Source organism: Ustilago hordei (genome assembly GCF_900519145.1).
Source record: "Ustilago hordei strain Uho2 genome assembly, contig: UHO2_contig_02, whole genome shotgun sequence".
Taxonomy (NCBI): domain Eukaryota; kingdom Fungi; phylum Basidiomycota; class Ustilaginomycetes; order Ustilaginales; family Ustilaginaceae; genus Ustilago; species Ustilago hordei.
In genome coordinates, this window is record NW_024545252.1 from 2,252,548 (window position 1) to 2,502,849 (window position 250,302).

Consider the following 250,302-nt stretch of genomic DNA (forward strand, 5'->3'; position numbering starts at 1 on the left):
GGATGCAGCATGTTCAGCGTGCTTGCGAGGCTTTGAGTCAATCGCCATCGGGAAGCAAAATTGGTCCCGATTCAAGACGATTTCGTTTGTCGGCAAATTTTGAATCCGACTTCCGATATCGCAGGTGTGCAAGGCAACTACGCAGCTGAGTCAAGAAGAAGAACCGAGCTAATGGTTTTGTGTCACTTCAATTCTGTCTTTGTCTGTCTCCATATCCTCACCTCAATACACTTTCGAGCCGGGAGCAGCTTGATTCGGACCGCTCAGCTTGTCAAATATGGCTTCGAGCTCGAAGCTGGTCGGACGAGCTGCCGCCTCGATCGCTCGCTCATCCAAGCAGCCACACACAAGAGCAGTCTCTCGACTTCCCACACTACTCGCCGGTACTAGCAGCACTTCCTCCTCATCAGCATCCACTGTCGGAAGCAAACAATCGTACATTCACAGTCGGCCTTTCGGTGCAACATCAGCAGCACGAAGGGTGCAGCGCCCAGCCTCTGTCGGTCCGTCGCTGACTGTCTCGAACCCAGACTACGAGAAGGACAACGAAGAGCTGCGCTCCCTCTTCGACGCACCGCCTTCCTCCTCGTCAGCAAACAATCTCAGATCGATGGGTCCCGCGACAGGTCTGTTTGAGATTCCATCCCTCACCTCGCCACAGAATTTCCTCGTCCTAGCACAGCAGACATTAGCACGCGCTCAACTACTCGTAGACCGCATCGACCGAGCAGGCTCTGTCGATGCCAGCACATCAGAAGGTGTCAAGGAGCTCAAAGAAGTCGTTCGCAATCTTGACCGACTCAGCGACCTCCTATGCGGAGTAATTGACATGGCCGAGCTCGTCCGCAATGCTCACCCGGATCCAGAATGGGCCGAAGCAGCCAACGCCGCATACGAGTACCTGTGCGGATACATGAATGTACTCAACACACATACGGGCTTGTATGGCGTTCTCAAGAACATTCTCTCTAATCCCGAGATTGCATCCTCGTTGTCATCGGAGGCCACTGCTGTGGCCCAGGTCTTCCTGCGAGACTTTGAAAAGTCAGGTATCCACCTTCCACCAGCAGAAAGAGAGCGATTCGTGCACCTCAGCGACGAGATCTTGGTTCTCGGTCGTGGCTTCTTGCAAGACATCGCAGGAAACGACGCTTCAGACGATTTTTCGCGCAACGCGAGCGCCAAGACGGAAGTCAGCCAAGACGACACCGTAGAGATCCCAACGGACTGGCTGGATGAAGTCAACCTAACAGTACTCAAGGCGGTCCGAGCAAGTGCAATCACCGACCGGGAGGGGTTGCTCACTTTTTCGGCAGCCGACCAACCGTGGGTCTTCCAGACGTTGCTCAAATATGCACCGGACGAGCGAGTACGTAAAGTTGCCTTCCGAGCAGTCAACTACGGCAGCCATGCACAGGTTCAACGTCTCGAACGGCTGCTTAAGGCTCGTGCTGAGCTCGCTACACTGACAGGTGCAGGCTCCTATTCAGAGATGGCCTTGGGTGACAAAATGGCCAAGAAGTCGCAGAATGTCGAAGAGTTTTTGCGCGCTCTCACAAATCACCATCGGCCCCGTGCCTCTGAGGATCTTGACAAGCTTCGCCGTCTCAAGCACGACATCACCACCGCAGCAGCATCAGGTGGCAAGAGCAACTCCACCTTCAACCCATCACCGAGTCTGCCTGACTTTGCACCATGGGATCGCGACATGTATACCGAGCAGCACTTCCGCAGTCCGGCCCTGCGCAGCGTTCAGCCTCTATCACCATACTTGAGTCTCGGATCGGTATTCGCCGGTTTGTCGAGGCTGTTCTCGGCTCTGTATGGGATCAGGTTCAGAGCATCGATGGTTGCACCGGGCGAGGTGTGGAGCGAAGGTCCAGGAGATGTCATGAAAGTCGAAGTGTTGGATGAGAAGGAAGGTGCACATGGTACAACAGGCTCAGCTGAAGGTTTGATCGGAACTATCTACGCCGATCTGTGGAGTCGAGATGGGAAGCCAGGTGGAGCAGCTCACTACACCGTCCGTTGCTCTCGTCGAGTCGATAAAGATGACGAAACGGGCGACTTTGAGCATGGTCGTGCAGAAGACGGTCGAACTCTTCAGCCCGAAGATCTTGGTGGCAAAGGATATGGCAATCCACTTCAAGCGCCCACATTTGAGCAACGAGAGCGACCAGGCAGGTATCAGTTACCTGTAGTTGTCCTCATGTGCGACTTTGCTCGACCAGGAGGTGGCAACCAAGGCCCGTGCCTTCTCGGGTGGCACGAAGTCGAAACGCTCTTCCACGAGATGGGTCACGCCATCCACTCAATGATCGGTCGAACCTCCTACCACAACGTCTCAGGAACACGTTGTGCGACCGACTTTGTCGAACTCCCTTCCATTTTAATGGAGCACTTCGTTCAGTCTCCCCAAGTAGTGTCCATGTTTGTACGTCATCACAAAACAGGCGCAACTCTACCATTCCAACATCTCTCAGCCCATCTCCAAGCATCTAAATCCCTCGAAGGGTTGGATACATATCACCAAATCCTCCTAGCAAGGCTCGATCAGATGTATCACTCTCAACTAGCCTCTCACCCTAACTTTGATTCTACCCAGGCCTATGCCGCGCTGGATAAAGAGATGGGTCTTCCCGGCGCTGTACAGCTGTCCTACGTCGAAGGGTCCTACCCACAAGTGAAGTTTGGGCATCTGTTTGGATATGGATCAACATACTATTCGTACTTGTTGGATAGAGTTATTGCGAGTAAGATCTGGAGTCAGCTGTTTGCAGAGAACCCATTGGATAGAGAGGCAGGAGAAATGTTTAAGACGCAATGTTTGAAGTATGGTGGTGGTAAAGATCCATGGCATATCTTGGCGGATGTACTGAAGGCGGAGAATGTGAGAGATGGAGATTCGAATGCGATGAATCAGGTTGGTAAGTGGGGTATTGAGTGAGTAATCTCCACAGGATTCTTGCAGCTCATTATTGTCCACTGTCGCCAACTCAGGAATAGCACACATCATATGCACAAAGCCGAGTCTGGAGGTCTGCCAAAGTGCCTGCAGAACTGCAAATTGGTCGGTCTGATTGCATTGAAATGTCCGAGTAGTGCCACAATCAAGCCATCGCCAACTTACTATAACTCGGAGGAGCCAACCTGTTCCTAACCTCCTTCCAAACATACAACGGCAAACTACTAACTGCAACAATGACCGCCGTCTTCCACAGAAATCTATACGACAGCACGAAACCCAAATCGAAGAACTCCGGCAAAAACACGATACTGACACAGTAGAAGAACAACGTGACAATCTCCGACAAAATCATATACACGTGCCATGTTGTGATCTCTAACGCTACCATGATCAACTCGTTCACCACCAACGCTGTGAAGGAGATCGAAACGATGTTTAGGAATTCGTTCTCGAAGAGAAGAAGGGATAGGATCATAATTGCTCCTCCTTGGTAGGTTGAGATCATGAGCCAGGTTGTGAAGGTTTTGGCGGAGAGCGAGCGACCTTTGGTGAGATCTTTATAGAGCTCGGGATAGAGGAGGGCGAGGTCTTCGCTGACATCTCTGTCCAGGACGAGAGAGAAGACTGGAGCCATGGTATATACAGTGGCGTAACCAACCATGAGCCAGCCCTGGTAGAGAGCGATGGGCGCAAAGTAGAAGATGCTCGAGAAGACAGCTTGAATGATCGAGATGATCAGACCACGGTGAATGACGAATTGAGCGAGCTTGGCCGAACGCTTGTATGAGTTACGTCCATGCCAGACGAGGAGCTTGGTGAGGAAGCTGAATTGGGTGATGGAGAAGTCAGCTGCGAGGGAAGCTTGCTTGCCTTCTTTACCGACAATGCCCAGACCAACATCAGCAGCTTGAATCATCGAAACGTCATTTCCACCATCGCCGATGCAACAAACTCTCTTGCGAGTATGTGTACGGATTAGACGGGCTACATCCGCTTTCTGTGTCGGCGAACATCGACAAGCCACCACAGCAGTCAGCTGCGTTGCCAACTCGATGAACTCGTCCTTGAACGAGTCTAGACAGACTTGCAACGACTCGCCATCGATGACAAGGCAGCAGTCAAGTTTGGATCGCAGAAAGTCGAGCATATCTCGCACCGCATCAGGTGTTCGCAACTTTGCCACCTGGTGGACATACTGGTTCCTCGCGACGAGTTTGGACGAAATGGCGATACATGTCGCAGTCTCGATCTTGTCTCCCGTCAACATCCATACTTTGATGCCAGCATTCCGGAGGAGCTCGAGTGTCATCTTGACATCTTCTTGCAACTTGTCTTCCACACCGGTGAGACCTAGGAGCTCGAGGTTGTTCTCGAGATGCTCTGCGATGGCCCCTACCATGGCCTCATTACGATCCTCGACCTGTACTCGGGCAGCCTTGTAGGCACGTTCGAAAACCAGCCAATTGTCCTGTGTCAGCCTTCTACGTCCAACAACAAGCGTCCGTAGGCCTTCGCGAGCCATGTTGCCGCACTCTTCATCGAGCCAGTCGTTTTGAGCTACGATCTTGGCCATGACGACATCGGCACCCTTCTGGTAGAAGGTGATTTCGCCAGTGCCACGTTCACGGATGACGATACCCATGCGCTTCGACTCGGAGGTGAAAGGGAAGACTTCGAGAATGTCGAAATGCAGCGTTGAGCCATCGGAGGTTCGAAGCGACACGGAAGTGCGGTCACGAGCAACAAGGCTGAGTCCGACCGACTCTGTCCATCGGACGATAGCCACTTCATCAGGCGAAGAGGCTTGATATGTTATGGACCCGTCGCCCTCGACCACTGGTGTGACATTGTGGCATAGCGCAAGTGCAAGCACGACATCCTTGACACGAGAGCTCATGTCACGTCGTCCACGACCAGCAAGCATGGCGCCTGCTGTGGTGAGCGAAAGGGGTTGCTGGGCTTCCTTCGTCGGACTGCTAAGCTGGGCTATATTGCCATAGAGCTGCTGCAACGCCGTAGCGAACTGCGAAGCCACTTCGTCCATGCTGTCCCAGCCATAGCTCATCGTGCCCATGTGCAATTTGCGGAGCTCCATCTCGTTCTGCGTGAGCGTGCCTGTCTTGTCGGAAAGCAGGTATTCGATGCGGCCGAGCTCTTCTGGCAATGTTGAAGTGCGAACAATGGTGCCAGGGATCTCGTCATCATGCATGATCTGGCGAGCGTAGACAGTCTTCCCCATATCGAGATTGACACGAAGACTGATAGGGATGATGGATGAGAAAAGGATGAGGAAGCGGAAAATGTAGATCCACCATTCACCTTTGAAGCCGTTAAGCACAACAAGACCGAGCGAGAGTGCAAAAGTGACACCGCAGAGAATCTTGGAGAGGCGGTTGATCTCGAGGTCCAGCAGACCGACCTTTGTGCCTGGATGCGATGTGTTCATAACCGCTCTCGTCTCTCGTCCTGTGTAGACGACCATACCGACAGCCGTGCCTGCGGCTAGAACAGTGTTGGCCCACAAGACGTTTTCTGCTGTCAAGGGAGCCACTTGAGGTTGTTGACTCATCGCAATGACTGTGTCGGCAGTGTGTGAATCTGATGAGCTGCGAGGCTGAGCAGCAGCGTCGCTAGAGCCCAATAGGTCGCCGGAAGTGGGAACGGAGCGATGCAGGGTAGGTTGAGGTGTGACAGACCCGTCGTCTGGTGGAGGGTGCAACGTCAAATTGCCGAGGAAGGAGTGAATGTCCTTGATGGGTGGACCGGCAAAGACTACAGCCCGGTCTCCAAGAACCGCGAGCTCGTCAGTAGGCATCCTTTGGGTGAACTCGACTGCCAAACGCAGCTTCCAATCCGTCTCTCCATCAAGCTGATCTGTGCGAATGAAACAGCTTCCATTCGAACCCTGAGAAGCAGAGTCTGCTTCGCCTGTCGAGTTGCTTGGCTTCGATGAGCTGGCATCTGTTTTGGCATGTGACTTCGAGCCAGCTTCCATGTCGTCTTCATCGTCTCCCAGAATGAACTGTGTGTCGTCATTCATTGGTGTGGGCGCAATGGAGCCGCTTCCGATTTCGACGGCAGTATCATTCGAGAAAGTTTGCAGCAGAACCATGTCAGCTGGAACACGCTGATTCTTGTCAAGGACAACAAGATCGCCCACCCGGATCCTGCTACTTGGCACCTGAACCACTCTCGACTGCCCGAGGTCACTGCCGAGCGATAGAGGCTTGTTAGAGCTAGCTTTGCGAGCCAAACGTGCTTGAGACTTGGCGATAGCAGAATCATTCGGCACTAGCAGTTTGAATGGTGCACTGTTGCTTTCGAGATCCCTCTTGCATCTTGCCCAGTCGTCAATGGCTTCTTTGCCGATGGTGATGGTGAGGACGAAAGCCAGAGGCGCAACATATGTGGCAATGAAGCCGATCTTGAGTGCTGGAATGAATTGACTTAATGCGACCAGAAGAAAATAGAGGTTGAAGAAGAACTTGAACTGCTCGTAGAGCACCTTAGGTAGGAAGGTGACAACGTTGTACTTTTGGTTGCGCACGACGTTGGCCGCATACTTTGCTTTGACACGATCCGAGTCACATAACCGTATTGTCCTGCTAAGGTCGCGTGGTGTTCGTTCTCTTGTTGAGAAAAGTGATGCGATGAAGCCAGCTCTGCGAGACCCTATTTGCACTACGGTTGTTGATGGTGGTGGTAAGCCGTCCGAGTCTCCCGAGATACCATTAGGTCGGCGATGGTCCTCTGACTGCCTTGGGGTCAAACTCGGACGTTTCGAGCTGCCTGTTCGCCCCACACCTTCATCACTACTGTCTTGCAACAGCCCTTGCTGCTCTTCTGAATCACGGGCGTTGTTCTGCCCGAAGCGGCTGAACCGTGAACGGGCGTTGCGCGAACGAAAGGCAGCGAAGCCTCCAGTGTCGTTCTGTGAGTGATACGAAGGAGCCGGCGAGCTACGGCCTGCAGACATGGTGCTCGAAGTGGCGATTGGGCGGAGCGGATAGGCGTCTTGGAGCTCTGAGCTCTGGTTGAACGAGGAGACGGGCTGACTGAATCTGTTAGACGACATTCATGAGAGGCGTGTCGGTGCAGAAACGGGCTGTCGAACTGCTTCTTCGATTTCTATGGGCTTGCCATTGCTGTTGCAATTGCAGTTGCAGTTGCCTTTATCGTTCTGTTATGTCGGTCAGAATAAGAGGGATCCAGGTGAAGATGCAGATACAGGTGTATGTGTTGGTTGACATGAGAAGCATGAGAAGCTGCACCATTTGTGGCATGCGCACAACCTCCACGCGTGAGCCATTCTAAGAGCTCGCCCAAATATCGAATCGTGCGAGAAATGCCAAAATCTCGGAGAGACGAAGGAAGCTTCATGCACAGCTATTTCTGGAGTTGGAGGTGACCATCTCCATATTCCAGTTGGAGACTAATTAACACCATTCTTCTGAACTACTATCTCTGCCATCGCAAGCCACAGATCATCATCACGTACGCATCGCGGCTACATACTGACCGGAAGCAGCACAATCGCATCGACAGCCCACCAAAGATACAGCCTCACTGACAAACTCCGACAATCGCACTCTGATTTGCCCTGTAACATTAGAATGACGACCATTCCAAGCCGTCTGGCCCAGACCACACAGATCTCGAGAACACTCGAGGAGGCACGAAAGCGCTCCACCGCGCTCTACCGCAACTTCTACCGATCCGTAAGTTGCTCGTGCACGTCTCGCGGCGGAAGTCATGCCAAGCTAGGTTCTCGACTTGACTGACAACCGACTCTGAAAACCTCGACTCTTGCTTGTACATAGGCCCCGGAAATCTGCGCACTTTACGCGCTCGACGTTCCCTCTTCGACACTTCGCGCCAAGTTCCGAACGCAATTTGAGAAGAACAAGACAGTCAAGGACCTTGCGGTGCTCGACTTGATGCTTCTCAAGGCGCAGCAGGAATACCAGGAGACGATGAACGGTTGGAAGCAGATCCCTCACATCATGAAGTGGTTCGCTGAGGAGGAGGTAAGTAGCATAAATGCATTTGACGTCGGATGGCTCAACACAGGAAGACTGCTGTTGCACTTAAAGCTGCGTTTGATCGACTACAAGCTCTTCGATACAAGATCATGCTTACTGACACCGAAGCTTCTCTTTGCTCGGACATCGACCTTGTCTTTTGGTCCCCTTCTCACGCTTACAGGCACCGGCACGACCGGAAGGCTTCTTGGACAAGTTCTATGCCTCTCGAGACGAGGGACGTGGACCCGTTGGTACTGGTATTTAAGCGCTTGGTGCGCGACCTGTGCTCTACTTTCACGCTTCTTTCAGATCTCGACAATCAACTCTTTCGATTCACCACTTGCGACTGTGATTACACTCTTCGTAACATTGTTTTCATTGACGCATACCAAAAACCGGGGTCGCATGGTGTAAGCGGACTGACGTTCGACATGCTTAGAAATGGGCAGGCAACAAGCAGGGCAGATCGTCCGTATTGTGCACCCGGCTACAAAGATTCGGATTCCGGCGTGAAAGAAGGAGAGGTCCTTGCGTGGTCGTGGGGAAACATTTTGGAGCGAGCGTCCTGTCTGTCAAACGAAGGCAGATCAGCTTCGAGGCGGGGGTCGTCGAGAATTTCGATGTCAGCGTTCAGGAACTATTGTCGTCATTGTCATCGGGACCTCGCGTTACAGCCACCCTACGCTTTGGACGCTGCTCAGCCAATGCAGTTCGGACCGCCTAGCACGAGGGACAGAGCGAAGAAGCATCAAGAAAGTATTCTCCTTCGCAGTCAGCGACTCTGGGAAATTCAAGTATGGCTTGGCGAAGACCGTTCTCGAAAGGACAGTATGGGCTTGCAACCTAAGCATTGGCAGCTTCACGCTGCATCAGCTGAATTCGATGGCCATTCGAAGTCGGTGGATAAGGCCGGGGACTGTGTTCGCGTTTGACCGCTTTCAGGACCCATCGCCGTTGAGAAAAGGCATGTGTCGCACTCTGATCAAGGCGGCAAAAGTGTGTGATAGGCCTCTTCGTCCTGGCGAGCTCTTCGGATAGCCCGGGATGGGCTCACAGGTCAAGTCTCCGGCCTGTTCTTCTGCTCGACTTGCAGAGTTTTATTCGAAGAGTTTAGGCGACATCCTCTTATCGTCGGCGCTTCCGAACGACATGGCATTTCCGAAGCAGGGAGGCTATCATCAGCAAGACGTGAGTTGCCGAGTCGTTGGGAAGCAGGGTCCATCTCGAAACACGCCGAACTGTGAGATGCGCATAGAAACGGAGCGGAGTCTGACATGCGCTCATGGCCCCCCCCCCCCCCCGAAATCGTGGGACCAACGTTTTAGCGACCTGTCAAGAAGCTGATCCATCGCAACAAAGGGTTGCTCGTGGCGCCATGGCAGACTCCGATCATGAGTGGGCGGACTGTAGCTCTGTGAGTGGCTCGCACAATGAACCTGTCAGATCCATGATCATCTTTCTGATTGCAGCCTTGACAAGCCTTGATTTGAAAATTCAGACCAACGCGCAACTTCAGTGGACCTGCAGCCATCAATATTTATCAAAGGGCAGCAGAAAAGGAAAAGCCCCGACGCAAGTCGACAACCTGGCATCTCTTCCTCTCTGTCACACCGGGCAGCATACAGTCACAACACAGTTTGCAGACTTGGAGCTCGAGAGCAGAGCATCGGCACAACCGACTTTGATTAGACCTGTGGCACAGAGCTGTTGTGTCTGCTGCAGAAGAGGGGCAAACAAAGCACAACCCACAACTACTCTCCTTTCCTTTAATCGCACCGCTATGAGGTGGGCTTCCCTCTCTGAAAAGACCGTGATCAGCTTCTTGACACACGGCATTGAAATTAAGCTATCGAGCAACACTTTTCGGCAACAGCGAGAGTAACGGTGTCAGTGTCAGTGCGTTTGGCTTTCGAGGCCGTCTCGTTTGAACGAAATGAGCGGGGCATAGTGGATCTTCAGTGCATACAGTGCTCAAGTTGGCCGAAAAACAGCAACGGAGCGACAGGGAGAGAGTGGCACGCTGGACTGTATGCGGGCCGGCGCTTACTAAACCTGTCAGACCCTCATCAACACAACACGCTCAGCCGTCCTTCTCCGCTGCAGCCCGGCCTTGCTCCGACTCTCGCTGCTGAGAGTCGACTCCATCCACAGGCATATAAGCAAGTTATCCTGTCCGCCTTCTTTCCGGGTCCTTCTTCCTCAGCATACAAGCAGCCTATATAGGGACCCACCTCCGCTACTCATCCTCTCCCACGTCCCTTCTGCCTTGTCCTCCTACCCCTGCCTCACCGTAGTAGCTCACCCATCTCTGTTCAACCATGATCATGTCTTCTCCAGCAAAAATTGACCCCCTCGCGGTCTTTCTCTCTGATTCGGCTAAGGCCTCTTCCTCTAAATGTGGCATTGACTCCCCCACCTCTTTGAAGTCGAGCACTACGGGCAAGTCATCGCCGCGCATGACCGCTGCAGAGACTGCCATTAGGCAGCTCAACCTCAAGTCGAGCCAGCCAACGCCATCGTTCACTTCTCTCCTTCCTTCCTCTAGCTCTCGTCCACTGCAGCCGGTCGACACCAACGTGTGCAAAGCTGAAAGGCAAGAAGCATCTCTTTCCCGCTCGAGCTCCTCCACACCCTCTCCGAAGCTTTCCGCACTTCGAACTTCGGCGACGAAGAAAGTCCGCTCTCCCTCCAGCAAAGGCGTTGTCTCTGGCACTCGATCTGTAGCGAAAGTGAACAAGCTTGGTACCGTCCTTGGCAGCACTGCTTCCGTGACGCTCAAGGGTGCCCGTATCAGCGTCAAGGTCCCACAAAAGCTTCCCTCGCCTCGACTGACACCTCGCTCGTCGCCATATGAGGACCTAGTTGCGCATCTGGCACGTCATCATCTGTTTGCAGAGTCGAAACAAGTCGAGCAGCACTCGATACCGCCCGACTACCTCTTGACTCGGTACCTCGATCTTGCTCACCTCGGCAAGTGCAGCTTGTACCACCAAACCAGCACCTTCCTCCACGCCAACGGCGAGACCATCACCGCGCATGTCAAGCCAGGTCAGTCTCTGCCCGTCAGCGTGCCAGTCGATGTCACCGCCTTGATCAACACGCTTCAGGTTCCTCCCACCCACATTCTCGCCGTGCACTCGGACAACGAAGAAGCAAAGCTCTACGCTGTTCATGGTCTAGTATTGGCTCTCCAGTGCGTCTCCATCCCTTTCCTGCCAGCTTCCAACGACAGGCAAGAAGGTATGAAGGTGATCAAGGACATGGCTACTCTCACACTCCGCGTCCCATCCCTACAACACTTTGACGTCGTTCTTCGCTGGCTTTACTCCCAATCTACCACCTCTCTGCTGTATGAGCTTCTTCCCATCAAGTATATTGTCGCTTATCTCACACGTCGCAGCATCACCAAGCGCAAAGCTTCTGCCTCAGCATCTGACAACAACAAGCATGATTCCGCCGCTATTGCAGATGTCGACGTCTCCAAGCTCTCCACGCTAGACCTGGCGGAGGTCATGTCGACAATGTCGACAAAAACGTTCCTAGAGCTGCTACAGACAATCCAGGCCGTGTGGAAGAACGGTGTCGCGCTAGGCATCGTCTCTTGGAACTTCTGGACCCAGCTCGATAACGCTTGGAATTTGATCATTGGTGCTATGGTTGCATCCAAGCGTCGTAGCCAATTGAAGATGGCTGCCGTGGCAGCGGCGACGGCCAACGAGCTCACTGCTCAGCTTCAGTCTACTCGTATTGAATGATGTCCACACTTTCTCAGCCTCGGTTTCGCATTTCTGTATACTCTCTTGTTCGCTTCTCGTTCTAATCATTTAGTTTTGATCTAACACAGCTAACAGACTGTCCAAATGCATGATACTTCTAGACGAGAAAGAAAGTGAGATGACCAAATGTGGTGCATTGCAAAGGAAACCCAAAGTGATTGATATGACAGAAGCCAGGATTGCAACTACTGGAGCAATGGATCACGGAAATGCTTCTGGTTATTGTTCCTGAACCCGATTTTGGTCTTGTGCTGTTCCTTCCTGTTCCTGTCCCTAAACTCGTTGATGTGTCTCTTTGCCTCCCTCGCTTCACCCCTGTTTCTTGCCTTGATGACCTGTCCATGGCGACCAGTAACCAGTGTACCGTCGCCATCGTGATGACCCATACCGCTCTCGGCAATCAAACGACGAGCGAGGGCACCACCACCGCCGTATCTGCGCGAAAGATCGTCGTGATCGCTCGAAGAACCCATGGGTGCTTCACGCAACGACTGCTGGTAGTAGCGACGCAACGAACGATGACCCAGTCTCGCACCAGAAGGAAGAACAAGTTCGAATTCCGAATCTCCGTAACGAACCTGATCGTCACCTTCCTCTTCTGCGTGTGTGGACTTTTTGCTAGACTTCTTCGTGGTCGTGGCGAGATCTGTCACCTGGTCATCAACCTCCATATCATCCTCGACATCTTCGCCATCTGCATCCTCCCACTCTTCATCCTCATCAGCAGGATACGAACTGGTGAAATCGTAGAAATCGCCCAATTCCAACTGATCCTCTGGATCCGTGTAAGCGATCTTACAGTGGAACTTGTCCAGCATGTGGTTCCTTACCGATTCCGCATTGTGGAACCCTTTACCGCGTCCATTGCAGTACAGACAGATGTTACCGATGCTAACTTTGTCGGAAAGGTATGAGATGAGACCGGGAAGATCGACGAGGTAGTCAGATTCGGGAATGAAGAAGCCGTGAGCTTTGGACATATGTGCAAGGGTGTCTTTGAGTTCGCTGAAGCCAGCTTTGGCGCAGAAGATGCATTCGTGATTCGGATCGATGCGGCGAGAGGAGGCGACCTTGGAATCGATAGCGGCCTGTATCTGCTCTTCGGTGGCATCCTCAGAGATCATGAGAGTGTCTCGGGCGTTCTGCTTCTTCTCTGCTGCGACGATGGCGGATTCTGTGGTGGGTGTGGTCGGTGCTGCTACTTCGTTGGTTGATGTGGAGGTTGAGTCGGCAGTAGGCTTAGGAACACGGAAGACAAGAGGCATCTGTTCTTCGGTCTGGTCAGCAGTAGCGGGTGTGGTGGAAGGACCGGATTGCGAAGCTTTCTTCTTGTCGAGCTTAGCCACGTTCTCCTTGTGCTTCTTAGAGTTGAGGTGATCACGGTATGCGTTTTGCGAAGCGAACTTCTTGTCGCATGCTTCGCACTTGTCGGGTGTGACAGCAGTCTGTGCTTTCTGTGCAAGAGCTGTATGGCGTTCGAGGATCTTGGCGTTGAATACTTCGGCTTTGACAGGGGGAAGGTTCGCAACACGACGCTTCATGTTGTAACGATGCAAGTCGGAGCGGTAATGGGTTCGCTGATCATCCGGGTTGGGGAAGGCAATGCTGCACGAAAGACAGGTGAAGAGAGGGGTGTCATCCTCGTAGCTTTGTTCGTACTGCGGAGTCGAGGAAGGCTCGCCGCTCGCAGATCCTACGATGGTGGCCATTGTGGGCGTCGTTGCTAACAGTGCAGGTGGAGACAGGTGTAACGTGAGCTAGCTCAGGAAGCTCTCGGGGGAGTCGAGGATCGATGAAGGGGAAGGCAGCACGCTAGTAAGTGATGCCAAAACTGATCCTAATGTGTGTGGTGGTGTGAGTTGAGGCTGGGCCAAGAGCAAGACTCAGTAACTACCGAAGCGCAAATGCGGGGCGGCTCAGTCTGACATGCTGATGATGCTTCTTCTTTTGCCGAAAATTTCCAAGGCGAAATTTCTGAGTCTGAGTCGTGCGTGCTGAGTCCGCCACCCTTCTCAGAGTGGAGGAAACAAAGCTCAGTTTTCCGTTACCCTTTTTTTCTTAGGTCCGAATGTTAGCCGTTCGAAGGTTTCCCGATACACGTGAACCCGATGAGATCCTTCGTATTTGGAATTTGAATGTTCTTTGGGTCTAACAACGAGATTTTGCCACGAAAGATTATTGCTCAGGCTGAGGATCGACCTCGGCCGACCTCATTTTATAGCTGGTGCCTTTCGCTCACTTTCGCTTCGTCTATAGTACTGTTACACACAGAGACACCTTCATATGGTTATATATCTTCGCCTGGTCATTTATAATACTCATAACGCATTGAATCGTGAGGGAAGAGTGGTATGAGAAGCCGGATGTTGAAGACCAGGATGATCACAGCATGTGCAGCAGCATGGTGTCAATAGCATGGTCCCGGCTGGCTGGCAGAATCAAGTAAGGCATCACGTGCAGTCTGGTTTCCGGCTCAGGTCGCAGGCACAAAACCTGAGGGAATTCGAGGGTCAAATGCGAGATAGTGGCTCCTCAACCAGAAATTCTGCGCGCAGCCTGAGTCCGAGGCTGATTGACTGCTGCCCGTCAGCTAGCCATTGAATTCAAGGCTGAGCAGAGCAGTGCAGCGCGCCGACCTAATCACATCAGCTGTCCTTGCTCGATCTTGACTACGACCTTCGTCATCGTCCATCACACTAGATCCATCCATCATGGTAAGCATTTCCGCCAATACACTCGTCGACAGCACGATCCAACTATATAAACGCACACACATACACATTAGGAGCGCAGACCGACCCGACCCTCGCGCCTTGGAACGAAATCGCAGCCACTCCGCACGATTTTTGCAGCATTTGAACCTCGACCTCTTTTCCGACACAACTCGACCTTCCCGACTATATCACCTTCTCGTGCTCCTTCGACGAGTGTCTCTTTGCAAACCACCATCGATCGGCTGCTGATTCGATCCGCATCCGCTTCTGCACATTTCATCTCAAACCTCGAACAATCAACCGCATTTCAACACTACAGATGCAGATTTTCGTCAAGACTCTGACGGGTTAGTATTCATCTCGGCACTCGACCGCAATCGATCTCATCCATCGCATCATCGACGCAGGCTTTCATGCAAACATTGGCATAGGACATGATGGAAAGGATTGCAGATGGAATGATGGCGGGCAAATCACCACGTTGCATCATAGGGGGATGGCTTTACGGCCGCAGTAGTGATGGACAACGAGTCGGAGCGTGATACGACGACAATTTCATGCAGGAAGATCGCCGCAGATCATGGTGATCAAGCCTTGCCTGGTGGTAGTTGTCTCGAAGCAAGCGTCAGGCTAGGCGTGTCAGCCTGTACTCTCTGGCCTAGCGAATTGATCCCGACGTCTGATTACGAAACAAGCAAGGATATATATGGCAAACGCGATCACCAGCTTGGATCTGGTCAAGGGAGGTATAACTGATGCAACGGTGAAGAATAGGTGGGACAAAGGGATTGTGATGTGATGCTAAATGAATAGGCAGGTTATGGCGACACCATGACAGCGACGAATGAGATCGATTGGAACCACGGTCTCACTTTCAACTCAATTGACCCCAACGGCAGACTGACCCCTGCGCTCTTCTGATTACACACCGCTTGTGTACTTATCTCACGCATCCCACCCACAACAGGTAAGACCATCACCCTTGAGGTGGAGTCTTCCGACACCATCGACAACGTCAAGGCCAAGATCCAGGACAAGGAGGGTATCCCCCCCGACCAGCAGCGTCTCATCTTTGCTGGTAAGCAGCTCGAGGACGGCCGCACCCTCTCGGACTACAACATCCAGAAGGAGTCCACCCTTCACCTTGTCCTCCGTCTCCGTGGTGGTATCATCGAGCCCTCGCTCAAGGTTCTTGCCGGCAAGTACAACTGTGACAAGCAGATCTGCCGCAAATGCTACGCCCGTCTCCCTCCTCGTGCCACCAACTGCCGTAAGCGCAAGTGCGGTCACTCGTCCCAGCTCCGACCCAAGAAGAAGTTGAAGTAAACTATTCGCCTTTGCACCCATCAAAAAGTGTTCTCGCGTTTCGGTTTTCTCTTCTTTCTTGGCTTCGATATCACCTTCACACAACATATACGTCACATCAGCAACCACCATGCAGGTGTTCTGAAGCGCGCACCCTCGTGTTGTCTTTCTTGTATTCTCATACGCACTCTCAGTAAACTAAGGCATTCGGCCTACGTTGCGGTATTCACTGCGACATTCGTCGTCAGTTGTTTCCAAACACACACACTACACTTTCATTCGAGCCTTCAGAAGGTTTCCCGTTAAGCAGTGGGGGCTGATGAGGTCTTCGAACCAAAATGCATCCATTTCTCCTAAAACAGCGTCATTGCTTGGTTGATCCCGTCTGTGCCATCCATTTGAGCTCAAAACACATCCGTGCAACTGACGTTCATCATTGAGAACAACTGGAATGAAAATACATTGTTTTGCGACACTAGAAGTGGATTCTGATGCGACGATGAGACTTGCTTTGCTTTTTCGACTTGCTCCCCACGGAGATGCCGAGTTTAGAGCGGAATACTATGCAACTTGACCCATTCCTCAGGTCTTGCAGTACAATCGTACACATCAACAGCGACGAACTCTACCTCCCCAAAGTTTCTGAAGCTTATCCCCTTTCCTTGTTCCTCTTGGCCAAGTGTTTTTTCGACTAGATCTTTGAAGACGCCTTCCTTCTTCATCTGGTTGATTTGATCATGTGCTTCCTGGGTAGAGATTGATGAGTAGAGGAGAGATATGTGTGGGAAATATTCGCTTGGTTTAGCTGCGTTTGGTGGTGGTTGGAAGTGTTTATCGACCAGTCCTCGAGCTATTTGGTTCAGGCGGAGTAGATGTGGATCTTTTTGGAGGGCGATTAAGATGCACTATCCAATATCATCGAAACACAACGGCGTCAGCAGACCTTTCATCTAGCAGGCAAAAGGGAGGGGGGAGTACGAACCTGAAAATAACTCCCCCTAGTCACCACGTCTTCGAAACCAACACAAAATCCAAAACCCTCCTCCACCTCTCTCTCTTTCCTCCATTGCTCAACAGCTTGTTGTGTAACATCTCGCAATCGGTCTCCACTGATATCTCTGTCTCCTAAGCCAGCTAGGAGGGTTGCATGAACACCGACCTCTTTAGAGCTAGTTTTTGGGTTTGCCGCTCGAAGTTTAGAAGATTCTTCCTTGACCGCGGCTGTAAAAGCAGAGTCTGGGGAAGGAACAAGCCAGAGTGCTAGACCTGAGAATATGCCCGTTGTGGTCGCGCCGGACATCGTGAATTGAGGGTAAGGCAGGAGGAGAGGTGGAGATGGTTAGGAGGTGTTAGGTTCTGGTTTCGTGCGCTTCGCGATTTAGGCTATGGATTCGTAAGTGATGTGAGAGAGGGCATGGATAATGGTAAGAGACTCACCCATGACGAAAGAGGAAGAGAGAACGGAAGGAAGTAAGAGGAAGTGACAGGCTTTCCAGACACCATGGAGGAGGGTTTGGAGTTGGTGCATGCGCAGCTGCCAAGGATTCAGCACCAGTAAGTTTGAAGTATAAGACACCACTTCGTCGGGGCTACGATCAAGCTCCCTTCGCACAGGTGTATGCTAACTGCAATGCTTATCATATTCAAAGGGAATGAGACTATGGACATGTGTATATATATCTTTGACACTACCTTAGGAGAGGTTGAGTTGCCCCTCTTGCAGTGCTCCTGAGTCATCACCATGACAAACCTTCATGCATTTCACTGTTGTAATAAAGGAATCACTCGGTGACTATGATCGGGAGATATCTGCCACAGTACGGTGTTCAAGCTAAAAAGCAAAACACTATACTATATTGACATGCTAGAAGTGAATGTGGCGGGAGCCTCGAGCTCCCTGCTAATCTTATATACAAACGTGTGGCACATGCCCAACAGTGGGCGTATTCTACCTAATGACAGTGTGTAGCAACGAGTGGGACACGGTTACATCCGATCTCTGTCTCGTATCGGTTCAGCCCGATTCTCTGTCTGATTTGTCTCATCCGATCCCGATCAGACCTACTTTACCTGATCGCCGACTGAATCTGCTTTGCCCGATCCTCTACAGATCTGATCTACATTATCCCTAGATCGGACTAGATCGCAATCTCCAACATTCACATGTCTGACTAAGCCTGTGAATAAGCGGCATAAGTGAAATCACATGACCTCCTTTCCTCGCTCTAACATTTCTGCAAACCTTGCTCACCATCGCCACTCATCACCACCCACCAACACTCCTCACCCCTATTGTAATTGCATATGATTACACATGTCATCTCATTCCTCATATGAGTAAAAACGCATGACTGCTTAGTCATTTTCCGACATTTCCGCAAACCTCGCTCAGCGTCGCCACCCGTCAACTCCTACCAACGTCCGACACCCACCAACGGCCCCTATCTCATTTAACGAGCATGTGATCATACGTGGCACCTCACCTTCACACACTGACCATAGAAGCATATATACTCTTGATATTACTGTGCTTAGCTCTCATGCAATGACAACGATTTACCGCTCGCTATCTTGACCTGACCGTGTCACATACAGATCATCAGTAGAAGCATATATACCTAGCATTGCTTTGTAACTAGTCTTCTCCAATATAATGATTTGCCATCCGCTTTACCGCTCCTCGATTGTGCATTCCTCAACAGCTTGTGCATTCCTCAACATCAACTGCACGTCCTCCACTCACTCTGGGCTCTTGAATTGAGAAATTTCGGCAGCAAATGACGAAATTGACACCTGCTTAGAACGTCGGTACTTGCGAATCTCCTCTCACACAGATCACGACAGGCTCACTGGGACTAGAAGGGCACATCAAACTCACAACCAGAGGAAAGTGTCAAAGCAATGTCAAAGCAGCATTTCGTTGACTATCAACTACGACTTTTTGGCAAAACACTCCGCATACCCACCTACGCAAAGGCGAGTTTACTTCATGATCTTACCGTCAGCGAAAGCCTTACCATCAATGGTAGCCTCCCAAGCCATCATGTCCTCGAAGAACTTCTTGTCCTCAGGCTTGCTAACATCCAAAGGAGTGATGCTGTACGAGTCAACATCCGGAGCGACCTCTAATACCGACTTGGGGTCCTTACCACGGCAAATCATAACACCCGAAATCAAGTTGTTGTTGTTCTCACCAAAGACACCCAAGGTACCCATGGTGTACTTGCGGCTAGCCTCAAGACGGGCAAAGAAGCCGCCGATGAGGTTGTTCGACTGGAAAACGGCCTGGAGCTCGTCGTTGTACTTGTAGTCGAGCTTGACGATGGAGTAACCCTCGTGGTCGAAGTGCTCGAAGAACCAGGGGAGGGCCTTCTCGCGAGTGTCCTCGTTGGAGTAGGTTCGCTTCCACTCGTCAAGATTGAAGGAAGACTTGGGCAAGTCGTCCAAAGGGTTCTTGGGCTTAGGAGCGGGCTTGGGCAAGTCGTCCTCGTCGTCATCCTTGGGGGCGGGGGCAGCCTTGGGCTTCTCAGTCTTGGGAGCGGCGGCAGCCTTGGGCTTTTCCTCCTTCTTGGGGGGAGTGAACTTGATGTTATCCTCGGCAAAGGCAAAATTGCTGAAGATCTTGAGAACCTTGGGCTGGTTGGTGACGGTCTTGAAGTATCGCACGCTGTTGGGGTACTTGGAGCGGAAGTTGACACCACCAACACGGCCAAAGGCGAAGGAAAGGTCAGAAGCGACGGTCAAGTCGGCAAGGGTGACGCGGTGGCCAACAAGGAAGGTCTTGTTTTTGAGCTCGGACTCGAGGAAAGCGAAGGCACGGTCAAGGTTCTCCCAGAGACGCTGCTCAGCGGCCTTGTTGTAAGGGATCATGCCGTTGCAGAGGAGCATAAGCTGGATACCGTTGTTGAGGATCTCGTCGTCAGCAAAGGAGATCCACTGGTCGACAAGGGCAGCAGACTTGGCGTCAGTGCCGAGGAGCTTGGTGTTGTCCGAAAGGCCGGCAACTGCGAGCGGTTGCAATGCAAAGCGTGGAAAGATCGGAAGGAGAAGCAGCAGAAAGGTCAGTTTGGTGATCTATCGACGTAGCGAATAATGCTAGTGCGTGCCTCTGCCTTGCTCTGCGTCCATCGCCTTCCGGAGAGTGAGTTGAGCAGTTGCAAACAACTGCCAACATTGCGTGGGATCAGGGCATTATGCTGAAAGAAGTATCCTCGACATGGATGATTCGGACAGGGATAACTGTAAAAGATAATCTCATCATTGGAGTGGCAGGGAAGGGGTGGGCGATGTCGCCGGTTGCACGAGCACGAGCGAGCAACGGCGTGAAGGAGCTGGAGGGGCGAGGCGAGAACGAGGCGAAGCAGAGGCGCAAGTGGCTGAGAGATGAAAACGTACCGTAACGAGCAATGGCCTTGCCCTCGATGAGGGAGAAGCCGTCGGTGCCCTTGAAGCCGGGGATCTTGCCGTAAGGGAAGAGGGCCTTGTACTCGGGCTTCTTGGTGTCGCCCTTCATGGCATGGGTCTCGACAACCTCGACCTCGAGGCCGTTGTAGGCGGCAGCACCGAGAACCTGAACAATGACGGGGCAATGGCGGAAGCGGGGAGCAAATGTCAGCAATGGTGTTCATGTAGCGATCCAAGACTAGAGCGATGTCCAGAAGTCGAATGTCATGCATTGCTCGCGAAGCAAGATTCTTGCCACTGAACCGTGGTGGAGTCCGCTGTTGACAATACTTACTCGGTTGACCTTGGGGTGGCCGACGTAGCCGTAAATCTGTCCGATGGGAGCCATTTTGGTATATGTGATGTGAGGGGGGTGACGAATACGAAAGGGTATGTGGTAGGGAACGAACAAGTAAGGAGCAACACACAGACCCAAAGTGTATCCAACCTCAGCTGGCCACAACGAGCAGAGCCAGCGCCAAATGGCCAATCCAAATTTGGCCCACTTTTTTGCTCGTTTGTTGGTTTCTTCTTCCAGTTTCTACAATCAGAAAAGGCGGCACACTTTCTGCCGCACGGTCGCTCTTTCCTGACAGAAAAAAATTGAGAATTTCTTCTTGAGGGCTTTTTTTTTGGTGCTGCTTCTGCGCTGTTTCACCTTTGCCACCACATTTTGACCCAATCTGAGTCTGTCTCTTGGAGAGGCCTAACAGAAAGTTCGGAAATGCAGGTGCGTCAAAGTGTGCATGATAGTTGAAAGTAGAAACACCACTTCGTTGGGGCCACAATCAGGCTCCCTTCGGACAGATGTGTAACTGCTACAAGTCTTAGTTATTACGAAAGAATGGAGGCTACTAAACATGAGTATATATACTCTAACACCACCACTGACACTCGTCGAACTGTCTCAGGTGAGTCGTGTATCTTTCCTGCATAACTCCAAACCGTCTGTCCAGCGGCAACCCCTTTCATAACCGTTGCCATGTCAACGCACAGCTCGACATACTTCGTATCTCGGCGTCAGCCCTCGAGAGTAAGCGGCGTACGTTCCCACCAACTTCGCCTTCATCTCGGTCGCGCCAACATTGCGCTTAATTTCGGTCTTCTGGTCCCGAATATTCCGACTTACCATATTAGACCCTGGAAATTCCGCCGTATCTTCAACTATTATCGCTTTACCGAGTGTGACACTCACTGTTCCTGTCACATTGTCAGCAACGATGCGGCACTGCAATCACAAGGCTCTCATTTCATTGGTGGTATTGTCGAACGAAGAAAGGGAAGAACGCACACAGTCACGAGTTTGTATCGACTAGGGATGCATTGAAAGACGATCGAATGACTGATGGCAGGTACCACATGAGGCGCAAAAGCCTCAACGACTCCCTAAACACGAGCAAGCCTCTCTTTCGGAAAGAAGATATGATTTGAGCAAGGTGTTCCGGCTTTAGAGCTCCTCGTGGTGAGGAGCCTCCTTCGCAGGAGGAGCCTGTTCAGTGTCGGTAGTGTCGATAGGGTCAAGGTCAACCGAAACCTTGTGCTTGCCGTTAAGAGCAATGAAGTCAACAAAACCCTCAAGCGAACGGTCACCAGTGAACTCGATCCAATCCTTGCTACCAGCGGCCTGGAACTTGATAGTGGGGAAAGACTGAACCTGGAAGCTAGCCGAAGGAGGAATGTCGTTGGCAGTGGCGTCCATCTTGGCAATGAGAACCTTGTCCTTGTGTGCCTTGTACTTCTCACCAAGAGTGTCGTAAGTGGGTGCAAGCTTCTTGCAGTGTCCGCACCAGGGAGCGTAGAACTCGATGAGCTTGTCCTTGCTGTCGTCACCAAGGATGGCGTCAAACTCGTCGGCAACAATAACGTGGACGGGTCCGTCCTGATCCTTGGGAATGGGCTCAGACTTGATCGAGGGCTTGATAGCACCGGAGCTGTACTTGGAAACGAAATCGGTAATCTTGCCAACAAGGTCGCCAGAGAGGTCCTCGAGAGGGTACTTGAGGTTACCCTCGATGTCCTGGATGGCGAATGCGGGCCAGTTCTCGCCCTGGATGTTGAGCGCTTTGGCGTGTGCAGAGTACTTGACGGCGTCGATCCAGACAAAGTTGAGCTTGCCCTTGTTGGCCTTGGCGATGGGCTTGAGCGACTCGATCTGAGACTCACGGTCCTTGGACTCGGGATCAGAGAAGAAGTAAGCAAGGGGAAGACCGGAGTCGGCGTAGTTCATAAAGTTATCGGCGCTAAGCTCGTCAATAAGAGGAATCGACTGAGCCTTGAGGAAGTCGGTAAGCACCTCCTCGTCGAACGACTTGTTCTCGAGCTTAACCTCGGGCTCATCGAATTGACGGTATACAACAAAGGCGGGCGCTGAGACATTAGCGGTCTTGGCGAGAGCAGCGTCCTGGACAACACCGAAGAGGTAGTTGTCGCGGAGCTTGTCGGCGACAGCGTTGACGGCGTCAAGGTGGGTCTTGTCAGAGGAGTCGACAAAAGCGATAGCAACAACACGGTCCTTGCTCTTGAAGTCGGCAAAGTTGTCGGCAGTAACGGTGGAAAGGGCGGGGAGGGCCTGCTTCTTCATGTAGGAAACAATGCCGTCGGCCTTTCGGTTGCCGTTGTATTCGGTAGAAGAGCCGGATCGGAAGACCTTGAGGGTGGGGAAGCCCTCGATGCCGTGCTCGGCACAAAGGTCGTTCTCCTCAGTGCAGTCGACCTTGGCGAGCTTGATCTTCTCAGGGAGGAGCTCGGTGGAGGCCTTTTCGTACTCGGGAGCGAGAGCCTTGCAGTGACCACACCAGGGGGCATAGAATTCGACCAGCATGAGAGGCTGTAGACGCAACGCGGAAGAGGGGTGAGAACGAATAGTTAGGTCAGTGAGAAGCTCCTTTTGTGTGACAGGACACGAAAGAAGCAGCACTAGCTGCAGCGGTCAGAGCTGCTGACAGCTGACATGCGACAAGCGACGCTCTATACTCACCTCATTCTGGGTGCTAGCAGTGAAGTTGTCCTTGCAGAGAACGAGAACGTCAGAGGTTGACGACAAGGCCTCAGCAGAGATGAGGGTGGCGGCAGTGGCCAGACCGGCCGCGATGGCGGAACGAGAGAATCGCATCTTGAAGTGGTGGCTATGAAGGTCGGTGATGAAGAGTCAACTTCTCTACCAAGATCGGAAGGGTGAAAAGGAAAAGGGGTGGTAGTGGTAGTGGTGGTGGTGGTGGAGTTCGAGTTAAAGCCAGGGTTGACAGACAGCTTCTCAAATATAACTCGATGCTTGTCGGAGCTGGTTGATTGGCTTGCTTGCTCGAACAGCAGCCAAGCACGAACACAAGCGAAGCGCCGAGGCTCGGGCAGCACAGGGCAGATGTGCTTGCTCAGAAGACCCCGTGCAACCAAGGACGGTTGCCACAGCAAAGCGCGAAGAAAGGTCAAGGCGCCGACGTGGCAGGTATGAGCTCTCGCACTCGCACCACTGTTAGGCACAAGCGAGAAAAGGAACCAAAGGGGACAGCGCGGGTCGGCAAATACAATTTGGTTGACTCGAGAAGAACGAGGTTCGTGCTCTGCTCTTTTGCCTTGGCCTGGAAACTCGGATTTTAGAACTTTCTTCCACATCATCGACTTTCCGTTTGCCTGCCTGCCTGCCTGAGCGCGGCGGGGCACGCGCACGATGCAGACCTAAGGCAACAGGCAACACGCGTCCATTCCTTCTCAGACCAACACTCACACTTTCCGCCAAAAGCATAGAAATAGCGCCCTCCCGATTAAGACTCGTTTCACTAGACGCACGGTTGCAATGCTCACAATGAGTCTGGCTTCATATTCGACACCTCATGCTGGAATGCCAATTGCACGCCCTCTGCTTGATCCACCAACACAAGATGGGGCCTGTGCTTTCTCTCACTCTTCCCACACAGGCAGCACCTGCAGCATCAACTACTAAAAATGAAGTCACGACCTGTGTCAGGACCTTTCTGTATCTGCGGGACAATCGTGGCGTGCAACAAGTTTGACGTGGCCCGTACTGTACTGTACTGTGAATGTGGCCGATGGGACGATGTTACATGTGCAAGTCGCGACGAATGAGCCTCTCAGTAATCCGATCGAGAATGAAGGTCGTCCATGGAGGTCGCTCCGTACCACCGAATGCTGCTTCGGCGATCGTCTGCACGCTTGCTTTCAGTTGTGAGGGGCATCCTTCCTCCGTCTTCACTCCAGCGGCAGGATTCCAGGCAAAGATAGACTCGCCAATGGCATGGGTTAGATCGCGCACCTCATCTGCGCTGGGCGCCTCGCTCGCCGTCAACACTGTCCAGAAAGCGTCTGCCTCTGATCTTGACAAGCCGCCGATGGGCAGCTCATCTCGCTTTGCCGTCAGATGATCAACGATAGCCTCTTGCAGCACTGTACTGCCCTCGAAGAGCGCTTTCGCATGTTGCTGAGCCCTCAGTCGCAGTATCGCGAGCAGGCCAGGCTGCACCAACAGCTGCGGTTGGTTGCCTGTGTCACCGGTCATGTCGTCTGAGAAGAGCCGCTTGTAGTGATGTCGATAGAACTCGTCAGCGAAGCGGAGGTCTCGATAGTGTCTCAACCATGCTCTCGTGTCTTTCTGTCCCAGCTGCTCGAGATGAGCAATCTGTGCATACGTTGGTAGCATGTAGGTCTTGTCCATGGTCAGACACTCCATCACCACAGTGCGTAGCAGAGGGACCACCGCATCACCCCGTCCAGCACCTTCAGGGCGTGCTTGTGTCGATACTTGCGACAAGCTTCGCACCAGCTCTCGATGCTTTCCGGTAGCTGCAAACCCACGCATCGCCTCTTGAAGCTCAGCAGATCCCGGACCTACCACCGCAGTTGCATCAGAAGACACGTCCATCGGAGCAGTCTCTTGTGCTCGCGTCGACAAGCTTCGACTGGCGTGCGGATCGGCCAAATAGTCCAGATGAGCCGTCTTGCGTTTGACGAACAGGATCTGCGAAGCCGTCGAGGATGAAGCCTTCGCCACCAACGCTGCCGATCCCGACGCCCCGGATCTAGCACCCACTGACTTGCTGTCAATACTAGCCGGCCAGTATCGAAACGTTGCGCTTTCGATCGGCCCAACCAAGCGCTGGTTGGGTAGAAGAAGCGGTGTGAATGCTGGGGCATCGCTTGCGGTGGTCTCTGCTGCCGCTGCAATCTTGACTGGCAAGCTGACTAGCTGGTTTGTGTCGATATCGGTAGCGACTAGCAGCCTCGGCTCGATGGCGAAGTACCACAGATGGCGGAAGGCTTGCAAATGAGCACGATTGTCTCCACTCGACCGAGGGAACGGTGGCAGGAAGGAGATCAAGAGCGCAGCGACGCCTAGATCCGAGGTGCCGAGAGTGAAGCGACCTCCACCGAGGAAGAGCAAGCCCAATGCCATGTGTGTCACCATGTGACTACCGTAACAAGTCTCAGCATCGACATCGCCATGTGCTCTGCGCAGGTGCCTGAGCAAATCCACATCTCCGCTTCCAGCCATCACCATGGCAAGCGAGATCCTCACCTGATCAAGGGCTGCACGAACGGCTGCCCTGCGAATCTTGGAGAAGAAGGACACGGTCTGCACTTTGACTTGCTTTTCAAGAGTGTCGAGCTGCATCCAAAGGCGGTCTCGCGCCGTCTGATCTTTCGAGCCTGCGTACTTGAGTCCGATAGCAAAGCACGCCCCGGCTTGCATATTTATCTGTGCCAACTGAGCTGCTTCAGGCAGCGGCTTTCCGGTCTTGATGCGCTTCTGCATCCATTCGGGCAGGACTCCCTCAAGCCATTCTCTCGTAGGCTCTATTGAGTCCCACAGTATGAGTGAGCGTGCAAGGACGTGAGCAAAGAGGACATCAGGTCGAAGCATGTCGAGCTCGCCTTGTGTCTGCGGAGGTCCCGTCACGTCTGCGATCATGTTGTTGTTTGAGCGCAGATAGATCAGACCAAATGCAAGGGCAGCCGGTCCTGAGGTCAGGTTGATCTCGTGCCCAACTTTGACGCCTTCACCCATGGAGACCTTGCCCGAAAGCGAGACGTCATCGTTGGCGTCGCCGCTCCCCTTGATCAGATGTGCCAAACGTGCAATAATGCGCTTATCCGGTAAGCTCTTCATCCCGTCGCTTCGGCCTTTGCCCAGGTAGACTAGACCCAGCGCGAGTCCTGCAGACAAGGAATAGGCCTCACGGTGCTGCGGCTGAATGTTAGGGACGGGGCACTCTTGAGCACCGATCTGGTCAAGCATCCGCTTGGCCGTCCAACGATGGTTGCTGCCAAGGAATACGAGTCCCATGGCGAGAAGCCCAGCTGTCTGTGTGATAGTAGACAGGTTGAGTGGAGCAGAGCCCGGCGGCAAGAATGCGGTGAGCTGCATGCCGATAAGGTGCCGCGCTGTCGGATCGGCGGTGCCGACGGTGGAGACAGCCATTCCAAGCAGGAAGCCAATGGTGAGCAGATTGTTGCGCATCTTGAGATATCGGAAGACATGGACCGGCGTCAATGTGGGCAGTTGCCTCATCAGACCCAGGCCGTACAAGAAGCCAGCATGGCGTGCAGTCACCTGTTCGCCGAGGTGCGCAAAGATCCACTTCGAGTCGATATGCATCCCTCCCATCAAGTTGAGCTCAAGGACCGAGGCAACGCCGTTGTGGAACTCGGGCCAATCGAGTCCAGCCGTGTCAGCCTTGTTGTCGGGCTCGATGGTTGTGCCTCGTGGGCGCACTTTTACTGCCAAGCAGAGAGAAGAGATTCGCCATTTCTGAGTCGGCGTGAAGGACCGCGACGTCATGAAAAGCATTGCTCGACCCGGTGAAAGGGCCTTGGTGCGCTCACCTATGGCAGCCACGGCGGCATTGTGCTGTTCGGTGATGGAAGCTTCCGTCTGGTTCTCGCCTTCGGCTACGTAGACTGAGTTGACCGTGTCCGTCCTCAGCATCGCTACGACGTCGCGAAGTCGGAAATCGCGGCTGAACAATTGAGCACAGATGGCGTCAAGTGATGCATCTTCCGGCAGTGTGCGGACAAGCTGCGTGGGAATTTGGCGAGCACTGGCGGTGCTCAACGAGCTTCGTTGCATAGAAGTATTCATCACGACTTCGGCGCGTTGAACGATCCGGTAGAAGTCAGCACTCTTACCACTCGGGGGGTTGATCTGACAGCACCTCAGTGCTTGGTATAGAGGCAATGCTACTCCGAAAGGCAGCCTCCTTAACCTTTCCAGGTCCAGGCCATGACTAATCATCGCCTCGACAACAGAGGTCGAAAGGTGTTGATGACCAAGATCTGCGCGAGCAAAGACAGCATACGTCTGCAGGAGCGCATTGATCACTGGGAATGCTTTCGCGGCATCGCTTGACGCCATCGACGTGCCGTCCTCCTTGAGATCGAGCCAACCTCGGAGCGTCACCATCTTCTCGGCGCTTCCCGAGAGCTTGCTGGTAAGCACTTGATACAGGTCCTTCGGAGGCGACTCGAAGCCCGTTGCGCTGATTGACTTTGTTTGAAATGATTCGGGCTTGCTCTCATGCTCAGCGTTGCCGACCGAGAACCGTCGAGAAAGAGAGTCGATCCAGGCTTCAGCGCTATGCTGATGAGCTAGAGATACAGCCAGTTGGGCGATCTTACTTGCCTTATCGTGCGAATTTGACGAGTCGAGGCACGTCTCTTCGGCAAGAAGGTAGAGCACCGACGCGGCTTGATGTGCTTCTGCTGCTTCTAATGTTTCTGTGATTGCATCTGTTGCCTCAGCTCTGTGACCGGCTGGCTGTGCAGCTTGCAGAGGTGCGAGGCAGGCCATGAGCGGATCATCACCAAATAGAAGATGAGCCAAGCTACTTGCTGTCGATCCAGACTGAACATCCTCCGGGTCGTGTGTCAAGCTAGGGCGTTGCGAGCGGAAGACGTCGAGCAGAGCAGACCAGTCACGATCGGCCGCCGCTTGTTCAGACTGGCGAAGTGGTTTGCTCTCTGAGAGAAAGCGTGCCCGGATCCACTGGGAGGTGATGTTCGCATGCAGTTTGTGTGGGAGCACCTGCCTGAAGGCGGTCAGGACTCGTGCGGTGGTCGAGCACTTTGGTCGCAGATCTATGTCGACGAGGGTGCGCTCCGAGGATGTCAAGGATTTGATCTGAACAGTGCTGCCGACCGTTCCATTGACCGGCTCCATCGCATAAGGAGTAGCACCGTCGGGAAGCCGCTTCAACTTTGTGACAAGCGGCTCGAAGTCGCTTACGTCGAGCGCCGGTAAGCTTGCAGAAGGAGGACCGAGATGGAGCTTATACACCCCTTCAGGAGACACAGTAACCACCTCTGTTGAGTCTGAAGACAGGGATCGGACCGGAGCAAGATTGGAGGTGGGGATCACGTCAAAGGCCTGTAGCTTACTCGGCGATTTGCAGAAAGGCAGATGCCTTGACCTTGCTGCTGACCCGAGTCGTTGATAGCCCAGGCGACGTGTGAAGGTCTGGTTTGTGGAAGGCACCGATAGGAAGACGTACGTTGCATCGGAATCAACACGTGCGAACGAAGCGCTTTGCACATGTACAGTGGCAGCGTCCAAATTGGTCGCTATCCCCGGCACCTTGATCTCATCGAGAAGACAGACGGAGGCGAAGCTGCGGGCAAAGCTGTCCATATCGGCGAGGCGAACCAGGTCGACATTGTCGTCCTCGATGAGGCCGTTGTCTGTGTCCATCGCATCTGCGCGAACGCCTTCCCCAGCACCAGTGACCAGGCCAGATGTGAGACGACCCGTGTCGATACTTGTGTCCAAGCGAGGCAGATTCATGGAAGGCCGATTCTTGATCGCGGACGACGCTGTGCGATTCGATATGCGAGGACCGCCGTACGGTGTGCGAGCAGCAGCCTGCGAGCTATGGCGGATACGTGCCGCTGAAGCAGGGTTGTTGGTGGAGATGCGCATGCTTGTACCAGCTGCACCGAGCTCCTCCATCATGGCCTCATGCTGATAAGCTTGCGACTGCAGACGCAGACCATCTGCGGTGTGTGAGATGTTGCCGAGGGTGCGATCTCGACCCTGACTCGCTTGGTCGTCCTTGCGTCCCGTAGATCTACGATCGGCAGTACCCGAGTGCATAGCGCTGATCCGACGACTTCGACCGCTGGGATCCCTTCCCATCCCTGCTGTAGTCATACCACTGGTGCGTCGCTCGAGGTCTACGCGTGCACTTCTCCGAACGTTAGTGGGGTAGCCTCGACCCAAAGCTGTACTACTTGGTGCCATGGAGGCGGCTGGCGTGTCCGTCATATTGTAATGACCATTTGCTGAAGCCTGATGGCCTTCGTCGCCTTCGCTTGTTGAGGCCGGAATCTGGACATCAGTAGCGCTAGCCTTGCCATTGGCAGTAGCAGAGCTGAGCGTGGAGTGGATGCAAGGTGTGGAGAGAAGCGTTGCTGTGGCTTCAAATGCGCTAGGTCTGGCCGCAAAGGCATAGATGCGAATAGCAGAACTTGTTTGGCTCGTGGTGACGACGATTGACGGAGAATGATCGTCACTATCGGTGGATACGTAGACGACGGTTTCGTCGATCTCACCGAACGGCGAAGCTGGGCCATGTGTCATTGGTTTGGGGTCAATCAGAGGACGGGAAGAGAAGGAGAGCTGTGGGAAGCGGTCAACAGGCACGAGATCATCATAGCATCGCGAAAGATAGAAGACCATAGGCAGCAGCCGTGTGGAATCCTCGTGAAGCTGTGAAGTCGATGCGTGATCGGTTTCGTCGAGCAGGTGAGAGAGAGTGTAGCTCGAGTCGGTGGTGTTACCGAGGTCTGGAAAAGGATAGCCGACGTAGGAGGTCGACGTCGGCAACGAGGAAGACGCCGAAGGCTGCTGTAGTCTAGATGCGATTCTTTCGTCCTCGGACTCAATCTGACGCTGAACGAGAAAGCCGACAGGCGCAGGAAAGGCTATGGCGAAGCGGAAGGGGAGATCCATGTCTACTTGTTCTCCGAGACCTGGGAAGTGGATGTGAATCGCCAGCTCGAAAAAGACGCATAGCGCTCTCGCTAATGGATGTGATTGGCGATCGGAGCGTGTCTTTCCAGGTGCCATCTGAATATCGTCCGTAGAGCTGACATGGAAGAGGGTCCAGAAGGCTTGCAACACTGGACTAGAGAAGGAGAAAGTGCGCATGAGCGTACTGCCCCGTGTCCATGTGAGGAGATTAGCTTGCCAATGAAGCTCGTCGTTGGCAGAGACTCGACTATCCGGATTGTGGCCATGACGAGGTCGTTTACATGAGTGAGAGGCGTGTGATGATGTGATGAACGTTCCCTGCGTTGTGGCTGTAGAACGAGCGCGAATCTTTTGCAGTCGTGTAATCAGCTCGGACGTCTGGCCCGCCAGCGTGGGGTCCCAGTCGAGAGAAGCATTCTTGATGCGCGATTGCACTCTCTGACTGATGCGATGAGCTGCAGACATGTTGCCGGCAGAGAGGTGAAGACAGCGGTGCTAAGCTGAACGGCAGTCTGACAGAGAGAGAAAGAGATGGATGTGCCCTGCAAGCCTTTACCTCAGCGACTGACGGTTGGTCGCATGACTGACTCGAATCTCGGTTCTGCCGACTTTGATGAAGGATATAGGTGACAAGATGATTTGTTCGTAATTGAGATGATGGAGTAAGGCTTCCAACAGAGCAGCTTCGGTGACTTCTGCGCGATATCAGCACGAAGGCTATACTCAAAATGTGACACTTTCTTGGCTTCTCAAGCTGTCAAGCTGCGACGCGACTCTGAGACCAACTCTTCACGTCTTCGCCTCCACCTTCGCCGAATCTAACAAAACATGGCCACCCGACAGGTCTGTGTCTTGTGTCGGTCTTACATCGTGAACATCGGCGCAGGAAGAGTAAAGGTTCGAGCGTGTGATTGCAACCCTCGGCGTCTTGGAAAGCACACATCAGCCACCCAAAGTCCGGACCTCGCCGCTTGCAACCGACAAGGTTACAGAAACGATTTCTGAGTTCTCTTTCCCAACCTGTTCAATCTGTCGCACATCAGAGCCTTTCGCCTGCTACCATCACCGTTCCAACCTCTCAATCAAGCGCCGCTACGATCCTCACTGACTGGCCCGCTGTCTCGCTTCCATTCCAAGCCGCCACAGTAACTGCACACCCCACTCATTGCACCAGAAGCTGCACCCATCGCCACTCGAAGGAAGCTCAGCTCAGCCTAATAAGAGTCAAGGCTTGATCTGAAACGGTTATCAGCTAGCCAACCTATTTCATTCTCCCGAGCTCTGTTGCGTTCTGCCTCACATACGAGCCTCGTCCGAAGCGAAGGCAGCTTCACAACAATGACTTCGTCACCAGCGGGTAACACCCTCCTACTCAAGCGTCAGCTCATGGAACTACGCAAGAGTCCTGTCGACGGCTTCAGCGCCGGTCTCAAGGACGAGAGCAACCTCTTTGAATGGGAGATTATGATCATCGGTCCCAACGACACACTCTACGAAGGCGGCTTCCTCCGAGCCGAGTTGATATTTCCGCCAGAGTATCCTCTTCTTCCACCCAAAATGAAGTTCATCACTCCCATGTGGCATCCCAACATTTACCCCGATGGAACTGTCTGCATTTCCATCTTGCATGCTCCAGGCAAGGACGAGTGGGGCTACGAAGATGCAAGCGAGCGATGGCTTCCTGTGCACACTGTAGAATCCATTCTCATCTCCGTGATTAGTCTTCTATCTGCCGACATTCCCAACACCGACTCACCAGCCAACATTGACGCTGCCAAACAGGTCAGGGAAGATATTGCAGGCTATAAGAAGAAGGTACGTACATTGATCATGCCCGCCTTGTGCTTCCGCTTTACGTGTTGACCAGTAGCTGACTTCTCATCGTTCGTGTTGTGTTTGTTGGTGTTTCTGTTCATCTCGCAGGTACGACGGCTCGTGAGGCAGTCTGCCGAGGAAGCCTTCGACTGATTGGCCGCATGTATGCAACTTTCCTCCGGCTTCGACCACTAATTTGTCCCTTAGATTCCCGTGCCGTAGTCTCTCGCAGAACCTTTGCCCTTTCGCCCACATTGTATTATCAGCATCATTCTTTTCGCAACTAACAAAGCGTTGTTCGCATCAGACGTAACTCCAAACCTCATTGGCAGTGTGCGACTATGGCGGTCAACAGTATTTCTTGGGTACTGCATGTGACATGCACACTTCCGACAGAGACTGAAAGAAATGAGAGTCAATTGAGCCTGGTGCAGCGATAGCAGCATCTAGTGTTACAGAGTAGTGATACAGAAGGATGAGATGCAGAGACAAAGTGATGGTATGATTGACCTTTACAAGAACAGGAGGAGAGTCTAGCGCTCAGTAGATGTGCTGAGACTCGACTTGAAAGGACTGCCAAAGTTGGACCCGTATCCGCCGGTAGCAGCGTAGCCGCCCGAGACAGAGCGTGGGATCGAAGATGCATCGTGAAAGCTCTGGACCGAGACAGGTCGACCCTGACTGTAGTGAACCATTCCATTGACGTGCGACGAGCTCGAGGAGAAGCCGTACAGGCAGCCGAGATACTTGGAGTCATCGATCAAGCCGTCGAAGTACTTTTGTCGCATTTTGAAGAAGGTGGTTGCTGTCAGCAGACTGTCGCTTCCGGCTTGGTGTTGCTGGCCGATACGGCTGACCTGAAGGTCATCGGCAACATCTTGCAAGCCGCCTTTCAAGGTCTTGCAGCTCCTCATGAGGAACTTAATGTCGTAGATGCATGGGAACCAAACTCGAAGCAATGCGAAGAAGTCGGCTTCTTGTGCCGGCAGAGGACTGCATGTTACTACCTTGAGCAAGTAACCAAAGTCGTATCCACTGTGGAACGAGACCCACTTGACGTCGTCGAAAAGCGCAAGTCCTGATGTTATGAGCAGCTCTCCGAAGTGTTCAACATCGATACCCATCCTCTCGTGACGGTCAAAGTCGAGACCTGCCTTGGTGAGCAAATCCAGCGAGTCTGGTGCGCACATGTCGTCGTTGATGCTGAAGCGGAAGTTGAACTGCCATGTACAGACGTCTGGTGGGAGGTTTCCATTCTCGTCGCAGAGTGTGATGCCGAGTTGAATGAGTTTGAGCAGATCGACATTACAGCGCAGTGTTTGGTAGTGGTAATCTGATGAACCCTTGAATGTGCCTATTGGTCTTGCGACGATTCCGGGGAACTCCGTGTCCTAGAGGGAAGACCATCGTCATCGAGAGGGGACAGTAATGCATGTTAGCATCAAGTCTGGGATCGAAGAGTCTTGATACGGCGGATACGGCGCACTTACCATTGCAACATAAGGATACTTCTCGATGGTCTCTCGCAACAAGACCATCTCCATCTCCAAGTTTTCGGACCATACTTCACGTATTCTTCCCGCCATTTCGGCGTTATGTACGGATAAAAGCTGACCTGTGCTGTATCACTATGCCGGATGCTGCCAGATAGTGCAGATGATGTGCCGCTTAGAAGTGTGGTGAATGAAGCCGATGCCGAGACTCGTCCACTCGGTTGCCGATGATTTAGCTGATGGTGGCAGTAATGGTATGATGACGTCTCCACCTCTTCAGCCCATGCTCTGAAAGGAGATGACAGTGATAGTTGAGTTGGTCGTAGGCAAATGATGATTGATGGTAAGATGTGAGGTAAAGGATAATGCCAGCGTGTGAGGGCAAGCTGCGGTGATCGAGTGCACCAATTGGCTGTGTCCAAAGTTGAATTCCGTTTCCGTTTTCCGAGATTTTTGGCTGGCTCTTGGTGGCTGCAGTTCTGTTGCTCGTGCGCTGCCGCTGTTGTGTGTGTGTGTGTTGGAAAAAGGCGCGTCTCAGCTCCACTTTCCGCAGAGAGTTGGAGACACGCAAGCGCTCAAGCAACTCTTTCCAATACACTTCTATACGTGACATCTTCTTGTCTGGCTCTCTCGCTCACATTCAACCACCAATCGCAATTACTTGGCGTCCGCTACATCATCAGCGCACATTGATCACCCAACACCCTACAGTACACTCGCGAAGCTTGCCATTTATCGGCAACTCATCAGCAAGAACGCGCATAGGCACCAGCTCGACCTGGCACTTTTTTCGACCTCTACTTCACTCCTTCCTTGCACCCAGGCTTACCTCGATACAGCCGTCTTTCCACTGTCAAAATGGTTCTCGAAGCGACCATGATCGTGTTGGACAACTCCGAATGGATGCGAAATGGAGACTATACGCCAACTCGATGGGAGGCACAGGCTGATGCGGTCAGCATGATCTTTGACGCCAAGACCAACTCGAATCCAGAGAGCGAGGTCGGACTCATGACAATGGCAGGAAAGAGCCCCGAGGTGCTCGCTACATTGACACAAGACATGGGCAAGATCTTGGCAGCACTTCACAGAAGCAAAATCGTCGGTAATGCCGATGTTGCTACCGGCATCAACGTCGCTTCGCTCGCATTGAAGCATCGCCAGAACAAGAATCAGAGGCAGAGGGTCATCGTCTTTGTCGGATCACCCGTCGCACAGTCAGAGGATGATTTGGTCAAGCTTGGCAAGAAGCTCAAGAAGAATAACATTGCTGTCGACATTGTCAACTTTGGCGAAGATGCAGAGAATCAGGAAAAGCTCTCCAAGTTCATCGAGGCTGTCAACAGCGGCGAGAACAGGTAAGTTGGAGAATCCAACGATCGTCGCCGTGCGATACGGCTCAACACTAACGTCTTACACCCTTGCGTCTATCGCTTCGCCATGCTTACAGTCACTTGTTGAGCGTTCCGGCGGGACCACAGCTTCTATCCGACATCATTCTCACTTCTCCTGTGCTGCAAGAAGAGGGTGGTGACTCAGGCGCCGGTCCATCCGGCAGTGGTGGTGGATCCAACAACTTTGAGTTTGGCGTTGACCCAAGCATGGACCCCGAATTGGCAATGGTGAGTTTTCACTCGGTTTCAATCTCGGTACCGGTCCGAACAGTCGCTGGTTCGACATGGCGCACCTCCGGATAATCACTCGGATGTGAACCCGATTGCTGACTGTGACTTTCTGTTCCCACCTTATTGTTCTGTCGCTCCGTCTTCTCAGGCACTCCGACTCTCGCTCGAAGAAGAGCAGGCCCGACAGAGAGCTGCCGAAGGCACTTCTAGATCGCAAGCGCCAACACTTCCTACGGTCACAGAAGGCACCGAAGGGAATGCGCCAGCCGTGGCCGGCACTGCCGATGTAGCAGGTGGCTTGGCTGGCAGCGGCTCGATGGTACCAAGAGGTGCCGAATCCATCACAGGAGAAGGTCACAACGCCGATGATGAGTCGGAAGAAGCCATGTTGCAAAAAGCAATTGCCCTCTCACAGGCCGGCGAGACCTCACAAAGCAACGATGAGGATGTTGACATGGCATCGGCAGAGCCGTCGGCCGGTCGCCGAGCTGTTGTTGCCGGTACAGGTGAAGACGAGGAAGACGAAGAGATGGACGAAGACGAGGCTATCGCAAGGGCTATCCAGATGAGCTTGCAGGAAGGCGACGGCCAGGGCGACAGCAAATAGATCTGAAGGCAATCGCCAAGATGATGCGACGTCCAGACTCTCTCTTCGCTCTTTCATGCTGAAATGTAACCATTTGCCGACGATTCTCGATGGTTAGGAGCGGCTGTGTGAAGAGGAAGTCCTCGCTTTGAGCCCGGATGCCGATGGCGCATTGTGACGTGCGCTTGCTTGATGGCACAATGATCGATAGATCCGATGCTGAAGGAAGGAGCGTCAGAGCGTCGTGATGAAATTGTGAACGCCGGGTCAAGGACCTCTCTCTTGCCGCATGGCAGCGCGTCGCTTCGTGTCGAATACTTTGACAGCTGGCGTTTCGAGACAGTCGGGACCCTCCGACGGTGTATGTGATACCGCAGTCCTTCTCACTCTCATGCAGAAGCGCGCACGCCTTTCCCTTTTATTCTCCACACAATGAGTCCTTTGTCTGCAAAGATCGTCGGGACGGGCATGGATCTAAGCTGTACAGCAAAGGGCAGCGCTCCACCGTTAGCACCTGTGCTTCTTTTTGCAGTGAAACGAGCTTTGCAGTCAACAGCAAATCGACCTTTCCGAGAGTATCTTGCGTTGTCGGAGATCAACGTCGGCTTCTAAGTCGGCACCACACATCAGCGACACTTTGAGGCTATGCGTTGGCGTGAGAAAGATACTTACCAGAGTGTGTATGTGTGTGCGCGCTTGACTTCGGTGGGCAGTATCCGTCGGTCTGCTTCCGACGACTGAGTGAGAAAATGTGAAACTGTATCCGTCAAACTTAGGCTTCGTGGGAGTTTTGGCTTAGCCTTTCTAGTCTTCCCTTTGCCTTTGCCTCGGCTTTGCTTCTGCTTGTGATGACCGCCATGGTGTGGCGCGGAAGCTTCCGTTGCGATGCGGAACTGCCGTACGGTCATGTCCCTTCGATCTTCAAAGTTGATGTCGCTTCGGCGCTGCTTTGTGCCTTTTTTAGGTGCTTCCGCCCCTGTTTTGGCCTCGTCATTCCTTTCCGTCACAATCATCTTCTCCTTCAGTGTCACATCACATTCGCTCCTTTGCAGCCAAACCTTATTGGCCATATCAAGGCCTTTTGCCCAGTTGCAAGGCAAATGGACGGTCGCTCGAGCCTCACTATGCGCTCTAGAGTCCGTGCGAACTGCACTCTGCAAGCTGCAGCCTGTAGCCTTTGTTCATCGAGGGAAGAGGCTCTGCACCTGAGAACTTTTGACCCACCCGCTCCAGCTTGCTAGAGCTTATTTCATTTAAATGAAGCCTCTTTTCGAGGCATCCCACAATCAGCCCATCCCCCAGTTTCTTCCACGGATTGGAGCTTCTGCCAAACAGCTCAGTTTTGGCTTCTCGTTGGCATACTTCATAAGGGACAGCCATCGCAAGCCGAAATCGTAACTCGACCTCGTTGTCTCGTTGTTTCCTCCGCCTTTGCTTCATCTCAACAAGAAACCTCAAGCCAAAAGCCAACTTGCCCTGTGCGGTACCGTCGTCACCTCGTTATCTCCCCTTCATCCCACTTTCTCCCCTCTTCGTCCCCTCTTTTTCTCTTCGACAACCCTGCTGCTTCTCTTGAAGCCAGCTGAGCATCTGTTCCGTCATGACCACCAAGAACCAGGGACCACGACATTCCCTGCCTCCCAAGGTAAGTCTACTAGACAGCCGTTCTAAGACGTACGTGTAGCGACTGACCGTCACATCCCCTCCCTAATGTTCACTCTGTGTTCAATCCCGCAGCCAATGGTCGCATTCCCCTCTTCTACTGATGGCAGCCCTCGAGATCAGAACTCACTGACGGAGCAATACGCTGCTTCGGCTCGCGAGCGCTTCTGCCCTGACACCTTTGCTCCTGCGCTCAACGCTGTACCTATGAGGCAGAGAAGCGGGCTCGATTGGGCTGCGACTCCTCCGTTCCCGACACCGGCGCTGACTACTAGCTCGCTCTCCTCATCCTCAATATATGGAGAGCGGTCGCCGGTGCTCACACCAGGGACACCCGGAGGTTTCATGACGCGCAGAACCTTCGACAGTCTCAGCATGACCAACTTGCCACCTGCGAGGAGCTTTGATGATGCGCCGTCACTCTCCTTTGCAGGCTCGAGCAACGCGATTAATGGAGAGCACTGCTACACCTCTGAATCGCTCTCGTACAATCACTACGAGGAGAACATCAGCTCGCTAGCTTCCTCCTTCAGTGGACTTACAATGATGGAACAGCAGCGAAAGGAGTCTATCAGGTCCATGGACGCTGCAGCTCAGTCGTTCGCCTCTTCGATGACCGAGCCCGAGCCCGCACCGTTGCTCATTCCGATGCAGCCTACAGGCGCTGGTGTACCTCTTACTTCGGTGGTCGAGACGCTCTCCTCCAAAGGCTCAAAAGCAGCGGCTGAAGATCCGGAGACAGTCGCCGCCGCTTACAAGCTCAGCCAGTGGGGTATCGGCATTGGCCCGGGTATCAACCCAAAGATGGCGACCAGCAGGAACGGCAACCTTGGTCGAGGTCGAAGCACCACAAGCGAGCCTCCTATCGTCAACACCGGCAACTCTGGACCCATGTGTGTTCAGCCTGGCGATTGGATCTGCACTGCTTGTGGCTTCGTAAACTGGAGACGACGCGATTTGTGCATGCGCTGCTACCCTCAAGCAGACGGCAACGATACCGCAAGGGGCCTTCAAGGTAGTGATATGCTGGCAAGGAGGCTCGCAGAAGGCCTTGACACGAACACCGAAGAGTACAGAAAGTCTGTTCATGCCTTGTGTCCCGAACGTACCAGGCGAGGTTTGCTGGCTTCCCAGCAGCGAACCACAACCCACGAGCTGCCTCGCAATCCACTTCAAGCTTATAGCCCGTCGGCATTCAGCCCTGCCCCTCTACCACAAGCTCAGGTTCAAGCAGCCACTCCTTCGAACTACCTTGGCATTCATCTCGGTAACACCTCGCAGCAGCAGCAGCAGTGGCGACAGCATCTGGAGCGTCAGAGCTCCTTGACTGATCTGTACGCAGCTGATAATAGCCAAGGCCTCCCGCAGGACCCTTACGCTCAGATGCAGACTCATGCTCCTCCACAGCAGCAGGATCAGCACTGCAGTTCTGAAGGGAACAGAGTGAGCAGTCCCTACAAGGCATACTGCCCTCGGTTCAGCTGGACTCCAACCACTTCGTCGACGGCCGCTGCTCCTTCCCGCGATACAAACTACGAGCAGCAAAACCACGAGCGTCCCGATCTGCAGAAGCGCGCATCAAACTATTCAGCTCCGCCCAGACTCGATGTTAGTGCCCGTGCTAGTCTTCATCGCTCGGCTATTCATACCGGTGCCGATGAGTGGCGACGACAAACCGGATATCAATGTCAGGAACAGCCTCAACCTCAAGCTCAGCAAGACTTCAGTCCCTTGCAAAGCATGTCGATAGCTGGGTGGCCTCAGACCACTGGACAGGAGCTGGCTCCATCTGGCCTGCCAAGAGACATTTGGGCTCCTGCACCCAAGCGACCGACACTTGTTCTGGCTGATCCTGAAGTCGTCTCACAAGAAAAGCGAGCCAAGCCGCAACCCATCGGCACCCGATCTGGTGCCAACACTGCCAACAATACCTCCAGCGCCAACAACAATCACAATAATGCTGGCCCTGAGCACAGCTCTTTCACTACTGCTGCTGCTTCTGCTGCTTCGCCCGGAAAGCAAAATGATACTCTGGAATTCGGTGGACGCAAGGATAACAACAACAAACAAAACAACAATAACATCGACTGGATCTCGGACCCTATCACTTCTTCCTCTGCTACTGCCACTCCTACTATTCTCGCTTCTGCCTCTGCTCCGGCTTCGTCCTGAGGACAGCCTCTCACACGTTCCTTCCCCTTTGTCTGTCCGCATGAGTGCACTTCGGCCTGTATCACGAGCTATCACATTCACTCTCCTTTGTTCTTATTTCAATGCTCAGTCTTGTTCTCTTGTCTCTCGCTCCCATTTTCGCTTGTGTCGTTTGATCGCAGTTTCCATCCGAGAGTGGTGCTGTCGTTGTGGGCTGGCTTGACTTTGTGCCTCCACTTGAAAATGTTAAGCCATCCTGTCTCGGTGCCTGACTGGATTTGGGTCCCTGACAGGCATCGATCTCCGATCCAGCGTCGGTGTCACCTCATCCAAATGCAACGGCACCACCACTCATCATCCGCAAACCACACAAGCCTCTAAGCAGAATTAAAAAAAATAAAAATTGTTCAACAAAACCACAGAGCGCAAAAAAACTAAAAATACATCACCATCTCCCTTCAGTTAACAATCAACTCAACCTCGCCTTTGAACCTAGCGGTATCAAATGCCATTCCCACATCGTCGTCATCCATCATTACCACTGTATCACCGTCTTCATCGACGTACCTCATTCTTAAGGTGTGATCTATGGTTTTACCTGAGCAAACCCTCACTTTTTTCGTAACCTTTTCAAGAAGGGTGGAGAAGGAAGTTGAGGAGAGGACTACAACTACGTATTTGTCCTCTCCGAAGTTGACGATGAGTTTGATTGCGTTGCTGGCTGAGGTGGGGGTTGTGGGGGTGGTTGGTTGCGGTTGGTGTTGAGGGGGACGGGAGTTACGGAGAGCGGAGGTGGAGGAGGAATGATTGGTAGTAGGGTTTATGGGCGAAGAAGCAGTGGTTGAAGACTGAGGTCTAGAGTTCGACCCTGATTCCGATGTGGAGATGGAAGAGCTTGAGAAGCGTTTATCCACTCCACCACCTGCCATTTGGATAGCGGAAGGATTCTTCAAATGCTCCCCAATCGGCGCTTTGGGTAAGGGAGGAGGAGGACCAGATTGTTGCAACATATAAGGATGTTGTTGAGGATTGCTTGCAGATCTAGATCTACTGTGAGCTGCTCCGTTATCGCTCATTGCCCTAGACATTGACGAAGCAACGCTATCACCTCTTGCTCGACCAAAATGACTTCCACTTGAAGCAGAGTCAGACGAACCATCGAGGTACTCAACCGCTCCACCATCCACCCCAGCACCTCGTCTAGTGTAACCGCCTTGCGTGGGTTGTCTGAGCTGCCTAGAACTGCTTGCCTTTCGCAACGCATGCTGCTGCTGTTGCTGATCAGCTCCAGAGGAATAGCTGAGACCGCGAGGCATAGGAGGAGGAACTGCAGGACTGTGACTTCTCCATTGAGCCATAACACTTGAATCCTGATCCTCTGTTCTCGCTCTAGGCCTCAAATCACCATTGCTCGCAGTACTGTTCTGTCTCTCCCTCCCCTCCGATCCAGATTGAGAGAACCTTCCAACCCCGCCAGCAGGTGTAACCCTTCCACTAGTCCCACCTTCTGACAGCTCCTCCTCCTCGAATCGATACGAACTAGCCTGGCTCTGCGTCCTCGATAACCCGCTCGCTGGCAAAGCACTAAAAGGATTCGCCGGTGCCATCTCTGACAATGGTGTCTGAGGGAAATGCGAACTGGTCTGCGTAATCCTTCTGCCCACCGCCCCAGTACCGGCCATGTTAATATTCTGCTGGTGCTGTTGCGAGTAAAGCTGTGCTGCAGCTTGCTGTCTCCTTGAATTAACCTCATCGATCAACTTATTGATCGCAGTCTGCCACTGCTTCAACTGTTCCTCGTTCTTACACTTTAAAGCGAAGCTTTCATGATCGACATCTCCTCTCCACCAAACCTGCAACGCATGCTGTCCACTTGGCGCACCGAGAATACTGCTCATCTTGCTATTCGCAAAAGCACCAGTCACGTTGTTGATAAAGATCCTGCCTTTCAGCTGAAGTGTGGTCTTGACCTTCTTCCCCGCCGTTGCAGCAGAGACACCCTTCTGTTTGAGCAGCGAATTGTTCTTGTTCCCCTTCTTCTGTTGCGTAGGCGCAATCTCCTTGCAACACAGCAAGATCTTTTCGAAGAGATAAACATGATACTCCCTCTCGGTATCACTCTTTGCAACCATAAAGACATCCGACAATAACAACAGACCAAAGGTTCTAATGTTATGCCCCTTCCAATCTTCCACTCTCCACTCGAGCTCCTTTACCAGTTGCGCGTTCTCTTGAAGCCTCGAAGTCTCGTTGACCTTATCCGTAATGCGACGCATCACTTCCAATCCATCTTCTAACTCTTGATATCTGGGTGCATCTTCGGGTGTCTTTTTCAACAGTTGCTCCAAAAGCAAAGGGTATTTGCAAATACGCTGAACAGGTTTGATCATAAAGGTGGGCAGCTCGTACGCTGGATCCAAATAACATCCTTGCGCAGAAGGCATCCCTTTCAATCTGACCAAGTTGTGCGCTTCCTGGTTGATCAAGTCCAACGCCAAGTTGTAGTTGGCACAGAACGGTTCGTAGACAGCAAAGTCCTCTTCCATCGTCATGAAAACATGGCCGAAATGCTGCTCGTCCGGTGGACGTCGAACGTTCTCTTCCACACAGATAAGGAACCTTCTCTGCACATCAACGAGCTTGTTGAGGTTACCGAAAAGGTTGTGCAGTGTGTCTGGTGGGAGGATGTCATACTGTGCAAGTGCCCTTGCATAGTTTTGCAAGACTTCGAGATCCTGTACGTACTTGCGCTCTGTTGTGAGAAGTTCGCGAATGACCTTTGCGCGGTCGTCGGACGGATGGTCAAGATCGTCATTGTCAGACTTGCGATTTGTCTGGATCAGGAGACCGCGCTCTTCAAACACGTCGAGAAGACGATTAATCGTGCGCACAACCTTGACGAAGCCGTTAGTGTCGTTAAGATAGAGCTGAGAAACGGTGAAAATGTCATCCGGATCCCAACCGAGCTTCTCTTTGAGTGCAATGATAAACTTCATGACCTGAGCCTTGCATGCATTGGCGTTGGAACGGTTTGCGTCAGGGTTCACTGGGAGCTCGACTTCCGGGTTCATGGTGTTGAAAAGCGCACAGAGCGGCGAACCGAGACGGAAACACTGCCAAAGCTGTGTGACGGGATCACTGCTGGATTTTCGCGCAGATGCAGCGCCGGTGGGTGAAGTCGGGCTACCAGAAGCGGGCGATAGTGGATCGGAAGGCGATGCTGCCGAATTGGCGGCTACCATTTCGTCCAAGTACGGCTCGCCAAAGCCTGGGACGCAGTAGAGTCGATCGCGAAGGTTGAGACATGCTTGGTACAGGGAGGAGCCTGCGACGGCCTGCTTGTTGGCGATGGTGTTGGCAGCAGCGGGTGCGCCAGCCATGAGAGCAGCACCACCTGGGCCAATGAGGGAAGCGCCGATGCCGCCGTCTGCCGAGCTAGCAGCTGTGGAGGAAGCTGAGGATGCGTTCATACCGGGCAAAGGAGAGGGGGAGAGTGGCATAGAAGCTGCTGAGAGTGTTGTTGGGTCAAAGGCGGGAGAAGAGGAGGAGGATATGGACTGCTTGCGTATAGATCTGAACGCAAGCGATGTGGACGCAGCCATGGTGTATGGTTTCGTGGGAAAAGCTGTAGAGGACGGGCAATGTGTCCGTCCTTGATCCGATGTCGGATCAGCTCGTGAGGGTTGTGCGTGCTGTAGGTAACCTCAAAGTGCGAAGGATGCGTACAAGATGATAGATAAGCTGAGTGTGTCCAGCTTGACGTTGGAGGAGACCTCGAGATTGTTTGCGATGAGCGAGACCGAAGCGAGTGATCCGGCGGACTCAGCGAGAGATGGTGGTAAGTAAGGTGACGGCGGTGGGACGATGCGAGCGACGAGACTAAACAAGGTTGAAATTGCGGTCGTGATGAAACGATGAAAGGAGCGAGGCAGCCGAAGTGATGGTAACGGTGGTGTATTAGCTCGTGTCCGGCCGGGTGCTCATGGGTCGGTGTCTAGCTGGTGCTTCACGGCGATGGAGGCGGTGATACAAGGAAAGGACCGTGAAATGGTGCTGCACCTGAGCTGAGGAGTGCGATTAGTGGAGGGAAGGGTCCGATCCGAGTAAGAGACGATGTTGAGGTGGTGTAGATGGTGGTGAGGATGAACACGCCTTTCGCAACAAGAATGAACCGAGATAGCGAAAGAGAGTGAGAGAGAAAAGGGAAGCGAGGGAGTGACTCTGCTGCAGATGCAGCAGCAGTAGGGCGGAGGGTTTGTGTGAGAGAGAGAGTCAGTGTGGTGTTTCTATTTGATTTCGGACAGAGAGATAGAGAGAGGGGGAGAGAGAGGGAGACAGGCTCAGACAGACGGTCGGTCGGTCGGTCGGTCGGATGGTGCGGATGGATTCGAGGAACAGACTCGCACAAGATTTGGCGCAGTGACAGTGTGTGACAGCCTGGAAAAATAGTGAGATGTGTGTGTGCGTGCGTGTCAGTCACAGACAGAGAGGCAGACAAAGTGGGATTCAAACACGGGCGAAACAAGAGAGGGAGAGAAGAAAGGCGTGTAGCGAGACAGGTCAAGTGCTCACTACTGATCAGCACACACAGACAGGCACAGGCACTTTCATTCCCTACACTCGTCACCTCCTCTATCATTCGGAAAGATACCAACACCGGCGACGCCCTTCCAACGCATGATGTCCGCTCTGTTATGTAGGTACTGCAATGCTAGCTGTACGCAAGGGGAGTAGAAGCAAGCTGCGGTGCAGTGTAATGTATTGGATGTGGAGCCGGACTCAAGTGAAGCTAGCCTGCTGGACTCGCTTCTGCATGTAGAACCGAGATAAAGACAGAGAGAAAGGGGTCCTTTTCATCCCTTGATTTCCAAAAGAAAAGAGGCGGCAGCAAATGAAATGTGGACGCAGCACTAAAAAGGCGTTTGACAAGCAAGGAGAGTCTGTGTCTGCTGCTCCTCTGTCCCACCAAGGGTGAAAAACATCCAAGAGTGTGAATTTTGGAGATTTGACATTACCAGATCTGATATCGAGGCGAAAAGAAACAATCAAGAAAAAAAGCGTCTCGAAAATAAGGGTGGAGAAAAGCCATCGCCATGAACAACCTGCTGCTGCTGTCGGATTGCCACTCTATCTACGGTGATACACCCTGAAACAACTTCAATATAAAAGTGCCAGAGCAATGGCAGCAACTTCAGGCGTAAGTTTTCCAAGGCGATATCGAGCGCTTCATCTGAGCAAAGCCTAAACCACTTTCAAAGTCCGCTCGTAGGACTTGTTGCCCACGTGACGAACAAAGCTTTGCATCCTCCTAGTCGACCACGACACCACCCTAGCGTCCATAGCCTTGCAACGCTCTCGGCTGGCTCGACTCTTGATTCTATCGCGTGCCAGCAACCAGCACTCGTTGCTCCACACCTTATACCTTCGAAAGCCGATGAAAACCCCCTTTACAAGCTTGAGGCACAACCATCACAACCCGCACTGTTGGCTTGCCAGCATGAACACAGCGCCCGCCAACGAGCGATTTTCGCGGGCTGAACAACTTTAGTCGCCAGAATTCCAGCCTTAACCTGCATCACTGCTTCCAATTGACCGACGTGTGGCAGTGGAACGCTTGCTTCTCCACAGCAGCATGCTCGCATCCGTCAATTGACTTAGGTACCGCTGTTTGTGTGTGCTTTCCCGCTCGCTTGAGGTTGCACTGCCGGTTTTTGTCCCTCGGAAGGGTTGAGCAGACGTGTTGGAAAGCGACTTCCGTGCAACGACGAGGCTTTCGTGCAAAGCTTCGACGGCCGGCAAAGCTTAAAGATCTGACATCGGCGGGCAACATTGACATCGACGCAGAATCTGTGACAGCAAGCTTAAGACCGCAGCTTGATGGTCTTGTCGAGTCGGCGTCGAAACTTGCCATTACCACACGACCCATCTTCTGTACGCTTACACAACCGTCTCTGCTAGTACTGCAGATCTGTACCCTATCCGACCCTCGACCACAAAGTCGATTAGCAGCAATCCATCGAATCGGCGGTTGGAAAGATTCGCCAAGAATTTTTTTGAGATGCCAAGCTTTTCATGTCAAGTCAAACAGAAAACTGCTCTTCTTGTATTCCGACGGCTTCTCTTTACCAACACCGCGTGAAATGATAGCCGAGGGTAAAGGAGCCCATCGAAGATTGCAGATCGATCGTGAAGCTGCCAATCTTAATTGCTCTGCTGATGTTGACAGCTGAAGACAGTCCGATGGTCTTCATGTCGGCCGGTTTTGGTTCTGCATGCAGGCAAAGTCGGTCTTTGCTTCACATCATTCCCAAGTGAGATTGAGGAAATTCGGAATGATCGTCTTGCGGACCTAACGACCTTGTTTGTATCGAAGATCATTGTGGCTTGCTTGTCGCTTAGCGAACAGGCGCCAAATATCTGCACCCTGCAACTCAATGCAAGCTAACGTTGTGAACTGTCTTTCTCCTCTAAGATGTCATCGACGATGCAACACATGTGGATCGATCTGTTTACGCGTCCCAACTTCCTTCCTACTTTCCTATATGGTGCGAGACTGGTGCAACCATCTGTGGAGCAGAAGCTCGGATAGACGCTTAACCTCAATGAAAATAGTAAAACCATGTAAGCTCTAGTTCGATCTCACATCGCCGCCATCTTCACTTACTTGGATCCACATCATGTTGGTCCGGACCAGATAGTTTCCCCGCTACGTCTCAGCCTGAACATACCACTGTGTCGCACATACATACACAGAGTCCTGGAGAGATCTACATATATACTAGTCATTGCCTTGTACATAGTTCTGAAGCATCATCGCAATCGATACTTGTGACCAACGCTATTCGCCGCACGCCCTACAACAAAAATGATGCTTCTGCACGCGTTGATGCTGACTGCTCAACAGTGCGAGGTTGGTTGATGATCGCGAAAGCAAGTCACACGAACTTGTCAATCTAACTTATTAGGGTTGATTGAGATTTGTGATCAGTGATGCTGAGAGTGCAAGGGAGGGCGGAGGGCGGAGGACGATCAAGAAGAAGCTTTCCCTTTCCCTTTAGCCTTCCTACGAGCCTCTGCAGCCACTTCCTCCTGCTCTTCTTGCTCCTCCTCATTCCTTCCCTTCATCCCATCTTCCGCCGCCGCCTGCTGGGAAAGCACATCCCTCGATACCACCCCATTGCCATTCCGTGCCGCTTTCATCATCGCCATCAACTGTTCCTCCCCCATCACCCCCTTCCCCTTCCCCTTCCCCTTCCCCTTCTTCTCTCCCTCCGCTTCCCCACCCTTTTCTTTCTTCGGCGCACTAAATTTAGCCTGCACCTCTCTGTAATGTTCCATTTCCTGTTCACTAACACTTGGAGTCAACTCCCTTAATGCTCCTTCAAAATCTCTTCTATTCACCTTCACCTCTATCTCCTCCGCTTTCGCCATTTCCGCAAGATAATACTGAGCAGTAATCGGATGAGGATGTCCCTTCCTCCCACCCTCCTTGTTAATCTCTTCAATCCTCGCATCTACTTCACTTGCCTTCCTAGTCATCGCTTTCAACATCGCGTCCGAACACAACGCGTAAAAGTCTGCACCCGTCAAGTTGAAAGGGCATTGATCCGCAATACAGCTCAGATCTCCGACGTCGGGGTCTAGTTTGAACTTGCGAGTGAGAGCTTGAAGGATGTTTAGCTGTGCAGCGTGAGTTTCGCTAACACTGAGGTATAGCATTCGGTCGAAACGTCCAGGTCGGAGGAGAGCTGGATCGAGCAAGTCAGGTCGGTTGGTAGCACCGATTACAAACACGTCCGTTCCTTCGCTGCTACCCGCCATACCGTCTAATTCTGCCAAAAGTTGAGAAACAATGCGATCCATCACACCACCACTGTCACCTTGATTGCCACGCTTAGGAGCAACGGAATCGAGTTCGTCGAAAAAGATCACGCAGGGTTTGGCATCCCTTGCCCGCTGGAACACCCGACGGACGTTGGCTTCGGATTCACCAATGTACATGTTCAACAGCTCGGGACCTTTGACGGAGAAGAAGTTGAGCGAGCAGGATGTAGCGACTGCTTTGGCGAGGAGTGTCTTGCCCGTACCTGGCGGGCCGTAGAGTAGAATACCAGAGCGTTTCTTAAGTCCGTCACTGAAAAGTTCAGGATGCTCGAGCGGAAGCTGAATCGTATCCAGGATATCAGATTTGACTGCAGCCAATCCACCAACGTCGTCCCATGTAACATTAGGGATCTTAGGCGCGCCAATGGACTCCGAGTAAGAAGATCGAGCTTTGTTGAGCGCCGCATCCAAATCCTCACCCGTGATAGCTAGTCCTCCGAGGAACAGATCCCTATCCGAAACAACACTACTCGCTGAGGAAGGCGGTGCTTTCCTAACCCTTGATACGGAAGCCAGTCTCGACCGAGAAGCAAGATTGACCAAATCCGCAGCCACAAGTGCAGCCGTCTGTGTCGCTAGCCCTTTCAACTCCACATCTGGTCCCAGCACACTTCCTTGCATCGTGATCTCCAGCATCGCCCTTCTTTCCGCTTCGTTTGGTGCACCAAATGTCACTTCATGCTTGAAATACCCGAGGACACCCGACGGACACTTGTCAGGCTCGGAAGCCGTACCGAATACCGCCACTGGCATCGTACCTCTCACGCTCCAAAGCTCTTCGAAGCAGCTAGCTAGTGCAGTTGCAAGGGGTGGTTCTTGTCCAGTCTCCAGTGCTTGACTTTTCCGCGCTAGTGCTTCGATGTTACGAAGGAGGAAGATACACGGTGCGCATTCCGCAGCTTTCGAGAACCGCGCACGGAGCATTCCTTCGGTTCGAACATCGGTATCCGAGATAACGTCAAAGCAGTCCAATTCGACGAGTTGTACTCCAGCCGATTTGGCGACCCAGCGAGTGACCGTGCGTTTACCACATCCACGTGCGCCTTTGAGCAGAACAGAAAGATGCAGGTTGAATCGACTAGCGTTGGGTTGCAGCGTCGCGTTGAGGAGTGAGGAGAGTGTAGCATAAGGGCTGGAGGGTGCGACCAGTGGTGCGACCAGTTTCTGCTGTTCCGGATTCGTAAAATGGCTCGGCAGAGTAGGAGTGTCGGAATAAACACCCAACCACCGATCGCAGTCGACTACGCGACAATGTTCAACACCAGTCTGAACCATGTTCGTCACATGTGGATCCACAATGCATCCCAACTGACCCATTCTGCCTTGCAACGATAGTGCTCTTGTAGCTTCATCCCTCGCTGTCTTTCCGTTTGTTGCTGCGTCGGGTGCTACTAGCTCGCTCCTGAGATCGGTGACCTTGAAATACACCGTTGCCGTCTTAGCACTGCTCGAAGAGGGAAGTTCAAGATCATGTATATCGTCATTCTCCGCATCAGGAGCGTCTTGTTCGGCTTCACGAGCAACGAACCTCGCTTTAGACGCTTCGATAGCAACAGCGATCAAATCTCCGTTTCGGCAAATGCGACGTCTGTCCTCGAAAAACGTTCGGAGAGCCTCGAGGAACAGTCCTTGGTAGGCGCGGTCGACGCTGAGTGGTCCGGCTACTCGAGCGATGCGTAAGCTCTCGGCGAAAGGTATGGGGACGGGGCAGGAGCGGACGAGAGCGGAGACCTCGGGTTGGGTGTCGCTTGGGCACGAGCCAAGGATGCGTAAGATGAGGCTAGAGGCGTTGGCGGTGGAGGAAGGGGAGAAGACGGCGTCTCTGAGAATGTTCTGTGCTAAAATGGGCGACATGTGCACTCCCAGGCTCCGAGATGATGAGGAGGAATGGGGAAGGTCTTGGGAGGAAAAAATGCGGACGAGGCGAGTGGAAGAAGGATTGGTGTCAGGGGAAGCAGCGACCCAGTCACCGTTGAACGCGCCGAGAGAGGCCATGTCTCTTTCGCTTGCGAGAATTACGTTTTCTTCGTCGATGTTGTCCGATGCACTGCCCATTAGCGAGTTGGATTCGGTCGAAGAGGCTTGCGCGAACCAATGTGAAATGGCGGCTGTGATGGAGGAAGGATCTTGCAGTTGGTGCAGTGAGCACCTTTTTACTTTGCTCTCCTTGCTCCGTTGTCCGTCTGCTTTTGCTGTGGAAGCAGGATCGATGGAGATCTCCAGATTGGAGAAATCCTCCAACACCGTTTGCGCCAGGAACCTTTCATCGATCTCCAAATCGTCCTCATCTCCCACCTCATCCCCACTATCACCCTTCTCATCGGCACCCGCCTCAGTTTCACTACCCGCTATCGAGAACGAATCCTCTGACGCGCTCGAAACCATCGACTGCTCCAACCCATCCTCTTCTGCTGCTCCGCTTTGCAGAGTAAGCAACACATCCGACTTGTCCGCCGAAAACACCCCTTGCAGCAATGGCTCAAGCATTGCCACTCTCAGCGGTACTACTGTTGCTCCTAGCTGCAGTCGGATAATTTGACCTTGGCGTAAGACCTTGCCATCTAGCTGTCGGACAAGCTCGTCTTGAGAGCTGTCCGCATTATCGTAGCTGGTTTGTGAGGTTGCTTGGAGGTACACAAGCGAGGCATCGAACAGAGTGAGCTTCTCGACTAAAACCTGTCTGCCTTTGTCTGAGCGGTGGCTGCGGGATGAAGCGTTAAGGATGCTAGCGACGGCTTTCGAAGCTTCGATCCATAGTCCTGAGGTTTCGTGGGTGCTCTTGACTGCGTAAATGGCTAGGGAGGGGATGCTGGAGATGCCTAGAGTGCGGTTTGACGTCGGGCGGAGGCTGATGCTTATCTTCTCTGCAACTGGTGTGGTTGTGGTTGTGGATGCTTGCTTGGAGGTACTTGGCTGCAAGATAGAACAGAGAGCTGGGGAGAGAGCTACGAGCTGATCAGAGACAGCCTCTCGCTCACCGACGACGAGGTCGACGATGAGGTCGCCGGATGGCATCGCCGGTATTGTCATTTTGGAGCGAGCAAGAGGAATCAAGCCTGCAATGCTGATTTCTGGGCTCTAAGGTGATGGTGTGGAGAAGGCAAGTTGAGCTCGGATGTCTGACACCTGCTTCAATTCCTTCCGGCGAGGAGGTTGAGTGAATGAAAGCGGCGGTGGCGGCCTGAGCGCCTTGATGGGGTCCAATCAGACGAAACGAGAAGAGTGTGGAGAAATTCGACGTTGCACAGAGCAGTCACCAGAAGTGAAAACGTGCTTTCAACCCGGGCCGGGAACACCGGCCATTTCTTTTGCCGGCTTCTTGTTGTCAAGAGCTCTTTTTGTTCTTGTCCCCTCGCAAACATAGTTCGACCTGCCGCTGTTGCTACTCGTCCATGCCTTACTGCACCTCAAAAAAGTCAGACTGTGCCATTGACGCGATGTTGTGCAGCGAGGGTAAGGGTATCGGAAAGCATGCCGGCCAGAATGACATCCTAGCAGAAAGATGTTAGATCGATATAATCACGTGACCGAGCCTGGGCCAGAATTTGTCCAAGGCGTTGCAGCTGCAAGCCGAGTCTCTTCTTCAGGGTCTCATTTTTCGCATCTTCGCTTTTCTTCATTACTTCATCCAGCAAGTACACGACAAGATGGCCAGTCAAGAAGACACAGACGATCTCTACGCCGATCTCTACGGTGGCGACGGCGCTGGATCAGGCGATGTCGTAGACCTCGGTAGCCAAGTTCATGAAGGTGACGAACAGGATCCCATCGGGTACGTGGACGACCACACCAACCACGACGACAAGAACGACAACCAGAAGGATGGAAGCAACGGCAAGACGTACGACAAGCCCAATGCGGGCAGCGGAGGCTCTTTCATCCCTCCTCCCTCCTCGACGCAGCAGCAACAGCAGCAGCAGCAGCAAGACACAGGTTTGCAGATCAAAGGAAGCTTCATCCCTCCACCTGCAGCATCCGCAGCTCACTCGCAGAGTGATGTAAGGGATCTAACGCCTGCGAGCCACAACAGTGCTCAGCAGGGTGCTGAGCAGAATGATGCGTATAGCAATGGTGAAGCAGGAGGGCAGGGAGGAGAGGGCGGAGAGAACAGAGCAGTGATGCCGCATGAGATGCCTGAAGAAGGGTGAGTAAAATGATTCCTAGACTTTGTTCGCTGACTCGAAAACGTGCAACGATACTGCTTGCTGCTTGCCGCTGGATCAAGATTGCCTCTTCCGCAACGGGAAGAGAGAAAGCTTAACGATGCGGCAGGCATGACCATCCGGCTCGTCACGCTATTGCTAGCGCCCTTGTAGATCATTCCATCTTGGTCTTGTAGTCAAGACTGCACCAATCTATCACAGCACTTACTTAGACAGCTCATTGACCACATACGATACTGCTTCACTTTTATCATATCTTCGTCATCATCGTCACCATCATCATCGTAACAATTACGTGATATCACCATCGTCGTCCATTTATGTCCAATCGCAACTTCATAACACTTCTTCGGCACGCACATATACATCCTCGATGATGGAATGTCAATCTGTTGCACAACGCACAATCCACACTCGGTTGGCTCGACTCGATACGCCGCTTGATGGTTTGATGATGAAACAGAAAAATGTTTGTCGGAGGTCTCAACTGGGACACTACTGAAGGTAATTATCCACCTTTGCATGTCGGAATGACGGTGCATTCCACATCTACTGCATTTTGCAAGGTTCAACTTTGAACGTGTGCTGATACATCGTTGTCTCGATTCTGTCTGCTTAACGGTTTGATGGCGCCCGTAGATTCTCTCCGCCGCTACTTCTCCCAATTCGGCGAGATCGGTCACTGTACCATCATGCGCGACAACCTTACCGGTCGCTCTCGAGGTTTCGCCTTCCTCAACTTTGTCGATCCTAAAGCAGTCAACACTGTCATGGTGCGAGAGCATTATCTTGATGGTAAAGTCGTACGTGTCCTCTCGTCCCTTGCCCTTCCTCGCTGTCGTACAAAACTCACTCAATCCAATTCTCTATCCTTCGATGCTCCAGATCGATCCAAAACGAGCAATCCCACGCCCACAAGGTGGAGGCTCCCATCAAGGTCAACAACAGCAACAACATCCCTCTGGTGGCAACAACTACAACATCAACACCAACTTTTCCGCCCCTTCTTCCGGTGGACAAAAGCTTTTCGTCGGTGGACTTCCTGCATCGATAACACCCGTAACCTTCCGTCAGTTCTTTGAACAATTCGGACCGCTTTCCGAATGCACGTGTATGATGGATCGCGAGACGGGTAAGCCCCGTGGATTCGGCTTTTTAACCTATGTTGATGATGCGTCGTTGCAGACGGTTCTCAATACCCACCCAATCGTGTTTGATGGGAAGGAGGTAGATGTGAAGCGCGCACAGAGTAAGAACGATCCGCAATCACTGCAGATGAGAAGACAGCAGAGGGTGGATAATCCTGAAATCAATGCCAATACGGGGTATCTCGGCCATGGGAGGAATAATCAGCGTAGTTACAACAGCAATAATGATAATGCTGGTGGAGGTTACGGAGGAGGAAACAACTGGGGAGCAGCAGGGCAGACGAACCCTATGATGGGAGGGTTTGATCCTGCGGCAATGGCACAGATGTATCAGAGTATGGGTTGGGGAGGTGCGGCGGGTGGAATGGGGGGACAGTGGAATCCGATGGCTTGGCAACAGATGATGGCTAGTATGGGCGGAGCGGGAGGGATGGATATGAGTGCGATGATGGGGATGGGGGCGATGGGGAATATGAGTCCGACTAACATGGCTGGTGCGATGAGTCCGAATATGGTGAATGCTCAGAGGGGCGGTTCATCGGGCCCGGCTGGGGATGAGAGAGGCTCGTCGAACAGGTTTCAGAGAGGGGGAAGTCATATGGGTGGCAATGGGGGAGGAAGGAAGCAGGGAGAAGGTTATGATAGGGAGAGGTCTCCGAGGTCAACTAGTATTCCTACTGGTCCGTCTGGTGGAGGACATTCTAGAGAGAGAAGTCCGAACAGGCAGGGTGGGAACGGGAGGTATGATGGCGGAAGTCGCAACAGGTACTGAGCTTTGTAGCTTCTCAGCTTGCCCATGTAGTTCAGCGCCTCTCGTGGATTCTGATGGTCTCGTCTCACAAACATGCACTGATGACTAGCACGAGGAGCAACAAGTTCTATTGCTCAAAGGGACAGGAGCACGGGATACACTTTACTTGCTCTAACCCTTGGCCTGCTTAGCAGCTTCATCAATCTTCTTCTCGATGTCCAACCCGATCAAAACATCCAACGTCCTCACAAACCACCACCTTCCACACTCTGCCTCTTCATCCTCCTCCTTCTTTCCGTCCTCAATTGGGAAGCCCACATGCTCAGCCACCTGTTCGGCCAGCTTCTTTGTCGCATGTTCCTTACCCTTCTCCAAATCCCCTTCACTGATCAGATCGAACTTGACCGCAGCAATAAGAGCTCTATCGTCGGCGAAAGGGAAAACAGCTCCCCACTGAGATTGAACTCGCCGCAGGAAGATTTCGACTCCACCGGGACCCAACCCGTTGATTTCCTTTGTGAGGACTGCTTTGATTTGTTCTGCTACTTCGAACGAGTCGTCTTTGTTTGAGGCCTGAGAAAGGGCTTTGTCAAGGATAGGACGCAAGTTGTCCTGGGAGTCGGTATCTTCGCCGCAGAGGGAAACGATTCCTTCAGCAAGCGAACCGAGTTGGACGGCAGTCTTCTCCTTGTGTCGAGTTCTAGCTTCCCAAAGACCTGCCCGACGACCTTCGTTTCCTGCATCGATGAGATCTTTAGCACTGCGAAAATAGTAGGGCTTGTTAAGGAGCGTCTCGATTGTGCGCAATCCAAGTTGGTGAGAGATGGGCTTGCTGAGCAGAATTGCACAAAGTAGAGTCTGAAAAGCGGTAAGATCGGAGTTGGGGAAGGAGAGATGCCCTTCTGCATCGGCGCCGGCTCGTTTGTTCTCGTATGGCTCGGGTGGGGTCCGGACAGTTTCTCCTCCTTCTTCGGCTGTGTCCTTTTCGCCTTTGCCATCAGGAATGTCAGGGTGAGATAGGGTCCAAGCAGCAGAGGAATGGAGCCAGGTAAGAGCGTCGGAGTGAGATTCGAGCTCGGATTGCTGGACTTCGAGGATAGAGTCCATGTCCGAATTCTTGATTGCGGTTGAGGTTTTTGGTTTCTTGGGAGCTGGTTCTTCCGAGTCTTTGGCCTTGGTGTTGCCAGCTTTGGAGTCATCGTCGTCGGCGGCTTGTTCCTGCTTCTCAGGCTCTTCGGACTTGACCTGGTTGTTCTGGCGCTTGGTGCCTTTAGTATCAGCAGCCGAGCCTTGCGACTTTTGTTGATCTCCGGAGGCTTGTCTTCTGGTAACTACCATCTTTGCAACTTCTGCAAGCGATCAGCAGTTAGTGTAGAGATGATGGTGGTGTCTGCTCAGTTGCTCTTGATCCTGTTGCTGAGCAAGCTTCCGATAAGTTACTGCGCACAGACAGAGTAAGAAGAATGCATGGCTTCCGAAACGAGAATGACGCCCAACCATTATTACTCATCCGTCTCGCAATACGGCTTGACTGCTGTGGTACCGGAAGCGCGTCGGTGTCTCTCGCGTAAAGTTGAATGACTGTGAAGGCTGTCAACAATTGCAGCTGACCCCGCAATGTGGAGGCTTTGAATTTAAATGTTACACCACAATCACCAACACCACACAAAAATTAAATGAGTTTGTGATTTAACAGCGCTTCGAAAATGTGATTAGGGATCCGATCAGCAGCAATATGTCGATGCAGTCAAGAGTCTTGGTCGGAAGTCTTTCCGATAGGTTCCATTCTTCTGTAGGGACCTCTTGACCCTGCGATTAGTGATTTGGGTTATGCTTTTCGTACTGCCACCAGCAAGGTTTGAGTTGTACATGGCGTGGAGGTCTTTCTCACGCTACCACTTCTACTCGTGAGCGTTGTCGAGGAGATGAGCAGAGTTGGACCGAATATCGTATCGGATCGAGCGAAAGTCTGCTTTCTCATTGGCAGCGGGAGTAATCGGCCATCCCGACCAGCTTCAATCGCGTTCCAACGCTGCATGACAAAGCTCAGACTCCTGAAAAGAAAAATCATCGATCGTTTCTCTCTCTCACGACTAGCTAACCCGGGGGGGTATGATCGAGTCAAAGCTCTAATTCGAGCGAGCAATCGTCGTAAGGCCATGACCGAAAAAAGCGAAATTTGGCTGTGCTGTGCTTGACAACGCTCTGCCCCTTTTCCATGTCTCAGAATATGCATGTATGATCCGAACAAGCTGTAGGCTCACAAACAGATCCCTCACTACTGTTCAGGAGGGACGGGAAAGCGTAAAGAGGCCCGTCAGATGAATCTGCATTGCTGCAACCCGTGCTTTGCATCTCTCCTTTGCAGTTTAGAGGGCATTGACCAACAGCATGCACGTCTCACTTGTCAACTGGATCATTGTAAGGCATGTCGAGAAGGGTGTCGCAACAAGTCACTTTTCATCTGGGGGGTAAGAGGTGTTGTCGGAGGGTTGGACGACATGAAAGTGACAGCTTCCAAATCGACTTGGGCACTCCCGAGTCGAGCTATGCCTGCTTACCATAATCCAAGTCGGCCAAGCGGACGAGGAGTGCGAAGAAGGAAGGCAGCGTTGACGTGCTGACAAGTCTAAAGAAAACCAAACTCAGGGGTTCATGTTCTTGATACGAGGGGGTATCAAAATTTGAGTGTTTTTAGAAACACGTGTTTCTCGATTTTGACGTATTTTTCCCATTTTTGAGCACTCAAAAATGGTGTCTTTCTAAAAACACATTTGCGAACAAAGGTGGCAATTGGTTAGATATAACATGTATCTTATTAAATACATTGCCGGTCATTTTACCTGGTCCGGAGGCGTGTTTTCAGAAACATGTTTTTTCTTTTCTTTTTTCTTTTCTTTTTTCTTTTTTCTTTCTCCTCTTTTCAATTTTGGGTGAGCTTACATAATATTTTTATGCGAAATCAAAACATGTCAAAATCGAGAAACATGTGTTTCTAATAACACAAAACGTTTGATACCCCCTTTTAAGGGGGGCCATGCTTCAATGAGATCAAATCAAGAAACTGCTTTGCCTTTGCCCCTGCAGTGAGATGCTCTTTCGGTCGTCTCGGATCTCATCTTCCAGTTTCTTTCAGCCAATCTCTTTGTGAATGGATGGAAAGAGGGTGAATGAACTCATCCCGCGAAATTCAGCCCCTTTTCTCGGTCTCTCCCGTTGCAAGCAAACACACTCAGGTTCCTTTACCTCTTTTTATTCTCATTTTTGTATTCTATTTCTTTCAGAGTGAGATGCAAATGCCAACACATGCACGCAGTTCCATGGAAAAGAAAAAAAGTGCAGCAGCAGATAGGCAGTCACTAAGGAACCCGCGTGTGTTTTCGCCTGTTCCCGGGTCGCGTCCTCATTTTTGGCTAGGCTTGCTGGTGAAGGCAAAGTGGGCCTCGGCTTTGTGTGTCAATTTAGACCAACACTTGGCGCCCCACCCTTGAGAGTCGAGTCGAGTCGATTCGATCTTGGCTCAGCTCTCGCTCACTCTCACCATCATCATCATCCTACCGGCCATCATACCTACACATCAATCCCCCCCGTTTTGTCTTGTTCGTCAGCAACCATACAACCCCCCCCCCCCCTCCCCGGAATTTCGCGCCTCACATTCAACCTTGCACTTTCGCAACCTTTGCATTCGCAGCCAGCCAGCATTCAATCATCCCCAACTTTGAAATTGGCCGCTCTATCGGCTTTGAACCCAAGGATCGGACCCGGCTTGCATACAGCCATTGTCTAACCATCGTCAACAACAGCACCGACGCCAGCACCTCTCCCCACTCCAGCGTCATGAGCATCCTACATAACAGTACAACACATACTCATCTCTCTTAACACCTCATCAGCAATCCAAGGACATCCGCCCCTTGCTCAACACATTCACTAGCCGGCCCCACGGCTCCACTTCCAGACATGGAGTCCATGCACAGGCAGGACTCCTCCATCTCCTTTCCAACACTTCCCTCTTCGCCTATCAAGCCGACATCGACAGCACCATTGCCCACCTTCTCCACCTCAGAGTGCTTCAACTCGCATCAAAACGACTCTATGCCACCACCATCGCGTGTCATCGGTAAAGCCTGCTCAACCAACATCCAGCCATCTCAGCAACAGCAGAGGCATTCCATCATCTCGGACGACTCATCCGCTGCTTCTTCTGCCGACTACTTTGGCGCTCATGCTCCCATCAGTAGACCAATTTCGGCCACGACGCTCGCCTCCTCCCGTCCCTCATCCGTCGCATCTAATGCATCTACCGGAAGCCACGTTCAAGGGCAGCTGACAGCGTGTGCTGACTTGCTCAGTCCAGGCCTTGCATCCGCACTTGGTCTCGTTCCGAGCAACCCCAACAACATCACCTTCCCCAGCTCCAGCAGGAGCTCAAGTGGCCAGCACGCACCAGGTAGTGCAGATGCAGGCAGCAGTTTGGGCAACCCAGCGAGGAGACGCGTTCGAGCTCAGAGTGCACACAGCGGCGCTCTCGCCAACCGACGTCCTTCCATGCCTATCGTGCCAAGCATGAACCATCGCATTAGTGTTGCCAGTGTCTCGAGCTTCGAGAGCTTACCCGAGGACGAAATGGTGCAGGGCTTCCTTGCGCCTGCTACATTGATGCCCAAGTCACGCACCAGCAGCTACGAGCGCATCACTCGCAGTGCCACAGGCGCATACTCGCACGCAAAGGAGGACACCGTCATGGCTGGAAGTAGCGCAAGGAGTCAGATACCAGAGCGGTCCGTCTCGAACTCTTCGATCGGCAACTCTTCCAATGCACGTTCATCCAACGAAGGTCCGACAGCATACAACGATCAAGCACCCTCGGATAGTGTCTCTTTGCTCTCATCGTCTGTTTCCTCTTCGGCTCACGGCGGGGGGCCTAGCACTACCAGCTCAAACTCAACAATCACAACAGGCTCCACACGCCCGAGCTTCTTCCTTCGACGCGCAGCCACGGCACCTGTGCCACCAGTTGACTCCTCGGTTCTTATGGCACATCGACAGCGTAGCGCACGCGAGCTTCTCGACACAGAACGATCTTTTGTGGCCAGCTTGACTTTGATCGATCAAGAGTACTATCAGCCACTGATGGCTAGTCTCGGTAAAGGCAAAGGTCCAGCTGCTGCAAATGCAAGCACACCGCCAATTCTGTCTCGCAAGTCCATGTCCGACATCTTTTCCAACTTCTACGACATTCTTCAGCTTAGCAAAGAACTGCTTAGCCAGCTTGAAGATCGACTCCAAGTCACTAGCTATTCTGCTTCCTCTGCCTCTTCGAGCTCAGATCGTACTCAGTCGGCAGGTACAGACATGAAGTGGAATGCTTCTGTCGACTGCGTCGGCGACATTCTCGCCACGCTGGCGCCTTTCCTCAAAATGTACTCGCTCTTCGTCAAGAACTTCAGCAGTGCCCTACAGCGTATCGAGTACGAGCAAAAGACTAACGAGGCCTTTGCCAAGTTCCTCAAAGAGACGGATCAGAGGCGAGCTGCAAAGGAGAAGGTCACCACCACCACTGGTGGCGTTCGACAGGCTTTCGGGTATGGGCTTGGGTTCCAAGCTCATCTGTTGACCATCGTTCAGAGGATCCCGCGATACAAATTGTTGGTTGACGATCTGGTCAAGTCGACACCAGAGACGCATCCCGACTTTGTCGACCTCAGGCGGGCAAGTCATATGATCGAACAGGTCGCTTCGTACATCAACGAAAACGTCAGGCAGCACGAGATGGTGCTTACCATGCTAGGGCTGCAGAAGAGCTTGCAGGGTCTCACAGAGCCGCTCGTTGCACCAGGGAGAGCACTGATCAAGCGAGGAACGTTGATGAAGACGTGTCGTCGCAACATTCAGCCTCGCGAGTTCTTCTTATTCACCGACTGCTTGATGTATGCGAGTCCCATCTCGGGCGGTATGGAGTCAGCTTCTGCTGCTTGGATGGCGTTGGCGCAACGTGGAGGCTTGTATGCCGGTAACACGGCAGAACAGCTTCAGTCGCCTACCATGACTTCTCCTTCCACAACGTCTTCGTCACCAATCGAGTCGATTCTGCCATCTGCAAGCTATACCGCTCCATTGGGTCCGCGAGCTCGATTTGCGTCGGTGCCTGAACCATATACCCCACTTGCAGGCGCGATTTTTTCACTGGCAGGACATCAATTGCAGTTTCGAGACAAGTTCGGGCTTCGCGACTGCACCGTCGTCGGTGTGGAGGACAACATGCATGAGGGTCTTCGACATTGCTTTGAGATCCGTACACCGGACAAGTCGTTTGCGGTCTATGCAGAGAGTCAGGCTAATAAAGAGGCCTGGGTCAATTGCATTCGCGAGGCGCGTGCTGATCACATGTCGGCGAGAAGGACTTTGAAGGCGGAAGAAGACAGTATTGAGGCCAAGAGGGAGAGGAGAAGGTCTCTGTACAAGATCGATGCGACAAAGGTTGCCAATCGATGCCTCAGCACTCAGAGCTTAGGTGCCTATTTGGCAGGGACCAACTTGATCGGGTCAGATAAAGCTGTGGTGCTGCCTTCTTCGTCGTCGCAGCAAGCGGCGGAGGAGCAAGGAGGAGAGAGTAGCGCCTCGAGGTCTGCTTCGCGAGAGCGTGGCGCAGCGGTACCGCATCGACGATCGCGTGTCGACTCGTTGCCCAACTTGCTTCTGCGTCCGCCGTCGTTCCCATCGTTCCCGACAGCTGGTACCAACTTGTCCCTGGCCAACTTGCTGCCTTCAAGCGGTTCGGGTGCTGCTGCAGCACCACCGCTTCGGGTGCTGGAAGACTACAATGCACCTGTATGGGTACCAGACAATCGGGCCGACAAGTGCTGCAACTGCCAGGAGACTTTTGGCATGTGGCGTCGCAAGCATCACTGTCGGTTATGCGGACAGGTGGTGTGCAGGACATGCTCGCAACGATCTTTCCTCATTCCGAGCTATCAGGAAGGTGAGCCGGATCGACCTGCGCGTGCTTGCGATCGTTGCTATGATAGTGTCTTTCCTCCTGACACGGCTGAGGAGGGTGAAGCAGCAGTAGGAGGGGAGGATGCAAATGCGGTCGGGCCGGATATTGCGGAGATGCCGTTGGTTCCGAGTACGAGTACGGATGACAGTGTTGCTCAGACCTTAGGTGCGTATAGGTTTGCTTCAGATCTGGATACGGATGTAGAGGCGGGTAGTCATCAGGGTTCGCCTGTGACACCGCCTGTTGGAGAAAGTGCAGGTGCGGGTGTGGAAGTGATGATAGCTTCAGTCTCACTTTCTGAAGGTGTTGCTGGGAAGTCAGCGATGGCAAAGAAGAAAGGCGGAGGTGGTGGTAATGTCCGATCCAAATCGTTGAGATTTGAGACTTTGCCTCCGCCAGAGATGTCCATATCCGAAGCAGGGCCTTTGCGAGATGGAGCCGTATCGCCCACTGCACCCACCAGCTCAGCCGATCTCACTCCGCCACCTTCGCAAAGCGCGCCTCCCACACCGCATCATCTCGATCGACGACGCAGCGAAACCGCCACCAGCACTCGCACCTCTCCCACCCGTCCTCTTTCGCACCAACAACAACCACCCATCCTCCCCGCACGATCCAAATCCCTCGCTGGCCCCGTCGCATCAGGCTCACCACGTGTCATCTCCAACCGCGCGTCAGCCCTCGAAGCTCATCGTCTCTTCACTCAACACCGTCCGCATAGAAATTCCGCCATCCAAGCTGCCACCTCTGGATCGGGCACGTTCAGGTTGGTTACACCGAGATTGACTACTCCCGAATCAGAGTTGCCTCCCGGTGCGATGAGTGGGAAGAGGAGTATTATGGATGCAGGATACTTTGGTGGTGCAGCTATTGCAGAGGAGGGGCAAGGTGGCGTGGAGGAAGGGGTGAGTGGGGAGGGGTTCAAGCCGTGGATGCTGCATGCTATGTCTCCGAATGGTGGGGGTGTGGGAGCGAGACCGGTGAGAAAGAGACCGTTGAGTGCCGCGGCCAGACTGAGTAGAGTCTATGGACCGATGTTGGCAGCGAGTGGGAGCCAGAGTCAGTTAGATGCTGGTACCAGTGGAAGTGGTGCAACTGGGAACAAGGTTTAAGGCTGCGCCTGGTGAACCTAGCGGTGTTCTGTTATGATCTGTTTTCTGTTATGATCTGATGATATTACGTTTTCGACTTCGTATAGCTTAGCTTTCGTTTTTTAGCATTCATACCCGTTTGTTTTGTTTATCTCAATACGGTACTTCTTACATCGGAAGTCGAGAGAGTGTGCGGTTGCGTGTGCTCAACATATTTCGGTGACTTTCCCTCAAGGTGTATGGAAGTGTCCAATATAAATTAGATTAAGATGGTATCATTAAGACGGTCATATACATATTGAGGTGGTATCATTGAATCCGAATCCGAGCGCTACCTAACCTTCCTGCGTTGCGCTTAGTGAGCGCCAACAGCAGCAGGCTGGTAAGCAGCGGTAGTAGCAGAAGTCTATGTTGTAACCAGCTGGCTGAGCAGCGTTAGCAGGAATGTTGGTGTTCCGCAACTGGGTCACTGACTGGGTCTGCACTGGAGCTCCATTACCGGGACCGCCAGTCACCGGAGCGTCGGTGTTAGCAGCCAACGCCTCCTTGTGACGGTGTCGCTCCTGTTCACCCGTAGCCTTGTTGTGCTGGGCACTCGCCAAGTGCTGTTCAGCATTCTGAGTCTTGCCACGGTGGTCGGCGAGAGACCTGTTGGTGTTGTCCACCTTCATCTTCTTCTCTTCCAATGTTCGAACAGCTTCGTTCTACTTGGCTTGGGCCTTCTCGAGTCTGGCCTGGAGTTTGTGCTCCTTCTTGATGGCCTTCTGGTGTTCCTTTTCAGCACCGGTCCCAATAACCCGCCAACCCAACGGCCACGATATCTGGGATGCACCACAAGTGGTTGCACCTCTCACCACCTCCACCCGACACCCTCGATGGACACCTCGACCCGCCAACCTCTTTGATCCCCGCAGTAACGTTATTGATACCACCACAGAATCTCTATCTCAACGAACAGAGCCGCTCCATCGCAACGCCACCAATTTTCTCGATTCTCGCAATCAACCTACGGTATCAACACCTTACCCTACTCACTGGCCTACATCACTATTCACGACGTTCACGTCCGACTCTGTTAACAACGAGGAAGATAACACAACTCTGGCGCAGCACAACCTACCACCCTCCACGGACAATTCAAACATGGAACGACTTCAAACTATGAACGCAACCGACATTGCGGCCTTTTTGAGAGGGAACCTAGCGCAAAACGACGGCTCGCAAGCAGACGACTTGCAGGAAGACGACTTGACCATGGCACCGAGGCCAGCGACACCACTGGGATCAAATGGGGATCACCCCCTTCACCAACTTCTCGATGAACCCGACGATGAAGACCGAGAAGATGCCCTACTCATCGCGACCGCCGAAGCGGGCTCGCTGTTCACGGCTTTCTTTGCCGGTGAGTTATAACCCGAAGCACTTTTCACATCTCATCACGCTTTAGTGGGGTGCGCCAGCCCACTCGCCCGTCTGCAGCGAAATGCAGACAGGTCGCCTACGGACAAGGGACATTGGACAAGAAAGTGATTACGGCCGGCCTGTGGTCACACGGTGTTTCACTCCGGGAGATGTTTAGTTCTTCAGCATGTATTCTTCCAGATCTGGGTAGGTAACCAGAAAAACACAAGTCACAAGTAATCAACACTAGATTTTGGCAGACTTGAGCTGCTTGTCGTCAGCCTTGGCTTCCTTGGCGAGGATCTTTTCTTCGCGCTTGGCTTGCTTGGTGTTCATGATGTTAGATGTGTTGTATGTGTGTAGATGGGAGTGAAGGGTATACGGAGTTGTTGGAAACACACACTTGGTTGAGTAGAAGGTGAGGGATGTTTATATATATCTTTACCGACCGTGGGAAAACTCTTTGCACATGGCATAGGAAAGTGCTCTGACGTAGGCGAAGCAATCTTAGGCGAAATAGCCCAAGGGTCAAGCTCTCAAGTTGGCAGTCCAAGTTGCACTCGCCACTATAACCGTGCCGTGTCTTACGCCATGCCACACCTCGTGTAGAAACCTCGAAGCCAAGCAACTCGCCTTCTTGTTTCGAATGCAGTATTAGACACATAAGCAAAGACACGTGAGTGCAGCGCACAGTGTGAAGCAACGATGACGTCATAACGTCATACGTTTTTGCTCACTGGGCGCGTGGCGTGGAGTCAGAAAGGAATAAAAACCAAACAAAGCACGGCTTTTTTTTTTTTTTTTTTTTTTTTTTTTTTTTTTTTGAGCTCTGCTTCTTTTCCTGCACTTTTGGAGCGCTCTCTTTGCTCAGTGCTATCACCCGTTGCACCCAAACCAGACGCTGATTCGCCGTTAGCAAGAGTCATGCTAAAGGTTTCAATTACCGAATGAGGAGTTCAAAACAAAACTCGTTCCAGTCGGAGTTCAGCTTAGCCCAGTCAAAGAAGGGTAAGCTTCGGCAACGTCCTCGTTGATTCTTTTCTGCCGCTGCAAAGCATAGCGATGCAAATAGAATTGTGTTGGCTCGAGGGTGACATGGATAAACATTACGCCTTGGCTGATTGACCGAAGCGCCGTAAGGCATGACGAACGCGCCAGTGGACGTCACAAGTGTAGCTTTGCCAGCCGCCTTTCGTGACGATGTACAATGGACCTGTCACCATCCTCGAAAATAGCATTCTCTGAACATGACTACGCCGAAGTTACTGCGGAGCACGGCATGTATACGCCACCGACCTATACAACTCAAATAGAACCCTTCTATTCCCTATTGTGGCGGTCGGCATTCGGTGTTGTTCGCACAGCATCATCGTACCGAATCGTTGGTGGTTTTTAGAGTTGCGCATGGCTCGATATAGGTAGCCGGTGACGTTGGAGATGTTCGGAGCGCTTATCGCCGTTCCTGCTGGGCACCCATTTAGCTACCCTAAGTTGTGCGCTGTGTCGGTAGGAAGCTAACATCACAGCCTCGGTGGTGGGAGTCTTCTGAAAGATCATCGTCAGACATAAATGACTCGTTCTTTGACGTCCTGCCCACTCAATGCGGGTTATAGTTTGTGGGTTTAGTTTAATTGGCCGCCAGTTTGGGTGGCGATACCTCGGGTCGGCTGCATGCGGAAGTATGATCTTGATGAAGAGCAGTTTGTTTTGTGCTGCCGCCGGATGAATGGTGTGGAAGCTTAATGATCATGTTGACGCAAAAAAGAGACTTGTGATGCACTGTTAGGCCGAAATCATCAACAAGATATGGATTCATGAAGGTGTTGGTTTCGACCCTTCATCTCGCGAATGCGCGACGCGCGCGCTCTTGTCCCACTGCGCAAACTGAAAGAGCACTTTACACGACGTGCCAACTTGGTGGAAATTAGAGCACTGCGCAGCCAACCAACTTCCTTCCGCACAGACATCTCAAGATCATCTCTCTGACATCACCATCCTGTCTTTCCTTCCTTATCCGCTCACAAATCGCTTCACTTCACCTACACAGTACTCAAGCACCGCCTTACGCATTCGAAAACCCCGCATCAAGATCAATCCCAACACACCAGAAACTTCAACAAGAGGAGAAAAGATCGAGCAACAATGTCAATCGTCCACCTGAACAGCGTCAAAATCCTCAACGCAGAGGCCAAGTTCGAAGACCCTTACATCTTCAAAATCACTTTCGAATGCATCTCACCGTTGCAAGATGATATCGAGTGGAGATTGGTCTATGTTGGATCTGCCGGAGATGAGAAATATGATCAAGAATTGGATAATTGTATGGTGGGGCCTGTTCCTGTTGGTATGTATCACACCAATATCAACCCGAACAAGCTTGTCTGAGAGCTGATTACTGATGCTTACCTCTCCTGTCCTTCTTTTCGCCATGTCTTACTCTGCCGGCTCTGCGATGTTGTGTTTTGGTCTTCTACGATTTGCTTCGCTCTGTGCTGCTTCGCTCAAAATTGGGCTCCTATAAAACAACCCGCTCCGCCACGCTCGACATCCCCATCTCTCGCCCACCTCCGCATTGCCTCGCTTCGCTCCACAGGCATTAACTCGTTCGAATTTGAAGCAGCAGCCCCATCCCCATCCAAAATCCCCCCTGAAGACCTTCTAGGCGTAACCGTTATCCTTCTCACCGCCTCTTATCGAGACCAAGAATTCATTCGAGTCGGATACTACGTAAACAACGCCTACGAGACAGAAGAGTTAAGAGAAAATCCTCCAGAGAAAGTAGACTTGACGCAGGTTAGAAGAGAAGTTCTCGTAAGCAAACCAAGAGTAACGAGGTTCAACATCAAGTGGGATGATGCTGCTCCCGTTGCTGCCTCGACATCAACAGGATCTGCGGGGATGGCGAATGGGGAGGGTGTTACTGCATGAAGAGAGGGAGATGGTGTAAAATTGAAATAGTAGATGTCATTGTCACCTAAAGAGAAGATGGTGTCGTGTGCAGATAGTAGGAGCGACAAGAAGATCGTTGAGGTCTGGGTTGCGAGCTTGATGAGTGATATGGGATGATGCAGATGCTGTTTGATTGTGTGAGGAGTACAAATACAAATGAGGCTGTAGAGGGTTGAGAGATAGCGGCTGACAGAAAGATCCTGGTTGGGTATGCGATGCGAGTTCATATGTCGAGATTGAAACTGAGTGTCTTACAGATCGATGCAATGCGGTTGATGCCGATGAGGACGCTAGAGACCGACTCCTCTTAGCGCCTCTTCTGGGCTCCAACACCTCAACGGCCCAACCCCTGCTCCCTCCCTCCCCAACACATCGTTCATCCCATACTCGAACCTCTTCGCCAACGGATCCCCATACCCGATGCTCTTTCCCTCCGGCTTCCACAACAACCCAACCTCATCCAAATAATCAGTCATACTCGCCATCCCGCTTAACGAGTTAAAATAGATCGCTTCCGCCCTACTTCCGAACCCGCCCTCCAACATATACGCCAAATGTCTCTGAATCAAACCCGTATGTAACCCCCAATTTGTCGCTACCTTGAAGAAGAATCCTACTGCCTCACCCGGAGTCTTGTCCTCCCCCGCAAACAGGGCCGGATTAGCTAGCAACCCTCTCGCACTCATCGCTCCCCTGCACCCCGTCTTCTTCCTATACCTAATCGCATCGTCCAAAGTCCACACATCGCCATTAGCAACACATGGAACCAACCCTCCACTACCCCCATCTGCCCATCTACTCGCCGCTCCACCTTTACTTCCCCAATTCGTCCTGAACCCGCACGTGTTTGCCGCGTCGACTGCGAACTTGATCCCATCTAGATCAACCGGTTGCGTCGAAGTTTGCCATCTTGTCCTACCATGGATCTGCAATACTGAGGCTCCGGCGTGTAGTGCATTTCTGACGAGAGTATCGGTGAGACGAAGGTCGGGATCGATTCGGATCTTGACGGAGACGCAAAAGTCGGATCCCATACGAGATTTGACTGCACGAACCATATCACGAACCGTTTCGGGTTGACGGAGAAGATAGGAACCAATTTGTTCTTCGTATGCCCATGATTGTGGACAGCCGCAGTTGAGGTCTACGCCGTCGACAAAGGGTCCAATGAGTTCGGATGCGTCTGCGAAGGGTTCTGGTTCGGGGGATGCGAATTGGGCAATTAGTGCTCCTCGTACCCTCACTCTTTGCTTGGATACTTTTCTTTCCGATGCGAGCTTTTCTCGTTGGATCTCGCCCACAGTGCCGTTTAGATGGGAGCCAGGGGAGTTAAGTACACGCTGTGCACTCTCCGATCCCTCGATAGTGGCAGGGAGGAGGTCGTACGTGCCACGTTCGTACTGATTTGTGGAGAACTCTGAGTTTCGTGCTGCTTCAGTACGACTGAACTCTCGAGCGAGAGTCATGGGTGTGGTGGTGATATGTGTTTCATAGCGAGATACGAGCGTTCGGAAGGCGAGTTTGGAGTAGCGCACCATTGGAGCGCAAACGTTGAGTCCGTGGAACGCATCGAGGAGGAGGTGCGGTGGAAGTTGGACTGCTTCCGGGTCGTACTTCGGACATGGGTCTGACGAGGAGCTCACGCCGGTGGTGGTGTCGAAACCGTTTATTCCAGGCATAGTTGTAGGTGGACGCGCCTCGAGAGGCTAGGATGTTGATCCGTTGTGAGTAGATCGAATGTAACGGGGGAAGGAGAAGGCGTGGATAGGAAGAAATGCAAGGGTGCAGGAGGCGGCAAAGTCAAATTTCCAAGGTTCTTGATTCCGAGAGCCGAGTTTTGACTTCGACTTTTGGTGATGTGTGAATAAACAGGGTTAACATTTTTCCCCATTCCCTTCCGACACATCCCAGACTGTAGCCTAGTCGTTCGTCTTGCGTCAACATACCTCATGGCTGTTAGGTAAGCTTCGATGATGAATCCGGCTCTATGTAAAACGAACCATAGACTCCGCCTTGAAGCATGGAGTTCTTTGCTGATCGATTTCAAGCTAGGCAGATCGGATGATTGAGATTTTTAAAGTCCGCCTGAGTGTATCCTGGCCGGAAATCGTGCTGAAAGGCATCAGAAGCAGACTCAACCTCCCACAGAGCAAGGTGTAGACTGCGCTGATGGTGAGCTTGCACTAATGAAAGCGGAGAGGGAAGCGGCATCAGAATCGACAGCAGAAGTTTGTTGTGAGATATCTGCGTTTGGCGGGACTCCCTCTTGTCCCGTCTGCCTTCAACCAAGGTATTGAGATCCCGACGATCAGGTACTGGCTTCGCTCACCATCCCCGACCATTAAAGCTCCACTCTTTCATCATCCGATCTCATCAGGGCTGTACGGAATCCGAGAACATATAAAGATGTCGCGCGTGAATCGGAAGTACCCAAGTCGGGGCATGAAAGTATATGCGAGATCCTTTAGCTTATAGCTTATGGCAGCTAAAGCGATCACAAAGTCGTCTGCAGAGGCTCATCCATGCCAAGGAATGACTTGTGACGAGAAGTCCGATCAAAGTATCCAGCTGGCGGGTCCAGAACATGTTCTGCTGATCAGCTGCCAAGCAATCCCCACGCTTTGACTGCTTCCACCAACCCAAATGGCGTGTGGAAAAGTCGGCCTCCGTCCCAAACCCCTTCCCTTCCAACTCCGATGATGTTACCCGTGCAAACACCATCCCGCGGTACAGTACAGAAGCTGGTATTCATGCCGCTGCACCATGTACGGCATACCTCTTGAGGTCGAAAAGAAAGGAGCATGGCGGGGAGCGGTGTAGAGAATGTCAGGCGCGCTCCAGCATGAATGGTTGGTGAAGCAGAATGCTGCGGGCTTGACGGGACCATTGCTCGAACGGTCTTCTGCTCTCGAAGCACTACTTCCCGCGATTCCTAGACGAAGTTTACTCACCTCCGCTGACGTCCTTGTTCTCCTTTTCATAATGTCGCTCTGTAATGGAATCGGATGTTCGATGCGAGCAAGGGCGCGGGGGATTTTATAAGCCATCTTTCTTGATCCGATTTGGAAAAGGTCAAAAGGCGGAAAAATGCCAAACATGCCACTGCAGCTTAACAGTCGTGGTTATTGTGGTCGTTGCTGTCGGTGTCGTCGGACATTGTTTCAGAGTATATATAGAACGAAAGCTTGGCGCAGACAGACAGAAACCGGAACGGCGATAGGACTGTATGAGAAAGCAAACATGTCAATCTCTTAGTCTCTTGCTCTCACAGCCCTTCTGCCAGCTGGCTAAGCTAAGCCACGCACACACACAGCAATGTGTCGAGAGAAGGCTTTCTTCTGCGTTCTGCTGTGCACGGCGTCTGCCCGCTCTTGTCCGTCGTATTTGAGTGTCCGTTGTGCTACGTCTTCCTTTTCGTTCTGCAATTGCAACTGCCAGCGCTCAGCTTTCACATTCCTGGATCGCAAGTCGTAAACAATCGTGTTCTTCGCGTTTCCTTTTCGACGAGGAGCACACGGACAATGGCAACTTGCCGCAGGCTGCCGATAACCGCATCCGCTAGATGAGTCGAGCGATCAGCTGTTTTCCTGCTCGCTGCTCTCTCCTCGCTGGGCCGTGTTCGAAATTGAGTTCTCGAGGCGAAGCAAGAAAGCAGGAAAGCAGCGAAGAAGGGGAAACGAGGGCGCCGTCTGCAAGTCTATACCACCACCCTGACAACTGTCAGCAAACGAGGCTTGTTTGACACTCCGATCCGTTCCTCCCTTTCCACTTCGTCTCATAGAGACTTTGTCTGATTGTCCATTCTGAACTTCTGTTCCTCGAGCCCGCATCAATCCCTCTCTGTCTATTCTCCGTGCCAAGGCCAGACGATCAAAGTCGAACAAGGTTTTCGGTGCTGGAAAGGTCTCCTCCACAACTTCTTGCTTTGATTCGAACTCTGGTCCTCCTCATCCTCCTGCTCGACCTCTTTCCCTCAGCAATCAAGCCCTTTGATGCATCTTACTGCCCTCAGAAAACCCTATTTTCGCCGTTCGCACCACAGAGTCGAAACTCTGTTCCCGTCTCCACTTCCACTCAAGACCAGACCTGAGCTACCAGTGTAGTGTGTGTACATTCCTGACCAAGAGCGGGACTAAATACATGTTATAAGAGGCTAAGGGCACCACTGTACTTAAACAGCTTGACCTCCGTGGTGTCCGCTTCCTTCCCGACCTTTTCCTCCACTCTCTATCTCTCATCCTCCTCTTTCTTGCCTTTGTCTCTTGGAATCTCTCCTAAGTTCAGCTCAGCTACAACGCGAATTGCCACCATTCTGGCATCCACATCGCAACATCCAACTTCACCATTCCCTCGCGAACTCATATGTCCGTCTACAGCCTGTTCTTCTCATCCCAGCGACATCCAGCTTGTAGCGACACTTGCATATCAACTCCGTCAACGGTCCTGCACATCATCACTCCATCATTCCCACTTTGGTCTCCTTCAAGATGCCGTCCTTCCCTCAGCAGTATGACTACGTTGACTCGGGCAGATTCCACTACGGCTACGACCGTGAAGAATACCCTCACTACGAACAACAACACGACAACGGCGGCGTCATGTCACCTTGCGTTCAACCTCACTCGCGCACCATCTCGCGTCCTCGTGTTGGTATGGCTTGCGAGCACTGTCGTAAAAGGTAAGCTTCATCACATTCCTCGCCATCATCACGCGTCGTCAAGGACCACATCACTTACACCCTTGCTTTCTCTTTTCTCTTCAATGTTCGTGTTTGTGCCGAGTAGAAAAGTGAGATGCGACGGCAAGCAGCCAAGCTGCGGTCTCTGCAGCCGACTCGCTCACGTCACATGTGTCTACGTCAAGGTGACCCCCGAGCAAAACGCGGTTCTACGCGAAAAGAAACGTCAATCCAAACAACGCAAGAACGCAGAATAAGAAGCTGCCCGTGCCAACTTCCACAAACACGACACTTTCCCTGCTTACCATCCCTATCGCAACACCGGCCTGCCTGCCCAGTCAGGCACCTACCGCAGCGGTGCTGGCTTTTCATCGAGCGTCATCGATGACATCAACACTCAGCGTGCCAGTGGAATTCCCAACGCTCCAGCTCTGCCTCAGACTGGCACTGTCCTTCAGTCCAACCAACCCCAGCAGCCATCGAGCGGCTACTTCTACGATGGTCGATACCAGGCAGCTCCCGGCACCAGCACGGGGGCGAATGCGATATTCAACGTTGGTGCAGGCATCAAGGGTTCTTCTCGTCGTCCGTCGGTGATGGCTCCTTATGCAAGGAAGCAGAGTTTTGAAGCAGCTTCGGTGATCACTACTGCTGGTGGTTAGTCTCGTGCTTCAGAAACTAGATCTTTTTTCTCCTCTTCCACCTCTAGCTACCGCTACGACCCGATCCCCAACGACGCAAACACTCTACCAGTTGCAGGTGGACTCAACATCCTCACCCCTCATCTGAACACGAACACCACTTCGTACTACACCAACTCGACGTTTCGTACCCCTATCACCGAACCTCAACCTGAAAGGTCCATGTCAGCATTCACTCCACAACCTTGCCTCGTCGAATACCAGACTTCATCTCCGATTCACACTCCCACTGCCACTCCCACCCGCCCACAATCTGCGTCGGGGGCGGGGGGGATATTTCGACCATCCCAATCGTGGGGTGGAGGGATTTCGTCCCCCCTCCGGCTCATCATCTAGCCTCCTCGCTCACCATCAGCAGCAATGCCTTAGTTGTTCACCCACAACCACCGCGACTTCCCCCTCCTATTTGACCAACCTCCCTTCGTTGGAGAGAGCTCCGTCCAGAACGGATTCTTGTTCGGTTGCTTCGCCCGAGACTTCTCCCCACCATGCTGAGGATTCCGCCACCGTTTGGGGTGGCGAGCAAAAAAAGCAGTACTGGGGTGGTTCGCAGCAGAATTGGGATTCGCAGGCAGCCGCTGCTGGAGAGGAAGTCGCTAGCTGGGCAAGTCAAGTGAACCCTGGTGGAAACGGTAAAGCTTGGGATCCAGTTGTGTCGCATTACCTGCAACAGCCTAGTCATAGCCCAATCTAGTGCTCTTAAGCCCAATCGAATCGTCCGCTGACAGGCTTTTGTCAAAATCGCAAATCGTATCGCATTGCATCCGTCTCGTTTTGTATTGTTATATCATTATATCCCCTTAGCGCGTGAGTGTCTACTTTCTTTTCTGTGCCACCAGCATCTTCTCACGGAAGAGTCGTTGATCTCGCGCGCTAGTCCTACATATCATTATATCCTGTCCGTTCTTAGCAATCCATGATTTTGTTGTCTCTTCCTTCCCTCCTTGTGTCTGTGAATGTCTGGGGACGGTGAATGACGAGATCGACAAGAAAGCAGGCTTTGTTTGATGTCGGTGAAGAGGTGATCGATGCTTGAGTTCTTCCCACCTTCCCTTTGCAACCCGATCTCGTCCGGCGAAGCAATAACCTTATTAGGATATCCTCTCGACAGACTCTGGATTCTTCTTTAAGAGCACTGCGAGTGACACTCTCTCGCACCGTCGCGGTGGCCCAACCATGAGACGCTAGATTGAGCACGCAAAGGTTACTTCCCGGTGCTTCAGTTGCCAAGCTGACTTACACAGCTTTTGTAATGACACGACCAGCAGTGTCTCCTCACCTTCCGAAGCGTCGAGGAGGCAGCTCGTTGGTCGGCTAGACTCTGCCACTCCATCGACCAATATAGTTCGGCTTTGCCGAGCATCATCGCATCTTCCGCTCGCCCACATCAAAGCTCCACAGCTCCATCACAAGTCGCATCCCCTCACACACTGCCGCTCAACGTCACACTACCTCACACTACCTCACACAATCGCAACGTATGAATATGATATCCAGGCAGAAGAACCGTACTGGAGAGTGTAGTTAATGCATCAAAAACACGACATGCGCTACATCTATTCATTCAGAACAAAGAGCAAACGTCGATCGAACAGTACACTACTTTTACTTGCCCTGGGGAGCATCCTTGAAAGAAAGACAGTGCTCCTCACCCATAGCGGAAACAACGGTGACCATGAGGTCCTTGCCGTCATCGAAAGCAGCCTGGATCTGCTCACCAAGATCACCATCGGGAACACGGACATCGTCCTTGGTGTCACCATCGTTGGTCATGAGGTTGAGGAAACCGTCGTCAATGTTGACGAGCTGGTACTCGTCACGCTTGACGTGGGGGACGTCCATGTTGTGGGTGGAAGGCGAAATGTCTTCGTACTTCTTCGAGGTGAAGATGTCGGTAGCAACAAGGTGCACCTTGGCGTGACCATGCTTACCGGTCTTGGAGGTAGACATGTCGATGATCTGCGAGTCGTTGAGGGAAGAGAGAGAGGAGGATAGGTTGTAGGGTCAGATGGTTGTTCAGACGGAGTGGGGCTGTGAGATCGAAGTTTCTCGTCATGGTTGCAGTGCAGTTGTCGAAGCAGAGTGCAGGTTGCAGAGGTTGAAACGATCGGCTGACGCTGAGGGAGACAGAAGGTGCGGCATCAATGGCATTGTGGTTGTCACAACATGCGAGGCAGTATTGCAAGATGCAATGCATAGCGGGGCTCGACGGCAGCAAACTCGGGTCCGACCTTGGCTTCAATTCGCGACTTCCCATGCACCCAGTCCTGACTTTGCTTGTGCTACTCTTCAGCAGCACCGTGAGGACACCTGTGACTGCACCGAGACAGAGAAACTTGGAGTACTGGAGCTGAAACTTACCTTGCAAGGGCGGCCCTTGATGACGACGTGACCGTTCTTACGCAGAGCAGAGCACTGCATAGGGAAGGTGAGCGACGAACCGGCATCAGCGGTGTCGAAGGTGGCGTTGTGCTGCTCGTCGTCGGAGGCGGACTATTGTTGCGATAATTGTTGGGAGAAAGAGGGGAGTGAATGTCAGTGATCATGTTCTATTTGTAGAATGAACCATGCGACCGATCTGAGCTGCGCCACCGACTCGATATCGTTGCTTATCTGCAGCGCGATGCAGTGACGAGATAGCAGCAGCTGCGGCGATGCTGTACGATGCAATATAGAGCCATGAATTCGATAGCCTTCGCTGCTATGGAAACGAAATCGCTCGACGGGCGATCATGGTCGAGCGACGTTCACGCTGCTGAGATTGTCATAGCTGCAAGCTGCAAATCCAGCGATATCAATCGGTAACAGCCTTGTCGCAAACTCTAGACGTCGTCAAAACGTACCATTTTGGCTGATTGATCTACAGGTGGGTAGGTGGTAGTGAGAAGAAGAAAACCGGCGATAGCGCTATTGTGAGGACCAACGCTCTGTTCTGGCTGCTGCTTGCTGCTGCGACAAAGTGAAAAAATGGCCAAGGCTGGGCTTGCTTGCGAGTCGTTCGAGAAGATCTGCTTTCGCTCTCTCTCTCTCTCTCTCTCTCTCTCTCTCTCTTCCAATTTGGCCCGGTCTGAGGTGGCACTTGGGCAGCGTTCTGTACCCAATTTACGCCCTTCTCACTGCAAGCAAAAGCGGCACACCATCCACACCTCAATTTTCTCTAGAGCAGCAAGCGCAAAAAAGTTTTTCAGTCTCTTTTCCCAGATGCTTTGAATACAACTTCGCAGACGTGGCTTTAAACGCTGTGTCGAAGTTGTAGTCATGAGGAGGGCAAGAATTACAAAATGGTCCTAGAGTTGAATACAGTCTTGTGTCTGCCTTTTCTCGAAATGTTTGCTTCGGGACAGCGAGGCCAAATCCCTCTTTGTGGCTCTCTCGCACACGCCAACTCTGCACACAAAGAGAGGATGAGAGGGCTGAGCTGCCGGCCGGTTCCGCTCAAAACTACATCGGGCCCGATTCTATGCTCGAAGCTTGTATCGACGATGCTATCCTATCATTACTTCGTATCCGAACCGCTCAGCATCATGCTCTTGCGGCATCCGCATCTGCCACGGCAACGTCGCTGACACTGAGCCTTCCACTGCTTGTGGCTCGCACTGGGGTGTATTCGTAGGGGTCAAGGGGCTAATAAGCCTCAATGACACGATGACTCGACGCTGCCATGCTTCATTGTTCCTTCCGATGCAACCAGCGGCAAGTGATGCTGAGGAGCCATCATAAAGGGTCGCAGAGAGCAGGGAAGACCCTATCACACGTGCTGCCCGAGGGATGGAAGAATATTGCCGTTTGCTCCCCATGAAGGAGCGACATTGATGCTGTTGCGACTCCATGGATCCGAACGGGCGGAAGACTGCCTCGGCTGACCACATTTTCTGCCGGAGAAGGTCCTTTAGAGTTGATATCAACGACTTAGCAGTTGATGCCGGTAGAATGTTTCGTAGCGCGGTGACGTCCGACTCAGCATCGATCTGTAACGTCTACCCAGCATTGTTTTGCTTGTCATGTGGTTGATATAAGAGCCGTGTCAAAGCCAGCTTCACCCACAACCAAACGATCATCAACCAACAACACCGCCAACATGTCCATCCTCAGAGCATTCCAAATAGGCATCATCATCAGCAGCACTCGTCAACCCCGAATCTGTCCCCAGAAACTGCGTTCCACACGGAACCAGGCAGCTGTCAAACAGCCTCAACCTGCATCAAAGGTTCAACCTTTCCCCTGTCGCTCTGTCGCACGAAACAACTCGAAAATTCCTCCGCTGTCAAATTCTCAGCCATCTCACGTCGAAATTTTGCCATCTCACCCAAGTGTGAAGCAAGGGGATCAAAAAGGAAAAACGTGACCTGCTCGCCATCCAACCATCATCCCGTGACCTGCTTGCGAATATTCACGACTCCAAGCCCAACGCCGCAAGACCAACTCACACTCTACGCGTTTGGCCAACGCGAGTGATCCAACACCCTGCATTCCAAGTCCAACATTTCTTGCATCTTCTTTCGTTCCTCGTCGAAGGCTTTGCTTCGACGCTACTCGAGTGCGATCGTCGTCGTTGTGGTCGTCGTCGCGATCATTAGGAACTAAGACGCGTCAGAAGTGGTATAGTGACCACGATCTAGGTTTGATCATAGGGGTTGTGAGAGCGCTAGTGCTTGTGAGAGCATCGAAGACATAGCGACAACAGGGTCAAGGACAGGTGCGACGCATAAAGAGGCTGTGAGCACCGGGTTTCATCAGTGATAGTCTGGACGTGATCTAGGCATACATCTAGCCAACAACGACAAGGTAGCATCCACTCCCTCAGCATCTCGCACCATGTCAGCGGCAACAGAATCAGCAGCACCAGCTCATCAGCGCGAGGGTGAGCACATACAACCCACTGCCAATGGTCACAACTCCACTGCCAACACCACTGCCACCACCACCGAGCAAGCAGCAGAAGATGGACCGCAAGAAAACACAAATTCCGCAGCTCGCAACGACACCGTCGCAGCCGCCGCCGCCGCTCTCGAATCCACCCCAGACCCTGCTGAACGCGACGTATCCAACATCCTCGCTGGCCTAAACCAAGAACAGCTCGCCTCGATCGTCGCCGCTGCTCGCGCCTCCGAAGCTCGCAATGGCGCCGGCTCCACCGAGAACCCCAGCGAAAATACTCTCAACGGCGAAACCAACTTAGGTCAAGCAGCAAGTGCACTCACCAGCATCGCATCCGGCTTCAAACGCACCCCCGGCAAAGACACCCCCACCGCCGGTGCAACTTCTTCCCAAACCTCCACCGAGTTCAACGGCGGCACAAAAGACCTCAACCCAGCCACAACCGCCGCCATCACCGCTGCCAAAACCGCCACAGGCACTGCCACAGCCGCTGCCATCGCCTCCCTTGGCTCCCTAGCAGCCGCATCCCACACCCAACAATCCCAATCAACCACTTCTCCACACCAACAAGAACCTGATGAATCTCTGGATTACTCTAACCCAAATTCCCCTGGTGGTTCTCGCAAACGTCCTCGTGGTCCAGAATTGGATAGACAGAGGAAAGATAATCATAAAGAAGTCGAACGTCGTCGTCGCTCCGCTATCAATGAAGGCATCACCCAGTTATCGCATATCGTACCTGGTTGCGATGCGAAAAACACAAACAAGGGGGCAATTATTCATGCTGCAGTACGGTATATTCAGGATCTGAAGCATAACGAAGCGAATAATATCGAAAAGTGGACACTGGAGAAACTACTGATGGATCAAGCGATGGGTGATTTGACTCAACAGTTGGAGGAGGCGAGAGCTCAGGTAGAGAGGTTGAGAGCTGAACTTGATGAACGATTTGCCTCCGAACATCAACAGGATGCTAGTGGGAAGGGGCAAGCAGGGGAGAGTTGAAGCACACGAATCGCACTTCGATTATATCCTTTTTTTGGAACGCTTGTATATTCGTAATTCTAGTCTCGTTTTATCTACATATCTCCCAGAGTGATTACCATCGAAGGGAAAGGTTCTTATTCCTAACCATAGGACGCGTTGCAATGATCCCCGCCGAGAGGATGGATAGCGTCAGTAGCAACTGTGCTTTGTTGAAGCTCTCCTGCAAGATGTCGAACTGCCCAGACGGGCTGACCCGAGTGAGCACCGTATCCAATCCGTACGCATATACGATCGCTGTGGACTCGAGAAGAGCAGGGCCAGTGGCGAAACTTCGAATCTTTGCCGCTGGGTAAACATGGTTGATTACCCACTTCGGATCTTCGGGGATGAGTGGGGAGTAAGGGACCATGTATTCCTCCGCTTCGGACTTGCTTGGCTTTCCGATAGGTCGTCGAGGGTCGAGCAGTTTACGAGGAATGGAGACGAGCGAGTCTCTGTCGGTTGAGATAAGGAGGTTTTTGAGCGAGATACCAAATTTGGTTGAGGTGGTGGAGAGGGCGTGGATTGGGCCTCCCGTGTAGATGTATGTCTGGAGGTATGCCACTGGAAGGATACCCGAAGTGGTAGATTGGGAACTATCACCGGTGAAACTGCTAAAGTTGCCCTCCAAGCCGGACCAAGAGGAGGAGAGACTGCGCGTGGTGGCTTTACCCTTGACCTCTTCGGTAGGGGTGGAAGGCTGTTCGTAGATTTCGATTGTGACAATGTGAGTCGAGAGTCCTTCGTCCGGTGTTCGAACGCTGTAAGTTGCCGTGATCCAATTTTCGACCAAGTGTGCATGGACAGGTTGGGCTAGATCGACATCATCCAGTTGCAGCTCGTACAATACTGCACCTGTCACTGTGTCCAACAGGTACAGATGGGCCTGATTACTCTGCCTCGTAGCTGTCACGATCACCCTGGCGTGGGGGTTGAGATACTTGTACAGAGTCGATCGGTCTCCCAAAACACGACCATAAGAAGCGATCACATCCTTACTCGGCGCCTGTACAACGTCCAACACTTCCTCACCTTTCGGCACTGTCCATGTCCAAGCCTGGCTTGACCTGTGAATGCTGCTCACACCCTTCTCCACCGTGTAACCGACGAACTTAGCTCCAGCACCCGCCGACGCAGCAGGCCCTTGTACTGCAAAGAAGTACTTATCCGAAAGCGGCTCGAACCTCTCCGCAACCGCAAGTGTATCAGGATAGAGGAAAAGATTATTCTGCTGATCCACCAGTCCCAAGCTCAGCTGCCTCTCCACTGCATCTTCCACACTCTGCGGCAACAAGAACGCATCCTGACACCTCCCCACGAACACAGCCTGGCCCGAGCTAGCATCGTTTCTAAACTCGCCCGTCAGGGGGTTCAACTCGAACACTCTCGTCGTGAACAGTCCTGGCTGCAACTCCACCTCAGCCACAATAGCAAGTAAAGGACTCTTCCCATCGGTCGAAAGTTCTCGAACAGTCTGCATAAACTTGATGTTGATCTTTGGCTCGAGCTCTCCTTCTCCCTCGCCGTATCCGATGAGGGACTTCTCCCAGAGGACAGTGTTCTTGGCGATGGTGTCTAGTGCGTAGAGCTTGCCTTTGGCAGTAGCTACAACAACGACCTTACGGAAGCCGAAGGGATCACGGAATAGCTGAGAGGTAGTGTTGGCATCAGCGACACGGGGAGCGAGGGAGGTGGGTTTTTTCTCCTGTTCTTGCTTTTGGCGTGCAGGTTTATTGCCTTCTTTGACCATCGTGGTTGTTGCCGGTGCACTGGTCGAGGTGGCTGGGCTAGCAGAGTTAGAGCTGGATAGACCGAGCTGTTCCAAGCTGCCATACGAGCCGGTGGCGAAACGAGTGACAAAGGCAACTGTGTACTGCGGCAAATCCTTGAGCGAGAGAGTGTGTCGGATGAGCCGATGAACAAAACCCTCGTGATCGAGACTAGCAGCTCCGCCAGGGATAGTGGTGAGCTTCTTCTCCGGAAGATCGACGAACGCAATGTGTGTAGTCTGTGTCAAACCCTCTTCCAAGATCCACTGGTGCTGATCTTCAAGGAGCATTCGCACAGATCCACTCGAGGTGACGAGAACAGTACGAGTAGCCAACTGATACTGCCCAACCTGACTAGCCTCGAAAGTAGCAGCGTGGACATTACCATGCAGATCGTGATCCCATTGGAAAGAGAACCCGCTGACCTGACCATCACCGCCGTTCTTGGCATCAACCCAAAGGAAGTGGAAGTTCATCAAATGCTGCGATCGAGAGAAAAAGATGCGCTGAAGGTAAGCTCTACCTTGTCGGTCGTAGGTAGCAGCATAGACTGCATCGTGAGCATCCTCCTCAAACTCCCAGAAGCTGGTGAATTTGGCATCGGCCGACACTTTGAGCACCTCGGCAAGGCCGTCGGATCGTCTACCGATGAAAAGGCCACGGTTGGAAAGACCAGGATCGACGAGCCCGGTAAAGACAGAGTCGGCACGCTTGGCATAGATGACCTGAGGCTGGGCGAGGCGCTTGCTGGGAGGATCGAGAGGAGCGGCTCGAACGCTTCCATCCTTGTTGAGCCAAGCGACCCACGAGCCAGGGTTGGCGGTGGGAGGCAAGTTAGGCAGTTGGTTCCAAGGAAGAATGACCACATCGGCAGCTTTGTTGAGGCTGGACTGGATCTCGTGCGAGGTGAGGAGCTCACCGGTATGTGCCGAAAGTGTGGTGACCGAGATCGAGTTGTAGACCGAGCCAGTGTTGCGTAGAAGCGAGACGACGTAAACCTTGTCCTTGTTGGCGACGACACGAATGACCGAACGACGAGATATGTCTTCGTTGGGCTCCCACTTCCAAACCTCTGCACCGAAAGCACCGTTGAGTCTGCGAACCGTTCGAGCGTTGGAGAGGACGACAACATCTGGTGGGACCTCCGCCGTAGCCTTGTCGGTCAAGAAAGCAGCGTCGGTAGCGGGGAAGCCAGGCTCCGGAAGCAAACCATCGCGAATGTTGTGCTGAGCAGACTCCCAGATGAGGAAGCCAGTGAAACCGTGATAAAGCCGAACGTTGGCACCTCCGTTGCCGGAAACCGTGAGAGCAACCTCACCAAACTGCTTGTGAAGAAGAACCTGGTCGTGCTCTTCAAAGGTCTGACGCCAGACGATAGCACCGTTGCGTGGGTTGAGGGCGCCTACAGCGTTGGACTCCGTTGCGACAAAGATGGCGGTCTGTGCCTTGTCCTTGATATCGGCATCGGGTTTGATGATTCGATGGAAACGTGGCGAGAGATCAGGTGTCGCCGAATCGTTGGAAGAGTGAGGTACGCCAATACGGGGTACGTGCCAGTCAATCTTGCCAGCTTCAGCTTTGGAGAGAGCGGAGACATTGTGTACACCCAGGAGGAGCGTCAGGAAGGAGGCGAGAAGGGTGACGGCGGCAAGACGGCCGAAGCCGAAGCCGTACCGACTTGTGGGTGAAGTCGGGTGTGCACGCAACATGTTAGGCGGCTATTCGCAAAGTGAATGCGAAGTTGAAGTCGTTCTGCTTTGTGTGTGGTGATGAGTTCAAGAAGAAGGAGTAGAGGTGAAGAAGAAATGTTACTCCCTCAAGATGGTTTTGCGCTTGCACACCGCAGTGTGCGAAATGAATTGACCGCTCCGACCGTGCGCAACTCGAATGTGTGTGTGTATTCTTCTCGACGTCCAGCGAAGAGGTACTGTTCGTGCGAAGCTCTCTCGCTGTGAAGTTGAGCTCGAGCTTCTCTGAGACTGAGGCTGAGACGCGTTCTTGAGGTTGGTGCGCTCATCGAAATCCAACTTTCATCGAAATCGAATCGGTGATCAGTGTACGCGAAGCCGACCCTTCGAAAAAGGCACGAGAGAGCCTCTCAACTTTCACAGAGAAAGCAAGAAGGGTCTAAGCGTCCCAATTTTCCTTTCTCTGCGCAGCAATCGGGCATCCCGGACAGCAGTCAAAAAGCAAGACGATTCTGTTGTAGGGTGTTCGACAAATAGCGTTGATCACAAGTATCAATTGCAACAATGATCATGAACTACGTACAAGATGTTTTGAATGTATATATATGTCTTCTCGTGTATACGTGTACGATACAAGGATGATGAGGCTGAAACGTAACGGGGAAACTTTGTTGGTTGTATGATAGCCGGTATGCCGATGCCTATCGCGACAATCAGTTCGGGCCTACATGGTGCATATCCGGGTAAGTGAAGTTGGCGAAGTATGTGAGAATGAAGTAGAGCTCACATACTTTTACTGATTCTTTCGCGCCTGCCCTGCGAGTGTCAGCAGCCATCGAAGGGTCTACGTTGAAAGGCGCAGCTGCGCAGACACACAAGCGAATAATCGAACACAACCAATGCGCGCTCTTTACAAATCTCGGTCGTGCCTCGCTCCGCCCTCGCCCCCGCACTGCTTGCTGCATTCAGCTTGAACACGACCATCATCTCTCTTCCATTTGTCCTCCTCTCCCTTGCTTTGCTTGCCAAGACCATCCTCTTGCAACAGGCGCTCTCGACGCCACATCTAGTGAAGCACCGTATCTGCAGCGTCTAGCTCTCACTGGTCCTTATCGCATCCGAAGTCGGGTAGACAGCTAAGCGCTTCCCATCGGACCAACGAGACAGGACCGTCGACTTCCATCCTATCGCTTCCTTCCGATCTGCATTCATCCGTTTGCTTCAAGCAAGTCTCGAGAAGCGTGTAAGTGGATATTGTCGGCTTGCATCCGACAACTCGGCCTGTGGGCTGCAGCAATCGGCTCTTCCGAGAAACGGGAACACCATCTTCCCACGACGCATCAAACAATCACAGCGCCTCTTCCTCTTTCGGCCTCTTCCGACATCTGCACGTCATTCCGTCGCAGCTTCACCATTTTCTTTGATCATATCCGTCGCTGTGACATAACGGCTCGGATACACTCTCCCCTGCACCTTCCTCGGCGCTGCATCCGATTGCCAACGCCGCCCGCTTTCACCGAGGGCACATCGGGAGCGCGACCGTACCCAAGCCTGAAAGCACTACTTCTGCTTCTCTGAATCGACAGTCTCGCTCCGCAGCGCCGCAACTATGCCGAAAGACGACTCGAAAAACTATCGGCATGATGCCGCAGCCTCCGGATCTGCCGCAGCAAAAGACGACGATGACACCAAGGATAAACCCAAAAAGGTGCTCCGTGCGTGCGACGCTTGCCATCATCGTCGAGTGCGTTGTAATCACAACAATCCTTGCAAAAATTGCATCCGTCTCAACATCAACTGTACTTGGATCAAAGCATCCAAAGGCAAACAGGCGTCGGGCCGACGTATCGATCTCCTTCGAAAAGGGCACAACCCGGCTGCTGCCGACCTACCTCATTCGCCATCCAATGCTCGGCCGTTGAGCGATCAGCATGCTCCGATGACAGCACCCAGTCCGTCCGGCTTACGTGTCATTTTGCCGCCACCGGGAGGAGCCGGACCGCCTGCCTCGCACTCGCACTCGCCTCGTCACTACGCGCCACCTTCTGGAAGCTCTGCGATGAGCCCGCCAGGTATGCCTGCCAGCGCTGGTTCGCCTTCCTCGATGATGGGATCCAGTTTCTACCCTCGCGATGCTCCGCCCATCTCGTCAAGGAACTCGTACGGTGGTGGTGGTTATGGCAGATACGATGCCAACGTTGGTGGTCCTTTTCCTCCTGGTGCGCCTGGTTCTGCTCATCATCCTTCACCTTCTTCGCACTGGTCCAGTCCCTCTTCGCGCTCGCCCGGACATCGATACCCTTCGCATGGCGGATACGGCCAACAAGAATACCCATCGTCGAACATGCCTCCCTCGACCTCTTCTTCGTCCAGCCACCACCAGCATCATCAAGGATACCGGCCGCACCTTTCGCCATCGCACGCCTACTCGCAGCACCAGAAGTACCAGCAGGTCCCACCTCATCACGCATCTTCCGGTGCGCCTCCACCTCCTCAGCGTCACCCATCGAACGCCAGCCAAGGCGCGGCGCAAGCGTCAGGCTCCAACCTCGGCTTTGCGCCTTCCGAGTCGTTCTCAGAAGGTCTAGCTGGCTCTTTCTCCGAGCTTGCACCCGATGTCGCCGCTAGCCTTCGCCTGCCTGGCTTCGACACTTCACTCGCCGACTCCTACCTCAATCCGCAAGAGGGCAGCGATCGTCGCCGCAATGTCCTTCTCGAAATGAATGCAGGTTGCATGCCCATGGATGGCCCAAGCAACACCGGCAACGGAATGGCCGGACAGCCCAACGGCCACAGCGGCAGCGGCAGCAACAACTACGACCCCTACAACAACGGCAGACAAACCTTCCTCGACGTTCTCGGTCAAAACAGCCAACTTCTTGGCGGCCCTTCCTCCACTCCTGGCTCCGTCACTTACAGCGAACCAGATTTCAACAGCAACGAACCTCATCCGCTCTCCGACTCAGTACTAATCCCAAGCATTGCCATCTTCTTCGAGCGTCTTCAATCGATCATGCCTGTTTTCACCCGTGCTTGGATCTTTGGTAAGATTGACAGGGGAGAGCATCGCACGGATCCACAGCTGGGGGCGATGTTGATTGCGCTCAGTGCATTTGCGCTTTGTCAGCCGGTCGATTCGGCGGATCCGGTCGACAGTTCTTCGCGCAAGCGAAGGGTGAGGCGACTGTTGGAGGAGTCGGTCAAAATGAGAAACAGTGCGCTGTTGGGTAGTCATCCGTCGTTGGAGGCTATCATGTGCTCCTTCTTTATCTTTGGAACGCTGTTTGGGCTGGGAGAGGAGAACGCAGCTTGGTTCAGGTTGCGTGAGGCTGTCACGCTGGGATACTTGCTCAGGATCCACGAGACATCTTCGTACGAGCATATGTACAAAGACGAACAGGAGAGGAGGTTGCGAGCGTATTTGCTGTTGGCAATTACGGAGAGAGCTTATGCTATTCAGTCCGGTTCATCGATTACGTTTAGGGGTAACCCGAGAAAGGCAACTGACTCGATCCGACGAAAGTTCGACGTAGCACAGTTGCAAGACTTCCCCAACTTGCAGAGCAGGCTGTTCGATGTGGTGGATGAGAAGTTCGTCGATTGCTGGAATATGAAATGCCCTGGTCCGGGATGTGACTATTTGGATGCCAAGCGAGCTGTTCAGTTGCATAGGGCGATCAAGGAGAGTGACGAGGATGAACAGAAGGAGAAAGAGTCTTTCTATTGTGATAGAGCTTCTTCTTCCGGTGCTGTGCGAAAGGAGAGCTCCTACCACAGGCATCATTCTTATGGTGGAAACTCTCACTTCTCGGAGAGCGGGACGAAGATGGAGGATCCAAGCAGCAACGGAGGTCATGGGAGCAAATCTGATTGGGATAAGTCGAAAGTTCAGAAAGCTGATGTAGAGGTTACTCGACAATGGTTACTGAATCGACTTTGGATGACTTGTCGGAGTCATGGGTTGCTTACAGCTGATGCACCCGAGGAACCTTTGCGGATCGACTATTCGATCGATATCGCCCGTGAGACGCTACGCGTATGCAACTCCCTCTCCCTCCGATCTATGGAAGCTCACGGTATCGGTCTTACACGCAAACTCAACGATATCGCTCAAACCCTAGTCATCGTCTGTCGTGACTACCCAGCAATAGCCATGTCAGTCCCGTTCGAAGGTGATCCGATCAAAACAGACCCAACTCTCTTTGGGCCGTACTTTGGTCCCTCCCCACCTACAGATGGATCTCAACACCAAAGCCCGCCCAGTACAGACCACCCGATCGATCATCCATCAAACAACTCGGCGGGGACGGCAGGAACAACAACTTTAGGTGTCGTACCCTTGGACAAAGCCTTTTCGCCAAGCTATGCGATCGAGGCGATCCTACACAAGTATTTGGATATCTTCAAGAGGTTCAGAGGTGGTGATCATCCCTATTTGCCGCAGTTGGTGGAGGCGGTAAAGGAGTTACCGAAGATGGCCGAGTTGAGCTTTGACAGGTTCTTGAGGGAGATGGGGTTGTTCTAGTCAACATCGATAGGCTCTTCGCAGTGTTTCCTTGCCGATAAGGATTTCTTTGTTATCTCACCGTATGCACAATATTCAGTCAATGATACCGAATATCACACAGTCACACATGGCTCCGCTTGTTCTTGAATGTGAGCAACGTCAATCGATGCTTGCTTGCTTGCTTTGAGTGAGTACGCATGGTGAGAGTCGGGCGGCTAGACAGCATCTTCCAAAATCAACCTCGGTACAACTTGCATCGCCATCAACTCCTGCAACATCAACTTTGTACCATACGGAATGGTCAGCTTGACCACATGTTTCCCACTCCCGCAGAACGGACACCAACCGTTATATCCCATTAATCCGCACCTCTGACAAGCATGCACAGTGAAAGCATCACTACTAATCATCAACCTCTCCAACAACAACTGGGTAGCTCCGTATCCGATCAAACAGTCCCTCTCCATTTCACCCAGGCGTAAACCACCATCTCTGCTCCTACCTTCTGTGGGCTGTCGGGTGAGAACGGCGCGTGGGCCTCTAGCTCGGGCGTGCATCTTATCTTGAACCATGTGCTTGAGACGTTGGTAGTAGATCGGGCCGAAGTATACATAGCACTCCAGAGGTTGGCCCGTGATGCCTGAGGTTAAGGTTTCTTTCCCTCCGTAGTTGTATCCGTGATCGACTAGGATCTGGGACATATCTTCGACTTTGCTACCACCGAAAGCAGTTCCGTATTGAAGGTTACCCGTAATGACACCGGCCTTTCCAGATAGAAGTTCGATCATTTTCCCTACCGTCATACGAGAAGGGAAACCGTGAGGGTTCATGATAATGTCCGGATTAATACCTTGATCGCTGAACGGCATATCTTCCTGATTGACGATCAATCCACAAACACCCTTCTGTCCATGTCTCGAACTAAACTTATCTCCCAACTCTGGCCTCCTAGTCTGCCTGATCAAAGCTTTGATTAGGGTCTGATCCGAATCAGTATCCGTAATCAACACCTGATCAACATACCCTGATACAGGAGGCTTATACGACAATGGTGCAGACTTGTACGCTACGCTAGCAGCAGCATTACTAGCACCGATCATGATCGCCGCACTCGAATTGTCATTCGCATTCACAGGAGTTTGCTTGTTAACAAACACATCTCCCTGCTCCACCCGCTCTCCGACACCAGCAATGCCGTCTGCTTCGAGAATGTCATACCGCTTCTGTCGTTTTCCCGTACTCTCATCCACGGGTGCATCGGCCAACCTGTCATGCGTGCCGTTAGGATATTTCCGGAGGATGGTAGAAGACTTCTTCATTGTTTGACACCGACCAAAACCTCGGTCGAGAGAAGCCTTGTTCAGGAGGAGGGCGTCTTCGATGTCGTAGCCCGAAAAGGACATGACTGCTACCATTGCGTTTTGGCCAGCGGGGAGCTTGTCGTAACCAATAAGATCGATGGTGCGGGTTTTCACCATGGGTTGTTGGGGGTAGACCATGAGATAGAGGAGGGTGTCGATGCGGAGGAATTGGTTATAAGCGATCGCGGACACGGCCTGTTTTCCCATGGCGCACTCTGTTGACGTTTGAAGTAGATGAAGAGGTGTACATCGATGAGTAGAAAATATCGACGAAGAAGTGGTGACGAAGAGGTGTTGGTGTAACGATGCGTGGTGCGCGAAAAATGAATTTTAAGGAAAACAAATCAAAAAAAAAAAAAAAAAAAAAAAGGACGCGGTGAAACGAGATGGTTAGTCCGACTGCTCGACGATAACGAAAACATGCAAAGGAAGGGGATTGGAATACTGTACGGTAGGTCAGACGGGGTGATTGGTTGTGATGAGGATAAGGAATCAAACCAGCGACAGCGCCGAGGATGGTGAAAGGTTCGATCTCGAGGTGAGTCGTGTATCGTGGTTTGATGTCTCGTTCGTACAAAGCAATGTTGGAGTCGTTTTCTTCGTTGACATCGAGATACTCGAGCAAACCGTTGTGGAGGAAGTCATTGAAGCAGCGAATACCTGCTTTGAGCTGTTGGATATGCGAATCTGTAACCCTAGGCTGACCGGTCACAGGATCAACAATGATAAGCGGCCTACAGATACGACCTCCATCCGAAGCGATATACACCGTCTGGTGATGGCTGTTCGTATAGATCGAAACGAACTCCGAGATGTGACCTGCTCTACGCAGACGTCTGAACTGCATCACGAACCGTTGCGGGAACCTGGTTACACCAAGCACGTTACCGTTCAAGTACACAATGTACGAATCGGGACGATACAGCTCAGCACCGGTAAGGAGATGAACATCTTCCACACCGAGCGTAAAAGCAAGCTTCGCAATTGGTTCCTCTTCCACATCCGTAGTGATATGTGTAGTCAGAGCCAAGTTCTTAACCAAACCACAAGCTTCCCCTTCTGGCGTATCGGAAGGACACAACATCCCCCATTGTGAAGGCTGCAATGCTCTTGGACCTGAAACCTTTCTCGTCTTTTCAAATTGCGAGCTGATCCTCGTCATCATACCAAGTGCTGCGATGTACGACAATCTGCTGAGAACGTGTGTGATACCGGCACGTTCCATCTTGAAACGCTTCAAACTCCAGTTGCCTGTCGAGATAGCCCGAACAAAGCCAGCGGTGATGTAGTCTCCGTTGAAGTGGAACTGGTTGAATGCATCGAACTCAACAGTGCGATTGGGCTTCTTGAGGACTTTATCGATGTTGATTTTGAGGTCAGAGTTGAACTTCTTGAACAAATCTTCGAAGAGTAGAGCGAGAAGCTGTCCAGCCAGTTCTAGACGCTTGTTACCGACGTAGTCACGATCGTCGACCTTCTTTTCATCCTGCATAGCCACGAGAACACGACGCACCATCGAAGCGATGTAGATGGCTTTGGGACGGAAGTTGAGTCTCTCGACGGGGACGTGAGCCATGATGACTGTAGCGAGGACGTCGAGAGCTTCTTCGGAGAGTGGACGTCGCATGGAGAGAGGTTTGCGTGATGCTTTAGCTCGAGCACCGATGTAGTCAAGAGCCTGTTTGCGGGTGTAGATGCCCAGACGGGCTGCTTCTTCGAGGTTGATAGCAAAGAGCTCCTTGTAGATGTCATCGTGACCTACGACGAGCTGCAAGATCTCTCGATCCGCCTGAATACCCATAGCTTTGAATGCAACAGCAATGGGAATATCTTCATGCAGCGAGTTGTGCTTGAGGAAGATCTTGCCATGTTTTGTTAAGACGTATGACTTGGACTTGCGCTCGTGCGTCGACGATGTGACGGACGCTGAAACAGAACCTTTCTTTGTGTCTGCTTCAACAATGATCCTGTTCTTGCTAAGCTGTTCCTGCACAAGAATGACTTTCTCGGTTCCCTTGACCACAAAGTATCCTCCCGGATCTAGCGGACATTCGCTCATCTTCGCCAACTCCTTCTCCGACTTGTTGGAGAGAACGCACTTGTTACTGCGAAGCATCACCGGGATTCTCCCAATAGCGACATTCTTACGACGAATGATCTTGCCCCCACGTGTATACTCAATGTTAACAAAGATATGCGCCGAATAGGTAATGTCTCGAAGACGACACTCTTGTGGTGTGATGGGCCGTTGCAATGCATCTCCATCGTATCTGCGTGGTTCTCCCACCGTGATGTCGGTGTATTTGAGGTAGAACTTGGGGTCAATGTCGGAAGTAATCTTCTCGTTGGCTTTGATGATGTTTTTGAGATCATGGTCGACAAAGTAGTTGTACGACTCGATGTGTTGCTTGACTAAACCTTTGACTTGGAGGAAAGCGGGTACGAGCTCCCATTTGTCTTCGACGGATTTGATGGGGTCCATGAGACCTTTGCCTTTGTAGTTGGCTGCTTTGAGTGCTGCGATGGGATCATCGGATGCTGTGTTGGGGAAGTGACCGGTGGCTTGGGCCATCTCGGCGATGCTGGATGGGAGAGTCATGGCTGGTGAAGTTTAGGGCGACACCTGCCGAGCCGAAGCTGCAAATGGCCGCTGCTATCTTACGAGTCCAGCTATGGTGTTGTTCGGGTCGGAGCGGGATTCGCGAGCTGTGCAAGCGGTCTTAACAGCACACCCTGCTGCCTCCTGAAGTATGATACGGCCGACGGATACGAGCGTAGTGTATGCTCAGTTGCACTTTGTGAACGTCAGAACAAGCCAAATTCGTTGACAAAGTGGTTGAATGCAGGTGAGGTCGTGAGCAACGAATGGAGGAAGAATCTTCGAATGGACGTGAGCTAGCTGTTGGCAAGGCTTCAAACGGTGATGACTGTGCTTCGAAATGGCCGAAGCTGCCAGTACGGAAGTGCGGGGAGAGTGCTGCTCTGGAAGGCGGTTAGAGAGCGGTTCTCGAGGATGAAGGGTGTGCGATATGGTCAAGAGGGATAGGCTGGAAGGATCAAGTCTGAGAATCCTCAACAGCGGTGTGGCTGCCAAATTTTCGCGAAGACCTTCTCAAGCTCAGTTTCTGCTGCGCTCTACATTGCCGATTCCCGCGAAAAAAAATGTCGATCTCCCGATCTGCCTTTCTGATTCAAGCCGAAGATCAGACACACACGCTCCGGCAAAAAAGGGTCTCAAGAGAGTCGCTCGCTGTCTTTTGATGGACACAAGTTGCCGTCAGTTGATAAAATGCTATCTCCGTCAGCACCTCATCTCTTTCATCTGTCATCAAGTCTAACACTCCCTACCATCGCCCACCAGCGACGTCGCTACAGAGGCTATTAGCACCAGCATTGAAATCCGAACGAATCCGCATCCCATCCGACACAAAAGTATCCTTTTCGACAACGACTCGCAACCTTAGCTCAGCCACTACAGCTGGGCGACCTATCTTGTCAGTCTTGACGCTTCTCCATAGCACGGCTCCATCTAGCCTCAACTGTCCGTCAATCACGCATCGTATTAAGACCGACCAGGCCACCAGCGCGCTGAGCTCACAACGAACCATCTACCATGGCAGTCGGCAATCCAGATACATGGATAGAGCAGCTCCGACAATGCAAGTACCTCCCTGAACCCGATATCAAAGCATTATGCGAGATGGTCAGAGGCATACTCATGGAAGAAAGCAACATTCAACCGGTCAATAGTCCTGTTACAGTATGCGGTGACATCCATGGTCAATTTTGGGACTTGCTCGAACTGTTCAGAGTCGGTGGAGAACCTCCGGATACTTCTTATGTCTTTATGGTAAGCCTGCAGCCCTCCTTCCCTCCTCTTCTCGGGATCTCTTTTGGAGTCAAGACTAACATTGCTATACTGTTTGATTCTGGTAGGGAGATTTTGTGGATCGAGGATACTTTAGTCTGGAAACCTTCTCGTTACTTATGGCGTTGAAAGCGAGACATCCTTCTCGCATCACACTGCTTCGAGGCAATCACGAGAGTCGACAAATCACACAGGTATATGGGTTCTACGATGAATGTCAGCGGAAATATGGCAATGCAAATGTCTGGAAGAGCTGCTGTCAGGTTTTCGACTACCTCAACTTGGCAGCTATCATCGATGGGAGGGTGTTGTGCGTTCATGGAGGTCTAAGTCCAGACGTACGAACATTGGACCAAATCAGAATCATCGCAAGAGCGCAGGAAGTTCCTCATGAGGGTGCTTTTTGTGGTAAGTCCCGACCCTTCTCCCACTCCCACTCCCCTTTCTCCAAACGCTGATGAAATCTCTTACTTTTCCTCCGTTGGCACTGGTGGTGGTAGACCTCATGTGGAGTGATCCAGACGACATTGATACGTGGCGAGTATCTCCGCGCGGCGCCGGCTGGTTATTCGGCGGAGCGGTAACAAAGGAGTTCAACCACGTCAATGGTCTCTCTCTCATAGCTCGTGCCCATCAGCTCGTTCAAGAAGGCTACAAGCTCATGCACGACAATAACATCGTGACTGTTTGGTCAGCTCCCAATTACTGCTATAGATGCGGTAATGTTGCTTCGATCTTCGCAGTAGATGATTTGATCGCTTACGAAAGCAAGGATGGTGCATCGGCTCTCGTCGCCGGTGCGCAAGAAGGCGAGGAAGATGATGAAGAATCAACAAAGAAGCTTTCAATAGCAGCAGGGGAAGAGGGAGAAGCAGGGCAAGGTGGAGGAAAGAAACCATGGGAAGCGACACAGAACAACTTCAAGATTTTTGACGCTGTACCCGATCAAACGAGGACTGTTACTTTGCATAGCCAGTACTTCCTCTAAACCCGCAAAACGAAAGCAAGAAAAGCGGCGAGCTGTAGTGACAAGATCTCGGCCGGTAAAGCCGTCATGCTGTTATGCGGCTCGTCAAATGTCGGAACTTCCGCATCCTCTCTATCCTATGTCTCAGTGTATTTGTAGCTCGAATCAATCTCAACTTGTACGTGCCGGTATTCGACATGGCCTATGGGTACGCCGCGACGTCAAACGAAAGACTGACATCCTGACATGCTAGTGAAAGTATGCGAAAGAAATGATGCTTGCGAGACAGAAGGTGAGGTACAAATACAGATGGAAACAGTCTAACCATGGCATAAGATCAGGGTATAAGGAATGTGCAAAGAGAAGAGCGTGATGATGCGAAGAGCAGAAGTGGATACTGAGGTTGATAAATGCGCCTAAGAAAAGTGAATACCCTTCTCATGGAAAGCAGCGAGCAACTTTAACAGATCATCGATATCCATCTTTGCCGCACGATCCTCCGCACACGCGGTATCAATCAGAATCTGCTTGACCATATCCGCAAAGTTACCCTCCTCAGGCATAATCTCCTTCACCGCACAATACGTCTTGTAGTTGCTCTCCAACATGTCAATTACACCTCTCGCATCAAAGAAACTGGCCCTGACGGTCTTGTTTCTCCTTGAGAACACAATACGTGTCAAACCATCGAACTCTTCGAAAGGAATGGCGGGAGGAGGGTTGAGTGGGGTGATGCGAACAACGCTTGACTCGACTTGCGGTGGAGGTCGGAAAGAGTTACGGGAAACTTTCATAATATGGTCGACCTTGGAGTAGAGTTGGACGTTGGCGGAGAGACGACACCAGAGATTGTCGCCTGGTCGAGCGATGAGTCGGAGAGCGAATTCGCGCTGGAACATGAGGATGGCACATCGAAAGAGGGGGCGGTGGGAGAGAAGCTTGAAGACGAGAGGCGAGGAGATTTGGTATGGAGTATTGGAGATGCAGACGTCAAAGTAGGGGAGTTCGGTCTTGCAGAAGTCTCCAAGCATAATGTCTAGCTTGCGCTGTTCGGGTCTGCAAGTGTGGCAGAAACGGGAAGAGCACGATAAATCAGTATACAGTTGACAACCGTGAAGTTATCAATTGTGTAACAGCAGCAGTAGTCCTCTACCAATCTCCGTGTCCCTTCATCCAGCGTCTCTGGCGAGCAAAGAGCTTGGTAAGTAAAATCAGCTATCTTGGAAAGTTGCCGCATTGTCCGATTGCAAAGTCGGGCTCGTACGAAAGATGGTAAATAATTGGATCATCATGTAGAGAGGACGATGGTGGTCCGTCATCGAAGGGTGATAAGAATGAAGGTCGCGGTGGTGGCGTGACTTAAGGGCGACTTGCTATGCCACCACTTCTGCTGCTGTTACTGTTGCTACTACTACTTGCTTTGACTGCTCTCTAGCAGCGAGGGTGTGTTGTACTCACTTTCCTTGAACACGCTTGCTCAATTCGGCAGCCATGCGTGGGTCCATCTCTACGACGGTGGTCTTCTTTGCCTTTTCCAGAATACGGACCGTCAAGTTACCGGTACCGGGACCGACTTCGAGAACCATATCGGTAGGCTTGAGGTTGGCCTTGTCGACGATACCTTGTGCAACGAGAGGGTTCTTGAGAATATGCTGACCGAACTTGTCGGTGTTGAAGATGGGGTTCTTGGTGGTGGCGCTCGAGTTCTGGTTCGAGGAATGAGCTGCGTTTGGGTTAGATCCGGAGGTACGAGCCGAGCCAGGACGCAAGCCGGCTGAAGGCTCATGCTGCCTTGAAAGCTTTGCTGATACTGCTCGAGGCATGCTGAAGGTTGATCGAGGTGATGGTGCCAAGGGAAGAGGACGAGGAGGAGCTACTGTCGGCCTTATCATGAGACAAAATTTTCCTGAGCCTGACACAGTTTCAAAAATCAACATTTTGTTTTTGCTTTGTTTTGCAGGGTCCGCTAAAAAAAAGGAGGCAGCAGCTCAGTTCAAGAAGGTAAGGTTGTCTCGGAACCGATGTTTCGATTTTTGCTCGACTTTTGAATGTTAGTAAAGAGGCCTCGCGCTTGAGCCAGCCAACTCGTGTCGGCGTGTCTCAGCAGTGTGAGGCTGCAGCGTGGCAACGACTCGGCGAATCCGAAGATCACCAACACCAACACTCCCAACTCCCATTCACGTCTTTCCCACGCTCAACGGATCGCAGCTCTTCTCGTGTCCATCGCCACCACATTATTCGTCATCATCGGAGCAGTGCCGACGATCGAGTGCTGAGCTGACCACCTGACCCATCGACGCCTTTGATCGACAGCTGGACAGGGTCTATCAATCGTCTCATCACATCCGTCCACCTCAAGTGATCAGCTCGAAAGCTCAGCTTAGTTCGATTCCATCGTCGCTTCCGGTCCATCGGCATCTTTGGCATAGCTCGTCATGAGCAGACCACGCTTCTTCAATGCTCCCCGCAAGGGTGAGAACTTCGAGCTGCGGGCCGACCTCAACTCGGAATACAGGGATCGTAGAAAGGATGCCATCAAGCGTGTCATCGCCAACATGACCGTCGGCAAGGATGTCAGTGGTCTTTTCCCTGATGTGCTTAAAAACATGCAGACAGAAGATTTGGAACAGAAGAAGCTTGTCTACCTCTACCTCATGAACTATGCAAAAACACAACCCGAACTTGTCATCCTTGCCGTCAACACATTTGTCAAGGACTCGGAAGATCCCAACCCGCTCATTCGCGCCCTCGCCATCCGGACCATGGGATGCTTGCGTGCTGAGAAGATCATCGACTATCTTTCTGATCCACTCGAAAAGTCACTGCGCGATGAGAACCCATACGTCCGCAAGACTGCTGCTATTTGCGTCGCCAAGTTGTATGACTTGAAACCAGAACTCGCTGTCGACCGCGGCTTTGTAGGCATTCTCAAGGACATGGTCGGAGACAGCAATCCTATGGTCGTCGCCAATGCTGTTACCGCACTCACCGACATTCACCAGACTGCGCTCGAGAACGACCCTTCCGGACAATCCGCTGTTTTCGTCATCGACTCAGACATCCTCGCCAAACTCCTGATCGCCCTCAACGAATGCACAGAATGGGGTCGTATTGCCATTCTCAATTCTCTCGCTCGCTACCGTGCAAAGGACGAAAAGCAAGCCGAGCACATCTGCGAACGTGTCATGCCTCAGTTCCAACACGCAAACGGCAGTGTCGTCCTTGGCGCCGTTAAGGTTGTCCTCATTCACATGGCCAAGGTCCGCAACAACGACGAACTCATCAAGCAACTTGTCCGCAAGATGGCACCACCTCTTGTCACCCTCATCTCTTCCGCTCCTGAGGTGCAATGGGTCGCACTCAGAAACATCAACCTCATCTTGCAAAAGCGTCCCGACATCTTGCAAAATGAACTCCGTGTCTTCTTCTGCAAGTACAACGATCCATCTTACGTCAAGCTCGAAAAGGTCGAGATCATGATCAAACTCGCAAACGAGCGCAACGTCGACATGCTACTTTCGGAGCTCAAGGAGTACGCATCCGAGGTCGACGTTGACTTTGTTCGACGGGCAATCAGGGCAATTGGTCAGTGTGCTATCAAGATCGATGCTGCGGCTGAAAGGTGTGTCCACGTACTCCTCGATTTGATTGCCACCAAGGTTAGCTACGTGGTGCAAGAAGCGGTGGTGGTAATCAAAGACATCTTCCGCAAATATCCACACAACTACGAAGGCATCATCCCCACCCTCTGTTCCAACCTCGAAGAGCTCGACGAGCCAGAAGCTAAGGCATCGCTCATCTGGATCCTCGGAGAGTACGCAGACAAAATCTCCAACGCCGAAGACCTCCTCGCACATTTCCTCGACTCGTTCACAGACGAGCCTTACCAAGTCCAATTCCAGACGCTTACCGCGATTGTCAAAGCCTTCCTCAAGAAACCAGACAGCAGCCTAGCACAGCAAGTCGTGCAACAAGTCCTGGAGAAAGCCACCAAAGAATGCGATTCTCCAGACTTACGCGATCGTGCATTCATCTATTGGCGCTTGCTTTCTTCTTCCGACTCCAATGCTGGAAGGAATGTTATTCTTGCTTCTCGTCCACCGATCTCCATCCCAACAACAACTGTTCCACCGGCTGTGCTGGACGAGCTGGTTTCAGAGCTCTCGAGTTTGGCGAGCGCATATCATAAGCCAGCAGCAACATTCATCGGTAAAGCCCGGATCGGAGCTGATGGTGTTCGCAACGGTCAGGCAGAAGCAGCAAAAGACGAAATTACGCGCGAAAAGGCTCTCGCAACCGTCGTTCAGGGTCAAAAGTCGGAAAACTTGCTCGACTTTGGCGAAGACGATGTCGACATCCCCGCCAACAACGGTGCAGCGAAGAACGGTGCTGGTGCTCTAGGTGCTTTGGCTGGACTAGATGATCTGATGATGGGCGCTAGTATTAGTTCGCCAACGACGGCTTCGGGTGGGAGTGCAGGGGCGGCGGCTCCAGTAGGAGGTGGTGGTGGGTTGAATGACTTGCTGGGCTTGTTTGATAATGCGCCAGGAGCAGAGGAGCCTGGAGCACAGAGTGGAGTGCAGGCGTTGAAGGCGCTCTCGGCGACACCAGCTACGAATGTTGGGTTTGGCTCGCCATTGACACCGAGCACAACAAGTCCTAGTCCTGGGCAAACAACAACGGCGAAGCCTACACAAAGTGGTCAGGACAACTTGCTTGGCTTGTTCTAAGCGGTACTGCATGGGCTCAAATGTCGCAATGCCATCGTTTTACCATTGAAGCAAGTTTTCGAAGAGAGTGGCAAGTTCACAATCGTGGGAAGAGCAACGGCTTTTCAAGGGTTTGAATTCTTTCAGAGCCAGCGTGGTATTATGCAAGATGACAGTGTGTTCTGCGAGTAGGCTTAGACAGAGAGCTCAGCCTTACCGGCAACCTTGATAGCAGCCTGGTAAGGCTCCAACGCAGGCTTGACCCATTTTATCAAGAAGCTATCCACCTGTTGTTCAGCTCGACCTGTAAAGCTCTTAGGGTCCAACAACTGATCCATCTGTGCCAAAATTGGCTGGAAGTAAGAGGAGTCCTTGATTCTAGCGATGAGGTCGTTCTCCTTTCCGTGTTCCTTAACCTGAGCAGCGGCTTGGTGGGAAAGCACTCTGATTCTCTCGTGGCATTCCTGACGGTCACCACCTGCACGAACCATGGCCATGATAACATTCTCAGTAGCCATGAAGGGAAGCTCGCTCTGGATACGACGAGCAATGATGGCAGGGTAGACCACCAGACCCTCCGAAACGTTTTGGAGGATAGTAAGGATGACGTCTGCGGTGAGGAAAGCTTCGGGAATCGAGAGACGACGGTTAGCCGAATCGTCGAGGGTACGTTCCATCCATTGCGAACCGGCGGTTTCTCGAGCAGAGTTGACGGTGTTACCGAGCCAACGAGCGAGACCGCAGACACGCTCGGAACGCATTGGGTTACGTTTGTATGCCATAGCGCTCGATCCTATTTGGTCCTTTTCGAAGGGTTCTTCGACTTCCTTCAAGTGACAAAGAAGACGAATGTCGGTAGCCATCTTAAGCGCAGAAGCGGAGAAAGAAGAAAGGCTGTTGAGCACATCAATGTCGACCTTGCGAGAGTAGGTTTGACCAGTAACAGGCATAGCGTGGGGAAAGCCGAACAACTCGGTAACCCTCTCATCCAACGCCTCTACCTTAGCATGATCACCATCGAACAAGGCAAGGAAAGAAGCCTGAGTACCAGTGGTACCCTTAACACCACGGAAACCCAAATCGTCACGAGCTCTCTGAATGTTCCTCAAATCCCACAACAACTCTTGAATCCAAAGCGTAGCTCTCTTCCCCACAGTGGTCAATTGAGCCGGTTGCATGTGAGTGAAACCCAACGTAGGCAAAGCCTTGTGCTTCTCTGCAAACGCCGACAACCTTTCAATCACCAGCGCCAACTTGGGCAATAACAGATCCAGTCCCTTTCGCAAAAAGATAAGATCCGCATTGTCCGTAACGTAGCAAGAAGTAGCACCCAAATGAATGAACCCAGCAGCCTTGGGGGCAACCAAGCCATAGACGTGGACATGAGCCATAACATCGTGCCTTCTCTTCTTCTCCTCCTCGGCAGCAAGAGCCATCTGTCGCTCATCGAGAGTAAGGTTGGCTTTCATCTGTTCGATGGCGTCGGCAGGGATATCGAGTCCAAGTTCGCGCTCGGCAATGGCAAGGTTGAGCCAAAGTTCACGCCAAGTGGAGAAACGAGTGGCGTTGGAGAAGAGACCGGACATCTCTTTGGATGCGTAACGGCTCGAAAGCGGGGATTGCCAGGATTCGAAGGAGGCCATCTTTGACTATGACTGGCGGAGTCGACCGTTGGATGACAATGGGGAAAGGGGAAAGAGTGCCGATGATGGTTGGAGGTCGGGACGGAAGTGGTGTCGGATGTGTTCAGATTGAAGAACCAATGCGGAGGTTTCTTCCAGGACAACTCTGATCCAACCAATCGATAATGCCCACTCCGCAGAGTCACACAACGTCCTTGAGCACACGCCTACTGAAAGAAACAATCCAGTGATGATATGGAGTGACGTAAGCAGCTACATGAGGGATCGGGGGGAAGTACGATCTGATCGGAGATCGAGGATCGGGCACAACCTAGTCCCACTCGTTGTCAGACCTCGTCATTAAGTAGGATGTACCCACGTCCGGCAAGTGCCACCCAGTTTGTATATATATCATGCGGGGAGCTCGAAGCTCCCGCCACAATCCTTTTCTTAGTCAATCGAGTATACATGTTTCTGTCCTAAAACAACAAGGACATCGTGCTCCGACTCTCACCGATCGCCAGTCATCGGGACCTGCGCGATCCACTTTTTCTCAACGCCATGCTTGAGGTTCTTCTTCTACGCAATCAGGTTGCCCTGGAAATTTATCACTGTTAGATCTTCCTGCTCGCGGTTTGAGGCCCAAATTTATCTGAGCGTCCGTTCGTGGCCCGATCTTTCCGCAGTCAACTTGATCCTCATCGGGGGAGCGAGATCGGGAGGCATGGACCCTGAGAAGCTTGCAAGTGCGACTTCCTCTTGCTGGTTAGTACCTCTGCTCCAGACTGGACGACTTCTTCCAAGTGGTGCTCATACTCTCAAGCTGCAGATCGCTATGGCCATCACTCTTCTAAGCAATATGGCCCAAGACCCGCTCAATACCGTTGCAGTGGTGCCTTACGACCTGGAACGAACCACATCAAGAACAGGAGCCTCAGGGCCAAGGACTCAACCAAGAAACGCTCTCGCGGTTGCTGCCTCAAACCTCATCAGCGCCATCGCACAAGGATCTACAGCCAACGACACAGTCGTAGTCCCGGAAATCGACAACTTGTCTGATGCCGGGTGTGACGAAGGCCCCAGCTCATTCACCTACGCTGCACTAAACAACGATAGTGTCGAAGCTGACCAACGAGGGTGGTATGCATCAGCAACATACCACATCTCAAATAGATACTACGACGTCGACATTACTCTCAAAGCCACCAAAGTTGCTCTTTCAGCTCCACGCCAGCCCTCTGAAATTAGCACAAGCCCCACCGAAAGTGTCCTCTCACATCCCTTCCCAGCATACCTCGTAGTCGTAGACCGAAGCCAACCGCTCGAACACCACCGACACCTCGCCTCCAGCCTCGAGTCGAAAGTAGCAGCAGGCTTCGACGCAGATATCAGCATCGTCGCCGGAGTCTCGCTTCTCTCCTCATCACATCCACAATTAGTCACTGCGCTAGACGATGAGCCAAGATCTTCAGCTTCCGCACGCGAAACAACCACGAAAGCTAAGACAAGCGACCTTGTTGCTCTGTACGCTGATTTTGGATGGGAGTTCATTGCCATTGATGATCTGGATGCAGAGAACGAACGAGGTATTGGCTCTGAAAACGGAGACAGCTACAGTGATGGTGAAGGCGAAGATGATACTGATGGGATAGAGAGGATAAGGGAAGCGCTGATGAATCATATGTGGAATGGGCTTGTGAGGAAGGATCAAGATTCGGGCTCGGCAAGTCGGCATTTGGCCAGCAGAGATACTGCGTTCGGAATGTTTTTTCACCAAGGGTTCTCGGACAGCATGGAAGACAGGGACGAGGCTGATGGCGACCAAGACGCTACTCCATCACGAGCTGAGGCTACATCTTCGTGTTCCAACAATGACAGCAATCTCGGCACAAAGCTTCCTTCAATCAGCCTAGACAACCACGTCGAAGCAACCGGCTTGGACGAACAACTTGCAAAACTCTTCCTTTCCTCTTCCGACGGCAAAGACCTTGCAGACCTAGAAGCCTTCCTCGAGTCAGAAGATCCTTCTTGGCCAGCATCCCAGCCTCGCACCGCCACACAAGCCGACAAGACTGATGACGCGCCAGCACAGTTCGATGATGACTTTGATGGTTTCCTTCCATTCCACTCCGCCCCATCCCAACCTTCTGCACTGGCAACAGGGGCGGAGGATGCAGAAGAACTGCCGAGTATGGACGAAGTTTCTCAAATGCAAGACCGTCTGTTTGGCTCCAATGCAGCATCTAGACTGGAAGCAGGGCCGCTGGGCATGAGTAGCGGGGGAAGTGTTGCGGGTCAAGATCTTGCATCACAATTACAGCAGCTTCAATGGCATGCTGAGAGAGTAAGGAGTATTCAAGATCCGGATCAGAGGAGGAAGGAAGCTGCACTTGTGGCGTTAGCGTTTAGTATGCAGTGGGAAAACGAAGGTGAAGGCGAGCTGGGAGGCGATGGTGCGATGGCATTCTAGTTCCTCAACGCAATGCAGACACGATGAGAAAGAACTTTGATTCATTTGTCTGTGTTCGTCAGCGATCACTACAGAGGCAAGCGGGTTTACTGAGCCTTCTTGAGACGCTCTTCAGCAGCCTTAAAATTGATCACTTCCCAGATAGCCTTGAAGTAGTCAGCCTTGACGTTTTGGTACTGAAGGTAGAAGGCGTGTTCCCAGGCGTCAACTCCGATCAAAGGGACGTGGGCTGTGAACACCAAAAAAAAAAAAAAAAAAAAAAAAAAAAAAAAAAAAAAAAAAAAAACAAGACGAGTCAGTACTTTCTTCTCGACTACCATGATCACATACATCGACACTCAATATGGTACTTACAAAGAAGGGGATCCTGGTTAGCAGTAGTCACAATATCCAATTTCTTTGTCTGAGGGTTGTAACCCAACCAACCCCAACCGCTACCCTGAATCGCTGCAATCTGAGCGTTAAACTTCTGCTTCAAACCATCCAATCCACCAAAGTCCCTATCGATTGCATCCTTCAGCACACCACTGCTGAGCTCTCCACCACCTTGCTTCTTCGGAGCGAGGTTCTCCCAGAACAAAGTGTGGTTGATGTGACCACCACCGTTAAAGTTGATGGCTTTCTGAAGAGCAATGGCGGATTTGACATCTTTCTTGTGAAGAGCTTCCGAGAGTTGTTCTTCGGCGGTGTTGAGACCGTTGAGGTAAGTTTGATGGTGTTTGGTGTGGTGAAGTTCCATGATCTGACCGGAGATGGCGGGTTCGAGAGCTCCGTAATCGTAGGAGAGATCGGGGAGGGTGTGCTTGCTGCGGACAGAGGCAGCGGCGGCGAGGGTGCGAGAGCCGGCCTTGAAGGCGGTGAAGGCGGGGGCAGTGGAGCGGGTAAGAGCGGTGCGCAACATTTCGGATAGTATCAGTTGTTCGTGTTCGATTTGATGGTGTGGTAGGTGGCAAGGAGGGTGAGAAGACGGTGCGGTTACTAATATCGAACAAGTAGAAGAGTTTAGGCTTCTGCGTTGTTCCTCGGGCCAGGACGGCGTTACCGCGGATCGTTGCGAGCACGGACACCTTTTCTTTTGCTCGAAACCTCCACCGCGTGCGCTTGCGATCTCATGAAAGCGCCTTGACGCAATTTCTAAGCCTCGCTTGGCCATTGCTGTAGATCTGATGGGAGACGGGAGATGCACCCGATGTGATGCTATTATCGGGAAAATGACACCGTTGGCTCGCGACGCGTAAAGTGTGCTTCTGGCCCAAGTTACGGTTACGCCCTGCGTCTAGGAATTCAAAATGGTTCGAAGAGCAACACTTTTGGACCTCAGCCCAAGATTGTGTCTTGCAACTCAGCCATCGCCGCAGGACCCTCTCTCTCTCTCTCAGCCTCAGCCGCCAAACGATAGAACCTCCGACAAGTGCAACGATAGACAATGTCAGCAAAGCGACAAACATAGAATCACCGACTTTAGACGACAGCTCAGCCAAATCAACATGCCGGGATGCTCGAGGACGGCAATCACGCCAAACAGAGTAATGAGAGCTCCTCTCATCCAGCGAAGGAGGTAGTCCCAACCTCCGACGACGAGGATATCTACTTCATTTCACAGTCGAGCGACAAGCTGAGCTCTAGCTCGAGCTCAGCACACGTTGCCCAGCACACCGCTCCAGCACCTAGTGAAGACGACGACGAGCCAGTTCTACCGCTTCGAGCGGAGCCACTAGTGCAAGCAGATAGTCAGTCTGCTCATGTCGCCGACGGAGGGCTGCAGAAGACAGCAACAAACAGCATATCAATGACACAACAGACGCCGCCAAATGACTCCACCTCAGAGCTAGATTCAGCATTGGTCTTGCCTTCATCTCAGCCTACGAGTCCGATATGCCAAGGAGATGCTGTTCAAGCACAGACTCTCAGCCCAGAATCTGTTACACGGCTACTAGGCTCCCAGGAAAAAGACGATAGAACCTTGGACTCGACAGAGCACGCGGACGTACGGCGGCCCGCTCCTGAGGGCTCAGGTCGCGGGAGCATGACTGGTCGTGAAAACGGGCTGGACTTGGCCAATGCTGCAGACGATGAAAATGACATAACGATCCGTCGGGAAGCAAGAACGGATTCACCAACTCAGCGAAGCGATCTGACCCTGCCTCTCACGCCAGACCGAGCTAGCTCACGACAGCAAACGCCCTCACTTTCACCTGTCCTCGCTGATCCGGGCCCGTCACGCAGTCAGCCCATCAGCATCAGAGAGTCACCGCACCCACTCGATGCCACAAACTTGTTGCCAATGAACGAGCAAGACGATGTCACTAATCATGTTCGAGAAGCTTCGCAATCCAGTCAAAATAACGTGACGAAACACACCACCAATCTGGAACCGTTCGCATCATCAACGCCGCCGCTCCCGCCCCTTCGCATTCCGAATCGTGCTCCTGCGCCAGAGGCGCCACCAATACAGTCACCACGCTCACCTCAAAGAACCTCAACTACAACTCATCAAAAGAATCATGATGAGCTGGTGGCCAGAACAGCAGCTGCTCAGCCTCCAACTCCACCGAGACGGCAACTTCGTGCTAGAAAAGCGGCCCAGCTCAACCCATACACGCTCGAAGCCATGCGCTACCAGCGAACATTGATCCGCAATGACTGGCAAGATGCAGTAGTCAGCCAGAGCGAATGGCACCGACAGGAACGCAGAAGACTGGCGGAGGAAGCTACAAAGGCTCAGCGCGAAGTGCAAGGCGTCAACGGATCTGAGGAGTCGCAAAACCAGTGGCTGGTGCCGAGTTCTGGTCCAAGCTCACAAGCTGACGCCGACGACATGTCGGTGCCATCTTCCCCACCAGCGCCTTCGATACCGGATGTCCTTGTCGAGATTCCTGCCTTAGGCGAGGCAGATCCCAGTCGTGCGCCAGCGAATCACTCAAGAGTTCGTGCGTCACCACCAACGCCCTCGCAAATCGGTACATTACCAGAACTGTCAGAGATGCTAGCTGGTCCCTCTAGGACTGGGCCCTTGCAAGCACGTAGCAATCTCGGTAGACCTGGCCCTTCAACGCATGCTACCTACAAAGGACCTCGCACCACGGCTCAGACACGGCAAGACGCACCAGCATCGCAAGTATCCAGTGCTCGAGAGTCGACCACGAATGAGGAAGAGTCAGCACCGCTGCCTGCACCCGTACGTCGGAAGCACCCGTTGCGGGCCTTGATATCCTCGGACGATGATAAACCAGCTGCGGTGAACGAGCCAAGTTCGGTGCATCCGGAAGCAGTCACTGTCGACTCGTCCGAAGACGAGCGGCCGGCCCCGACTTTGACCGCGCCTCGAGTGCGGCGTAGAAGCCGATGGTCCGGAGACGGATCGAGCAGCGACAGCACGGATTACGAGCGGCGATTCCGACAGCTCAAGAAGATGATGCCGGCCGGTATGGCTCGCAAGCACATTCGTGACTTGAGAGCGATGCGGCATGGTAAGGCGTACCATTCTGATGGACACGTCTCTTCTTCTTCCTCGGATGCTCGCAATGGCGGAAGACCGGGTTCTCGACCTCAAGTACGACCTGCAGAAACCGAACAGATCTCCGGCGATGAATCCTTGCAGCCCGGTCAGACAAGGAAAAGACTTAGACGACACGACAGCCTTGATGGCAATGCTGCGCTCCTTATCGATCCCGATTCTGATTCATCTTCATCTTCGGCGTCGTCTCTGTCGTCAGATGCTTCTATGACGCTCACACGAACCAGCTTCGCCGATACGAGCATTGACAGGGATCATACTGCTCGGCATGATGAGGCGGAAGAAGTGGACGAAGCACCTCCTGCGTGGTGGTCAGTCAATCGATTGGACTCTTACGTTCCGTATCGTGAAAGAGACGCCGTTGATCGCATGCTTAGCCGCACTGGTGGTCGCAAGCCCAGTAGTAAAACAACCGCCCGCAAGATGACAGCGCTATCTAGCCGCCGTCAAGCTCGACTGGACGGCTTCGTCGCTACCTATCGTCATCGTGAACGACAGAGCGATTCTTCCCGATCGCACCTTATGGAACTCGATCAGAACCAGCGGGGGCCACATCGACCATTGATCACAGTCAACGAGAAATATATCCAGCCATGGTTATCAAAAAGGAAGAAGAAGAAGAGGAAGTTGGACCCGAGAGTAGGGCGAACTAGTACAGCAGGGCCAAGGCACGGTCCGGTCATATTGCGCAATCCTCCGGTGGTTCGCCCGCGTGTTCAACCGCGACTCGACCTCGAGCATCACGAGGTCCTGTTCGCTCCGGATCCTCACAGAGCTCTTGGCGCCCATCGCAGTGAAGAAGAAGGGAAGAACGCCGGACACTTGTCAGACGACGACGAGCAATGGCAGGACCTGGGCAGCATTATGATGGACTCAACGCCAGTCGTTCTTTCCGACACGCGACTGGCTATGCCTCGACCTCGTACAGCGGCGGCTTTGCAGCAGTATCCTGAGCCAACACATGTTCGTAGAGCAGCTGCAACACCAGCCCGTGCATCGTACGCTTCTCCTTCTGCATCTCTAGCTTCCGGTGGCCACGTTGGACTGAATCATCTGACCGACCACAGTCCAGGTACACCTACGCGACCAAGATCGGAGGCAGTGTCGCACACCGCTACGCGCCCAAGATTCGACCAGCTGCCCAGCGTATCAAAGGCCGTCACGGTGGCGAAAGAGGGTGAAGTATGGGATGACTTCCAAGGCATCAGCCTGGACTTTGGCATCACATCCTTGACTGGCAGCATTGATCTGAACGTGACGACCTCTGCACTGCTCACCCGACTTCCCGAGCTCATCGCATTGCCGGACCGACTCTTGCATCGCCAGATTATACCTCGGACGTGGTCAGGAGACGTGCTTCGTCTGGATGACACCGTCCTCTCCACCGACATGGATCACGAGATGCTTTCTTCGAAGCTCCCTTTCTACATGGACAATCTGAGGCTTCACATCAGTCGCTCATTCGATGCTGGAGGAAGCGAAGGTGAGCCTACCCCAATACACCACACGAGGAATCTCGTCGCGGACACTGGAGCTTTCCTTGGATGCTGGCTTGTACGACAGGCTGAAGCAGTCGCAGATGGGACAACCGATGCATCGTCTCTCTTGCGCAGCTATCGAATGATTCTTGAAAGAGTCGAGCAGCTGCAAGCATCAGTCCTTTCGCAGCAAGATTCGAGTCGAGCGTCCAAGGCTTCTCGAGAAGAACGCAAACTGATCTGCCTCCATCTGACCTGGACCCGCTTTGAGCTTTGCTGGCGCGCAATGGCTATATGCGATGCTGATGCGAACCACGCTTTAGAGCCGGACGCGCCAACAGTCGAGAGTCTGCTGGCCTACAGTCGGGCACTGATGTCGATCCTGCTACATCAAGGACTTCACCGCTCAGTACGCAATCTGCGCAAAGCAGCATCGTCAAATGCTCGCAGTGGAATACCGCCCGCCGAGGCGATGGACGTCGACGCAGATACAGAGACTACAGTCTCAATCGACGAGCCTACATCGATGTGGTTGGGTGTCATCCATATTCTCGACTCCTTCGAAAAGAGTAGAGGTATCGCTGACGGCCGACTCTTCTGGACGCAGTTCGAGGCAGCTTATCACCGATGGGACGCATCGATGCCGAAGCGAGCTCCTCTTCTTCGCTCTGAAAGTTTGTGGTACTGCCTGTTTGCCGTCACTACCCTTTCGCAATTGTCGCCCAGCGGAGACGTCCAAGCAGCGCCACTTCTACGCGAGTGCTGGCCCTTAGTGACTCGAGCACTTCATCTCGTGAAGTTTCGCTCCGATGAAAGCAACGAGATGGCAATGGGCTGGCACATGCTTGCGAAGCGTGATGCCTACGTTAAGATTGTGCTGCAAAGGTGTTGCTTGCTTGCGTCAGAATTGCGATGGACTATGGATGGCGCAGACAGCACGCTGGCACGCCTCTTTGACATCTTCAATAGTCAAAAGCTGGCGGACTTACCGACGGAGGCGGACCATGACTTTCCTGCTTTTCTTCGAGACTTTGACGTCAAAAAGCTAGCTGTTGCTGACGCAGTGGAGGGCGAAGCAATACAAGATCCCAGCTTCCATTTGTTCGTAAGACTGCTTGCCCAAGCAGGTCGGGAGCTGCGTGACTCTGCTAGTGACGCAAAGGATGGTGATCGCCGTGTCTCCCGACTGTTCTCACGAATGACTCCAGTCCGTGTGATGCCTTTTACGCGTAACGATGTACCAACCAGTTCGCAGCGTTCCGTGCTGTTCAATCACTACAGCGTCTTCATGCTCTTCCTGCACCTTGTTCCCGCCTCTTCGCCGCAAAGGTTACGCCAGATCCAAAGCTTCCTACCTGCCTTCAAGGACGCCGACTTCCTGAGTCAAGTCACATACATCAGAGCTATGATGTACGTTGCTGTTATCTTCCGACACCACCAGCTCGACCTGACGCCTGTCACAAGATGGTTTGGCGACACAATCACGGTGCTTCGACGCGAATACGAAGAGATCGAATCGACGACCAAGCAGTTCGAACGCCAGCAAATGCAGCAATCGCTTCATCAAAAAGGGAGACAGCAACCACCACAACCGGAGTCGATGCGAATGGCATCCATCTTCGAGAACGCCCCGGCGCGACAGGCTGCGCTGCGAAGGAAGGAGGAGGTTGCGAGACTACTGGTTGTCGCGTTGCGTTCTATCCAGCACGTCATCAGGAACGACAACCTCGATGGCGGAAGGACGAATTCTGAAGGAATGGAGGAAAGGCAGCCAGATATGCTGCTGCTGTCTTCAGCTTGGACACAACAGATGCTGGAAGCGCAAATCTCTTTGGAGCCACGCATCGGCCAAGAAGTGCTCAAGTGCATCCAGACTTTCCTGCTCGCTCGTATTCGGGCTTTGCAGCCTGCAACAACCACACCAGCTACAAATAGCGAAGATGCAGTGCACTCTCGGGATCAAGCTCAGCAGGCGGGAAACGAAGAGAGTCAGGACAGCTTTGCAGAGCTGTTCGAGGCAGACGACGACTTCGACTTTGAAGATCCGATGCTGGCTAAGCTGTTGGATGGAGGCGAAGTCCGCCCTGCAACGGGAGGCGACCTGAGCAACGGCCCAGCGGAGACCGCGGCCGCTGAGAGGCGGAAGTGGGACCGCGAGTTTGGCTACCTCATCAAGAACACCATCTCACCATCGCTGTTTCAGCTCCTTTCCAACGTCTACCATCCTGACCGAAGGATGGAAGCAGCAGCCACCGGCTCCGTGGTTATGAGACTTGGAGTGACGGAACGCCTCACTGACCCTTCCTTCGACATGCCTGGCGAAGCGTCACGCACTTCGGCATCGCGCCGGAAGATGGACCAGCTGGTGAAGGCCGCCGAAGCGCGACAGTTCCTTGAACTTGTGGTGGATTGCTGGGCTGGCTGTGCTCATGTCCTCGTTTCAAATGGTCTCAGAGAATGGAGTTCGTACCTCGGCTTCGGCAACGAGTCATGGAAGCGAATCGACGATCCCATTGGCAGACGAGACGTCGGCCTGCGTTTCCTCCAGAACGTGGTCAGTCTGGACCCATCAGCCGTGGAGAGAAAGGAGTACGAGGTGGAGTTGATAGCAGTCTGGATCCAGACCGCGGTCGCTCGTGTGTTGTCCGTGCAGGATGTGTACACGATGTCACTGATTCAGGCCGCAAGTCAAGCTCAGGGTAAGGCTCCACTACTGTCGGCCTTGGCTGAACCGTGGACTGCTGTCCTCCGCAGCGGAATGGAGGCCAACAGTGATACTCTGTTCGAGAGCGGACACACACCGCCAGCATTCGACCTCGACACATTCACCTCGCAGCGTCAAGCACTCCTAAGTAGCTGTTTCGACTGGCTCTCTTCCTCGCTCGCAGCCGGAACAGCAAGCATCGGCACCGCATACTCCATCCTGTCCGCTCTATTGTCTTCGCTCCGAGCATACATCGAAGACACACCAGCTTCCGAAGCTGGAGGGAACAGGGAATACCTCCTGTTTTGCGAGACAGTCTTGTCAGATCTGGAAAGCAAGCTTCGCGATGCGTCAGTGCTCAATTCCTTGCGGAGCGAGTTTGATGCTGCAACTCAACTTGTCAAGAATCGATTGTCGGCCATCAACGCATCCGCCACGGAGGCCCATCTCTGAAGAGGATCCTCAAGCTCGATTCTTGCTTCTTCTATATCACTCGCATTCACTCTTCATGCGCCGGAATAGAATTCAGACATCGTTCGAAATCTGCTGTGTGCGTGTGAGGGTGTGATGTTATGACTGAGGCCAGTCTTTCAAGGCAATCCCATCAAAGAAGGTGGACAGAAGCCATACGTTTGTATTGCAAGGGTATAAAGGGGCAAAATCTCTCAACATCATCAACTTGGAAGTTACAACAAATCCTCCAACAAACGCCTCATCACTCCCACTGACCCGTCCTTTTCCTCTCCCATCTCCTCTCCTCCCTCTGCACCAACCAACTCCCCAGCGATCGAATGAACACTACCCATTAAAGCCAACAAACTCGTCACCAAAGGAGCAAAAGTCGGGGCTGGGGGGGTATTCATGTGCTTAACCAACACTCTTCCAGCCGTCGCTGCTCTTTGTTTTACTTGTACCAACACTTGTTCCAGTAACTGCACCATTTCTCTTGTCTCCTCTATCAACTTTCGACCTTCTGTGCTCGAGATGAATTGTGAAAGTGTGGTGGAGGTTGGTTTTCTTTCGAACTTTGGTAGAGTTGCGTAACGATCGGGCTCAATTGATTCTAACTTCTGCCGTTGGGTATGAAAAGTTTCAATTCCGCCCCCAATGCCTGCGTACACCAAGCTAACCTTACCAACCGACTCCCTAGCCAACCCAACATAGCTGCAAGAGGAAGCAAGACACAGTTTATGCAACGATCTTCGACTCGAGTTGAAGCAAGACCACCAAAAAGCAGTCTTGAATTGGGATTTGTTTTTGTACCATATTCTATCGATCAGAGATAGCTCCTGAGTGAGATTGCATAGGGATGCGATTAAGGTTCGGAGTGTTGTTCTCATCGTTTTGAGTGAGACGTTGGGATTGATGCTGCTCCCTGCCGAAGCGAGTGCGGCCGAGTTTGGTGATGCTGGAGCAGAAAGTTCGATTGAGGATTTTGTGCTCTGCACAAGATCGGTCCGTGGAATTGCTGTGGCAACTTCCATATGAGGTGTCGGCTTGTTCGTGAGGTTTCTGTTTGGCGGTACAGCAGATGAAGACTTCGTAGGGGTCGAGGTGCCCGTGAGAAGTTCCAAAGCCGAAACACTCTTTCCTTTCGACTTTACAGCACCAGTTTGATCCGGGGTGAGTTTGGGCTTTTTCTTCAGCCGATCCTTCCCCTTTTCCTCCGGCTCTGATTTTACTTTCTGCTTTGGAGTTGGTGGCAGGGTGGAGAATATGTCTTCAAGTTGAAGCCGGGATACGCTCTTGTTTGAGGTTGTGCTTGTGGTTGATGCTGAAGATGAAGGGTCTTTGCGCTTATTACCGCTTTTCCCTTCCTTCACACCTCGCACAGTGAAGGGTGAGGATGGCGCCAACGGCCAATTCTTCGGCATCTTGACCACCGAGGCTCGCGCGTTCGCAAGTGATAGAAGGTAACGAGAGGCGGTCTTGGCGAAGAAGATGGATGTGAAATCAGGACGAAAAGCTAGAAGCTTCAGGGTCTTGGCAAGTTTTCCAGGTGGAGGCACAGCGGCTGCCAGGCCGAAATCCGAACTTTCCAACGCGCTCCCATCATACGCACACAAACAACACCACACATACCGCTTACAACCCGACAGTTGGGCGTGTTCACAGAATTGAATTGGTTGCAGGACGAAAGCGACTCACAACTGCCTCGAGATCCTATCATAAACAGACTGCCCTCCGCCTGGCGATCTACCGTTCTTCATATCTGTGTAGAGACTTTTGCCCCCCAACTGTCGGCTGCTTCTTCGAGTCGGAGTGTCTGGCATCTGTCCATCGCCGTATACCGAATGCCTCTGCTGTCCCGGAGGTGGGGGAACTGGATCATCCCTTAATTGATAGCCTTGCGATTGCGGTCTCACCACCCCTGCTCCCCCGTTCGGCGTGCCTCCACCTTGCGCTGTAGCCGTTGGCATTGGTGGAAGTCTCTCCCCTCTCCTTCCCCTTTGCCCCATTCCACCCGCGAAAGGCCCTTGAAGACTAGCCGGAGTGCCCTGCTGACTCACCCCACCAGCACTGCTCCTCGCCGGACTACCCCCCACCGCCGCCAACTGCAGTGCATTCATCGTCGCCATCTGTTGTTGCAAGAAATCCCCGGTCCCCGGTCTCATCCTCAGCAACTTCATAGCCATATCCAAGCTCCCATTCGCAGCAGTCTCCGAATCTTCCTCCTTCTTCTCCTGTTTCCTCTTCTTGATCGTACCCAAACTTCTCTGGTTGAGAACAGACTTGTTCTTCGCCCTTCTCTGCGTGCCCCCCGCCCTTCTCATCTTCGCTTGCATTCCTCTTACGCACTCCATCATCAGTTCATCCGTCGACTGATCGTGCAGGAGTAGGTAAGAAAGGATTTCGCGGTATTTGGGACCTTGGAGGACGTCAAGGGGTACACCATGGGCTATGTTTGATTCGGCATCATAGGCGTTGAAGTAGTTCTTGAGGAAACTGAGCCATTTGAATACGATATCCACTTCTTTGTCGGAGAGTTGGGACATGGAGGAAGGTGCATCGGATAGAGGAGGGACGAGGATGGATTCGATGATGTTGAGAACTTCTTTCCAGACCTTTGTGAGGACGAGGAGGGCTTCGGATTCGGATAAGGAGCCTTTTAGGGTTGCAAGACATTCATCGAGGTAGTCAAGTAGAGGGATGATGGCTGCTTCGATCTCGTGGTCCGTCAATTGCACCGGTCGGTTCTTGGGCTTGACTTCGGGTTCGACAGGTGGAATGACGGAGGCGTTCACATTGGTACTCGCCAACGCAGACGCATAAAGCGCTTTGACGTTTCCAATAGCCTTATCCAGATTAATTCCACTCCTCTTGACCAGTGTCTTGAGCAGCGACCTCGACAAACACTGCCTTATGAAAACCGACATCTTGTCCACAATAATCCGAACCATATCACTCTCTGCCCTCTTCAACGACCTAAAACCTCTCCCGAAATGATATAAAATATCATCCCTCTCGCCTTCCATACTGACCCGCATCAACAACCTTCCCTGAGTATCCAAATCCATCCACAACTCATGCGACAAAAAGTCGCCGAAATACCTAGGATCCAACCTTAAGTATGCCCTTCCAGACAAATTATGATCCCCTACCAACTTCCGATCCCATACGGTCGCAGCCAACCACATCGACTGCTCTACATGCACATCAAACACTTCATCCCACCTCGGTTCCGATGTTTCGTAGATCGTCCTCGTTTTCGCTATCTTCTGCCCTCTCTCATCACTCAGTGTGACAAAAGAGTCTATCCTGGGGTTACTACTCGTATCTCTGATCGGCTGAAGGTTCTCCCCGAGCACGATCTTGATCGAGAACACGTACCTCCCATTATCCCTCTTCTCCGAAACCTCCGATCCGTGCCGTTTGACAATCTCAGCCTGTTTATCAGCATCGATCTTCTGGTACAGCTTATCCAGCAACACCCTTGCTGCTTCGATATTGTTCAACCTTACACACGATGTAGCTTGAAAGTGGAACGGCTCTACCTTCTTCTCGCCCGCCAAGGTTTGTTTCGCTTTAACCATCCAAGCGGATTGCTTTTGAGCCATGTCCTGATCTTCTGCTGTTCTTGGAAACATTTCCTCCATGAAGAGCTCTTCCACTCGGCTGCAGTACTGTTCTACTGCCCTACTGACGATCTTCGCCAAGGTGGTGAGGAATTTCGCGTTTTGATACGCATTCGGCCATTTAAGTCCCAGGATGAAATCTACCGGCTGTTGTAGAGCACCAAAGAGGTCATCGATACTACTGCTGTGAACAGCACCTTCGCTTTCGATGGGAGTGAAGGAGTCGTTTTGGATCGCATTGCGGACCCATTCTGCTGTCTTCTTTTCGCTGTTGACTAGCCAGTGTCGGATGTGTGGTTCGAACCAATCTGTGAGGCTGAAGGTGATTTCAGAGTCGGGACAGAAGGCTTTATACATGCGTAAAAGCGATTTCACGCAATTGTAGAGCGTGAAGATGTCTTCGAATGCCAAAGGATCGTGTTCGCGTGTTGCGTGGTCGACTACTTGCTGCTTCATCGATTCCAGATCGTCGAGGAACAGTGGGACTTGCTTTTCGAGTAGCAGAGAAACTGGGTCGACTGATCCTAAGATAGGTTCCGGATATCGCTTGTCGAGTTTCTTAGCACCTTTCTCCAGCCAATTCAGCAACTGCACTAGTGGGACTACCTCGTTCGTAACAATCTGCGAGAACAACTCGGTCGTCTTTGCAGTGTAATCGTGAATAGCCATGATACGAATAGCATCCTTCAGCTCCTCGACGTGCGACTCGAGTGTGACCGGTTCAGCTTCCAAGCGCCGATCTCGACGGACAAAGCCACTCGAATGCAGATCCTGGATTATAGCGAGGTAAGGCTGGATCTCTTCGGTCTCGACATTGTGGATGTCTTGGAAAGTCTCGTATAGGTATCGCAGGAACGATTCGAAGAGCGACGTGAAAAGCTTGACCAAGGTCGACTGCTCGAGCTGCATCCAGTCCGCAAAGTCGATTTCTGACAGTGTGCGCATGACCGAGCCAAGCGATTCGGAAACGCAGTCCAGCGGGACTTGGCCGTTGTCGTACTTGGTCTTGATGACATCCAGGTTCGACGCGCCGAGGAACGGCGATGGGAGTCGCCAGCGTTGCGCACATTCCCCGAGCAGCTCGACATGGCTCTTAGAGAGAATACTAAGCGAGACCTCTTCTTCCTCCGGTTGATGTTTGATCATTTCGAGATCGTAATCGATGCAAATCTCGAGTGCTCTATGGTAGTACGCACGCGGATCAGGCGGAATATAGACGAAAGATGCAAAGGTGTCTTCTTCTCCCGAGTCAATCGATAGCCCTGCAAACTCGCCATCAGGAGTAGCCGTATTCGACGGGGGCGCAGAAGGGTTCTCTGATGACGGTGTCCCATTTCCTGCCCCGCCACCACCGCCACCATACGAGTCAGGCCTGGTCGACGCGGGACGCGATGCCGAAAGGCCCGGAACATCGGAAGAAGTGCTCTTAAGCAACTCCGGATTGTTGGTACACATTTCCATCATAATCTGAGACAGCTGTGACAACTCTTGCGTTCTCCACCGTTGATACGCTTCATCGGATGCAAAGTCTTCCTTCCGCCCCGGCCAGGGTTGTTGGAGGTTGATGTTCTTTACGCATTGCTTGAGGTCTGTCATGGCAGCTTGTTCCGTGCATGTCTTTTTCACGAACTCGATATCTTGGCTGAGTTGGTTGAGATCGACTGAGAAGAGCGCACCGACGGTACGAGCCATGCTTGATTCTGCTAAGGGATTCGAGGTTGTGGGTAGAGTGCTTGCTGAGCTAGCGCGTCGACTTGTGCTGGCAGAGTTGGCGCTCATGTACTCTTTTGCACCTGCATTTCCGTTAGATCCGGCTGAGACTCCGGTGCTTGCCGCCGCCGTGGTGCTGGAAGAAGACGAAGCAGATGGAGGTGCAAGTTTGGCCGAGTAGCCTTCCAATCGTTCCGTGAGCTCTCTCGGTACACCACTGACAGCCTTGAGACAGTCGCGAATGATGATAACGAACTGGCCAACCTGATTATTGAGCTCTTGCTTCCACTCGTCACCTACCGATCTCTTCTTCAAGCTCGCTTGTGCTGTAGTGACAAAGATGAGGATAAGCTCCTCGATCTTCCTATTCTCCTTCATCTGCTTCTGGAACGAAGCCTCCTTGAATGTGCCGTAGAAGATACCGATAGTTTGTCGCAGACTCTGTTCCTTGAATTGGGCATCACGACCCATGGCTATCAGCTCGAGACGATCTTTGAGCCTCTTGATAAGCTTTTCCGGAAAACGTGCTGATTTGGAAGACCCACCAACATCGCGTACCATATCTGCTAGACCAGCGAAGCCCATCCAGCTGTCGGACTTGGACGATGATGAATCGGACGCCTTCTTTGAAGATGATGCAGCGGCATTGGAAGAGGATGCGGTTGGGTGTAGAGACAAGCTTTCGCGTGCCTTTGCTTTGGCATCTCTGCGGGTTTGTGTGAGATGAGCATGGTAGGCAACTTGAAGAAGGAAGACGTAGACGTCGCCATCAGTCATGACTTGGTGTACGTAGCCGCTGCGATTGCTTCTGGTACTGCGAGTTGTCATCGTGGAAGTCGATAAGAGGTGGTGGAAGCTATCTGTGGATGATGGAGTGTGACCGGCGAGAGGAGCCGACCTGAGCTATGACCGAGCAATGAAGGGCGACACTACTCTCTCAGATGCATAAGCGTGTGCTGTGGGCCATAACGACAGCCGAGATGAGGTGATGCTGGATTCGATGAGGTCGTGTCGCGGGCGCGGAAGTCGTTGTCGTGATGAAGAAAGTTGGCCCAGTCCGGTAGACTTTGCGGCTCGTGCGGGTTGGAGATGCTTCGGGTATATATGAATGACGATGGTGATGAGGTTCAGGAGATGATAGTCGGAGGGAGATGCGATACGTTATTGTTGTGGTGGCGATGATGATGATGAGAATGGACAAAGCCGTGTAGAGCGAAAGAGACGGTCCGGCGGAGAGTCGCGACAAAAAAAAAACAGCAGCAGCAGCAGCTGACTGAAGTGTCCCAAAAAGAGTCAAGCAAAGCGCACGCAGCTCACAGACAGGGACTGAGCCGCATCGATCCTGCTTGCCTTTGCTGTGTCTGTGCGTGTGTGCGCGCGTATGTGTGTGTGTGCGTGTGTGTATATATATGTGTGTGTGTTAGACCATTTATTAGCTTACATAATCTCAGCTTTTCTCACTTTTTTTTCTTGGTGTTCAGGAAAAAGTGTCTGTGACTGACTGACATAACAACTCGCTTCATCCGACACCATCACCACAGTATATCCCTACTCATCGGCGAGCTTCCGACTTTTTAGCGCAAAAGAAAGATCGCTGACAATGGTCGCTGGTGCAGCTTCGCTCGCTCAACGAGCCCGATGGCGCAGCACACCGTTGCTCGCCTCAGCTTCAGCTAAGGCACCATCTAGCTCTCGTCGTCTGGTTTGCGCAGCGCCTCGAAGCTTCTCGATCCTCGCTGCTGCTTCGGCATCTCCGAAGACAGCTTCGAGCGTGGGAACTTTGGCCTACAACTCAGCCACATTCACACGATTTAGCGTTGCTTATCCTGCTCAGTCGACGCTTCTTGCCGGCAAACCGTTCTCGTCCAGCATTGCATACCGCCGTCTTTCGTTCTGGCCTTCTTCCAGCAAGTCTCAGACCACCACTGATGCTTCCACAGTGATGTCCGAGCTCGGAGACAAGAAGGATGAGGCGGTCAGTGCTGCTAGCGAGCTCAAGCTGTCCACCGAGTCCACACTTGAAGAGGCTGGTCGTTCGTTCCAGGACGGATTGCACTCGGCGCAAGAAACAGCTTCTGACGCTGTCTCTAAATTCGAACCCAAGGCATCCGAACTCAGCACTAGCCTCACAGAACAGTTCAGCAATGTCGACCCCACCACAGCCTCAACGGTCACTGAAGCCTTCAGTGGAGCTATGGGTGTTAAGGCAGGCGAACTCGCCGAGTTGGGTCTCAATCACTGGGCTTCTCCTCCCGGTTGGATCATCAATCTCCTCGAAACCGTCGGGACTACGACCGGTCTTCCATGGTGGGGAACCATCGTAGTCACCACCGTCGCCCTCCGACTTTTCATTGCACCTCTCAATATCGCAGGTCAGAAAAACGCCGTTCGTCTTGCCAACATTCAACCGGAAATGAAACGAAACATGGACAACATCAAACATTTCAAAGCAGCAGGAGACCAGATGCAAATGCAAAAAGCAGTCATGGACACTCGCAAGTTCATGAGCGACAACAATGCCAGTCCGATCAAGTCTTTCGCTCCTCTCTTGGTCCAATTGCCGCTGATGTTTTCCTACTTTGTCGCGTTGGAACGCATTGCTAAGTCTGGCTCAGAGAGCTTTGCACATGGTGGTCCTTCCTGGTGTCCTGATCTCACGATTGCTGATCCCACTTATATCCTTCCGGCGATTTCGACGCTTGCTACATTCGCTGTAGCCGAATTTGGGTTCAGGTCGGGAACCACCGGCCAGTCGAACCCGGAACAGGCTCAGTTGGTCAAATATATCTTCCGCGGGTCCATTCCTATCATGGCTTATATCTCTACCACTTTCCCCTCGGGCGTGTTGGTTTACTGGGCGACTACCAACGTTATTTCCTTGATTCAGCTAGGTGTGTTGCAAATTCCGGTGGTTAGACAGTGGGCGAAGTTCCCAAAGCGTATTCGACATCCTAAGAACCCATATCAGCAGGAGAGTAAGGGATTTATGGATAAGCTCAAGGCGGCTAGAGACAGACTTTCAGACTCGTCGACGGTCCGTCCTGTTGCCAAGCCTGTTGCGTCTACCACCAACACCATCCCCACCAGCATGAGTGCATCAGAGTCCAGGTCAGATGCGTTGAAGGAGATCTTGGATGATAAGACGGCTTATGAGGCTACAACGGCTAGTAAGGCGGATGCTGAGTCTGCAGAGGCGGCGCAAAGGAACAGAGAGCGTGTGTTGAAGGCTCGTAAACGTCGTGCTCGTCAGTAGATCCCATGGTCTCAACGGAAACTTGCATCAGACGATCAAGCTTAGATTGTACTTGCACCTCTCACTACTTTTCTTGTATTTCACTAAAACTCAATCGACTTCTTCCACCCTATATAAGACTTCATAAACATGTCGATCGGCTCGAATGATGCTTTCCTTTGCTTGCTTCGTCGCGGAACATGACACAAGATGAGAAGACGTGACGTTGGGAGATATCCCCCTTGGCATTACTTGTGTGATATTAGAAGATGTAAAGTGATGGATGATCAGCAATCTCGATGAGAAGATCAGGGCTCATTCCGAAGCGGATTCGAACCGGACCGATCTCCAGGAGCCTCGATCGCAAGCTCGACCCCATCATCAGCCCTCCGCTCGCCTTCAACCTGATCTTCGTCCCCGGCTGCACTCTCGATATCATCCCTGATCACATCCTCCTCCTCCATTTCTCCATCCCTCCTCCCACTCCCACCCCCGTCGGCAGAGGGCAACTCAACACCGCTCCCCAACTCCGGCACATCTTCGGTCTCCTCCCTTTCCCTTCCCACCGGAACCACCGGCTTCGGCTTCCAAATATTAGCATGCAACAGCCTCTTCCAATACGGAATCCTCTTGCCCTCCCTTTTCATCCTAATTAGTTCATTCCGACTTTTGTCTTTCAACTGAACATTGTTCCACCTCGCCAAGATCCTACTCTGCGTCCCATTCACCCCATGCCGTTTGAGGATCTCGGTGTAGACTTTGAACTTGGGTGCGACCTTTTTGTACCTTGCTAGCTCGTGTAGGCAGTCGAGCAGGCACTGGACTTCGGTGGGGGTCCAACGAGAACGTCCCGTCATGTTATGGCCTGTAACGTAGAGGTTGGATCGTTTGTAGGGTTCTACGCGAACCGATTGGCCTAATGGTTCGGTATGGGTGTTGCGACGGCGGCGCGACAAAGAGGGTTGGGGGGGATCTTCATCAAGTTCATCGACCTCATCGTCGAATTGGAGATCAGGGATTGAGGATGGATCAGCTTCTTCCTCCGCCCCCTGGCCCCTTGTTGAGTTCTCTGGATGGTAGGGTCCAATACGACGCTGTGGACGAGTATTCGAAGTGAGAAGAATAGCTGCTACATCACCATCCCTCCTCCTCCTCCTCCTCCTTCTGGCAATCGCATCAATGTTCCCTCCCTCCTCTCCATCCTCCCCGAGCAGGAGGGGCATGGCTTCATCGTCAGCTTCGGGTCGGCGGAAATGCAAAGTACCAGGTCGAGGTTTCCTAGCTGCAATAGCGGCATCGATTGCTGCACGACGGTTGAGGATAACACTGTTGTCGTCACCGAGGAAATTCTCGTCCGGTGTAGCACGGGTGGGGGCGAACTCAGCGTTGGTGGGATCAATGCGAATTCGTGCGGTGGCATCTGCGGATTGGGATTCGGATTCGTCGGAGCTAGCTTCTCCTTCTTCATGGAGTCTACCGGATGCTGTTGACAGGATGCGGGCTGAGGTACGATTTTCGCCATCAGGCAGACCTCTGCCGAGACCGATTGGGCCAGAATCCCCGCCGGTGGTGGTGCGAGTGACTCTTGCTGTGGTGGACGCAGGCTCTCCGTCGGCTGGATCCCTAGCATTTTTAAGCTGAGCTTTGGTTGGACTGAGCGATTCTTGCTTGAGCTGCAACTGTCTAGCTGCGCTCCTTGTCCCTCGTCTTCTGGCTGTCTGACGTTCGTACCCGTCGTCCTCCTCCTCCGGTTCCTCCTCTGCTACAGCTTCGCTTCCCGCACCCTGTTCCGCCTGCCCACTTGCAGCAGTCGATCTCACATTCCGCCTCGGCCTAGCGGAACCCTCCACGGCGTCACCCTCAACCACGCTCACCTCTGCCTGCCCCACTCTCTCCCTCGCCTTCCCTTTCCCTTTACTCTTTGCCCTGCTCGTCCTACCCTTTACCGTCTTCTCCAAGAACACATCCTCCTCTTCCTCCCCCTGCGAATCGAACCTCTCCTCTCTCACTCCGGCCTTACTTCCATCCAACAACCTCTGATTCTTCCTAGCCCGCGCCTCCGTGCGTCGCACGATTCGATTCTGACTATCAAACCCTAACCTATTGGCCTTCTCCTTCGCAGGGGAATCGAATGGTCCATCCCTACTCCTCCTTGGTTCGGCTGCAGCATCGGTACCGCTCTCTGAAACTTCTACCGCATCCGAAACCGATGCTGATGCTGAGTCAGCTACCCGTGTCGTGGTGCGACCAGAACTGTTCAACGCAGCCGATAACCTCGTGCTGAGCTTGCCACGTGGCGGACTTGATGCAATGTCCAAGTCAACACTTGTACTTGAAGCTGGCTCTCCTTCGTCGGTAGTTCCTTCCAGTAGCATCCGATCGAGTTCGCGAATCTTTTGGGTTTCGGTCAAGTCCATCTCTTCATCCTCCTCCTGCGTTCGAGGCTGGTTTCGAGCCAGCCCGACTCGGCTGGACTGCGGATCTTCGTCCAACATCTCATCCAACCATCCTACGAATTGCGATGCATACGGTTGCGAATCGCCACCACTTCTCTGCGTTGCCTTGGGCGTAGACTGACTTGGTCCGCCCGCATACATCGAATCCGCATCATCGTCCAACACCGAGCTCGACCCGACCACTGGCTCTGATGGATCAGAACTTACAAACGAACTATTCTCCCTCTCCAACCGATCAATGATCAGCGGTAACGTGGTCGAACGCATACCCCGATCCACTTCCCTCACCACATCATGTACGTATCCAGTGAGATCGGCGGCCATTCGACGAAAAGAAAAGGTGGTGCGCATGGTATTGATGTCGAAACCGAGTTGTTGTAGATCGGTTTGACGAACGTTAGCGAATGTTTCGTACCGTTGCACCATTCGTTCGATGTTTGCTTTCGACATTTTACGTTGTCGTTTGACCCTTTGCAATGAATGTCGAACTACGTCGCCACTCATCAGGTCGATCAGATGATCCGAAATGCTGCGCCGTGCAGCATCTTCGGTAATTTCGCCAGCTCTAACTTGCTCAATCGTCCTCTCGACCCTATGGATATAAATCTGAATACTCAGATCCAACAACATGCCCAACACCTCATCCGTCACCTCCCATCCACTCGGTAAAATCCATCTCAAAAACACTCTCCTAGCATCACTCAACTCCCCGACCCTCCTTAACCCCACGCGACTCACATCGGCACCCGTAATCTCCCTCCCTTCGTTCCTCCCATACAGCTTCGGATCCGTCGGAAGCTGCTGTACGTAGTGTACAAAGGTAGCACAGTTGGCCATCTTCATGGCTTCCTCCAACCCGTCCGGCCTTGGCTCCCCTGCAGCGGCTAAAGAACGAGTGACTTGTTCAATATCGATGAAATGATGCATGTATTGACCTTCAGCCAGCAGCTGGTTTGTCTTGTAGGATTCGAAAGGGATCCAATTGCGGAGCATTTCATCGAATGATTCGGGTCGCCATCCGCGCGGGGTGTAGAGATTCATGTAGAAGTGGAGGACGCCTTTGGCGGTGATGACTAGGGCTGCGCATCGTTCTTCGATGGTAGGGACATCGAGTCGACCATCGGGAAGCGAGAGGGAGGGTCGAAGTCGTTGGCCGGGACGAGCCATGGTGGTGTTTGCGATGGCTTCGGTTTCGGTTTCGGAGGGTGAAGTGTCGTTGAAATTGACGGTGGTGGTGGCGAGGGGGCGGCGGGTTTGACGCGTTGTTGAGGGGACTGTGGATATCTGGCTTCTTGCTGTGTGGAGCGAGCGAGATCCAGAGGCTTCGGAGTTGGCTGTGCGGGTTACAGGCGCACTTTGCCGGGAGCGACGGGAGGTTTGCGAGCGGCTGGAGATACTTGAACGACCAGCCTGGGCAGGTGCGGCAAGAGATGCTCTACTCGCTCTCTGCCCTTGTTGCTCTCGAAGACGGAAGCGATCTAGCGCGGTCTGGGTGGTGTCGAGATCAACTGGCTCGAGCAATGTGCGTCGGACTGGCCGCGGTGTAAGTTGCTCCAAGACAAGCATCTCATCGAGTGCCTCTTGGTCTAGATCCTCTTCGCTGATCGCGTTGTCACTCTCTTCTTGGAACCGTTGCCGTTGGTTGGACCGACGGGTGTTGGAGACCGTGTCGTTGGATTGGTCTGGATCGGAAGAGTCTGTGAGACTTGGGAAGCCAGGAGCGGACCTTGGCAAGATGAGGGTGGAACGTCGTTTGATGTCTTTGACGGGTCGAGTTCGCGAGGTGGAAGCGGAAGCTGCATTGGACGCGCGCGTCGCCCTCGCGCTGGAGACGATGGAGAACATGCTGGCTCTGTCCAGGGTGTTCGCTCAATCGACAGATAGCTGCCTAGAGTGAGTGCCGAGTTGGACTCTTCATGCTCTGGAGTATGACTGGGTTCAGAGGAGTGCCATGGCGATTTTGAGTACACTGCAATGCTGGTTGTGGTACGACGATGACAGCCGGAGCGCGTAGTTGCGGTTATACTGCCTCAGAGACCGTAAGGGCAGGACAGAAGGTAGGAGCGTATGTGCAGATGGTGGTGGATGATGAGAAGGGGTCCAAAGTGGAAGTGGAGTTCTTCGCTTGCAGCCACGCTTTCCAAAAAGTGACACCTGGGCCACACACACGCTCTCTCTTGGACGCGTGCTGGAAGCTGAGCACTTTCCCGACGCGTCTGAGACTTCCGAGCTCTCTCCCTGAAAGCGTCCCCACACATCCCTCCTTCGCGACCAGCCTCACCTCTTCACGAGGTCAAAGTACATGGCTCGCACAAACCTGTCACGAAACGAGCCACACAGTCGAAGCATAGGTGCAAGGAAACAAGAAGAATGTTACATAGATGGGAGGGAAATGACTCTAGTATTACAAGCGAGCAGCGATCAACAACTGCCAATGCCAGACAAGCGCTCCCGACTTGATACAGTCAGGGCGTCCAGGAAATCATAAAGAATCCTTTTGTGTGAGGCCTTTCACACCTCTATTCGGGACGGCTTAGGAAACCGAAGTGCAAGAGAAAGGACTGCCGACGCTTCCTGAGTGGTACGTGTCCCTGATCGAGATCGCACTCGCCCAAACACCCGCCACGCAGATGACCGCCGAAATGGCAATGATAGTCAGAGCAGTAACCATGCCCGACACCTTACGCCACGACTCTGTCCATCTTCCCTGATTCAAGTACAACCACATAACAGCACTCAGCCCGGTGAACAGTGACCAGAATAGCGCAGCCTCCAAACCAAGGAAGGAGGAGAAGAAGGGGATCAACTCGGCCAAAATGAAAGCCAGGACCCAGGTGACAGCGTTGATAAGGGTCCAGACGATCCAGCCAAGAGTAGTCGAGTTGTGGATGTGCTGAGGACGAGAGCGGAAGAAGATAATGTAGAGATGCTTGTTTGCGACTTGACCACTCTCGCAACCTGCGATGAGGATGGTGGGCAAGGCAAGACCATAAGCGATTCTGCTGGTGGTGTATGACAAGCTGTTCAGAGATGGCGAGGTGGTGTACTGGCCAAGGTTGTTGTAGATGACGCCACCGACGAGGAGGTAGAGGACAAGCTGGACACCGACGAGGAGGGAAAGACTCTTCTTGAAGTCGGTGGGTTTGCGCATCTCCGAGATGATGGGCAGGTAGCTTGGAATAGCACCGAAACTGACGAAAAGGTTGAGGACGTAGAGGAAGCCAGTGAGGAAATCGACCTTGACACCAGGAGCAGGACCAAAGGCAACGACCTTGATGGGTGGCGCATTGGCAGGAGCATTTTGGGGACCGGTGATGCCACTAGCAATCATAGCAAAGATTACGGCAACGACGATCGATGTGAAAGAAACAAAAGCCGAGATAGAGAAGAGCTTGTAGGATCGAGGCAGCGTGAACAAGAACGAGATGACTGCAAAAACGAAAGCAAGAGCAATAGCACACGAGTGCCATCCGAGGATGTAGAAGGCCTGTCCACCGAGCAAGACGTGGTTACCCTGCAAGAAAATGGAGAAGATCAACTGAGCAGCACCGAGGAAGCGAGCACCCCAAGGGCCGAACATGAGGAAACCGGCATCCTGAAGGTTCTGGACACCAGGGAAACGCATCTTGAGCCTCCAGTACTGGTAGCCAGTGTACCAGCAGATGTAGGCAAAGAGAAAGGTGAGCAGAATAAAGGGTACGACACCGAGCGAGACGGCTACAAGAGGGATGCTGAGAATGCCGAGTGCTATAGCGTAAGCGACCTGGTTGAAAAAGGCGCCCTTCCAACCGAGCGTCTTTGGGATGGCAGCATGGTCGTGAGCACGCTGCTGCTCCTCCTGAGCCTTGGTCACTTGTTCGATATCGCTGAGCTGAACGTTCTGTCCCTTCTCAGTAGTCTCGTACATTTGGGCTCCACGCTCGCCAAGGAGCTCGAAGAGGTAGCTGTCTTGCCACGACTTTGCTTGTTCTCCCGATGGGAAGAGGAAGGATTGACCGACGGGACGAGAAGATTCGGCTTTGCGTTCTGGTGAAGAGGATTTGCTTCTTCTTGAAGAGCTGTGTTGGCGTGCAACGGCGCTTGTGGTGGTGATGCTGTCGCTGCTCATGCGAGCAGGTGTTTCTTGAGCTGATGTTGCCATCTTGTAGTCTGTTGGTGATTGCGATGTATGAGCTACGGGGTTACGGTTGATACGATGCGGTGTTCGTGCGTAGCTGTGCAGCGTGAGAAGAAAGCTGAGCAAGTGAAAGGCTTGCAGCGAAAGCGGAACAGTCGAAACGGAAGCAAAGAGGATTAAAAGAGAACCTGAGTCACACGTGGGGAAAGCGGCCGTGATGTGCTCTTATCAAGGTTGAATAAAGTGTGCGCAGAGAAGGGTGGGGCAGATGGCGTGATGGTGAGAATAAACGAAGCTTGAAGCTTGAGCTTGCTCAGCGGGGAAGTGGGATGGAAGAGAAGAGGGAAGGAAGCAAGGGAAAGGAGTAGAAAACGGAGGTGAAGAGGAAAAGGTTAGGGGAAAGGGTCAAAGAAGCAAAGCAAGCTATACAGAATCAGAAAAGGCCTTCCTTTACCAATCTTCGTAACCACCGTGTGTGGGCAAGAAGACGGGGACACGACACGGAGCGACAGTCGACTGTGCTTTCAGTTGGAGGCACCGGTATGTCGTCTCCATCGCTACGGCAACAAGATTCCTGCGTGGCAAAAGGGTCCTTCAGATTTGTCTGATACGCTCGAAAGCGTTTGGAAGGGCAGTGGAGACCATGGTCGCGCTAGGGAAAGCAAGGTGGGCTAACCTATGACCAAGCCTCTATGATGCACCTCTAGTTGCATTGGCTCCAGCATTCCCGTTGCTTCTGCATCAACGAGCATCTCTGGTCTGGTCAGGTGAGCTCGCCTTTCTTTGAAGCACACCCCGCCCTCGAAGCATGGTTTCCATTGCCGGTCTTGGGCCTTGGACTGTTCTTCTGACTGAATGCGACCTTTGAAGGATCAGAGTTGAGGATCGCCTCAGCAGCAGTGTAACTCGAAGCTAAAGACGTCGAGTTCCGCATTTTCCTCTGCTGACCGCCTTTGTCTTGCAAAGTGATTTTATTTGATTTTATTTGATTTTATTTTATTTGATTTGATTTGATTTGATTTGATTTGATTTGATTTGATTTGATTTGATTTGATTTGATTTGATTTGATTTGATTTGATTTGATTTGATTTGATTTGATTTGATTTGATTTGATTTGATTTGATTTGATTTGATTTGATTTGATTTGATTTGATTTGATTTGATTTGATTTGATTTGATTTGATTTGATTTGATTTGATTTTATATCTGATTTAATTTGATTTGATTTTATGATCTTTTATCTATTTTCGAAGCTTCAAGTCGCAAGGGCAAAAAGACTCTTCGGACAATTTTGTGTTTTTAAGGGGAAGAGCCTCGGCAAAAAGGGAATTCCACACGATACGTAAGCAACGTCACATGCCCGCGAAGAGCAAGAAGGAAGCTGGAATAAACTCCCTTTGGTAGAGTAGGTTGGCGGCGCATGACGCACATCTTTGGCACCCAACCGAGATTCAAAGACGCTAGTCAACGGGCCGACTGTTCCTATCGATTCCAGTGTCCCTCTTCGGCGGCGATGAGAACGAGGGCGGTGGTGGGACTTTGCCAGGTTGCAAACGAAAGAGAAGTGGGCAAACAACAATAGAGTGTGTCCCCCCGTTTCCTTTCCATCATCAGTTTTGGTGGAAACACTTGATTGGCTGCTACCTCTTCCAGTGACTCGTGACTGCTATCAGTTGCATCTCAATGTCTGATCATGTTGCAAGACTCAAACCGGCCCCTTGCTGTTACTGTGTCGACCAACAAGCATTCTACTATTCGCGTGAGGAGAGTAAGAACGGCTGTCCGTCGGGAAAAGGAACAAGCGGCACACGTCACTCGCTTTGCGTTGGAAAAGAAAGCGGCAAAAAAGCAGCGGCGCGGCGGGCGGCAATCAGAGCGGCTTTGATTTTCGGGGGATTAGGAAAATTTTCTTTTCTTTTGGTCGGCTGACCTCGAAGAAAAAAAAAAAAAAAGAAAAAAAAAAAAAAAGAAAAGAAAGAAAAGAAAAGAAAGAAAAGAAAAGAAAGAAAAGAAAGAAAAGAAAGAAAGGGCTGCCACGAGTCAAGAACAATTTTGGAGAACCCACCAACCACAAAACGCTTTCTTACCAGCGTCTGTTGGTTGCCAAGTTTTGGGATGCAAAATCCGACGGAGCTGCAAACCTCATCTTCTGCTGCTCACTTTCTTCTTGGCTGCCACCAAGAGAGGAGTTGGAGCGACCAGCACAACTTTCCTTTCGCCCCCCTTGCCCAGAGTCGGATCGTCTTCACACTTGCCCGATCTTGACATCGGAGATCAAGTCACGCCTTGCCCAGGGAATCAAACAGACACACTTTTACCAAGCGGCACAGACATCCATCGTTGCAGCGGTATCTACCCCACAGCGGGGTAAAGCATGCTTCTTTCGTTGTATCCGATGAAGAGTGCATGTGGTCTTGTGGGGTAGATCACCAATCGTATGGTGCGCGTTCAACGTGGACATTACCGAGATCGACGAGGTATGAAGCGGAAGCGTCGACCCAAATTTCCAGAGGTTCAAGCCGAAGCCTGGTGACCGTTTAGACCGGCGGGATCGAACCAAACTTCCCGATCCCTCTGCTAAAAGAGCTGACCCGATCAATTCACCTGTCCGATTCAGCTCAGTTGCCGCCCGTCAAACCCTATTTGACCGAAGTTATCCCCAAACCCGAACTTCTCCTTGTCCTTCCCGACCCCAGTCGCCGAACCAATACGCTTTGGTCGTTAAGCCTCTTTCCTTCTGCATTTGACAGATGAGAGTGGCGTACATGAACAGACGTGGGTGGTGTGGCGCTTGATACCCCGCAACGTGCACACCATGGCTCAAGGGTAAAGTGAGGCAATCTGGGGTACACATAGATTGCCGTTTCTTGTGCACGGATCAACTTGAGTGCTAGCTTGATCGATTCCATCCTCCAAGGTCCCTATGCTTGTTCGGTCTCTCAGTCCACTGCTTCTTCCTGTCCAATGCCTCTCACATCAACGACTGGAAGTCCTGACTCGAACACTTGCTCAGTGTCTCACAATGATGAACTAACCACAGAGCACAAAAGAGACAAAGACTATCTGAATGAATTAGAGATGCATTGCAGTAAGCGAAAGCTGTTACACCCCGATCAGCTTCTTAGCCATCGAAATCTTATACATCGGCTGCCACCAGATCTGAATCTCATCAATCGACGAAATACATGCCAGTGCCGTCGCCCACCCTGGCCCAGCAAACCCTTCTCCGGCCACACGACCATGCGCTGGCAGCACCAACCCAGGTGATCTCTCATCCTGATTGCTGATCGCTTCTGGTGGACGCAAAGGCCAAGGTGTATGCTTGCGATACCCCATTGGCGGTGGACGCCACGGCACTGCGCTCCTACCCGGATCATCGATAAAGGCTCGCCAGGTGACTTGACCACGAGGAATGTTTGGATCGCCCAATACTTTAACTGCTTCCAACACTCTTGCCCCTACTCGGGCTGCACTGCGGCGACTGATGCGGGTCTGTTCGTACATGTCGTCGCTCGAGAGAAGTGGTTCGGCGGGCCAAGCAAGGACGCGTTCGTCAGGTTCAAAGTCGAGTGAAGTGAGTTGACGAGCACGAATGTATAGCAGTTCGATGCCATGCGGACCGTACGTCATGCTGTAGAGTCCTTCGATGGCGTCCCAGTCGAAATCTGGATGTGCTGGGTCGTAGTATGCCGGTGGAGCGATGTGCTGGTAGATGACTGGATCTGTTGAGGTAGATGCTGTTGCGCTAGTGCTGATTCCCGGCCCGAAAGACGACAGAGAGGGCAAAATAGTGCTGCTTGCCTCGGAAGCAGGTTGTTTGAGCGCAGGCTTGCTCAGCAACGAGCTGCGATCAGGATTGCGAATAGGAAAGAATCTCGGCCCGGACTCCAACGCATGCGCCTCAATCGGCCAAGGACGATACGGTGGTGAAGGAGTCATAGTCAACGAGTCAATCGTCAGATGCTTGCCTTCAAGAAGCAACCCATCTTCGCTCCGCACCGTTGCAAAGATGTTGGATCTTCCGATCTGCTTCTGACCGAGCCGACTCCAAGGTGGAGAGCGGACCGCAGGTAGCAAGGCGGGTGGAGGAAAGATGGTAGGTGGTAGAGGCATGATGATGGAAGGCGGCGATCTGAATGCTTCATTGCGCTGTTCTGCACCGATGTACGGCTGGTGAGGAGAAAGTGAGACTTGTACTCTATCATCTTCCTGCACCTCGTCAGAGCGTGTCGATACAGCGCCAGAAAGAGGGTGGATTCGATGTTGCAGATTGCCGACTATGTGTCGATGTGGACCAAGTATGAGTCTGCGTAGATTGGTGTGAGCTGCATCGTCTTCTTCCAAATTGAAGCCAAAGTTGAAGAAGGCAGGCGCCTCGGCTGCTCTTCGTAGGACGCGATCGATCTCTTCAGCTTCATTCTCGTCCAAGTCAAGTTCTTCTCCGTGTTCGCTTCCGTCATCGTCCATATCTACGTCGCCACCATTGTTGCCTAGGGACAAGCGTCCGCTACGGTTGTGAGGATTAAGACTTCGCAGCCACGACTGGCTTAAAATGTGAGCTCGAAGGTCGGTCCCTGCAGCCATCTTGCTCAAATCCGACGTCAGGTCTGCAGAGGCAGAGGATGAGGCCGGGTTTTTTGGTGCCGCAGTACCAAGCTGGGCATCACGCCAGCTAAAGTGCCACAGATTCTCCGTACGGATTCCTGGCTCGCAAAGATCGGTGCGGATTTGGGTCAGGCTGCGACGAAGGATGGTGCCTTGACCAATAATAGCTGCGTTGCTAGGCATCGGAAAGCCGGTAACTTGAGACCATCGCTCCATGTCACTATCGAGCCCTTGTAGACGGTTGGTCGGATAAACTCGTTGACAGACAATGGAGGGCGACTTCCGTTTGATGCCAGTAGACCCTGAGGAAGCTTGATGAGACATAGCTTCTGCTGTCGCCAAGGCGCCCGAGGTTGTTTTCTGGGAAGATGCTTCGGTGCGTTCCTCGTCATAGTAGGCGAAGTGCATGTCTAAGATGATTCTGACGGCCATGCCAAAGAACGGCACATCTGAGGCCCACCAACCCAGCAGTGGCTCGCATGGTCTAACGAAGTGGATGTAGACTTGGTACAGGGATGAGGCGCCGTCAAAGTAGTCAAGATCAAGCTCGCCAAGCGGCTTTGCTGATAACATCCAGGCTGCAACTTCGTCGTCGGCCTCTTCAATATACTCGTTTCGGGTTGGCCAGGCAGGTGGATGGATGACGTCCGCTTGCAAACCGAAATCGGGATGCCATAGCGGGAGGGAAGATTCGAGCGGATGAATGTGTGGACCCTGAACGGGAGGACTCAAAGAGTGAATAGCATGGTGGACGAATTGCTTCCATAATACATCTAGTAAGGCAACCTGACGTATCCTCGTGCTTGTTGCTGCTGTTTGAGCCAGCGAAGCAGCATCGAGGTAAAAGAAGATGTCGAGAAGTACTTCATGAGGTAGTTGCTCAATGGCACTGAGTTCGCCGATCTGCGCCATCATTGTTGAGCTTTTGCTGCTGGATGATGCTCTCTTATCCAGCCACGGTCCATGTGGGGAAGTGCCAATCGTCGAAGATAGTGAGGATCCGCCTACTTTATCGTTGAAACGGGCCCATGCAGCGCTTTCAAGGGTCCATTTGCTGCTAACTTGCGGTTGGCAGGTACCGGGTGAGGCCTTCAAAGGCGGTCGTGCTGTTGTAAGGAGATGAATGGACGATGATGGTGTGAGGACGATATCGTCTGCGAATGGCGACTCACGTGAATTGACCGTCGGACCATCGGATGAGCAGAGCAAGACCCTAACTGATTCGGTTATGCGTATCTCGTAATGTGAGCCTCAAAAGCGAGGTAACTGGTTCTGGCGTCTGTGCGTCTTTCCTCAAGCCCCATTTTCAATTCTGTGAGAGCATACGTACGCCGGTAACATGGTTCACAGACCCTATTGGAAAGCTCACACTTGCTCCTCCGACATATCATCTGATGCGGAGAGGCGTTAGAAGCGTTGCCCTGATACGAGCTGCAGAGATAAAATGTGGAGCATTTCTTTGATTACGTTTGACGTGCATCGCCGAATTTATCTGCAAGAGGCCGATCTCGATGATGAGGTGATTGAAAGGCGGCGGATGGATATCGGGAAGCAGCAACAACATCGGGATGAATAACACCCGATTTCAGGGGGAACAGGAGATAGTTAGGCTCGCGTCAGGCAAGAAAGAAGACCTTTGGCTCGGGAAAGAGTGAAGGGAAAAGAAAGCAATTGCAGGCGAGGACGGCTTGCTTCGGGCGGATGTCTCCGTAACGTAACGTTAACGTTGCGATGTGCTGATGAGATGCTGTTTCGTGTGTTTTTGTATGTCTTTTTCGGATTCGGATTCGACGGCCGTTTATCACCACGCGGGAAATGACGGTAAAAAGGAAGGGAAAAGGAAGGGAAAAGAAAGTGTTTTTGTTGGGCTGTCATCCAAGCATGATGCTGCGCTGTGCTGTGCTGACCGTTCTCGCCCTGATCTCGCGGATTTTTTCTTGAGATATAGATTTTAAACCCTGAGCTGAGCGCGGTAAGCTGATGGAAGCAAGAGACAGAAGAAATCGATTTCTTCGACCCGCGATTTTTGGTTCAGGATCGGGAGGCTCAGTAAGTTCAATAATTGCTTGACCGTGCCACTTGAGAACGACTCGCAACGCAACACAACGCAACGTGTGACCTGAATTTAACCGACAAAGCTCCTGACATCTTTCCGGCCTTCTACCATCATCATCATCATCATCATCATCGTCCTCCTCCTCCTCCTCCTCCTCCTTTCTCTCCTTGCTTATAGCTCGGAGATCCCGCCACACTTACACATTACATACTAGACACAATGATCTCTGGTCTTTTGTCACGATCGTCGGTCGCCCCCGCTAGGGTGAGTGCCTCATCCCATTCTAACTGTCACAAAACGCAAACAACTTAGTTCTCCGTGGAAGGCCACCCATCGTCGGCCTAGCACAGCAGTACTGACTCTCATATCTCTGTGCTTTTGCGTCTGCTTCGCTTCTTCCCGTCCAACAGGCTTTCCAGGCTTCGACACTCCCCCGCGTCGTCTCGGCCCTCCCCCGTGTTCAGAGCCGTGGCCTCGCCACTGGTGCTGACCCATACGATGTCGTCGTCATCGGCGGTGGTCCGGGTGGCTACGTCGCCGCCATCAAGGCCGCTCAGCTCGGTCTCAAGACCGCCTGTGTCGAGAAGCGTGGCGCTCTCGGAGGTACCTGCCTCAACGTCGGTTGCATCCCTTCCAAGGCCATGTTGAACAACTCGCACCTCTACCACCAGGCCCAGCACGACTTCAAGAGCCGTGGTATCGATGTCGGCTCCGTCTCACTCAACCTCGATACCATGCTCAAAGCCAAGTCCAGCGCCGTCACCGGTCTCACAAAGGGTGTCGAGGGTCTTTTCAAGAAGAACAAGGTCGACTACCTCAAGGGTACCGGTAGTTTCAGCAGCCCCACCACTGTCAAGGTCGCTCTCAACGACGGCGGCGAGACCGAGGTTGAGGCCAAGAACATCATCATTGCCACTGGTTCCGAGGTCACCCCCTTCCCCGGTATCGAGATCGACGAGAAACAGATTGTCAGCTCCACTGGTGCTCTTGAGCTCCAGAAGGTCCCCGAGAAGATGATTGTCATCGGTGCCGGTGTTATCGGTCTCGAGATGGGCAGTGTCTGGAGCCGTCTCGGTGCCAAGGTCGAGGTTGTCGAGTTCTTGCAGACCGTCGGTGGTGCCGGTATCGACGGTGAGATCGCAAAGAGCTTCAAGAAGACCCTTGAGAAGCAGGGCATCAAGTTCCGTATGGGCACCAAGGTCGTTGACGCCGAGAAGAAGGACGGCAAGGTCACGCTCAATGTCGAGGATGCTAAGAGCGGCGAGAAGACTCAGCTGGATGCCGATGTCGTCCTTGTTTCCATTGGTCGACGACCCGTCACCAGCGGTCTCAACCTTGAGGCTGTCGGAATCGAGAAGGACGAGCGCGGACGCATCGTTGTCGATGACCAGTACAACACCACCTGCAAGGGTGTCAAGTGCATTGGTGACGCCACTTTCGGACCCATGCTTGCGCACAAGGCCGAGGAGGAGGGTATCGCTGCTGTCGAGATCATCAAGGCTGGTCATGGACACGTCAACTACGCTGCCATCCCCGCTGTCGTCTACACCCACCCCGAGGTGGCTTGGGTCGGAAAGAACGAGGAGGAGCTCAAGCAGGAGGGTGTGGAGTACAAGGTGGGCAAGTTCCCCTTCCTTGCCAACTCGCGTGCCAAGACTAACGCCGATGCCGACGGTATCGTCAAGTTCCTCGTCGAGAAGGAGACCGACAAGGTTCTCGGTGTTCACATCATCGGCCCTAACGCCGGTGAGATGATTGCTTCGGCAGTTCTTGCCATCGAGTACCAGGCTTCGGCAGAGGACATTGCACGAACCTGCCACGCCCATCCTACTCTCTCGGAGGCCTTCAAGGAGGCTGCCATGGCTTCGTACTCCAAGGCCATCCACTTCTAAATGTAACTTGCCCATCTCGTCCCACTCGCCTCGATGCGATCCCCATGTACTGTATAGATTGACGGCTCGTTTCTGTCAAGAAAACCTTTGCAATCTGCTTCGTGCCAGTTTGTTGTGCTTTCAATCGAGTCGACATGAGGATTTGAATGCGTCGGAATGGCGCGACAGATGCCTTTCTATGGTTGCAGTTGTTTCTGTTTATCAGATCGCAGGGCCGCACAAGCTGCACGCAAATTCCGAGTCGTGCGAATGGAAGGTGCGCTCGTTTCAATGGTGGGCGAAGGCACGTGACCTGAGTCGTGTCACTTGATATTGCTCATCACATCTCCTGTCTCTCTCGTTGCTTCTTCTCCATCATCTTCTCTCCTTTGCGCAAGCCTCCTGGCTGCGCTTCGTCAAGTTCACCCCCCCCCCTTCCCTCCCTTACCTTCTCACGATTGTTCATGCTTCTCACGTTTCTCTTTTGTACTTGGTTCTCACGCGCATTCCGCCTCGCTCTCACGCGGCGCTCGACCGGCCGTGCCTCTTACGGCCACGGCTGGGAGCCCGCAAGCGACTCACCTGAGTTAGGCAATTTAACATTCTGACACAGACTTCAGGCACGTGAGACAAGTCACCGTTGAAGTTCATCGACGACAGATTTCTAACTGGAGAACAGAAGACGCTCTGCAGGAAGCTCTGTGCAGCGTTTGAACCTTGCATGATCAATGAACGCTTCTGACGGCAAAAGTCTTGTGACATCTGTTGAATGCATCCTAGCATCCATCTGTAGTTTCTCGGTCTACGTCGGCAATAGTTGTGATGAGAAGATTGTCTGTGCTAGCCGTCGTGACGTTTAGAGCTCGTAGACCAACAGAAAGGGCGACCAAAGCAGGACCCTTGTTCATTTGCACAAGCTCAGAGTTCTAATGGGAAACAGCTTTGCACAAGAGCTAGACGGTCTCGGCTAAGTTTTGATAGGTCCCTTGTCTGTCTGTCTGCGACAGTTGAGAAAAGAGCGAATCAGAGGCTTGCCCAGCCAGCGTGTTCTGTCGCCGCTGCTGCTGACGTTGGTGTGTGCTATTTCAAGCGTCAATCTTGACCACGCTGGGCCACTGTCAAGCCATCACTTGACTGTAGATTTGACTGAGCAGAGCGCGACACAAGCCAAATGCAAAATGCAAAATGCGAAATGCAAATTTAACTTGGCCAGGGCCCCGCTGCTTGGGCTGCTTCTTTTTCAAACAGGACGCCGCACGCCGCTAATTTTACTCGTCAAGCAAAGAAGGCTTTGTCGCCGCTCCTGCCGTAGAAGTGCATCGGCGCCTCTCACTCGCTCATACTCTTCTGGAATCAGGTCGATCCGTGACACTGGCTCGCACCCTCCATACTTTCTCTTCTTCATCCTCCTCCCATCAACTAACTCTCTCTCTCCATTAACATCGCAAAACAAACCGTCCGGCACGTCACCTTTTCGGCACGCTCCCTACATTCTTCCTCCCAGCACCGCAGCCTCGGCATATCCGATCGAGACTAGCGCACACATACTTACCATCTCCACACGCCTTCAGTACGACCTGCTTGTGTCGTATCGGTGCTTCAGGATCGACAGCGTCAAACACAACCCGCCTCGCCACATCCATCTTAGTTCTCACGGTCAAAAAGCACACATTTCGCCGCTCAGGACCTTTGGACCGCTCAATCGCTTCCTACGACTCGCACTGCTGGCTTTGGCGCACTGGCGATCTCACGGCTCATCGTCCCACACTTCATTTGCTCACTTCCCAATGAAGAACTTTGTGCGCAACTAAAAGGTTCCACTTTGCACCACAGTGGAGCAAAGGGCTCGACTGCTTGCTATCCTAGCAGCTCTTCAACCCCCGGCAGCTTGCCCATCTCCAAGTCTCTCGATCGAGCTCACTCCTGAGCTTGCTCTCATCTTATCTTCATTCCGTGGCTGCAAACACTTTTCGTTTGGCCTCTTGCAGCAATTCGACATTGATTCGCTCTGAACGCCGCCGCCACCGCCACCGCCACCGCCGCTTCACACGCATCCTCTGGCTTCCTTTGTGGCGTCATCGACACTAATTTGTTGTGGGTGCACTGCTTTGTTCTCCTGCTCACCAGACGCCATTTGCTTCGAAGCGCCTCCCGCAGCAGCTATCGACGGATACAATCCTCACGCTGCCTCATCGCTTGACCAAGCAACTCAACCTTGCCTCTCGCGAGATTGCTGTGTTAGTTCAGAAAACTCCTGCGTCGCCTCCTATCCCAGCACAACCAAGAGCCACATCTAAAGTTTCTGCAGCTGCTGCATTACCTTCACGATGGCATCTACTGCCGAATCACCGGCATCCCCCGCCGGTGATCTCGATCACGACGGCAAGCCTCGTGTCCTGGTCGATGGACCTGGAGGTGCTGATACCAAACAAGGAGCAAAGATTGCCTGTCTCGAATGTCGATCTGCCAAGATCAAATGCTCGGCTCCTACCGACGGACAGGTGCCATGCAAGCGCTGTGTCAAACATCAGCGAGAGTGTCTCTTTGAGAAGCACAAGCGTGGTCGAAAGCCAAATAAGCGCCTTTCGGTCCCAACCGATCTGCGTTCAGCAGGGCGCAACGGCAGTGATGGAAACGCACACGAATCACCCAAGCGTCCAACCTCTTCAGGCGGAAGATCCGACAGTCACCATGGCTCATCGCATCATCATCAGCAGCAGAGCTCACGCAATGCTCGCGGCACTCCCGAAAAGGGTCGGAACAAGCCCGAAAGCGGCTTTGGATCTGGCGATGGCAGTGCCAATCGTCACCGCTTTGGAGAGTCGAATTGGAAAGGAGGAAACAGCGGATACGCTCAATCCTCGCAAGGTCGACCTCATTATACTGAAGATCGCTTTCACGACAAATTTCACGACAAATTTCACGACAAATACGCCAACGGGGGCATGTCGGCTTCCATGTCGGCTCCCTCTGGTCTTTCTCAGTCTGGTATGCCCTTCCCCTACGGCCAGTCTCATCATCATCAGCCTTCTCACCATGCTCAATCTCACCAGCACCATCAGCATGGTCATCAGCAACAACACCAGTATTCACATCAGCACTCTCTCCAGCAGCAGCAGCAGCACTCGCATTCGCATTCGCATTCGCAGCAAACATCAGCAGCGACAGCCTATCCGCACGGTCGACACGCTCCTGAGCACAGCAGTCCTGGTCGATGGCGTGATCATGCTTTGCAGTCAGCCGCATCCTCCCCTCACACCTCTCATCCCATTGCAGCGCCAGCCAAGCAGCACGACAACTTTGCACAGGCACGCAGTCGACCCTACCCTCACAACGCGCCAGCACCCAGCCACAGCTACGCACACTGGGACAGTCAGCTTGGATTGCAAAGGAACAACAAAGCTAGAATGGATCTCTCGCCCTCCAGACCAGCCGATGGCCCGAACGCGTCAGGGCAACAGCAGCAGCAGCAGCAGCAACACTCAACTGGACACTACACCGGCAGCAACGAGAGTGCCGCTAGCTCGCAGAAGCACGCATCGACCGTGGATCATCGCAGCGCCTCCAAGGGTCGAACCCAGCGTCGCGATGGCGTCGGCTCCCAGCATCAACGATCCTCCAGTCGAGGTGCCCCATGTGACCCAGATGCGGATGAGGAGTACGATGAGGAGGACGAGCTGGAAGATGATGCAGATGCCACGCGTGAAGAGCATGACTATGTGTTGTCCAATCCGCTCAAATTGCTGGCTCAAGCCTCTGATGCAGCGGCTGCCTGTATTGAAGGCGGAAGAGTCGAACCTGCAAATCGAAGCTCGTTGGCTGCGGTGGAGACAATGGGTCTGCTCCATCCTACCTTGCCGTCGAATCGCATGGCCGTCAGTGCTGCCGTCAACCTGACCGGTCTCGGTCGCCCGCTGTATGAACGAAGGGACGACGATATCTCGCGCAATCAACGCGGTGGTTGGCCTGCCCGCGTTCTGCCTCCCCTCCTCAATGTCAATCGTAGCGGCGCACAACTGCCAGAATCCGGCTCCGACGCACCCAATCGCGGTCAGCCAGCTTTCCTCAAAGATACCATGCGATCCAAGTCCTTCCCCGAGGGTGAGCTGCCAAGGGTTGACGGACCCAGCCCAATGGACGAGTTAGAGCAGGGTCCCGCTGCAGCAGTTCCTTCTGCTAGCAGTCAGGTATCTGCTGCCAAGACAGTATTTAGTGTGCCTTTAGGCCGTCCCAACATCCTGACGCCGTCGACCTTGGATCACGAAGCGTGGGAGTACCGCGAAGGAAAAGCACAAGCCCGTCGTGGTTACGGATCAGGTGCCAGCCCAGGTGGGTTGAGTGCCGATGCTGTCACCACTGGAAGCAGCGTTTCTGCAGGCGGTGTCAATGGTCAGAAGCAAGGCGCTATCTCGGGCATCAACGGAGCCTCTCCTGGCGAGATCATCGAGTCGCCAGCCGAAGAGGTGACGACCGCCATGCTGGGCAAACGAAAGCGAGGCCGATCACGCGCAGCTCGCGGGGGAGGCTTCCCGACTCGAAGACGCAGGTTGGCTGAGTGGGACACGGACGCGGAGAATGGCGATGCTGCTGATGACGACGGCGGCATTCTAGATTCAGCTAAGAGCAAGCAGGTGACCATCGCAGCTGTATCGAAGCCCAACGAATCGAGCAGTGTCCATTCTGGCGGTGAAGGCGAAGCTGGCGCATCACGTAAAGGCTACTTCAACTTGAGTCTCTTCCATAGTAAGAACGACGACACTGAAGGTCTTGACCCAGTCGAGCTTGGTTTGGTCGAGCTCAAGGAGCTGGAACGGCTCTTTGACATCTTCTTTGCACGCATCAACCCGGTGTTGGATCTTTTCGACCCCTTCTTGCACAGTGTTGCTTTTGTCAGGATGCGCTCTGCCTTCCTCACCACGGTCATCTCGAGCATGGCAGCTAGGTTCTCGGACACACCCCAGGACGCCAAGCTTGCCACGACACTTGACAAGCACTGGCAGGAGAAGTTGCTGCCCATGATCTTGCTCGGCGGATACAAAAGTGTCGAAATCAGTCAGGCTTTCTTGATCTTGACCACGTACAGTCGACCAACGAATCGTCTCGTCGATGATCGTTCATGGCAGTATCTCGGCTTTGCTATTCGTACTGCTACCGAAGTCGGTGTGAACCGTAAAGTCACGCCAAGCGAAAACCTGCTTGGCAATGAGCAGGTGGCTCGTCGAGTCCGTAATCGCGAGAGACTCTGGTTCAATCTCTTCCTCTACGATCGCACTCTGAGTGCACAGACTGGCCGTCCATGGACTATATCGGAAGACCGCATGATCGTGCAGAGCTCAATGTGGCATCGACAGGACTTTGCGCTGCCGGAAGACGTTTCATTGGTTAGCTTGATCAAGTTGCGTCGCATCACAGCACAGCATACCGAGGCTTTCGATACGTATCTCACGAGTCCCGATCGTTTCGACGAGACGCAGACGGCTACCGCTCTTGGCGTCGGTGGACAGAGCATGTTCGATCGCCGACTTGCTGGTCTCGAGTTCTTCCGTAAGAATGCCAATGCTGATTTGGAGAAATGGAAGGAGACGTGGTGCATCAATACCGAGGATAAGATCAAGGAGGTGGATACGAGTACTGCCGCGGGCAAGTATCTGGTTCGGTGGGCACCCACGGCTAAGCTCTTCTATTACCATTCGAGGCTGTTGATCAACTCGCTGGCGCTGGGCGCTACGGAGCAGTATGAGGGTTTCCTGTCTGGATCTTCGGTGTCGGTCGATTGCTGGACTTCGGCGATTTCGCTCATCGATACGATGCTCAATGATTTTACCGAGGAAGCGCTTGTGACTTGGTCAAACGATCGGGTGGTGATGGCGGTGTACGCGGCTGTCTCGGCAGTGCGAATGACCAATTTGCAGCACAAGTATGCGTTTGCTGACAAGGAGACGCTGCTTGCACTTGTTCGTCGTCTGTCGACAAGTATGACGAATGCAGGCAAGACACCGCGTCATCGAAACGGCTCTGCTACTCCGTACGGTCGATACCTCAAATCAGTCTTGGCTGCTTTCGAGCCGGAGATCCCGGCTGTGTCCACTGCTGTGCAGGGCGGTGCGGCTGCAACTGCCCAGACTCCTGGTAAGGACAGCGAGCAAGCTACGTCAATCACGACTAGCAGTCTTACGCCTGGTGATAGTCATTCTGCTGCTGCCACGCCTCCTGGTACCACTGCTGCTGATGTGGCTGCTGGTGCGGCAGAAGGGTTTGCTGCTGGTGCAAAGGCGTCTGCGGCTAGCGGAGCAACTGATGCTGTGGCCGGGGTTGCAAAAGGTTCGAAAAGTGCTGATGCTTCACAAGATAGCTCTTCTACTGGAGTCGAAGGGGCGAATGCAGTGGTCAACAAGGCAGCCAGTGCAGAACCAGCGACTCTCAAGACGGAAGACGTGTCGAGCGAGGATGTCAGCAAGACTGTTGCCCAAGTTCCGCTCATTATGGCCAATGGTGCGGGGATGGAGCTTGACATGCCCCCCGCACAGCTCAATGCGGAAGGCGGTATGGATCTGCAGAGTAACATGGAAAAGCTTCTAACTCAGATGCCCATAGATGGTTCAGCTGTAACTATCAATGCCGCAGGAATGCTCACTCCTGCTGGTGGTGGCGATGTTGCAACATGGCCCTCTCCCAACCCCGCCGCTGCTGTTGCTAGACCCTCTTCTTCAGCTGGAGGTGCCGATCCAAGCGGGTTGTTGACGACGCCGGATTCAAGCATGCTTCTCCAAACACCCATTTCGCCAGCGAGGGCCACGGCAGTTGTGTCGATGCCAGATGTAGTGAACGATCCAGAATCGTTGGAGAAAATGTGGAACTATATGACTTCGTTCTCAGATACAAGTTTCTGGCAACCACAGTCGACTTGGAATTTGGCCGGGAGTGCGAGTGGGAGCGGTGGATTCCACGGTGCTGGTGGAGGGTCCTAACAAAGCCGGGGTGAGTGAGTTGGGTGTTTTCAATCTTTGTATGCCATCCCCCTGGACGCAAGGGGATGATGTTGTTTTTGTGTTACTCTAATCAGCCCCCCCCCACCCTTTTTCTTCCTTTTTTTTTTTTTTTTTCTTTTTTCTTTTTTTTTTTTTTTTTTTTTTTTTTTCTTTTTTTAACAATTGTAATGGGTTCTTGCCTCTGCGATGCTTTGTGAAAGTGTGGATTTGGTTTTCATTGAGATGCGAGCTTCAAAAGGATACAAAACAAGATTGTCAAGCTAAGCTGATTCGACAGGAGGAATCTCAGGCTCGGGACTTGCAGGAGCAGGAGCTTCGACCAGCAAATCATAATGTCCTGGTCTCAACAGCATTGTACCGATCTCTGTGATCTGCCCACCTTCGACTTCGAATCGAACTACGTCGCATCGGTTGGGATGTTCTGCTGCACTCCTCCTCTTTTCGGCATCTGCACCGGGAACTTGTATCGACTCAGTCCCGGTGGCGGAGGAGGAGGGGGTGGATTTGTGGGCATTGGTTTGGGATGTGGTAAGTTGTTCGATTTCAGGGGGGAATTCTTCGTCGATGGGTGTTTCCGGTGGAGCCTGGCTGGGCGAGAGATAAGCTACGTCCAAGCTTACTTTGAGTGCACGGGAGAGGGCGGTGATTTGAACATGGTCAGCTTCTTTTCCGATCGCCTCGACTTGGTTGGCGCAGAAAGTGGGCATGTCGGGTGGGCTGGCATCCGAATTTGCATTATCCAGGCTGAAGAGGAAGGGGGTGTATTCTTCAGCGTTGATTTTGAGGAAAGCCGAAGTAAGAAGTCGAAGGTAGACAACGATGGAATTACTCTGCTCCGGATCGTTCATCGCGATGACCAATTCCGCCTCGTTCAACTCTTTCGTTTCTGGATCCGTAGAGTACATCCTTGTCAAAAGATTCTTCAAAGGCTCGTAAAAGTCCATATACACCTCCTCCTCAAACCCAGCCTGCTTCAACAGCTGCAGCGTACTCTCCACGTGTTTCAGCGTAAAGTGATGCATAGGACGATCTTTCATCATAAGAATCTTATGGATAAAAGCAAAGGCGAATGCTCGGTAGAAACAATCTCCATCCCCCTTTGCCCGACGAATGCCGATGAAACCTGCTTCATCGCGCAACCATCGGATCTTACCCAAGAAGGGCTCGTTGGAGGAATACTCATGCTCGAGCACTTCGATCGGTTCGATGTGCGAGATTAGGGGTTGGTGAGAGGTGGATTCGGATTTGAGCTTTTCCGCAAGTTCGAGACGTTGTGCGTCGGTGAGGGTGAGCAGGTCGGTGTCTGGGGTGATGTCAGACATTGTTGCTAGCTGGAGGGATTGGGATGAACACTTGAGGGGACAGGGGTGGCAAGCGATGCGAGCTGTGCTTCAGATGCTGATCGATGCGCGTCCGGACCGGATAAGGGATGTCGTTGGGATGATGAGTAGTGAATGTGCCGATGGCTTGCTTGACGTGAGCGCAACACAAAGAGGCTCTGATGGGTTCTGTGCGCTTAGCTGCGATCGATGATGTCTCGTGGCCGCTAGATGGATGTGATGTGAAGGCAAGAAGAAACAAGTCAAAGCTGAAAGCTGAATACGAGAGAGAGGCCAAAGTGCAGTCCTGACTGGCGCGCGTGTGTGTGTGTGTGGAGCTGGTGGCTGCTGCTGTTGCTGTTGCTGGATGCGATGTTGGATCGGTGGCTCGTCGCTGTGAATTTTTGCACAGTTCAAAATGGCTGGAAAAGAATTCCACAGAAAATCCAACGCAACGCAACACAATGCATAAAGGTGTGCTTTGTGTTCAACGACATCATCATCGAGCATGAGACTTTCGAATCGGCGTTGATCTGCTGCCGATTTCCCCCCCCCCCCGATTGGAATCCAGTACGTGCGAGAGAAAGCAAAAGAGAGATGACTCAAAATCAAGGAAGTCGGAAATGAAAGCTGCTCAGGGATTGAGAAGAAAATGCGCTTCTCTCTGCCTTCCGAATTTTTTTCGGTTTGAGCTTGCGGAGACAAAAAAAACACTCTTGTCAAGTGGAGTCGAAGTATCTCGTCTTGCCCTTCTTGACTTGCTATCTATACCCTCCTTCATCTTACGAACCGCCTCCCCTACGCAGTGCCTCTTACGCAGCGCCTCTTCACCTTCGGCACGGTCTTCTGCAGGAATCGCTGCTGAACTTCGGCTTGTAGAACGGCGCAAAGGTCGGGAGTACAATCATTGTCAGACCAAGGACGTCGGCTACCTTATTGCTAACCCAAGATCGACTGTCATACACCTCCCTCAAGATGCCACCCAAGCGCTCGAAAAAGTCGGCCAAGGCGGCTGCTGCGCCCCTCGACCAGCCAATGGACATCGACGAGCCATCCACCTCCCAACAACCAAGCGGAAGCATCACCAAGGACCCCATCGCATCCTCCATCATCTCCGACTCCAAATCCTCCGCCTCTGTCGATCAACGCCGTCTAGTCGAAATCCTTCCCGAGCGAGTCGGATCGATCGCCAACACCGATTTCCCTCTCCACCACCCTGGCGAATCTCACTCGTTTTCCCTCTCCTCCGTTAACGAAAAACTCAATGTCATTGTCACGCGTCTTTCGGACGTCTCGTGCGAATTCGATCTGATCGGAGTCGATGCTTCTATCGCAAACGCCGTTCGTCGAGTTTTAATGGCAGAGGTACCAACAGTAGCGATTGAACACGTGTACATCTGGAACAACACCTCTATCATCCAAGATGAAGTTCTGTCTCATCGGTTAGGACTGGTTCCACTTGCGATTAACCCCGATAAAGTGCTGATTAGGATGCCGGGGGACAATGCGGATGATTCAAATACGGTTGTTTTCAGTCTAAAGGCTAAATGCGAACGCAACCCTAACGCGGCGAGGGGTGAGAGCGATCCGGACAAGTTGTATATCGGACACAATGTGTATTCTGAACAGCTCGTCTGGGATCCCAAAGGTGACCAAGACGAAGACTTCGCAGATGCACCTCCAAAGCCCGTTCATGCTAAGATTCTGATCGCCAAGCTCAGACCAGGGCAAGAGTTGGATTTGGAACTGCACTGCGAGAAAGGGATCGGGAGAGACCATGCCAAGTTTTCTCCGGTTGCTACTGCTACTTACCGTCTTCTGCCACATATTCAGCTGTTGAAGCCGGTTGAGGGTGAGCAAGTGGATAAGTTGCTCAAGTGTTTTCCTCCCGGTGTAATTGGAGCAGAGGGGGAGGGGAAGAACAGGAAGGCTTACGTCAAAGACGCGAGAAAAGATACGATCTCGAGAGAAGTGCTTAGACATGCAGAGTTCGAAGACAAGGTCAAATTGGGCAGGGTTAGGGATCATTTCTTGTTCGAATTGGAAAGTACAGGGATCATCCCTCCGGAGAAATTGCTGCCAGAAGCGATCAAGACACTGAGAGGCAAGATTGCGACTTTGAGGAAGAGTTTGGATCATTTAGAGACGACGGGGTTGGAGACTGCTAGTATGGCTGTCTAGATCTATGTTGGTTTGTGACATTCTTTGGTTGTTGGTTTTGCAATGTACACTTTCACGAGCACTACTGTGAGGTTGAGATTCGATGTTTTGGATTGCTTAGAGCATTTATCTATCTATAACGAAGGAGGTGTGTGAGGTTAAAACGCTCTGCCTTCCTCCGAAAGAATTCTCTGTTGAACACTATCCACTTTCCTATGGCCACCACTCCTTCCCACCCCCCCTCCAAATCCAGCCCATTTATCCTTCAACTTGTCCACTGCGTCATTCGTCCCGACCCAACTATTGGATTTCTCCGCGGTCCCTGGTCTCGAATATCCATAACCCGCTGCATAACTCTCGGGACTCTGCCTCTCCCTTTCCCCCGTCGCCAAGCCGGCCAACCTATTGGTCATTCTAAACGCATACCCGACACAAACCCAGACACCACCCAGCACCCCGGCCAACCTGACCAAGAACTGAACAAATGTACTCGACCTTTCTCGAATCGTCATCTGAATCGGCTCAATGTCGTATTTAATGAAGATTCCGGGTACGCCTTTGCCGTGTTCGATCTGCCTTGTGTAGTCGGTCACCGAATACTGATGTGTATGGAGTTTGCGGCCTCTCGCATCGACGAAGAGGGTGGGGACAGCGGAGATGAAGTATTGGAACACGGTGAAGTGTTTATCCGTTGTTTCTACTGACGAGTCGAGAGGTTGCGAGATTTCGGGGAAGTAAGGACCGAAGCTGAATTCGTGGATCACATGGCTAAGGTTCATGAGTTTGTGATCAGTGTGTTCCAAGGAGAGATAGCCATGGCCGAGGGTTGTGATGTGTAAGTTGCCGGTGACTCGTTTGACTTCCATACTGCCATAGATTCGACATGCGGGGCCGTCGGGTACGATGTGAGCGGTTTTGTGGAATGCAACTTGTCTGCTGAACTTTTTGTTCTTTGGTTTCTTGCGATACAAGGGCTTCTTGCGCGCTTGGTTGATGGTTTTTTGCACTGAAAGCTCTTCTCGAGGCATAGCATCCAACCTGTCAGCATGGCCAATATCGAACGTAGTTCCATCCTTGGTGAACTCGGAATCGGAAACGTGTAGTCTATCACCAACTGCGTCCCGTACATCGATAGTGAGATAGTGACACTTCATAGCAACCGTCATGTCCATATTGATTTGCATCGTCGAGGAGAGTTGGCTATCCACAGCGAAGGAATACGCTCGTTCGCCATAAAGGTAGGATGATAGCTCAGTCCATAGCAAGAAGAGCAGGGTGACGGTGGAGATGATGGTTAAGAGACCGCCTTTGGAAGATCGTTGGGTGTAGATCGATTGGGTTTTGGGAAAAGCATCGAATTGACGGATCTTGGGCAGCTTGTCCAGGTTGTCGAGTAGATCGGCCATGGTGAGGCAATGGGGTGCGCAGCCAAGTGATAAGGTGTGCTCCTGGTATTGTGCGTAGTACGACTTGGAGTGAGTATGTGCGAGGGAGTTATTCGAGGGAGTTGTTCGATGTGGATGATAATGCAGTTGCACCTTTTTGATATCTGCGTCAGCAATGAGCGGTTTCGCAGGGAATGCTTTCTGATCCGTGTGCGGCTGATCCGTGAGATGGTCGATGAAGACGGGTGTGAGTGGCAACACCTTTTGGATTGCCAGTTGCACCGCTGCCACGGACAGTAAAGCTCCTTTCTGGCTCAAATTTTAAGCGTTCAGATCTTCTCAATTCCGCACGCGCCCCCCTTCTGCCACCCCACAGCCAAGTCTCTCGGTTTGTGTGCCAGCAGCAAAAGGCCCAACTTGCTTCCACGCGTCCAGAATGAATCGGGATGTCACATTCGAATCGGGGGTTTTAGTTGACCAGTCTCGCTCGCTTCAACACCAGCTGTCCTGCTTTGCATCAAGGTAGGTGACGGTCGTCTTTTGATGACATTGATGGGTAGTCTAGAAGACATACAAGGGGTCTCGATCGGCCTGGGAGACCGAAATGCTGTACTGTGCTGGGAGTTCTCGTCGAAGCCAGTGTTGGAGCACGTCTCGTAGGTATTTTCTGTCATGCAAGAATGGCATCAGGCAGTCAAGGATGTCGTGTCAGCTGATTGGGCCAAAGTAGCTATCAAGATGTGGCGCGGAGGAGATGCTCACCTCTCTGTGTTGGTGTGATTGGTGGCGATGACCGATGCTCCGGCAGCTTTGTAGGCCAAAATCTCGTGCTGCAGGGATGCCGTTGAGGTCAAACGAGTTTGGGGAGTCAGCGTGAAGCTCTTGCACTGTTAGCATCTTTGACGCTGTACTCACGTGTGGCAGCTCGCCCGTGAGATCTGATAGCGAAGAAGGGTTTGAACAAAGGATGACATCAGCAACAGTGATAGGTCAGCACTCCGACTGCAGATCCCGGAAAGGAGGCACTTACACAGATCAGCCTTGACACCAGAAAAGACACTCGACCCAGATCCAGCGCATACTGCAATCGTGGAGATTTTCTTGTCCGACGCCTTGCATCCCTGTACATGTGGCAGGTCCAGATTCTGCTTGACCCTCCTCACGATCTCCTCGAACGACTGAGCCTCATCGAGCTGGATCAGTCTACCCATACCAGCCGACTCGAACCCCTTTGGAACATTCTTAGCCGGGCTCAGATACGGATAAACATGCGATCGGAAGCCGTGCAACCTCTCATCAGAGTCGAATTCGTCCAATTTCTCCTTTTCAGACACCACCCTACCAAGCCAGTCATTGATACCTCCTGGTGCAGCGTCCAAGCTGGTGTGTGGGCAGTAGACGCTGACTCCAGCAGCAGCCAAGCGAAGCAAACTGGTCTGCTGGGGATCGGCAAAGGTGATGGACTTGAGACCTCGAAAGATGATAGGATGGTAGACGAGAGCTACCTTGATGTTTTTGGGACTGGACAGCATTTCGTCGCATACTTCGGTGGTGAGGTCGATGGCTAGCATGATTCCTTGTTTTTCGTGTGTGGACTGAGTTATGGGTGGAGGGGCCTGCAGTAGTACTCCGACGTTATCGAACGATGTTTCGGCAAGTTGGAGTGGTGCAATTTGACGCATAGCTTGCATGGTTGCTGCGAGGATGGAGTTCTGCTTCACCGAGTCGGTGATCTCCCAATTGGGTTGCGACATGATGCCACGAGCAGAGATGACTGAGGTTGGACGAGGTGCGATTACAGGTGTACGAGCAGTTGGAGCGAGATCGAGACGCTTCGGGTGAGATCGAGCGGCAGTGCTGAGCAGCGATCGTCTTGAGGCGTGTATCGAATGGAAGATGGTCATCAAAGTCGCAACGACGGAGAAGCTGGGTTGGTGAAAGTGGGGAGAACATGTCGTTCGAGGCCTTGTTGATCGACTTTTTCTTCCTCGCGTCTGTGCGCGCGCTTTCTTTTTTTGGTGTTGCTCCAAGAGAAAAAGTTGAAGATGCGTCGGCATCCTAACATGAATCACGTGGTCCGCGGAGCACAAGCAAGACACTGGTGAGTCAGAGCTGCATGTCAACATGCATTGATATGCATGTGGGATATATAAGTACTTCAACCATAACACTCAGGAGATGGCAACACTCAGGAGGTGACAACACAGGGGTGATATGAAGAATAGTTCATTATAATCTAGTATGGGCTAAGGGTAACAATCAAGTATATATATGTTCACATCATAGCACCCATCAATTAAATAAAAACAATAACCATTATATGCCTGATCAGTTGAGCTTGCTAGTAGCTCCTAACAGTTGCATTTTACCTGTAATCTTCAACTGATTAAGAGTCTGATGCTCTACCGACTGAGCTAGCAGGGATCATCAATAACATGGTACAAGAAACCAAAGCTCAAGCCATAGCAAGCAAGGCCAAAGGAGGAAGAAAGGGCAAGGCAGCACAACTGCATGTTGCTGATAATGAGGCCACCAACAAGTCAGACACCAAGGTGATTGATGACAATGCCAATGAAGAAACTGACCCTGACTCGGACCACAACAATGATGGCAAGCAATACAACTTTCATACCCTAGTGAAGCTACTTGAGCCAGTTCCAAAACTCACATCACACAACTATTATAGTTGGAACACCCATATCAAGTCCTTCCTACAATGTGTCCCCCATGCTATGAAGCATCTTGATGGAGCATATGACAAGAAACATCCCAAGTGGAACTGCATGTTCAATGATGCCTTAACAAATGCACTACACAGTACTATTGACACTACTGGAGAGTTCAATATAAATTACTTGATTCTTGACATCATCAGGGAACATCATACATTCCATAATGTATGGAAGAAGTTGAAGTAGATAAAGCCGCACAAAGCGTGGAGACAGTGAAGGTAGTGCTTACGGCCGAGTAAAAGGCCTGAACATCTTAGCACGGACCACATGTGTCACAACCTACTCAAGGCAAATGCTTTGTTATGCTCCGCAGTCCGCCGCTCTTCTTTTGTATATATAGACTCCTAGCTCTCTCGCTCTCTCTCTCTCCTACTATCATCATCATCAACCACCGACTCCAACGCACTGACGACTGACTCCAACGCACTGACGAAGGACTTCAACTGATTAAGAGTCTGACACTCAACGCAATGCCGCCATCGACAAGAGCTGGACAGACGGGAAGGGGCGATGATGATCAAACGACCCCAAGCAACGGACAGGAGGAAGGATGGCTCACGCAGGTAGTCAGGATCCTCCAGCTGGCGAACCCAGCACTAACGGCCGAGGAAGCAATCGTACGAGCTATGGGTCTCATCAGCATTAGCAACCAGACCCCGCGCAGGGAAACCGAGAAGATCCCCAAGGAGGTGTCGAGCGCCATTGCGCACATCAAGAAGCTCAGCGACAGCAACTGGCACACTTGGGAACCTACCTTCATCGACTGCCTCCAAAGAGTACATAATGCGAAGGAGATACTGTATGGCACGGTAGCGCCTGGAAACGAGGAATACGACGAAGACTTGGATAAAGCCCTCGTGGGCCTCATCCACGCCTGCTGTGACAACAGTCCAGACAGCCGTATCGACACCTACACCGTCAGGGGAGTGGATGAAGAAGTCCAACTCGGTAGCACACTCTATGCCAAACTCAAGAAGGCACTAACGTTGAACGACGCTGTAAAGCGAGCAGGACTGCAGGATCGTATTCACACAGTGCGATTGCACAATCGAGACGTTGTCAGGCTAGGCAAGGAACTCGATTCGATCTGGAACAATGCGGCACGCCTGGGAAAGCGTTTCGACGAGGACCTCAAGAAATCAACTCTCTATCGCTGCACGGCCCAAGACTGGTTCTATGCCAACACCGTCGACGCACTGAAAACGGCCAGACCAGACTGTAAATATGACGAAGCCTACCACGCACTCGCCAAGAAACAGCAGGATGGTGAGGTCACCGGCCGTATTAGAGGAGCAGCAAGGGTTGCCACAAGTACGGACCAGGCGGAGCAAGGACCCAGAGGCAGGCGCGATCCTCGCAACCCCTCGGCCCCTCCAAAGTGCTACGCTTGTGGAGGACCTAATCACATTGCTCGAAACTGCACGAACACCAACAATAACCCCGCACCTAGTAGAGACGGACCCACCCCCAATCTGGCACAGGAAGTGAACCACTAGGAACTCGGGTGCACCTTTCTAGCAGTCGACAGGGGCGAGCGATCAGCATGCGACACCTGGATCATCGATTCAGGTGCAACCCATCATATGGTAAATGATGAGAGAATGCTGCTCACCTCAACGAACAAGGTCGGCCAAATCAGTACGGCAGGGGACGAAAAGCTTCAGGTGAAGGCTATAGGAGATGCCTCCCTTCGGGTCGGTGAGGCCACCATCCAACTATTGGATGTGCTTTATGTACCGAAACTGAATGCTAACTTATTGTCCGTACAAGGCTTGATCGAGAATGGTGCACGAGTAATCTTTGATGAGTTTGGAACTACCATAAAGCAGAACGATGGTACCCAAGTACAATTCAAAAGGGACAGAAGACAGGGCCACTTCAAAGTGCGAGGACAAGCACTGACTTTGGAACTGGAGGAAACACGAGATGGCGTCCCAGAGGACAACCAGAACACAGGAAAACTAGATAATGCCCCAGAGGGCAATAAGGACACGAAGCATCGAGACAGCTACCTATGGCATGAGAGGTTCGGACACCCAGGACGAGACAAAACGAGACAAATCCGGGCCCATTACCTAGGTACCGATGAGGAAATGGAACATGAGTCGAAGCACTGCAATGCGTGCAGTCAAGGAAAACAGACTCGAGCACGGATGAGCCAATCAGAGTCGGAAAGAATGGAGGCACCATTAGAGCTGGTACACGTAGACCTGATGACAGATTTCAAAGGACATGCCAACTACCACTATGCACTAGTTGCTGTGGACGACTTCTCCTCTCTGATCTACGTGGAACCACTCTGCACAAAGAGTGCTGCACTCACGGCGCTGAGAAGGTGGATAGCCAGGATGGAACGGGCAACGGACAGGAAACTCAAAACACTCCGCAGCGACAATGGAGGAGAATGGTGCAGCATAGCAGCCGAAGACTGGCAAACTCAAGAGGGTTTTAAGTGGCAAAAGAGCGTCCCGGGGATCAGCGTCCAAAATGGACGGGCAGAGAGAGCAATCAGATCGGTCCAAGAAAAGATGCGCTCGATGCTGATTGGTCGAGCTTGCCCTAGAGAGTTGTGGCCGTACGCAATCACAGCAGCAGCACACGTGATGAACCTTACCCCGTCAGCCACCAAAACCATTCCCCACGAGGCCTTCTATGGAACCACTGCGCACAAGCTGGCCCAGCAACTGCGAGTCTTCGGATGCTTGGCATGGGTTCATGTTCAACAGAAGGACCAGCAAGGCAAGCACGGAGCTAGAGCAAAGCCAGCCATCATGATTGGGTATGACGACGAACACAAAGCATGGAAGTTTTGCAACCCGGACCAGCCTGCGTCAATTCAATGGAGCAACTCAGCAACGTTCCATGAGGACAAAGGATGGAGTGATCGCCAACAAGAGGCAGTCAGGCCTGTGGTGACCGCGGAGGTCGAGGAGGAGAGTGTCACGCCAGTCATAGTGGAGGAGGAGACCAAATCAGAGGCTGCAGTGGAGGATCTCCTAACAGCCGAAGACAGCACAGTAGGCGCCGCCAACACAGCAATACTGAACCTGGACCCAACACTTAGGGAAGCAATGGATGGTGAGGATGCCCAGCTCTGGAAGGAGGCAATACGAAAGGAGCTAGAAGGACTCGAGGCAATGGGGACTTGGGAGGTGGTGCACCAACCGCCAGGAGTACCACTTGTGGACTCTAAGGTTGTGCTTCGGCTGAAGCTTGATGCTGATGGTGTACCTGTTAAGCACAAGGCACGACTGGTTGCAAGGGGCTTCACACAGAGAGAGGGGATCGACTACCAAGAAACCTTCTCTCCAGTAGCACCCCTCGGAGCGATCAGAGCCATCTTAGCACTAGCAGTGCAGAACAACTGGGAGGTACATGCTCTGGACATCACTATGGCTTACTTGAACTCCACGTTAAAGGAAGCAATCTACATGAAGCCGCCAGAAGGATCAGGAGTAGCACCCGGCAAGGTGTACAAGGTAGTCAAGGGCCTATATGGCCTAAAGCAGTCTGGGCGAGAATGGAATCAGGAGTTCGACAGGTCTTTGCGACGCATGGGATTCTTCCAGGTAGAGTGCGCTCCCTGCATCTACACCAAGGGACAGGGTGAAGATATGGCCATTGTGGTCATCTACGTCGATGATACATTAGTCATAGCACCACGGCTGGAAACGGTCCTAGAGGTTAAGAAGCAGATTGGTCAGAGATGGAAGATGGAAGATAGTGGTGAGGTCTCTCACTTCTTGGGCATCAAAATCAGTCGAGACCATGCGATGCGCACCATGACGATTGGTCAGTCAGGGTACATCGACCAAGTGCTGGCAAAGCACCTGGACAAACGTACGAAGCCAACCATGGTTCCAATGCAGAGCATACCGGAGGGAACCCTTGTCGCAAGTGCAGCACAACAGAAGGAGTATCCGGTGATTGTTGGCAAGCTGCTCTGGGTTGCCAACAGCACCCGGCCCGACCTTAGTCTCACCGTGGGTGTTCTCGCTAGGCACATGCGTGAACCATCGCAGGAGCATTATCAGGCAGCACAAAGGGTTTTACGCTACCTCGAAAGCACAAGGCAGGTTGGATTGGTTTATAGGGCAAGTGAGTCGCAAGAGCCACTGGTTGCACACAGCGATGCAAACTGGGCAAGCGATGCCACCATACAGAGAAGAAGCACATCGGGGTCAGTGGCGTTAGTGTACGGGAACCCAGTAGCCTGGAAGTCAGCGACACAAAAATGCGTGTCGTTGTCTGCTGTCGAGGCAGAGTTCATTGCAGCCACGGAAGCAACACGTGAGGTGCTCTTCCTCAAGCAGCTGCTACGCTCAATTGGCATTGCCACAGGCACACCGACGGTTTACTCGGACAACACTGGTTGCATACAGGTTAGTAAGGACCCAGCACAGCACTGGAAGCTTAAGCACATCGACACCAAGTATCACTTCGTCCGTAACAACGTACAAGAGGGAAGGGTGCAGATCAAATACGTAGACACCACAAGAAACTTGGCAGATGTACTCACGAAACCCATTGGGAGGCAGGCAATGCAGCAAGCAAGATCTGGGCTACACCTGCAAATACCGGCAGCAGTGTACGGAACGGGGTCCCCGAGCTATGCAACAGTGTTGAAGAACGGAGGTCACACCTTGAAGCAACAGCATAATGAACAGGGTACATATGCTGTTGAGGGGGGGAGTTGAAGTAGATAAAGCCGCACAAAGCGTGGAGACAGTGAAGGTAGTGCTTACGGCCGAGTAAAAGGCCTGAACATCTTAGCACGGACCACATGTGTCACAACCTACTCAAGGCAAATGCTTTGTTATGCTCCGCAGTCCGCCGCTCTTCTTTTGTATATATAGACTCCTAGCTCTCTCGCTCTCTCTCTCTCCTACTATCATCATCATCAACCACCGACTCCAACGCACTGACGACTGACTCCAACGCACTGACGAAGGACTTCAACTGAAGAAGATTGAAAATGGACTCACCAATGAGGCTACCACCATATCTCATCATATTGCATTGATTGCTCAGCTAGGAGAACTCAGGATGTACAACTCAGATGTACAAAAGCTCATCCAAGAAATAAGAACCATCCAAACAGAGAGTAGCTTACTGGGAAAGCCATTTGCTGATGACACCCTGTTTTCTAATCTACAAAAGTGCACCATCCAACACCCAATGTACAAAGAAACTGTTGCTACTGTAAGCCAGCTTAGTTTCAGTGCCCTCGCCACCACCCTATCCATCCGGCAATTGGCAATTGAGAACAACCCCACTTCGAGGGTTGATCCCCATCAAGCTAGTGCCAGAGTTGCTGGCAGCAATGATCAGGATGAGACACCTGGAAAGGATGAAAAGGATGCTGACAGCACCAGTGCCAAGGTCGCCACCAGACCCCGAAGGCTCCGATGTTGGGTCTGCAAAAGGCCTGGACATGGGATCAGTCAATGCAATGCATTGGTGACTATACCAGAAAATTCTCCCCTTGCCAGGCCCAAATAGGAGGTCTGGTGCTCCCTCACACATAGTTGGCTGAGCCCCCTAGATTCAAAAGAGACTTCTCATTGGATCTTAGACTCAGGCACCAGCTATCACATGGTAAATGACTATAGCATGCTCATTGGTCCGAGAACCTGCCAAAAGTGCATACTCACTGCTGGAAGCAAGGTTCTAGAAGTGACTGCTATAGGAGATGCTAGCATATCAACAAACACTGGAGATGTTCTTCTCCAAAATGTATTGTATGTTCAGCATCTCAATGTTAACCTATTGTCAACAAATTCCCTGACAGATGAAGGAGCATGAGTGATACTAGATTCAACCAGAGGGCAAATATATCTAGCAAATGGCATGTTACTCAAGATGACCAAGAATCGCAAGTGAGGACTTTTGGAGTTCTGAGGTGACACATGGCAGAAAAATGCAATGATCACATCAGCATCATTATTTGAAGGTGTTGATGAAGATTTCAAGCATATTGAGAACAAAGTCAAGATACCCAAACAACAATTATGGCATGAGCATCTAGGGCATCCAGGCCAAGACAAACCAAGAGCCATTATCAACCACCTAAAAGGTGACCACCCAGCAAACCTAAATCCAAATGCTGCTTTGACATGTGAGCAATGCATCTGAGCCAAAAGCACAGCAGCTCGGATGGGTCAGGGTGGTGGAGAAAGGTCTGTTTCTCCACTTGACCTCTTTCATATCAACTTGATAGTTGATTCATCACATGCAACAGAGTACACATGCACTTTGGTCTTGGTTGATGACCACAGCAAGTATGTGTATGTATGACCTCTATTATGAAAGAGCCACACTTTTAAGGAGCTAAAATCAATAATAGCATACCTAGAAACACAGGCAGGAAAGAGCTTAAAAGCAATATGGTCTGATCAAGGTACTGAATGGAGGAGCAATGATGCCCATGAATGGGCACATGACAAAGGTATAGAGTGGCAAATGACAGTAGGATATGATAGCAGACAGAACAGATGTGTGGAAAGGATGAACAGGAGCCTAAGTGAGAAGATGCAGGCCCTACTCATGCAGAGATGATTGCCAAAGAGGTTCTGGCTGTATATGAAGCTTCTATGTGTGTTTGGATGTTTATCATGGGTAAATATTCCTAAAGCTAAAAGAGACAATAAGAAGCTTGACCAATGGGCCATAGCATCCATATTCCTAGGATATAGTTTGGAGAGAAGAGGCTGGCTTTTCTACAGCCCAGACTATAGACCAAACATATTCTGGAGCAATTCAGCAAAGTTCATGGAGACCAAATGCTGGTCCAATAGGACAGAGTGGCAACCAGTGACTGCACAGCTGCCACCAGCATTGACAAACAAGGAAGACTTCAGTGATCTGAGGTACACAGATGAGAACCTTTTTGATGAGAGGGAAGAGGAAGCACTGCAGGAATACACAGACATGGAGAATGTTGATGAAGTGGATGGAGAACAGACCCCAGACAAAGTTGCCAAGGAAGCAATCGAACACAATACTGTTGCTGATAGATGGAATGATAATAAACTTTATGGATTTACAGTGACCAGTGACAATAAAAGAAAGAACCTGGACCCAACCATTAGCAAGGTGCTATCTGGAGAGGATAAGAAACATTGGGAGGAAGTGATGCATAAGGAGCTGGATGGGCTTAAGGCCATGGGTATGTGGGAAGTTGCTGATCTCCCAAAGGGTATGACCACCATCGACACATGTTGGGTACTAAAGATAAAGATGGATGCCAACCTAATCCCAACCAAGTTCAAAGCAAGGTTGGTGGCGCAGGGCTTCACTCAAAGAGAGGGTATTGATTACACAGAAGTTTTCACCCCTGTAGCACCTATCCAGTCAATTCGAGGAGTTCTGGCCATGGCAACCATATGAGACTGGGAAGTAGATTGTGTTGATGTCAAACAGGTGTACCTGAACTTGACGTTACATCATAATATCTTCTTAAAGCCACCACTTGGAATGAAGGTACCCTCTGGAAAGGCCCTGAAGCTAGTGAAAGGCCTATATGGATTAAAGCAATCAGGTAGAGAATGGAATATGGAGCTAGACTCACACCTACGAAAGATAGGTTTCTACTGCATGCTGAGCACCCCATGCCTATACTCAAGGGGGACAGGCGATAGCATGACAATCATCACAGCCTATGTAGATGACATGCTTATAACATCACCCAGTCGTACAGAGGTAAGCCACACTAAGGATGAGATAATGGCAAAATGGGGGATGGAGGATAAAGGACCTGTGAAGGAGTTCTTAGGCATAGGGATAGGTCGAGACAGAATACAGAGAAGAATGACACTTGACCTAATGGCTTACATTAAGGCTATGGTGAGAAAGTGGCTACAAACAACTGATCTGAAGTCATGGGTACCAATGCAGAGCCTAATGGGTGTTATGGGTGGCGACAAGTGCAACCCACTGGTAGCAAAACAGTACCAAGAACTAGTTGGACAGCTTTTATGGGTATCCAACACAGCATGGCCTGACATATCATTCACCATAGGAACACTAGCAAGATACATGTTGAGCCCAACGAGCAATGCATGGAAGGCAGCATTACATTTGGTGAAGTACCTCAACCAAACTAGCAAATATAAGTTACTTTTTGGAGATGGAGTGAACAAACACTCAGGACAGCAAATCATTATGTATACTGATGCAAATTGGGCATTGGACCCAATGAATGGATGAAGAAGCACATCAGGAGGAGTAACATACATGTATGGATGCCTGGTTAGCTGGAGATCACATGTTCAAAAGTGTGTGGCATTGTCAGCAGTCGAGGCTGAATTTGTAGCTGCCTTGGAGGCAACGAGAGAGGCTCTCTTCTTCTCATACCTTCTCAAGGACCTGGGAGTTGAGGCCCATCCACCAATATTATGGACAGACAGTCAAGGATGTATCCAGGTAAGCAAAGACCCTGCCAAGCATTGGAAGTTGAAGCACATTGACACAAGGTACCACTTCGTCAGAGACCATGTTCAGGAAGGAGAAGTCAAAATTGATTTCATCAGGACAACAGACAACATCGCAGATATCCTCACAAAGCCTTTAAAGGGCTTGGCCATGTCTCAGATCACACACCTAATAGGGTTGACAATGCTGTTGAGGGGGGGAGTTGAAGATGCATCAGCATCCTAACATGAATCACATGGTCTGCAGAGCACAAGCAAGACACTGGTGAGTCAGAGCTGCATGTCAACATGCATCGATATGCATGTGGGATATATAAGTACTTCAACCATAACACTCAGGAGGTGACAACACAGGGGTGATATGAAGAATAGTTCATTATAATCTAGTATGGGCTAAGGGTAACAATCAAGTATATATATGTTCACATTGTAGCACCCATCAATTAAATAAAAACAATAACCATTATATGCCTGATCAGTTGAGCTTGCTAGTAGCTCCTAACAGTTGCATTTTACCTGTAATCTTCAACTGAAAAGTGGAGGTAAAAATGGCTTTTTTTTTCTTTTTCTTTTTCTTTTTCTTTTTTTGGTCTGATTTTTTGGTGTTGATCTTTGAGAGCAGCGCCAAAGAGGAGCGCAACTCAATCCCATTCTCTTGCCGCATCAACGCTTTGATCTCTCGATTTCCCGCCAAAAAATCAACGAGGAAATTAAAGATCGGTCGATTTTTAGACTTTGAACTCAGCCAACAGCGCACAAAAAAAAGGGTGCTGGTGCTTTGGTACTTTGGTGCTTTGGTGCTTTGGTGCTTTGGCGCTGCTGCTGTGTTGTGATGAATAGGCGCCTGTGTGAATTTAATTGCGTTGTGTGGTTTATCAGTGCGAAATCCGAGAGCGGGTCAGCAGTCACCGAGAGTCAACTGAGATAGAGGCGGGCTTGCTGTGTTGTTGTCCTCTCTATCCTGACTTAGACCCCTATCAACTAACCCTAAGCCTAACCACCATCATATCCTCGCTCATCATCGTCACCGCGCACCACGATCTCTTCGCATCGCGTTGCAGTCGTTGTTGCACTGGTGCCCACGACTGACTTCAGACACACGATCTCGATCCAAGCGAAGGACAACGCACGAACCGCAGCACTCATCCAAGAGACGCTCAATCCGCAGTCTCGACTATCGTCTCCGCACTCTACATCACGGCTTGCCAAACGCTTAGCACACCTCACGAGCGTCCTCGAACTTCCGACCCAGCCAGCTTGAGCACATCCAGCAGCGCTACAGCGACGCCCAGCTCCCCTTTCATCCCACATAGTCTCGAGAGCTAGCCTCGTCCAACTACTCACATACAACATGGCCGCCCAAAGGAATCCCCGAATGCTTCAATTCAAGCTCGTCTTGCTTGGCGAGTCGGCTGTCGGCAAGTCGAGTTTGGTGCTCAGATTCGTCAAGGACCAGTTCGATGACTACCGCGAGAGCACGATTGGAGGTAAGTAGCTCGCCAACCACGTTAGACCTGTTGAACTCAGTCAAGCTGACAATCATCCTCTCCTACGTCGGCTGACGACACAATTCATAGCTGCCTTCCTCACACAAACTGTCAGCTTGGATGCGCAGACCACCGTCAAGTTCGAGATTTGGTGAGCAGCCTTTAACGTACTAAATGTTCATATCGATGCAGCAGCCACCGTACTGACTCGCCTCGCTTGCCGTCTTTCCACCTCACTTTGCTCTCGACCTGCGCAGGGACACGGCGGGACAAGAACGATACAAGTCGCTCGCACCCATGTACTACCGCAATGCCAACTGCGCCGTTGTAGTCTACGACATCACCCAACCCTCTTCGCTCGACAAGGCCAAAGCATGGATTCGCGAATTGCAACGACAGGCTGATCCCAACATCATCATTGCCCTTGCCGGTAACAAGGCCGACTTGGCAAGCACACGACGTGCTATCCCCACGGAGGAGGCCGACAAGTACGCACAGGAGGAAGAATTGCTTTTCCTCGAGACCTCGGCCAAGGACTCGTCCAACGTTTCGGAGCTGTTCACGATGATCGCACGCAAGTTGCCGTTGGAGCAGGCAGCTGATTCGCAGCGAGCGGCTGCTGGACGTGCTGGCGCGGCCGCGACTGGTGGAGTTGCAGGGGGTGCAAGATCAGGTGTCGATCTGAGAGGTCAGCAGGGTGAAGGTCAGCAGCAGGATGCTTGCAACTGTTAGAGCTGCTCGCCTTGATACTTTGCCATTCCTTCTGATACCGAGCGTCCACAGCTCGTCCGACCGCGCCAAGCTTCTATACGTGCTGGTCGTTTTGCCGCGAAAGAGCACCTCGTACCATCTACCACTACGCTGTAAATAAGTTGATGCTTTGTTGTCCTTGAAGAAACGTCGCATTTGCTTTCGCCCATCATCGGCTGTGAAGGGTACCATCTAAGTAGGAGTGGCGACGGTCGATATGAATGAGCCCTTGTAGCAAGTTCAATGTCAAACGCTGGATCGACGATTGAAGGATACTGTATTATAAAACTCGTATGCAATCTGAGCTCAAGTCGATTCCACGGGTCCAGCATGGCTCAGCGATTCTCAACAGCAAGCTGGCTTTCAACACCTCACGCTGAAAAGAAACCTTGGCACATGAGCTTCTGCTTAGCAACTCGACTGGGCATTTCACATCAAGTCTTACATACAATGAGCTTAAAATAGTGTATGGGTTTCATTTAGTGCCAAGTGTATGCTATGAACAGCATCGCTTGACTGACGCACGAGTAAAGGAGCAAAAGTATGGGCTATCTGCCAAGTCTTTCGGCACAGCCTTGGTTGTCGGGGCGTGTTTACCGTAACTTTTCTTGGCTCGCTTTTTTTGCTGGACATACAGTACGGCAAATGGCCTTGTTCCGGGAATGTTCCGAGGTGGAAAAGCATCGGAAGACAGCAGCGACAAGCTAGCAAACATGAGAAAGAGAAGTGGATCTGTTGCCGAGACAGCCTTTCCGATCCTACGATATTAGGCGTCAAGAAAAAGCAACCGAAAAAGAAGGCAGAGTAAAATGAAAGCCGTTTGCTTAACCGTTTGTGTGTGGGTGAGTAGGTTTCCATGCTGTGCTGTGTGTGACGGATTTCCGGGCTTTAGACCAAGTCAAAAGGCAAAAAAGGGAAATGTGGACACTTTGGTCCATATCCTTCGACCACATCACCACCACCACCACTGCCAGGCACCTGACTACGCTGCAGCTTCGGACAGCGCCTTCAATCACCATCACAACCTCACGAGCCATCGCATAGCCACGACGCCATTTCAAAAGCAGCTACGTGGAGGCTAGCCAACATTGCCCGAGTTTCACGCAACCCAGCTAGCTTGACGATCAGCATCATCCGACTCGGCACCTGTCATTGCCCTCATCATACGCAAAATCCGACACAGGGACATGGGTCAGCACTGAAGCAATCACCTACTTGGCGTAGCTCGGCTTGCCCGCCACTCCTAGAGCAACTGGACCCCACCACGCAACAATACCGCACTTTCTCAGCGATCATCAGCTCGACCCCTATGGCGCAGCAAAGGGCCATGACCTCAGAAAGCATCCCGACAAGAGCTTGATAGAATGAAAAAGTTCTTCAAAACAAAGGAGGCAGGGGCCATCACTCCCTTGCCTCCCACCGGTCCAGCCGCATCCACCTCCTCTTTCGGAACACCTCGTCCCTTTGAAGAGTATCAAGCTAGAGTAGCATCACAGAATCACCTTCACCGTCCACTCTCTTACCAAAGTGCTTCCGCTTCGTCACGTTCAGGCCGCGGCTCTTCTGACGAGAACGGCTACGCATACCTTTCGTCCCAGCAGCCACATCGTCGTAGCCAGCAATACAGCGCTTCCGATCCAGCTCAGCAGCATTCTTCGCCCGTCAACAACCGGCTTGCGCCTCGTGCTGCTCCCGAAAGTGCTTACCAGTCGTACTCAGATCCTGTCGCAGCTCAACCACAACCTTATCGAACTCAGTATGATCGCAGTGATCCCTCTGAGTTCGACAGACGCGCCTCTCAGCCGCCTCCATCAAAGAATAGTTCCAGGCAACCGTATCAGCATCAGCAGCAGCAGCCAGCGCCCGCAATGACAGCCACGCCTCCACCAAGATCGCTACGTCCAGCTGACGCTGCACCTCGTCATCGGCCCAACAACTCGATGGGTGTAGGTCCTGCATCTGCTGCCGGCTATCACAATCAGAATGGCTTGCATCTTCCACCGAACCATGCATCTATGGACTCTGCCTGGGTACAGCGCCACAGATCAGACGACTACGACGACGACGACAATGATGATGATGCAGACGGCCGAACTCCTACGGCCGGTGGTGGAGCGCAACGCTCAGCTGCCTATCCAGTCTACTCAGGTGCAGAAGGAAAGGACGAAGATGACGGCGAGGTCCTCATCTCACAGGGCCGATACGAAGAGACAGTCCTCAAAGATCCTCCAGGCAAGGATAAGAAGGGCAAGAAGCTGTTCGGATTCGCAACCGGCGGTGGCAACAAGGACAAGAAAGCAAAGGACGAACGCGACCGAGCTGCTCTATCTTCTTCACCCGTCCCACGTGGTAGTCGAGAACGTGTTCACGACGATGCTGCTGGACTCATGTCACCTCCTCCTGATCACCACGCTCACGATCGTGATCGCAACAGGGATAAAGAAGGAGGCTGGATTGACCGATGGAATAAACGTGCGCACCAACATCAGGAAGCCCGTCTAGCCGATAAGGAAGCTGAGGAAATCGTTGCTTCCAAGGTCGGTTGGCTCGCCTCCAGCGCCAATACTGAGCAAGACTGGATGCATATTCTGCCCCTCATCGACATCATTGCTCAGTCCGATGCGGCTAGCAAAGAAGCAACACGCGCTTTGCGCAAAGAGTTCAAATACGGCTCAGTGGATACCCAGCGACGTGCAGTGAGAATCTGGGCACTCTTAACGCTCAATGGCAGCGATCGATTCAGACAACAGATTGCGAGCAAGAAGTTCCTCGATGCGGTAGAAGACACAATCGCATCAAGCAAGACACCGCTGAGTGTCAAGGAGACCATGTTGAGGGTGCTCGGCGTTCTGGCGTTCGAGTTCAAGGACGATGTAGACTTGGCAAATGTGACAAAGTGCTGGAACAAGGTCAAGCCAAATGATAGGCGGAAAGATGGCGAGCCACTTGAGGATGATCTGTTCGAGTTTAGATTGCCTCAACCACGCCATGCTGAGATGCAGCAGCAGCAGCAGCCGCAGGGGCAACAGCACCAAGGTCGAATGCGAGGCTCGGCACCCAGTAGCACTGAAGCTCTCCGCAACGCTTACCTTGGTGACCACGGAAACGAGTACACTTCACAACGTCGGTCATCAGCGACGACTCTGCCACTACCACCACCACCACCGCCAACTCAACAGCAGCAGCCTTGGTCACACCCTCACCCGCATCAGGACCCTACCACCAATCACTGGCCTCACACCGCACCCGCCATGGAACATCGAGCCAGCAACGACAATAACGGCCCAGACATCGTCTCCAACCTTGAAGCAGCCGCAGCATCGATGGACAACCGATCCGCTTCGTATCAAAGTTTCGATACTAGCAACTCTTCTCATCGAGTTTTACACGAGATTGTCGCCCACGACGAAGATGTCCGACGACTGCAGGAAGAGTTCCATATTGCACGAAGCAATGCCTCTGTTTTGCTGGATACGCTTCTGCATGAGGGACTGCATGCAGAGACGGTGGAATTGGTGGATGAGTTCTACAACAAGGTTGTCATGTCACAGGATGTGATTGCAAGTCAGATTCCTTGGGCTTCTGCACAAGCGGATCGATCAAAAGAGCGGGCTAATGTGGGTGATAGGGAGACTCGCGAAGAAAAGTTGCTAGCGGACTTGCTGGACGCACATGACAGAACAAGTGAAGCGATAAGAGCGGTCGATGAGGCAAGGAGGCGGATCAAAGAGGAGGAAGAGGAATTGCGAGTGACTGAAAGAAGCAAAGTCGAGGTGAGGTTGGATAGGAGTGCTCTTGTGCAAAACTCTTCCGGCGACTTGTACGAGATGGGTGGTAGAGGTAGAGCAGGGTTGTTGGATGTCGATGATGAGGGTAAGCAGGAGGGAGGATCTAGGAGTTCTTCTCCTTCGAAGCCTTACACCGGAAGCAATCCATCCAGCAGTTTCAGCATACCACCCTCATCCACGATGAACGGTGCTGCTGCTGCTGCTGCTGCTGCTGCTAGAGTCTCACGTCCCCTCCCGGTGCCTAGATCAGACCATTCTTCATCAGCAGACAGTACCAGAATTCGATCAGCTCAATCTCCTATCCATGGTCCTGGTCTTGTTCCTCCTGCACTCCCTCCACACCCTACCGTTACAAAAACAGCCTCATCCACCGCATCGAACTCGCTCAGCGGCTCCACTCATTCTCGGTCTTGTTCCCAATTCGCACTCAGCCCATCCAACCGTCATCCTCCGGGAAGTTTGTCCACTTCACCCGGTCGATCCCTACCTCTTACGCCGAACCTTAACATCAGCACCAACACCACCAACAATGTCGCAGGAATGCAGGGTAATGAGGAGGAGGACGATCTTCAAACCCCCGTCGTTCCAAGCGAAAAAGCACTAGGTAAAAGAAGGGCTATTTCGGTCAGATATCCTACTCCACCGCCCAGACCTCCTGCGAATGGAGATCAGGGTCCGCCTGCACTGTCCGCGCATCCCAACAGCAGGAATAGTGGTGGGGTGAACGGAGCTGTTGGCGGTATTGGCGGGCTACGCATTGGTCATTAGATCTTGCACCCTCCCCTCTCAATCTTATTCGCTTTTTCCGGTAGAGCCACAGCATAGCAATCAATGCACACCTTTGCACATACTTGTTTCTGTCAGCCGAGCATTTCTGTTTGTGAACTGAGCCAGAGTGAAAAGCTACTTGCGCTCCTCCTCATCGCTGTACTTTGAATATATCGGTGTAGGCTGAGTATCTTTCCAAGCTTTGGTATAATCAACGTCACCATCCCTTTTGGCATACTTCAACAGCGCCTCTCTCGGATCAAGGGCCAAATCAGCCGGAGCGCCGAACATACTTTGAACAACACCAGTCATTGCACCTCTTCCGATGCGTCCTCCTTTTCCAGGACCACTTATCGGCGGTTGCGGTAGATTCGTCCTTTCATCTTTCCTCGCCTTTGCTAGTTTTCTGCGTTTTGCAGAGTCAGATTGGACACCGTTGGCTAGATCGGAAGTGTTGCCGCTGAAAATAAGATACGATTCGGCCGAGGTTGAGATATTCGGATCCACATATAGTCGAGTGGAAGAGCGATTGGTGCAAGAAGGGCGGGACAAGGCGAGTAGGATACCTTTTGAGGATCGTGTAGGCTGGTGTGAGATGAGAAGCATTCCTGAGCGGGTGGTGGTGAAGAGTTGGTCTCTTACGGGTGACCAGTGAAGTCTTATTGGTGTTCCGTACTCTTTTTCCATCGGATAGGTGGCGAGAGGAGCAAGATTCACCGTGTCGAGCACAACGATTCCACTCTGCGCACGGTTGTTGGGAAGGCAAGTGGTGCAAGTAAGCACAGAATTATGCTCGAAAGGATCAAATATGACGCCCGTATGCGGACTGGCATTCTCCAAACCCCCTCTCTCAACCACCGCCTTTCTGAAGGATCTCAAATCCCAAAGTTTAACCATCCCATCTCCACCCCGTGTCACAACTGTATTACCGGCTACAGCAATAGAGCTGGTGATTGTCCCCACTTCATGCGCTCTATCAATACTCCCCCGCGGTTTTGAGCCAAGGTTAGACCTCATATCCCAATGACCCAAACTCCCGTCTTCCCCCGCAGCTAGCAAAGTTACTTGCTCGGTAGTTTGGATAGCAGTAGCCTTCGTCCGTCCACCCCTACTCTTACTCTTCATCACAATCACCCCCTCTTGCCCTCTGCTCATCGTTTCTAGATCCCAGATGCGAATCGTAGAATCACTAGCCCCGGTTATAAACCTGGTTGAATCGGTCGGGTGAAACATCCCGCAACTCAGCGCAGCGACATGACCACTGGTATTCCTCATATCGCGCAAATAGGGATCACCTTTCCTACACTCCCCAACCTCGGCCCCGTCGCGGGTGTAAATCTTGGCTTGTGCGGTTCCGGGGACTACGAGAAGATGTGAGGATGAGGGAGAAAAGGAGAGATCCAGAATGGGATAGTTCGGTGTAGGTTCAAATAGACGGAATGGACTGAACGAGGGTGGAGAGAGACCGCCAAAATCGTAGAGCGAGAGAGAGTGGTCGTATGAGCCTAGCGCAAAACGAGAGCCGGATGCGTCTACGGTTAGGGCTGAGAGGGTTTTGTGGTGCGTGCCTAAGATTGGGGTGGTGTTGGTCATGGGAGGAAGTATGATGTTGGATCTTGAGGGGGGAGCAGCGGTGGAGGTGGTGCCTGGAGGAAGCGGTGGGCCGACTTCGTCGTCAGAAGATTCGTCAGAGGAGGAAGCAGAGGAAGAGGAAGACCCGTTTGCACGGCGCTCGCGAGCCTTTCGTTCGAGTTCGGCGTTCGCGGCACGCTCTTCTGGTGTTAATCCGTCATCATCATCATCTTCCTCCTCCTCCAGCACTATTTCTTCGGTATCAATAGCTCTTCTTTTACCCAATAAGCTAGCTCCCAAACCAGATCCAGTATTGGAGGTTGATACGGAATCCGACGCTGCTGCTGCTGCAGGTCGCATCTTCGCCGCAGGACCCTTCTTAACAGACTTCTTGCCAAACGACATTGGCATCATCGCTCTTAATGCTGCTTCGTCCATTTTCGCTTTCTAGTGAGCTCTGTGCGCTGGCTAGGCGGTGGTTGAATGAGTTATGAGTTGGAGTTGGGTGTTGGAGAAAAACCAAGCTCAGCTTCAAAAGGGTGCATTTTAGTGGGGTTGAAAATCCGACTTCCGAGCACTTGAATATTGTGTGGAGGCTTCGAAGCCGATATTCGGGTTGTTCTCCTGCTACACACTCAAAGTCAACACAGACGATGGTTCGAAAGGGATGGGGTTCCATAGTGTACCGAGCGACATTCCATAGTGGTGGCATGCAAAACAGAATAAGGTATAGCACTTAATATGAGCCGAAACAGAACGTGACTGATCGATAAAACAACCTTGACCAAAACCGTGAAAACTAAGTGCTGCTTCTGTTAACTGAGGCCGCGTTAGTGTTTCTTAGGAACACTAGCCAACCTCCAACCATTCACACTCGCCATACTTGCACTCGCCTTACTTGCATTCGCCTTACTTGCACTTACCACCCCTACCCCTCCCTCCCCCACACTCCCAGCATTACTTCTTCTCCTCGCCAACCCGCCAAAACTCTCCCTCACTATCAGATGAAGACACGTGACAATAATTACATCCTTTAACTCTTCCCTCGTCAATCCTGCTCCGTCTGGGCCTAAACCTGTAGCGCTGAGATCGGGGAGAGGGAAAGGTACAGCTAGTTGACCCACCAATTTAGGATGATGAGGTGCGGGAGAAAGAGTTCCAAGCGGAATGCGCGTGGTTGGGCCTAGGACCAAGTGGCAGTTCCAGGGCGTTTCGGAGTCTTCTGGATCCGATTCGTCGCCTGAATCCTCGTGGGGAGCGGAAGAGCCAGCGGCAGAAGTATCAACTGAGCAACGACGTGGGGATCGATGTCCACCTGCGCCTGAGATGAATGAGGATGGGCGAGAGGTGGATCGCAAAGCATCGCCTGTGCTGGATCGTGGGTGCGCGTCTTCTACGCCCAGCGATTGAGCCGAAGCTGAAGTGGTGGGGAAAGCATGATGATGCTGCTGGTGAAGCGAAGCATTGCTTCGACTCGCTTCAACTCCAGTATGAAGGTCGATACTAGTAACAGAAGCATTCAACGAAACGCTTGCACCAAGTCTAGCTTCGTTCTCCTGTGCTCTTCTCCGACTAGGAAGCCTTTTTGAGTTTCTCGACCATTCGAACCGTACTGGAATCTGCGAGGGGGGAGGATGAACCTCGTTCCCACCCATCCTATTAACCACGTTGAACCGCTTCCATACGCTATTCAATACCGCGTTCGACCCTTCCCCATCGTTTGCGTTGGAGTTGGGAGAAGCAGCCGACGTCCTACCCGCAAAGTTGACAGGTACGCCGTCGTGCGCTTTCCGATTCCACTTGCGTACCGTCCAGTAATAGCCCTCGGTTCGCTTTCCATCTGCTACACCAGCTCCGGGGGTCAGTTGTGGGATTTCGTGGCTGCTCGAGGTTCTGCTGTTATCAGTTGTAGTCTGTCCTGCGAGCTTGCCAAAGATGCTAGGGTTTCCGCCGATTGAGGTCGGACCTGTTGCACGATCTTGCGTCGACGCACCACTCGTGTCCCGAACGAAAGCACCAACCGCGCCATTGGCATTACCGGGTCGAACGTTGAGCGAAAACTTCTTGAACTTTCCCAACAGTTTGCCTCCCAAATTGGCTTCCACACCACGAGCTTCCGGAGTCATAGCCTGGAACGAGGTAGGCGGTTCAGCTGCTGCTGGTGCCGAGCCGAGATTCTTCCTCGCAGGAGCAGAAAAGGCAGACGCATCGTCCACTCCACCTGACGAATCATCTTCGCTTCTCGGTGAGAGATCCGTGCCGGCACGTCCAGTCTGCAGTGCAGTCGAGCCTTTATGATTACTCACATTCCGATAGAACGTCGCCATATCGTTGATACCCATCACAAGCTCCGCAGGCTCTAGAATACCGAAGCCATCCAAATCAATACCCTTCTTGACATACTTTGCTACTTTCTGGTCGGTACCTGCATCGCTAACCGTCGTAGAAAGAATATTGTGGAAGTTGAGGTTATACAGCGGCGTCACCCTGCGACCTGAACTAACCGATGCGACTGAGCCAGATGCTGACAGCTCTGACCCAGCTGATTTGGTCGAGGTGATTGAATCCCTCCTGCGTAGCTCCACAGACGGCGCAGTCGAAAGCTCGCCATGAGCCACTGACGAGTCCATGGAAGATCTCCGCTGCGATCCATCGCGACGGTTCTGCAGCTGCTGAGGCATAACGAGTTGGATCTGAAGGTTGAGCGGGTTAGCCTGTTTGCTAGGAGGAGGTTTGACAATGACGAGCAGCTCAGGTGGAGCTAGTTTCTTGCGACGTCTCGGTGCAGACCCCTTTGCTGCGTCGAAGGAAGACGGTGCGGCACTCCAGGCTGCTTCGCTGTGACCACCACCGCCCATTGCTGTGTGCGGTTCATGGCCGAGCTCCGAAGCATTTGCCATCGAGTTGGGTCTACTGTTGTGTAACGACTTGCTGACTGGGTCTGCATAGGGGTATGTTGCTGCACGAGAGTGGTGCTCAGCTACGCCGTTTTCGCTTGCACGGCCATTGAGGGTTGCTTGGGATGCTTCACGATGACGATGCTCGCGTGGAGATGAGATGGCCATCTCGTTGAAGTGATAAGGTTGTTTGGGAGTCATGGATGTAGCTCGATCGATGGGCGACATTGGATTAGAGCCAGAGCTTAGGGCTCGCATTCGGGTGGGGTCGCTAGGACCCTGTTCGACGTCGCCAGCGGCGGGCTTGTTGGTGCCGATCCAGCTAGTGAAGATGCTAGTCATGGTGATGGTGTTGGAGATGGATGACGCTGTTTGAAAAGATTGTCAGACGTCAGAGCTGGATAAGAAGGCGCAAACCGGCGGGCACTGTGTAGGGACACGTGGGATCGGGAAAAGCGAGCCGGCAGGTTGGTGGAAGAAGATGAGCTACGTCGATCTGTGTTGACTGCGCGACATGCGGCAAGACGCTGGGTCGAGGTGAATGTGCTGTAGAGAGCGGTGATGGAGTCAAGTGAGCCTGCAGCAAAGTTTCGAGGGTGGAGATGAATTGAACTTGTGGACGGTCTCGGAAGCTATTCGAAGGAAGGATTGGTGCCCGTGCAGTTGGCAGATGAAAGTGATGGTGGGAAAATGAGAGAAGTGGCGGAGAACGGTGCAGCTGTCAAGACCAGAGTAGGTCTGGGCAATCTGGCGTCCGAAACTGAGACGTCCCTCGAATGAACGCGGAAGATGCTCTGCTGGCTCTGCTGGCTCTGCTGGACAAGGATGACGGAGGGAAGGTCAAGGGTGTAAAGGGCCGAGGTGAAGCTCTTTCGGAAGGGACAGGATTGTGTAATGTTGAAACAAGGATGGCGTCGCAAGGGCCGTTACGCTGTCGTAGGGTATAGATATGATGATGGAGGCAGGGAACAAGGATCAGCGACAAGGATGAAGCGTCAAGATGGGCTCAAGCTCCAGGCTAAGCTCGAGTTGCGAGTGAGAAGTGCTTGCCAAGCTTGATGAGTCCGCGCGTGCCGAACAGTCAGACAGGGCGAACGAGTTTTTCCCGTTGGCACACGGAGAGCAAGCAAGCACTTGGACAGAGGAACACGCGGTGGTGGTGACGATGTGATTTACGAGGAGCAAAGCAAGCTTGCCGGGCGTGCGTGCATGCGTGCAACGCTGTGGATGGCAAGTGCCAAGCAGATGGCTAGCTCGCAAGTCGAAGGGTGCCGAGCCTGTCTGTGTGCACAGGGGATGAACGATGTGTATGTGTGTGTGTGTGTGTGCGACGTAGGAGGCTTGCCTTTGCGCCTCCCCTTTCCCTATGGGACAGATCTGAGCTTGAGAGAGAAGGAGCCGTGTGAAACCGCGGCAGATCCGAGCCACAGCTTGCCTTGCATTTTCGATTTTCCGCTTTCCTCTCCAAGCACATCACAGAAGAGCACGACCATACACAGCGGAACCAGCACAAGCAGCAGCGAGCGTCGATCTGCCGACTGGAGAGCCGATCTCGGCTCCGAGAGACTTGTCCTATAGAAGTAGACTGAACAAGTTGACGCAAAGAAGCGGATGCGATGTCTTTGGAATTTCCGAGAGGAATCGGATAGCAGAGCAGCTCAAAGACAGAGACATCGGGCAGCAGCAGGATCACCTGCAAGTGCAGAATGAAAAAGCGAAAAACAAACCGGTACAGGCACGAACAAAAGCGTCATCTTGAGAACAGAACAATCGAAGGTCACTGTAGGCCGAGTTGCTCACTCGTCCTAACGCCACTCAGTCGGCTCAAGAAGTCCGGTCAGAATGAAATATCACATACACACAGACAGATCCTTCGTGATTAGCATCTCCATGGATGTTAATCACGTGATTAAATAATCCGTGGTCAGAGATTCTGCCAGCTACAGAATTCTTTCTCTCCAATCACCACCATTCCCGCAGCTGCTCGCTTACCAGAATCTCGCCGTCTGTTCAAGTGTTTTTCCCACCCTGTATTCCCCCCCCTTGTCTTCACGCTGAACCCGCAATCTTAACTTCCCTTTATGCTCTCCTATTGTCTTTGCTATGATATGAATTGATGGTTCGGATCATCGAGTTTCCGCGGCAGTTAGGATAGATCGGACAGCTTACGGACGTGCTTTGCTCTGCTTCCTTCTCCGCCGGATGAAAGCGAGACTAGAATCCACTTGCAAGGTATCTTGTGCTGATCGGGCGACTCGCAGAGCGAGGAGAGACCAACGTGAAGGCAACAGCCCGGTTTCTACCCGATCGGGACAGAGGTATCGAGATACACATCACTATCAAAGTCTAATTTTATGCGCTGCAGGGCGCTACAAGTTCAACATCAACAAACGCTTCCTCCATGTCATGGCAAGCCCAACACCTTCAACGCCTCTGTCAGCCTCAAAGATCCTCTATCTACGTCATATATTCCACATCAGAACAAACAAGCATTTCTCAAGCTCGCCGCATGTCGGCTAGGATCACATATATACTTCAAGACCCTCGGAGCAACAAGATTATCCAACCGGCTCTTCCCCAACATCATTATACCACAACAATCTCGACCATGGTCTCACCAACGACAATCAAGTCCCTCGTACGCGAGCTCACCACACTCTCTCGCACCCCACCAGACGGCCTCCGAGCCTGCTTATCCGAAACCGACATCCTTTCTTTCTCAGGCTGGATTCAAGGTCCACCTTCCACTCCCTACGCTGGTGGATACTTCCGCATCACATTCGACTTCACCGACATCGACTTTCCCAATGTACCTCCCACTTTTCGTTTCGCAACGCCCATCTTCCACCCGAATGTCTCAAGAAGTGGCGAAATCTGCGTATCAAGCCTCAAAAAGAATTGGAACAGGGAGTATGGAATCGAAAGGATTCTGACAACGATCAGATGCTTGATGATCGAGCCCAACCCAGATAGTGCACTGGATGCAGAGGCGAGTAGGTTGATGCAAGAGGATTGGGGTCAGTATGTGGAGACGGCCAAGTTGTGGACTGGTGTACATGCTAGTAAGAGGCCAGCATGTTTCGAGGCGGTGGAGGAACAAAATAAGTCTGTTCAGCCGCCGATCAAGACACAAGCACCTCAGACAACAATCCTGGCTGAATCCTGTTCAGCTTCGGCTGCAAAGCCAATGACAAAACCCGCTGTCAATACAGCCCCCAAACGCGGCCTTCGTCGCCTCTGATAAGGAACCTCATCTTTGCATTTCGTCTCACTGTATTCGTATCAAACATACCCGCCCATCTGGAATAACATCGCATACCAATACATAACCCACAGTCTTTCACCACACCAAATATAAAAAAAAAAAAAAAATCAAAATCAAAAAATCAAAAATCGACTGGTCGAAAGCAAGTGAGAATTGCCAAGAGAGAAATTTTGTACCCACAATCAAAAGACGATGGTGTTTCGTCCTGCAGGACGATAATACACAGTGTTTTGAAACTCATGTGCGGCAAAGGTGTAATGTATGTGTGTGTAGAGAGAGCATGCGTACGTAGACAACGCTCTCAAAGTCGAACCGGCATCCCAACAGTCGCTGCCTTGATCTTGGTGACTAACCTACTGTCGAGCCAATCCAACTTGGACAAGATCGTAATGATGAAACAAGGGGGTGATGCGATTAGTAGAAGGTGTTGGGGCGCTGGCCGGCGAAAATGCCGACGTGACGGGGGCGACGATGAGGAAGGGGGAACTTGAGACCAGGGGTCATGAGCTGCTTGATGTAAGGGCGCTTGACGTCCTCGGACTTCTCAATCTCGGCGATCTTGAGGATGTGGATCGAGGCGAAACGAGCACGGTGGCGGGCAGCCATGTCCTGGTAGAGCGACTCGGCGGCCTCAGCGCGGGAAAGAGCGCGGAACTCCTTGTACATGTTGTGAGTACCGGATCGCGAGTTGTATCGGAGCCAAATGGCGAAGTTCTTGACCTTCAAGGGCTTCTTCTCGTGGATCTATAGGGTGTACAACCAAGGTTAAAAATGAAGGGAGGACAAGAATCAGTATCGCTGCTATGGATGAAAGGATCATGTAGTCAAGTGGAAAAGTCGCAGCACCAATACCTATCTTCCAGCCGCCAATCCAATCTAATGTGTAGAAATCTCCGGTGTCATTCTGAACTGCATCGACTGCCCTGTCCAATGCTTGCCACAGCGTATCTACGACCCGGCCGGTGTTCATGCCTTGCTATTGTGGCTCATCCGTTCTCTGAACTCCATTCGTTCTGGTGCGGTCGACTATCTTCGTGTATCCTGCTGTCCTTCCATGTACATCTGCTTTGCTTTGTGCTGTATCCTGCGTGTGTGCGTGCTGCTTCCTGTCCATTTCGATGTGCGCAAATGCAATGCAAATGAAGCTGTTGATGTTGATACTTACGGCGTGCATGGCAACAATCTCACCGGTAGCCTTCTTCATCTTTCGCAGCTGACGAACAAAGTACCAGAAACGAGACTCGGCAACCGACTTGTTGACGGCGAAGATTCTCATGCGGTAGAGCTTGGGAGAGGGCTCCTTCTCGGTGGGAAGGTGGCGTCCAATCACCATGTACTCAGTGAGGCGAGTCATCTTGAGGACTGTTGGAGACGTACAGGTGGTAGGAGGTGGTGAGGGGAGAGAAAGGTCAGTGGGCAAATTCTTGCATTTGGCCAAGTTGGAATCTTTGTCGAGAGTCGCATCAGCGTGGGCAGCGTGAACTTGTGGAATAACATCAGAAGTCGTCGAATGGTACTGATCCGTCATCGATGTTCATCTGCAAAGCCAAGAGACGAATGATCATCATCACTTTGCGTGCATGTCACTTGTCACTGTTGGGCTGAACTTTTCAACCCTGATGTCCAACATGACCACATCATATGTCCATATGCGTACTAGCCCATCAATCGTCCTGTGCCATGTCCTGCAATAGGGTGTTGCATCCTTTTTCAAATCATCTGCGATGCTACTAGAATCTATCCTGGACTACCCATCTTCCGTCGTGAGGTGACGTATAAGCGACGGAATACCGCTAATGTGCTGCTGGACATTCCATGACCCGACGGTAGACGACATACATGGTGATGTGTGAGGATGTTGGTGGTAGTGTTGTTACGAATGCGTTCAAGGTGGAGATGATAAAATGCAATACTGGTCGGAAGATTTGGTTGGAATGAAAGTTGGAGTGTATGCTGCGTGTTGCTGATGGTGCTCTGTACAGTGATGCCTGTGCTGATGCGATCAAGATGCTGCGAAACTCACGTTATTTGTCGACTGGGGGGATTGAGGGTGGTCGTAGGGGGGAGCAGGGAGGATGGCGACGAGCGATCACGAATGGGTTCCAATGGCGGCTGCGTGATGCTGAATTGACTGACTGACTGACTTACTCACTGACACTCACCTCGCAGTCTGTGTGCTTCCACACCGCTTAATTCTCAATAGCGGGAGACGGCCTCGCCTGGAAGACCACAAGAGCCCTTTGGCTGCAGCCCGTTTCCTCCAGGCTTCAGCTCGTTCAGCACTTGCAATACTGCGCTGTGCTGCCTTGTGAATTGGGCATCTTCGAGAATACGGCAGCAGCTGGCTATCCTGATCAAATTCGGGTTGAGCTGAGTGAGCGATGCCTTTTTTTTTCCGAACCAGCTATAAAAATCCATACAGTTCTGTTCGGACGCACGTGATGGAAAAAAGGTCAGGGGAAAAAGAAAAAAAAGAAAAAGGAACGATCGATGTTAGCCGAGGCACGTTCAAACAAATCCAAATTCGAACATAAATCGAGCTCATCGCGATACGTGTGCAGATCTAGCTATTGTATCGGGGAGGCTGCCTGCTTAGCACTGTCACACACACTCTGCTCACAACGCTTTACGACGACCCTCGCCGTTCGGCGATGACATGTCTAATCTACAACACAGCGATGCCTGTCACGGGAGGTGATCTCTGCATCCGCAGGGCTTGGTAAAGCTTCCTAGACAACGGCAGCCGGGCTGGTCAGAACATTGTCAAACCTGAACGAACGAAGGATGTTCGCATTTCGCTGTGTGATGGCCACAGCCTAACAAAAGGTGGAGGCGAGCATGCCTTGCTGCCTGCTGCCTGCTGCCTGCAAAATTCTGAGAAGATTTCTTTTGTGTGATCGCACGGGGAAAAAAAGAGGCAATCTTGTGTGTGTGTGTGACTGCAGATTTGAGGCCCAATTTGAGCAACGGAAATGAAACAAAGTCAAAAAGCGCTTCCAAACCGACGCGTTGAATGAATAAGTTCACAAAGCGCACCAACCTTGTCAACTTCACATCTCCTTGCATTCTTACCGTCGCAACACCTTTCAACTTCTCTCTCCATCGTGTTTCCTTCAGGCATCCAGGATCGTTCTCCACTGCATCGCAGCTAGCGCCGCAATCACACTCTACCAGCACGCAAGGAAAGCCCGATCACTGCAGAGTTCCATTTTAGCAGCAAGTAGTTGCAGGTTGAGCAGGATCAGGGATACACTGACCCGCATCGCCACCGACAGCTCAGCATTCGGCACACTCGACAGCACTTGTACCCAGCGTGTCGCGTGCATCCTGCCTTCCGCTATGCTCTTCGACGAGGCGCACACCGACAACCTCAAGGCCTGGCTCACATCAGAGCTCGGCCCAATATGCGATGCCGATCCAGAAGTGCTCGCCGACTATGTTCTTGCGCTGCTCAAGCACGAAGGACCCGAAGCTGAGCTTCAGACTCTACTCACGGAACAACTGGAAGACTTTCTCGCTGCCGAGACCGATCCTTTTGTCACAAAGACATTCCGAGCGATAGCCGACAAATCTTACCTTCCACAATCCGACGCAGCAACTGCAGATGACTCCAATAATACCCATACGCTTGCATCCACATCCAACGCCGCTGGTGACTTTTCCAGGAAGCGAAGAGCGGACGACAATGACGCCACGGACTCTGCTCGCTCACCCCCTAGACAGTCCCGACGACTTCAGGATAGCAATACGACGCCCGGCCCCGACGACTCCCGAGCTCGACCTGCTCGGGAGCGCGACTCGAGAGAGAGGAACGCCGATGGTGCGGATACAAACGGTGCACAGGGCGAAGGCGGTCATAGAGAGCCTCGCAAGCAGCTTTGCAGAGACTACCACAACAAGGGATTCTGTCCACGCGGCGCTAGTTGCAAGTTTGAGCATTCGTCAGAAGTGCTTCCCGACAATGCCAACGCACGCAGCCATCCTCAGCAGCACCAGCAACAGCCACCTTTCCCCATGGGTCCGATGATGGGTCCAGGAGGCCCCAATGCAATGCACGGTCCACCGATGATGTTTCCAGGTGCACCCTTCGGCATGCCTCCACAAGGTTGGCACCCAAGCATGGGGCCACCACCAGGGATGGCACCCGCCAACGGTGGTCCCCGTGGTCCTCAATCTCCAATGAACGGTGACGGTCAAAATCTTGCCAACCGTATGGGCGGTCAAGTGCCACCTCAAGCAACCGAAGCAGCTCCCTTCCAGAACCAAGGAGTTCCCTTCATCGGCGGTATGAGTGGACCAGGAGGCCGAGGCGGCGCCATGGGTGGAAGAGGTCGTGGACGCGGTGGAGGACCTCCCGGCACATTCCAATCTTCACGACGATCCAACACCACTCTGGTCATCGAGAACGTCCCCGCAGAAAGCCTTGATTTGATCGCAGTCAACGAGTACTTCAAGAAGTTCGGCACCATCACCAACATCAGCATCGACAAGCCAGGTTCCAAAGCCCTCGTCAGCTACTCGCAACCATCTGAAGCTAAGGCGGCACACGAGAGTCCCGATGTCATCTTTGGTAACCGATTCGTCAAAGTCTACTTCCAGCGCCTCGACGAAGCCGCCGGTGCATCTGCTGCGCCTGCGCCTGCTCCGACACCGAGACCGCCTCCCCCAGCTGCCGGTCCACCGGCCAGGAACAGTTTTGGTCCTGGAAAGAACGTCTATCATGCCCGCCCGCCTGTCACAGGAGCAAGTACTGCTGGTGGCGCGGCTGCAGGTGGCATGTCGGAAGAGCGCAAGAAGCTGCTCGAAGATCAGAGGACCAAGCAGGCTGCACTCGATGCCCAGCTTGCCGAGCAGAAGACGCTGCTTGCCAAGTTCGGAGACAAGGATCTCTCAGCAGAAGATAAGAAGCAGACCATGGCCCAGCTAAAGAAGCTTGGCGACGAGATCAAGGCCTCTACCGAAGCTGTCAAGGCTGCGGTCGAGGCATTGCAGAACACACCCAAAGAAGCACTCGCTGCAGCTGCTGGCGCCGGTGCGGACGCAGGCAACTGGAAAGCAGAGAAAGAAAAGCGCGAGAAGGAACAGCTCGATCGCGAGCTCGACCTGCACGCCAAAGGCTCTTCGCCAGCATCGACAACAGAAGAGCTCAGAAAGAAGCTCGAGTCGCTCAAAGCTGAAGCCGCCTCGCTCGGCATGGATGGTGCTGGAGGTGCAGCAGGATCATATGGCTACAACCCACGAGGAAGGGGCAGAGGCGGCTATGTTCCACGCGGTCGTGGTGGGTACGCACCTTATGCACGGGGTGGAGCAGCAATGGGCCCTAACCGATCGCTTCGCATCGATAATCGCACGACGAAGCTCAAGATTGATGGTCTCCCCACAGGTGCTGATGCTGAGAAGGTCAAGGAACACTTTGCTGGATTTGGGGAGGTAGACACGTTCGATGTCGAGTCGGGAACGGTGGTGTACAAGGCAAGGAACAGTGCTGAACAGGCACTGAGGGCTGGTGCTGAGATTCCTGATGTAGGAACTGTGAAGCTTTGTTGGATTCAGCCTCCACCCACTACAGCACCAGCACCTGCTGCAGCTGCCGGTGCTGCTGGGGAAGGTGACGCAGCAGCAGCGTCGAGCACTACCACTGGTGGAGGCGAAGAGGAATATGACGAAGACAGGGATTCGAGTTGGAAGCGTTAGATCACCCTCCCTTTTACCCCACAAAAATCCCTTTCATGTGTTGTTGTGTGCACTCAATTGCTTTTTGCTTACAATGCTCCCTCCCCATTGCGGCGAGGGAAGCAACTCTGCTTTTGGTCAGCATCGCTCGACTCTCATACGCCTACTCGGACCAGTGTGTGCGACTGTGTCAGTGGTCGAGCAGTCATCACAACTTGAACAAGATGATGGACAGTCATTCGGCTTCTGCCGCCAAGAGATCGGATGCTGTCGACTTGCAGCCTCCATCTGCATCCGCCAACAACATCCTTGGCGCCGGCTGTGTCAATGAGTCAATGGTTCAAAGTTTGTTTTTTTTTTCTGCATTAAGAAGGATGGCGGGCAAGTTTGCTATCAATCAAACACTTGCAATGAGGTGGTGGCGGAATTATGACGAGTACATCTCCTCCTTGAGCTTAATGCCCAATTCCTCACGAACGCCTTTAAGAGCCTCGACGTACTGCTTGTATTGGTTCTCATTTTCGACCTTCTGCTTGATACCTTCGAAAATGCGAACGGCGGTCGAGTAGTCGTTGACACGACGACTGGCACGAAGAGCCGCCTCGATCACTTCGGGCGAGGGGACCAAGTCGTAAGCAAAGCAGTTGTTAAGTCCACGCTGAAGCTCGAAAAGGTCCTCGACAGCATCAAAGAATCCGACGTATCGGGAGTTGAAGGCGTCGAACGACTCTTCTTCGTGGTGGGCGGCGTAGCCACGGACTACACAATGAGGTAATGAGTGGGGGTGATGCGGATCGACGAGGATTGTGAGTGAGGTTGATGGGGTTGGTTCGACAGCAGCAAAGCGATGGTAAGAGAGAGGAAGAGAGAGAGAGGAAGAGAGAGAGAGGAAGAGAGAGAGTCAGTAATTGATTCGTATGTGAGAAACCTTCAGGCTCAATTATCCGTCGATCCGACCTGCGAAGCGCAGAGCATCCGGAACAGAGCAGCGATATAGTTGTTACGAAGTTGTAGGGCAGCAGTGTCAGTGGCAGAAGCAGTCTTCAGCAAAAGTAGCTTCATCGGATCAATTGGTCGAGGCAAAGCGAAGAATGCCGTCGTAGCTCGGTGAGACGGCAGTTCGTCCTTTGAAGCGAGTCATACGCCAGATTCCGAGATAATAAAGGGTGACTAACCATAGCGGCGATTATAGGTCTGCGGTTCCACTCAGAATTGCGCTGCTCAGCTGCGATGTTTTGGTGAAGCAACTGTGCCGAGGATACGCAGCGTCGTCGGGAGGGCCGAGTGTTTGAGCGAGTCTCTTGCTGGCTGACTAATGGGCGACAACTTTATCGGCACGTGCCGATGAATGTGTGGTCGGCGGCAGTTCTGCGATGCTGGGCAGGTCATGTAGCACGGGGTCGGAACATTTCCGATATGTGCTGAAGACGCCGGCAGCTCCGACGAGCAGTCGCAAACATTGATCGAGTGGTTACAGGCGGACTGCATCAATCATTCTGCTGATCTTGATCCTGACGGTCGATCAATACAATCTGCTGTTCCGACTGCTGCTGATACTGTTACTGCTTGTACACCTGATACTGCTGATATATCAGATAATGCTGCCGGCTCGGCTGGCTCCATTGATATCTACTGCTACGGAGGAAAGGTCGGTCGTATGCGGATCTGAAGCTCGAAAACTGCTTCTGGCGAAGCTCAAAACTTACCCTGCTGAGAGAAAGCAACAGGAGCGGCACGGCCGAGAAGGGCAGCACGGGCCGAGGTGCTGACGGCGGCGGTTCGGATGGCTCCGGTAAGGAAGGACATGGCGAAAATGTGTGATGAAAGGGCGATGGTGACGAGACGACAAGGGCGAGGTGGTGGAGATGTGGATGACGAAAGATGGCAAATGGAATGTCAATTCGCTCTTGTCATTCTTGCCAAAATCGTCAGAAGAAGCGATTAAATCCCAAGCGTGGAGCCTGTGGAGCGTGGGTGCGAGGCGATGATGATCCTCTTTCTCGACAGATTCCAGTTGCTACCACAACGTCATCTGCTGCCATGAAAATTCAATCGGAAACGACGAGGAGCAAAGTTGACGCGAAATTTCCACTTGCCTTGATCGGGACCTGCCATAAAAATTCGTAACTGCAGCAAGGAAGAACATCTTGTGTCCCGGCTCTCTCCTGTGCTTTCGCGATTTGAAATCCACACTCAAAATCTAAAAGTCCTCCTGATTCCGCACGGAAAGAATGACACAGCGACGACCACTTGAATATCGATCAATTTCAAGGTTTTGAGCCAATACAACTCTCATCGCAGATTGCAAGCCAAAATTGAGCTTGAGAAGAACAAGAACACGCGCGGCGAGCCAGCTGGAAGTAGTGCAGCAGACGTGGAGTGTTGCGCTCGAACCAGCTTTTCAAGTTGTGTCTAAATTCAACAAGCTTGGCCCACCTTGGCTTCTCGCTGTCGTGTCCATTTCAGAGAGAGACAGACACACAGGACACACAGACACATCAGGCACCACCACCTTCCCGAGCTGAGATCGACATTCACCTTCTTCTTGACCTCGTCAACACCATCAACAACACTTCACCCGCATTACCTTCAAGCTTGCCCGCATTCCCCACCTTACGACCCACTACACGCTGCCTCTAGTCTCTCACTGCAGCTGACAGCGCTCTAACTGGGTCCCACGTCCAGCACCTCTTCACCATCCGTACATTTCGACAGCATCGTCCTATAAACAGCAAACAGGCAGTCTAGACCGACACCGCCAACATGGTTATCCTCGCAGCTTCAGTCTCCACCCGAGGCGGAAAGCCCGTGATCAGCCGTCAGTTCCGAGACATGCCACGATCCAGAATCGAAGGTCTCCTCGCCTCTTTCCCCAAGCTCATCTCTGCCGGCTCACAGCACACCTCGGTCGAGACAGACGCCGTCCGCTTCGTCTACCAACCGCTTGAAGATCTCTACATGATCCTCATCACAAACAAAAACTCCAATATCTTGCAAGATATCGACACTCTTCATCTCTTCGCCCGCGTCACTTCCGACATCTGCAGGTCCCTCGACGAGACCTCCGTCCTTCGATACAGTTTCGAGCTGCTTGGCGCATTCGACGAGATCGTCTCTTTGGGCTACAGGGAGAACGTCAACCTCACACAGGTCAGGTCCATCCTCGAGATGGAGTCGCACGAGGAAAAGATCCAGGAAATCATCGAGAGGAACAAGGAGATGGAGGCAAAGGAGGAGCTCAAGCGTCGAGCCAAGCAGCTCGAGATGCAACGCAGAGATGCCGCTCGTCGTGGTCAAATGGGCGGCAACTCGGGTGGTTTTGGGTCTTCAGGCGGATACAGTGCCGTTCAGCAACGCTTCGAGCCACCACCTACACAGGCTCCCGTTCAGACTGGCTTCTCTTCCACCTCCACACCTGCCGCCAAGCCATTCAAGGGTAAAGGTATGCAGCTTGGAAAAAAGTCCAAGGGTGCTGACCTTCTTGGTGCTATGGGCGGCGATCTGGCTGCTGCTGCTGCCGCTGCGGATGAAGAGCTCACCGCCGCTGCTAACGCCGCTTCTGCCTCTCTTACTGCTGCTTCTTCCGGCGCTCCTGCTGCGCGTACCGCACCGGCAGCGACACCAGCCGCTATCGACCCACTCGACCTGCTCGACCCCGTCCACCAGGAACCAGTGCACGTCGTCATCAAAGAGCGCATCTCCATCTCGGGCAACCGCGATGGTGGCCTTGACTCGCTCGAAATCAAGGGGGATCTGTTGCTCAAGATCACCGATCCCAGCCTCGCCAAGGTTCGCGTTCAACTCGCACCGCCAGAAGAAGGCAACCTCGTGCTTTCAGCTGGTGATCTCCAGTTCAAGACCAATCCACAGGTCGACAAAGCAGCTTGGACATCCGATCGCATCATCGCACCGCGTGACGCCAGGAAGCCCTTCCCAGTCAACCAATCGCTCGGCGTTTTGCGATGGCGTATGGTGACCAAGGACGAAACTGCACTTCCGCTGTCCATCAACTGCTGGCCTTCACCGAACGGTCAAGGTGGTTGCGATGTCAGTATCGAGTACGAGCTTGAGAATGAAAATTTGGGCGAGCTGCGAAGTGTCATTATTGCCATTCCATTGCCGGAAGGGTCGGTGCCATCGGTTGAGTGCCCTGATGGATCGTGGACGGTCAACGAGGAGACGAACAACCTCGAGTGGAGCTTGGAAAGCATTTCGAGCGCCAACAAGTCCGGAAGTCTCGAGTTTTCTGTTACGGAAGGAGCCGAGAACGTCGACGTCTTCTTCCCTGTTGTGGTCGACTTTGTTTGCGAAAAGACGCTCTCCAACGTCAGTGTCGCAGATGTTGTGCTTACGGATACAAGCGCGTCGACTGCTTTTTCACAGCAGTCCGTGCTTAGTGCCGAGACCTATGTTATCAACTAGTCAGTGCAAGCGTACATATTCTGCAAGCAACCTGTATACACATGTCACCGCATCCTATTCCATTTGAAGTATTTGACGTGCTTTCGACCGAGTGAGAGGCAAACTAGCTTTACCGTTTCAATCTCCTGTTGAGCTGTTCGGAATGAGAGCGAACGCAATTCTGTAGCCTGTCAAGCCCAATAGATGCATGGGCGAAAGCTACACTGTCTCCATCACCTGCTTGCAAAATGTAGAGTATTAAGACACCATATATTTTTGAAACTCAGTATCTTGTGAACGTACTGCACTTCCAGCCTCAATCGATTAACGGTTAAATCACGCCCTTCACACGGGCGAGCCCCCGGTTCGATTCCGGGTTGAGGCACTTTTTGCGCGCCGATATTTTTTGACACCTTCGAACGCGGAAAGGCGAATGACGGAGTAATGGTAAAAATAAGGTTTCGGGATGATGGTTTCTGACATCTGTCAGGTACAGCATACCGAACCACACCTCTCTCTCGCTATACCTCCAATCGACCTCAATGACATCTATCCGCCACTCGTCCGCACATGCCAACATCCAGGTCCCAGCACACCGGGACGACATTCTATACCTCTGACCGACGTTTCAGTGCTCGTTATGCTTGCACGACACCAATGCGACCAAATCGACCCGCTTCTTCAGCAACCAGCACTCACAAGTGACGTTGGGTAGCCCTAGAACCTTTTTTTTTTTTTTTTTTTTTTTTTTTTTTTTTTTTGGGGCATAACCAACACTCTAAACACCTCTTTTTTGATCTCAAGACGTTTCTAGCTACCAAAAATCGACCTCCTGATCGCGACGAGCACCTTTACAGCCTGAGGCCTGTGCCTGACTCACGCAGGTCAAATGGATCCGTACCTTGTCCCCACCCAGTCCGCGGCACAATGCTCGCCTTTGACCTTTGACCCCAGCCTTGTCGGCTGCTCAGCAGCCCAATTCCATGACGCGATCTGAGCCTCCAAACTATGGAGCTCCAACTTCCCGGCTTCCACCACTTCTGTCCAACACAAACTCAGCTCATTTACCACCGCCGAAAGCATCCTGTTCCTCAAATGCCGCCTACGCGTAGCCGACCTGCCGGCAATGTCAATCTTCCCTCCGACCCCACCTGTCAGGCCCCTGCAAACGGCGACGCCAATATGGAAAATGCCGACACTGTCTTGGCTGGTCTTGAAGAGCCCGACCAAAATGACATTGTGCTGATCTATACTGGCCGTCACATGTGGTCCAGCATTCGACCCTCCGAACCTGGTGAGCTGTCACCTCCCCTTGTTGCCTATGAGGAGCTTCCCTTCCCCAAGGGCGACCGAGCCAAGCTGCCCCCCCTGTACTGTCCGCTGGCAGTTCATAGGACCATTCAGCATCAACCGCGAAGAGGACATTGCTCGTGGATCCTTTCGCCTTCAAGTTCGCCGCTTTCTTGTCGCCCAGAACGTCGCCAAGACCGACAGCTCAGTCAACTTCCGCGTGGGGTTGGCAGAGGTGGTTTCGTGGAAATCACCGTTGACTCTAGTACTCCCACCGCCCTTGCTCAAGTCAATCTGGTTTTCAGTGGCACCCCTGCAACGCCTTTTTGTCGGTCCGGCACTCCCCAAAGCCGCAATGGTCGTCGAGGTTCTTGGCGTTCCTGCCTCGAATGCTAAAAACGAAACAGCTCGCTACATTTCGCTGCGCCTCCAGCCCTTTGTTAATGTACACGACGTCTGGGTCGCTCAAATCCCTTGTGCTAATAACCCCACCCCTCTTGAAAGCACCAACCGTATGGCGGTTCTCGCTTCCTCAACTGCTGGCAAAGACGGTGGCGTTGACCCCAACAGCGTCCACGCCATCCCCGGTTATATCAAGGTTGGCGGCGCTGAGTGCGAATTGTCCTACATAGGCCGCCTTCCTTGGTGCACCACTTGCCGTTCTGCCGCCCGCCAATACCACACTTTCGACAACTGTCCTCGCCGTCTTTGCTTCAACTGCCGCGAGTCTGGCCACTCGCGGGTTAATGCACCGCTGAAGCGGTCGCTGACCCCGTGTCAGCGCAGCAAGCCCAAGGAGAGAGTCGTGGTGCCAACAATCTCAACTATGGGTCGCAGTAATTGCATTCAGCTGTCCAACACCATCGCGCTCGCTGTGCCTCGCTCAACAATTCCGACCGCATCGCCGCCCTTCACGATTGCTCTAGCAAGCTAGGTAAAGCGGACATTGTCCTTCTGCAGGATATGCGACTTTCCTCGCCTCACTCCCTTCCACAACGCAACCCCTTCACTTCCCTTCACCATCCCATCCGACCAACTGCGCACCAAACTGTGCTTGGCAAAGACACCGGCATTCTCCTTCGCAATACAACCTGGCAAATTGAAGACACCGACATTCATGACTATTTTGCCTCGTGTCCGCATTCCTGATGGGGCTCCTGCACTCAGTGATTCCATTCACATGCTTCACATTTGGAGCATACATGTGCCTCTTCAGCACGACGCTCACCAACGGTTTGGGAGTGAAGATCTCCCTCAACTCTCTCGTCTTGATGCCTCTTCACTTGACAGTCGCACGGCCGCCATTGTTGGCGCAGACTGGAATGCGGTCGATTCGCGAGTGTTAGATGTTTTCCCCTCGACGTCGTCAGCAAAGCAAATGCCTTATGGACTGCTCCATCAAGCTGGCCTTGTGGATGCCTTTCGCACCCTCCACCCCACAGCCTCCGGCTTCACTCGCGATACCAAGATCCTCAATCGCATTGTTTCTGCCGGTCGCATCGATGGCATTTCCATTACTTCCAACCTCGTTCCTCACCTTAAATCTGTCACAACTCGTCCCAGTCTGTCAGGCCACAGCATCGTTTCAATCCGTCTTGGCACCAGCGGATCTCGAATCGAATTAGGTCCGCGAACATGGCGTCTTCATGGTGATGCCCATCTACAACATAGGTTCTCCCTGCGGATCCAACAATTTGCAAACCAGCTGCCACCAAACATTAATCACGCTCCAGTTCCCTCCTTCTTTGCGTTTATTGAACGTCTTCGGACCACTACAGCTGCAATCTCGACGTCGCTTAGCCAAGCTAGGCAACGGAGTGATGCACAGCGTCATCAACTTTTCCAGCAATTGACTTCCCTTGACATACGGCGAGGCGATGACACGCGTGCTCTATTCCTCCATCTGCTTGCTCACCTACGGCAGCTTGACACTGTCCATGTGCAGAAGTCAGTGTCGGACTGCAACCGCCTACACGAAATCAACATGTTCCGTCCAACAGCCTGGGTCATCCCACGCCTTGAAAGTCGCAGCTTCACAGCCACACCAGAATTTGTTGACAATCAAGACGCTCATTCGACGCCTGCAGCGAAACTGCTTGCTATTTGCCGGTTCTATACCACCCTCTTCACGCCGAAACCTCGCAGTACCATCACCGAGGAGGCTGCTTCGATCTTGCTCGGATCGGTCCAACGTCGCATCAAATCGACTACTCGCCACACTATTGAAGCAGCATTCACTGTCGAAGAGCTGAAGGCTGTCCTTGCGCGCTCGCCTGAATCATCAGCGCCTGGATTGGATGGCCTCACCTATCCACTTCTTCAGGCAACCAGTGACATCTTCTTGCAGCGGCTTTGCGCTCTGGGAAATGCTCTTTTGCGAGGCCACCACCTGTCAGAAGGTGAACCAATGCTTCGAGGGGTTCTACTACCAAAAAAAGGTGATCTCTCGCAATTGGCTAACTATCGGCCGCTTTCCATTGCAGCCGCCGCCTTCCGCATCCTGGGCGGCGCGGTATCGAACCGCCTTCAACCTGCTGCGGCCAAAGTGGTACATACAGCACAAACCGGTTTCATTGTTGGCCGTTCTTCCTCAACCAATGTAATAACCCTCACTCTTCCCCAGCACGCTGTCAAAACAAATCACATTGCTGGCCCACTTTGGATCCTCAATCTCGACCAACAGAAGGCGTATGACCGCGTCCTTCACGAATGGCTCATTGACTGCTTGTCAGCCTACGGCTTTGGTCCTCGCTTTCTGATCTACATCAAAGAAATTTATCACCACCCTTCAGTGCGTCAGTCTTTGGAAGGCTTTCTCACCGATCCCATCCCACTCAAATGCGGTATTCTTCAAGGCGACCCAATGTCGTGCTTCTCTACAACTTCAATCTCCAGCCCCTTCTCAATTATGCTCGGAATCATCATCACGCTGGTATCACACTCAGTTGGGACTTGTCGTTGCCATTCCATGTCTCGTTGCCATTCCATGTCTCATTGCCATTCCATGTCTCATTGCCATTCCATGTCTCGTTGCCATTCCATGTCTTGTTGCCATTCCATGTCTTGTTGCCATTCCATGTCTTGTTGCCATTCCATGTCTTGTTGCCATTCCATGTCTTGTTGCCATTCCATGTCTTGTTGCCATTCCATGTCTTGTTGCCATTCCATGTCTTGTTGCCATTCCATGTCTTGTTGCCATTCCATGTCTTGTTGCCATTCCATGTCTTGTTGCCATTCCATGTCTTGTCGCCATTCCATGTCTTGTTGCCATTCCATGTCTTGTCGCCATTCCATGTCTTGTCGCCATTCCATGTCTTGTCGCCATTCCATGTCTTGTCGCCATTCCATGTCTTGTCGCCATTCCATGTCTTGTCGCCATTCCATGTCTTGTCGCCATTCCATGTCTTGTCGCCATTCCATGTCTTGTCGCCATTCCATGTCTCGTCGCCATTCCATGTCTTGTCGCCATTCCATGTCTTGTCGCCATTCCATGTCTCGTCGCCATTCCATGTCTTGTCGCCATTCCATGTCTCGTCGCCATTCCATGTCTTGTCGCCATTCCATGTCTCGTCGCCATTCCATGTCTTGTCGCCATTCCATGTCTCGTCGCCATTCCATGTCTTGTCGCCATTCCATGTCTCGTCGCCATTCCATGTCTTGTCGCCATTCCATGTCTCGTCGCCATTCCATGTCTTGTCGCCATTCCATGTCTTGTCGCCATTCCATGTCTTGTCGCCATTCCATGTCTTGTCGCCATTCCATGTCTCATCACCATTCCATGACCCCTTACACCAGGTTGGGTGTTTCCGATTGATTTCAGTGAGATCAATTGAGTAAGATCTACTTGGTATGTTTCGACTGAAAGTAACCAGATAGCTTCGTTCTGGTAGGTTTCGGCTGACCACCTTGAACACTCTGTTCAGAGGTTGTGCAGCACATCTGTTACTCCCTGGGGGGAGAGTATTACACTCTCCAATACAGCACAAGTGTTTGTAGTACTGTTGCTAATGCTCTTCAATGTTGTCTGGACCGCAATATGCCTATCGCCTACAGAGGACAGGAGTTACTGGACTGCAGGTGTTGGACACCACTGTCAGCGGTTGCGCACCTGAAACCTGAGATCGGTAGTAGTATCGATACTATTACCGATTCTGTTGAGTTATGTAACAATGCTAGTGGTATTCCAATTCTTAGTGAAATATGTGATAGAGCTGCCTCTATCACTTTTCTTGTTCAAATCTGTAGTTGTAGTAATGCTATTGCAGATTTTGACTAACTGCTGTGGACACTCCATCCAGAGGTAGCTCGGCACAATCAATAACTATATGTCATTGGTGAACTTGATGATGACACCAAAGGTCTGGTGTGAGTATGATACTTGGTGGCATTGACATGAGTGTCTGGTGTGTTGACTATCACTTGAGGTGATCCCTGGACTGCAGTGGATGACTGCCTTCAGTTCTATCTAATCTGGACCACTGGTTTACTATGAACCACCTTCAGATGTCAGTGAGTGGTGATACAACACATGCACTACAATGAGAGGCAATCTATTTGATTGTGACTATGCTGACTGAAACTAATGAGTACTTATGCTTCTGAAGTAATACTAGTTATATGGTGTGTAGAGTGGATGGGGATCCACTTGACCATTTGTGACAAGAAGGTATGGTTATATACCTCTTCACAGTGTTGCCAGTGACACTGCTCCAGCTCTCTCTCCAGAGAGTACCCTCGCTGCTGAGTACTGTACAAGAGTCTCCACTGAGACTCCTCCCCCTCATCAAGACTTGTCACTCCTGTCCTTCCTGAGCTGTGTCAACTCCCTTGACACTGCTCCTCCTCCTCATGACCTGTTCACCAGTGCCTGCCACACAGCTCCTCTTCCTTCAACTGGCAATGGTTCTCTTGTCTGCATATCTCCTGAGCCCCTGAGTGGTAACCATCTGCATGCTTCATGAGCTTGGTCCATGTCTTGGCAGTGCTCAATCCTCCTCGCTTGTGAGCATAGTCCCTCTTGCATGTGAAACTGTCGTACAAACGTTGTTGTCACTGATCTCCATGAGATCTGCCATACTATCATACTTACTGCAGATTCTGGTAGGATCTGTGATATTGACTTTGTTCAGGCAGATCCTGATGGGATCTGTCATAGAACTGTGTCTACTACCAATCTCACTGAATTCTTCTGTAAATCCACCGATCTACCCGATCCCTCGATTCCCATGCTACCTTCATATGAACTGTTGGGTCTTCCTGCTTCCTACGCAGTCAAGCCCATGACACATACAAGTGGATCCTCATCCATTCTACTCTTTATCTTACTTACTCTTTACTTGGCTCATATCATTGCAATAGCATAGCTTTGCAACAACATCTCAAATGTGTGTGTTGTATCACCATTGGACATCAATTGTAGGCAGTGTTGCTCAACACCTGTGGTCCAGTTCATCACTGTAGGTGGTGTTGCTCAACATCTGTGGTCCAGTTGGTTACTGTAGGCAGTGTCCAAAGCACCTGCGGTCCAGTACCTCCCGTCATCTGTAGGCGATAAGTCTTATTATGTGTCATGGGACCGGTTGCGCAGGAAGCAAGAAGATTGGGAGTCATATGAAGAGGAGTGCAGAAATCATGGGATTGGGCTAAGTGAGAGCTTAAGGCAGAGTTCACTGAGATTGGTAGTAGAAACAACTCTATGGCATAACTTGTCAGGATCAGCAGGAACAAGGTTGATACTACAGAGTTCAGTGGGAGTAGCAATACCACACTAAGTATGACAGATCTCATGAGAATCAGTTTGAGAGGCGCCTCTATTGCCAATATGGCGAGAGGAGGATGTTGAACAAGGAAGACAGTCATCACCAGAGGAAGTGGGACAGGCCCCTGACAGATGTCAATATCATGGATGGGTGGCAAGGACATCTGGGTCTGCCATCAATGAAGCAGGGGACCTGCTTGGTAATGAATACAGGGCTGGTAGATGGGAGGAATGAAAGGGGGTGCAAACAGTTGCTCAGATGAGGTGGGAATGGCCCCTGATGATGATGAAACAATGCAAGGACTGTCCATCCATGGGCAGCAAGAGACATGGTGCTGATGAGCAGCATCGCAGGATGGATAGGAGAGACAGGAAAGAGGAGGAACAGTGTTGGAGAGGCATGCCAGAGTGAAGGCAGTGTTGCAGGCAACATTGTGAGGATAATATAGAACCTCACTCCTCATTGTAGCTGTTGAGTGGATCTCCATCCACTCTACACCATACATTACTAGCTATAACTTCACATAGATATACTTAGTATTCAGTCAGCAAAAGTTGCAATCACAGGTAGATTGCTTCCATTGTAGCACATGTGTTGTATCACTGCTCACTGACATCCAAAGGCAGTTCATAGTAACCAGCAGTCCAGATAGTGATTAGAACCAAAGGCAGTCATCCACTGCAGTCTGGGGATCACCTCAAGCACTCAGTTGACACACTGGACACTTGTGTCAGCATCAACAACATCATTCACACCAGACCTTGGTGTCTTCACAATACATTCATTGTTATTGATCATGCTGAGCTACCTCTGGACAGAGTGTCCACAGTGGTCAGTCAAATCCTGTAATAGCAAACACACTACTACATCTTCGAGTGGGAAAAGTCATAGAGTCTTTTCTATGACATATCTTGACAAGAATAATAATACACAGCACTCTACCACATATCTCGACAGGGCATGTAATAGACATGGTTCTATTACAGATATCAGGTTTCAGACACACGACCTCTGACATTGTGGTCCAGACGACGACAAGAGCATTTAGCACTACGAACACTCGTGCTGCAATAGGAGAGTTGTGTCTGATACCACTCTCACCTCAACATGTTACAGACATGCCACATAGCCTCTGAACAGAGTGTTCAAGGCAGTCAGCCGAAACCTACCAGAACTCAACTGTCTGATTACTGTAAGCAGTCACGCGCCAGAGACTTAGATTTAGGGGTTATATTGAGATTGCTTGAGTAAGGTCTACTCAGTATGTTTTGCCTAAATGTAACCAAATGTCACCGCTTGGTAAGTCTCGACTGACTGCCTTGAACACTCTGTTCAGAGGTTGCACAGCACAGACACTGATCATGATGAGAGAGTGATACACCCACTCTTACAGTATGAGTGTTCACAGTACTGTTGATAATGCTCTTGGACATCGCCTGGACCACAATATGCTGATCGCCTACAGAGGATGGGAGTTACTGGACCACTGGTGAGGATCACTGCCTACAATAACTGACTGGACTGCAGGTGTCAAGCAACACTGCCTTCAGCAAGGGACTGGACCACAAGTGTTGAAGAACACCACCTACAGTAAGGGTACTGGACTGCAAGTGTCAAAGGACACCCCCTGCAGTAAGGGTACTGGACCACAAGTGTTGAGGAACACTGCCTACAGTTGTCAACTAACGGTGATACAACACACATGTTGAGAGTCGATGCAAAGTGTTGCTATTGCAATGATACAAGTAGGTAGATAAGTAGTAAGTAAGTATAAATATAGAGTGGATGGGGATCCACTTGTATGCTATGGTAGAATGAGAGTATTTATATGTTTGATTGGTGTTGCCCATGACACCTATCCTGCTCCTCTTGAGGGGCCTTTGTCCCCCTGTTCGACACTGTCTTGTCCTGCTGGCATCAATCCCATTGATACTGCACCCTTACTGTTTGCACAGCATAAGGGTTATGCAACACTGCCCTCTCACCTTCATGCTCTCCTTCTGCCTGATGATGTGTGATGCCCCCTTTCGACACAGCTCCTTCTCGACTTTATCTTGTGAATCCCTTTAGCCACTTGTTGAACCTTGTGACCAAACCCCTTGGTCATGTGGTCACTTCAGCACAGCTCCTTCTCAACTTTGTCTTGTGAATCCCTTTAGCCACTTGTTGAACCTCATGACCAAACCCCTTGGTCATGTGGTCACTTTGGCACAGCTCCTGTGTGACTTTATGCATGCACCCCTCAAGTGGTAACCATCTGCATGATACTGAGTCTACTAGTACTTGCTTGTATCGGCCAACTTGTTGAGGCATGCTGTTCTGACTGTATCAGCCAACTTGTTGAGGCATGCTGATCTGACTGATTCCAACCAATCCCTGTGAGATTAATCTGGGACCCTGGGGTTCGATCAATCTTGTAATTCATATGCACTGCCAGCCTGATTAATCTTGTTGATCCCCGATGGTTCAGTGCCGATCAATCTGGCACTCCCTTCATATACTACTCCGTTGTGTGACTTTCCCATGGCTGCTGTTGATCAATTTGGTGCACTCTCTTGCGCTATCCTTCTGACCCTGTGACAATTACTTTCACCAGAAACATATTGAATAAGGCTTACTCAATTGATCTCACCGAAATCAACTGGAAGCACCCAATCTGGTTTCAAGCGCACAACCGCTTACAGGAGCCTCGAGCCCCCCCGCTTGATATATATACAAATGAGTGGCACTTACCGAATGTGGGTAGATCCTACTTAATGACGTGCTATAACAATGAGCGGGTCCATGTTGTACCCGATTCTCGATCTCCAATCAGGTCGTCCCTCACCCGATTCCTTTTGTATCTGCTTATGTCAACCAATATCATCATGTTGGATCGTCATTCTCAATATAAAGAGAGAGACGAATCTCCAGATCTAAATTCAAACGAAATTAGTGAAAACATGTGAGCACTAGTTTGATTTCACATCATTGCCCCTTCGCTCAATCGAATATGCACCAGTGAAATCACATGACCCCGTACTCATGCTCTAACACGACCGCAAACTTCACTCAGCGTCGCCACCCGTCAGCTCCTGCCAATGCTTGACATCACCCACCAACGTCCCTATCTCATTTGACAACAGCATGCCCTCATACGTGTCACCTCATCTATACACGCACACATCAACCGACAACAGGAGCATATATACTTCTGACATTACTTTGTACTTAAGGGGATATCAAAGTTTTTGCGTTTTTAAAAACACGGGTTTTTGGAAGAGCGCGTTTTCCAAAAAAACGCAAAAGCTTACATAAGCTGTGCAAAGTGGAAAAGAAACCACATTTTTAAAAACACAGGTCAGGAGACAGTATTGTGAAAACACAGAAGGGAATTCACTCCACATCCCTTCTCTCCTCTTCTCACTCTTGTCACTCTTTTGCTCACTCCCTCCTTCCTTGCACTCTTTCAACATGACCACCACCACTGATGATTCTCTTGACATTTCTGCACAGTTGTTCTGGCAGTATGCTACATGTACAAGCTCCACAATGCCAACCAGAAACATTCCTGTGCCATTTCAATCTGGTTCTACAAGCACCCCTGACATTTACACTTCCTGTCCAAATCAAGTCTCTGAATCTGCCACAGGCAAGAAGAACTTCACTTGGTCAAGTGCCAACATCCTCCACCTCATCACAATCATCTACAACAGCAAGTCCTACCAGCATGCTCTGCTGCCATCTCAAGAATTGATTGAGAGTGATCTAGGCAACAAACTTTGCAAACATCCCATTTTTTGGGAGATCTCCAAGTTGATTTTCCCAGGCACATCTGTCAAGCCCAATCACATCAAGGCCAAGCTGAGGTGGCTGCAAGAGACATACTACAGGGAGAAGAAGAAGCTTTCACTCACTGGAGCTGGTATGCTGCTGGAGGACATGGATGCATCCAACCCAGTAAGTCTTTGTGATCTTCCTTGCTTGCAATGGTATGCTTGAATGCTAATTCAGTATCTGGCTGTACTTTCAAACAATCCTATGCATCTCACCTTGCCCTGTCAACAAAGTATGCTTGGTTTGAAAAGATGCATGAGATGATGAATGGTTGATTCTCTGCTGAACCCACAACACTTATCACAACTCCCAGTCTTGACTTCACCAGAGATGACAAGGCTGACATGCACTCCTATGGCTCAGCTGACATACCCATGGATTGTTCTGGCAGCAAGCTGTACAATCAAGGTGCTCAAGGCCATGGTTTGGCTCCTATTCTTGACTTGATGGATCCCACCAACCCCCCAGCTACTGTTGCATCCACTTCTGGTACATCCATTGCTGGTGCTGGTGATGATGACATCTTTACCACACCTTTCCCTTCACAGGCTTGACCATCTTTCTCTGCTGCTGGTGGCTTGGATGTCTTTGATTCCACCTCTTCTCACTCTTTGGCCCTGCTCTCTCCCAGCACCAAGCACAAGCAAAGTGCACTTGATCACAAGCATGACACACTTGCTGAAGCTTTCTTTCATTTGTCCATTGATACCCTTCAGATCCACCTGCAGCTTTAACAGGAACACACTAGATGTAAGAGAATGCTGGAGGCTGAGCATACCAAGTGTGAGGAGATGTGCATGCAGTACAAGAGGGAGGAGAAAGAGCATGATAAACATGTTTGTGCATGTGATTGTGACATGGTGCTGGAGATGGCACACCTCCTTGCTTCTCAGGCCAGTGGTGAACAGGATGCTTGTCAGAACACCAGCAACAACAACAACACAGACTCATCATTCAATCTTCCTGCCCTGTAGCATTACATGTACCATCATCCAGTTGTCATGGGCCTGAATGCTCAAGAAGCAGGAGGGTCACTGGTTCATATGGAAGGAGCACAGGTATCGGAGATCTAGTCGATACCAGTGGTGAGCATGGTCATAGTGCAGTCTCCATGGAGACCATGGACTTCTATGGACTCACATGCAAAGGAGGACTGGGCCCATATGCGAGGAGGGCCAAGAACAGCCACAAGGAGGACCAAGCTCAAGGAAGCATACAGATAATTACCACTCAGGGGCTCGAGAGACAAGAGCCAAAGGAACCATCACCAGTCAAAGGAGAAGGAGCAGTGTATAAGGAACCATCACCAGTCAAAGGAGAAGGAGCAGTGTATAAGGAACCAGCAAGCAGGTCCTGAGGAGGAGGAGCAGTGTTGAAGGAGTCGACACCACTCAAGAGGCACAGGGGTGCCAAGCCAGCAGGATAGCTCAAGGAGGACAGGAGTAGTGCTAGAGGGGCCCCCTGTACAGTACTCAATGAAGAAGGTACTCTCTGGAGAGAGAGCAGGAGCAGCGTCACTGGCAATGCTGTGAAGAGGTATATAACCATACCTTCTCATCATCAAAGGTCAAGTGGATCCTCAACCACTCTACACCCATCATAACTAGTTATCACTTCAGCATAAGTATATATTAGTTTCAGTCAGCATAGTAGCAATCTATCAAGGTTGCTCCTCATCATAGTGTGTGTGTTGTATCACCACTACCTGACATCCAAAGGCAGCCCATAGCAGGTCAGCAGTCCAGATATAGATAGAACCGAAGGCAGTAGTCCACTGTGGTCTGGGGATCACTTCAAGCATCAGTCAACACACTGGACACTCGTGTTGACACCACCAACCTTATCACCAACACCATCAACCTCATCATCATCAACACTCACACCAGACCTTGGTGTCATCATAACCTACATATTGATATTGATCATGCTGAGCTACCCCTGAATGGAGTGTCCACAGAGGTCAGCTGAAACCTATGATAGTATATACAACAAATGCCACCCACTGTCACTGCACAACTTGATAGTTGCCAAGCAACTAGCTCGTCGAGACTGATACTGAGACAATAGCTGTCACACAGTTTGATAGTCACCGAGTAACTCAACAGACCGACCTGGGTTTCAGGCGCGAGACCCCTGACACCAGTCTCAATGCAAAGTCATATGTGAATGTTTTTCTGTAGAGTGCGAGTATTGTCATGGGACCAGATGCGCAGAAGCGGAAGTCATATGAGGAGGAGTGCAGGAATCGAGGATCAGGCAGATCGAAGGAATTACAGTAGAGTTCATCGAGATCTGTAGTAGGGAAGGCTCTATGACAGATCCCATCCAGATTGGCACAAGCGAGGATTGTACCATGAATCCTACCAGGATCTGTAGTAGAGAAGGCTCTATGGCAGATCCTGCTCAAATTGGCACAAGCAGAGATTGTACCATCAATGAACTTGGGAGCAGAAAGATGGGAGAGATGAAAGGGGGTGCAAGTTGCCACCCAGATGAAGTGGGAATGGCCCCTGTTGGCTATGAAGCAGTATGAGGACTGTCCATCCACAGGAAGCAAAGGAAGCAATGTCAAGGGGCAGCATCACAAGGAAGATAAGAGGAGGAGCAGCAGCATTGGGGGAGGACTCCCAGAACAGAAGCAGTGTCACAGGCAACATTGCAGGAATGGCTATATAACCATGCTCCTTGCTGTAGTAGTTGAGTGGATCCCCATCCACTCTACACCATACATTACTAGTTATAGCTTCACATAAGTATACATTAGTAGTTCCATCAACAGTAGCAATTGCAGAGCATTGCTTCTATGTAGTGTGTGTGTTGTATCACTGCTCATTGACAATGATTGACATTCTGAAGGCAGTTCATACTGCAGTCTGGCTCTCTTGATCATTAGAACCAAAGGCAGTCATCCACTGAAGTCCAGGGATCACCTCAAGCATTCAGTCAACACACTGGACACTTGTGTTGGCATCAACAACATCAATCACACCAGACCTTGGTGTCATAGCAATTCATCCATTGTTATTGATCATGCCAAGCTACCTCTGGATGGAGTGTCCACAGTGGTCAGTCGAAACCTGCAATAGCAACCAATCTTTCACATATTTGAGTGAGAAAAGTCATAGAGGCCTTCTACAACAGATCTTGACCAAAATAATCATACACAGTATCTTATCACATATCTCGACAGGGTCTGTAATAGAAGCGGTTCTACTACAGATATCAGGTTTCAGGCGCGAGATGCAACCTTTCAGCATTACTCTCATTGCCATGCTCCCTCTTCACCCTTCCTCTCCATGCTCCCTCTTCATCCTTCCTCTCCATGCTCCCTCTTCATCCTTCCTCTCCATGCTCCCTCTCCATCCTCCTTGCTCCTTCCAGCCATGGTGCACTACAGTGACAAGCAAGTAATTCTCAACAACATTGTCTGCACTCTTGAGCTCTCTATACCTGCAGAGATCAAACAAAATGCTGACAGAGTGCAGCACTCCTGCAGCACTAACATCAATGACTTGGATGACAATGGCAACCCACTTCCACTCTCACAACACCTTGTCTGCTTGTACACTCTCATATGCAAGCAAAGGTACACGATTGCATGTTACAATCCTCTTGGCCATGCCAATAAGCTTATCCACCTTCTCAACAAGTATGAATCAAGCAATCATAGGATGTATCATGGACTTGTTTGTATGTCCCCTGAAGCATTCAACAATCTTGCCATCCAACTCCAGCAAACAGAGGCTTTCCAGTGGAACTACAGCAGCTCAGGTGTGATGTCTCTCAACAGAGTGCAAGAGATCCTTTTGGTGGCTCTGTACAGACTAGGCCATTCTGGAGATGGAGGTGGTGAACATGATGCTGTTTTGCAATGCAGCTGCAGTGTTGGGAGCATTGTTGGATACACCAATCACACAGTTGCTGGCCTCCTCGAGCTAAACAATGAGGTCATGCAGTTTGCTTCAGAGGGAGAGAGACAACATGCTTCTGCCTGGGTGCACAATACAACTGGGGTTGAAGAGTGGGGTAAGGGCTGGCTTGTGGTGGATGGCATGCACATCCCTCTTGCCTGGAAGCCTGGAGTGCACAGTTAAGAGCACTTCTGCTACAAAGGCTTCCATAGTGTCATGGGACTGGATGGATATGCAGGAAGAACGGAACTCATATGAAGAGATCTGGTGCAACCATCATGGATTGGGCAAAAGTAGAGTTCTGACAGAGTTCAGTGAGATCAGTAGGAACAATGGCTCTACAACATAACCCATCATGATTGGTAGGAGCATGGGTCTTGTTACAGGAGTGGAATCAGCAGGAAAGTAGAGTTCCAACAGGGATCAGTGAGATCGGTAGGATCAATGACTCAATGACATAACTCGTTGTGATCAGTAGGAACACAGGTCCTATTACAGGAGTCAGTAGAATCAGCAGGATCACGCTCACTACAACAGGCCACACAGGGATCAGTTTGAGAGAAACTGTCATGGGCCTGAATGCTCAAGAAGCAGGAGGGTCACTGGTTCATATGGAAGGAGCACAGGTATCGGAGATCTAGTAGATACCAGTAGAGAGCATGGTCGTAGTGCAGTCTCCATGGAGACCATGGACTCCTACAGACTCACATGTGAGGAGGGCCAGGCACAGCCATGAAGAGGACCAAGCTCAAGGAGCATGCAGATGGTTACCACTCAGGGGCTCAAGAGACAAGAGTCAAAGGAACCAACACCAGTCAAAGGAGAAGGAGCAGTGTATAGGGAACTGGCAAGCAGGTCCTGAGGAGGAGGAGCAGTGTTGAAGGAGTTTGTCAGGGGTCTCGCGCCTGAAACCCAGGTCGGTCTGTCGAGATACTCGGTGACTATCAAACTGTGTGACAGCTATTGTCTCGGTATCGGTGACTATCAAGTTGTGCAGTGACAGCTGGTGGCATTCGTGGTATATACTATCGTAGGTTTCGGCTGACCTCTGTGGACACTCCGTTCAGGGGTAGCTCGGCACGATCAATATCAATGTTATGATGACACCAAGGTCTGGTGTGAGTGTTGATGATGATGAGGTTGATGGTGTTGGTGATGAGATTGGTGATGTCGATGATAATGAGGTTGATGGTGTTGGTGATAAGATTGGTGATGTCGATGATAATGAGGTTGATGGTGTTGGTGATAAGGTTGGTGGTGTCAACACGAGTGTCCAGTGTGTTGACTTGATGCTTGAAGTGATCCCCGGACCGCAGTGGACTACTGCCTTCGGTTCTATCTTGATCCGGGCCGCTAACCTGCTATGGGCGCCTTCGGACGTCAGGTAGTGGTGATACAACACACACACTACGATGAGGAGCAACCTTGATAGATTGCTGCTATGCTGACTGAAACTAATGTATACTTATGCTGAAGTGATAACTAGTTATATGGTGAGTAGAGTGGATGGGGATCCACTCGACCTATGATGAGAAAGCATGGTTATATACCTCTTCACAGCATTGCCAGCGATGCTGCTCCTGCTCTCTCTCCAGAGAGTACCTTCTTCATCGAGTACTGCTCAGGGGCCTCTCCTGCTTGGCACCCCTGTGCCTCTTGAGTGGTGTCGACTCCTTCGACACTGCTCCTCCTCCTCATGACCTGTGTCGACTCCTTCGACACTGCTCCTCCTCCTCATGACCTGTGTCGACTTCCTGTCTCTCGAGCCCCTGAGTGGTAACCATCTGAGCTTGGTCCTCCTCGTGGCTGCGCCTGCTCTTTGAGCTTGGTCCTCCTCGTGGCTGTGCCTGGTCCTCCTCGCATATGGGCTCAGTGCTCCTTTGCATGTGAATCCATAGGAGTCCATGGTCTCCATGGAGACTGCACTACGACCATGCTCTCTACTGGTATCGACTAGGTCTTCGATACCTGTGCTCCGTCCATATGAACCAGTGACCCTCCTGCTTCTTGAGCATCCAGGCCCATGACACTACCCCCCTCTTAAGAGCCGAGCTCCGTCGAGGCATGCTCTGGTCTGGTTCATGCTGACTCCTCCTCCTTGACAACGTCGCCAACATCATCCTTCCTCCTTCTCTCAACGTCATCCTCCTTCCTCTTCTCAACGTCATCCTCCTTCCTCTTCCTCTCTCTACTCCTCCTGTTCTCTCCTCCTCTCTCCACTCTGTCTACTCACTCGTCCCCCCTCCGACACCTCATACTCCTGGATGAGGTCGGGACAGTTGAGGTTCTCTACTGGTTCCCATGAAGCAGCTTCCTCTGAGTACCCTCTCCACAACACCTTGTACTCCGTAGTCCCATTGTGTGAACGCTTGTCGATGAGTGCTTCGACTTCGAAATCGAGGTCCTCATCTGGAAGTGATGGTATGGTGGGCTGTTCAGCACGTTGAGGAAGAGAACTTGTTCTTGCTGGCTCGAGCATGGAGACATGGAACACATCATGCACCCTAAGGTTTGCTGGCAATGTGATTCGGTAAGCTCGGCGTCCTACCCGTTCCTGAACTGGGTAGGGTCCTGCAAACCGGGTATCCAACTTAGGTGTGGGTCTCCGTGTCTTCCAGTTTCGGCGGTTGATATAGACCATATCACCCACCTTAAACTCAATGTCCTTGTGCTTCCTGTTATACTGGTCTACTGATCTACGTTGTGCCTCTCTGATCTGCTCCTGGAGGTACTTGCAACGCTCCTTTCCATCCATGAGGTACTCGAAGCGACCTGGATCATTGACTCCTAGTCGTTGAGGGATGTCAGGATGAGCTTTGGGGTTCCATCCATAGCATGCAAAGAATGGTGAGACACCAATGCTGTTGTGGACCGTGTTGTTATATACAAAGGCCGCAGTGTCCAGCAGGTTGGCCCAGTCATTCTGCTCATAGTTGCAGTACATCCTGAGATATTGCTCTATGACCTGATTGACTCTCTCTGTCTGACCATCAGTTTGAGGATGGTAAGCCGTGCTAAGTGAGTGCTTCACACCCATTTGCTCTGCAAATGCCTTCCATGCTCCTGATATGAACTGCCTGCCTCGGTCCGAGACCATGTGATCTGGATATCCAAAGAGTCTAACCATGTGTCCATATAGCAATACTGCAGTCTGTTTGGCCGTGACTGTCTTATGGGTTGGAGCTAGTATGGCAAACTTGGTTAGCCTGTCGACAATGACTAAGATAGAGTCATAGGTCTTGGAGTCATACTTCTTCGATGTTGGTAGTCCTTCGATGAAGTCGAGGGATATGGAGCCCCAGGGCCTGTCTGGGGTTGCTAGTGGCTGTAGCAAACCATATGGACGATGACGAGGAGCTTTGTACCTAGCACATACAGGACAACTTGCTACATAGTCTGCAATCCAAGCTGTCATGTTTGGCCACCAGTAATGTCGTTGTGCTGCCTTGATGGTAGCATCTCTTCCTACGTGTCCAGCAGTGATACCATCATGGCATTGGGTCATCACCATGAATCGCAGATGCTCTACAGAGAGAGACTGTCCATCTACCTCTTTGGCACTCCTTGAGTGTCAGTTGTTGGTCCTCCCTGGCATGATCACTTTGGGGATAACCAACCTTCCTCCACTGTACCATAGGTCATCCCTGACCTCGAAGGGCTTCTTCCTATGTATCTCCTGTAGCTCTTGGTCTAAGGGCTGGAAGATCTGGACCAGGTCTTTGAGACCTTTTGATGCTATGGACTCCATCGAGATCATGGGGGCCACTAGGAGCGAGTCATGGTCTGCTGTCTCCTTGAACACTCGAGGAGGCAGTAGTTGCCTCACATTGTGATCCTGCTCTTCACCGGCTGGTTGCATGTCTGTCCTTCTGGTAAGAGCATCGGGTTCACCACCTTTGTCTCCTGGTCGATACTGCAATATGAAGTCGAAGTCTGCTAGTAGTATTGCCCATCGAGCTTGTCGGCCTGTGATGCGTCTCTGTGACTTGAAGTACTTGAGGGCTTCATGGTCAGTGAGGATGACCAGTTGGTTCGGTAGTCCAGCTAGCATGTGTCGCCACTGAGTGAGGCAGGCGACCACAGCTAGGAGCTCCTTATCATGGATCTCATAGTTCTTCTCGGCAGAAGACATCTTCCTAGAGTAGAAGGCCACTGGATGCCATCGTCCTTCATGCTCCTGCTTGAGTACTCCTGCTATAGCAAAGTCACTTGCATCAGTCTCCAACCTTGTTGGAAGGTGGTAGTCGAAGTGCTGAAGCACTCCTGCTGATGTGAAGGCCTGGATGAGCTTGTGGAAGGCCTGTTGGGCCTCCTCTGGTAGCTCGAACTTCTTGAACCGTTCTATAGGCTTTACCAGTGCTGTCAAGGGCTTGGCTATGCGAGCAAAGTGGGCTATGAACCTTCGATAGAAGTTGGCAAAACCCAGGAACCTCTGGATGTCATGGATTGACTCCGGCATTGGCCACTCCTTGACAGTGCGCACCTTTTCTGGGTCCATCTCTATGCCCGTTGGCTTGATGATGTACCCCAGGAACTCAACTGTCTTGGTGTGGAACTCACACTTTGACAGCTTAGCAAAGAGCCTGTTGCTCCTTAAGCGAGTGAGGACCTCAGTGACATGCTTCACATGTGCTTCTTCAGTGTCACTGAAGATCAGGAAGTCATCTAGGTATACTACCACATATATCCCAATGATATCTCGGAAGATGTCATTGATGAATGACTGGAAGTGAGCCGGAGCATTGGCTAGGCCAAAGGGCATCACTAGGTACTCATAGAGTCCCAACTGAGTGCCAAAAGCTGTCTTCCATTCATCTCCTTTAGCAATCCGGATGAGGTTGTATGCTGCTCTAAGGTCTAGCTTGGTATAGATCCTTGCCTTCCTGAGTAAGAACAGCTGCTCCTCGATGAGGGGCAATGGTGCCCTGTTCTTGACAGTGATCTCGTTGAGACCTCTGTAGTCCACACAGAGTCTGAGACCTCCATCCTTCTTTGGTACGAAGAGCACTGGTGATCGTGCCGGGCTCTTCGATGGTCTTATGAACCCCTTCTCGAGGTTCTCATCCAAGTACCTCCTCAACTTGGACATCTCCTTGGGCCCCTTAAGGTACAGGGGCCCTTGAGGTGGCTTACCTCCTTCTAACAACTCGAGGTGGAGATCATGCTTGGTATGATGGGGCAGCTTGTTTGCTTCCACTTCATCAAACACATCTCGCAGGTGTTGGTATGGCTTTGGTATATCTGCAGCCATCACCACCTTGTCCACCTCTACCTCCATCTCTACTCCTTTGTCTGCGCCTGTAGGTACAAAACCAAAGGCTGGGAGTGATGATGGTGGCTCCTCTAACAGCATGAACCCTATGGGTCCATCTTCCAGAGCTGCTCGTAGTATGCGCTCTGCTGAGACAAACTCGTTACCATGAAGGGTTGGTCTCCTCATGGTTAGGTCCCCTGCTCTTGCTGCTTCAGGGGGTCTCCTAGGGGGTCGGTCCTGCTCCTGAGTCTTGAACTCCAGCTGGCCCGTATCCCATTGTATGGTGGGTTTGAGCCTCCGTAGCTCAGTGAACCCCAGGATGAGGTCATAGTCCGCAGTGTCGGCCACTGAAGCTTCGACCACACCCAGATTGTGTGTACCAATAGATACCTGCATGCTCGCAGAACTATTGATGGAGAGTTGGTGCCCGGTGACACCATGGATCGATCTTGTTTTTATGGGTTTTGTGGGTATTTGGTACTTACTAATGAAAGAATCTGAGACTATGGACAAACCAGCACCGGTATCAGCTAGTATCCGAGCAGGATGGTCTTGAACCATTCCAGAGAGCTCCAGTACTGCTTTGCCTCCACTGGTAGAGAAACATACTTGACAATCTTGATATATACAGAGTGATGGCGAGGAGGTTTGTAGAGCAATGCATGCCATCAGTGCATCACCCCACTGACGTTTCCCTCGTCGTCATCATCATCGTGCTCCTCCTCGTGATCGGGGTCCATGGGTTGCTGGTATGAGCTGAGGTCCATGGCCTCGGGGTCACCCGTCTCAGTGCTGCCTGTGTGGCCATCTCCTGAGTCGGTGGCCTCCTCGAAGGGGTCTGCTGTGGTGACCATTGTCAGGGGTCTCGCGCCTGAAACCCAGGTCGGTCCGTCGAGATACTCGGTGACTATCAAACTGTGCGACAGCTATTGTCTCGAGATACTCGGTGACTATCAAGTTGTGCAGTGACAGCAGGTGGCGTTTGTTGTATATACTATCGTAGGTTTCGGCTGACCTCTGTGGACACTCCGTTCAGGGGTAGCTCGGCACGATCAATATCAATGTTATGATGACACCAAGGTCTGGTGTGAGTGTTGATGATGATGAGGTTGATGGTGTTGGTGATAAGGTTGGTGGCGTCAACACGAGTGTCCAGTGTGTTGACTTGATGCTTGAAGTGATCCCCGGACCGCAGTGGACTACTGCCTTCGGTTCTATCTATATCCGGACCGCTAACCTGCTATGGGCGCCTTCGGACGTCAGGTAGTGGTGATACAACACACACACTACGATGAGGAGCAACCTTGATAGATTGCTGCTATGCTGACTGAAACTAATGTATACTTATGCTGAAGTGATAACTAGTTATGGTGAGTAGAGTGGATGGGGATCCACTCGACCTATGATGATGAGAAAGCATGGTTATATACCTCTTCACAGCATTGCCAGCGATGCTGCTCCTGCTCTCTCTCCAGAGAGTACCTTCTTCATCGAGTATTGCTCAGGGGCCTCTCCTGCTTAGCACCCCTGTGCCTCTTGTCGACACTGCTCCTCCTCCTCATGACCTGGTGTCGACTCCTTCGACACTGCTCCTCCTCCTTTGATCAGTGACAGTTCCTTTGGCTCTTGTCTCTCGAGCCCCTGAATGGTAACCATCTGCATGCTCCTTGAGCTTGGTCCTCTTCGTGGCTTGTGCTTGGCCCTCCTTTGCATGTGAGTCCATAGGAGTCCATGGTCTCCATGGAGACTGCACTACGACCATGCTCTCTACTGGTGTCGACTAGGTCTTCGATACCTGTGCTCCTTCCATATGAACCTATGACCCTCCTGCTTCTTGAGCATCCAGGCCCATGACACTACCCCCCTCTTAAGAGCCGAGCTCCGTCGAGGCATGCTCTGGTCTGGTTCATGCTGACTCCTCCTCCTTGACAACGTCGCCAACATCATCCTTCCTCCTTCTCTCAACGTCATCCTCCTTCCTCTTCTCAACGTCATCCTCCTTCCTCTTCCTCTCTCTACTCCTCCTGTTCTCTCCTCCTCTCTCCACTCTGTCTACTCACTCGTCCCCCCTCCGACACCTCATACTCCTGGATGAGGTCGGGACAGTTGAGGTTCTCTACTGGTTCCCATGAAGCAGCTTCCTCTGAGTACCCTCTCCACAACACCTTGTACTCCGTAGTCCCATTGTGTGAACGCTTGTCGATGAGTGCTTCGACTTCGAAATCGAGGTCCTCATCTGGAAGTGATGGTATGGTGGGCTGTTCAGCACGTTGAGGAAGAGAACTTGTTCTTGCTGGCTCGAGCATGGAGACATGGAACACATCATGCACCCTAAGGTTTGCTGGCAATGTGATTCGATAAGCTCGGCGTCCTATCCGTTCCTGAACTGGGTAGGGTCCTGCGAACCGGGTGTCTAACTTGGGTGTGGGTCTCCTTGTCTTCCAGTTTCGTCGGTTGATATAGACCATATCACCCACCTTAAACTCGATGTCCTTGTGCTTCCTGTTATACTGGTTTACTGATCTACGTTGTGCCTCTCTGATCTGCTCCTGGAGGTACTTGCAACGCTCCTTTCCATCCATGAGGTACTCGAAGCGACCTGGATCATTGACTCCTAGTCGTTGAGGGATGTCAGGATGAGCTTTGGGGTTCCATCCATAGCATGCAAAGAATGGTGAGACACCAATGCTGTTGTGGACCGTGTTGTTATATACAAAGGCCGCAGTGTCCAGCAGGTTGGCCCAGTCATTCTGCTCATAGTTGCAGTACATCCTGAGATATTGCTCTATGACCTGATTGACTCTCTCTGTCTGACCATCAGTTTGAGGATGGTAGGCCGTGCTAAGTGAGTGCTTCACACCCATTTGCTCTGCAAATGCCTTCCATGCTCCTGATATGAACTGCCTGCCTCGGTCCGAGACCATGTGATCTGGATATCCGAAGAGTCTAACCATGTGTCCATATAGCAATACTGCAGTCTGTTTGGCCGTGACTGTCTTATGGGTTGGAGCTAGTATGGCAAACTTAGTTAACCTGTCGACGATGACTAGGATAGAGTCATAGGTCTTGGAGTCATACTTCTTTGATGGTGGTAGTCCTTCAATGAAGTCGAGGGATATGGAGCCCCAGGGCCTGTCTGGGGTTGCTAGTGGCTGTAGCAAACCATATGGACGATGACGAGGAGCTTTGTACCTAGCACATACAGGACAACTTGCTACATAGTCTGCAATCCAAGCTGTCATGTTTGGCCACCAGTAATGTCGTTGAGCTGCCTTGATGGTAGCATCTCTTCCTACGTGTCCAGCAGTGATACCATCATGACATTGGGTCATCACCATGAATCGCAGATGCTCTACAGAGAGAGACTGTCCATCTACCTCTTTGGCACTCCTTGAGTGTCGGTTGTTGGTCCTCCCTGGCATGATCACCTTGGGGATAACCAACCTTCCTCCACTGTACCATAGGTCATCCTTGAGTTCGAAAGGCTTCTTCCTATGTATCTCCTGTAGCTCTTGGTCTTAAGGCTGGAAGATCTTGACCAGGTCTTTGAGACCTTTTGATGCTATGGACTCCATCGAGATCATGGGGGCCACTAGGAGCGAGTCATGGTCTGCTGTCTCCTTGAATACTCGAGGAGGCAGTAATTGCCTCACATTGTGATCCTGCTCTTCACCAGCTGGTTGCATGTCTGTCCTTCTGGTAAGAGCATCGGGTTCACCACCTTTGTCTCCTGGTCGATACTGCAATATGAAGTCGAAGTCTGCTAGTAGTATGGCCCATCGAGCCTGTCGACCTGTGATGCGTCTCTGTGACTTGAAGTACTTGAGGGCTTCATGGTCAGTGAGGATGACCAGTTGGTTCGGTAGTCCAGCTAGCATGTGTCGCCACTGAGTGAGGCAGGCGACCACAGCTAGGAGCTCCTTATCATGGATCTCATAGTTCTTCTCGGCAGAAGACATCTTCCTAGAGTAGAAGGCCACTGGATGCCATCGTCCTTCATGCTCCTGCTTGAGCACTCCTGCTATAGCAAAGTCACTTGCATCAGTCTCCAACCTTGTGGGAAGGTGGTAGTCGAAGTGCTGAAGCACTCCTGCTGATGTGAAGGCCTGGATGAGCTTGTGGAAGGCCTGTTGGGCCTCCTCTGGTAGCTCGAGCTTCTTGAACCGTTCTATAGGCTTTACCAGTGCTGTCAAGGGCTTGGCTATGCGAGCAAAGTGGGCTATGAACCTTCGATAGAAGTTGGCAAAACCCAGGAACCTCTGGATGTCATGGATCGACTCTGGCATTGGCCACTCCTTGACAGTGCGCACCTTTTCTGGGTCCATCTCTATGCCCGTTGGCTTGATGATGTACCCCAGGAACTCGACTGTCTTGGTGTGGAACTCACACTTTGACAGCTTAGCAAAGAGCCTGTTGCTCCTTAAGCGAGTGAGGACCTCGGTGACATGCTTCACATGTACCTCTTCAGTGTCACTGAAGATCAGGAAGTCATCTAAGTATACCACTACATATACTCCAATGATGTCTCGGAAGATGTCATTGATGAATGACTGGAAGTGAGCCGGAGCATTAGCTAGGCCAAAGGGCATCACTAGGTACTCATAGAGTCCCAACTGAGTGCCAAAAGCTGTCTTCCATTCATCTCCTTTAGCAATCCGGATGAGGTTGTATGCTGCTCTAAGGTCTAGCTTGGTATAGATCCTTGCCTTCCTGAGTAAGAACAGCTGCTCCTCGATGAGGGGCAATGGTGCCCTGTTCTTGACAGTGATCTCGTTGAGACCTCTGTAGTCCACACAGAGTCTGAGACCTCCATCCTTCTTTGGTACGAAGAGCACTGGTGATCGTGCCGGGCTCTTCGATGGTCTTATGAACCCCTTCTCGAGGTTCTCATCCAAGTACCTCCTCAACTTGGACATCTCCTTGGGCCCCTTAAGGTACAGGGGCCCTTGAGGTGGCTTACCTCCTTCTAACAACTCGAGGTGGAGATCATGCTTGGTATGATGGGGCAGCTTGTTTGCTTCCACTTCATCAAACACATCTCGCAGGTGTTGGTATGGCTTTGGTATATCTGCAGCCATCACCACCTTGTCCACCTCTACCTCCATCTCTACTCCTTTGTCTGCGCCTGTAGGTACAAAACCAAAGGCTGGGAGTGATGATGGTGGCTCCTCTAACAGCATGAACCCTATGGGTCCATCTTCCAGAGCTGCTCGTAGTATGCGCTCTGCTGAGACAAACTCGTTACCATGAAGGGTTGGTCTCCTCATGGTTAGGTCCCCTGCTCTTGCTGCTTCAGGGGGTCTCCTAGGGGGTCGGTCCTGCTCCTGAGTCTTGAACTCCAGCTGGCCCGTATCCCATTGTATGGTGGGTTTGAGCCTCCGTAGCTCAGTGAACCCCAGGATGAGGTCATAGTCCGCAGTGTCGGCCACTGAAGCTTCGACCACACCCAGATTGTGTGTACCAATAGATACCTGCATGCTCGCAGAACTATTGATGGAGAGTTGGTGCCCGGTGACACCATGGATCGATCTTGTTTTTATGGGTTTTGTGGGTATTTGGTACTTACTAATGAAAGAATCTGAGACTATGGACAAACCAGCACCGGTATCAGCTAGTATCCGAGCAGGATGGTCTTGAACCATTCCAGAGAGCTCCAGTACTGCTTTGCCTCCACTGGTAGAGAAACATACTTGACAATCTTGATATATACAGAGTGATGGCGAGGAGGTTTGTAGAGCAATGCATGCCATCAGTGCATCACCCCACTGACGTTTCCCTCGTCGTCATCATCATCGTGCTCCTCCTCGTGATCGGGGTCCATGGGTTGCTGGTATGAGCTGAGGTCCATGGCCTCGGGGTCACCCGTCTCAGTGCTGCCTGTGTGGCCATCTCCTGAGTCGGTGGCCTCCTCGAAGGGGTCTGCTGTGGTGACCATTGTCAGGGGTCTCGCGCCTGAAACCCAGGTCGGTCCGTCGAGATACTTGGTGACTATCAAACTGTGCGACAGCTATTGTCTCGAGATACTCGGTGACTATCAAGTTGTGCAGTGACAGCAGGTGGCGTTTGTTGTATATACTATCGTAGGTTTCGGCTGACCTCTGTGGACACTCCGTTCAGGGGTAGCTCGGCACGATCAATATCAATGTTATGATGACACCAAGGTCTGGTGTGAGTGTTGATGATGATGAGGTTGATGGTGTTGGTGATAAGGTTGGTGGCGTCAACACGAGTGTCCAGTGTGTTGACTTGATGCTTGAAGTGATCCCCGGACCGCAGTGGACTACTGCCTTCGGTTCTATCTATATCCGGACCGCTAACCTGCTATGGGCGCCTTCGGACGTCAGGTAGTGGTGATACAACACACACACTACGATGAGGAGCAACCTTGATAGATTGCTGCTATGCTGACTGAAACTAATGTATACTTATGCTGAAGTGATAACTAGTTATGGTGAGTAGAGTGGATGGGGATCCACTCGACCTATGATGATGAGAAAGCATGGTTATATACCTCTTCACAGCATTGCCAGCGATGCTGCTCCTGCTCTCTCTCCAGAGAGTACCTTCTTCATCGAGTATTGCTCAGGGGCCTCTCCTGCTTAGCACCCCTGTGCCTCTTGTCGACACTGCTCCTCCTCCTCATGACCTGGTGTCGACTCCTTCGACACTGCTCCTCCTCCTTTGATCAGTGACAGTTCCTTTGGCTCTTGTCTCTCGAGCCCCTGAATGGTAACCATCTGCATGCTCCTTGAGCTTGGTCCTCTTCGTGGCTTGTGCTTGGCCCTCCTTTGCATGTGAGTCCATAGGAGTCCATGGTCTCCATGGAGACTGCACTACGACCATGCTCTCTACTGGTGTCGACTAGGTCTTCGATACCTGTGCTCCTTCCATATGAACCTATGACCCTCCTGCTTCTTGAGCATCCAGGCCCATGACACTACCCCCCTCTTAAGAGCCGAGCTCCGTCGAGGCATGCTCTGGTCTGGTTCATGCTGACTCCTCCTCCTTGACAACGTCGCCAACATCATCCTTCCTCCTTCTCTCAACGTCATCCTCCTTCCTCTTCTCAACGTCATCCTCCTTCCTCTTCCTCTCTCTACTCCTCCTGTTCTCTCCTCCTCTCTCCACTCTGTCTACTCACTCGTCCCCCCTCCGACACCTCATACTCCTGGATGAGGTCGGGACAGTTGAGGTTCTCTACTGGTTCCCATGAAGCAGCTTCCTCTGAGTACCCTCTCCACAACACCTTGTACTCCGTAGTCCCATTGTGTGAACGCTTGTCGATGAGTGCTTCGACTTCGAAATCGAGGTCCTCATCTGGAAGTGATGGTATGGTGGGCTGTTCAGCACGTTGAGGAAGAGAACTTGTTCTTGCTGGCTCGAGCATGGAGACATGGAACACATCATGCACCCTAAGGTTTGCTGGCAATGTGATTCGATAAGCTCGGCGTCCTATCCGTTCCTGAACTGGGTAGGGTCCTGCGAACCGGGTGTCTAACTTGGGTGTGGGTCTCCTTGTCTTCCAGTTTCGTCGGTTGATATAGACCATATCACCCACCTTAAACTCGATGTCCTTGTGCTTCCTGTTATACTGGTTTACTGATCTACGTTGTGCCTCTCTGATCTGCTCCTGGAGGTACTTGCAACGCTCCTTTCCATCCATGAGGTACTCGAAGCGACCTGGATCATTGACTCCTAGTCGTTGAGGGATGTCAGGATGAGCTTTGGGGTTCCATCCATAGCATGCAAAGAATGGTGAGACACCAATGCTGTTGTGGACCGTGTTGTTATATACAAAGGCCGCAGTGTCCAGCAGGTTGGCCCAGTCATTCTGCTCATAGTTGCAGTACATCCTGAGATATTGCTCTATGACCTGATTGACTCTCTCTGTCTGACCATCAGTTTGAGGATGGTAGGCCGTGCTAAGTGAGTGCTTCACACCCATTTGCTCTGCAAATGCCTTCCATGCTCCTGATATGAACTGCCTGCCTCGGTCCGAGACCATGTGATCTGGATATCCGAAGAGTCTAACCATGTGTCCATATAGCAATACTGCAGTCTGTTTGGCCGTGACTGTCTTATGGGTTGGAGCTAGTATGGCAAACTTAGTTAACCTGTCGACGATGACTAGGATAGAGTCATAGGTCTTGGAGTCATACTTCTTTGATGGTGGTAGTCCTTCAATGAAGTCGAGGGATATGGAGCCCCAGGGCCTGTCTGGGGTTGCTAGTGGCTGTAGCAAACCATATGGACGATGACGAGGAGCTTTGTACCTAGCACATACAGGACAACTTGCTACATAGTCTGCAATCCAAGCTGTCATGTTTGGCCACCAGTAATGTCGTTGAGCTGCCTTGATGGTAGCATCTCTTCCTACGTGTCCAGCAGTGATACCATCATGACATTGGGTCATCACCATGAATCGCAGATGCTCTACAGAGAGAGACTGTCCATCTACCTCTTTGGCACTCCTTGAGTGTCAGTTGTTGGTCCTCCCTGGCATGATCACCTTGGGGATAACCAACCTTCCTCCACTGTACCATAGGTCATCCTTGAGTTCGAAAGGCTTCTTCCTATGTATCTCCTGTAGCTCTTGGTCTTAAGGCTGGAAGATCTTGACCAGGTCTTTGAGACCTTTTGATGCTATGGACTCCATCGAGATCATGGGGGCCACTAGGAGCGAGTCATGGTCTGCTGTCTCCTTGAATACTCGAGGAGGCAGTAATTGCCTCACATTGTGATCCTGCTCTTCACCAGCTGGTTGCATGTCTGTCCTTCTGGTAAGAGCATCGGGTTCACCACCTTTGTCTCCTGGTCGATACTGCAATATGAAGTCGAAGTCTGCTAGTAGTATGGCCCATCGAGCCTGTCGACCTGTGATGCGTCTCTGTGACTTGAAGTACTTGAGGGCTTCATGGTCAGTGAGGATGACCAGTTGGTTCGGTAGTCCAGCTAGCATGTGTCGCCACTGAGTGAGGCAGGCGACCACAGCTAGGAGCTCCTTATCATGGATCTCATAGTTCTTCTCGGCAGAAGACATCTTCCTAGAGTAGAAGGCCACTGGATGCCATCGTCCTTCATGCTCCTGCTTGAGCACTCCTGCTATAGCAAAGTCACTTGCATCAGTCTCCAACCTTGTGGGAAGGTGGTAGTCGAAGTGCTGAAGCACTCCTGCTGATGTGAAGGCCTGGATGAGCTTGTGGAAGGCCTGTTGGGCCTCCTCTGGTAGCTCGAGCTTCTTGAACCGTTCTATAGGCTTTACCAGTGCTGTCAAGGGCTTGGCTATGCGAGCAAAGTGGGCTATGAACCTTCGATAGAAGTTGGCAAAACCCAGGAACCTCTGGATGTCATGGATCGACTCTGGCATTGGCCACTCCTTGACAGTGCGCACCTTTTCTGGGTCCATCTCTATGCCCGTTGGCTTGATGATGTACCCCAGGAACTCGACTGTCTTGGTGTGGAACTCACACTTTGACAGCTTAGCAAAGAGCCTGTTGCTCCTTAAGCGAGTGAGGACCTCGGTGACATGCTTCACATGTACCTCTTCAGTGTCACTGAAGATCAGGAAGTCATCTAAGTATACCACTACATATACTCCAATGATGTCTCGGAAGATGTCATTGATGAATGACTGGAAGTGAGCCGGAGCATTAGCTAGGCCAAAGGGCATCACTAGGTACTCATAGAGTCCCAACTGAGTGCCAAAAGCTGTCTTCCATTCATCTCCTTTAGCAATCCGGATGAGGTTGTATGCTGCTCTAAGGTCTAGCTTGGTATAGATCCTTGCCTTCCTGAGTAAGAACAGCTGCTCCTCGATGAGGGGCAATGGTGCCCTGTTCTTGACAGTGATCTCGTTGAGACCTCTGTAGTCCACACAGAGTCTGAGACCTCCATCCTTCTTTGGTACGAAGAGCACTGGTGATCGTGCCGGGCTCTTCGATGGTCTTATGAACCCCTTCTCGAGGTTCTCATCCAAGTACCTCCTCAACTTGGACATCTCCTTGGGCCCCTTAAGGTACAGGGGCCCTTGAGGTGGCTTACCTCCTTCTAACAACTCGAGGTGGAGATCATGCTTGGTATGATGGGGCAGCTTGTTTGCTTCCACTTCATCAAACACATCTCGCAGGTGTTGGTATGGCTTTGGTATATCTGCAGCCATCACCACCTTGTCCACCTCTACCTCCATCTCTACTCCTTTGTCTGCGCCTGTAGGTACAAAACCAAAGGCTGGGAGTGATGATGGTGGCTCCTCTAACAGCATGAACCCTATGGGTCCATCTTCCAGAGCTGCTCGTAGTATGCGCTCTGCTGAGACAAACTCGTTACCATGAAGGGTTGGTCTCCTCATGGTTAGGTCCCCTGCTCTTGCTGCTTCAGGGGGTCTCCTAGGGGGTCGGTCCTGCTCCTGAGTCTTGAACTCCAGCTGGCCCGTATCCCATTGTATGGTGGGTTTGAGCCTCCGTAGCTCAGTGAACCCCAGGATGAGGTCATAGTCCGCAGTGTCGGCCACTGAAGCTTCGACCACACCCAGATTGTGTGTACCAATAGATACCTGCATGCTCGCAGAACTATTGATGGAGAGTTGGTGCCCGGTGACACCATGGATCGATCTTGTTTTTATGGGTTTTGTGGGTATTTGGTACTTACTAATGAAAGAATCTGAGACTATGGACAAACCAGCACCGGTATCAGCTAGTATCCGAGCAGGATGGTCTTGAACCATTCCAGAGAGCTCCAGTACTGCTTTGCCTCCACTGGTAGAGAAACATACTTGACAATCTTGATATATACAGAGTGATGGCGAGGAGGTTTGTAGAGCAATGCATGCCATCAGTGCATCACCCCACTGACGTTTCCCTCGTCGTCATCATCATCGTGCTCCTCCTCGTGATCGGGGTCCATGGGTTGCTGGTATGAGCTGAGGTCCATGGCCTCGGGGTCACCCGTCTCAGTGCTGCCTGTGTGGCCATCTCCTGAGTCGGTGGCCTCCTCGAAGGGGTCTGCTGTGGTGACCATTGTCAGGGGTCTCGCGCCTGAAACCCAGGTCGGTCCGTCGAGATACTCGGTGACTATCAAACTGTGCGACAGCTATTGTCTCGAGATACTCGGTGACTATCAAGTTGTGCAGTGACAGCAGGTGGCGTTTGTTGTATATACTATCGTAGGTTTCGGCTGACCTCTGTGGACACTCCGTTCAGGGGTAGCTCGGCACGATCAATATCAATGTTATGATGACACCAAGGTCTGGTGTGAGTGTTGATGATGATGAGGTTGATGGTGTTGGTGATAAGGTTGGTGGCGTCAACACGAGTGTCCAGTGTGTTGACTTGATGCTTGAAGTGATCCCCGGACCGCAGTGGACTACTGCCTTCGGTTCTATCTATATCCGGACCGCTAACCTGCTATGGGCGCCTTCGGACGTCAGGTAGTGGTGATACAACACACACACTACGATGAGGAGCAACCTTGATAGATTGCTGCTATGCTGACTGAAACTAATGTATACTTATGCTGAAGTGATAACTAGTTATGGTGAGTAGAGTGGATGGGGATCCACTCGACCTATGATGATGAGAAAGCATGGTTATATACCTCTTCACAGCATTGCCAGCGATGCTGCTCCTGCTCTCTCTCCAGAGAGTACCTTCTTCATCGAGTATTGCTCAGGGGCCTCTCCTGCTTAGCACCCCTGTGCCTCTTGTCGACACTGCTCCTCCTCCTCATGACCTGGTGTCGACTCCTTCGACACTGCTCCTCCTCCTTTGATCAGTGACAGTTCCTTTGGCTCTTGTCTCTCGAGCCCCTGAATGGTAACCATCTGCATGCTCCTTGAGCTTGGTCCTCTTCGTGGCTTGTGCTTGGCCCTCCTTTGCATGTGAGTCCATAGGAGTCCATGGTCTCCATGGAGACTGCACTACGACCATGCTCTCTACTGGTGTCGACTAGGTCTTCGATACCTGTGCTCCTTCCATATGAACCTATGACCCTCCTGCTTCTTGAGCATCCAGGCCCATGACACTACCCCCCTCTTAAGAGCCGAGCTCCGTCGAGGCATGCTCTGGTCTGGTTCATGCTGACTCCTCCTCCTTGACAACGTCGCCAACATCATCCTTCCTCCTTCTCTCAACGTCATCCTCCTTCCTCTTCTCAACGTCATCCTCCTTCCTCTTCCTCTCTCTACTCCTCCTGTTCTCTCCTCCTCTCTCCACTCTGTCTACTCACTCGTCCCCCCTCCGACACCTCATACTCCTGGATGAGGTCGGGACAGTTGAGGTTCTCTACTGGTTCCCATGAAGCAGCTTCCTCTGAGTACCCTCTCCACAACACCTTGTACTCCGTAGTCCCATTGTGTGAACGCTTGTCGATGAGTGCTTCGACTTCGAAATCGAGGTCCTCATCTGGAAGTGATGGTATGGTGGGCTGTTCAGCACGTTGAGGAAGAGAACTTGTTCTTGCTGGCTCGAGCATGGAGACATGGAACACATCATGCACCCTAAGGTTTGCTGGCAATGTGATTCGATAAGCTCGGCGTCCTATCCGTTCCTGAACTGGGTAGGGTCCTGCGAACCGGGTGTCTAACTTGGGTGTGGGTCTCCTTGTCTTCCAGTTTCGTCGGTTGATATAGACCATATCACCCACCTTAAACTCGATGTCCTTGTGCTTCCTGTTATACTGGTTTACTGATCTACGTTGTGCCTCTCTGATCTGCTCCTGGAGGTACTTGCAACGCTCCTTTCCATCCATGAGGTACTCGAAGCGACCTGGATCATTGACTCCTAGTCGTTGAGGGATGTCAGGATGAGCTTTGGGGTTCCATCCATAGCATGCAAAGAATGGTGAGACACCAATGCTGTTGTGGACCGTGTTGTTATATACAAAGGCCGCAGTGTCCAGCAGGTTGGCCCAGTCATTCTGCTCATAGTTGCAGTACATCCTGAGATATTGCTCTATGACCTGATTGACTCTCTCTGTCTGACCATCAGTTTGAGGATGGTAGGCCGTGCTAAGTGAGTGCTTCACACCCATTTGCTCTGCAAATGCCTTCCATGCTCCTGATATGAACTGCCTGCCTCGGTCCGAGACCATGTGATCTGGATATCCGAAGAGTCTAACCATGTGTCCATATAGCAATACTGCAGTCTGTTTGGCCGTGACTGTCTTATGGGTTGGAGCTAGTATGGCAAACTTAGTTAACCTGTCGACGATGACTAGGATAGAGTCATAGGTCTTGGAGTCATACTTCTTTGATGGTGGTAGTCCTTCAATGAAGTCGAGGGATATGGAGCCCCAGGGCCTGTCTGGGGTTGCTAGTGGCTGTAGCAAACCATATGGACGATGACGAGGAGCTTTGTACCTAGCACATACAGGACAACTTGCTACATAGTCTGCAATCCAAGCTGTCATGTTTGGCCACCAGTAATGTCGTTGAGCTGCCTTGATGGTAGCATCTCTTCCTACGTGTCCAGCAGTGATACCATCATGACATTGGGTCATCACCATGAATCGCAGATGCTCTACAGAGAGAGACTGTCCATCTACCTCTTTGGCACTCCTTGAGTGTCAGTTGTTGGTCCTCCCTGGCATGATCACCTTGGGGATAACCAACCTTCCTCCACTGTACCATAGGTCATCCTTGAGTTCGAAAGGCTTCTTCCTATGTATCTCCTGTAGCTCTTGGTCTTAAGGCTGGAAGATCTTGACCAGGTCTTTGAGACCTTTTGATGCTATGGACTCCATCGAGATCATGGGGGCCACTAGGAGCGAGTCATGGTCTGCTGTCTCCTTGAATACTCGAGGAGGCAGTAATTGCCTCACATTGTGATCCTGCTCTTCACCAGCTGGTTGCATGTCTGTCCTTCTGGTAAGAGCATCGGGTTCACCACCTTTGTCTCCTGGTCGATACTGCAATATGAAGTCGAAGTCTGCTAGTAGTATGGCCCATCGAGCCTGTCGACCTGTGATGCGTCTCTGTGACTTGAAGTACTTGAGGGCTTCATGGTCAGTGAGGATGACCAGTTGGTTCGGTAGTCCAGCTAGCATGTGTCGCCACTGAGTGAGGCAGGCGACCACAGCTAGGAGCTCCTTATCATGGATCTCATAGTTCTTCTCGGCAGAAGACATCTTCCTAGAGTAGAAGGCCACTGGATGCCATCGTCCTTCATGCTCCTGCTTGAGCACTCCTGCTATAGCAAAGTCACTTGCATCAGTCTCCAACCTTGTGGGAAGGTGGTAGTCGAAGTGCTGAAGCACTCCTGCTGATGTGAAGGCCTGGATGAGCTTGTGGAAGGCCTGTTGGGCCTCCTCTGGTAGCTCGAGCTTCTTGAACCGTTCTATAGGCTTTACCAGTGCTGTCAAGGGCTTGGCTATGCGAGCAAAGTGGGCTATGAACCTTCGATAGAAGTTGGCAAAACCCAGGAACCTCTGGATGTCATGGATCGACTCTGGCATTGGCCACTCCTTGACAGTGCGCACCTTTTCTGGGTCCATCTCTATGCCCGTTGGCTTGATGATGTACCCCAGGAACTCGACTGTCTTGGTGTGGAACTCACACTTCGACAGCTTAGCAAAGAGCCTGTTGCTCCTTAAGCGAGTGAGGACCTCGGTGACATGCTTCACATGTACCTCTTCAGTGTCACTGAAGATCAGGAAGTCATCTAAGTATACCACTACATATACTCCAATGATGTCTCGGAAGATGTCATTGATGAATGACTGGAAGTGAGCCGGAGCATTAGCTAGGCCAAAGGGCATCACTAGGTACTCATAGAGTCCCAACTGAGTGCCAAAAGCTGTCTTCCATTCATCTCCTTTAGCAATCCGGATGAGGTTGTATGCTGCTCTAAGGTCTAGCTTGGTATAGATCCTTGCCTTCCTGAGTAAGAACAGCTGCTCCTCGATGAGGGGCAATGGTGCCCTGTTCTTGACAGTGATCTCGTTGAGACCTCTGTAGTCCACACAGAGTCTGAGACCTCCATCCTTCTTTGGTACGAAGAGCACTGGTGATCGTGCCGGGCTCTTCGATGGTCTTATGAACCCCTTCTCGAGGTTCTCATCCAAGTACCTCCTCAACTTGGACATCTCCTTGGGCCCCTTAAGGTACAGGGGCCCTTGAGGTGGCTTACCTCCTTCTAACAACTCGAGGTGGAGATCATGCTTGGTATGATGGGGCAGCTTGTTTGCTTCCACTTCATCAAACACATCTCGCAGGTGTTGGTATGGCTTTGGTATATCTGCAGCCATCACCACCTTGTCCACCTCTACCTCCATCTCTACTCCTTTGTCTGCGCCTGTAGGTACAAAACCAAAGGCTGGGAGTGATGATGGTGGCTCCTCTAACAGCATGAACCCTATGGGTCCATCTTCCAGAGCTGCTCGTAGTATGCGCTCTGCTGAGACAAACTCGTTACCATGAAGGGTTGGTCTCCTCATGGTTAGGTCCCCTGCTCTTGCTGCTTCAGGGGGTCTCCTAGGGGGTCGGTCCTGCTCCTGAGTCTTGAACTCCAGCTGGCCCGTATCCCATTGTATGGTGGGTTTGAGCCTCCGTAGCTCAGTGAACCCCAGGATGAGGTCATAGTCCGCAGTGTCGGCCACTGAAGCTTCGACCACACCCAGATTGTGTGTACCAATAGATACCTGCATGCTCGCAGAACTATTGATGGAGAGTTGGTGCCCGGTGACACCATGGATCGATCTTGTTTTTATGGGTTTTGTGGGTATTTGGTACTTACTAATGAAAGAATCTGAGACTATGGACAAACCAGCACCGGTATCAGCTAGTATCCGAGCAGGATGGTCTTGAACCATTCCAGAGAGCTCCAATACTGCTTTGCCTCCACTGGTAGAGAAACATACTTGACAATCTTGATATATACAGAGTGATGGCGAGGAGGTTTGTAGAGCAATGCATGCCATCAGTGCATCACCCCACTGACGTTTCCCTCGTCGTCATCATCATTGTGCTCCTCCTCGTGATCGGGGTCCATGGGTTGCTGGTATGAGCTGAGGTCCATGGCCTCAGGGTCACCCGTCTCAGTGCTGCCTGTGTAGCCATCTCCTGAGTCGGTGGCCTCCTCGAAGGGGTCTGCTGTGGTGACCATAACCTTTGGTCCCATGGGTCGAGAGCTAAGAGGGTCTACCCTCCTGCTGGGGCAGTCTCTGGCCCAATGGCCAATACCTCTGCATACATGACAGGTGTTGATACCTGATGGAGCAGGGCTTCCTTGCTTCGAAGGTTGGGTGGGATGATGAGGAAGGGGTCGGTTTAGGTTTTGTATAGTTGCTTGTGTAGTTGCTTGTGATGGTGATCGAGCTGGATAAGGTTGAGTGGGTTGTCGGATGGGGATTGAACTTTGATTTGGCCGAGACCCAGTTCTTAGTGGAGGTGACGTGGCATTTGGTAGTGAGTGTCTAGCCGAGGACTGCTGTAGTAGCATCCTCTGTCGATCGATCTCCTCGACCTCTCGATACCACTCCCATCTCTTCCCAGGTGGATTCCTCTCGAACTTCTCCTGTATGCTACGAGTGAGACTACCTCTGAAGAGATCAATCACTAGCTCATTGTCATCTAGGTTGACCTGTCCTTCCAAGTCTCTGAACCGCTCTACATGACGTGTGGCGGCACCAGGAGCATCACTTGTGAGTCTGAGAGCCAACAGCTTGTTGTATGCCTCCATCCTAGCATTGCGTGGGTTGAACTGCTCTGACAGTCGATCTGTGAAGTAGTGCCAATCATTGAACAACCTTCCTTCTCTAGCTCTATCAATACGGAGCTTGGAGGTCCACCACTCTCTTGCTGTCCCTTCCAGTTGAGCACCCATGTGATTGATCATCCTAGACTGCTCATACACCTGGTTGAACTTAAACCATGCTTCGGCTTCTAGAATGAAGATCTCCATGTCTCGGGGATTGAACTTTGGAAAGGGGGTGGCAATGGGCTTTGACCGGTTAAGTTCTGCCATGATGCTGGTATCCTCCTCGTGGTCCAGGGGGTAAGGATCCGTCCTAGTCCTGCTGTAGGGGTCCAGCTTAGTCTTGACATATCTTGGCCCCGTAGGTGAAGCATACTTCTCGTAGTTGATGTCCTCCTGCTCATCCAGGTTGAATGAGACTGATCGTCTTGGTCGTGGGGCTGGAGTAGGAGTATGTGGGTCTCCTATCATAGACTCATCTCCTCCTCCTGCTTGGTCTTCTGAGTGAGAGAGGTCCATTGTCTCCTCCCTGCTCAGTTGAGCTCGTTGTAATCGTTCCTCTCGATGACCTTGTCTGGTAAGCTCTAGCTGTGCTTCCAATAGAGTGAGTAGTCTATCGAGCTTATTGTTGAGGTCTGGGTCCGTCATGGTGATCGTGAGGAGCTGCTTGAATCATCCACTCTAATGTCAGGGGTCTCGCGCCTGAAACCCAGGTCGGTCCGTCGAGATACTCGGTGACTATCAAACTGTGCGACAGCTATTGTCTCGAGATACTCGGTGACTATCAAGTTGTGCAGTGACAGCAGGTGGCGTTTGTTGTATATACTATCGTAGGTTTCGGCTGACCTCTGTGGACACTCCGTTCAGGGGTAGCTCGGCACGATCAATATCAATGTTATGATGACACCAAGGTCTGGTGTGAGTGTTGATGATGATGAGGTTGATGGTGTTGGTGATAAGGTTGGTGGCGTCAACACGAGTGTCCAGTGTGTTGACTTGATGCTTGAAGTGATCCCCGGACCGCAGTGGACTACTGCCTTCGGTTCTATCTATATCCGGACCGCTAACCTGCTATGGGCGCCTTCGGACGTCAGGTAGTGGTGATACAACACACACACTACGATGAGGAGCAACCTTGATAGATTGCTGCTATGCTGACTGAAACTAATGTATACTTATGCTGAAGTGATAACTAGTTATATGGTGAGTAGAGTGGATGGGGATCCACTCGACCTATGATGATGAGAAAGCATGGTTATATACCTCTTCACAGCATTGCCAGCGATGCTGCTCCTGCTCTCTCTCCAGAGAGTACCTTCTTCATCGAGTATTGCTCAGGGGCCTCTCCTGCTTAGCACCCCTGTGCCTCTTGTCGACACTGCTCCTCCTCCTCATGACCTGGTGTCGACTCCTTCGACACTGCTCCTCCTCCTTTGATCAGTGACAGTTCCTTTGGCTCTTGTCTCTCGAGCCCCTGAATGGTAACCATCTGCATGCTCCTTGAGCTTGGTCCTCTTCGTGGCTTGTGCTTGGCCCTCCTTTGCATGTGAGTCCATAGGAGTCCATGGTCTCCATGGAGACTGCACTACGACCATGCTCTCTACTGGTGTCGACTAGGTCTTCGATACCTGTGCTCCTTCCATATGAACCTATGACCCTCCTGCTTCTTGAGCATCCAGGCCCATGACAACCATAACCTTTGGTCCCATGGGTCGAGAGCTAAGAGGGTTTACCCTCCTGCTGGGGCAGTCTCTGGCCCAATGGCCGATACCCTTGCATACATGACAGGTGTTGATACCTGATGGAGCAGGGCTTCCTTGCTTCGAGGGTTGGGTGGGATGATGAGGAAGGGGTCGGTTTAGGTTTTGTATAGTTGCTTGTGTAGTTGCTTGTGATGGTGATCGAGCTGGATAAGTTTGAGTGGGTTGTCGGATGGGGATCGAACTTTGATTTGGCCGAGACCCAGTTCTTAGTGGAGGTGATGTGGCATTTGGGAGTGAGTGTCTAGCCGAGGACTGCTGTAGTAGCATCCTCTGTCGATCGATCTCCTCAACCTCTCGATACCACTCCCATCTCTTCCCAGGTGGATTCCTCTCGAACTTCTCCTGTATGCTGCGAGTGAGACTACCTCTGAAGAGATCAATCACTAGCTCGTTGTCATCTAGGTTGACCTGTCCTTCCAAGTCTCTGAACCGCTCTACATGACGTGTGGCAGCACCAGGAGTATCACTTGTGAGTCTGAGAGCCAACAGCTTGTTGTATGCCTCCATCCTAGCATTGCGTGGGTTGAACTGCTCTGACAGTCGCTCTGTGAAGTAGTGCCAATCATTGAACAACCTTCCTTCTCTAGCTCTATCAATACGGAGCTTGGAGGTCCACCACTCTCTTGCTGTCCCTTCCAGTTGAGCACCCATGTGATTGATCATCCTAGACTGCTCATACACTTGGTTGAACTTAAACCATGCTTCGGCTTCTAGAATGAAGATCTCCATGTCTCAGGGATTGAACTTTGGAAAGGGGGTGGCAATGGGCTTTGACCGGTTAAGCTCTGCCATGATGCTGGTATCCTCCTCGTGGTCCAGGGGGTAAGGGTCCGTCCTAGTCCTGCTGTAGGGGTCCAGCTTAGTCTTGACATATCTTGGCCCAGTAGGTGAGGCATACTTCTCATAGTTGATGTCCTCCTGCTCATCCAGGTTGAATGAGACTGATTGTCTTGATCGTGGAGCAGGAGTAGGAGTATGTGGGTCTCCTATCATAGACTCATCTCCTCCTCCTGCTTGGTCTTCTGAGTGAGAGAGGTCCATTGTCTCCTCCCTACCCAGCTGAGCTCGTTGTAGTCGTTCCTCTCGATGACCCTGCCTAGTAAGCTCTAGCTGAGCTTCCAATAGAGTGAGTAGTCTATCGAGCTTATTGTTGAGGTCTGGGTCCGTCATGGTGATCGTGAGGAGCTGCTTGAATGATCCACTCTAATGTCAGGGGTCTCGCGCCTGAAACCCAGGCCGGTCTGTCGAGATACTCGGTGACTATCAAACTGTGTGACAGCTATTGTCTCAGTATCGGTGACTATCAAGTTGTGCAGTGACAGCTGGTGGCATTCGTGGTATATACTATCGTAGGTTTCGGCTGACCTCTGTGGACACTCCGTTCAGGGGTAGCTCGGCACGATCAATATCAATGTTATGATGACACCAAGGTCTGGTGTGAGTGTTGATGATGATGAGGTTGATGGTGTTGGTGATGAGATTGGTGATGTCGATGATAATGAGGTTGATGGTGTTGGTGATAAGATTGGTGATGTCGATGATAATGAGGTTGATGGTGTTGGTGATAAGGTTGGTGGTGTCAACGCGAGTGTCCAGTGTGTTGACTTGATGCTTGAAGTGATCCCCGGACCGCAGTGGACTACTGCCTTCGGTTCTATCTTGATCCGGACCGCTAACCTGCTATGGGCGCCTTCGGACGTCAGGTAGTGGTGATACAACACACACACTACGATGAGGAGCAACCTTGATAGATTGCTGCTATGCTGACTGAAACTAATGTATACTTATGCTGAAGTGATAACTAGTTATATGGTGAGTAGAGTGGATGGGGATCCACTCGACCTATGATGAGAAAGCATGGTTATATACCTCTTCACAGCATTGCCAGCGATGCTGCTCCTGCTCTCTCTCCAGAGAGTACCTTCTTCATCGAGTACTGCTCAGGGGCCTCTCCTGCTTGGCACCCCTGTGCCTCTTGAGTGGTGTCGACTCCTTCGACACTGCTCCTCCTCCTCATGACCTGTGTCGACTCCTTCGACACTGCTCCTCCTCCTCATGACCTGTGTCGACTTCCTGTCTCTCGAGCCCCTGAGTGGTAACCATCTGAGCTTGGTCCTCCTCGTGGCTGCGCCTGCTCTTTGAGCTTGGTCCTCCTCGTGGCTGTGCCTGGTCCTCCTCGCATATGGGCTCAGTGCTCCTTTGCATGTGAATCCATAGGAGTCCATGGTCTCCATGGAGACTGCACTACGACCATGCTCTCTACTGGTATCGACTAGGTCTTCGATACCTGTGCTCCGTCCATATGAACCAGTGACCCTCCTGCTTCTTGAGCATCCAGGCCCATGACAGAGTTGTCACCACTCAGGAGGCACAGGGGTGCCAAACAAGCAGGATAGCAAGGAGGAGGAGCAGTGTCGAAGGAGTCAACACAGCTCAAGAGGCACAGGGGTGCCAAGCAAGCAGGAGAGGCCCCCTGAACAGTACTTGATGAAGAAGGTACCCTCTGGAGAGAGAGCAAGAGCAGCATCACTGGCGATGCTGTGAAGAGGTATATAACCATACTTTCTCATCATCAAAGGTCAAGTGGATCCTCATCCACTCTACACACATCATAACTAGTTATCACTTCAGCATAAGTATATATTAGTTTCAGTCAGCATAGTAGCAATCTATCAAGGTTGCTCCTCATTGTAGTTTGTGTGTTGTATCACCACTACCTGATGTCCGAAGGCAGTTCATAGCAAACCAGCAGTCCAGATATAGATAGAACTGAAGGCAGTAGTCCACTGCAGTCCAGGGATCACTTCAAGCATCAAGTCAACACACTGGACACTCGTGTTGATGCCACCAACCTTATCACCAACACCATCAACCTCATTACCATCAACACTCACACCAGACCTTGGTGTCATCATAACCTATGTATTGATATTGATCATGCCGAGCTACCCCTGAACGGAGTGTCCACAGAGGTCAGCCAGAACCTATGATAGTATATACAACAAATGCCACCTGCTGTCATCATGCAACTTGATAGTTGCCAAACAACTAGCTTGTCGAGACCAATACTGAGACAATAGCTGTCACACAGTTTGATAGTCACCAAGCATCTCGACAGACCGACCTGGGTTTCAGGCGCGAGACCCCTGACAGAAACCTCTATTGCCAATACAGTGAGGGGATGACAGAGAACAAGGGAGGAGTCACCACCATATGAAGCAGGGGCTGTGCACAATGATGAAGTCGGTGCAGGCAGATGGGCACTAGTGACAGGAGGGAGATGAAAGGAGGCAGGTCACCACTCAGATGAAGTGGGATCAGCCCCTGATGATGATGAAGTAGCACAAGGGCCATCCATCCACAGGAAGAAAGGAAAGCAGTGCCAGCAAGCAGCAGCTCAATGTGGATGGAAAATGGTAGGAAGGACAAAGAGGAGACATAGGGTTGAGGGGGCCTCACAGAACAGGAGCAGTGTCACAGGTGACACTGCAAGGATGGTATATAACCATGCTCCTCATCATAGCAATTGCATGGATCACCATCCACTCTACACCATACATAACTAGGTATCACTCCAGTATAAGTATACTTAGTTTCCACCAGCAGTTGCAATCATAATAGATTGCTTCCATTGTAGTGTGTGTGTTGTATCACCACTCACTGACATCCAAAGGTGGTTCATAGCAACCTGCAGTCCAGATAACAATTGACACCAAAGGCAGTTCATAGCAACCTGCTGTCAGGCTTGTGATCATAGAACCAAAGGCAGTCATCCACTGCAGTCTGGAGATCACCTCAAGGATTCAGTCAACACACTGGACACTTGTGTTGGCACCACCAACAAGCACACTCACACCAGACCTTGGTGTCAGTACAAAGTTCCTATCATTATTGATTGTGTCAAGCTACCTCTGGACAGAGTGTCCACAGTGGTCAGTTGAAACCTGCAACAGAGCAAGCACACTACTACATCTTCAAGCAAGAAAATTCATAGAGGCTTTTCTATGACATATCTTGACAAGAATAATAATACACAGCACTCTATCACATATCTCAACAGGATCTGTAATAGATGCATGTCTATTACAGATATCAGGTTTCAGGCACAAGATGTCTGACACATAGCATGAGTGTAGCACTGGTGATCCTGCCACACTCACTCTGGATTGTCAAATTGGTTGTTGGCCAGCCTGGCAGCATTCAGGATTCGAAAGTTTGGGCCTCAGGAAGCAACATCCTCAAGAAGCCTCCCCTGTACCTTGATGAAGGTGAGTTGATCTGGGTTGATGGTGGATATGGCCATTCTGCCATCACAGTTGGACCATTCTCTCACATTGCCACCAACAAGAGTTGAGACCTTTGACACTTCAACTACATGCTCTCTCGAGTCTGAGTACAAGTCAAACATGCCATTGCATACCTGAAGAACTGCTTCCAGTGTCTTACAGGCTATTGTGGTAACATCTACCATGTCAAGGACTGCATCACTGCTGCAGAGATGATCCATGCCTGCATTGTCACACACACCTTTGCAAGTTGATATGACTGTCCTGCCAATATTGCCAACCTGCTGTTGCCCTCTTTCTCTCAGGATGAGGTGCATGAAGTTGTGCAAGGCCTCCAACTTGATGTCACAGATGCCCAAGATCTCAGGAGAACAAGATGCACAAATCAGCAGGAATACAAGTTGAAGTCATTCGTCAGCGTCTTGGCGTCATTCGTCAGGGGTTGGGGTTGAGGTGTCTTTTGTTGATGATGATGATGGTAGGAGAGAGAGAGAGCGAGAGAGCTAGGAGTCTATATATACAAAAGAAGAGCGGCGGACTGCGGAGCATAACAAAGCATTTGCCTTGAGTAGGTTGTGACACCTGTGGTCCGTGCTAAGATGTTCAGGCCTTTTACTCGGCCGTAAGCACTGCCTTCACTGTCTCCACGCTTTGTGCGGCTTTATCTACTTCAACTACTTCAACTATACAAACTGGATCTTGCCACTGCAACACAAGGAATGTTGCAGTATGCAGTGTCAAGACTTTGAAGTTCTGCTGCACATGATTGTCACAGGGACGGCTGGCCTGCGCAAGAGAGTGCGCCAAATGATCAGCGGCAGTTATGATAATGTCGCGTAACGGAGCAGTATATGAAGGGTGTGCAGAAGATCAACATATGAAGGGTGCGCCAGATTGATCAGAGTTGACAACCATTGGGGATCAACGAGATTAATTGGGTTGGCAGTGCACATGATTTACGAGATCGATCGAACCCCAGGAATCCAGATCGATCTCATGGGAATGGTCGGAGTCAGCCAGACCATTATGCTTCAACGAGTCGGCCGATCTGAACAAGTACTTGGAGCTATGCTGACAATGGAGGCAGTCAGATCAGCACGCCTCAACTAATCGGCCGATCCGAACAGGTATTCGGAGCTGTGCTGATGACAGAATCAGTCGGATCAGCACGCTTCAACTAGTCAGCCGATCTGAGCAAGTATTTGGAGCTGTGCTGACATCGGAGTCAGTCGAATCAGCACACTTCAACTAGTCAGCTGATCCAAACAAGTCGAGACAGAACTGAGCCAATGTGACCACATAACCAGGGGGTATGGTCATGAGGTTCAAAAGGGGATTCACAAGATTAAGTCGAAAGGGGGCTGTGCCAGAAGGGGGCATCACACATCAGACAGAAGGAGAGCATGAAGGCGAGAGGGCAGTGTTGCATAACCCTTATGCCAAGCAAAACGGTAGGAGTGCAGTATCGAAGGGGATGATGCCAGCAGGGCAAGGCAGTGCCTAGCAGGGGACAAAGGCCCCTCAAGAGGAGCAGGATAGGTGTCGAGGGAAAACACTGATCGAATGTATAAATACTCTCTTTCTACCATAGCATTTGAGTGGACAGGCATCCACTCTGAAAACTCTACTACTTACTCTATACTTACTAGGTTATGTATCTTCGCAATAGCAGTGCTCTTGCAATGACTCTCAATGTGTGTGTTGTATCACCGTTAGTTGACAACTGTAGGCGGTGTTCCTTACACTAGTGGTCCAGTTCATTACTGTTGGTGGTGTTCCTTACACTAGCGGTCCAGTTCATTACTGTAGGTGGTGTTCTTTACACTAGCGGTCCAGTTCATTACTGTAGGCAGTGTTCTTCACACTAGTGGTCCAGTTCCTTGCTGTAGGCGGTGTTGCTCGACACCAGCAGTCCAGTCGGTTATTGTAGGTGGTGTTTCACACCAGTGGTCCAGTAACTCACATCCTCTGTAGGCGATTGGCATATCGCGGTCCAGATGACGTCCAAGAGCATATCAACAGTACTATGAACACTCATACTGTAGGGGAGGGTGTATCACACACTCACCAACAAACAACATCTGTGCTGTGCAACCTCTGAACAGAGTGTTCAAGGCAGTCAGTCGAGACTTACTAGGCGACGATGCTTGGTTATGTTTAGGCGAATCATATCGAGTAGTCCTTACTCAATCAACCCCAGCTAGTCTCTGGCGCGCGACCGCTTACAATGATCTTCAAGAGGAAATGTTCCAGGTGCTGTTCAGATCCACTGGGTGCAATGAGGAAGACACTACTGCATTGTCTCGATGTCATGAGAAGACTACTGTGGACTACAATGCCATGACTCAAAGCGCTTCAGCTAGGAGATGGGAGCAAGCCTTGATGCAACCATTCTCAATCTGACAGGCACTCTCTCTTCTGCTGTTGAATACAACCCTTGTTACCACATATGTAACATTACATTGAGTGCATTGTGTGAAGAGGAAAGTGTCAGGGGTCTCGCGCCTGAAACCCAGGTCGGTCTGTCGAGATACTCGGTGACTATCAAACTGTGCGACAGCTATTGTCTCGAGATACTCGGTGACTATCAAGTTGTGCAGTGACAGCAGGTGGCGTTTGTTGTATATACTATCGTAGGTTTCGGCTGACCTCTGTGGACACTCCGTTCAGGGGTAGCTCGGCACGATCAATATCAATGTTATGATGACACCAAGGTCTGGTGTGGGTGTTGATGATGATGAGGTTGATGGTGTTGGTGATGAGATTGGTGATGTCGATGATAATGAGGTTGATGGTGTTGATGGTAAGGTTGGTGGCGTCGATGATAATGAGGTTGATGGTGTTGGTGATAAGGTTGGTGGTGTCAACACGAGTGTCCAGTGTGTTGACTTGATGCTTGAAGTGATCCCCGGACCGCAGTGGACTACTGCCTTCGGTTCTATCTATATCCGGACCGCTAACCTGCTATGGGCGCCTTCGGACGTCAGGTAGTGGTGATACAACACACACACTACGATGAGGAGCAACCTTGATAGATTGCTGCTATGCTGACTGAAACTAATGTATACTTATGCTGAAGTGATAACTAGTTATGGTGAGTAGAGTGGATGAGGATCCACTCGACCTATTGATGAGAAAGCATGGTTATATACCTCTTCTCAGCATCGCCAGCGATGCTGCTCCTGCTCTCTCTCCAGAGAGTACCTTCTTCATCGAGTACTGCTCAGGGGCCTCTCCTGCTTGGCACCCCTGTGCCTTTTTGAGCTGTGTCGACTCCTTCGACACTGCTCCTCCTCCTCATGACCTGGTGTCGACTCCTTCGACACTGCTCCTCCTCCTTTGATCAGTGACAGTTCCTTTGGCTCTTGTCTCTCGAGCCCCTGAGTGGTAACCATCTGCATGCTCCTTGAGCTTGGTCCTCTTCGTGGCTGTGCCTGCTCCTTGAGCTTGGTCCTCCTCGTGGCTGTGCCTGCTCCTTGAGCTTGGTCCTCCTCGTGGCTGTGCCTGCTCCTTGAGCTTGGTCCTCCTTTGCATGTGAGTCCATAGGAGTCCATGGTCTCCATGGAGACTGCACTACGACCATGCTCTCTACTGGTGTCGACTAGGTCTTCGATACCTGTGCTCCTTCCATATGAACCCATGACCCTCCTGCTTCTTGAGCATCCAGGCCCATGACAGAAAGCAAGATATAAGCAAGCAATGGGTGATAGCAACAAGAGCAGGATGTCAGCGGTCGCGCACCTGAAACCTGAGATCGGTAGTAGTATCGATACTATTACCGATTCTGTCGAGTTATGCGACAACACTAGTGGTATTTCGATTCTTGGTGAAATATGTGATAGAGCTGTCTCTATCACTTTTCTTGCTCAAATCTGTAGTTGTGGTAATGCTATTGCAGATTTCGACTAACTGCTGTGGACACTCTGTCCAGAGGTAGCTCAGCACAATCAATATCAATATGTGAGTATGGTAACACCAAGGTCTGGTGTGAGTATCTTGTTGGTAATATGATTGGTGGTGTCAACACAAGTGTCCAGTGTGTTGACTATCACTTGAGGTGATCCCTGGACTGCAGTGGACTACTGCCTTTGGTTCTATCTTTATCTGGACTGCTGGTTTGCTATGAACTGCCTTTGGACATCAGTGAGCAGTGATATGACACATGCGCTACAATGAGGAGCAATCTATTGATTACTACTATGCTGACTGAAAACTAATGTATACTTATGCTGAAGTGATAACTAGTTTTATATGGTGTAGAGTGGATGGGGATCCACTTGACCACTTGTGATGAGAGGGTATGCTTATATACATTCATCGTAGTGTCGCCTGCGACACTGCTCTGGCCCTCTCTCTCCAGCGAGTACCTTCTTTGTCGAGTACTTTACAGGGGGTCCCGGTAGTACCACCCCTGTTCTCCTTGAGCTATGTGTCGACTTCCCTCAACACTGCTCCTCTTCCTCATTTCCTGCTCACCAGTGTCCTTGACACAGCTCTCCTTCTTTCAACCAATGATGGTCCCCTTGACTCCTACCTTGTGAACCCCTGAGTGGTAACTGTCTACATGCTTCTGAGCTTGGTCCCCATCTTGGCAGGGCCTGGTCCTCATCTTGGCAGAGCTTGGTCCCCCTCATATGTGAGCTTGGTCCTCCTTGCATGTGAATCATCATATGGACATCCTTATTACTGATCTCCATGGAATCTGCCATACAATCAAGCTTACTGTGGATTCTGGCAGAATTTGTGATATCAGCATTGCTTGTGCAGATCTCGATGAGATCTGTCATAGCACTGTTCCTACTACAGATCTCACTGAATTCTGCTACAATTCCCACAATCTGCCTGATCCCTTGATTCCTGCACTCCCTTCATATGAACTGATGGGTCTTCCTGCTTCCTGCGCATTCAGGCCCATGACACAGGACATATAACATATGCTTACTGTTAGGTTACATCTTTTATTGGCCATATGACTTCATTGCATTTTTGGAAACAGTTGAGGAGTATTTTGCGATGATGGTGGTAAGAGACAGAGAGCGAGAGAGCGAGGAGTCTATATATATACAAAAGGAGAGCGGCGGAGAGCCGCATTAACTGCGGAGCATAACAAAGCATTTGCCTTGAGTAGGTTGTGACACATTTTAGTCCTTCTACTCGGCCGTAAGCACTACCTTCACTGTCTCCACGCTTTGTGCGGCTTTAACTTCCTCAACTGCCTCCCTCAGTGGTAAGGCAGGAGGCTGCCGATCCACTGCATCATGCTTGGCCTTCAGTCCCAATCCCTGTCGCGCGCGCTGTAACGTGGTCTTTCCCACCGGCTTGGTAAAGAGGTCTGCTAAGTTGTCTGCAGTGTTGATGTACTTGATCTTGACCTTTCCGTCTTGCACGTTATCTCTGATGAAATGGTACTTGGTATCGATGTGCTTTAACTTCCAGTGTTGCGCGGGATCCTTGCTAACCTGAATAGTGCCAGTGTTGTCCGAAAAGATTGTGGGGATACCGACGTCAATGCCTACGGTCTTGAAGAGGTGTTTGAAGAACAGGATCTCTCGTGCGGCTTCTGTCGCGGCTACGAATTCTGCTTCCACTGCCGATAGGGCGGTGCAGCGCTGAAGAGCTGACTTCCATGCTACCAGGTTACCGCACACGAACACCGCTGAGCCAGATGAGCTCTTGCGTTGTGCTGTGGCATCGCTTGCCCAGTTTGCATCGCTGTGCGCTGTCAGGAAATCTTGTTGCTTGTCGCTGCCATATTGCAAGTGGGTGTCACGTGTGTGGTCCAAATATTGGAGTACCTTTTGTGCAGCGTTGTAATGCTCCTTTGACGGCTGTGTCATGTAGCGTGCAAGAACGCCGACAGCTTGGCTGATGTCCGGACGTGTTCCATTTGACAGCCACAGAAGTTTGCCGACGATCTGTGGGTATTCCTTTCGCTCTGCCATGCTTGCTGCCGTCTCTGGGACTGGGATATCTTGGAGTGGGACGCTAGATTTCCTCCTGCGCTTGTCCAGGTGTTCATCCAGAAGCTGCTTGACGTAGCTGGTTTGCTCGAGATCCATGGTTTTTGCTTCTCGATTCCTGGTGATTTTGATCCCGAGGAAGTGGGAGACGTTGCCGCCATCCTCCATCCGCCATTTTTGGCCTATTTCCTCCTTGATGCGCCTTACTGTTTCTAGGGTTGGGGCTATAATTAACGTGTCATCAACATAGATGACCACTATTGCGAAGTTATCCCCTTCTCCTCTGGTGTAGATGCATGGTGCGCAGTCGAGCCTGTGGAAGTTTGAGCGTCGCAGGAACTTATCAAAATCCATGTTCCACTCCCGTCCCGACTGTTTAAGACCATATAGTCCCTTGATGACTCGGTAGGCTTTCCCCGTCGGCACCTTGGCGCCTTCCGGTGGTTTCATGTAGATCACGTGGTTGAGCGTGGAGTTAAGGTAAGCCATTGTGATGTCGAGCTGATGGATTTCCCAGTTGCGCTCTACTGCCAAGGATAACAGGGCTCTTATTGCGCTGAGTGGTGCCACAGGCGCGAAGGTCTCTTCAAAGTCAATACCCTCCCGCTGTGTGAAGCCCCGTGCGACGAGTCTTGCTTTGTGCCGGACGGGTATGCCGTCGGCATCCAATTTTAGCCGAAGGACTATTTTGGAGTCGACCAGTCTAGTGTTTGGTGGAACATCCACTATCTCCCATGTTCCCATTGCCTCGAGTCCATCTAGCTCCTTGCGTATGGCTTCCTGCCATTGTTGCGCATCATCACCGGCAAGTGCTTCCTTTAAGGTCGGCGTGAGGTTCAAGGCGGCTGTATGTGCTTCTCCAATCATCTCTTCGACATCGAGCTCCGACCTGTTGTCGTCGGTAGGGTCGGTGGGCGGTGCAGTGTGTGGCTCGGGGAGTGGATCCTCCATGTCGAGTACTTCCACCTCCAGTTCGGGCTTGTCGCTATCTGCCTCGGGTCTAGTGCCTTCTGCTTCGAGGCTCTCGAACCCGAACTGCAGTGGGCTCTGCACGCTGGGGCGATCATGCCAACCTTTGGCTTCGTGGAATGTGGCTGAGTTGCTCCACCGTATGGATGGGGAGTGGCCGGGGGTGAAGAATTTCCATCCCTTGTGCTCGTCATCGTATCCGACCATGATTCCTGGGATTGCTCTTACGCCGTGCTTTCCTGCGTGATCTTTCCTGGGGAGGTGGACCCAAGCGAGGCAACCGAAGACACGCAGCTGCTTGGCCAAACCATGCGCAGACTTGCGATAGAAGTCCTCGTATGGAACCCTATTTGCTTCGGTGGAGGGTGTCAAGTTCAGTGTGTGCCCTGCGGCCATGATGGCGTAGGGCCACAGCTCCTTTGGTACCGATCTCTGAACCAGCATTGCGCGCATTTTTTCTTGAAGGGATCTAATCATGCGCTCTGCTCTCCCGTTCTGGGCGCTGACGTATGGTGTGGTTTTCTGCCACCTGAACCCTGCTTCTCGTTTCCATTCCTCTGCTCCAAAGCTGGACCACTCTGTTCCGTTGTCGCTGCGGATGCACTTTAGTGTGTGGTCTGTTGCTATCTCTGCCGTCTTGATCCATGCTTTTAGGGCAGGGAACGCTTCGGCCTTGCTGAGGAGTGGTTTCACATATACGTAAGATGACGAGTCATCTACAACTATCAATGCGTGGTGGTAGTTGGGATGGCCTTTCAGGTCCGTCATCAGGTCAATGTGTACCAGCTCCAGAGGTGCCTGGGCTCGCTCTGTCTTGCTGCTTGTCATTCTTGCGCGTGTTTGCTTTGCTTGGCTGCAACAGTTGCAGTCCCTTGCATCATGTCCAAGCTGTGTCTCCTTTCCTAAGTAGTGGGCCTGGATTTGCTTGGTCTTGTTCCTGCCAGGGTGACCGAATCGTTCATGCCATAGTTTGCTCGTTGTGTGGCTTGCGGGCTTTGCTGGTGTTGTGGTGGCATCAATGCCCTCTAGGGGATCATTGAGCTGTGCTGCTAGGGCGTCACTGTAGACCTCCCATCTCTTCTTGCGCCGGTTGGTCTTGCTCTTGACCATGCTCCCATCGTGTTGGAGGATAGTAGCTCCAGACTCTTCAAATATCACGCGTGCACCATTTTCAGTCAGCGCTGGGATTGACAATAGGTTCTTGCTAAGGTTGGGGACGTGAAGTACATCAGTGAGCGGTATCTTGACGTCTCTTACTCGCAAAGTTGCATCGCCTATAGCCTGTACCCGCAACCGTTCATGCCCAGCAGTGTCTACGGATCCTTGCTTCGGCGTCGAAGCAATGAGCTTACCCCCATCACGTACCATGTGATGTGTAGCTCCTGAGTCGAGAATCCACGTGCTGTCTTGGTTGCGGTTGCCAGTGTTGCTTACGAAGGAGGTGCACCCGAGTCCCTATTCCTGCTGAGTAGGGGTTCGCTCCTGGCTGTTGGTGCAGTTGATGGCGATGTGCCCGGGTTGCCTACACTTGTAGCACTTGGCCGGTTCATTAGGGTGCGCAGGGTCACGCCTGCCCCTGTTGTAGCCCTCTTGGTTAAGGACCTGCCTGTGCTCGCCAGCTTGGCCTGCCGGACTTCTGTTGCTTGCAACTCTGGCCGTGGCTCGGATACGACCTGAGAGCTCGGCTTCTTGGTGCTTCTTGGCTAGTGCATGGTAGGCATACTCGTAGCTGCAACCAGGTTGAGCGGCTTTGAGGGAGTCTACTGTCTGGGTGTAGAGCCAGTCGTCCTTGACGCAGCGGTACAGAGTAGACTTCTTGAGCTTTTCGTCCATGCGGCTTCCGAGCCTGGCTGCGTCATTCCAGATTTGGTCGAGCTCCTTACCGAGGTTGACAATGTTCCGCTGGGCTAGCTTTACTTCGTGTACTCGGTCGTGGATGGCGGAGAGTTTAACTTCGTCGTTTATTGTGAGTGCGGCCTTGAGTTTCCTGTAGAGTGTAGAGCCGAGTTGCTCCTCCTCACCTTGCTCCCGCACTGTGTAGGTGTCGATGCGGCTGGTGGGTCCGTGGTCGCAGGAGGATAGGATGAGGCCCAGCAAGTGGCTGTCCAGTTCCTCATCATAGTCGGTGTGGCCCCTGGGAATCTCCTCAGTGAGGATCCGCTTGGCGTCCTTGACCGGCCGGATACAGTCCATGAACATCGGCTCCCAGATGGCCCAGTTGTTCTCGTTGAGCTTGACGATTTGCGATATGATGCTGAGCACCGACTTGGGGATCTTCTCCGCTTGGTTGGTGTTGGGTTGGATGTTTATTAGCGAGAAGGCGCGCTCCAGGACTTGGTCTTCATCCCAGTCGATGTGAGTTTCCCTGATCATTTGCATTGTGCGTTCGAGTAGCGCTACGCTGTCTACTCTTGGTGGCATCTTGGTGGCGGTGCGCTGGAAGCTGCTGAGCTTCAGACTCTATCTTGGTGGCGGTGGGCTGGAAGCTGCTGAGCTTCAGACTCTATCTTGGTGGCGGTGGGCTGGAAGCTGCTGAGCTTCAGACTCTTAATCAGTTGAGGAGTATTTTGCGATGATGGTGGTAAGAGACAGAGAGCGAGAGAGCGAGGAGTCTATATATATACAAAAGGAGAGCGGCGGAGAGCCGCATTAACTGCGGAGCATAACAAAGCATTTGCCTTGAGTAGGTTGTGACACATTTTAGTCCTTCTACTCGGCCGTAAGCACTACCTTCACTGTCTCCACGCTTTGTGCGGCTTTAACTTCCTCAACTGAAGACTTGTAAGTGATTCAATCGAGGAAAGACTGGTGAATCAAAATATGACGTGAAAAATAAGCGACTGTCTAGACGTAGAATTAAGCATCGCCGGATCAGCCACATCTGGAAGACACATGAGAGACAGAAGGCTTATTGCTTCGGAGGGGGGGCAGTGGTCATGTTTTGCTCGATCATTTTCTCTTGTTCCAACATTAGGGTTTGCTGTTCGGCCCACATTTCCTCGGTGGGCAAGAACGGCATCCAGGGCATCTGGTAGTTGGGTAGATTAGTAATAGCGACCACGCCGTCCTTCTTTTCAGAGGCATCACGGATGCGCAAGCCTGTCATAGTGTTGAACTTGATGGGAGGAATAGCTGGGTCGCCATTGATGCACATGAGGACTTTGGCTTGCTTCTTAGGAGCAGCGGGAGCCGTGTCAAAAGATTGGCGTTTGTGCAGAAGCGAGTCGACCATAATGTTGGCGGTTTCGGCTTGGAGGAGTTCACGTCGGGAAAGGCTGGGAGAGGAGGAGCCAGTGGAGGCAATAGCTTGCTGGTATTGCTCGATGGTCATGAGCTGGCCGTTGTAGCGGATTTTTCCGGCTGGGACGGTGCCTCCTCCCGCTTCGTTCAGGGCACCTCCGCCGCCCATCATGCCGCCTCCAGCCCCACCTCCGACGCCCGCTCCACCACCGTAGTACCCGCCAGTGGTCTGCTGGCCCCCAACGCCAGCGCCGCCAGCGCCGCCACCAACGTAGTACCCGCCAGTGGTCTGCTGGCCCCCAACACCAGCGCCGCCAGCGCCGCCACCAACGTAGTACCCGCCAGTGGTCTGCTGGCCCCCAACACCAGCGCCGCCAGCGCCGCCACCAACGTAGTACCCGCCAGTGGTCTGCTGGCCCCCAACACCAGCGCCGCCAGCGCCGCCACCAACGTAGTACCCGCCAGTGGTCTGCTGGCCCCCAACACCAGCGCCGCCAGCGCCGCCACCAACGTAGTACCCGCCAGTGGTCTGCTGGCCCCCAACACCAGCGCCGCCAGCGCCGCCACCAACGTAGTACCCGCCAGTGGTCTGCTGGCCCCCAACACCAGCTCCGCCAGCGCCGCCACCAACGTAGTACCCGCCGGTAGCAGGGTTCACGCCCTGCTGTCCGCCGAAAGCAGGGTTGGCGCCAGCACCACCAGTGAAGCCTCTGGCAGCTCCGTCATAGGACCCGCCTGCACCAGAACCTCCGGCCCCACGGTCGTTGAACCCGCCAACGCTTGTACCACTCGCGCCAGCCGAGCCATCAGCACCTCCAGCACCGGCACCAGCACCGGCACCAGCACCGGCACTGTCGTCGGTTGGGGGAGTGACATGCATACATATCCAGCCACCCACCAAACCGTTGCCATTGAGGGTCTCACTGGCAAGACGGGGGACCATACCACTTGCATACGGATACGGCATCTTGGGCAGCACAGGAACACCGCCCACAACAGGCTTGGGAATCAAGCTTTCATCCTTCTTCGGAGCGGAGACGTCGCCAAAGATCCAATCAGATGCCTTGGACGAGATGCGAGTCAGCCACGACATAAAGCTTCGTGATTCGATGCGGCGCTGTCTGCAACCCCGGCAATCAATGTTAGAGGTGGAAAGACGGAATATGATGAGCCGGTGTGCCACAAGAAAGAGTGCATTGTGAAGAAACGAAGGGAGATGCAACTTACTTTGTCATACGAAGATGCATGGAAAGCGTGTCGGGGTGAGAGCCGTGCGCTTCAATGGCGAGAAGGAAAGGCATGATGACCAGTAGCAAGGCTAGTAGCTTAGCCATGTTGAGGGATAAAAAGTCGGCTCGCATGGTGACGATATTGCGTTGTCAGGACTTGACGAACCTTTTTCGGTAGGGTGATTCGCGGAAAAGAGTAAGCAGGGAGATAAGGGGTAGAAGCTAGCACTGAAGAAGGAGCGAGGGGCGGCCGTGTTCACTTTATAAAGGAGATGAGCTGGCAAGGGGCAGAGATTACTGTTTGACGGCTTCATTAAGGAGCCGAGTTTGGGGTGGGTTGTCGTACTCCATCGAGTCCGCAAAAATTCTAGTCATATGAAGTCAACTTCCGAACCGAGCACTGCTGTGTTCTTGCTGAGCATACGTTTGCATCACGGATGGTCCCATATTTGAGGCAACTCAGCTAAGTTCATCCTCTACTACTTTGCATGCGGATTCACTTTCAATCATAGCAGACACGCTTCGCAAGTCGCAAGTCACAAGTCACAAGTGTGTACATTCCGGAACAAGAGCAGCACTAAATACATGTTATAAGAGGCTAAGGAGAAAGTGGGACTTTCAGTGGGAGCCCGATGAAGATGACGCACTGGGGTGGGTCAACGTTGCCATCTCGGGCACAGTTGGTCTGTCTGTTGACTGGTTGAGTACTCTGCAGGGTTCTACAGCAGAGTCTGGTTGCGACCTGAGAGCCCACGAAAGGTTCAAGCTGGCACAATGCACCTACGCTGTCCCGCTGAGGTTGACACCAACTTGACAGGAAAGATGCGGACGGCTCGTCCTAGACGCACTACGGCCTTGAAACGTTCTTACCCCTCGAAAGGTCACAGCAGTGCTAATGTTCAAATATCTATATAATGTGCCATAGTCTACACCTTTCCTATCCGTTCATCGTCAAGCTTACTCTCAATATTATCACGTTCACTCTAAAATCCATATCATTCGTCGTTCTCGGTGTCATTGTAGTCGCTGTAGGATTAAGATCTGTCCAACGAATGTACTCGTTTTTGTTTCACCTCACTGGTGCCTTGACGCCCTTGGACATGATAGGCACTTACTCCTGAGGACGAGCTAAGAGACTGTCAGGATAAAATGATCAGTTGACTCCGGTCCCAAAAGCCAGCCCAGACAGGCGAACCGCTGTGCGACCGAAAAGCTCCTCGCTGTGGCAACGAAAAGCAATGCCAGCCGGCTGGCGGCTTCCTTTGTCTAGACTCTGCCAACAATGACAAACTGATTCAGTAAGTGTCATACCTCGACTGCGCTTGAAACCGCACTCTGCGCAGTTCTGACAAAATCACCTTCCTCCATTCTGGATATGAATGCATTTACGTCCTTGCTGGAGGATCGTCTGTAAAGACTGGTGATGAGACCTAGAAGGACAGTGACTACAGCAAGCGAGACTTTGCTCTTGATCGCACCAAGTGTAGTTGGCACGAACATGGGAAACAAGTAGCTGTCTAGGCGCATGACAATTGCCTCCTAGTCATAGCTCGTCGCATCCAATTACATTGCTGCCCGCTTGTGAGAACGACAGGTTCCTTCTGGATATGGCAAAGCTGGTATGTACGCAATTACTGTAACAATGCTCTTCGCACCCTCGTTTTGTTGAAACGTTCCCCAGTGAGGGGTAAGATTAAATTGGTAATGCATTGTGTTGTACCGGTCATGTGCTGCGAGCTCTGGAGTGAGCATTGATCCACCTCATAGACCGACGGGGACAGACTACCACCATTTGGCGTTCAGCCCACTCCGTCACAAGCGTTAGCAATTCGCTACAGATCGCCACATTTTAGCTGTGCTCCCGCTCGGTGCCACTGCTCTGTGGGACTTGTAGGAGGGCATGTCTTCTCAGTTGAAGTCATTCGTCAGTGCGTTGAAGTCATTCGTCAGTGGTTGGAGTTGAGGCGTCTTGTTGATGATGATAAGAGAGAGAGAGAGAGCGAGAGAGCGAGGGGTCTATATATATATACAAAAGAAGAGCAGCAGAGAGCCGCATTAACTGCGGAACATAACAAAGCATTTTGTCTTGAGTAGGTTGTGACACATGTGGTCCGTGCTCAGATGCTCAGGCCTTTTACTCGGCCGTAAGCGCTACCCTCACTGTCTCTACGCTTTGTGTGGCCTTATCTACTTCAACTCCCCCCCTCAACAGCATATGTACCCTGTTCATTATGCTGTTGTTTCAAGGTGTGACCTCCGTTCTTCAACACTGTCGCATAGCTCGGGGACCCCATTTCGTACACTGATGCCGGTATTCACAGGTGTAGCCCAGATCTTGCTTGCTGCATTGCCTGTCTCCCAATGGGCTTTGTGAGTACGTCTGCCAAGTTTCTCGTGGTGTCTACATACTTGATCTGCACCCTTCCCTCTTGAACATTGTTACGGATGAAGTGATACTTGGTGTCGATGTGCTTAAGCTTCCAGTGCTGTGCTGGGTCCTTACTAACCTGTATGCAACCAGTGTTGTCCGAGTAGACCGTCGGTGTGCCTGTGGCAATGCCAATTGAGCATAGCAGCTGCTTGAGGAAGAGCACCTCATGTGTTGCTTCCGTGGCTGCAATGAACTCTGCCTCGACAGTGGACAATGACACGCATTTTTGTGTCACTGACTTCCAGGCTACTGGGTTCCCATACACTAATGCCACTGACCCCGATGTACTCCTTCTCTGTATGGTGGCATCACTTGCCCAGTTTGCATTGCTGTGTGCGACCAGTGGCTCTTGCGACTCACTTGCCCTATAAACCAATCCAACCTGCCTTGTGCTTTCGAGGTAGCGTAAGACCCTTTGTGCTGCCTGATAATGCTCCTGTGATGGTTCACGCATGTGCCTAGCGAGAACACCCACGGTAAGGCTAAGGTCGGGCTGGGTGCTGTTGGCAACCCAGAGCAGCTTGCCAACAATCACCGGATACTCCTTCTGTTGTGCTGCGCTTGCGACAAGGGTTCCCTCCGGTATGCTCTGCATTGGAACCATGGTCGGCTTTGTACGTTTGTCCAGGTGCTTTGCCAGCACTTGGTCAATGTACCCTGACTGACCAATCGTCATGGTGCGCATCGCACAGTCTCGACTGATTTTGATGCCCAGGAAGTGAGAGACCTCACCGCTATCTTCCATCTTCCATCTCTGGCCAATCTGCTTCTTAACCTTTAGGACCATTTCCAGCCGTGGTGCTATGACTAATGTATCATCGACATAGATGACCACAATTGCCATATCTTCACCCTGTCCCTTGGTGTAGATACAGGGAGCGCACTCTACCTGGAAGAATCCCATGCGTCGCAAAGACCTGTCGAACTCCTGATTCCATTCTCGTCCAGACTGCTTTAGGCCGTATAGACCCTTGATTACCTTGTACACCTTGCTGGGTGCTACTCCTGATCCTTCTGGCAGCTTCATGTAGATTGCTTCCTTTAACATGGAGTTCAAGTAAGCCATAGTGATGTCCAGAGCATGTACCTCCCAGTTGTTCTGCACTGCTAGTGCTAAGATGGCTCTGATCGCTCCGAGGGGTGCTACTGGAGAGAAGGTTTCTTGGTAGTCGATCCCCTCTCTCTGTGTGAAGCCCCTTGCAACCAGTCGCGCCTTGTGCTTAACAGGTACACCATCAGCATCAAGCTTCAGCCGAAGCACATCCTTAGAGTCCACAAGTGGTACTCCTGGCGGTTGGTGCACCACCTCCCAAGTCCCCATTGCCTCGAGTCCTTCTAGCTCCTTTCGTATTGCTTCCTTCCAGAGCTGGGCGTCCTCACCATCCATTGCTTCCCCAAGCGTTGGGTCCAGGTTCAGTATTGCTGTGTTGGCGGCACCTACTGTGCTGTCTTCGGCTGGTAGGAGATCCTCCACTGCGGCCTCTGATTTGGTCTCCTCCTCCACTATGGCTGGCATGACACCCTCCTCCTCGACCTCCGCGGTCACCATGGGCCTGACTGCCTCTTGTTGGCGATCACTCCATCCTTTATCCTCATGAAATGTTGCTGAGTTGCTCCATTGGATTGACGCCGGCTGGTCCGGGTTGCAAAACTTCCATGCTTTGTGTTCGTCGTCATACCCAATCATGATGGCTGGCTTTGCTCTAGCCCCATACTTGCCTTGCTGGTCCTTCTGTTGAACATGAACCCATGCCAAGCATCCGAAGACTCGCAGCTGCTGGGCCAGCTTGTGCACAGTGGTTCCATAAAAGGCCTCGTGGGGAATGGTTTTGGTGGCTTACGGGGTAAGGTTCATCACGTGTGCTGCTGCTGTGATTGCATACGGCCACAACTCTCTGGGGCAAGCTCGACCAATCAGCATCGAGCACATCTTTTCTTGGACCGACCTGATTGCTCTCTCTGCCCGTCCATTTTGGACGCTGATCCCCGGGACACTCTTTTGCCACTTGAAACCCTCTTGAGTTTGCCAGTCTTCGGCTGCTATGCTGCACCATTCTCCTCCATTGTCGCTGCGGAGTGTTTTGAGTTTCCTGCCCGTTGCCCGTTCCATCCTGGCTATCCACCTCCTCAGCGCTGTGAGTGCAGCACTCTTTGTGCAGAGTGGTTCCACATAGATCAGGGAGGAGAAGTCGTCCACAGCAACTAGTGCGTAGTGGTAGTTGGCATGTCCTTTGAAATCTGTCATCAGGTCTACGTGTACCAGCTCTAATGGTGCCTCCATTCTTTCCAACTCTGATTGGCTCATCCGTGCTCGAGTCTGTTTTCCTTGGCTGCATGCATTACAGTGCTTCGACTCATGTTCCATTTCCTCGTCGGTACCTAGGTAATGAGCCTGGATTTGTCTCGTTTTGTCTCGTCCTGGGTGTCCGAACCTCTCATGCCATAGGTAGCTGTCTTGATGCTTCGTGTCCTTATTGCCCTCTGGGGCATTATCTAGTTTTCCTGTGTTCTGGTTGTCCTCTGGGACGTCGTCAAGTGTCTCTTCCAACTCCAGGGCTAGTGCCTTTCCCTGTACTTCGAACCACCCTTTTCTTCTGTTCCTCTTGTATTGTATTCATGTACCGTCATTTTGCTTAATGATGGTTCCAAACTCATCAAAAGTTACCCGTGCACCATTCTCGATCAAGCCTTGTACTGATAATAAATTAGAATTAAGTTTCGGCACATAGAGCACATCCAATAGTTGAATGGTTACATCGCCAACCCGAAGGGAGGCATCTCCTATGGCCTTCACTTGAAGCCTTTCATTTCCAGCCGTACAGATCTGACCATCCTTGCGCATCGAGGTGAGCAGCATTCTTTCATCGTTTACCATGTGGTGCGTCGCACCCGAATCGATGATCCAGGTGTCCGATGTTGGTTGCTCATTCCCGCCGATCGCTAGGAGGGTGCACCCGAGTTCCTATCGACTCGCTTCTTGTGCTGGATTGGGGGTGGGTCCGTCTCTACTAGGTGCGGGGTTATTGTTGGTGTTTGTGCAGTTTCGAGCAATGTGATTAGGTCCTCCACAAGCGTAGCACTTTGGAGGGGCCGAGGGGTTGCGAGGATCGCGCCTGCCTCTGGGTCCTTGCTCCGCCTGGTCCATGCTTGTGGCAACCCTTGCTGCTCCTCTAATATGGCCAGTGACCTCACCATCCTGCTGTTTCTTGGTGAGTGCGTGGTAGGCTTCGTCATACTTACAGTCTGGTCTGGCCGTTTTCAGTGTGTCGATGGCATTGGCATAGAACCAATCTTGGGCCGTGCAGTGATAGAGAGTTGATTTCTTGAGGTCCTCGTCGAAACACTTTCCCAGGCGTGCCGCATCGTTCCAGATCAAATCGAGTTCCTTGCCTAGCCTGACAATGTCTCGATTGTGCAAGCACACTGTGTGAATACGATCCTGCAGTCCTGCTCGCTTTACAGCATCGTTCAACGTTAGTGCCTTCGTGAGTTTGGCATAGAGTGTGCTACCGAGCTGGACTTCTTCATCCACTCCCCTGACGGTGTAGGTGTCGATATGGCTGTCTGGACTGTTGTCACAGCAGGCGTGGATGAGGCCCACAAGGGCTTTATCCAAGTCTTCATCGTATTCCTCGTTTCCAGGCACTACCGTGCCATACAGTATCTCCTTCGCATTATGTACTCTTTGGAGGCACTCGATGAAGGTAGGTTCCCAAGTGTGCCAGTTGCTGTCGCTGAGCTTCTTGATGTGTGCAATGGCGCTCGACACCTCCTTGGGGATCTTCTTGGTTTCCCTGCGCGGGGTCTGGTTGCTAATGCTGATGAGACCCATAGCTCGTACGATTGCTTCCTCGGCCGTTAGTGCTGGGTTCGCCAGCTGGAGGATCCTGACTACCTGCGTGAGCCATCCTTCCTCCTGTCCATTGCCTGTGGTCGTTTGATCATCATCGCCCCTTCCCGTCTGTCCAGCTCTTGTCGATGGCGGCATTGCGTTGAGTTTCAGACTCTTAATCAGTTGAAGTCATTCATCAGTGCGTTGAAGTCATTCGTCAGTGGTTGGAGTTGAGGCGTCTTGTTGATGATGATAAGAGAGAGAGAGAGAGCGAGAGAGCGAGGGGTCTATATATATATACAAAAGAAGAGCGGCAGAGAGCCGCATTAACTGTGGAACATAACAAAGCATTTTGTCTTGAGTAGGTTGTGACACATGTGGTCCGTGCTCAGATGCTCAGGCCTTTTACTCGGCCGTAAGCGCTACCCTCACTGTCTCTACGCTTTGTGTGGCCTTATCTACTTCAACTTTCTCGCCATGCCGAATCGCCAGTCGCAAATTCAAATGTCCTAACCCTGACAAACCTCATTCCAATATTCTGTAGGTATGTCACGTCTGAGCACTCTCTCGTGCGAATACTAGTCGCACGGGAATGCTCCATCGATACTTCTCGGCCGAATACACGTCACACAAGAAGTTCGATAATATCTTGCAAAACCTTGCTTGTATGGAAGCTAGTACTTAAACTGGCTTCCATCTAGATCTCCTCTTCCTGAAATCCATCTACTTCCACTGTTACAATGTGCATATAGCCTGCACATGTAACATTGGTAGCACTCATAAGTTCTCTTGACAGCAACAACACCTTTGACTTGACCATGGTCAATCACCTCAAGCAACATAACACCACATTATGTTACACATGCTTGAGGCGGGTCCTTGTTGCCACCTCTAGAAAACCCTGATCATCCTGAGGGGTTGTCCTATGATTGAGTGTCATCAAGCACTGATAATTCCCCTCAGGGTACTCCTGCTACTTCGATTGTCCCCAGTATGCCTGATGCCAACATGTCGCCATCTAACAGCACACATGCATCCATGCCCACTACAGCACATACTGCCACCACGGGCGCTGAATACAAGGACCCTTGTCACAGGACCTGCGCAGGAGATCGGGTTGGTGCAGGTAGATCTGAGATGAAGATGAAGATGTGGTGTGCCCAGAAAAAGGCACATGAAATGTGACATCAACCATAAGATGGGTTTCCAGTTGATTTCAGGGAAATCAACCATGACAGGGGTTTCTGATTGGTTTCACTGAAAATGAACAAAACATGCTCATCAGGTTGGTTTCACCAAAACATGTTGCACAAAGTGCCATCAGTACAGAATGGACCAACAGGATACAAGAAGGCAACAGGAAACTTGGTAGGGAAGACCTCCATTGTCAAAGGTGGGATAGGGCACAAGGGAAGGTCTCACATGCTACAAGGGTCCAAGTTTAGCCAAGAAGAGGACCAAGCTCAGGAGCAAGCAGCAGGTTACCACACAAGGGGGACATGCTCTTGATTTCATAAGGGTTGGTCACAAGGTAGACCACATGGATGAGAACAAGACAATAGGATGGTCACATGGTCAGACAGGCCCATCAGATAGGGGCCAAGGAAAGACCATGGATTGAGGGGAGAGGGAGTCAGACCAAGGGGACCAATATTGGTACCATGAGGAGGATGGGCAGTGTTGAGAAGAGTCAATACACAGCCAAGGAAAGGAGGAGTAGGAGTGGTGCCACAGGTGGCACCTCTCAAAACACATAAATACTACTACTACTTCACCATAGCAAATGAGTGGATCCTCATCCACTCTACTCTTTATCTTACTACTCTTTACTTGACTCATATCATTGCAATAGCATAGCTTTGCAATGACATCTCAAATGTGTGTGTTGTATCACCATTGGATGTCAAAACTGTAGGCAGTGTTCCTCAACACCTGCAGTCCAGTTCATCACTGTAGGCAATGTTGCTCAACATCTGTGGTCCAGTCAGTTATTGTAGGTGGTTGTCATGGGCTTGACTGCGCAGGAAGCAGGAAGACCTGACAGTTCATATGAAGGTAGCACGGGAATCGAGGGATTGGGTAGATTGGTGGATTTACAGAAGAATTCAGTGAGATTGGTAGTAGACATGGTTCTATGACAGATCCCATCAGGATCTGCCTGAACAAAGTTGATATCACAGTTCCTACCAGAATCTGCAGTAAGTATGATAGTATGGCAGATCTCACAGAGATCAGTGACAATGACATTCATATGACAGTTTCACATGTGAGAGGGACTATGCTCACAAGCAAGGAGGATCAAGCACTGCCAAGACAGGGACTGAGCTCACAAAGCATGCAGACAGTTACTGCTCAGGGGCTCAGGAGATATGCAGACAAGAGAACCATTGCCAGTTGAAGGAAGAGGAGCTGTGTGGCAGGCACTGGCGAACAGGTCATGAGGAGGAGGAGCAGTGTCAAGGGAGTCGACACAGCTCAGGAAGGACAGGAGTGACAAGTCTTGATGAGGGGGAGGAGTCTCAGTGGAGACTCTTGTACAGTACTTGGCAGCAAGGGTACTCTCTGGAGAGAGAGCTGGAGCAGTGTCACTGGTGATGCTGTGAAGAGGTTGTCATGGGCCTGAGTGCGCAGGAAGCAGGAAGACCTGCTAGTTCATATGAAGGGAGTGCAGGAATCAGGGGATTGGGTGGATCATAGGATTTGTGGCAGAATTTGCCAAGATCTGCAGTAGAATCGGCTCTATGACAGATCTCAGTGAGATCAGTACAAACAAGGATGATATCACGAATTCTGATGAGATCAGTAGTAGGAGAGGTCATATAGTAGATTCCATGGAGATCAGTGACAAGGATGTTTGTACAATGAATTCACACATGCAGAGGACCAAGCTCACAGGCGAGGAGGACCAAGCTCTGCCAAGACGGGGACCAAGCTCAGTAAATTGCAGCTGGTTACCACTCAGGGGTTCACAAGATAGGAGTCAAGAGAACAGTCACCAGTTAGGAGGAAGGAGAACTGTGTCAAGGACACCAGCATATAGTTCATGAGGAGGAAGAGCTGTGTCAAGGAGGTCGACACGCAGCTCAAGAGGGACAGGAGTAGGGTTACAGGGACTCCTGCATAGCACTCGACGAAGGAGGTACTCTCTGGAGAGAGAGTTGGAGCAGTGGCACTGGCGGCACTGCAAAGAGGTATAAAGCCATACCTTCTCGTCACTAAGTGGTTGAGTGGATCCTCATCCACTCTACACTCATCAAACAAACTAGTATTACTTCAAGCAATAAGTATCATTAGTTCACAGTCAGTGTAGTAGTAATCAACAGATTGCTCCTCATCGAAGCGCATGTGTTGTATCACTGTTTCCTGACGTCCGAAGGCAGTTCGTAGCAAACCAGTGGTCCAGATAACAATAGAACCAAAGGCAGATGTCCACTGCAGCCTGGGGATCACTTCAAGCGTTAGCTGACACACTGGACACTCATGTCAGCATCATCAATCCATACTCACACCAGACCATTGGTGTCAACATCAAGTTCACTTAGAGTCATATCGTAGTTTGATCATGCTGAGCTACCTCTGGACAGAGTGTCCACAGTGGTCAGTCAAAATCTGTCATAACATCAATACAACTACAGATTCCAACGAGAAAAGCAGCAGAGACAGTTCTGTCGCATATTTCACTAGGAATCATAATACCACTAGCACTGTCGCATAACTTGACAGAATCGGTGATAGTACTGATACTACTACTGATCTCAGGTTTCAGGCACGCGACCACTGACAGAGGTATATAACCATACCTTCTTGTCACAAATGGTCAAGTGGATCCCCATCCACTCTACACACCATATAACTAGTATTACTTCAGAAGCATAAGTACTCATTAGTTTCAGTCAGCATAGGCACAATCAAATAGATTGCCTCTCATTGTAGCATGTGTGTTGTATCACCACTCACTGACATCCAAAGGCAGTTCATAGTAAACCAGCAGTCCAGATTAGATAGAACTGAAGGCAGTTGTCCACTGTGGTCTGGGGATCACCTCAAGTGATAGTCAACACACTGGACACTTGTGTCAATGCCACCAAGTATCATACTCACACCAGACCTTTGGTGTCATCATCAAGTTCACCAACAATGTATAGTTATTGATCATGCCAAGCTACCTCTGGATGGAGTGTCCACAGCAGTTAGTTGAAATCTGCAATAGCATTACTACAACTACAGATTCAAATGAGAAAAGTGATAGAGGCAGCTCTATTGCATATTTCACTAAGAACCGAAATACCACTAGCATTGTCGCATAACTCGACAGAATCGGTAATAGTATCGATACTACTACCGATCTCAGGTTTCAGGCGCACAACCGCTGACAGTATGCTTATGGCAAAGTGATAGTATTTATGTGTTTGGAGGTGCCACCTGTGGCACTGCTCCTACTCCTCTGGAGGAGTGTCTCTGTCCTCCTCATACTCCTCCTTTCCTTGGCTGTGTGTTGATCTTCTTGACACTGCCCATCCTCCTCATGGTACCGATGCCAGTCCCCTTGGCCTGGCTCCTTCTCCTCTCAATCCATGGCCATTCCCTTGGCCCCTATCTGATGGCCCTCCCTGACCATGTGACCATCCTTATTGTCCCGCTCCCATCCATGCGATCTGTCAGCAGCCACATGCCCAAAACCTGATATCTGTAATAGAGTTGCATCTATTACAAATCCTGTCGAGTTATGCAACAATGCTTGTGGTATTACATTTCTCAGCAAAATATGTAGTAGAGCTGTCTCTATCACTTTTCTCACTCGGAACTATAGTAATGGTTTTGCTATTGCAGATTTCGACTGACTGCTGTGAACACTCCATCCAGAGGTAGCTCAGCATGATCAATAACTGATATGAACTGGTGCTGACACCAATGTCTGGTGTGAGTGATTTGATTGGTGATGCCAACACAAGTGTCCAGTGTGTCAACTGTATGCTTGAGGTGATCCCCAGACTGCAGTGGATGACTGCCTTCAGTTCTATCTTTATCTGGACTGCAGGTTTGCTAGGAACTGCCTTTGGACATCAGTGAGCAGTGATACAACACATGTGCTACAATGGAAGCAACCTACTTGATTGTGACTGTGCTGACTTAAACTAATGTATACTTATGCTGAAGTGATAACTAGTTATGTATGGTGTAGAGTGGATGAGGATCCACTTGTCCACCTATGACAAGAAAGGATGCTTATATACATCATTGCAGTGTTGCCTGTGACACTGCTCCAGCTCTCTCTCTCCAGAGAGTGGCCTCCTCATCAAGTACTGTGCAGGAGTCCCTGCAACATTGCTTCTGTCCTTCTTGAGCTGTGTGTTGACCTCTTTGGCACAGCTCTTCCTCCTCATGACCTATATGCTGGTGTCACTGACACAGCTCTCCTTCCTCCTAACCAGCAACTGTTCTCCTGACTCTCATCTTGTGAACCCCTGAGTGGCAACCAGCTGCATGCTTCTGGACTTGGACCCCATCTTGGCAGAGCTTGGTCCTCCTTGCATGTGAAATCATCAAATGATCATCCTTGCCACTGATCTCCACAAAATCTGCCACATGATCTCTTCTACTACTGATCTCAGTGGAATTTGTAATACTATCCTTGTTCATGCAGATCTTGCTGGGATCTGTCATAGAACCATTTCTACCCCAGATCTCAATGAAATCTGCTGCAAATCCCACAATCTGCCCAATTCCATGATTCCTGCACTCCCTTCATATGAGTTGACAGATCTTCTTACTTCTTGTGCATCCAGGCCCATGACACGATCTACCTTGTGGCTGGTCCTACGCAATCGAGAGCTTATGTAACAGGCAACTATGTGGGTGAACCAAAAGTCGATAGTGACCATTTCCAAGTTGCCATGCCTGGCAAATGCAGATTCGACCAACGTTCACGCGAGTTCATCTGCGCGGTGGATGGAGTGAGTCCCCAGGAGAGGCAAGCCTTGATCGATCATCCCTCACAAATTTGGCCCTGATAGTCTCTTTTACCGTCTTACGCCCCCTCTTTCAGGCGGGACTAGATGATTCGCAAAGAATACAATGGATCGCTGATTATGGCAAGTTGAGATGATCAGCGCTACTTCCACTGAGACCGCTCAGAGATGAATGAATGACTAGAAACAAAAAATATGACTTAGGAAGGACGAGGAGGTCGATTCTGGTTAAGCATGCTCAGAAGCTGATGCATGGACTGCTGTCCATTGTCCTGACCCGAACCCGAAGCGGAAGTGTTCGAGGTAGGGGGAGACTGAGGCTTGGGTGGGCCTGTGGGCTTGGGAGCACCAGCAGCAGATTGGAGAAGCGCAGCGATGTTGGCTGGCAGTGCCGGTGCACCTGCCGGAGGTGGGCTCTGAGCAGGTGGGCTTGACGCAGAAGGAGCAGGGGGAGTGGAAGTTGCTGCTGCTGCGGCAGGAGGTTTGGAGGCGGCGCCAAGGGACGCAAGCAGCTGCTGCACCTTCTGAGCTTGTTCGAGTCGGTTTGCGTCTCCGGCTGCTGGAGGTTGAGCTGCAGCTGCGTCAGGTTTCGAGGCAGGACCAGAGCCAGAGCCTGCACGTCTACCCCATCCATTGTCGACCGGAGCTCCGGTGGCTGGAATGGGAGCACGACCATAGCCGAGGGAGGGTGAACGAGAGGAGCCTGGTGCATCGTAGCTTGGATAATCTGTGGGGAGAGGAGCTCGGTCTCCAGCGGGTGGAGGCCTGCCCCAGCTAGACTGAGGAGGAGGAGGAGGAGGAGGACCAGCTTGGTAACCTGAACCAGCTCCCTGTTGTGGTTGCTTTGCCCACTCAAGATCCTCATCCGTCACCACGTCCCAAGCAAATTTGAGGTCCCATTGACCATCGAGATACGGTCGACCGTTGAGCTGATCGTGAGCAAGTTGGCAAGCGCGGCTGTCAAAGTACTCGACAAAGCGGCTGTTCTTCTGACCTGGATAATCACGCACCTTCTTGACATCACCAAATTCGGAAAAGACCTCGTGAACGGCGTCGTCGCTTAGAGTCTCGTTGGCGCCTTTGAGAACACTGAAGAGGGTACCCTGATTCTTGTCGCGGTCACATCGTTGAGCCTTGTCCTCCTCACGTGGAAGAGAGTAATGGATGTTGATTGGACGACCACCAAAGGGAGCACCCTTCATGGCGAGCATGGCGTCCCGAGCGGCTCGAAGATCATAGTAGGTGATGAAGGCAATACCACGCTTTTCAACCATGTCGAAGAAGGTCTTGATCTCGCCGAATTTCTCGAACTGCTGCTTGACGAATTCGGAGTCGGTTTCGAAGTTGATACTGCGAACGAAGAGGGTACGACAAGGCTTTTCGTCATCGTCAAATCTGCCGCCACCACCGCCAAATCCACCTCCGCGACCGCCACGACCTCCTCCACGTCCACTGCCGCGACCTCTGCCGCGACCCCGTTCTCCGAATCCGGGGGCGTCACCTGGGGGAGGACGGGGACGATCATACGATCCTGGCGGCGGGCCTGAACCATAAGGTGGTTGACCGAACGAAGGGGTTGGGCCGTAAACTTGGCCGTCATAGCCGGCGGGAGGTGGACCGGGAGGTGCACCAGGGCCGCCATTATAATCGTAAGCAGGAGCTGATCCATAAGGAGGCTGACTAGGGGCGGGAGGCATAGCAGATTGTTCGTAGGGGTTGGGTGCATTGTAGGGGGAGGGTTCATATGAGGCAGGAGTGTATCCGTAAGATGGAGGAGAGCCCATGCTGCCGCCAGGAGGGGGAGGAGGGGGTCGAGAAGCAGGGGGACCACCACGAGCACTCATACCGCCTCTTGGGGGACCACCGCTCATGGACATGGGATAATGACGATCTAGGCCACCGGAGAACTCATTGGATGGGGCGTAAGCGTTCTGAGGCTGGTAAGCTGCGTTGTTGCCATCATTCATGTTTGGAGCGCCGGGACGGTAAGCAGCTTGAGCGGAAGGATAACCAGAAGGAGGGGGGCTCAAGCCAGCAGAACGGGGAGGGCGACCGCGCATGGATGGATTGCCGCCGCCGCGACCACCGCGAGTGGGCCTCTCATCGTAGCCACCGTAGGGATGATGGCGATTCATGACTCAAGCACGAAAAGTTGATCGCGAAAGGGGTGCGAGCTGCTGTGCAGTTTCCGAGTGTTCAAGGAATAGACCGAAGAAAGGTGTGAAGAGAGGGCCAAAGTAGCAGAGCTCAGAGGCAATTGCAGCTCAAAGGGCTCAATGGCTCACCCAGCGACAAGAGAGAGCGAAGCGAGTGTCTCAGAGGACCGAGAAAGTCTCAGAGAGCGTTTGATTTGGTGTTCCGTTCAGAAGGGGAGGGGGGGCCGGGGGTCTTGTAACGTCGAATATTGCTGTGGATGTTCTCAGGTGCAACGAGTGGCTCAGATAATGTGCTACCTTGAGCAGTGACTTGAGTATAGTCGGAGAAGAGAAGGAAGGAAGGAATGACGAAGGTTGTGGACGCGAGATGAAATGGATATCCAGACTTAGGGGGATGGTGATGGTAGGAAATGGAGCGTACAAACAGCTACTCCGATGGCGCTTCATTTCCATCAAAGAATTTTTTTCTTGTTTTGGCGACGATTTCCAGTCTGGTCGCGACTGGGCGGAAAGCTCTCACCCGGATTCACGGAAATCGGATAAGGAAGCTCTGCTGCTTTTTGGCTTGACGAGAAGAAGAGAGTTGAAGATGCGTCGGCATCCCAATGGGATTTACGGGGTCTGTGGAGCATCACGGGGTCCACAGAACATAAGCGAGTCAACAATGAAGCAAAGCCACATATAGGTGGCAATGCATGTGGGATGCATAGGAGTTGTCATGATAATGCACAGGAGACAACAACTCAGGAGTAGGACAAGGAGTGACTCATCATGCATTGGCACATGTTGAAGGTGATTACTAAGTATATATATGACTATGTATGTAGCATCCCATTGATACAAATATACACATGCATTCAAGAAGTTATATGCCTGTTGATGAGAGCTTGCTAGTAGCTCCAATCAGTTGCATTGTACTTGCAATTCTCAACTGATTAAGAGTCTGATGCTCTACCGACTAAACTAGCTGGAGTTGCTAACAACCATGGTAGAAGAAACTGAAACTCAACCTGCTAAGGCCAAAGGAGGCAGAAAGGGGAAGGCCACCCAAATGCGAGTCATCGACAATGAGGCCACCAACAAAACAGAGACCAATGATGCAAATGAAGAAACCGATTCTGACTCCGATCTAGATAATGGTGGCAAACAGTACAACTTCCATATGTTGGCAAAACTCCTCGAGCCAGTGCCCAAGCTCATGTCGCACAACTACTACAGTTGGAGTGTGTCAGAGGTCGCGTGCCTGAAACCTGAGATCAGTAGTTGTATCAATACTATTACCAATTCTGTCAAGTTATGCAACAGTGCTTGTGGTATTGCAATTCTTCACGAGATATGCAGTAGAGCCATCTCTATTACTTTTCTCACTCGAATCTGTAGTTGTGATGATGCTATTGCAGATTTCAACTGACCACTGTCAGACACTCCATTCAGAGGTAGCTTGGCATGATCAATAACTATGTGAACTTGCTGATGACACCAAAGGTCTGGTGTGAATATGGATTGGTGGTGTTGACACAGGTGTCCAGTGTGTCAACTATGCTTGAGGTGATCCCTGGACTGCAGTGGATGACTGCCTTTGGTTCTATCTAATCTGGACTGCTGGTTTACTATGAACTGCCTTTGGATGTCAGTGAGTGGTGATACAACACACATGCTACAATGAGAGGCAATCTATTTGATTGTGCCTATGCTGACTGAAACTAATGAGTACTTATGCTTCTGAAGTAATACTAGTTATATGGTGTGTAGAGTGGATGGGGATCCACTTGACCATTTGTGACAAGAAGGTATGGTTATATACCTCTGTCAGCAGTTGTGTGCCTGAAACCTGAGATCAGTAGTAGTATCAGTACTATCACCGATTCGGTTGAGTTATGCGACAGTGCTAGTGGTATTATGATTCCTAGTGAAATATGTGACAGAACTGTCTCTGCTGCTTTTCTCATTGGAATCTGTAGTTGTATTGATGTTATGACAGATTTCGACTGACCACTGTGGACACTCCATCCAGAGGTAGCTCGGCATGATCAAACTATGATATGACTCTAAGTGAACTTGATGTTGACACCAATGGTCTGGTGTGAGTATGGATTGATGATGCTGACACGAGTGTCCAGTGTGTCAGCTAACGCT

General features: G+C 51.8%; 70 protein-coding genes and 1 non-coding gene across 71 annotated transcripts; 31 read left to right on the forward strand and 40 right to left on the reverse strand.

Annotated features, from left to right (window-relative positions):
• Positions 1–277: 277 nt before the first annotated feature.
• Positions 278–2,947, forward strand: UHO2_01498 (uncharacterized protein; the record flags this gene model as incomplete). Its single annotated transcript, XM_041553965.1, has 1 exon — positions 278–2,947. One exon carries the CDS (start codon positions 278–280, stop codon positions 2,945–2,947), a length of 2,670 nt encoding a protein of 889 aa, XP_041409899.1.
• Positions 2,948–3,110: 163 nt separating this feature from the next.
• UHO2_01499 (putative NEO1 - P-type ATPase, a proposed aminophospholipid translocase) lies at positions 3,111–6,944 on the reverse strand (the record flags this gene model as incomplete). The annotated part of the gene is made up of 1 exon (XM_041553966.1): positions 3,111–6,944. One exon carries the CDS (start codon positions 6,942–6,944, stop codon positions 3,111–3,113), a length of 3,834 nt encoding a protein of 1,277 aa, XP_041409900.1.
• A 637-nt stretch (positions 6,945–7,581) lies between these two features.
• On the forward strand, positions 7,582–8,257 carry UHO2_01500 (putative NADH2 dehydrogenase (ubiquinone); the record flags this gene model as incomplete). The annotated part of the gene is made up of 3 exons (XM_041553967.1): positions 7,582–7,686; positions 7,789–7,995; positions 8,174–8,257. The coding sequence occupies 3 exons, from the start codon at positions 7,582–7,584 to the stop codon at positions 8,255–8,257; spliced, it is 396 nt and encodes a 131-aa protein (XP_041409901.1).
• Positions 8,258–10,316: 2,059 nt separating this feature from the next.
• Positions 10,317–11,747, forward strand: UHO2_01501 (uncharacterized protein; the record flags this gene model as incomplete). Its single annotated transcript, XM_041553968.1, has 1 exon — positions 10,317–11,747. One exon carries the CDS (start codon positions 10,317–10,319, stop codon positions 11,745–11,747), a length of 1,431 nt encoding a protein of 476 aa, XP_041409902.1.
• A 206-nt stretch (positions 11,748–11,953) lies between these two features.
• UHO2_01502 (uncharacterized protein) lies at positions 11,954–13,477 on the reverse strand (the record flags this gene model as incomplete). Its single annotated transcript, XM_041553969.1, has 1 exon — positions 11,954–13,477. The coding sequence occupies one exon, from the start codon at positions 13,475–13,477 to the stop codon at positions 11,954–11,956; it is 1,524 nt and encodes a 507-aa protein (XP_041409903.1).
• A 1,324-nt stretch (positions 13,478–14,801) lies between these two features.
• Positions 14,802–15,808, forward strand: UHO2_01503 (putative RPL40A - Ubiquitin; the record flags this gene model as incomplete). Its single annotated transcript, XM_041553970.1, has 2 exons — positions 14,802–14,829; positions 15,450–15,808. 2 exons carry the CDS (start codon positions 14,802–14,804, stop codon positions 15,806–15,808), a joined length of 387 nt encoding a protein of 128 aa, XP_041409904.1.
• A 527-nt stretch (positions 15,809–16,335) lies between these two features.
• UHO2_01504 (uncharacterized protein) lies at positions 16,336–17,087 on the reverse strand (the record flags this gene model as incomplete). Its single annotated transcript, XM_041553971.1, has 2 exons — positions 16,336–16,692; positions 16,770–17,087. The coding sequence occupies 2 exons, from the start codon at positions 17,085–17,087 to the stop codon at positions 16,336–16,338; spliced, it is 675 nt and encodes a 224-aa protein (XP_041409905.1).
• Positions 17,088–18,769: 1,682 nt separating this feature from the next.
• Positions 18,770–20,579, reverse strand: UHO2_01505 (uncharacterized protein; the record flags this gene model as incomplete). The annotated part of the gene is made up of 3 exons (XM_041553972.1): positions 18,770–19,791; positions 20,183–20,357; positions 20,526–20,579. The coding sequence occupies 3 exons, from the start codon at positions 20,577–20,579 to the stop codon at positions 18,770–18,772; spliced, it is 1,251 nt and encodes a 416-aa protein (XP_041409906.1).
• A 1,098-nt stretch (positions 20,580–21,677) lies between these two features.
• UHO2_01506 (uncharacterized protein) lies at positions 21,678–23,342 on the reverse strand (the record flags this gene model as incomplete). Its single annotated transcript, XM_041553973.1, has 2 exons — positions 21,678–23,057; positions 23,208–23,342. 2 exons carry the CDS (start codon positions 23,340–23,342, stop codon positions 21,678–21,680), a joined length of 1,515 nt encoding a protein of 504 aa, XP_041409907.1.
• Positions 23,343–24,287: 945 nt separating this feature from the next.
• UHO2_01507 (uncharacterized protein) lies at positions 24,288–30,674 on the reverse strand (the record flags this gene model as incomplete). The annotated part of the gene is made up of 1 exon (XM_041553974.1): positions 24,288–30,674. The coding sequence occupies one exon, from the start codon at positions 30,672–30,674 to the stop codon at positions 24,288–24,290; it is 6,387 nt and encodes a 2,128-aa protein (XP_041409908.1).
• Positions 30,675–31,547: 873 nt separating this feature from the next.
• On the forward strand, positions 31,548–32,177 carry UHO2_01508 (putative ubiquitin-conjugating enzyme E2; the record flags this gene model as incomplete). Its single annotated transcript, XM_041553975.1, has 2 exons — positions 31,548–32,024; positions 32,133–32,177. The coding sequence occupies 2 exons, from the start codon at positions 31,548–31,550 to the stop codon at positions 32,175–32,177; spliced, it is 522 nt and encodes a 173-aa protein (XP_041409909.1).
• Positions 32,178–32,557: 380 nt separating this feature from the next.
• UHO2_01509 (putative CCR4-NOT transcription complex, subunit 7) lies at positions 32,558–33,610 on the reverse strand (the record flags this gene model as incomplete). The annotated part of the gene is made up of 2 exons (XM_041553976.1): positions 32,558–33,415; positions 33,515–33,610. 2 exons carry the CDS (start codon positions 33,608–33,610, stop codon positions 32,558–32,560), a joined length of 954 nt encoding a protein of 317 aa, XP_041409910.1.
• Positions 33,611–34,375: 765 nt separating this feature from the next.
• On the forward strand, positions 34,376–35,749 carry UHO2_01510 (putative 26S proteasome regulatory subunit Rpn10; the record flags this gene model as incomplete). The annotated part of the gene is made up of 3 exons (XM_041553977.1): positions 34,376–34,875; positions 34,968–35,139; positions 35,291–35,749. 3 exons carry the CDS (start codon positions 34,376–34,378, stop codon positions 35,747–35,749), a joined length of 1,131 nt encoding a protein of 376 aa, XP_041409911.1.
• Positions 35,750–36,277: 528 nt separating this feature from the next.
• On the reverse strand, positions 36,278–36,798 carry UHO2_01511 (uncharacterized protein; the record flags this gene model as incomplete). The annotated part of the gene is made up of 2 exons (XM_041553978.1): positions 36,278–36,371; positions 36,401–36,798. 2 exons carry the CDS (start codon positions 36,796–36,798, stop codon positions 36,278–36,280), a joined length of 492 nt encoding a protein of 163 aa, XP_041409912.1.
• A 530-nt stretch (positions 36,799–37,328) lies between these two features.
• Positions 37,329–39,562, forward strand: UHO2_01512 (uncharacterized protein; the record flags this gene model as incomplete). Its single annotated transcript, XM_041553979.1, has 2 exons — positions 37,329–37,373; positions 37,466–39,562. 2 exons carry the CDS (start codon positions 37,329–37,331, stop codon positions 39,560–39,562), a joined length of 2,142 nt encoding a protein of 713 aa, XP_041409913.1.
• A 437-nt stretch (positions 39,563–39,999) lies between these two features.
• Positions 40,000–43,143, reverse strand: UHO2_01513 (uncharacterized protein; the record flags this gene model as incomplete). The annotated part of the gene is made up of 1 exon (XM_041553980.1): positions 40,000–43,143. One exon carries the CDS (start codon positions 43,141–43,143, stop codon positions 40,000–40,002), a length of 3,144 nt encoding a protein of 1,047 aa, XP_041409914.1.
• Positions 43,144–46,570: 3,427 nt separating this feature from the next.
• Positions 46,571–50,455, reverse strand: UHO2_01514 (uncharacterized protein; the record flags this gene model as incomplete). Its single annotated transcript, XM_041553981.1, has 1 exon — positions 46,571–50,455. The coding sequence occupies one exon, from the start codon at positions 50,453–50,455 to the stop codon at positions 46,571–46,573; it is 3,885 nt and encodes a 1,294-aa protein (XP_041409915.1).
• A 617-nt stretch (positions 50,456–51,072) lies between these two features.
• UHO2_01515 (uncharacterized protein) lies at positions 51,073–53,508 on the forward strand (the record flags this gene model as incomplete). Its single annotated transcript, XM_041553982.1, has 4 exons — positions 51,073–51,569; positions 52,052–52,092; positions 52,228–52,391; positions 52,474–53,508. The coding sequence occupies 4 exons, from the start codon at positions 51,073–51,075 to the stop codon at positions 53,506–53,508; spliced, it is 1,737 nt and encodes a 578-aa protein (XP_041409916.1).
• A 150-nt stretch (positions 53,509–53,658) lies between these two features.
• On the reverse strand, positions 53,659–54,825 carry UHO2_01516 (uncharacterized protein; the record flags this gene model as incomplete). The annotated part of the gene is made up of 1 exon (XM_041553983.1): positions 53,659–54,825. One exon carries the CDS (start codon positions 54,823–54,825, stop codon positions 53,659–53,661), a length of 1,167 nt encoding a protein of 388 aa, XP_041409917.1.
• A 2,622-nt stretch (positions 54,826–57,447) lies between these two features.
• On the forward strand, positions 57,448–61,599 carry UHO2_01517 (putative cytokinesis protein Don1; the record flags this gene model as incomplete). The annotated part of the gene is made up of 1 exon (XM_041553984.1): positions 57,448–61,599. One exon carries the CDS (start codon positions 57,448–57,450, stop codon positions 61,597–61,599), a length of 4,152 nt encoding a protein of 1,383 aa, XP_041409918.1.
• A 735-nt stretch (positions 61,600–62,334) lies between these two features.
• UHO2_01518 (uncharacterized protein) lies at positions 62,335–62,991 on the forward strand (the record flags this gene model as incomplete). The annotated part of the gene is made up of 1 exon (XM_041553985.1): positions 62,335–62,991. One exon carries the CDS (start codon positions 62,335–62,337, stop codon positions 62,989–62,991), a length of 657 nt encoding a protein of 218 aa, XP_041409919.1.
• Positions 62,992–63,225: 234 nt separating this feature from the next.
• Positions 63,226–63,315, reverse strand: UHO2_01519 (uncharacterized protein; the record flags this gene model as incomplete). Its single annotated transcript, XM_041553986.1, has 1 exon — positions 63,226–63,315. The coding sequence occupies one exon, from the start codon at positions 63,313–63,315 to the stop codon at positions 63,226–63,228; it is 90 nt and encodes a 29-aa protein (XP_041409920.1).
• Positions 63,316–65,121: 1,806 nt separating this feature from the next.
• Positions 65,122–65,907, forward strand: UHO2_01520 (uncharacterized protein; the record flags this gene model as incomplete). The annotated part of the gene is made up of 2 exons (XM_041553987.1): positions 65,122–65,323; positions 65,573–65,907. The coding sequence occupies 2 exons, from the start codon at positions 65,122–65,124 to the stop codon at positions 65,905–65,907; spliced, it is 537 nt and encodes a 178-aa protein (XP_041409921.1).
• A 311-nt stretch (positions 65,908–66,218) lies between these two features.
• UHO2_01521 (uncharacterized protein) lies at positions 66,219–67,607 on the reverse strand (the record flags this gene model as incomplete). The annotated part of the gene is made up of 1 exon (XM_041553988.1): positions 66,219–67,607. The coding sequence occupies one exon, from the start codon at positions 67,605–67,607 to the stop codon at positions 66,219–66,221; it is 1,389 nt and encodes a 462-aa protein (XP_041409922.1).
• Positions 67,608–70,415: 2,808 nt separating this feature from the next.
• UHO2_01522 (uncharacterized protein) lies at positions 70,416–72,001 on the forward strand (the record flags this gene model as incomplete). Its single annotated transcript, XM_041553989.1, has 5 exons — positions 70,416–70,606; positions 70,758–70,812; positions 70,945–71,267; positions 71,316–71,564; positions 71,644–72,001. 5 exons carry the CDS (start codon positions 70,416–70,418, stop codon positions 71,999–72,001), a joined length of 1,176 nt encoding a protein of 391 aa, XP_041409923.1.
• Positions 72,002–72,912: 911 nt separating this feature from the next.
• Positions 72,913–74,153, reverse strand: UHO2_01523 (putative HYP2 - translation initiation factor eIF5A.1; the record flags this gene model as incomplete). The annotated part of the gene is made up of 3 exons (XM_041553990.1): positions 72,913–73,266; positions 73,669–73,800; positions 74,151–74,153. The coding sequence occupies 3 exons, from the start codon at positions 74,151–74,153 to the stop codon at positions 72,913–72,915; spliced, it is 489 nt and encodes a 162-aa protein (XP_041409924.1).
• A 1,232-nt stretch (positions 74,154–75,385) lies between these two features.
• UHO2_01524 (uncharacterized protein) lies at positions 75,386–75,652 on the forward strand (the record flags this gene model as incomplete). Its single annotated transcript, XM_041553991.1, has 1 exon — positions 75,386–75,652. The coding sequence occupies one exon, from the start codon at positions 75,386–75,388 to the stop codon at positions 75,650–75,652; it is 267 nt and encodes an 88-aa protein (XP_041409925.1).
• Positions 75,653–76,122: 470 nt separating this feature from the next.
• Positions 76,123–77,190, forward strand: UHO2_01525 (uncharacterized protein; the record flags this gene model as incomplete). Its single annotated transcript, XM_041553992.1, has 1 exon — positions 76,123–77,190. The coding sequence occupies one exon, from the start codon at positions 76,123–76,125 to the stop codon at positions 77,188–77,190; it is 1,068 nt and encodes a 355-aa protein (XP_041409926.1).
• A 94-nt stretch (positions 77,191–77,284) lies between these two features.
• On the reverse strand, positions 77,285–80,689 carry UHO2_01526 (uncharacterized protein; the record flags this gene model as incomplete). Its single annotated transcript, XM_041553993.1, has 1 exon — positions 77,285–80,689. One exon carries the CDS (start codon positions 80,687–80,689, stop codon positions 77,285–77,287), a length of 3,405 nt encoding a protein of 1,134 aa, XP_041409927.1.
• Positions 80,690–82,277: 1,588 nt separating this feature from the next.
• On the forward strand, positions 82,278–85,193 carry UHO2_01527 (uncharacterized protein; the record flags this gene model as incomplete). Its single annotated transcript, XM_041553994.1, has 1 exon — positions 82,278–85,193. One exon carries the CDS (start codon positions 82,278–82,280, stop codon positions 85,191–85,193), a length of 2,916 nt encoding a protein of 971 aa, XP_041409928.1.
• A 197-nt stretch (positions 85,194–85,390) lies between these two features.
• On the reverse strand, positions 85,391–89,135 carry UHO2_01528 (putative DNA-directed RNA polymerase III, 130 KD subunit; the record flags this gene model as incomplete). Its single annotated transcript, XM_041553995.1, has 2 exons — positions 85,391–86,751; positions 86,987–89,135. 2 exons carry the CDS (start codon positions 89,133–89,135, stop codon positions 85,391–85,393), a joined length of 3,510 nt encoding a protein of 1,169 aa, XP_041409929.1.
• A 1,014-nt stretch (positions 89,136–90,149) lies between these two features.
• UHO2_01529 (putative serine/threonine protein phosphatase ppe1) lies at positions 90,150–91,392 on the forward strand (the record flags this gene model as incomplete). The annotated part of the gene is made up of 3 exons (XM_041553996.1): positions 90,150–90,386; positions 90,473–90,812; positions 90,905–91,392. 3 exons carry the CDS (start codon positions 90,150–90,152, stop codon positions 91,390–91,392), a joined length of 1,065 nt encoding a protein of 354 aa, XP_041409930.1.
• Positions 91,393–91,787: 395 nt separating this feature from the next.
• UHO2_01530 (putative rRNA (adenine-N6,N6-)-dimethyltransferase) lies at positions 91,788–93,194 on the reverse strand (the record flags this gene model as incomplete). Its single annotated transcript, XM_041553997.1, has 2 exons — positions 91,788–92,427; positions 92,830–93,194. 2 exons carry the CDS (start codon positions 93,192–93,194, stop codon positions 91,788–91,790), a joined length of 1,005 nt encoding a protein of 334 aa, XP_041409931.1.
• Positions 93,195–93,806: 612 nt separating this feature from the next.
• On the forward strand, positions 93,807–96,101 carry UHO2_01531 (putative adapter-related protein complex 1 beta 1 subunit; the record flags this gene model as incomplete). Its single annotated transcript, XM_041553998.1, has 1 exon — positions 93,807–96,101. One exon carries the CDS (start codon positions 93,807–93,809, stop codon positions 96,099–96,101), a length of 2,295 nt encoding a protein of 764 aa, XP_041409932.1.
• Positions 96,102–96,274: 173 nt separating this feature from the next.
• UHO2_01532 (putative adenylosuccinate lyase) lies at positions 96,275–97,723 on the reverse strand (the record flags this gene model as incomplete). Its single annotated transcript, XM_041553999.1, has 1 exon — positions 96,275–97,723. One exon carries the CDS (start codon positions 97,721–97,723, stop codon positions 96,275–96,277), a length of 1,449 nt encoding a protein of 482 aa, XP_041409933.1.
• Positions 97,724–98,537: 814 nt separating this feature from the next.
• On the forward strand, positions 98,538–100,172 carry UHO2_01533 (uncharacterized protein; the record flags this gene model as incomplete). Its single annotated transcript, XM_041554000.1, has 1 exon — positions 98,538–100,172. One exon carries the CDS (start codon positions 98,538–98,540, stop codon positions 100,170–100,172), a length of 1,635 nt encoding a protein of 544 aa, XP_041409934.1.
• An 86-nt stretch (positions 100,173–100,258) lies between these two features.
• On the reverse strand, positions 100,259–101,073 carry UHO2_01534 (putative SOD2 - superoxide dismutase (Mn) precursor, mitochondrial; the record flags this gene model as incomplete). The annotated part of the gene is made up of 2 exons (XM_041554001.1): positions 100,259–100,401; positions 100,527–101,073. The coding sequence occupies 2 exons, from the start codon at positions 101,071–101,073 to the stop codon at positions 100,259–100,261; spliced, it is 690 nt and encodes a 229-aa protein (XP_041409935.1).
• Positions 101,074–101,667: 594 nt separating this feature from the next.
• UHO2_01535 (uncharacterized protein) lies at positions 101,668–108,324 on the forward strand (the record flags this gene model as incomplete). Its single annotated transcript, XM_041554002.1, has 1 exon — positions 101,668–108,324. One exon carries the CDS (start codon positions 101,668–101,670, stop codon positions 108,322–108,324), a length of 6,657 nt encoding a protein of 2,218 aa, XP_041409936.1.
• Positions 108,325–108,557: 233 nt separating this feature from the next.
• UHO2_01536 (uncharacterized protein) lies at positions 108,558–109,745 on the reverse strand (the record flags this gene model as incomplete). Its single annotated transcript, XM_041554003.1, has 1 exon — positions 108,558–109,745. One exon carries the CDS (start codon positions 109,743–109,745, stop codon positions 108,558–108,560), a length of 1,188 nt encoding a protein of 395 aa, XP_041409937.1.
• A 270-nt stretch (positions 109,746–110,015) lies between these two features.
• UHO2_01537 (uncharacterized protein) lies at positions 110,016–114,485 on the reverse strand (the record flags this gene model as incomplete). Its single annotated transcript, XM_041554004.1, has 1 exon — positions 110,016–114,485. One exon carries the CDS (start codon positions 114,483–114,485, stop codon positions 110,016–110,018), a length of 4,470 nt encoding a protein of 1,489 aa, XP_041409938.1.
• Positions 114,486–115,257: 772 nt separating this feature from the next.
• UHO2_01538 (uncharacterized protein) lies at positions 115,258–116,910 on the forward strand (the record flags this gene model as incomplete). Its single annotated transcript, XM_041554005.1, has 1 exon — positions 115,258–116,910. The coding sequence occupies one exon, from the start codon at positions 115,258–115,260 to the stop codon at positions 116,908–116,910; it is 1,653 nt and encodes a 550-aa protein (XP_041409939.1).
• A 287-nt stretch (positions 116,911–117,197) lies between these two features.
• On the reverse strand, positions 117,198–121,190 carry UHO2_01539 (uncharacterized protein; the record flags this gene model as incomplete). Its single annotated transcript, XM_041554006.1, has 1 exon — positions 117,198–121,190. One exon carries the CDS (start codon positions 121,188–121,190, stop codon positions 117,198–117,200), a length of 3,993 nt encoding a protein of 1,330 aa, XP_041409940.1.
• A 688-nt stretch (positions 121,191–121,878) lies between these two features.
• Positions 121,879–123,486, reverse strand: UHO2_01540 (uncharacterized protein; the record flags this gene model as incomplete). The annotated part of the gene is made up of 1 exon (XM_041554007.1): positions 121,879–123,486. The coding sequence occupies one exon, from the start codon at positions 123,484–123,486 to the stop codon at positions 121,879–121,881; it is 1,608 nt and encodes a 535-aa protein (XP_041409941.1).
• A 3,079-nt stretch (positions 123,487–126,565) lies between these two features.
• On the reverse strand, positions 126,566–128,983 carry UHO2_01541 (uncharacterized protein; the record flags this gene model as incomplete). The annotated part of the gene is made up of 1 exon (XM_041554008.1): positions 126,566–128,983. The coding sequence occupies one exon, from the start codon at positions 128,981–128,983 to the stop codon at positions 126,566–126,568; it is 2,418 nt and encodes an 805-aa protein (XP_041409942.1).
• A 1,360-nt stretch (positions 128,984–130,343) lies between these two features.
• Positions 130,344–132,016, forward strand: UHO2_01542 (putative LPD1 - dihydrolipoamide dehydrogenase precursor; the record flags this gene model as incomplete). The annotated part of the gene is made up of 2 exons (XM_041554009.1): positions 130,344–130,388; positions 130,535–132,016. 2 exons carry the CDS (start codon positions 130,344–130,346, stop codon positions 132,014–132,016), a joined length of 1,527 nt encoding a protein of 508 aa, XP_041409943.1.
• Positions 132,017–134,322: 2,306 nt separating this feature from the next.
• Positions 134,323–138,963, forward strand: UHO2_01543 (uncharacterized protein; the record flags this gene model as incomplete). The annotated part of the gene is made up of 1 exon (XM_041554010.1): positions 134,323–138,963. One exon carries the CDS (start codon positions 134,323–134,325, stop codon positions 138,961–138,963), a length of 4,641 nt encoding a protein of 1,546 aa, XP_041409944.1.
• A 281-nt stretch (positions 138,964–139,244) lies between these two features.
• UHO2_01544 (uncharacterized protein) lies at positions 139,245–140,306 on the reverse strand (the record flags this gene model as incomplete). Its single annotated transcript, XM_041554011.1, has 1 exon — positions 139,245–140,306. One exon carries the CDS (start codon positions 140,304–140,306, stop codon positions 139,245–139,247), a length of 1,062 nt encoding a protein of 353 aa, XP_041409945.1.
• Positions 140,307–141,278: 972 nt separating this feature from the next.
• On the forward strand, positions 141,279–142,484 carry UHO2_01545 (putative Rpc40 - 40 kD subunit of DNA-directed RNA polymerases I and III; the record flags this gene model as incomplete). The annotated part of the gene is made up of 1 exon (XM_041554012.1): positions 141,279–142,484. The coding sequence occupies one exon, from the start codon at positions 141,279–141,281 to the stop codon at positions 142,482–142,484; it is 1,206 nt and encodes a 401-aa protein (XP_041409946.1).
• A 137-nt stretch (positions 142,485–142,621) lies between these two features.
• Positions 142,622–143,869, reverse strand: UHO2_01546 (uncharacterized protein; the record flags this gene model as incomplete). Its single annotated transcript, XM_041554013.1, has 1 exon — positions 142,622–143,869. The coding sequence occupies one exon, from the start codon at positions 143,867–143,869 to the stop codon at positions 142,622–142,624; it is 1,248 nt and encodes a 415-aa protein (XP_041409947.1).
• A 540-nt stretch (positions 143,870–144,409) lies between these two features.
• UHO2_01547 (uncharacterized protein) lies at positions 144,410–145,602 on the reverse strand (the record flags this gene model as incomplete). Its single annotated transcript, XM_041554014.1, has 4 exons — positions 144,410–144,515; positions 144,611–144,678; positions 144,764–144,786; positions 144,879–145,602. The coding sequence occupies 4 exons, from the start codon at positions 145,600–145,602 to the stop codon at positions 144,410–144,412; spliced, it is 921 nt and encodes a 306-aa protein (XP_041409948.1).
• Positions 145,603–147,050: 1,448 nt separating this feature from the next.
• UHO2_01548 (uncharacterized protein) lies at positions 147,051–151,277 on the forward strand (the record flags this gene model as incomplete). The annotated part of the gene is made up of 2 exons (XM_041554015.1): positions 147,051–148,029; positions 148,102–151,277. The coding sequence occupies 2 exons, from the start codon at positions 147,051–147,053 to the stop codon at positions 151,275–151,277; spliced, it is 4,155 nt and encodes a 1,384-aa protein (XP_041409949.1).
• A 5,086-nt stretch (positions 151,278–156,363) lies between these two features.
• UHO2_01549 (putative GTP-binding protein ypt5) lies at positions 156,364–157,231 on the forward strand (the record flags this gene model as incomplete). The annotated part of the gene is made up of 3 exons (XM_041554016.1): positions 156,364–156,499; positions 156,590–156,650; positions 156,757–157,231. The coding sequence occupies 3 exons, from the start codon at positions 156,364–156,366 to the stop codon at positions 157,229–157,231; spliced, it is 672 nt and encodes a 223-aa protein (XP_041409950.1).
• Positions 157,232–158,613: 1,382 nt separating this feature from the next.
• Positions 158,614–161,805, forward strand: UHO2_01550 (uncharacterized protein; the record flags this gene model as incomplete). The annotated part of the gene is made up of 1 exon (XM_041554017.1): positions 158,614–161,805. One exon carries the CDS (start codon positions 158,614–158,616, stop codon positions 161,803–161,805), a length of 3,192 nt encoding a protein of 1,063 aa, XP_041409951.1.
• Positions 161,806–161,940: 135 nt separating this feature from the next.
• UHO2_01551 (uncharacterized protein) lies at positions 161,941–163,815 on the reverse strand (the record flags this gene model as incomplete). Its single annotated transcript, XM_041554018.1, has 1 exon — positions 161,941–163,815. The coding sequence occupies one exon, from the start codon at positions 163,813–163,815 to the stop codon at positions 161,941–161,943; it is 1,875 nt and encodes a 624-aa protein (XP_041409952.1).
• A 392-nt stretch (positions 163,816–164,207) lies between these two features.
• Positions 164,208–166,616, reverse strand: UHO2_01552 (uncharacterized protein; the record flags this gene model as incomplete). Its single annotated transcript, XM_041554019.1, has 1 exon — positions 164,208–166,616. The coding sequence occupies one exon, from the start codon at positions 166,614–166,616 to the stop codon at positions 164,208–164,210; it is 2,409 nt and encodes an 802-aa protein (XP_041409953.1).
• Positions 166,617–168,882: 2,266 nt separating this feature from the next.
• UHO2_01553 (uncharacterized protein) lies at positions 168,883–169,515 on the forward strand (the record flags this gene model as incomplete). Its single annotated transcript, XM_041554020.1, has 1 exon — positions 168,883–169,515. One exon carries the CDS (start codon positions 168,883–168,885, stop codon positions 169,513–169,515), a length of 633 nt encoding a protein of 210 aa, XP_041409954.1.
• A 438-nt stretch (positions 169,516–169,953) lies between these two features.
• Positions 169,954–170,893, reverse strand: UHO2_01554 (putative 60S large subunit ribosomal protein L20; the record flags this gene model as incomplete). The annotated part of the gene is made up of 2 exons (XM_041554021.1): positions 169,954–170,283; positions 170,705–170,893. The coding sequence occupies 2 exons, from the start codon at positions 170,891–170,893 to the stop codon at positions 169,954–169,956; spliced, it is 519 nt and encodes a 172-aa protein (XP_041409955.1).
• A 1,985-nt stretch (positions 170,894–172,878) lies between these two features.
• UHO2_01555 (uncharacterized protein) lies at positions 172,879–175,233 on the forward strand (the record flags this gene model as incomplete). Its single annotated transcript, XM_041554022.1, has 1 exon — positions 172,879–175,233. One exon carries the CDS (start codon positions 172,879–172,881, stop codon positions 175,231–175,233), a length of 2,355 nt encoding a protein of 784 aa, XP_041409956.1.
• A 406-nt stretch (positions 175,234–175,639) lies between these two features.
• UHO2_01556 (putative cytochrome-c oxidase chain VI precursor) lies at positions 175,640–177,018 on the reverse strand (the record flags this gene model as incomplete). The annotated part of the gene is made up of 2 exons (XM_041554023.1): positions 175,640–175,971; positions 176,919–177,018. The coding sequence occupies 2 exons, from the start codon at positions 177,016–177,018 to the stop codon at positions 175,640–175,642; spliced, it is 432 nt and encodes a 143-aa protein (XP_041409957.1).
• A 957-nt stretch (positions 177,019–177,975) lies between these two features.
• On the forward strand, positions 177,976–179,634 carry UHO2_01557 (uncharacterized protein; the record flags this gene model as incomplete). Its single annotated transcript, XM_041554024.1, has 1 exon — positions 177,976–179,634. One exon carries the CDS (start codon positions 177,976–177,978, stop codon positions 179,632–179,634), a length of 1,659 nt encoding a protein of 552 aa, XP_041409958.1.
• A 292-nt stretch (positions 179,635–179,926) lies between these two features.
• Positions 179,927–179,998, forward strand: tRNA-Val(CAC). Its single transcript has one exon. It is a non-coding gene; the product is annotated as a tRNA-Val (tRNA).
• A 623-nt stretch (positions 179,999–180,621) lies between these two features.
• Positions 180,622–183,662, forward strand: UHO2_01558 (uncharacterized protein; the record flags this gene model as incomplete). The annotated part of the gene is made up of 7 exons (XM_041554025.1): positions 180,622–180,983; positions 181,018–181,501; positions 181,536–181,629; positions 181,664–181,739; positions 181,864–183,302; positions 183,387–183,601; positions 183,636–183,662. The coding sequence occupies 7 exons, from the start codon at positions 180,622–180,624 to the stop codon at positions 183,660–183,662; spliced, it is 2,697 nt and encodes an 898-aa protein (XP_041409959.1).
• Positions 183,663–197,960: 14,298 nt separating this feature from the next.
• UHO2_01559 (uncharacterized protein) lies at positions 197,961–200,497 on the reverse strand (the record flags this gene model as incomplete). The annotated part of the gene is made up of 2 exons (XM_041554026.1): positions 197,961–200,230; positions 200,329–200,497. 2 exons carry the CDS (start codon positions 200,495–200,497, stop codon positions 197,961–197,963), a joined length of 2,439 nt encoding a protein of 812 aa, XP_041409960.1.
• Positions 200,498–201,658: 1,161 nt separating this feature from the next.
• On the reverse strand, positions 201,659–205,578 carry UHO2_01560 (uncharacterized protein; the record flags this gene model as incomplete). The annotated part of the gene is made up of 3 exons (XM_041554027.1): positions 201,659–203,152; positions 203,183–205,311; positions 205,410–205,578. 3 exons carry the CDS (start codon positions 205,576–205,578, stop codon positions 201,659–201,661), a joined length of 3,792 nt encoding a protein of 1,263 aa, XP_041409961.1.
• Positions 205,579–206,739: 1,161 nt separating this feature from the next.
• UHO2_01561 (uncharacterized protein) lies at positions 206,740–210,659 on the reverse strand (the record flags this gene model as incomplete). Its single annotated transcript, XM_041554028.1, has 4 exons — positions 206,740–208,074; positions 208,153–208,233; positions 208,264–210,392; positions 210,491–210,659. 4 exons carry the CDS (start codon positions 210,657–210,659, stop codon positions 206,740–206,742), a joined length of 3,714 nt encoding a protein of 1,237 aa, XP_041409962.1.
• Positions 210,660–211,820: 1,161 nt separating this feature from the next.
• On the reverse strand, positions 211,821–216,979 carry UHO2_01562 (uncharacterized protein; the record flags this gene model as incomplete). The annotated part of the gene is made up of 5 exons (XM_041554029.1): positions 211,821–213,155; positions 213,234–213,314; positions 213,345–215,473; positions 215,572–215,780; positions 216,063–216,979. 5 exons carry the CDS (start codon positions 216,977–216,979, stop codon positions 211,821–211,823), a joined length of 4,671 nt encoding a protein of 1,556 aa, XP_041409963.1.
• A 10,551-nt stretch (positions 216,980–227,530) lies between these two features.
• On the reverse strand, positions 227,531–230,677 carry UHO2_01563 (uncharacterized protein; the record flags this gene model as incomplete). Its single annotated transcript, XM_041554030.1, has 1 exon — positions 227,531–230,677. The coding sequence occupies one exon, from the start codon at positions 230,675–230,677 to the stop codon at positions 227,531–227,533; it is 3,147 nt and encodes a 1,048-aa protein (XP_041409964.1).
• An 87-nt stretch (positions 230,678–230,764) lies between these two features.
• Positions 230,765–231,730, reverse strand: UHO2_01564 (uncharacterized protein; the record flags this gene model as incomplete). The annotated part of the gene is made up of 1 exon (XM_041554031.1): positions 230,765–231,730. One exon carries the CDS (start codon positions 231,728–231,730, stop codon positions 230,765–230,767), a length of 966 nt encoding a protein of 321 aa, XP_041409965.1.
• A 487-nt stretch (positions 231,731–232,217) lies between these two features.
• Positions 232,218–233,910, reverse strand: UHO2_01565 (uncharacterized protein; the record flags this gene model as incomplete). The annotated part of the gene is made up of 3 exons (XM_041554032.1): positions 232,218–232,804; positions 232,877–233,670; positions 233,777–233,910. The coding sequence occupies 3 exons, from the start codon at positions 233,908–233,910 to the stop codon at positions 232,218–232,220; spliced, it is 1,515 nt and encodes a 504-aa protein (XP_041409966.1).
• Positions 233,911–236,093: 2,183 nt separating this feature from the next.
• On the reverse strand, positions 236,094–240,197 carry UHO2_01566 (uncharacterized protein; the record flags this gene model as incomplete). The annotated part of the gene is made up of 4 exons (XM_041554033.1): positions 236,094–238,045; positions 238,223–238,778; positions 238,875–239,149; positions 239,180–240,197. 4 exons carry the CDS (start codon positions 240,195–240,197, stop codon positions 236,094–236,096), a joined length of 3,801 nt encoding a protein of 1,266 aa, XP_041409967.1.
• Positions 240,198–246,210: 6,013 nt separating this feature from the next.
• On the reverse strand, positions 246,211–248,145 carry UHO2_01567 (uncharacterized protein; the record flags this gene model as incomplete). The annotated part of the gene is made up of 1 exon (XM_041554034.1): positions 246,211–248,145. The coding sequence occupies one exon, from the start codon at positions 248,143–248,145 to the stop codon at positions 246,211–246,213; it is 1,935 nt and encodes a 644-aa protein (XP_041409968.1).
• Between the last annotated feature and the right edge of the window lie 2,157 nt (positions 248,146–250,302).